Below are 288,358 nucleotides of genomic sequence, written 5' to 3'. Positions count from 1 at the left end.
AAGTACACACTTTACATGAGTCAGTTGCATGGTATGTGAATCTTATTGCAATCAAGTTGCTTTAAATGTGATTAGTATATGAATATGCTGTATTATATAAATTTATAACAATATAATATTTACATATAATTTTTATTTCTTTTTGGCAAAGGAGAAGTTGGTGGTTTTGTTAACATGAAGCCATAGGAATAATACAAAAATTATTTCAAAATTATTACTATTTTTGGAAAAGGATTTGAGAAAGATTTTTATCTACTGTTTCACCAGTTATTATTTAAAGACAAAGCTCAAATATTATGGGTACGCTATCTATGCCTATTATAATGTGAATGCGACATAGAAAAGTCATAATATATATTGCTTGAAGATCATTTCCTCATTAACAACAATGAATAAGATTAAAATGTCCTTGCTATATGCTTTGAGTTCCAGAATATCCTTCGATGATGCTAGTTTTTGCTAATGTGATTCATTGCTGAATTCAACATGTATATTAGGAGTGAAAATTACCGCTTACAACAATGCTCTGTTGGAACGTCTCTTTCCTATTTCTTAAACATCCCTCAGGCTAATCACCTTCTAAAAGAGAATAATCCAGTTAAAACTCCTGATCATCATTTTGTCCAGATCAAACTTGTTCTATAGCACCAGGAAGCTGAAAGGGAAAGGAAGCTCCAGTCTGTTCTTTCATGTCATGCTCCTTCCTTCGTCTTGTTCTGGATTTTCCAGGAACAAGAGGAAAGATGGATAATGGGTGGTGGTGGTAACAAATATTCAACTGGTTATGAAATGGCATAGTTTGTAGTTATTCTTTTCTGATTAGCATTAATTAATGTCTGCTCTTTGCCAAGTGCCCAAATATTGGCTCTTCCATGAGACGTAGCTATGGCTTCAGGGAACATCACACTGTTTCTTAGTGTATCAGTTGAGGCAAGCTAGGCTTTGCTGCAGTATAAATGGCACTGTAAAATTAGTGGCTTAAAAATAAGAGAGTTGTTTTGGTCTTTCCTCATATGTTGCATGTCCATCATATATGGAAGCTAGAGCTTCTACTCCAAATATCCTCATGGTGGGACCCTGGCTGATGGTATCTTGAATATGATCTCCATTGCAGAGACCCCCTTGTGGGGGGGGGGGGGTGGTAATTGATACTAGCAATTAATGTTCAGGTTTTTATAATAGAGAGTAAGGACAATTCTTGATGAAACCAAATGATACTATTTTATTGTGCCATAACTAGCATCCTTCAAATGACCAAGACACACAAGAATCCTAGTCAAAATTCAACTATAGCGTTCTGGGTAGCATTTTGCTATTTTTATCCTGATCCTGTTCAACAGAGTGTTACTTCATCAGGAAGAGTTGTGAGCAATACTTACGTTCAAGGGTTAAAGATAAAAGATCTAAGGTAGTTGATGCTATAAAAATATAAAATATCCACTGACATGTACAATTAAATTCAACTGCTTGGCCACTTACTATAATTACTATTCATAAGTTCTTCTAATTGATTGGAGATGAATGTATAGGTTTTTATTTTTTATTTTTATTTATTTATTTTTAATTGTACTTTAGGTTTTAGGGTACATGTGCAGATCATGCAGGATTGTTGCATAGGTACACAAGTGGCAATGTGGTTTGCTGCCTCCATCCCCCTGTCACCTACATCTGGCATTTCTCCCCATGTTATCCCTCCCTGACCTCCCCCCCCACCCCCCCACCACTGTACCTCCCTTGGCTCCCCCAACAGACTTTAGTGTGTGATGCTCCCTTCCCTATGTCCCTGTGTTCTCATTGTTCAACATCCATCGATGAGAAAGAACATGCGGTGTTTGATTTTCTGTTCTTAATAATATTTTCAACTTTCACCTTTTTTCAAAAGAATAATTCAAAAGATCCTTTTTCTATGGTTCTACCTCCCTAGAAGATTATTTTCTCAAGTCACTTGGCTATTAAAATAATCTTATTTCTTGGCAAGAAGACTTGTCAGTTCAATGTTTATAAAGCTATTTCATTTAAAAAGCAGTATAATTCTGTCCCTGAGTATCAAGTTGAAACTCAGTTTATTAAATGCCCCTGAAAATTATAAGTCAGGCCAAAGGCAAGTGAAGACTACCTACTCTGAAGATAAAACACATTTACTTTAAAATGCCATATTGAATATCTCAGTAACTTTAAAATACAAGTGTTTCATGACCCAGCAATTACACTTTTAGGAAATCTATGCCAAAGAAATGATCTGTGAGATGAAAAATGATTTTTGGATAAGAATGTTCAAGCTAGTGCTACTTATAATGAAAAAATAAACTACTAAAATGCTCATCAAAAGTAGATTCATTACATAAACTAGAGTATATAGAAAATATTCTTTTCACAAATGATATTATAGAGGAATACTTAATGACATGGAAAAGTGAAGAAAGGAGCTTAAAAAACAGTATGTATAATATTGCTTTAATTTTATATTCAATCATTCATTTACTTATTCAAGAATGGTTATTGAATTCCAATGATAAGAAATTTACTATGTAGGGCCCTGGGATAAACTGCAGATGGTATGGGAAAAATAGACTGATATAGATCAAATGTCAAAGTTATAATATGGTTTGGCTGTGTCGCCACACAAATCTCATCTTGAATTGTAGTTCCCATAATCCCCACATGTCATGGAGGGACCTAGTGGTAGGTAATTGAATCATGGGGGTGGTGTCCTCATGCTATTCTTATGATAGTAAGTTCTCATGAGATCTGATGGTTTTATAAGAGGCTTCCCTCTTTGCTCGGCTCTCATTCTTCTCTCTCCTGCTGCTATGTGAACAAGGATGTGCTTGCTTCCCCTTCTGCCATGATTGTATGTTTCCTGAGGTCTCCCCAGCCCTGCAGAACTGCAAGTCAATTCAACCTCTTTCCTTTATAAATTGCCCAGTCTCAGGTATGTCCTTATAGCAGTGTGAGAACAGACTAATACAGTTACCATTAATGGTTATCTCAACCCAGGTTTCTAGAATGTTAGGAGTTAGGAGTGTATTATTCCCACAAGTTTATTTGCAAGGATTTTTCCACACCAATGCTAATTTCCCATTGGATGGTAGGACTTCCTATGTCATAGCTCAGGACACAAGTCAACTATTTCAGCAAACCAAGTGGAAGCTACATTGCCTTTTATGACCTATCATCTAAACATATAACATCACTGTGTATTATAACCAGTGCCCACTCCACTCATTGAACAGTAATGAATGGTGTAGATTCAATGCTCAGCCTTCAATGGGACAATGCCAAAGAATTTGTGGACATCCTTTAAAACCTCCATAGGTAAGAACTCATTGGTCTTATCAATCAAGATTTCTAGTTTTAATTTTAATGAAAATTAAACTTTAGTTTTAGTTCTAAAGAATAATGGAATATCATCAAATCATTTTAAGCAGAGGAATAACTCGATTATGTGTGCACTTTTCAAAGATCAGTCTGGGCCTGGGGATGGAGATGGGGAAAGGTCAGGAGCAGACATCATAAAACAAGGCTATTGAAGTGAACTAAACAGGAGATGTAGGACCTTTGACGAATAGGCTAGTTTTAGAGATTGAGAAGTAGACTAATTTCAGAAATATTTCAAAAATGAAATCTGCAACGTAAAGAAGAGAGATTCCATGGAGTTAGTTTTTGGTGAGGATGAATATTGGAAGCTGATTAAGTTTATGGGAAAATTCCATCTTAGACATGTTCAGTTTGAGTTAACCTTGAGAAGTTCTAGAGAAGATATCAGATATACTTGGAGCTTTGAAGAGATGTCTGAGTTAAAGATGCAAACTTTTGATAAAAATAAAAATAAATATATTTAATAGGACATTGAATGATACCTTTTCTCTTGCTTTACGTCTCATTGAAACCCCAAAGTCGAACACAGTAGGCATGAGCTACATCCTAAGACGCTTATATCATAGAGCATTACAGAGGGGCCAGGCAGCCCTCCTGGTCTTACTGCAAAGTGACCAAAGTGGTTCTGTGACCACCACCCTATCACCCACTTCCCTGCTGCATAGGACTAGAAATTATGAGTGTAGTACAGTTGTGCCTTTTCAACATCTCAGAGCCAGGGATGTGCAGAGTTCACATTGAAGAGGCTGAAGAGGCTTTCATTCCTCTTCCCTGCAAGAAAGAGGGAAGTGTGGCCCATTCCACTTCAAGACCATGTGAGAAGGGCTCTAGAAAAATCTCTTGGAAAGAACAGAGGTGACAGTAAGGAGCAAGGAAGAAGAGGAAACTGGCATCTCGTGCCCTGGTTGGATATTTACTTAGCAGATTTGTTGATCTGCCCCATGCCTACCTATACAAGAGGACAAGAAAGAGATCACAGAATAATAAGATGGCCAGCATTCACATTGTATTTCATGGCATGGATGGATGGGGAGTTTAAATGGGGGGAAGCATCCAGGCATGAGCCTTTTTGTCCATATAAATGTGGATGGCTGAGAAGCAAAGGAGTCTCCATCACAAGTATCTGTGCACGATGTGCTGGTGAGGGTTGGTGGGAAGATTAATCCTGGGCCAGAGACTGTTCTCACAGTGCTGAGGGAGGCCTCACAAAGTCCCCCTCATCCAAGAACTTTATATATGCTCTATGAAAGAGCCAGCATTGAGCACCTGCCACCAGGGGCATCCCAAAGAAACTGCAACAACTTACTGATGGGTTTATAGTCTCTCTCCCTGCTGAGCAAAAATCTTTAGCCTTTTACTCTAAATTTTACCCTCTCCTCTTTCCCTGTGCCCTAGTAGCAGTAGAGCTAGAACCAAGAGAGAAAGGAAGGAACAAATGATTGCCCCCTCCCCTCCAATTTCAAGCAGGAGCTGGAGAGAAAGGAAAGGATGAGATTAGAGCTAAACTAGAAGGAAAAAATCCTGTAACTTAAAGGAGATCAACCTTGTTTTGTAGCAGACCCTATTCTAATTGCTTTAGCAAGTGTTAATTCATCCAATTCATAACAACTCCATCAGACAGAGGGAATTGAGGCACAGAGAGATGTAAACAATTTTCCAGAGGTCACGCAACTTGAAGCGGCAGGCTAGCTAGTTGTTGGGTTCATGATGTAAACCACTGCATGATACAACCTTTCTACATGTTAAGAACTCAAGAAGGAGATTGGAGAGTGTTGTTGAAATGATTGTAAATGGAGAAGTAAATAAATAAAACTATTTAACGACTGGACCTCTAGCAAGTTCAGACTAATCTGAACTGGAAATGTGCACATATGAGCAAATGATAATCAAATACACATAAAATTATTAGAGAATGTTCACCCAAATATTAACAGCAATTGTCACTGCAAGGTAGGATTCTGGCTGTTAGTTTTTCTTTGTATATTTTAATATTTTTCTGCAAATTTTCTACCATGAATAAATATATAATACTTTTATGTATTAACTAGTAGGAATACAAAAAAAGCTCATATAAACAATCACAAGTTAGATCTAAATTAAAACACACCATTTACCATCTAATTGCTTTTTCTGCTTATAATTCAAGTAAGAGGATTTAATGAAGTTACTACATTCTTAGGAATTTCATTTACAAAGCCAATAGAAAGACAGAGAGAAATTACCACCAGCAAATTCCACGAGGTAAAGTTCATGCTTGTCTGGTTTACCATGGTGTCCCCAGAAGTTAACCTGGCACCCAGTGCAAACTACCTTCCACAAAACCACATGGCCTTGGTGTCTCCATGGCCTCAGTGGCTCAGTTGTGATGGTGAACTCCAGTGCCCAGTACACATGGTGGCAACAGTGGCAGAAGTGCCCAGGAGGCCCCTAGGTACCCAGCAGAGATGGGACTAACTTAGGCAACAAACAAAAAGGCAGAGAGCACGATGGTAACTGAATAAAAGACAGGTATTTCAGGATCTTTATGAACCCTTTAGAAGGGGTGCACATTTCAGGGAGCTAAGGTCCTACATATACAACTAGGGGCACAAATGAAGTGACACCAAAGTGATTACCATTAAGGTTACCCCATCTTTATGCAACAAAATGAGTACAAGGTAGCAAATGCACTGCTTGCAAAGCCGTCTGGTGTTTGACTATGCATTGTGTAGCTGAATATCATCAACCTCCAAATAAGTTAGTGGAATATTTCCATTGGCTAACACATACAAATATCCTGACCATTATCTGAAACCTGGAGCTTTTGTCTAACGTTTGGCTTTGTGTAAATATGTTATAATACTTCCAGTTTTGTGATTTAATTTACAAGTTCAACATGTCTACAAAGGTAGCTTTAAATGCCAGAAAACCCTAAAGAAGTGATAAGTTTTTATATTCATCTCCCCCTACCAGTCCTTGGTCAAGAATAGTTATAATTATCAATACAAATTACATATAAATTATTGTTTCTGGAATTCTTTTTCATTTTTTTTTGTTATTGCTGTTTAGCAAAATCTATTTCTTCATAAATATTGAGAAAATCCAGGCCTTGGTCAGATAGTGGAATTTTTGTGGAATTCAGATAAGTGCAATTTAATCATGAGAACCATTTACATTTTCCCATTTGTGATAAGATCTAGCTATTTGCCTGCACATAGAGATTATAGAGTAGATAGCTTTCAGTATCACCTGATGTGTAATTTAGCGACTTTGAGGCTAAATGTGTCTGTTCAGAACAACTGTCCCATCAATCATTAGGACTAGGATTATTTTCTTGACCTGGTATAAAAAGTCATTGTCTGAAAAATTTTGGCAGTTGTTTAGTGCCATCTAGTGGGTAGTTTCTTGTGAACAAAAAAAAAAATCTTATTTAACAGAAAGGCTTGTGGCATTTTATTATTTATAAAATAACTGTATGCAATTTTAATTTCAGATTTTATAAATTAGGATATAATAGAGCTATCAAATTTTAGAATTGTTTACTATTGCATTAAATAACCAGTTTTTCAGTTAGCTAAAAAATACATTAAGATTGTCTAAACAGCTTATAATCACTCTCTTTTATTGAAAAAAATTGAAGTTTTCAAACCTAATTTAAAACTCCACAACAGATATTTTTCATTAATCCAAAAATTTAAATTATTCTATGCAGAAGAAGTGAGTTGATAGTGCTATTAAATGTACAAGTGTTCATAAAGAATGTAATTTCTTACCAAATTACTTGGTTTAGATAGCATACGATTTACTACAAATAAATATTTCAGGGAAATAACCTCGCATATTTTAGCATAGCAATCATGATGTTAACTCTGTAAAATTTTGTTCTTCATTAGTTTCAGGAAGAGGATATCAGTTTATCTTTTGCCATTATTAAATAAAATTTCTTTTTAAGTAATCACTTTTTGTAGCTCAACATGGAATATATGTGCGTGTTTGTTGGTCAACACCATTTATTGAATAGCAGGTGCTGCGGAGTGATAAATAGATAAAAAACATCTTTGGCAATGGTGCTAGTACAGGAGCACAGTTGAAAATATAATGGGCTGCAAAAAACTAGAGTTCACATGTGTTAAAATCTGAAGCTTTTCTCTTGCCTTAATTGACAAAAACATGGTAATAATGAGAGCTATGCAACGTTGAGATGACCTGTCTTGTGAGATATGGATCTCTCTTTCCCTAGATGTTTTCAAACAATAGTTGCATGATGATATTGATGATGACAATCATATATTAAGAACTCTTCTCATGCTTTTCATGAATTGTATTAATCTTTCCTAATCATGAATTATATTAACTACCAATTCACATGGTAGTATTAATCACGTGAATATAATGTATTAATGTGCCCTGTTCTCAATTTAGCTAAGAAAATAGTCTTGCAATATTTTTTGCATGTTATAATACACATCCTCATGCTCAATTAAATTATTTAAACCATAAATGATAGCTTTCTCACTAATTTCCTTCAGATTTTGACTGCAAAAACAGAGGGTGAAAGACAGGGAAGCCAGCAGGGATATTATTCAATTTCCCAAGAGCCAAGTGGTAAAAGGACTTAGGATAAGATTTTATTTCATTTTATGCAAATTAAATAATAATACATTTATTTCTTATTTGAGTCTGTATTTGCAAGATGATACCCATCAGATGGGTACTATAGGCCAAAATATAGAAGTTAAACATTTAAGTTGAAAATATTATTTGCACCGGGGTCAACTTTGATTTCAACATCTGATAGATGAGCAGCAAGACCCTCCATTCAGGTCTTTCCCACCTGTATAGACTGAGAGGACTAAAGAAACAGAACAAGAAATCTGTGCTCCTGAGGCTAAGGGTCGTAGTAGCATGGGCGTGAGAGGCAACAAAACAGGTGGAACAAACAAAAGAAGATGATGTGAGCTGAGTAAGGCATGTGTGTGTCAGGGGTCAGGCCAAGAGAGAGACTGTCAGCCACAAATGCCTGCTTCCAATCAGCATGATTAAGGGTCTCAGGAGTGGAAAGACAGGCAAATAGAGAAGAGTTTTGCCTGTTTTTCACCTTGCACCCCAATAAGTCAGTCTTCAGCAATTCTAGCTGAAACATCTACGAAATATGACCAGGGAAATTCAGAGGTAATGTATCCCTGGCATGGACTTTGGCCAATACTAAAAATTCACAGCTCAGGGAGGTGCAGGAGTAGGATTGGAATGAGTTCACTTTCATACCCATTAGCAGTTGTCTGATAGGACCTAGAGTTTGAAATATATTTTGAAATATATTCATCAAAAAAAATTAGCAGCACTGTGTTTTGTTTCTAATGGTATTAATAAAAAATACCTTCTGATACATAGTTCAAAAAAAATTAGTCTATCATAGGGCAGAGAAATCCTTGTTTTTCTCCTTCCCCTGAAATAGATAATGAAATTCTATGCTCTATAGCAGGGGTCCCCAGCCCTATAGTACGGGTCCCAACCCCTAACAGTCCGTGGCCTGTTAGGAACTGGGCCATACAGCAGGAGGTGAGCCATGGGCAAGGACCAAAGCTGAGCTCCGCCTCCTGTAAGATCAGTGATGGCATTAGAGTCTCATAAGAGTGTGAACCCTATTGTGAACTGTGCATGTGAGTGATATAGGTTGCACACTCCTTATGAGAATATAATGATAAATGTAATGTTCTTGAATCATCCTGAAACCATCTTACCACCCTCCCATCCATGGAAAACTTGTCTTCTATGAAGCCGGTCCCTGGTGTCAAACCGGTTGTGGACTACGGCTCTATAGGGAATCCTGACTTCAAAGAAGTTATTTTGGATGGTACCAAGAGCAACCCATGTCTTTGTTCACACAATTGCTGGGCTATCACACCAGCACACACAGAGTTCATCCTTCCAGCTAAAATGTTGGAAGTGCTCACAGATTGGCCCGTGGTTAGCCAAGGGTGAAATAGTGTTTGCTTTGTGGAAAATTTCCCTTATTCCAGGCTTGGCATTTGGAGGTCTAAGTCAAGATAAGTGGGCTCTTTACTTCTAAGGCTGTGTTTTACTCATGTTGGTTTATCATTGGATAGATTCCCACTTTCGTTTCAAAGTATTTCTGCTGAAAAAAAAATAATCTTGGCAGAGCACAGAATAATATTGCTTTTAAAGCTACATTTTCAATCTCTCTTACACAGTCTTCCCTGATTCTTGCAGCTGAACGTGGCCACTCCTTCCTCTAAATGTCCATGCCAATCTGTTTGCAGTTCGTATGCCATTCACACATTCTAGTTATATTATACCACAGTGTAATTACTTTTTAGTATCGCATAGTGTTTAAGTCTGATAAAACTTGGGCTCTGAATTCATAGATACTTGGGCTTGAATCTTTGCTCAGACACCTGCAAATTATGTGCCTTTGGACACATTGCCTGACTTTGTCTCACCTGTAAAATGGGTATAAGGATAAAATGTATCCCTTAGAGTAGCTGTGGGAATTAACTGGGAATTAAGCATCTAGCACAGAATAATTGAGAGTAGCTGTGGGAATTAACTGGGAATTAAGCATCTAGCACAGAATAATTGAGAGTAGCTGTGGGAATTAACTGGGAATTAAGCATCTAGCACAGAATAATTGAGCAATAAATATTAACATTTATCATCATCTCTCTAATCAATAGGCTTTTTTTAGAGCAAAACTCATATTTTATTCAACAGTGTACTAGTCTAATAGCCCATGACATAGTGTCTTACACAAAGTGGCCACTTAAAAGTAATTTTGAATTGATAAGAGAATGACGAGGCCTTGAGGTGATGAAACATGAAAAGGAGACAGGAAGAGAAGCTCATGAAGGAGCCTGGGTGAGTCCATTATCTCATTGCTGTAAGGAACTACCTGAGCCTGGGTAATTTATGAAGGAAAGAGGTTTAATTGACTCACAGTTCCACAGGCTTAACAGGAAGCATGTCTGGGAAGGCTTCCGGAAACTTACAATCATGGCAGAAGGCGATGGGGAAGAAGGCACATCTTCACCTGGCAGAGCAGGATGAAGAGAGGAAAGGGGGAAGAGCTACACACTTTTCTTGTTTTGTTTTTTTTTTGTTGTTTTGGGATGTAGTTTCACTCTTGTTGCCCAAGCTGGCGTGCAGTAGTGTGATCTTGGCTCACTGCAACCTCAGCCTCCCAGGTTCAAGTGATTCTTTTCCTCAGCCTCCCAAGTAGCTGGGACTATAGGTGGGTGCCACCACACCTGGCTAATTGTTTTGTATTTTTAGTAGAGACAGGGTTTCGCTATTTGGGCAGGCTGGTCTTGAGCTCCTGACCTCAGGTGATCTGCCCATCTTGGCCAGATCTTGTGAGAACTCACTCACTATCATGAGAACAGTAAGGTGGAAGTCTGCCCTCGTGATCCCATCACCTCCCCACCAGGCCCCTCCTCCAACATTGAGGATTACAAGTCAACGTGAAATTTGGGTGGGGACACAGAGCCAAAGCATATCAGAGCTTTTCAAGAATTTGTTTCACATTTGGTCATCTTCTAGGGCACTCTAGATATTCTCACTTAAATTAGTGAAAACTACGCTGAAAAAAAAAGATAGAAGATTTCCCCATTTCTTCTTAGGAGAAAATGAAAGCTTAAAAAATTAAATGGCCTGGTGTGGTGGCTCATGCCTGTAATCTTAGCACTTTGGGAAGCTGAAGTGGGCAGATCACCTGAGGTTGGAGTTCAAGACCAGCCTGACCAATGTGGAGAAACCCCGTCTCTACTAACAAAAAATTAACCGGGCATGGTAGCACATGCCTGTAATCCCAGCTATTCGGGAGGCTGAGGCAGGAGGATTGCTTGAACCTGGGAGGCAGAGGCTGTGGTGAACCAAGATCATACCATCGCACTCTAGCCTGGGCAACAAGAGCAAAACTCCATCTCAAAAAAATAAATAAATAAACAAAAATAACTTGTTCAAGGGCACATTGTTATTAACAAGCAGAATTGAGCTTTGAGTGAAATACTTGTTCTATGATGCTCTCCATCCAACTAACCTTTGTCTTCCATATTTGTTGGCTTATTTTGTCCTGGAAAGGACTGTGTTTCTAGAGCACAGACTTTTCTCACCTTGTCTGAGTCCTTAATATCAGGCTAAGGGATGCTGTGTCACACAAGGTCTAACATGGTCAGTCAGATTACTCAAGGTCTATTTTGGACAGCTGCATGCTTAATCTATTCAATCCTGTGCTTAATAGGCCATTAAAATGGCTGACACAGTCCCCAGAATGTCTTGGAAGATTCATTAGTCACACACAGGGGCTGCTTTTGTATTTGACACAAACAAGACCATCTGAAAAGGCAAGAGAGGATAACATTTTAAATCCTCTATCTATTCTTACACTTTCTTTTTTTGTTTGCTTTTAGCTTTTGCTGATTTTCCCATTGGACGTAGGGAATTTTTTCACATTCTTTAGATCTAAGGCTGTGCCCCAAATTTATCTCTAACAGAATTCACCTCAGTATGAATTCAAGGAAAGAACTAAAGTGAAATATGCTGAGCAGTTTCTAAGTACTTTAATTGATATAGTGTATAATGAATATTTTGAGAGATCTAAATTTTTAAAAATATAACTAGCATATTATGTTATGCTATCTCATCAAAAATTATAGACAAAATTGAATTCCTATTTATACAGGCATACTGTATCTCCCATACCAAAACTCAGAGTTATAAAGATAAATATCAGTAAATATTAATACATGAAAGTCTTTCCATTGTCACATGGAAAAGATGCAATAAACCAAAGTCAACAACAAACCAGGAAAAAATATTTTCAACATGTAGAAAAAATTTTTAAATATTCCTTACATATAATGAGTACTTACAAATTAATAAGATTTTAATAGACACACACTAAGAGAGAGGAACAAAGGACATTAATGTGCTTGTAACAGAAGAAGTCTATGTAATGAATCAAAACAGAGGGTAAGATACTTGACCTCACTGATAGTTAAATACATAGAAATTGCAATAAAAGTGAGATATTTTTATTATTAGGTTTAGGCAAATTTTCTTAAAATTAATGACATTTTAAGAAGACATAACTATTTGATATTTATGGCCTCACTATGAAAAGACACATGCCTGTAAGAACACATCTTGAAATATACATTAAAAAGTAACTTATCAGAAGACTAATTACTAGCTTTGCTCATTGGATGTGGAGACATGAGATCTCTTTTCTGCTATGTTTCCCCACCTTCCAGCTATTCCTGGCAAGTTAGCCACCAGCCTCAGTGAACATATGACCCAAGCCCACAGAGGGTTCTAAAGGAAATTTGCATTTTGAGGCATTTTAAAGAGTTAGGAAGAAATATCTCTGCCTCCAAATTTTTCCCAAAGGAGATAAGTAGATATTTTAAACAAAGGCATTTGAATCAATGAAATGTGGTGATTATGAGAGAGGTTCCAATGACAGTTCTGCCACTTGCTATCTGAGTTACTCTGGGAAAGGGACTTATTTCCTCTAAGTGTCAATGTCCAGATTTTTTTTTTTTTTTGAAAGTTTTTAGTTTATTAAGCTTCTCGTGAAAAGTCCACAGCGGCCATAGATAACATCATTGCAGCACCTTTACTCCTTCGGCTGTGATCCAATCTCCAGCTCACTTTTTGCCAGTACCAACATTGGACTTTGCAGTCCCCCTGACTTTCTTCATTCTGTTCTTGCGTTCCTTTCGTTGCTTTCTTGAGGTCTTTTTCTTCTCATACAGGCCATGTCTTGCAAGTCTATGTTTGGGTTCATTTTTCTTTGCATAATCCAGGGAATCATAAATCATGCCAAAGCCAGTTGTCTTGCCACCACCAAAAGGAGTTCTGAATCCAAATACAAAGATGACATCCAGTGTGGTCTTGTACATTTTGGCTAGTTTTTCCCGAATTTCTGTCTTAGGCACTGTTGCCTTCCCAGGGTGAAGGACATCAATGACCATTTGTTTCCTCTGAAGTAGTCGGTTGGTCATGAACTTTCTAGTGCAGATAGTTACTGTGTCGTTCATGATGGCAACCTATCCTTAGACAGCCGGGGAGGAAGAGCCAGATTTTTTCATACATTCTAAAAAAGTAGAGCAGTCAAGAGTAACTACCAGGTAATAAAACATACTATCAAGAACTAATAATTAAAACAGTGTGGTACTGGTACATGAACAGACAAAGATCCATGCAAAAGCATATACAATCTAGAAAGTGATTCCCTCTCCCCAATATAAGAATTCAGCAATAAAGATGGGATCTTATACCAAAAAGCAAAATGTGAACTATACTTAACAAACAGCATCTCTATTTAACAGCAATCTGGGGAGGGAGGAAGCTGCACCTCATACCTTACTTACACCTGGATAGGAGAATTTAACTTTCTGAGTTTCCCAGATGAAAAGACCAATAGTTACAGATACTAGGGATTTTCTTTCTGATCATCTAATTGCAAAATCCACAGTCAACAGCCTCACCCTCTAAGCAACATACAGTAAGCTTTCTCTTTTTTTTGAGATGAAGTTTTGCTCTGTCTCCCAGGCTGGAGTGCATGGTCCATCTTGGGTCACTGCAACCTGCAACCTCTGCCTCCCAGGTTCAAGCGAATCTTCTGTCAGCCTCCCAAGTAACTGAGACTACAGGCATGTACCACCCTGCCTGGCTAATTTTTTGTATTTTTAGTAGAGACAGAGTTTCACCATGTTGGCCAGGCTGATCTCAAACTCCTGACCTCAAAGGATCCATCCTCCTCAGTCTCCCAAAGTGCTTGGATTACAGTCGTGAGCTACCGTGCCTGATCTTTTATGTTCTTTTAATCAATAAATATATACAACATTAACTATAAGTTTTATGAGGACAGGGCTTATGTCTGTTTGGCTAACTGACATCTGTTAAATGTGCAGCAGAGGTTTTGATACATGAGGCACTCTATGTACTAATTGTTTAACGACTCCAGAGGCAAGGAGAAGAATGAATCATGGCATTGTGAGAAGACTGTCCATCTACTTTCTGGATTTAGAGGAAAACTGTATAGGAGGTGATAGATGATAAAGGAGATGGAGGCTTATAGCAGGGCTGTGAGAAATGGAGAAAGACACTCTGTAGAAAGATCATACCCTCTGCTTAACATCTTCTGTCAAATAACCCTGTCCTCTCAAAAGGGAAATGAGGGGAGATCCAAATCTGGGTAAATATTGAATGCATTTAGAAAGGATACGGTAAATATTATCTGTATTGCAAGCAAATATATCCTAAACATACTTAGTTTAGAAAAAACAAAGGCAGCTAGCAGCAACCAGGTGACAAACGAGTACTATGGTACGTTTTTACATTTATGTTTCTGTGTGTATATGTGTGTTTATACATACATGCAACTGATGAAAAACATACAACAATCTCCTTGCAGTGGTCTTCTCTGGAAAATGGTAGGATAATGAGGGGTCTAAATTTTTACAATGTACATGTGCTTTCATAATCATCAAAAACAATAGGAATCCTTTTTTCATGGCTAATACTTATAGCAATATGACCAATTCTAAAATTAATTTAAGTAAACCAAAGGAAATGTGCCTTTTCTTTTGTGTGCCTCTTCCTTTCTCTTCTGCGAATCAGTATCAATGTATTTCTGTTACATGATAATGGAGATGTATTTTGTATGAAATCTGCTACACAGATAATGTTTCTTCTCTTTGGTTCTAGCATAAACCTATGCTTTCTCTTCATGTGAGAAAGAAAGGCCATAGGAATAAATCATGACTCTTGTGTCAAATAGCTAGGCCTATGATGATTTAAGATCCATGAATCACCTCATCTGTTCCAAATTCATTGTATAATTGATTCAAAATTCAATCATTATTGCACAGCTCAGCTTGGGCTATCATTGCTCTCCACAATTGTATTTGGGGTTAGAGTATTCCGTGGAGTGAAACCTAAAACCACCAGACCTCCAAAGATGTCCACGAAATATAAAAATACAGAACAGAACAACAGTTGAGCAATTCTAGAAAAGCAAAATTAGGCTTGCAAAATATTAACCTATCACAGGCAGGGATGACCAAAGCCACCATCCCTTTCTGTCCAAGAGGTCAGCTCCTTCTGGGGCACAGCCCAGTAGCCTTGGAGACTTACTACCTGATCTTTCCCTCTTAAAGTAAACCTTAGGTTCTCAGCTTCAGATGGGATTCTAAGAAAATGTCTCAAACAAGTATTTATAACCCTTTTCACAATTATTGCCTGCTTCCTGAGTAATAGAAAATAATCTATGAAAAGATTAGAATGGCATCTACAGATTTTTCTAAGTGGGCTGTATTTGTGAATTTCCCTATTGATGCCTACCCTCCCTCCGCCTCACTTGCTGGATTTAACAGAGCTGGCTGTTTGCCATTGGCTGTCAGAAATGCTATAAAAACCAGTAGAATGCCTGTGATGGGAAGACTGGACTGTAAGTACAACAGTAGCTCCAGACTTCCAATTAATCGTCCCAGGTTTGGGGGCAATATAGTTTTCTGTAGAGCTGAATTATGTAGTACTTATATGCAATGCTGAATAGTGCTGTTGAGCTAGGATTCTTTATGACACAGAAAATAATCTCTGAAAATCCAGACCACAGGAAAGAAACCAACCAGTAGATGTCTCTGTGGTGCTTCAGTTGGTCATGTTCTTGCACACTTAGCCACAGATGTCTGTGGCTTCAGAAATGCAATGATATGAACATTTGTACTTTTTATTTGGGGTGCACTAGAAATGTATCAAAACTCTTCAACAATAAGTTTTCTATACTTTCTGAAAATAAACCTAACATCTGAACTTCTACCTTTTTAAAAGGTGTGTTTTACTTACAAAAATGACCAAGTATGAATCCTGGAAAAAAATGTAAAATGATCACATTAGTAACTTCAGAAGTGTGTATCCAGGTGAAAGAAGTTTACACTGAGAAAAAATACCTCATTTTCTATGAAACCATTTCAATCCTTGAATAGCAGAGGAAGTGGCTCTATGGAAGGAAACAGGACAGCATTAAAGAATGTCCAGCAGTACAGATGACTCAGAATTCTGGGGACCACTGAGAACTCGTGCTTCTCATCTGTTTTACCTTTTAAACATTCTTCTTCTCACCTCAGGGGTGGGCCCTGGAGACGGAGCTTGGAACATTGAGATACCTGTCCTTGGGGAAATCACATGCTACTAAAGATTCTCTCCAAACCTCTTTAGCATGTCAGGGTTAAGATTTTCTGGATTTGGCTAACACTAAAGCAATCACGCGGAGTCTATTTTGTAAATAGAATATTTGAAGCAAAATCATTACAGAGCAAGATTTGCATGTCTCTAATAAGAAAATAAAATTTTATAACTACATGACTCATTTTAAACAAAGGGTATATTTCCGCATTATATAGACTTTTTCCTCCTTGTGAATTTACCATAGAAAAAATACATATGTAAATTTGGTTAAAAATATCTGTGACAATTATCATGTGAGGTTAAAATCTTTTTCTTCATTTAGTCAAGCAAATAATAAACCCCTAATATGTCTTTTCTGTAGGTGTGAATTTTTAAATCAATTTTTAAATTGATATTTTTATTGAGATGATTATATATTCACATGCAGTTGTAAGAAATAATAAAGATCCCTTGTACACTTTACCCAGTTTTCCCCAATAATATAATTTTATAAAACTATACTAACATAAGCAGAATAGTGATACTGATACAACCCACCAATGTGTTCATATTTTTCCAATCTTACTTGTACTTGCCTGTGTGTACGTAGTATGTGTACATGTGTATATGTGTTTATTTCCATGTAATTTTACCAAATGTACAGTTTTGTATATTTATCACTGCAGGAGAGATACTAAACAGGACCCTCCTGTGGTTTTGTAACTGTTCAGTTTTAATCACATCCACCTCCCTCCACCCCCATCACAGCTCCCCTCACTCCCATCAAACCTTGGCAGTCATCCATCAATCCTCCATTTCTACAATGTCTTCTTTTCTCAGATGTTATAGGAATGGAATTATATAGCATGTAATCTTTTGAGATTGGCATTTTTGGGTCAACATAATTCCCCGGAGATTCACTCAAGTTGTTACTCAAGTTGTGTTTCTCTAACTTGTTCTTTTCATTGCTCAGTAGCATTCTAGCATATCTGTACAACATAGTATGTTTAACGACTTACCTTTTGAAGAACATGTGGGCAGGTTTTTTTATTGCAGTATTTTGCTATTGCAAAGAAAGTTGCTACAAAGATTCATAGGCAAGTTTGTGTATAAACTCAAGTTTTCATTACTTTAGGATTAATGCTCAGGATTACAGTTGCTGGGTCATAGGGTATATGTAGTTTTTAAGAAATTTTCTAAATTGTTTTCAAGAGTGCTGTATCACTTTAAGTTCTCACCTACAATATATGAGTGATCCAGTTTCTCTGCATCCATGCCAGCATTTGAAGTTGTCATTGTCTTTCATTTTAGCCATTCTGATAGGTGTGTACTAATTCCTTGTTGTAGTTTTAATTACATTTCCCCAATAGTTAATGAGGTTGAACATCTTTTCATATACGTATTTGCCATATACTTTTTTGCCTCTTTAATGAAATGTCTGTGTCTTTTTGTACATTTTCTAATTGCAATGATTATTTGGGAGTTTTACTATGAGTTTTGAGACTTTCTTATATATTCTAGATACCAGGCCTTTGTTGGGTATGTGGTTTGCAATTATTTTCTTATAGCTAATACTTGTCTTTTCCTACTTTTCCTATGAGCTTTCATAGAGCAAATTTTAAAAATTTTCAGTAGGGCATAGTGGCTCATGCCTGTAATCTCAGCACTTCAGGAGGCTTAGGCAGGCAGATCACCTGAGGTCAGGAGTTCGGGACCAACCTGCCCAACATGGTGAAACCCCCTCTCTACTAAAAAAATATAAAAATTAGCGGGGCATGGTGATGAGCACCTGTAATCCCAGCTACTTGGGAGGCCGAGGCAGGAGAATTGCTTGAACCCGGGAGGCAGAAGTTGCAGTGAGCCGTGATCGCACAATTGCACTCTAGCCTGGGTGACAAGAGTGAAACTCCGTCTCAAAAAAAAAAAATTTTTTTTGGATGAAAATATATATCAGTTTTCCATTTTGTAGATCATACTTTTTGGTGTTATGTCTAAAAACTCTGCCTACCCTTGTATCTCAAAGGTTTTCTATTTTCCTAAAGATTTTATAATTTTACATTTTATATTTAATTCTATGATTCATTTTGATTTAATTTTGTATAAAATGTGAGAGTTAGGGCAAGGTCCATTTTTTGCCTATGAATATTAAATCGCTTTAGCACCATTAAATTGATTTTGTACCTTCGTGAACAATAACCTGAACACATTTGACTAGGTCTATTTCTTGGTGCTCTGTTTTGTTCCACTGCTAAATTTGAAGCGTAAATTTTATTGTTTAAATTTTATTAAAATTATATATATGTGTCTGTGTGTGTGTGTCTGTGTGTGTGTGTCTGTGTGTCTGTGTGTGTGTTTCTGTCTGTGTGTGTCTGCGTCTGTGTTTGTGTGTGTGTGTCTGTGTGTGTGTGCCTGTGTCTGTGTGTGTCTGTGTGTCTGTGTGTGTGTCTGTGTGTCTGTGTGTGTGTATATATATATCTTCTCCCTTCTCCTTCATATGTTAACATTCTTATTCATTCTTTAACATTCAACTTTCATGCTGTCCCCCAAATCTAAGTTCTCTTTCTGGTTTAATGATTAGTCTAACTATAGTACCATAACTCTTTATGTATCTCTTCCAGTGTTTATTTAATATCAACTTGTGTTTTATAATAACTTTTGTTATTTGTATTCAAGGATTCGTACTTCTCCATTTCACACTTTCTATACATCTACAGTAACAGAGACAGAGTAGTACTGGCATGTCCCGGGCTTTACAAACCCCTGCTGAGATCTCAACCTTTCTGCATCATTCTCTAATCCTCACATGGGAGATCTGGCAAGGTTGTTTTTTCAAGAGAAGCTATAACTGAGAGCCTTTGAATTAGAGACCAATCTCTAAACTGAAATCTAAATCTGTTTTCCGATGTTCTTAGCCAAGCAGAGAGGAATTCTGGCACCTGGGCACACAGTGATCTTGAGCTTTATTGTGCACTGTCTTAAAGTAATTCTTTTGAGATTAGAATGTCTTGTTTTGTTTCGTTTCCACCCACTGGTCTTGATATTCATAGTGACTTTGAAATTGGTTGACTTTCCTAGAACTCCATCTTTGGCTGGTACATAGTCTCAAGAGATGAGTGGTAACATGGTTGACAGTATCTCTAGTGCTCACCTGAGGATGGGCTTTTTTTCTTTACTAGGATACAGCCAGACTTTCTCTGCCTTTGGCCCCATTGTGGTTCTGTAACTCATCCCAAACATTCCAGAATTCCCTAAGGGAGTGTGTTTATAATGCACATTGTGGTCCTAATTTCTGTATCAATTAAGATTTTTTAGATAAAGAAATTTATTATATTAAATTAACATCAAAATAAATAAATAAGAAGACTGGATCACTAGAAAAATTGTAAAAAGAACTAAGAACTATGTGTTTAAGTCTTGGGAAAGACAGGAACCAGAGCAGCAGTAGGAATCACAGTAGAAATAGCTCACTAGAATCTCCCTCTGGCACATTGCTGTCAGAAGACTGGCTTCACTCATCATTCATCCCTGTGTGTTGTTCATGTTTTCAAAACTCAAACAATCTATAAGAGAAACTCCAAGAAGCCAGGCTTAGGTCATGTGCACCCCTGTGGGGTGGTGAAAGGGGAATGTAAAGGGACAGAAGCTTGCTAGTATAATGTAGTTTGTCATTCCAGACTTCATTATCACAACCGTATAGTGATCATTCTTAAGCTTAATTATTTGTCTGAATGTCAGTTATTTTCTTAGGATAGACATCTGAAAGTCAATTTGCTGGATCAAAAAGTTGGGAAGTAAAATGAAGCTACGACTTCAGACTCTTGATATCACAACAATTAGTTTCAGAAAGGTTATGTTGATTTACCAAGCTTCAAAAAGTACAAAAACAACCATTTCATCATGTTTTATGAACACTAGTTATTACCCTCTCAAAAACTGGCAGTTCGGTAGGTTGGAAGTGATTTATTTTTTGTTGTTTGATTTAGTGCTAGCATAGAATAGTCCAAATCACAATGTCAAGTATTTAAAAAAATGTTTCTTATATTTTTTCAGACTTTTGTTAAATAATAGGGGGTTTATTTTCACATATTTAGAAAGGAACCTACATGTTTAACTAAATAAACGTATTACATTTAATTAGGTTTTAATAGTAATTCATTGGGGGGAGTAAAAGTAATTTTAGTTTTTAACATATTTAATTGTTTAGTGCAGTCTCTCAAATGACCACACACAGCTTGTAGCTAGTTTTATGAATGTTTGAAGAAAAAAGAGTTACTAATGAATGTAATTTTATCATTTAGTTTTTGACCTAAGTGTGAAAAAATTCCAGTATATGATATAAAATATAGAGGAAAAGTCAATAAATTATGTGTGATTCTTAAATGTAACTATTTCAGTGCTTATAATGCAATCTACAGTTAAATAATCAGGTCAAAAATGAACATTGCACAGTGAAAAAATGTAGGATTGAGAAGTCTTAACTAGTTGCCCATGATACGCCAACATTTAATAATAATAATAATAAATATCCTGGAATATATCAGAAAAGAAGGCTTCCTAAAGAAGAAATCAGATATAAATCAATAATAAAAAATCTAAGGTCTTGTATACTATAATAGTTTGTCAAAACTCAAGATTCAGAGCTACAGCTGAGAATGTTGAAAAAAATGAGATTCAAATTGTGGTTAAAAAAACAAAACCAAAAACGGTAAAACAAATCATCCATCTGAGAGAAAGCACATGCACAGTAAAATCGCCTCCCAGGACTGGTTGCTTAGCAACCAAAGAGGTATGCAGTAGCAGGAAAGGTCTAAGTCGGGAAGGAAGCAGGTCAGTGGTCCTGAAGTGGTAAAGGAATTTCCACAGAACAGGGCAGGAGCAGCATTTCCTAGAAAAATTACCCGACAGGAAGATCTCCGAGGTTTTAAAGGAAAATGCAATTATGGATATGAATCAAAAGAGATGTAGTTGTTGAAACATTTCTCTTCACATTCCCCCACATTTTATTCCATGTCTAAAAAGCCAAAAGAAAAAATGAAATAAAAAGAAGGAAAAGGACCATTTGATACTGAAAACAATACACACACCATACACACCCCCAGAATCACTGCTTTTGCAATCTATTCAATAAATACTTAATAGTTTCCTACTGTACTTTATCTCAATGGAAGCTGTACAAAGAAATATAAAATATCCTCTGCCCTCCCCTCGAGAGGATTATAACGTAATTGGGAGAAGAAGGCTCCAATAGGTGGGAAGTTTGAATTAATGATAAAAGAGAAAGGGGGCCGGGCGCCGTGGCTCACGCCTGTAGTCTTAGCACTGTGGGAGGCCGAGGCGGGCAGATTTGCCTGAGCTTGGGAGGTTGAGAGTAGTCTAGGCAACATGATGAAACCCTGTCTTTACTAAAATACAAAAAATTAGCTGGCCCAGCTACTCGGGAGGCTGAGGCAAGAGAATCGCTGGAACCTAGGAAGTGGAGGTTGTAGTGAGCCGAGATCCCCCTACTGCACTCCAGCCTGGGCAATAGAGCGAGACTCTGTCTCAAAAAAAAAAAAAAAAAAAAAAAAAGAGAGAAAGAGAAATGAACATTCATGGAGTGTTCTGTGTACTGTGCTATTAACTTTTCATATATTTTTCATTAATCTTTTTTTTTTTTGAGACAGAGTCTCACCCTGTCGCCCAGGCTGGAGTGCAATGGCACCATCTCAGCTCATCACAACCTCAGCCTCCCAAGTTCAAGCAATGCTCCTGCCTCAGCCTCCTGAGTAGCTGGGATTACAGGCGTGTGCCACCATGCCTGGCTAATTTTTGTATCTTTAGTAGAGATGGGATTTCACTATGTTGGCCAGGCTGGTCTCGAACTCTTGACCTTGTGATCTGCCCACCTTGGCCTCCCAAAATGCTGGGATTACAAATGTGAGCCACTGTGCCTGGCCCATTTTTCCATTAATCTTAATAATTATTATTCACATTATTTTGTTAACCCTGTTTTGGGTCATGGATACCTTTGACAATCTGATGAAAGCTATATGCTCTCTACAGAAAAAATGAAAATATGTACACACAGAAAATATTGCTTACAATATTCAGGAGATTTGAGGACTTGCTGAATTTAATCCATGAATTTCAAGTTAAGAGATTCTGCTATTAGACTTATGGACCATTGCTCCTATTAAGGATAAAAGCGAGCCTAGCAATTTCCATGCCTAAGTTACTCTATAAAGTCATATAGCAAGTAAGTAACGGATTTGAGGCTCAAATCCTTCTTTTATTACATGTAGGAAATCTCTCTAGTTAATATGTCAAACTATAAAAGGAAATATATATAAAACTTACTTACAAACATTATCTTGAACATTGCAGAATGCATTAGGAACTTTACAAAAGGCCTCTAGAATATCTCCAGGATATTGTTGCTGTCTCTATGATAGATTACCTCTTTTCTACCAGAGTTTTCCTCTATTAAATATTGATGAAAGGGCCAGGTACAGTGGCTCACTCCTGTAATCCCAGCACTTTGGAAGACCGAGGCGGGTGGATCACGAAGTCAGGAGTTCAGGACCAACCTGGCCAACATCGTGAAACGCCATCTCTATTAAAGATACAAAAATTTAGCCAGGCTTGGTGATGTGCACCTGTAAGCCCAGCTACTTGGGAGGCTGAGACAGGAGAATGGCTTGAATCCAGGAGGCGGAGGTTGCAGTGAGCTGAGATGGCAGCATTGCACTCCAGCCTGGGTGACGGTGTCTCAAAAAAAAGTTTATTGGTGGACATTGAGGTTGAATTTCATATAACTTCACATGTCACAATATATTCTTCTTCTTTGGCTTTTCTTTCCCCAACTGTGTAAGTATTTAAAAACCATTCTTAGCATGCAAACCATGCAAAGCATGCCATATTTGGCTCATGGGTCATAGTTTGCCAACTCTTGGCTTAGCACAAGATCTTACTTTTTCCTTATAAAGTTTTTGAAGTGCTCTCTTCCATCTAGTGACTTGGAGAGTCATACTTTCTTTATCTTGCAATGTCCCTATTTCAGCATAAGGCTCCCAAAGTCACTACAGCAAGGGGAAAGGAAGAATGAAAGGAGAACACATACACTTAGCTGACTAGACCCAGAAGTGATGCACATCACATATTATTGTTCACATTGCATTGGCCAGAGATAGTCAAGTGACTGTAAACTAATTACATGGGAATTGCAGAATGTAGGGCAGCAGATGGGATATGTGAAGAGTATCAAATATCTATCCCACAATATTAAACCAAATAGTGGTCAATAATTTGTCTTTATGCCTATTGATCAAACATATTTCGATTTTTGCATTCCTAGTTGTATAGCTGGATGCAAATAACTACAGAAAACTTTCACCCAAATAATATTATTGTAAAAACTAAAGAATACTGGCCAGGCATGCTGGCTCATGCCTGTAATCCCAGGACTTTGGGAGACTAAGGCGGGTAGATCACTTGAGGTCAGGAGTTCAAGACCAGCTCTACTAACATGGTGAAACCCCATCTGTACTAAAAATACAAAAATTAGCCAGGTGTGGTGGTGCTTGCCTGTAATCCCAGCTACTTGGAAAGCTGAAGCATGAGAATCGCTTGAACCTCAGAGGCAGAGGCTGCAGTGAGCCACTGCACTCCAGCCTGGGTAACAAAGTGAGACTCTGTCTGGAAAAAAAAAAAAACAACAAGACATAGCATAGTAAATTTAATTAGGATTTAAGATAGAATTCATTCTCATTTCTTAAATTCTTTGGCAGTATATTCTAAGTTTACTGTTATTACTACTTTATAAAATGCCAAAATCTGTTCTTTATGCTCATCCTATCATAGAAACACTCCATGTCTCCAGCTCATTAAGATGATTAGAAAACATCTTCCATTACTCAGTGCTATATACCAATCAAAATGCCCATGTAAAAATTATGTTTACTTTTACCATGTAATAATTCCTATATTTTTCCTATTAATTTATATTGTTTACCTTCTTATTTGATTAAGTTAAATTTTTAATCAGCCCGATAATTGAAGTTCTCTGTCAATTGTTGTCATCTCACTTACTATCCCAGCATATAACTTTCAAAGCATGTAGTGCATCTCTTTACCATCTCTGTTCATTCTTCATTTATTTCTCTATTCTGCGTAAAAATCTTCTTCCCACCTCTGTCATCACCTTCTGACATTACTCATCTTACATTTTATTCAAATAAAATTTTATATTTCTCTGCTCTCTGAAGTCCTATGGGATTAGCTGAACTTTATGAAACCCATTCCTAATCTTGAGTTCCTCATATCATTGAGGATCTGAATCATACTACCATGAACTTACTATTATAGAGACAGTGACATAGAGCTTTATGCAATTTCTTTAAATCTTATTTTTGCATTTAGATTTTAGTTTTCTAAATGATAAGGACAGTCTATTTCCTATTCAAAAGAAAATTATTACATAAAATTATTTCTGAAATTCATCAGTCATCATATAAGGGGAAACAAAAAGACCATAAGATATTTTAGTATTTAACATTTTCAGAAATAAAAATATTATTAAATATTATTTACACATATTGCTGAATTTGAGAAGAATTACTTTTCATGAGTCAGTTACTGAATAATACAATCTAGAAGACAGATGGTCAATGCATTATGGATGTATTCCAAAAGCATCGATAATCATTTAATTTAAAGCTTTACTTACAAGCATGAGCCCAAACCTGTATATGCAGGTTTTATTTTATGGGGAACATTTTGCAGCATTGCACAAATATTGAAGACAAAACAGACATGTCATTTTAAAAATGAAAAGTTCTAAAAAGTTCTAAAAATGAATAGACACTTTCTTCATGGATTATTTTCACTTTCTTAGGAAATAAAGTTGTGATCAGAATTATTCATTTCATACATAGAGAAGACAAGAGTTACAGTGAGGTGTATCCAGATGATAGCTTTTGTGAGAAGAGAAATAGCCCAGAAAGGGAAGTATGGATTACAGTACAAGGAGGATGACTTAGTAGCCAAGCAACATGCTCCAGAATCAGGGGCTGTAAATTGTAATTACAACATTTTACAACAGTTAGTGCTTTTCCAGCTGAGAGCTCAAAGTATACGCAGGCTAACAACTTGGTCCCAAACTGAGTCATTCATCCTTAGTTCAGTTGTCTAAAAAATGTAGATGAAGTAATGACGTACTAACAATTATACAGATAGCTTCAACATAGAAGTGAGATGAAAAGAAATTAATTCAGGATGTGAGCAAGCCTGGTGACTCAACATCAAAATGAAAGAAACAAGAAGAAATATAGGAAATACAAAAAGGGGAAAAAAAAACCCTGCCTCTAATTCTCTCTCTGATTTCTAAAAATTCTCTCAAATTGCTTCAGAAACTCATTTCAATGACTTCTAATCATGTAATTTCAGAAACTGTTAGTTTTCTCACCTCTTAGTCCAATAGAAAGTAGTATCAAGTTTTATAAAGAATCATACAGAGAATTCCTTTGAAGTCATTTTAGATTTGCTTAAAATATAGACCTGCTAATAGAGAAACATTTTATAGAAGAGAAATAAAATGCTGATTTTAAATATAAACATAAATACTTCCCGTTTTTGCATATTTGTGCTGTAGCAAATGAAAAGTACTGAATTTAGGACAAACAATCTAAGAAACTAGGTTAAAATTGACTCCACACTTTAGTTTCCTGGCTTTTTAAATTATAAATTGGGTCAAACATCTTTGCATATATTAACTCTTTTCCAGTATTTAATCATGGTGAGGGTAATGGAATATCGTATTCATGTACTCAACATTTAAATATATTAATTTATTGGAATTTTAGTATTTGTCAAAATTAGGGATCCTTCCTTCCACACTCTGGTAGGAAAGTACCATAATTCTCTTCATCACAATGGGAATTAAATTATAGACAGCGGAAAACAAATAATCTTCTCTTTTAAGAATAGTGGTGAAAGCGTATTTAAATATTTCCCTCACTGTTTTCTGTCCTTTATCCAAAGGCGAGAAACTTCATGCACTTAGATTATCTTGAGCTTCAGAACCAGCATACATTCTTATAAATAGAGTTCAGAGGAAGAGCAAGAATTTACCCATTTGTCTACAACTAAATCCCTATAGATTCAGACTGCCTTTCCAGCAACCCCAGGTGGCCTTCTAATCCGTTGTTGCAGCTTATCCCAGGGCCATGACCTCCCTCAGGTGAAATTCCACTAGATCTATTATTTCTCTTAAAGAAAAGGGGACAAATCTCCCCTTAAAAAAAGAGCATTTGAGACAGAGGAGAAATTCTTTGAAGACTGGTTCAAACTGGGAATACTTATGTTTGTGATGTTTGAAGAGCAGTAATTAGGTTTTGTGTAAGGGAATGTCATAAGCCTTGGTTAGGAAAGTTGATTCATACCAGTTTTTAAAAGACGTTAGATGCTAGATTGTGACATTTAAAGTTTTTAGCTCCCCAATAATGGGGAGCCACTGATGGTTAATGAGCAAAGGGAAGCAACATAAAAAATGAGTACATTAAGAGAAAGTTGAAAATACACAGGGTAGATTGGAGGTTTAGAAGAACTAAAGGAAAGAATAGTTAGGAATGATTTCAATGGCAAACAAGTGGTAAAGTGGATGTACAATATTTCTTGCATTTATCTTCCTTTTTTTTTTTAAAAAAGAAATTACATTGCATTTCTTGATTTCCCGTGTATAATATTTCTTGCATTTATCTTCCTTTAAAAAAGGAAGATAAATGCAAGAAATATTTTACATGGAAAATCAAGCAACTCAATATAATTTCTTTCCAAACCTTTAGGAGAATAATGCAACCCGCTTTCTTCATTAAGATGCTAAACATATTTAATCTCATAACACTTTACAATTATAATTTTATAAGTTAAGTAGTAAAAAGAATTATTAAAAACATTAACTGACATAGAATGAATCAATTTTCCTAGTTTGCTTCAGTGATTTTTAAGTACTGTTTATAGTCTTCACATTTATGTAGTCAAAATAAAAACAGAACCAGATGATTATGTTCCCTATAGTTGAAGGCTTGGCAAATTGTCTACGGACAGGGTTGGTTTTTGTATGGCTTAGAGGTTTTTGAAGGATGGATAGGGTAAAATTTTACAATCTCTTTGACCTCTATACATTTTTAAAACTCTAAAAAAGAAAATCACCAAGCATTAGGAATAAAAGGATGAAGAGAACAAGAAAAAAACCCTTGATTTTTTTCAGTAAAATTCATCTTTAGCATATTCCTTTTGCTAATCCAAGAAAATGAGGAAGAGGAATTTTTTTAAAGATAGAAAATAAAGAGCATTTAAAGTAAGATAGAGAATGAGCTTTCCAGTTTTTGCTGGTTAAATCCAATAATCATTTTCAATTTAACACTGCAGGCAGATTGTATCTTTTAATTCCTGCTTTTGTATTCCATACAGTGATGAGCATGTCTCTCTCTTTAGTTGTCAGGATAATGAATGCTAATCTGAAGATACTCTAAGGTATTATTTTTCCAATGCATTCACTTATGTCTTCCGTGTATGCCTATTCACTGTAGTTATCAGTCTTATAGTCAAGCGATGATGCATTTCATTTATAAATGTTGAAGTGGAATTAAGATTTATAATGTTAACTGGGAGTGATACATCTCCTCCTGGTAATGTCATGTCATAAGAAAGCTCTGACAATCCTGATGAAATTTTATAGATGGTTAATGTTCTAATTTTCTGGTGTTCTATCTTACTACATCTGACATTTTACTCATTTTTTATATTTGTATTGCTTTTCAAAGACTAGATAAGTAAGATAAAACATCATAGAACATCTTTGTCACTTTGGAGTAGACAGATTTCTTAATCAGGGCACCAAAAGCATTAAGCATGAAAGAAAAAAATGATAAATAAATTACATTAAAATAAAAAACTTCTTCAAACAGAATCTTTAAAAAGTTATGAAGGGCAACCCACAAAACAAAAGCAGATAATATATATAATACATATTATATATTTGAAAAAAAGATATATTTATATATCAAATACAAATTACATATATTATATATAAATGATGTATAATAATCATATATAAATGATATATATTATATTACACATATCAATATGATAGAGACACAAAAAAACCTTCAAAAAATTAATAAATCCAGGAGCTGGTTTTTTGAAAAGATCAACAAAATAGACAGACCACTAACCAGATTAGTAAAAAAGAAAAGAGAGAAGAATCAAATAGATGCCAAAAAAAAAAAAAAAAAAAAAAAAAAAAAAAACGATAAAGGGGATATCACCACAGATTTCACAGAAATACAAACTACCATCAGAGATTACTACAAACACCTCTATGCACATAAACCAGTAAACCTGGAAGAAATGGATAAATTACTGGACACTTGCATCCTCCCAAGCCTAAACCAGGAGGAAGTCAAAACTCTGAATAGACCAATAAAAAGGGCTGAAGTTGAGGCAGCAGTTAATAGCCTACCAACCAAAAAAAGCCCAGGTCCAGATGGGTTCACAGCCAAATTCTACCAGACATACAAAGAGGAGCTGGTTCCACTCCTTCTGAAACTATTCCAAATAATCTAAAAGAGGAAATCCTTCCCAAATCGTTTTAGGAGACCAACATCATCCTGATAACAAAACTCAGCAGAGACATAACAAGAAAAGAAAACTTCAGGTCAATATCCATGATGAACATAGATGCAAAAATCTTCAATAAAATACTGGCAAACCTATTGCAGCAGCACATCAAAAAGCTGATCCATCATGATCAAGTAGGCTTCATCTGGGGAAAGCAAGGCTGGTTCAACATATGCAAGTCTATAAATGTAATTCACCACATAAACAGAACCAAAGACAAAAATCACGTGATTATCTCAATAGATGCAGAAAAGGCCTTTGACAAAATTCAACAGCCTTTTATGCTAAAAACTCTCAATTAACTAGGTATCAATGGAACATATCTCAAAATAATAAAAGCTATTTAGGACAAACCCACAGCAAATATCATACTGAATGGGCAAAAACTAGAAGCATTCTCTTTGAAATCTGGCACTTGACAAGGATGCCCTCTCTCACTACTCCTATTCAATATAGGATTAGAAGTTCAAGCCAGAGCAATAAGACAAGAAAAAGAAATAAAAGGTATTCAATTAGGAAAGGAGGAAGTCAAATTGTCTCTATTTGCAGACAACATGATTGTATATTTAGAAGACCCCATTGTCTCAGACCAAAATCTCCTGAAACTGATAAGTAACTTCAGTAAAGTCTCAGGAGACAAAATCAATGTGCAGAAATCACAAGCATTCCTATACACCAATAACAGACTTAAAGAGAGCCAAATCAAGAATGAACTGCCATTTACAATTGCTACAAAGAGAATAAAATACCTAGGAATACAACTAACAAAGGATGTAAAGGACCTCGTCAAGGAGAACTACAAACCACTGCTCAAGAAAATAAAAGAGGACACAGACAGATGGAAAAATATTCCATGCTCATAGTTAGGAAGAATCAATATTGGAAAATGGCCATATGGCACAAAGTAATTTATAGATTCATTGCTATCCCCATCAAGCTACCTATGACCCTCTTCACAGAACTGGGAAAAACCACCTTAAACTTTATATAGAACCAAAAGAGAGCTTGCATAGCTAAGTAAATTCTTAGCAAAAAGAACAAAGCTGGAGACATCACGCTACCTGACTTCAAACTATACTACAAGGCTACAGTAATCAAAACAGCATGGTACTGGAACCAAAACAGAGATATAGACCAATGGAACAGAACAGAGGCCTCAGAGGCAATGCCACACATCTACAACCATCTGATCTTTGACAAACCTGACAAAAACAAGCAATGGGGAAAGAATTCCCTGTTTAATAAATGGTGTTGGGAAAACTGACTAGCCATGTGCAGAAAGCAGAAACTGGACCCCTTCTTGACACCTTACACTAAGATTAACTCCAGATGGATTAAAGATTTAAACATAAGACCTAACACCATAAAAACCCTAGAAGAAAACCTAGGCAAAACCATTCAGGACATAGGCATAGGCAAGGACTTCATTACTAAAACACCAAAAGCAATGGCAACAAAAGCCAAAGTAGACAAATGGGATCTAATTAAACTCCAGAGCTTCTGCACAGCAAAAGAAACAATCATTAGAGTGAAATGGGAACCAACAGAATGGGAAAAAATTTTTGCAGCCTACTCATCTGACAAAGGGCTGATATCCAGAATCTACAAAGAACTAAAACAGATTTACAAGAAAAAAAAAAAAAACCCATTCAAAAGTGGGTGAAGGATATGAACAGACATTTTTCAAAAAAAGACATATATGAGGCCAACAAACATATGAAAAAATGCTCATCATCACTGGTCATTAGAGAAATGCAAATCAAAACCACATTGAGATACCGGTAATCTCATGCCAGTTAGAATGGCGATCATTAAAAAAGCTGGCGACAACAGATGCTGGAGAGGATGTGGAGAAGTAGGAACACTTTTACACTGTTGGGAGTGCAAATTAGTTCAACCCTTGTGGAAGACAGTTTGGTGATTCCTCAAGGACCTGGAAATAGAAATTCCATTTGACCCAGCAATCTCATTACTAGGTGTATATCCAAAGGATTATAAATTGTTCTATTATAAAGACACGTGCACACATATGTTCATTGCAGCAGCCATAAAAAACGATGAGTTCGTGTCCTTTGTAGGAACATGTATGAATCTGTAAACTGTCATTCTCAGGAAACTGACATAAGAACAGAAAATCAAACACCACATGTTCTCACTCATAGGCGGGTGTTGAACAATGAGAACACATGGACACAGGGAGGGGAGCATCACACACTGGGGTCTGTTTGTGGGGGGACTAGGGGAGGGACAGCAGGGGGTAGGGAGGTTGGGGAGGGATAGCATGGGGAAAAATGCCGGATACAGGTGATGGGGATGGAGGCAGCAAACCACATTGTCGTGTATGTACCTATGCAACAATCCTGTATGTTCTGCACATGTACCCCAGAACCTAAAGTGCAATAAAATATATATAAAAATAAAAAAATATATCAATATGTTTACATATATCAAATATATGATATATATTGTATATAATATATATTTGAAAAGATATAAAATAAATATAAATAAAATATATTTAAAATATAAGTACAAATACAAATAAAAACAGAAAACCCTGGTGGAGACATGAACAAAAATCTTGAACAAATACTTCATAAAAGAGGACATTTAAATGTCCTTTAAATCTGTAAAAAGATGTTCAACTTTATTAGTTATTTTTTTAATGCAAGTTAAACCACAAAATGCCATCAAGTAACCACTAAAATGGGCAAAGGAAAAAGACAGATACTACCAAATATCAGCAAGAAGGTAGAGTAAACTGAACTCTATCCACCACAAGTAGAAGTGGAAATTGATAAAAACCATTTGTGAAAAATGTTTGGCAACATCTTTCTCCAGAAGAATACATGAAAAGCTTTTAACCATCAGATTCATTTCTGGGTGTTTCCCTAGCAGAAATACATACCTATGTTCACTCACCAAAAGATATAGAAGAATGTTCAGTGCAGCTCTACCCAAATGACCATCAGCAATAGAGTGGACAAACACAATTTGGTATGCACATTAGTAGAAAGCAAGCGGACTGAAAAATCTGAAACTGCAATAATAATGACTCAAAATCATAATGTTGAGCAAAGGGGCCAGATACAAAAAAAAAAAAAAAAAAAAAAAACCCAGTATATAATTACTTTTATATAAAATAACAAAATAGGCAAAAATAATATGAGTTGTAGGTGTCAGGATAATGATTACCTCCTGTGGTGGGGAGGGTTAGGTTGGGAGTGTTTCTGTTTGGAAGGAAACAGGAGAAAACTTCTGGAGTGCTTTCTGGTGTTCCACTAGGGTGCCATGAGTAAAGTATGAGAGTGAGTGTCCCCAACCTCTTGTTACTTAAAAATGTAATTAATCTTTTGAATTTTGAACGATCTGATAGACAAAACATGATTTTACTTCATTTCAGTTAGAATGGCCTAGATTTATAATGAGGTTGAACATCTTTTAATTTATCTTATTACCTCCTCTTTTGAAAATTTGCTCTTCATCTAATTTGACCATTTTTCTATTAGATGACTTGTTTTTACTTTCTTTTATTTGATATTGTTCTGTATTAAATATGGAGGTCAATCTTTGCTCTGATTTATAGTTTACATTTAAATTTGTGTACATTTAAAATTTTGATTTGTCAATTTTATAGTTTCTAAGTTTAGTGTATTGCTTAGAAAAGCTCTTTAGCTTATGAAGATAATCCATTATAGTTTCTTTGTATTCATTTTTATGTTTTTAGTTACTTAATCTATTTGGATTTATTTTTGTGTCTGGTATGATCTAGATATCAGGTATATTTTCCCTAAATGGATAGCCAATTGTATCCATACCATTCCTTGAATAGTCTATCATTTTTCTACTGATTTTAAATTGTACCTTTGTCATAAATATTTTCATATCTTTCTTTTTCATGCTGAATTTTTCCACTGTGGAATTTGTAGATTATGCATCAATGCCACACTTTTAAAGTTATTCTAATTTTATGGTGTGGTTTGATATTTAATAGAGAATTAGCAAAATTATTCTTTCCCAAATCAGTCTGTAATTCTCATAAAAATACTTTTGGTAATGTAGCATTCATTGGCCTTATACTTATAGATGAATTTAGTGAAAATTATTCCTGTAATGTTAAATTCTTTCAATACAGAAAGTTAGTCTCTCTCTATTTCTCTCTCACTACCTGTTTTAATTGAGTCTTCTTTTATGTCCTTTTATAAAGATCTATAGTTTTCTTCATGAATTTCTTCATGTAATACTGTTCATTTCTTCATGCTCATTTCTAGTTGAGTTTGTATGCAGGGATTTAATATATTTTTGTTGCCATTAGGAATATCTATCTTACATAACATTTTAGTCTCATTGGTTATTGAGGGTTTATGGATCTATTTATTTAGCTTCTCTAAGTTACCGAGATCAAGCCCACGCTCCTGCCTTTACTTAGCTATTCCATGTGACCGACCTCAGGGCTTTCCCACTCTGACCTGACTATAACTATTATTCAAGCCAAGTTCCACCTCCACCCACTCATCCCACACATCCTTCTTAGACTGCTTGCAGTTTTCTCTCATGTCTGAATCAATGCTGCATTTGTATCAGAGCCACGTGTTTAATATTTGTCATATTACCAAGCTACATGATTATACAAATATAAATAAGAAATCATTTTAATAAATCTTTTATTGTTATAGTTAGGGTTCTAAATTTTATTCTGAGCTTTTCTCAGAATAACAGGGAAAAGGACCTGAAAAGGAAAGAGTCAGTGAAGAAACAGAGCTGACTCCTGTGCATACCTTCTCCTGAGCTCACCCACCACGACCCCACCTCAGATAGCAGTTTTTAAATTATGTTTTTGGTGTCCTACTAGCACCTGTGATTTCCAGTGGACAAAGAAGAGTTGCTACAGAAAACATGTCTCTTAACATTGTAGTGTGAAAAATTCTTTAGGAGGTATGGCTGAAGACCAATAGAGAGAGTGCTTCTACTAGTTGCACAATGATCAAATCACCCATGGCTAAATGTCTGTGACAAATCAACCTGCAGATATGATGAAATAATTCAGAGCCTGACGCTTTTACTGAATTGGCTGACTTTCACTTCAGTCTACTTTTGAGGAAATTTCACACTGTTTTATAAATAGGGAGGAAAGTTATGTAAAATATGAGTTTATACAATAAAATAGGAGAATATGCACAACAAAATTGGGTGATAATTATATAATTCTAATGAGATGTTTTCTTTTAATTTTCTTTTCTTGTGGCATTTTGAATTTTTAGAACTGAATGGGTAGTTGATCCTATTCCTTTATATTAGGGTTTTTCTGACCTTATTTGGAGGTTCAGGCAATGATTCTTTGTTCCTGTGAATTAATTGGACATTTATACCTGAATTGCTACACATATAAGTGCTTATCTCTTGGTAGGTTTTGAGGGCAACAGAGTCAATAAAATGTTTGTCTCAAAAGACAGTGATCTACACACCAGGATTTAAAGTAGATTCTTCAAGTTGGGAGACAGAAGTTGCGTAAAGTTTGTGATATAGCACTTTAGGTTTGGTAGATCCATCGAGGGATGGTCTTGAATAGAATGTTGATCAATTATTGTTTTATAAGCAAGTTATTTGCCCGGATGAGCAAACGTTTCCTGGACAGATGGGTTTGCAAGAATTTTCTAATGTTAACACAGACTTTAAAAATATTGGTTTAATTTTCTAATGTAAACACAGACTTTAAAAAAATTGGACAAGCATTTTTCCAGAACAAATAGTCATCATGTTGACACAAGCGTTCTTGTTCTCAGTCCTTATGGTTGAGTTGTTTTCAGGCAGGTGATGTTAACTCACATAAAGCAGGGTAGCTGCAATAAGCTAAATTAGGCAAAGTTAGATTATAGAGAATCTTGAAAGACACTGAAAAATTTGGTTGTTCTTCTGAGTATTAAATTTACTGTAAGGATAGTGGACATTGCTACTATGAAGCTCTTTGGCAATATTGGAGCCCTCTTCAGTTTGTTCTTGGGTTTACCTGTCTCTCAAATACTCAGCTGCTTGTTCTGCTTTGACAGTTAAAACAGAAACCAACTCGATTTGGGCTCTAGTGTTTCTGTTCCCTATGGCTTCCAGTGCCACATCCAGAACCTCTGGTTCCTACCAATACTTCTAGGCAACACGTCATAGGGCATGGGATTTGTCTTTTCCGGAAGACGCTGAAGTGACCAGGTGACAAAACCTGGAGGTATAGGAGTAAACTCCCTTCATGGTAAACCTCAAGGAGTGATGGAAAGAGAAACAGCTTGGATCCCACAGTAAATCCTCTCTTCCTTGCTCTGACATACTATTTTGAGGCATGGTACAGATGTCTGGAGCTCTCTTACTAGACTGAGCGCATGTGTTGCTGAGTGGCCAGCTTGCTCCCTTTGAGCTTTCTGGGTATCAGTGGTCAGCTGGATAATGCATTACTGTGCATTTGCTTTCTATCTTTGCCTCCCTCATTCACCCTTTTAAAAATTCTTACCAACCTGGGTTTTCCTTCCCAATAAAACATTAGTATTTAAGCCTTGCCTCAGGTCTATAATATTTTCTAGGAAACCTAGGTTAATACAATGACCTTAAGCTACTAAATCTCTTAGTCCTCAGTTTTCTTGACTGTAATATGAAGGGATTTACCTAAATTATTTCTATGATCCTTTTCAGTACTGATATACCATTATTATAATTCAGCCACTAAAATTTTTGTGCAAGGAAGCATATGATAGGAAGCTGACTCTGGTAGTACACACAGTCAAGATTGTTGGAAGTATGAGGAAAATAAGCTAAAGCAATCTGGGGAGAACAGGTACTTGCAAAAAGGGCTGTCCTGGTCTGATGACTACTGTAACAAAGGTGATTTAATCATGACTCTCAGAAAAGTTACTGAAATTGTACTATTGTAAACATAAATCTAAAAAGAATATATAAAAATTCATAGAAAACACGTGACTGATGCTGACAGAGTTATTGAAAAAGGTGGGCTTCGTGAATTCATCAATTCATGCTTCTGACCAGGACATGGTAAATACTTAGCTGCCAGAACACTGAACTCCAAGGTATTTCTAAACAGAAAATAGCATATTTTTCATATTAAGAAATTCCTTTTGTAGCTCCGTGGCTTCTAAGTAAATTGAATTCCCTGGGATGCTGATTTAGGGCCTTCCCAGCACACATAGTCTGTGTAAGCCAGTGAATAATGAGGGTGCAGTTTTGGGTAAGGAGGGAGGTGTCCTAAAAGATCTTCCAACACAAAAACTTCCAGTGGCAACCACATGGCATAACATAGGCTTTTCGGTGGTGGATTTAAAATGTCTATCGAAGAGGCTGTCCTTCCTTCTCTACATAGGATGACATAGAATCCAGATGCTTAGAGGTGGAAAGGGTCTCAGATGTCACCTAGTTGACTCCCTTCACTTTACTAGTAGGGAGAAAGAAGCCTCGAGTGAAGTGAAATAACTTACTGAAGGTTACACACTGGACAATGAATGATCCTAGAAAAAAATAGGTTTCAGTGCAAATTGTTTTTTCTCCACACTTTATAAAAGAATAAAAATAAAGCCAATGTTCAGCTAAAAATGCACAAACATACTAATCTACTCTGGCAGGGAAGTTTTTACTTCCTCCAATAATAAAGACTTCTTTATCATCGAATTCAGTTATAGTCCATAGATAACATTAAGTATTAACAGTATACTTTTCTTGTCCCTCTGTCATCTGGAACTTTGCAAATAAATAAGTCTTTAACACTATAAAGAGATGGCAAAACCTGTGATCTAGTTAGTGTTAAATGTAATGAATTAGAGTAGAGAAGTTTACCCTGCTTCTTAATTGGGCAGGTCAGTCCCACACCACAGATAATCTATTCAGTGAAATGGATGAGCAGGAACTGCCCTTGTGAAGTATAATTAGAAAGAAACAGATTTGTCCCTGGTTGACTTGAAGTGCTACTACTGTGCTTTGATGTATTAAGAGGTAAGGATATTGTGCTAATAATTACCTCTTTTTCCGTAAGTAAGCTGTAGCAGCATTGATGTAATAGGTTATGCAATACTACTGAAGGCCTGAATCTACCATTCCCTGGTTTTTCTTTCAACTTTCCATAAATCACAAGGTATTGAACTACCTTAATACTTTCTATCCTCTTTAAGGGTAATGATCAGTTCATTCACTGAGTCATTTATTCAATACTAATATTTCTATCTTGTGGAAGCCACAGCACAATGAAGATTCAAAGAAAAAGAAGGCTCAAAGCACATAGTAATGTAATGTAATGTAAAATAAACATCCAGATAAAATACTTTAAGGAATCACTGTAAGAAAGTATTATATATGACAGGTACAGACAAAATAGAACTACTATGGAGAGCTGATAGAAGGGAGATAACATTTTCTGGCTGATGAGATGAGCGAAAGTAAATGAATAACTTTCAACATAGGCCTTGAAGAATGGGTATGACTTGAATGACTGAGCAGCAGGTATTAGGGTAAATGGTATAAAGACATCTTATGCACATAGAATACACCACAAATATATAAGGGCTTAAAAATGCATGATTGGAGAATAGGGAATAGTTCATCTTAGGTAAAGCTCAGAGTTTGGCAAACAGACTAGTAAAGGAAATTAAGGTCAGAAAGGCAAGTTGAGGCTGATTTAAAGAGTATTAAAAACTAATTAAAGGAATTTTAACTTTATTCTGTAAGCAATCTAAATTCATTGAAGATTTATGAGCAGGAGATATGGTTTGGCTGTGTCCCCACCCAAATCTCACCTTGAATTGAAATAATCCTTATGTCAAGGGCAGGGCCAGGTGGAGATAATTGAGTCATGGGGACTGTTTACCCCATACTATTCTCACCGTAGTGAATAAGTCTTAGGAGATCCGATGGTTCTATAAATGGGAGTTCCCCTGCACAAGCTCTCTTGCCTGCCACCATGTAAGATACTTTCCTTATACTTCCAACAATCTTGACTTTGCTCCACCTTCGCCTTCTACCATGATTGTGAGGCCTCCCCAGCCATATGGAACTGTGAGTTAATTAAACCTCTTTCCTCTATAAATTAACCAGTCTCAGGTATGTCTTTCTTAGCAGTGTGAGAACAGGCTAATACATAGGACATTAAGGTAATTAGAACTTTTTGAAAAGAAAACTTAATGTGGCACAAGTATATAAAGAAAAAAGTTGAGGAAGATGTGACTGTAAGAATTAAAGCAGTAAGGAGGCTACTTCAGGGGTACAGTCTAGAGGTAAAATATGCCAGAGGGAGGAGGAGACTGATGGTAGGATGCTAAGAAGCTGGTGTGAGAAAAGATCAGATGTGAGTAGCAAGAGAAAAGAAAGCCAAGGCCTATTCTTGTGAAATTTCCACCAGTAGGATACAGGAAGAAGAACAGCCAAGAAGAAAAAGAAGGAGCAGAGGAAAAGCAGAAATCTGGAAGGCCAGAACAAAGGATCAGTCATGTCAAAGGCCTGGAGAGGTCAAGGAAATGAAGCATTCTCACTATGACTAAACAGCAATGACTACACAGAGCAAAGGGTCACAAAGAGGTGCTGAGAGTGTTCATGCAGAGGATTGGATCTGGAGGTATTCTTTCCAGAAGTTCAGCTGTGAATAGTGGTGGTGATGTCAATTGGTACAACCTTCTGGAAGAAAATGTGGCCACACGCTTAAACTCTTTACATGGGACATATATATTTGATCCAGCAATTTTATTGTTAGGATGGTGGCAAAGATTAAAATATATAATAATGAGGAATTGTTAATTTATAATACGTTCATAAAACAGAATACTATTAATAGATAGCTACTAAAGTATGCCTTTTAGTAAAGACACCTGTGAGAACACTGCTATACCAGTGAAAGAGTGTGTGTGTGTTTTAAGGTTTTTTTTTGTTCCTGATGCTAAAGTGGAAGTTGAATATCATTTTTACAGTTTAACTGCAGATTAATAAACCATAACTAAATTTTAAAAGTAAAATGGAAAGGAATAGAAAAAAATTAGTGTGTATTGCAGGTAGTAAGGGTTAGCGTCATTGTAAAAGTTTTGTTTAAAATTTATATATATATATGTGTGTGTGTGTGTTTGCATGGGTATTATAATTTAAAATATTTGGTATATATTTGTGGTTACAAGAAGGTTTGAAAGCTACTGGTTCAGAAGTTTTCCTCTTTTGCCTTCCTTTCTTCACCTAATTAACTTTTTCTCATTTTTAAAATGTCAGCTCAAATGTATTTCCTAAGCAAAGCCTTCTTCATCATACTCAGATAGATTTGGTTCTATTGTCAATTGCCTTCAAGATTCATTTTCCTTTACTTCAAGCCTTCACCTCAGGTTGTAATTGAAATTTCACGGTGATATTGCTTGATTGATGTTTGTCTCCCACAGCAGACCGTGGGCTCCATGAAAACAGACTGTCCATAGCTTTGTTCATCCTCAGATCTTCAGTGCCTAACACGATGCTGGAAGCATAGTAGGCACTTAATAAATACATGTTAAATAAATGAATTTTTCCTCTTATGAAATCTTCTCATATGATCTCATTTTAGTGATACCAGCAATATTGGAACATCCCATGGGGTATGATGACAGACTGAGGGCATCTTGTTTCAGTGGATGTGCAAGCTCTTCTGTGAATTAACTCTTTAAACCACAAAAGCACATTCCTAGCTTTCAGAAAACTGGGACAACGATTGAATACAGATGGAACAAAAAGGCTTCCTTTGTTGAAACTCACAGCAGCTAAAAGAAAAACTTCACAATTCTTTTTTTTTTTTTTTTTTTTTTGAGACACAGCCTCTCTCTGTCATACAGGCTGGAGTGCAGTGGCACTTGGCTCGGTGCAACCTCTGCCTCGCAGGTTCAAGCGATTCTCGTGCCTCAGCTTCCTGAGTAGCTGGGATTACAGTCATGTGCCACCGTGCCTGGCTAATACTTTTGTATTTTTTGTAGAGATAGGGTTTCACCATGTTGACTAGGCTGGTCTTGAACTCCTAACCCCAAGTGATCTGCCTGCCTCGGACTCCCAAAGTGCTGGGATTACAGGAGTGAGCCACCGCACCCGGCAGAGAATTCTTTTAATAATGACCCCCAGTTTAGGCCTTTCTAAGAGTGTGAACGCCAGCTACACTAAATGGTAGAAATATAAACTGGGGTCTTCCCAAAAACTTTCTGCTGTAACTTCTTGTGAAGGCAAGAAAAGGCTTAGCTGTAAAGAAGCAATAAGTCATGTTCACTATACAGCTTTTAGCAATTATTCTGCAATCATGAAAATTCTGAAGAATACAAAATAACTTTAACACCTTTAACAAATAATTCAGTAACGATGAGAAAGTATTTTGGAAAGTAGATTAACTAATTATTGCTATAACATAGGAGGTAGCCAGTCAGGCATGAGCAGGGCAGGAGAGCCTCTGTCCCCCCAGGAATATCAGGCAACCATCAGGTGATGACAGTTAAGCGATTATTACACTGTTTCTCTAAAGTAATAATTGGTCACCACTGGTGCCAGGGAAAGGCAGCCTCGCAATAGAAAAACCGGAAACTGGTGATCCATAGCTTCCTGATAAGATCTCAGGAGCTGGGCATTGTGGGCTCAAGCATGCCCATTAAGAGGTAAAGTGACGAAGTTTAAATGTTCTTTCTAGGAACATTCAGCTGGTAAGAGAAAACGCCTCAAGTGAGCATGCGTACAACTCCAGCAAACACACTGCATAGCCCAAGTGCTAGCAGGCCACTGTGCACGCAGACAGCCCACCTCAAGGGAAGAAGCAGGGGAGAAGGGAAACAAGACCCCAGATGTATGCCAACATATAAAACCCCAAGTCAGAGGTCAAACTGTGCGCTTGATCTCCCAATTCGCCTGCTTGGCCCTCTTCCAAGTGTACTTAACTTCCTTTCATTTCTGCCCTAAAACGTTTTAATAAACTCACTCCTGCTTTAAAACTTGCCTTGGTCTCTCACTCTGCCTTATGACCCCTCATTTGAATTCTTTCTTCTGAGGTGGCAAGAATTGGGGTTGCTGCAGACCTGTATGGATTCACCACCGCTAACATAACCGTATTCATTTTCCATCATGTTTTTACAACAATTAAAACAATATTTATTATTATGCAACAATTAAAACAATATTTATTATTATGAAGTTCCTCATAATGGGGCTTTGTTGTCATGTAAATAATGAAAAAGTCACTGATGGCAACTGATCAGATTATTTGTGGCCATTTTTTGGTCTTCATTTTCATAGACTTTAGAGAATGTATTTTCAAGATATTCTCAAGGCGACCTTTCCTTGGTGGAGCATACCTTACATGTCATTAAATATACAGACAAACTGGGTATAAATACTTCAGTCTGATTAGGAACTTTTGTGTAGAGCTCTCCTGTCTATGTACATTTCCTGGATTCTACTTAGCCTATTGGCAAAGGCGCTCTGGGCTATGTGATTAAAAGCACTTATGTTAGATGACACTGCTTTAATTTCTGTTACATATAGTGAAGCAAGGTCCATGGTAAGTCCTTTTCTTGTGCAATTATAAATATTTAATTTGGTTCAGGGCAGGAAGGCTAACAAAGTTGTATCCAAACAAGCACATGATGTATTACAAGGGAAGTTTGATGTGATCAGGACGCCAGCTTGGTCATGTTTTCAAAATGCTAGTTACATTAGAAAGTGTAAGACATATACTTTAAATCTTTTACCCCAATTAAAAATATATAATATTAACTTATTTGCCACTCTTTTACAATGAGGATGAGTTCTTTCCCTTGAGTATGTATGAGTATCAACGAGTGTCTATAATTTCCAGTTTTAGTTCTGTTAAGTGGAGCAAGAACACAAAACCCTTGCAAAGCCATTTGAATACATAAGTCTATATTCTTTTTGTTTGTTTGTTTTGAGACTAGGTTTCACTCTTGCCCAGGCTGGAGCCCAGTGTTGCGATCTTGACTCACTATAACCTCCACCTCCCGGTTCAAGCAATTCTTGTGCCTCAGCCTTCTGGGTAGCTGGTATTACAGGTGTGCACCACGACACCCAGCTAATTTTTGTATTTTTAATGGAGACAGGGTTTCGCCATGTCGGTCAGGCTGGTCTTCAATTCCTGACCTCAAGTGATCCACCTGCCTCAGCCTCCCAAAGTGCTGGGATTACAGGCATGAGCCACTACACCATAAAATTTACTTTCAATCCTCTAGATTATTTTTGGCCCATATCTGATTTGGCAACAATTTATTTTAGCAACTCATCTTTATCTGGCTGTTACAAAGCATTACATTTATTTAATTTTCTTAGAAATAATAACTGTCTTTTGCACTTATATTTTATCAGTGTAAACACCTTTCAATTAAATTATATACTTACACTAAAGGTACCTCCAACATTAACAGATTTGGTATTATACGTTAATGAATCTTGGTTTGTGTGCAACTCAAGTACTGAGAGAGGAAGAATGTGGACATGCTTGGGAGTAAACACTAGCCTTCTGCATGTATGGACATCAGTCAGAATGTTTTGTTGAGCAGATTGGAGTAAGTCAGTTAAAATGAGGGGCATAGGGACTAGGGGTGTAGCAAAAGTGATGGCAATGACAATTTATTGAACTTTCCTTAAATGAGCTTTACTCTACAAATATGAATTATTCTCAGTGTTGATACAAATAACATAGTCATACAAGGTGTTGAATATATTATGGAATTCAAATATTTAAAAGAATGCTGGGGCTGGTAAGAAATGCATTTGCAGTACAATGTAATGTAATATAGTGTCATCTCATATCTTTTTCTTAGATGAGTCATGTTACTTGGTGTTATTATTCTAAGCATTTGATCACTCCAGATCATGAAAAGCATGACACACTTGTTTTGAGATACAAAATTCCTCTTGTGAATCCAGAAAGCACATGATTCACATTTAAATGCTTTTGAAATGGGAAAGGTTCCCTTGTCCCCCTCACAGGGCGTGCGATGGGGGTGTGATTTGCCTCTGCAGTGTCCCGCTGCTCATACCTCTAGGGGAGCATACAGACCAGCAGGCTGTGGGACTCCAACCTCATGGCAGTGTCTAGGGGTGGATGTTTACAGTTCCTAAAGCCCCAGTGGGTGTGTGTAATCAAGGTGCTCTCTTAATTTGCTGTTTATAGGTGGCTTGTGTTAACCAGCTCAATAAGACCCTCTACCTTGTCACAAAGACAGAGGGCTTTCTGTATCCCTGGTTCTTGCCTTGAGGTACTGGGAGAATCCAATCATATGTGGGCTTGGAGAATAAATGCAAAGTTTTATTGAGAGGAAATAGCTTTCTGCTGATGGGGGAGCCAGAAGGGAGATGGTTTTCCCCTGGAGTTGCGCCTCTCGGCCCAGGCCGGACTCTGCCTTGTCCTGCTGGTGGCTGGCCTGCCAGTGTACCAGCGCTGTAGTGTGCTCTTCTACTGGCGTGCTCCCTCCATGTCCTCTTGATGTCCAGCAGCTTGTCTTCTTCCACTGATGTGTTCCTCTCGCCCTCCAGCAGATTCTACCTCTGCCTTGCTGGGGTCTTGGCTATTTATAGGCCCAGGATGGGGGCGTGGTAGGCCAGGGTGGTCTTGGAAAGTGCAACATTTGGGCACAAAGGCAGAAATGCTTGTCCTTCCTCACCTAGGTCCATAGGGGTAGAGCCCTAGCCAGGGACCCGCCTTTCTCTACCCAGCTCTTCACTGCCCTCCTCCTGTCTCACCTTCAAGAGGTTTTTAATAACCACCACAATTTATTTAACTATTCTTTGATCCATGTTTAGAATATTCATGCTAAGCACTCTGCATGCATGATCCTATCTAATCCTAAACAAACTCTTCACAGAGGTATTATTACTGGATTATAATTATTTGGAAACTGAGATTCACTTTGTAGAGTTTCAAAGTGAAAGAAGCTTGAAAGTCATTGCTGTTATCAATGCTGCACATCTCCAGAGGGGCAACCTTTGGCTTTATGCTACTAAATATAGTGGTTTCCTTTTTTAAAAATAAACACTTTTTTTTAATAGTAGAGTGGTGATTTTTTTTTTTTTTTAAGACAGAGTATTGCTCTTATTGCCCAGGCTGGAGTGCGATGGCGCTATCTTGGCTCACTGTAACCTCCTCCTCCTGGGTTTAAGCGATTCTCCTGCCTCAGCTCCTGAGTAACTGGGATTACAGGCATGTGCCACCACACCCAGCTAATTTTGTATTTTCAGCAGAGACAGGGTTTCGCCATATTGGCCAGGCTGGTCTCGAACTCCTGACCTCAGGTGGTCCACCTGCTTTGGCCTCTCAGAATGCTGAGATTACAGGCATGAGCCGTCCTGCCCAGTGGTTTTCTTTTTGTAATGGGCAGCTATTCTGTGCTAGGCCTTAAATTTAGTTGACATGGGGTCATTACAAGAGGCCTATGGAGTAGTATTTATTCAACTACATGGACACACAAAGAGTCAGTTTTAATCTAGGTCTATAGTCCCAAAGTCAGTGATTATCCCACACTATTCTATAACAGGTGCATTTGCATATGGCACCTGACTGTCACAACTCACTAGCACGTGGGTACAAATAAGGCTACATAAAATTGATAACCAATCTCACGGGATCTGAGCCCTCCTTCACCAGCTCATCCATGAATTCCAGCTCCTTACGATGTCCTTCACCTCACAGTCATCTTGAAAAGCCATAGACTGGTCCAAGTCACACTGTTCTTATAGTCACCATCGGCTTTTAGCAAGTTGAGCCCAAGATCTGTGATATCAGCACTACCCTTTACCAACTTGGGCACTGTGACACAGCTGTCCCTACAGAACCAGCAGTTAATGGCCTGTTGGGGGTCCCCAATGATTCTTCGAGGTGCTGAATCTCACACAACTATGTGAGCCAAGCAGACTGAAAGGGAAGAGGGTAACAGCACTCACACATTTGAAGTTTTCTTGGGGCCGAAATATTACAGAGTTTATGAGGTCTCTATCTTGGTCAATTCAAGCTTCTATAACAAAGTATACACTGGGTGGTTTATAAACAATATACATTTTCTTTTCATAGTTCTGGAGACTGTGAGTCCAAGATCAGAGTGCCAGCATAGTCAGGTTCTGCCGAGGGTCCTCTTCTGAGTTGCAGGCTGCTGACTTCCCTTTTGATCCTCACATGGCAGAAAGCAGGTGAGAAAATTCTTGGGAATCTCTTTTATAAGGATACTAATCCTATTCATTAGGGTTCTACCTTCATGACCTAATCACCTCTCAACAACCCCCGCCTTCTAAAATCATCACATTAAGGGTTAGAATCCCAACATATGAATTCTGGGGGGACACAAATATTCAGTCCATTGCAGTATTTTTGTGTTTTCAGTTTGTATGGAGTCTTATTCTGTTACAGGCATGTCCATCTCAGTCACAAAGCTCTACAGAGACCCATTACTCCCCTCTACCTCCAAGTTCTGTGGTGAGATCTGTTTCCTTATGCTGGAATCCTTCTGATTTATGATGACATGTCTCTCACCAGCCCCACTTTTCCTCCCTCCACCTGGAGTCATTGCACAGATGACAAGTCAGTGTGTGTCTGAGGCCCAATCATGAACATAGTGCTTTATTTCTTAGGGAGCTCTCCAACATTATAAAAATCAGTAACTACAGTGAAATGATTAATGAAGGGGCATTGCCTCCCTCACACACTAGCCACTCCCCTGCTACAGTCCAGCCCATGCACCACTTTGTAGTAACAAGGACCTATTGAAGGTACATTAGTGTCTTTTGCTGCTGATCAACTTTTTTTAAAAAATAAGAAAAAGTCACTTTGGGAGGCCGAGACGGGTGGATCATGAGGTCAAGAGATCGAGACCATCCTGGTCAACATGGTGAAACCCCATCTCTACTAAAAATACAAAAAAATTAGCTGGGCATGGTGGCACACAACTGTAGTCCCAGCTACTCGGGAGGCTGAGGCAGGAGAATTGTTTGAACCCAGGAGACGGAGGTTGCAGTGAGCCGAGATCACGCCATTGCACTCCAGCCTGAGTAACAAGAGCGAAACTCCGTCTCAAAAAAAAAAAGAAAAAGTCTCATTTCAGAAAACATGCTGAATTGGGAAGAAGTGGAAAGAAGTGCAATGGATAAGCAAATCACAATCCTCAGGCTGAACAAAGCATTCTTTTATTGATCACTAATCACTCTGAGTTCACCTGACTCTAGCGTCAACATAGTTCCCTAGCCTTGGAGTTTTTCTTCAACCACAGTCACAGCTGTTTGACCTGCAGATGACAAGCGGATTGATTTCTGGACCCTTAGATCATATGAAACCTCAGTGTGCCTTGTGGTTGGGTTCAGTCTCACCCCATGGTTGTTGATCTGTACTTTTCCCATGGGAAGCCTCAGGCTTGAGTTCTCCATAGCAAGAGTCTTACCTTAATTTTTTCTCTCCCTCTCTTTTTGGTTGCAGAAGCCCTGAGCCTCAGCCTCAATGGCACGTTACCTTGTTATGGGCTGATATACTTTTTGTTACTGCTGCCACACTTTATCACGTGGTCTGAATGCCTGGAACACAAGGTATGAGCTGCCCTCCTTGCTCTGGAAGGCAACCATCTCTTGGTGGAGGAGAACACTCTCCTGCTGACTACCTGCCAACGTGAGGCTTTGATCCAGGGCCTACAGTGCCACATACCTGTACCTGTACTCCTTCTCTTCACCTGTCTTAGTACCTATATTTACTCTGCTAACCAATGTTACTAGAGTTAACTTTCCAGCTTCTAGTCCCTTCTGTACCAACCTGCCCACTGTCACCCAAATTCTATGTATTCTGGGGAAAAAAACAAATCAATTGGGTTGAATTATCAAACCCAATCTCCCAGCTCCACTCCATACTCATAACACCCAGACTAGAAGCTCTTAGCAAATATAGCATATTCTGACTTTATTGTTTATTATTTTATGGCAAGTATCTTACATACATATAATTATTTGATTATACACATACACTAATATTTTTCTCTATGTTTAAATTATAAAATCCTGGTTGGACACAGTGACTCACACCTGTAATCCTAGCGTTTTGGGAAGCCAAAGTAGGCAGATCACTTCAGCTCAGGAATTCAATACCAGCCTGACCAACATGGTGAAACTGCCTCTACTAAAACTACAAAACTTAGCCCGGCGTAGCATGCATACAAGAATGGCTTGAGCCTGGGAGGCAGGAGGCCGCAGTAAGTTGAGATTGCGCCATTGCAGTCTGGCCTCGGTGACAGAGTGAGACTCTGACTCAAAAAATAATGAATTATAAGCTCCTTAGAGGCAAACATATATTTAGCATAGTCCCTCATTAAAAGTAGTTTTGCAGAGAAGTATGCTAAATTGAATTTAATCACTGAAGAGATTAACTTCTGTACCTGTTTTCTATAGTGTAATTTCTCAGCTTACTGACTCATTCATCTTTTCATAAATACTTACTGAGGGTGTATTATATGCTGGGCAATCTTCCAGGGGTTACTCTATCAAAGTCAATAGAGTCTGGGTGTGGTGGCTCATGCCTGTAACCCCATCACTTTGGAGGCTGGGGTGGGTGGATTGCTGCTTGAGCTCAGGAGTTCGAGACCAGCCTGGGCAATATGGTAAAACCGTGTCTCTACCAAAAATACAAATAATTAGCCAGGGCATGGTGGCACATGCTGGTGGTCCAAAATTCTCTGAGGCTGAGGTTGGAGAATTCCTGGAGTCAGGAGGAGGAGGTTGCAGTGAGCCAAGATGGCACCACTGCATACCAGACTGAGTGACAGGAGGGAGACCCTGTCTCAAAAAAAAAAAAAAAAAAAAAAAAAAAAGTCAATAGAACAGATTCCTTTATAGATACTGTACTGCAGTGGGGGAGTAAATTAAAAAATATAAATGTCATGAGGGGAAAACAGTGGGGGAATGAATAGAGAAAGATGAAGACTGGCGTTTACATGAAGTGGCACTTGAACCTTTTGCCTCTTTTAGAGGATAAATTTCTGGAGGTCTTCATTCTGTTTGTTTTTGCATTTATTTCATTTTATATTTTTGAACAGCATAAACTACACATGTACTTTTTAGGGTTTTAGCAAACACTTTTTGCAAATAGTTATATAAATATATCAGACTTTTAAAAAATTCCTACTATTTTTTTCTGTTACATGTTAAACATTGAAAAAATAAAACAAATGGATTTTAGTAAATATAGCATATTATCCAATTAGTTTGCTTTTGAACAACTCTCTGGCTTCAACATTTTTATGAGCATCATTTATTTAACAGAAAAGGTCATCTATAATCCTTTTTGGTTTCAACAGCAGTGTCTGATTAACAGTAGCAAACTCTCTACTTATCATTTTTCCCAAACCTAAACCCCACTACCCTGATGCTTAACTGGCTGACATTCCTGAAAATCTTTGGTGATAATCACTAGAAGAATCACCAAAAAGGGGAGCCTCTCTGGAACTACCTTGTGTGCTAACCTGGCGCAGGCACTAGGACCGCCCAGGAGCCGATAGGCAGCCACGCTTTACAGCCTGTCAGAGGGACTGAGCCGCCTTTGCCGTTACACAGGAAGAGAGCAGGCAGCATCAGTATCGGCTCAGCATCCTTCCCCCTTCTGTTCGATTAGAAGGTATTTACTTGCTATTTATCACTTAGGCTTTGAATACTGTCAGTGTGCCTTTAGTGTTCCCTTAGTATGATGCTCTGAAATGCTGTCTAGCACCTATTGGGTTACTATATTATTTTATGTTAATTTCCACAGCTGATCGAAGCAACAGTGCCATAAAGAAATGGGATAGATATTTCCAGAGGCTGCAGTCTGGAGGCATTTGGAGGTGTGAGTACGTTGGTCACAGATCTCTCGTGCTGGCTGTATTAGTCGTGTCTCTTGACCTTCCTCCTCTTTATTGAAAGAGCCAATGTGAGATGCCATCTGTATATTTCATTCATAAAGGAAAAGCAACTAGACGGTGACAGAAACCACTAATGATGGGCCTGAAACTCCACTTTGGAGTGGCTGTGGTTTCCTCTTCCAGCCTATGGGTTTGCAAGAGAAGCTGGGTTTGCAACAGAGTTTGGATGGGAAAGAGATTTTGCTCAGGGCTGCAGACTGTGTGCTTGGATTCTGCTTTCTGTTTTCAAAGCTAAGACTGTCCTTTCTAATCATTGCCATGATGCAGTGTAGGAGTCTTTTTATGCTTGCTTTATTTCTGAAAATACTCTTATCATAGATGTGTACTGCCAGAAAGCTATTAAGCCATTTGGTGACTCAGAGTGTAAAGCCACTGAAGAGAAATCTAGTTTGCTTTTTCTTAACCATATACCATACACTTTTCCCTGACCCAATACCACAGCTAGTAGATGGCACACACAAACATTAAAAAAACAATGCTAATCTAAGATTCTCTTTTCCTGTTCGAAAATAATTTTGATTATGCGTGATAAGGGAATAGTTTGCTATTAGGAAACCCAAATGATTATGATTATGATTTTATATGGGAAATGGAAAATTCTTTTTTAGTATTTTACAAATCCATTGAAGGTGCTTTTTAAGAGCCTTGGTGCCAGTTTTATGCATTCAAATCTCTTTGAAAACTTTAAAGCCTTCTCAAATTGGTAGATGTGGTTTTGACCACAGTAATTAGTTTAAATTTTTATATATTATGCCAAAATGTAATAGGTAAATTTATTCATAAATGAACAAAATATTGAGTTCTGCTAGTGGTCAATCCAAGAAAAATTGTAAGAGAAACAGTACCATCAAAATTTACTTCAGGAAAGAATATATTTAACTAAGACACAATGCAAAGCATCAACATTAAAAGTGTGACTTTAATAAAAAACATTTATTAAAGAATTTTTAAAATACTTTTTAAAAAAGTATATGTTTAATTTTCTTATATTTGATATATTGAAATACGCTGTGATTTCAAAATGTTTAGGTATCCAATTTTTGAAAATGTACCTATAGTTCCCTTAAAATTCTTTATTTGGTAAACAAAAGAGGGGCAGAGGATATAAGGGAGAAAGAGACTAAGTTTTACTTTGCTGTTTCAATTTTTTTATATTTTGAATATTCTGATCTAATATTTACTATATAAGCATGCTACCTATACTTTCTAAATGTAACTAAAATTATGAGTGATTGTAATCATTAATTTGCGTTATCCTTAGCAAATAAATATATCGAAAAACATGTTAATATTGCTACATAATATTTCTTAGGCAGAAAAAACCTTCTTTACTAGATAGTCACTTGCTTCTGAAGGAAGTTAGGGAAATCAGATTGGGGTGGTAATAAACTTTCATTAGTTTTTGAGGCAAAAGTAATTTTTTTAAACTTATTTTTGAGTTGGTGCACCTACAATTTATTTTCAAGTTTGTATATGTTACATATCTTCATAAACTTTGTGTTACTAAAGTTTTCTCCTTTCTCTTTTTAAAATACTTCCTATATTCCAAGTATGTAAAGATGACTCAATTCTTCAAATTAAAACTTAGTTTTGAAAATTTATACCAGTCATATCATGATTTGCAGCCTTAAACTTCGGTTTCATGTCAGACTCATCATTACACATGTCTTGTTAATAATTTTAAATAACTTCATTTTACGTTGAGTATAAAGATTCATTGAATTCAATGATGATGGGGGAAAAAAATCCCAAGAACGTAGATCTTTATTCAGAATTTGACACACTTTTCAGAACATGAACTTTGAACTTTCTTCCTGAATTTAAGTCCTAAAATTAAGTCCACTGGCTTGACCTAATCAGATGAAGACAAGTGGCACAGTGCTTAGCAGCAGTTCAGAATTGCTAGCAAACAAATGGGACTTAAGCTAAGAAATAAAATGTAAAGGCTAGAAGGAATTTGTTGAGACTGTGAAAGTCATGATTGTCTGGTGAGTTTGATGCCTGAGGATATCTCAAGGCCTTTACAAGCCTTGCAGCCCAAGAGATCCAGGTGAATATCAATATTACATAGATTTACTGGGTAGTGTTAAGGAAGACATTTCTAACAGATGAATTTTAACATGCCTATTTTTAGTTGAAAGAGTTCCAATAAATAGTAAATCTCATTCTATCAATTTCACCAACAGCAGTGCTTTTCCATCCAAAAAGACAGAAAATATTCCCTAACAAAAATTCTTTCATGAAGACAGTACTCAGGAAGACATTTTTAAAAGACAGCTTTGACATTATTTCCACATAGAAAAATAACAGCATTTACAGCACTAACCCACCCAGAAGATGCTAACGTAAAGGAGAAAGTATTGGCAAAATTATTCTGGTTTTGCAGTTTGCTTTTTAAAAATTTTTTTTCTGAGCACCTGCATAAATAAGAAAAGATATCTCCTAGTAGGAACCACTGAAAAATGCAATAAGTCATCCAGGGACCAATGGTAGGCCTGTGGGACACAGTGTTTACTGAATGGATTAAAAAAAAGAAATGTAGAAAAATAACAAACGATCCTTTTTTATTTGTCATGAAAGATAATTGCAGTTCTAATATGAGTTTTTAAGAATCTGTTGGCCGCATACACATGCCACAATAAATAGGAATTACATGTCACTTAAGATTTTCCCATTATGATTTCCCCTTAAATAAAATACTTAAAGGAAAGAAAATGAGAGTAGATGTGGCATCTCGACATCAGTTATAGTTGTGTGAACTGAGGGGCACAAATTATGTATTTTGCTGGAGTTTGGCAAAAGGGAAAGTTATTATTCACATGGTTTTGGAAGAATTTTTTCTCCAGAGACAAGGTCTTGTGGCTTCCAGAACTGGATATTATTTATACAGAAGTAATTTTGTAGGTATAGCAGAAAGCTTTTAAATATATTCAATTTTTTAGTGTAAAGGACACATATGCAATGTTTTCATGGCATTTGTTGATAAACAAGTTTATCCGAAACATTGTTTTAACTTGTCGCTCCTAGTTGACACGCTGTAACTGATGTGAACATGGGATACGATTAATATACCCTCACTCCTTTTCTTTTAAATATATTATTTGATAGGGAGGAAGTTAAAAACGCTAAAGAAACTTGTTGATAAATATTGATCATGATTTCACAGATGTGTAAATTGCAAATAAGATTTGCTCTTTCACATAATAGTGATCATTGGAGTTTGCACATTGGAATCACTGTAAGGTTTTTTGGACACAGCATTTAATATCTTTGGATTATTTTCTTTTCATTAATACATATTTATTGATCTCTCACTGTATCCCAAGTATGGGAGTTGGATCAGTAAACAAGACATGTCCACCTTGCACAGTTTCCATCATTTTGTGAAGGGATAGAGGCAAAAACCAAGGAATTAAATATTAACCAAATGCATTGGTATTAAAATTATGTTGTTATTATTACTATAACTTATTGCCAATTAAATAAACCAGAATATATCTGATAAGTGCTAACTGGAAAATTAAAAGAGGGTACTGTGATAACGAATGGCTTCGTGGCGTTTTCAGTTAGGGTTGTCTGGAAGACTTCCTGAAAAAGTGATGTACCATCAGAAATCCAGGTGAAAAAGGCAGCCAGATAATGAGAGGCATGGTGCTACTACAGCAAGAGTATGGATTTAGAAGCAAACCTGCTGCAGTTTAAATCCATTCTGTGTCATTCTTAAACCCTGAATTCATGAGCATTTTACCCTATGAGCCCATTTGAGAAAATGTTACAGAGTTTTGACAAGAGACAAAATGAGATGATGTATGTTGAGTGTCCATGACACTAGGGGAAAATTTAATTTCCATGATGATTTATGAAGTCCTATAACTTTATGAACTAACTCCTTTAAATACTTCATATAATACAAAAGTATTTGACTATTTTATCACTCCTGTGCCCCTTTCCTTAAATTTTTTTTGGGAGAATTCTCATAGAGTTGAAGGAGAAAAGACTGGTACTTCCACAGACAGCAGAAAGAGAAAGCATTGTTCCTGAATCTTCTAAAGAGCAAGCCTCAACTAGGATCTTTGTTAGGTGCAGATGTTATTGATTTTGCTCTTCTCCCCAGAAACCACCAACATGCTGGTTGATGGGTGTTGATTATGGTGCAGCTCCTCTCAGGTAATGCTGGAGTAAGAAGACTACATCCAAGGAGGTTAGACATAACCCCTGGCAAGACTGTGCTTACTGGGCTCAGCTCATCACATCCACTTCTTGGGAAGTTGAGTGAGATGCACATGGCATTTCATAGTGCACAGCACAGCATTCAGGCTCAAGTAGAAGAGGCAATTGATAAAGATAAGTAGTCCTTTGATAAATTTGTTGATAAAGAAAGTACTTCATTGATACTTGGAGAATTCGCACCTAAAGTCGCTTGGGGTTTTGTCATCTCATAGGCATACAGCAGTGAAATACATACCTGCACACAAACATTCACATGTATTCCCCTAATCAACTGCTATATATTTATTTTAAGTAGAAAATTGCTATGGTGTGACTTTTAAATATTTTCCTCCTATTATTCTTGACACTACAGTTATGCATAGGATCAAAATGGTTCAACAATGTTTTTTCCGTCATTTCAAAGGAAAACATCCTGGAGTCTATCAGCTACCTGTATTTGAAGCTACTTTATCAAACAAAAGTCAAAATAGAAAACTAAACTAAAATTTTTTAAATGGAAAAGTCTGGCATAGAAGAGAGGCATGTTTGAGGGGGAAAATGTCCATGATGGGTTTGGACTTGACTGGGACAATTTCTTTCCAATCTTGTAAAAGAAAATAGAATTCCCCTGAGTGGCAGCCACAGACAAATTGACGTGTTCAGACTAAAATGTGTCCTTGTTCAGAATCAGGAAAGAGCAAAGACTCTTGCTGGGGATAGGAGAAGCAGTGGGAGAGAGTCAGACCAGGAAGTAAAATTCAAGTTTATGAGACCTTGTGCTGCCACTGTCTAAAAGCTACCTGTGGCTCTCAGGTGTCCCGTCTGCGTGTTGTTGGAAACTTGATCTACTTAGGTCCTAGTTTCTTTATTGCTATGAATTGGGATTGGATTTTATAATAATCAACAATGCAAGGTAGTTATTTTGTCATTTTCTTCAAAAATTTATTATCTATTATTCAACTATTATGCTTGGAACAACTCTGGAACTTATGTTTCTTGCAAATACAACATTAGAAATCTGGAAGGAATAAGTGAGTTCAGGAAGCCTACTAATCTCACATGTAATCCTGAATATAAATAGTAATGGTGAATATAAATAATAAAAAATTTTATTAAGATTGTGTAATTCTGAGAGAAACAGGTAATTAGATAGATAATTAGAGAATTAGATAGATAGATAGATAAATGATAGATAGATAGACAATAGATAAACAGGTAGATAAAATCCCTTATAACACATCAACTTATAAAGACAATCTTCAAGGTATGTATCTAGCAGCTTGCATAATTATTTCTCTGCCACATTTTAATTAATAATCAATTGAGTATTTAAAACACCAAATTATTTACAATTTTGTTTTAATTATTTCAGTGTCACTACCTATTAATCTACCAATAAATGTCATAAAGCAATAAGGGCAACATGTCATAAAATATAAATATATTTTTTCATATAAACATTTATTTTCAAAGATGAGACTATAACCCAACTGTTGGCTGGCAGCAGAACCATGGCATAGTGACCAAAATGTGTACTCTTTAAGGAACATACTCTAATAAATTCACACTTGGTTTTTCAAATGTGATTTTAGTGGTGAGGGGTATCATGTGTGGAAATGTGGGAAATTTTTATTTACATCAAAAATTGGATGTCAAAATAAAGGTAAAACTGGCTGAGTCTTACAAAATAGTGATGAAGCTGGAAAAATTTAAGAAATTTTAAAAGCATCAAAAAATTCAACCAGGTGGAGAAAGACACGACTTAGCAACCACATATATAGAAAATTACTTAGTAGTTTGAATTCTCAGTAAGCTCAATGTGAGTGGAAAATGTGATGTGGCTACTAGAAAGGTGAATGTGTGCTTAGGCTACATTAAAGGGAACAAAGTATCTAAAACATGGGAGGTGACAGTCTAATAATTTGTATTACTGGATGGATGCCTTGGCTCACTCTTGTAATCCCAGCACTTTGGAAGCCTAGGCAAGTGGATAACTTGAGATCAGGAGTTCAAGACCAGCCTGACCAACATGGTGAAACCCTGTCCCTAATAAAAATACAAAAGTTAGCCAGCTGTGGTGGTGCTCCTGAGAAGGAGAATTGCTTGAAACTGGGAGACAAAAGTTGCAGTGAGCCAAGATCACACCAATGCATTTTAGCCTGGGCAACAGAGTAAGACCCTGTCTCAAAAAAAAAAAAAGTACTTATTACTCAGTGAGGGCTCCCCTGTGATTCTGTGTTCAGGGCTTCTAACATTAGGAGGGCTCTAGATTCATTAAAAATCATATCGAGGAAGTTTTTAAGAGGATGAAGAAGTTTCAAACTTTTTCAAAGGATGAACAGAGGATATTTTGTTTGGTGATAAGAATGGTTAACAGTAACCTTAACTCTTACTTATGATTTGTCTTTAACAATTGACTGTGATCTGTCTTTAACAATTTGAATGGCTGTTACATGAAAGAGGAATGAGACTTGTACTTTAGGGCACAATAAGAGACCTTTTCTAGACCAATAGTGGAATCTCAGTGAGAGCTCAGTGGACCTCATTAGGGATGGTGACTCCTGTGGCAGAGAGAGATGTTTCATGGCAATGTGGTGCAGAGGGAAGAACGTGGTTTGAGGAATCAGATAGATCTGTAGGCAACCCTTAAGAGTGCCACTTACGACTTATCTCTGTGATCTATACTTCCTTAAAAGAAAAATGGAAAGAGTGCCTTTCAAGGTTACCAGAATGATTATATAAGACAATATATGTAAAGCACTGAAAACAATAGGTATCCAGGAAACGTTAGTTCCTTTTCTTCTTCCTTTTGTCTCTGGCAGTGATTAATTTTTGAGTGAGTGCTGACATTTTAAGGTGAGTATACTAAGGATTCAAGTTTCCAAACAGTGATTGAACTACATGACTTTAATGTACCTTACTTGCCTTATTGAAATTCCATATAAAAATGCAATACTGGATTTATTTATAGCAGTTGTGTATGTTCTTTAAAAGATAATGTTTGTAGCCTGTATTTGTCCATTTGCATGCTGCTATAAAGAACCGCCCAAGACTGGGTAATTTATAAAGGAAAGAAGTTAAATTTCCTCACAGTTCAGCATGGCTTGGGAGGCCTTACGAAACTTACAATCATAGCATAGGGTACCTCTTCACAGGGCAGCAGGAGAGAGAATGAGTGCCTAGCAAAGAGGGAAGTCCCTTATAAAACTACTAGATCTCGTGAAAACTAACTCACCATCCTGAGAACAGGATAAGAGAAACCACCCCCATGATTCAATTATCTCCACCTGGTCTCTCCCATGACGTGGGGATTATGGGAATTACAATTTAAGGTGAGATTTGGGTAGGGACACAGCCAAACCATATCATAGCATATGCAATGTGTTCATAAACACTAGCTTATAGAAAATTTAAAGAACTCTTTGGCATGTAACTTGTTATGGAAATAATTGATGAACCTGCTGCATAATAAAGTGAAAGAAGACAGCTCCAATATATTGATATTTTGTGACAGGTCAACCATGAGACCTGCAGATGACCTGAAAGTTAGACCAGAACTAATTTAAAGCATTTCATTTTACATGAAACAGCCTGTATTTTCATAAGCAAGGTCCAATATACTAGAAGTTTACTTTTTAATGTTGTTGAATAATAATTCAAGTAAGAAAGGCTCTAGACCCACTTTTCCCCCCAAGTTACTCAATAGCCTATCATATTTTAAATAAAAACTCAAGTATCATAAATCTGAAGGTTGCAAAGTATATTCAGAATTCCAATTTAATTTATCTAGGTGAAATTGTCATTAAACTGATGACCACAACATTAAGAAAAGGTGGTTGGCTGAAATGAATTTTTAATATCACACTGAAGTATGACATCATTTTTGCTGATTTTCAGGTTTCCAAAAAATTTGTTGTGTTTAGCAGTAAGATTTTCCCTGCCTTTTAAACTAGCCCGCGTTATAAACATCTATCACGCAGACTAGACCACTGTCCCTGCTGTTTACTAATATTCAGCAGAGTTGCTTTCAAATGGTTTGTCACACACACACACACACACACACACACCCCCTCCGTTAGGAAGTGGATTTCTAATTTCACAGATGATTAAAAATAAACACACAAAAAGTCAATTTTATGTATATTTTGAAGGGCACATAGATTTAATTCTACAGTAATAATATTTGAGAAACATTGTTTTAAGTTCTTGTAAATATAAGTTATACAATTTTCTTTATATAAACAATTCTACCTTCAAATTGTGAATCAGCATCATTAATTTTACAGTAATTTCATTCATTCTGTAAGGGCAATTCTACCTTTTCAAGCATTATATTGCCAGTTTTGAAATACATCTGTTTTGAAAAGAATATCTAGACTGCTAATGGGTTTTGCCTGTTGGCAAGGATACAGCAGAATAAATAATAACTAAAAATCCATGTTGGCCTGTTGTCTTCATTGTCATATCAAAATAAGATTTTATTTTTTAAAAAAACAGTTTCTATTTTTTTTTTTTTTTGAGACCGAGTTTTGCTCTTGTTTCCCAGGCTGGAGTGCAACCTGGCTCACTGCAACCTCCGCCTCCAGAGTTTAAGCATTCTCTTACCTCAGCCTCCCAAGTAGCTGGGATTACAGGCATGTGCCACCATGCCCTGCTAATTTTTAGTAGAGACAGAATTTCACCATGTTGGCCAGACTGATCTTGAACTCCTGACCTCAGCCTCCCAAAATGCTGTGATTACAGGTGTAAGTCACAGCACCCAGCCCAGAGTTTCTATTTTTTAAAAAATCTAAATTTGTTAAATACTAATTGACACAGGATGGTAGAATGTCAGATGTATAAAGTAAAAAGTGAAATGTAAGTCTAAGACACAGAAAATTGTGGAAAGCCAACTTTGATTTCAAATTCAACTTCGTAAATATGATTTGGGATTTTCTTAGTGGGTGAATAAGGGGAGGTAGGTAAGGTCCATTCGCCTACTTTCAAGAGCTTCAGTTCTGGTAGTGGGATGCCTCAGAGGCAGATAGCAAAAGTGTATGCGTTAAAACAAATGTGCATAAAGGATTTGTTAGACAAAAAACTAAATATTTGTGTGTAAGTCCTTAATATTAAAGATATTTGTATATTGTTTTAAAGAAATTTAGATTTGTCTTTTAGATATAATCAAATACATTACTATAAATTAATTTTTTTCCTTTTAATATAATCAGGAAAAATCCACTGCATTTAGCAACAGCATATCTTTGGATAAAATTGTTTACAGTTAAATGTCTTGTTTCAGCATCAATGAGAAAATACACATTATTGTGCTACTGTTTAAAATTCTAGTGCTTCTTTATTTTATATGATGTTTTATTGTTTCATATATAGAATATTAAAATCACCTTAACAGCTGGCCAATGAAATAATCACATTCCACACTATAGCTCCCTGACTACAACTGAACACTCTGCACAAAATATGGCAACTTTGAAGGTCTCTGAAAGGACTCTGAAAAGTAGATAAGAACAACGAGACTCATAGGAAAGCCAGAAGTAGAGTGGGGACTGAGCAGTGAATTTCCTGGGGTTTTTATTATATTCTGTATATCCCAACAGGCTCCGGATCTGTCTAAACTGCAGAGCTTTGAATACAAACACAGCAAGGAAAGCTCCAAAAAAGTTTACTTCCTCTGGCCAGAAGATGGGAGTTGGGTAGGGGTGGGGAGGCTACAGAAAAGCCTTTAGACTGTTTTTGGACCTCTCCATCCAAGTATCAGCAAAGAACTAGCAGCCCTCCCCCCCAGTATGGGGGTGGCAGTGGGGATGGCATCCTCAGTGGGGTGAAGTTTTTGTTACTTTTTACTCTTGCCCCTCTCAGCTGGATAGACAATCTCAGACCCTGAGAGATGGAGCCCGTGGTAACTATCCATCCAGAATTCTCTATCTAGCAAAATGAGATCTCTCAGAAATAGAGGCAAATTGAGAAAATTCTCAAGCAAAAACAAAATAAATTCATCCTAGTAGTTCTACTCTAAAGGAAATACTAATAGAAGTTCTTTGCGTGGAAGGGAAATGATTAAAATGGGAAACCAGCTGGGTGTGGTGGCTCCTGCCTGTAATCCCAGCACTTAGGGAGGCCGAGGCTGGCTGAGCACTTGAGGTCAGGAGTTTGAGACCAGCCTGGCCAACATGGCAAAACCTTGTCTCTACCAAAAATACAAAAAATTACGCAGTTGTGGTGGTGCATGCCTATAATCCCAGCTACTTGGGAGGCTGAAGCAGGAGAGTCCCTTGAACCAGGGAGACGGAGATTGCCATGAGCTGAGATCACACCACTGCACTCCAACCTGGAAGTCAGAGTAAGACTTTTTCTCAAAACGAAACAAACAAACAAACAAAAAAAAGGAAACCTGCCTACAAAGTCAGGAATTTTTCTTTAAAAACTAGTAGAAATCTTAAATGTTTGAGTAAACAACATGGGTTATTTTTCACCTCTTATATTCATTATAACGTATGTGACTGTTAAAATGTTTTTTGCATAGGCTGTCATAGACTGATGTAGCTACCTATGAAAATTATATCATCAAGGAGACAGTCTACAGGGACTTATATATTTGTAAAGTTTCTATTTATTAGTACTATTTGGAATACAAAAATATTGCTATAAGGAGATTCGGGAAAATTAAAAGGGAAACTTAAATACAAGGAGTCTAGGAATGATAAGTTTAAATATTTACCCAGTTAGAATTCTGAGATAAGAGACTAGGGAGAAAAGGAGAGGAGTGATATTCTAAGGTTAATAACCAAGAGTTTTCCTGAAAAAGGCCAGAAGAAAGATACTAAGCACACTTAACCCCAAGAAGGGTATATAGAAAGGAGCCTACATGCTCTATAAATATATTAGAGTTAGATGGGGGAACCCCAATGACAAGAGAAAATTTGAATAAGTTTAAAAGCAAGGTGGAATTAAATAACTAGGAAACAATAACATGGAAAATGGGGGCTACTGTCTGATTTATAGCATTCTAAAATACTTTGTATTGCTTAAGAGGAGGTTAGTTCTGTTAGTCAGCGTCAGACTTCCTTAAGTCAAGTATAAGTGTTATACAGTTGTTGTAAAGGAGTAAGAGGGAATTTTTAAAGCCTGATTAACCCATAGAAAGTAGGCAGGTAGAATAGTAAAAACAAGCAAAGCAACAACAAAAACAGTAAACAGAAAGCACAAAATAAATCCACCATCAGAGAACATGATGCTATAAATGAGTTAATCTAATCACTTTAGATTTTTAAAACATAATCCCACTTACGTGCTTCTTAAAAGAGATATTCTTAAGACAAAAGGACAAAAAAAAATGTGGAAAGTTAAGACCAGACTCATATTGAGATTGTTCACTTAATGCCTTTTGCCTTAAATGACTCTCGAAGAGTTCTAATTTACTGAAGACTCTTTTTCTCCATTTGGTATAATTCACCAAGGAAAGATGCAATAAGAAGTGATAATTTGGGTTTTTTTGGGTAAAGTCATGCTCACCAGTTTACTTGGTGTAACATTTTCTGGTCAGAGAATATCTTAAAAAACTAATTTGTATATTCATAATTCAAATTGTATATTGTGTTTGGGTAAACCCAAAACAGAGAGGTGAAGAGGTTACATCTTTTATGACGTTTTAGTCTGTCACGTACATCACTGTTTCCACAGATTTAGGAAGTGCTCTTGTGTTTAGGCTTTATTTTGCCTGGAAGATGTTATCTGGACTTATGACTATGTTCAGGTGCATTTGGAATGAAAGATTAACCATAAGTTCTGAAAAGTTGAAAAACAGGTGCTGACATAAGACTGCACCTTCCAACAAATGCACAGTTCTCCACCAATGTCCTCCCATTATCAAGTCTTCCTCACCTGACAAGTACAGTAAATCTTCATCATGCTATAGTTATGTGCATGCTGCATTTATTTCTTTTTAATTTATTTTAAATTACATACATGATATGGTTTGGACATGTGTCCCCTCCAAATCTCGTGTTGAAATGTAACCTCCAATGTTGGAGGTGGGACCTGGTGGAGGTGTTTGGGTCACAGCGGTTGATGCCTCAGGAGTGGGTTGGTGCTCTGCCTGTGGTTATGAGTTCACATGAGAGCTAGTGTTTATGGAGCCTGGCTCCACCTCTCTCTCACTCCCTCTCTTACCATGTAATGTGCTGGCCCCCCTTCACCTTTTGCTATGAGTAAAAGCTTCCTGAGCCCTCACCAGAAGCAGATGCCAGCACTATGCTTCCTATACATCCTGCACAACCATGAGTCAAAATAAATCACTTTTCTTTATAAATTACCCAGTCTCAGATATTCCTTTATAGCAATGCAAGAACATACTAACATGCTATATAACTTTGCTTACATTGTTATTGTTTTTCTATCTGTGAAAGCTTTTGACAATCTTAGATTAGGATAAACACGTCATTTTTGCTACTGAGACAATAGTCATATGTATTTTTTCATTTGAGATTATTTAATTTGGCAATAAGGATTTTAGAAATAAATTAATGTCACTAAACAAGGGGTAGGTATAATACACAAATGTCTAATGAACAGATATGAAATGAAGGCTGGAGTAGCAGTAATCACAGTAGGGAAATAAATGTTAAAGCAGAAAAAAATTAGGATTTAAAGGGACTGTGAAATGATAAAAAGTTATAGTTCACTAGTTCAGTATATACTGAACCTATGAGTACCTAATGATTAACCTAAAATGTACTAACAATATATACAGCAAGAAAAATGAACAAATCCACTATCACAGTGAGACATTTGACCAAAGTCCTTTCAGAAACTGGGCAAAAATTCCTAAGGATATACAAAGTTTGAACATTACAATTTAAATCTCAATCTAATGGATGCATATGAAATCTGCAACCAATGAAGTTATTCTTTTTTAAGTATACATAAACATTCTTTTTATGCATAAACATTTACAAAAATGTACTAAGTTCTAACAAAAAGCCTCAACAATGACACAGATCAATGTCATACAATTAACATCTTTTACTCACAATATTAAAAAATTATTTTGTAAGCTATTTTAGTATAATACTAGGATATAGAAATTTTTATGACCCTTAACAGACCATTCCAATTTCTTTCCTTGATAAGTTTTAATTGTTTAAAATTTTCCATTTGACTGAATTTAAATTAGATCAAATTTTCATTTCAGATCTTTAGCAACTTTGTTGTCTGTCTAAAAAAAGGTGGGAAGACATACTGAGTATTGTGTAAGCTCTCTGATAAACAATGACCCTATTTTATGTCTTGGCAAGAAGAAAACTCTAGGAAAGACATAAATCTTGTCTCTTTCTATGTGCATATCAAAAGTTATCTATCTAAAGAACAAATGGCTCAATAAAAGAGTGATTGCTCCTGGCAAAGTAATCATTTAAATGGTACTTTTTCATTTAGAATGGATTATGGTAGTTGTTATTACAATAAAAAGATTTGGTGTATTCCAGATCTGTTTGAGTTCTTTTCAGAATGTTCAAGTTTATTTCTTTCAATAATATTCTGTCTCTGTTAATGTATTCAAATTTTCAGTTTTAGGATATTTAAAGTGACGTTTGAAAGAGACATTTGAAATCTTAGCCAACACCCCCAGTTTACAGATGACAAGCCTGAAGTTCCAAGTGGCCAGGTGCAGAGTCGAGTGTCATGAAACATCATTTCTGGAAGCAGAAGTCATGGCTCATGATTCTCAACCAGGTGTTATTGTACCAGAATATAGTTTTGTTAAAATATAATTTTAAAAGAAAAAGTTATAACTCTCAGGAAATACATAATCAAGATGTGTAAAAGATTTTCTTTAACGTATTAGTTAATAAAGAATATCAGTAAGATATAATGACCAGTTCAGAGTGCATTCAAGAAATTAGATATTAATAATCAATTTTAAAAACAAATATTAGGATAAGATTGCTAAGTTAAAAATAAAAGGTATTGAGATTTTCTGTTCCACCAGACAAGTTATTTATATTTCTGCAAGATAAACCTCTATAGGTTAACAAGTAACTTCACCAAATCTGGGACTTTTAATCAATAGTAACATTGATACGAACAAAATCCCTTCTCTTAGGCAATCCTAAGTGGCCTTTTCCCCCATATGTTGTTAAGATAACTTTCTGCTCATCTTTTGCCTTATTTCCATTGTTTAGATTAGGTCAACTAACTAGACCTATATGTCAAATTCATTTCATTTCATTTCGTAAATGAAATCTTTTTATATTTTATTTTTTTTAGAAATGGGGTCTTGCTCTGTTACCCAGGCTGGAGTATGGTGGCATGATCATAGCTCACTGTAACTTCAAACTCCTAGGCTCAAGCAATCCTTCTGCCTCAGCTTCCCAAGCTGGGACTACAGATACACACCACCATGCCTGGCTAATTTTTAAAACTCTTTTGTAGAAATGGGGTCTTGCTATGTTGCATAGGCTGGTCTCGAACTCCTCAGCTCAAGAGATCCTCCTGCCTCTGCCTCTCAAAGCACTGGGATTACAAGCATGAGCCACCATGCCCAGTTGTAAATGAAGTCTTTTTAGAGCCTATGTTTAATTTGATTATTTCCAGGGGTGCATCAGTATCATTAATTAATCGTACAGTTCTCCTTGAGTTTGTTCTGCCAGTATAGAGCTCTACAATATTGAGCAATCACTAAGGCAACAAAATTCACTTGTCTAGGAATTTTCAGAAGGAACTTGGGCTAGACTCTTGATCTCTCTTGCTCTTCTTTTCTAATGCTAGGAAACCAACCCCAAAACATTCCCTCCATTAGACTTCGCTTGTAGTACCTATACATTTAGGTGAAAGCTCCCTTTATAGAGTACCCTCCCCACCCCACCCAAATTTGCTAAGCTCCTTAGCCTTCCAGAAGTTTACTTCTTTCCTATTCCCTGTGCTAGGACTCTAGAAGCAGGTCCTGAATCAACTCACATATGTTCCTTGATGGTGAGTTGCCATACTTGATTAAATATGAATCCTTCTCAAATATGACACTCCAAGTATAGATTAGGTTGCTACAATGATTTATGCAGTTATGCTCTGGTAAAAATAGGCACAGATTCTTGTCAATGCTATGCAAATAACTTATTATCTTAGAAAGTAAGAATACTCTAAAAATATTTGCTTCCAAATTCTGAGTGGGTCGGTGACACCTAGATACCATTTAGAACATTTAAGTTTACAATAGCATAATCTGCTAAGGAAAGGGTTAAAGATAGCTGAAGAAGAAAGATAAAGTGTTTTCCTATATACTTACTAAAAGTAGAAAATTAAAACAATGCCAGCCATATTCCAGACAAATAATCACAATTAAATTTTCCTCATGAGCTCATTTAGTCCTGGTGATTAATTTTTCTTGCCCTGGATCTGAGGTCAGCAATCTGCTTTCATGTAAAATGCCTGCTTCTGGACTGAAAGGAGCCTAGGAGATCGTGACTCACTCCACTGTAGAGTCTGAGAGTTGTCTAAGCCATGAGAATTTGGAAACCTATCCCTCAGAGCCTGTTCTTTGCAGAGTACTTGGTATGCTGTCTCTTCTGTGAAGCTCTGGAACTGTCTTTGGTGCAAGATACCAGTTCTAGCCTATAATATATAGCAGAGACTTCAGGCAAGCACCAAGAAGCAGAGATCTATTTGCTGATGAGACTGGCTGTGATTAATTTATTATGATAACCAATAATATAAGAAGAAAGATCCTCTAATAGGTTCTCATAATGACTTAATCAATGTTTTCTCTGAGGGTAAGATTAGATTATGGAAGGCACTGAAGAATCTCCAAGGCCTTTTCAAAAAGCACATAATTTCTGATATTGTTATATGAATATTTTAGTTATATAAACAGCCTAAGGAAGTCTGGGCATCTCCTTTGATTTTATCATTCTTTCCATGAATCTCTTGCAATAGTATTAAATAAATTAGTAAATATGAAGCCACCAAACAAACCTAATTATTTCTAGTATCTTTCATTTTATAAGGTAAAAGAACAAATTTCTCAGGTACCCTCTAGGAAACCTCAGAAATAATTCTATGGGTGAATTTTAGGGGATCCAAAGCTGAAATATAATTTTCAAATTATGAATCTCAGGCAAACATAAATGTACATATGTGAGTGATTTTTCTATAACATTAATTAATGAGGGAACTAGATGTTGTGATTGGTTCAAGAAAAATGTGAGAATTATGTATATCTAGACAATTTAATAAAGATTTGTTAAAATAAAATTACTGATCCATATTATAAAACTGGCTGATATTTCTACCATAAATGTTTGGCATTACGTGTTCTGCCAGGCAAAAATTATTTGCATAACAAATAATTTTACAAAGACTAGCATCCTTCATTAATAACAAAATGTGAGACAAACTAAGTGCATTCCTCTGTAACTGTGCTGTCCAGTGAGGTAGCCACTAGCAATTTACATGTGACTATCTAAATATAACTTTAAATTAGTTAAAATTAAATATAATGTAAAAAAGCAGTTCCTCAGTCACACTGTCCACTTTTCTTGTGCTCAGTAGCCACACTTGCTGAGGCTACCATGCTGAGCATCACAGAAATTTCTTTGGGACAGAGCTGTGCCTATCTAGACAATGCTTGGGTGACCATGGCCCTTGTATGATATTATCGGGATATACTAACAACCTATTTGCCTTATTTTTTTTAAGTTTCAGATAAATTTTCTGAAAATTCTGTCACTTTTGTGATAGAATTTATAACCATTTAAAAGTAAAATAGGTAGTAAATGCCTGTTGGTTGAAAATACTTTACATATATCATGATCATGCCAAACTGGATAATTTTATGAGTAAACCAAATGATACATAATATTTTTGGTAGTGTCATATTTTAAAGAAGTGGCTTTAGAGCAACACACACTTTTTAAAAAGTATAATATTACCAAAAATATAGTATGATTACTCGGTTTACTTGGTTTCATTGGGGCTGATTCAGTCAACCCCTACAAAAGCATGCAGTTGGGATATTTGTGAATGGTCTGGTAAAACTGAGGGAGGCCAAACTGAGAAGGTAAGGCAACTGCAATATCTAAGAAAATTTGTGCTGCCTTTTGCTTCATATAGAATTTTATTTTTCTATGCTCAATTATGATGAAATGGAATTACAAATGTTGCTGCAAAAGTAACTTTCATATTCAATAGAACTTAATTTTTATAATAGCACCCAATAGAGCAGTAAGGAAATACAACATTATCTAATTGGATGTTATTAAAACGGAGATAGTTAACTTTATAATAAAAACCTACTTTACTTTACCATGGTTTTCTCATTAGTAAAATGAAAGTCTTATTTCTCTGAATTTGATTATTGCTGTAAATTTCTTCATTTAATAAAGAAATGGCTATTAATAGCTATTAAGTGCCTATTACATAAACAAGATAGAAGCAGGGTCTTCCCATCTGCAGGGTACAAAGTATAAAGAGGATAGAAAAATGAATAATTAGTAAGTTTCCTGAGGAAATACAAAGGGAAGGCTTCTCTAGTCTCTGGGTGTGTGTGTGAAGGATCCAGTCAAGAAAGTCATCTCCAAGAAAGTGAAATTTAGATAGGATCTGAGGATAAGTCAGGATTTTCTAGGCTAAGGGGGGGTTCTAGAGGGAATTGAGTGGGGAATTTCGGGGAGGAGATATCATGTAGAAAAGCTCTGACAAAAGAGAGCATGAGGATTTGAGTTTTAGATTGGATGGGACACCACTGGAGGGTTGTATGTAATGGTAAAGTATAAACAAATAAGCTGTGTTTTGCCAAAGAGAAATATACACTCACCCATGGTAATGTAATCATCAGGAATTGAAAGCATTAGGACTTGAAATAGCATTTTTAAAAACGTTATAATTTCCTTTTGTGGCAAAAAGAAAGAGAACAAATTGATGTAGATTATCTTCATACATCAAATTGCATGAGACTACATAAGACCAACACCAAATGACATACTTCTCGTTCACAATTGCTCAAAATGTTTCTGTCTTTTGGAGAAAACCACCTCCATAGTCAAGTGGACTTTCCACAAAGATCAGTTTTGAACCATATTATAGTTTACTCATTCACTGTTGACCCTATGGGTTGTCTTATGCATACAAGGCTTATTTCCTGGATGGGTTAAGAGTTAAGTCTTGGACGGGCTTATTGACTTTAGGCATCAAGAAGGGAAAGAGGCTACTCCCTTTGTCTAGGATAACAACCACAATTTTATTACCAAAAGTAACTCAACCTTTATTTATAGTTTCAATTATAGGTCATCTACATTAAGATACCTAAATAACATTAAATTTGATTGCAGAGTTTTATATTAGCCAATGAGTAGATTGGTCAAAATTTAATTTTAAAGTTTATATGGTACATCTTGGCATCATCTGTCTCCCTTTCCACACACCTCTTATGATATATTTATCCAACTCTGTTAGAAATACGTGTTGCTATGTTTGGCATTCTTTCTCGACTGTGAGCACATAATAATCTTTGTATTTCCAGCAGTTAGCACAGTGCCTGCCAAAGAGAGATGCTCAATATATATTTATTGAAAGACTAAACAAGTGAAAAAATGAATGTGAACATACCAGGAGAAAAGAGAAGTCTTTAAATTATTTGACTGATTCTCTTAAATAAATGAATTTTTCACTTCAAATGGATGTGATCACATTTAAATTATTTGACTAAATAATATTGAAGAGGCAAGATTTTTCAAACCTAAGAATATCAGTATAATCATTCACAATATGTTTATCTTTTATTGAACACCTACTAGGTTCAAATCAGCCATAAAAAGAGGTATCAGTCAAGCTTCTTGCCTTCTAGAAACTTGTGACAAAGTTGAACAAGAAAAAAATGTACTTAAAAATGTAATGGCCAATGTAGAAAATGTGTGCTAACTGCCAAATGAGTACAATAAAAATTTAGAGACCCCAGACTTTGAAAGGTAAAGAAAAAGCCTCTTATAAATCAAAAGTTTACAAGAGAGAAGAGCTTACATATTTTAACAGACTCCTCTGATTGTTCTTAGATGACTAACCACTGACTCATAATGTTGTCTTTCTGCATATATTTCTCAGTATTTATTTTATAGCTGACAGCCTTTGAATATATTACTTACATTTTCCACAAAAGAACTGGAAAAGAGGAGGAAATGAATATTTGTTGATCACCAATTGATATGTTTGGGCTCTGTGTCCCCACCTAAATCTCATCTCAAATTGTAATCCCCATAATCCTCACGTGTCAAGGCGGGGGATCTCGCGGGAGGTGATGGGATCGGGGGTGGTTTCCCCATGCTGTTCTTGTGATGGTGAATGGGTTCTCATGAGATCTGATGGTTTTATAAGTGGTAGTTTCATCTCTTGCTCTCTCTCTCACCTGCTGCCATGTAAAACATGCCTGACTCCCCTTCCATCATGATTTTAAGTTTCCTGAGGCTTCCCCAGCCATGCAGAACTGTGAGTCAATTAAATCTCTTTCTTTGTAAATTGTCCAGCTTCAGGAAAGTTTTTTACAGCAGTGTGAAAATGGACTAATGTATCTATCATATCCCAGGCACTGCAATCAAATTTTTCCATACTGTATCTCCACCTAAATCCCTTTTTAGAACATAACCACCGTCATCTGATTTTTAATTTAATCTGTATCTTTTGCTAGTTGTGGAACAAAACTTACCTGAATTTTTTTGTAAAGCAATTTTGTTGTAATATACTTTACCTAAAATAAGCTTCATCTATTTTAATTGTACAACTCAATGAGTCTTAAAAAATATGTATCTTTGCATAACCATGGGTGTCTTCAAGATAGAGAATATCACCCCCAAAATTTCCCTGATGCTTCTTTGTAGTCAACCCTAGCCTTGGGCTGCCTTTAATATGCTATTTGTCACTATAAGTTGATTTGTCTTCTCTGGAATTACATATAAATGTATCAGACAATATGTACTCTTTTGTATATGTCTGCTTTCACTCTATGTCATGTTTTTGAGTTTTGCTTTGTTTCTTTTTAATTTCTTAGTATTCAATAGTATTTCACCATATAGAAATAATACTTTTTGGCCAGGTGGGATGGCTCACTCCTGTAATCCCAGTACTTTGGGAGGCCGAGGAAGGCAGGTCACCTGAGATCAGGAGTTTGAGACCAGCCTGGCCAAAATGGTGAAACCCTGTCTCTACTAAAAACACAAAAAATTAGCCAGGTGTGGTGGTGGGTGCCTATAATTCCAGCTACTAGGGAGGCTGAGGCATGAGAATCACTTGAACCTGGGAGGTGGAGTTTGCAGTGAGCCGTGATTGCACCATTGCACTCCAGCCTGGGCAACAAGAGTGAAACTCTGTCTCAAAAAAAAAAATAAAGAAAAAATAAAGAAATACTATCTTGATGTATACTTAAATTCTTTCTTTCTTTTTTTTTTTTGTTTTTTTGACTACTATGAATAAAGTTGCTATGACCTTTGATCTTCAAATCTTTGTGTAGGCATATTTTTATTTCTCTTAGTGAATACCTAAGAGTGGAATGGCTGAACCACATGCTAAGTGTACATTCAGCTTTGAGAAGCTGCCAAATTTTATTCCAAAGTGATTGTTGCATTTTACTGTCTCTAGTAAATGTACGAGAGCTCTAGTTTCTCCACATTGTCATAAGCGTTTCATATTACTAATATTTTTAAGTTCAGCCTTCTAGTGGGTATGTAGTGGTATCTCATTGTGATTAATTTTCATTTCTCTGAAGCCCCAATGATATGGAACATCTTTATGTGAGCTTATTCAACAGTCATATATCTTCCTTTGATAAATGTCTACTCAAATCATTTGCCCACCTGGATGTGTAAGGGTTATCTCTGTATTCTGGATACAAATTATTTGTAAGATACATGTATTGCAAATATGTTCTTCTCTCATTCTGTAGCTTTCTTCTTTATTTTCATAACAGCTTAATTTGATGTAGTCCTACTTACCTATTATTGTCTCTTATGGTTTGTTGATGATCTGGTGACAAGTTCACAGTGAAGAATTCATCTCATGGCTACAATTATTAAGATTCAGTTACTTGATTTATTCTGCATAAGGAAGTAATATTAAGGATCTTCCTATAAGAATTATTGTATCTTATACTTTCTATTAGCTAATCTCCCAGATAATGAAACAACTCTCACACATTGTCCTCCTTACCCCTTAGATGTCTAAGTAGAAAGAGTTATAGAGCCTCAGGGATACAAAGGAAATGATAAGTCATTCTTGCTATCCTTACATTGAATAAACACTTTAGTAGTCAGACTATTTTTCCAACACACATTTCCAGGACCTATTTTTATTAAAGAGAGCAACGTAGCATAACTCATCTGGATATTAGAACAAGAAAGGAAATGAGGACCTTCTTTCCAATCTTTTATTTATAGGATACCTGCCTGAGTTTCCACAGCTTGACAGTGGAATGTCTCCGGTCAACGTATCACTTTCTCTCAAGTAGAATCATGACCCAGGAGTGGCTAAAGTGGTCTTGTTGGCACAGTGAGAGCTTTCTAATTAGTTAGAGCTAGGCATGCATGCTGGATTAGCAACTTTGGCAAGTCTCTTAAATGTTCTGAGCCACAGTTTCCTTCATATGTAAAATGTAAAGCTTGGGATATATAAGCCAGTACATAGCAGGCTCTCACTAAGTGGTAGTTAGATAGATAGATAGACAGACAGACAGACAGACAGACAGACAGACAGATAGATAGATAGATAGATAGATAGATAGATAGATAGACAGATAGATAATAGATAGATAAATATAGATAAATAGGTAGGTAATATAAAGAATGAAATGAGATTTTATTGCTAGTGTATTTTTTTAACAGAAGAAAGGGGGCTGAGAAATTGATGAAAACATAGCAAAACTAAAACCTTGGTGTTTATTTTCAATAAACTCTACCTAGGTTTTTGATCATGATGATAATCTAATAACCTACTTTCATAAGAATCATGTTATTCTGGAAGTCATGAATACTACATAATGTCCCTGGCATACCAAACCTAGGAGGCAAGTGGTATCACAAAAAATTTCAACAATAAGGCAAAATACAGTTAGATGTTATTAAGACAGACTGTATTTCTCTATGAGACTCTTTAAATTTCAAATTAGTAATTCAAAACTTGAGAAATACAAAAAGGCCACATTAGAACACTCACCTGCATTCCTTGGCCCACCCCACCCTGTCACCCATAGCCCTGCTCCTTATAGCAAAAGAGGTTTATTACTTATTCAGTATTTCTTTTTGCCAATACAGTCAAAGATGAATATTATATATGCTTTCCTCCCTTTTGTCACACAAAAATTAGTATACTAAGCTTACCGTTGTGCATCTGGCTTTTAAGAAATATAGTGGCCATGAGAAGCTACTAAGAGTCATTCCAACCTTATATACTGTGCTGCTGAAGCAAGAACTCTAAGCTTTTTTTTGTTCTTTTTTTGAGACAAGGTCTCACTATGTCACATAGGTTGGAGTACAGAGGTACAATCTCAGCTCACTGCAACCTCTGATTCTTAGGCTCAAGCCATCCTCCCACCCCAGCTTCCCAAGTAGCTGGGACTACAGGCATGCACCACCATGCCCAGCTAATTTTTTGTTTGTTGATTCGTTTATATATTTTACAGAGACAGGGTCTTGCCATGTTGCCCAGGTTGGTCTTGAACTCCTGGGCTCAAACAGTCCACCCACCTCTGCCTCCCAAAATGCTGGGATTATAGGAATGAGTCATTTCACCTGGCCTCTAAGCTTTTTTTAAGTAAAAAGTGACCTTCCTCCTGGCAATGGCTAAGTTCTCCTTTTGTCTAGGGACAGAAGGTGACAGTAGGTAAGAAGTCAAGGCATCTATAATATCTGAAGACATAGTCTAGAGTTAAATACTCGTGAAAACAAGCGTTGAGAATTCTGACATTCTACCTTCTGGCAAAATCAGTCTTAAGGGATTTGTTTTAGCCTGAAGGCCTGTGCTACAAATAAAAGTATATTTCATCATAAAAGTTGACACAGCTTTTCATAGAGGAGTGAATGTTTTCATATGCAAAGCTTGAAAAGGAAAGAGAATCTATAGCAGTCTTATTTTTCTAATTAGGAAGAATGACCGGGAAGATGCCTTTAAGCCAATTGTTTGCAAGGTGACTTTGTCACCCTGGAGGAAGCTGTAAGCCTCTTGAAACACTATCCTTTAGGAAATTTACAGGATAAATTTTTCTGGGAGTCATAATGGTGGGTGGAGCACTGTGTTGAAGTCATTATGGTACATGCAATTTATTTGATAACTATATTGTCTGGAAGCAGTTTCATCTTTCTGAGTTTATAAGCATCCTAGCTTGTTTTCCAAAATCCTAAAAGTATATGTATGTGATGTTACCTAAATCTATCAGAATGGAAGGCATGAGCAAGTTGGGGTCAGTGATACAAATATTAAAAAGTATAACATCATTTAAATCATTCATAATTTATTTACTAAGAATACGTTTGCTAGGTCTGCAATAGATTGACCTTCATTACTGTGTTTTGCCTCTGCTAATAATGAAGTTTATTTGCATTTTCTGAGTATAAAGCAAGTAATTATGAGAACAAGTGCCCTGAAGACAGCTGAGTGGTAGGTGTAAGGCAGTCTGGCTTCCAGATTTTCTGTTTCTAGATTGTGTGAGAGAAAACAGCAAATCTCTGGAGTCTAACAAGGAGGATGCTGCCCACTTGTATATCAAGACCAAAGGCTTTCAGTTGCATAACACTGTGGTTTCCTCTGTTAATGCTGGCCGTATCCCAGGAAGTTGATAACAGGGCTCATCCCTCCTAAAGTGTGCGGGAAAGCCTTGCAAATTTTGCATCTATGTCAACTCACCCTGTGAGGTCGGCTTTTGGCAGGTTGACCAGGCCACGTACTACTTTTGGAAGCCTGCAGAAGTTGCTGGCAATCCTCAGAAGTGTGTCTTCCAATTTGGAACAAGATTTTCAAGTCTAGATAGAAACAGAGAAAATCACTTTTCTTTCTGGGCCTCTATAACATAATCTCAAACATTCCTGGACACCCAGTCTTACTGTCTATGCCAATGACTGTATATCTGGCCGTTAATTTCATACTACTCTGCAGCATCTCATTCAGCTATTGTGCTATTTAGCTTTTACATACTGTAGTTTTCAACATTTTATGTCACCGTATTAACATAACTGTATTAGAAGCTCTTTTTGTGGTGGTATTCTAAAATATCAGCCTATATTGATTGAGTCCCTAGAATCATATCCTCTTCTAGGGGCTGATAATAGCATTCCTGTTATCTTGGAGCTCCGGACAGTACACTGCAAATATAGAAATGCATCTATGACATGTCAGATGTGAATAATTAATGAAGATCAAGGGCTGAGAGACTAGGGGCTGATATCCATTGAATCAGGAAGGAAGAAAACTCTGTCCATGTGGACCTTAGGCAGAGTCCTGAGTTCAGTGAGGGAATGAGCCATGTAGGTAATAAATGCAGGAAAGAGCACCTAAGGCAAAGGGAATGATGACTGGTGGAGGCCTGGTCCTTGCACAGCGGTGTGTTTGTCACATTCAAGGAAGAGCAAGAAGGTAAATATGGCTAGAACAAAAAGGGAGAGAGGAGGGTAATAGGAAGTGAGATCAGCTACACAACAGGGAGCCAGAGTGGACAGAGTGAATCATCTCATAGATTCTTGATAGAACTGTGGCCTTTATTCCCAGTGAGATGGGAAACGCTTGGAGAGGTAGAACCAATGAGAGACATGCACCGTCACATGTTAATGGTTCACTCGAGGGCTCTTAGGAAATCGATTGTAAAGGAGCTGGAGAGTACAGACAAGTTACAGAGATGTCACATCATAGTCCAGACAAGAGATGATAGTGGTTAAAACCAGTGTCTAGAGGAGTGAGTGTGACATAATTGATATCCAGCAATCATACCTCAAGAGAATTTGGGCCAAGCAATTTGCCTGAATCTATGCTTTTTACCTTTGTCCTACCTTATTAAAATAAACAGTGAATCAATGGTTTATTAGGAAAATAAATTGATTCATTCTTTGGAAAGTGTGTGAGCCATGGCTACTTGTATATCTCTTAGGTAGCTCATGTTGGACCCCGACAAAAAGATGAGCAGATCTGGATCTTTAATATTTCTTCTACCTTCCCTGTCTCATTTTAGGGCAAAGTTTTAGTTATTTATTTTTATTTCAAGATGTGATAAATCTAAGATAAGATAAAAACCTTTTTATATTTTCCTTTAAGATTTGCACTATACTGATGTTCTAGCATTTTGAGGCTGAGACAGTAGGTGACTATAGCTCATCACTAGCAATCTAAGCCCAACAGCTTCTTTCTTTTTGAAGGAGAATGTGGAGAAGATCAGGCCCAAGGCAATTTGAGGAAGAAAAATATTTCAGAAAATGTTCTTTCCATCACACACACACACAAAATGACAAACGTTTGGGGCAATGGATATGATAATTATTCTTATCACAATATAACCCCATAATTATGTACAATATCTATGTGTCCATTAAAAATAATAATAGCCTTTCCATGCTACCCAGAGAGTGTCCATATGGCATTATTTTGAATTCCCCTCAGAACTTAAAGGGAAACTTTTACAATGGCCAGAGCCGGTGATGTCCTGAACATGAAGGAGGAGGATGTCCTCATATTTCTTGCAGCAGGAATTCACTTGGGTGGCACCAAGCTTGACTTCCAAATGGAACAGTACATCTGCAAAAGGAAAAGTGTTGGCATCCACATCCTAAATCAGAAGAGGACCTGGGAGAAGCTTCCGGTGGTGGCTCACGCCATCGTCACTGTTGAAAGCTGTGCTGATATCAGTGTCATATCCTCCAGGAACACTGGCAAGTGGGCTGTGCTGAAGGTTTCTGCTGCCACTGGGGTCATTATTGCTGATTGCTTCACTCCTGGAACCTTCCCACACCAGATCCAGGCAACCTTCCAGAAGCCATGTCTGCTGGTGGTTTCTGATCCCAGCCTCTTACAGAGGCATCTTACATTAACCTGCCTACCATTGCTCTGGGTCACACAGATTCTCCTCTGTGCTATGTGGACATTGCCATCCCATACAACAATAAGAGAGGCCCTTCACTAGGTCTGATGTGATGGATGCCAGCCAGGGAAGTTCCCATGAATGCCCAAGGGAGGTCATGCCTGATCTCTACTTCTATGGAGATCCTGAAGAGATTGAAAATGAAGAACAAGCTGCGGCTGAAATTCCCAGGAGTAATTTCAGGGTAACTGGACTGCTGCATCTCTTGAGTTCACTGCTATTCAGTCTGCAGATACCCCTGGGCCTACTCAGCAGTTTCCTACTTAAGGCTGGAGCTCTCAGCCTCCCACAGAAGCCTGGTCTGCAACTCGACTCAGGTCACCAGATGGGTAGGAACAACCGCTGAGAGGTCTTAAGCTGTTCTTGCATAGACTCTAAAGCAAGATGGAAATAAGCTTGAGGGAAAATAACCATCAGCTTCTAAAAATACCACCATGGCACCTGTATACCTATGTAACAAACCTGCACGATCTGCACAGGTACCCCAGGACTTAAAGTATAATTAAAAAAAAAGTTAAAAAAAATGAACAAATAATAATAATAAAAGCAAAAAAACATATTTTAAAAAGAGTCTTTAGAAGCATTCACATAGTCAATCAGAATTTATAAATATTTATTGGGATATGGCAGTAGGTTGGCCACCATGCTGGCCAAGATAAATAGATACAAAGATGGATACTGCAGTCTGACTGATGAGAGAGCACCTAATATACAGTTAAGTAGAAGAGCGATGCCAGCCACAGGATACATACATGCAGGATGCCATATAAACTTAGAGAAGGGAGGCGATCTCACTCTGTATGGGTGAGGTGTGCCACAAGGTATTGATATGTGAGATGGGGCTTCAAGGAGATTGCAGGTGGTCAAGGAGGTCCACTGACAAGTTTTAGTCTTTTTTTGAGAAGATTGAAATTAGTAGGGACTCTCTCTAAAACTGAAAAAGTCCACAACTGAAGAAAAACTTAAAGATTACACCAGTGTCATCTGATGGCAAGAATATCCGTAGGTGAGGTCTCAGATATGAGGTAAGACTCCTAATTGCCAGTTGGATGAGGTAAAAACCATAAGGATGACTTTGGTATCTGGATGGTAAGAATATTACTGCTATTGGGAGGATTCACGGTAAGAACTGAGCCCTCTGTGGTGTCAATAATCTTTAAAGACTTGTTTTGGAGTATTGCCACATGGGTCATACTTTATTCCATGAAAAGTTTCCTGAAATTTTGCAAGGGTTTCTGAAAAACTAATTTGGCCTTATTTTATATAGATCAGAGATGCTAGTAGATATGAGTCTTACAACTAATTGTCTTTGTGTAGTTAACACTCTTTCCCTCTTTGGAGGCATTCAAGCTTGCTATTAAGATAGAGAGGCTGGAATAAATCAGCTTTGATGCAGATTCTGGCTCCAGTATCTACCTGCTGTCCTTCTTTACTTTAATTAGCCCTTCTTTTGTCATCTGAAAAACTGAGAGAATAAAATACCTTCATCACAGAATTATGATGGAAACACAATCAGTATATGTAAAGTGCTTAGCAAAACGGCTGGTGTGTGTGTTAAGTACCTAATAAGATTTCTTATGATATTCGATCCCTAATGCACTTTTCTCACACTTGCATTTCATAATGATTTTGCTTCAAGTAACATACTAAATTATCTAACACAAACCAACCTTTATTCAAGAATCCTGGCTTAGAGGCTATGATGAAAATATGCTTCCTAATAGTGAAGAGTAACAATACAGAGATTTAATGTTTCTCTGTAAGTAAAATAAAATCAGTCTCCATGTATCTTTACAAAAATGTGTTTTTGCTTCAGATTCTTTTGTAAAGTTTTACCAGGCAAGATCAAGACAGGATTTTCATATTTGGCTTTGTTATACCCCAGTCTACTCTCCATAGAGTAGCACCTCCTCCCCACAATCTCCAATCCTACTTAGCCTCAAGTTTCTCCTGACCTGCCTTCATTTTTGCTTGTGAAAGAAGAGCTCTATCTTATATAACTTTTTCTGTCCCCTCTTGATGATGAAAATTTGCCAGCCCAATGTCTCACTCTCCATATTACCTTGTAGAAGAATCCTAATGAATATAATAGTGATTGTTAATATCTGCAGCCTACTTCCAAGTGACATGGGTAAACTAGCAAAGTCCTTTTAATACGTCAGTTTTGTTTAGTCTTAAATAGATTTAAACAAAAATAAAAACTTGGATAAGAGCAATGCCATTTTCCCATAGATATGAATTGCAAATTGAGAAAGATGGCTGGTGATGCTTAATGAACGGCCGCAGTGGATAATGCAGTCTGAGAAATGTGGGAAGATTTTTAATCAAAATCTGAATAATAGGTCTTGACATCTCAGTGCACTTGTGTTTGTGTGTATATGCCCACATGCATGTATATGAGTTTATTTAAATTCTTTTTGTTTCTCACACTTTGCCTACCAAATAATTACGATATTCCAAAATATACATGGGTTTCAGATCCAATGTTAGTTACTAGATTATATAATTAGAATTTGCAGCTCGATTATTTTACATTCTCATAAAGACTTTGTGCATAAAGACTTTTTTTAAAACTTTCTCAGCTGGGTACCGTGGCTCATGCCTGTAGTCCCAACACTTTGGGAGACTGAGGAAAGCAGGTCACTTGCACTCAGGGGTTCGAGACCAGCCTAGGGAACATAGTGAAACTCCATCTCTCCAAAAAATACAAAAATAAGTCAGGCATGGTGGTGCATGCCTGTAGTCCCAACTACCTGGGAGGCGGAGGTGGGAGGATCACTTGAGCCCAGGGAGGTGAAGGTTGCAGTGAGCTGAAATGGTGCCACTGCACTATAGACTGGGCAACAAAGTGAGACCCTGTCTCAAAAACAAAACAAAGGAAAACAAACAAACAAAAGACTTTCTCAGTGGTTGATCCTATTCTATTTAAAATTATAATATTTCGTTATATTCACAAAATCATCTGATTTGTCTTACGAATTTACACATTTCCTGTGAGGATGGTGTGATGAAGATATAAGCACGAAAGGGACTTTGGGGTGCTCTGCAGAAAAGTCAAAATGATTATTGTGGGAGTTCGATGAGATGGATTCTCCCAGAACCTCACAGCAGTTCTCACTTCTATGCCTTAACACATTGGGATTCACTATAATATATGTCACAAGTAATTGCTTATTAATAAAATACAACCATTTCCAAATGAATTGCTTTAAGTTTACACGGATTTAAAGTTCTCCCTAAAACAATGTGGTCCTCTTGAGTGTGGAAAAAAAGGCAGTAGTTACACATATTTTGTGTATGACTTAAAACATGGTCTCAGACTATAGTGGGACTATAATCTTTGTAGATGTATATTAGGTGCCAAACTGCAGTACCCATCTTTGTATCAGTTTATCTTGACCAGCATGGTGGCCAATCCACTGCCATATCACAATAAATATTTATAAATTCTGATTGACTATGTGAATGCTTCTAATAACTCTTCTTAATTTTTTTTTGCTTTTGTCATTAATATTTTTGGAAGCTGATGGTTATTTTCCATCAAGCTTATTTCCATCGTGCTTTAGAGTCTGTGGAAGAACAGCTTAAGACCTCTCAGCGGTTGTTCCTACCCATCTGGTGGCCTGAGCAGTTGAGTTGCAGACCAGGCTTCTGTGGGAGGCTGAGAGCTCCAGTCTTGAGTAGGGAACTGCTGAGTAGGCCCAGGGGTATCTGCAGGCTGAATAGCAGTGAACTCAAGAGATGCAGCAGTCTGGTTACTGGACAGGAAGGACTGAAACGCCTCATGGATGCCTGGTCTTTCCCTGATGTTCTCATGGCTGCTGTTGGGGGCAGAGATTGACGCCCCTGGTCTTTGCCTCTGTGTGGGAGAGTCTGTGTGTATGTGTCTTCCCTGGAATCCATACTGCTCCACCCTCCTCCTGTCTCCCAGTTTTATCATATCTCTGTGCATTGGTTGTTCCCTGGAGTTTAGGGGACATCCCGCCTCAGGCATCCTTCTCAAGGGAAGCCAAGAGAGGCATCAGGATGGGTGGGTCTCTGATTGTGGCGATGTTTGCAACTGTTCATGATTCAATAAATATTGGATGAATTTAACAACAACAACAACAACAACAACAAAAAACAAACAACTCAGATGATTCTGACACAGATGTACAGACATCACATTTTCACAAACAGTAGTGATGGGGTCAAAGGAAAGCCTAGGTTCACTGAAAATGAATTGACAAAAGACAGATTAATAGGAGAAAAAGGCATATAACATTTATTTTAACGCACACATGGACACAAAAACCATACCCAAAGTATGAAACTCAAAGAGGAGCCAACTGGTTGAGGTTTAAATATGCTCTTCATAGGGGAATGGTGTACAGACTCAGGAGGCAGACATTATTTTGTAAACTACTCTCTTTGGAAGATGGATGGCACAACTTATGGAAGGTAAAGGGCAGAACATGGGTTGTCTTGTTATGCAGGTAAAGTTCCCCAGGTAACCTCTGGGAGCTGCCCTTAGAAGAACAGGTGAAAAGACTGGGCATGGTGATGACTCCCAGACTCTTTTCTTCTCCCTTGGTTTGATCCTTCCTGATTATTTGATGGGGTTTCTAGGCAGGGGGCCTTAAGACAATTGCATTTCTTTTGCAAAGAATATTTCTCACATAAGAACATTTCAGAGAGAGTCCCTTCCAGTGATTCTGGAAAGAGGATTTGAGAGACAGGGAGGTAGGGGAAAGTCAGAGAGAGACCTTGGATCTTAGGCTTATTTCTACAGCCTTTCCATTTTCAAAGCACTCATCATGCCGAAGCGCCATGTTTTAGAGAATCATTTTCTGAGCCCCAAGTTTGATGTCACCAAAGGCAACCAATCTCAAATAGATCTCTTAACTTCCTTCCAGCCCCAATTCCTTGCTCTAACTCTCAGTCTCTAAGACCTGTTGGGGTATATTTTCAGCCAAAGGAGTTTTGACTCACAGATCCTAACTCCTTACAACAGGTGCTGACATCTGCCAATTCCTAATGAGTCACCCTCCTATTCAACTGTATTATCAGAGATTGCAGAGGACTTCTCTAGATTATATTTCACTTCCACCTACAAAGAAAACTGAAAAACAGTATCTTTTATTTCTAAAAAGAATAATATATTTTTTAAAAGCTACAAAATGAGTGGAATAAGAGAGTCCAAGAAAGCTACAATTATTAGTGACTTATCTTGATGTCAGGAGAGATAATACAGAAGGAAGAAAGGAATAACATTTTTCTAATATTCATAAGCATAAAACAGAGGCTTTGAATTTGGGTAGGGGGTTGGTTGGTTTCTGTTTTGCTTCAAGCTATAATAATGTTAGCTGTATTTTTACTGCCAATTAATATCTATTAGTAATTGTGCTCTTTGTTTTGGACTATTAAAAATATTCTTTAAAAATCCAGAGACAAGCTTTTAAATATACCTACTGTTATTGAATGGCTCATCATTGATGTTTGGGATTTTGCATCAATTAATGTCATGATTTCAACAATTCTGTTCTTGAACTAAAAAAATAAATGACTCATGCTATATTTATGTACAACAGAAGTTCCAGCTTTTCTCACTAGTCACTCTAGTATGTCTCTGTCCAGTCATATCTGGAAAGGGAACTGCTTCCTTCCATTTTTTTTTAATCAATTAAATTAACACTCATTTTCAGAATCCTATAATGATCCAGTGCTAGAATATTATAAAACAAATATTCTATTTACAGTCAGCTATGTGAAGATGTAACTATCTCTTGAAATGTTAGGAGTCTTTGTTTTGTTTGCTTGAGTAGATAAGTAAAGGATAACATTACAAATTTTACTTAAATTTTTAACGTTTAAAATTTTAAATTGCACTTAACAACTATATAGAAATCAGACCTTTCTTTCTTCCTTCTTTTCCTCTTTTCTTTTTATTGTTACTGATACAACACCTATTCATTGTCAATTCGGCTAACACTGAAGAAACAAAGACCCAGCCTTCAACAGCTCTCCTGGAGTTAATGATCTAGTTGCAGAGACGGAAGAAGGACACAGTAAACCCAATAGAAGTTAGCAAGTACTGGGAGGCCGAGGCAGGTGGATCACGAGGTCAAGAGATCGAGACCATCCTGGTCAACATGGTGAAACCCCGTCTCTACTAAAAATACAAAAAATTAGCTGGGCATGGTGGCGCATGCCTGTAATCCCAGCTACTCGGGAGGCTGAGGCAGGAGAATTGCCTGAACCCAGGAGGCGGAGGTTGCGGTGAGCCGAGATCACGCCATTGCACTCCAGCCTGGGTAACAAGAGCGAAACTCCGTCTCAAAAAAAAAAAAAAAAAAGAAGTTAGTAAGTACTGTGGAAGCATCAGATACTGAGTTCACTGAAGGAATTCATTCATTCTTTGAGTGCCAGGCTCTAAGTGCTGAGGATGCAGAGTACATTCACTGAATTCAAGACAGGTTATAGAGAATAATGATTAATGATAATACAGTGTTATAAGTCTAATGACAGAAAATTGCACAGAATATTTCGAAAAGCAAAGAACCTGGAAGTCCATGGAAACAAGGTGCTGTTTTCAGGAATAGCATATAACAGAAATGAGTCTTAGCTGACGGGCAGGGGTTAACCAAAAAAAGCAGAGGGCCACAGGCACAGGTTGCAGAGCACGTTGGAGAGGAGCAATAAACAAAATGGTACTTCTGGGGAATTGAGTTCCAGGCAGAGCAGAGATTTGTGAGTGGAGAGGAGGGCAGAGGGCAGTCTGCAGAGCGGCCCATGGCCACCTGAAGAGAAAGGACTTTATCCTGCCCTCGAGAGACACTGAAGTTAAGAGGGCAGTCATACAGCTTTACCTTTTACACCCTGGCGGTTGTATAGCCAGTTGGTTTGAAAAATACTAGGAGTTTGGGGCACTGAGTAGTTCGTGTGAGAGGGCAGGGACAGGAGTGCTGAAGAAGATAGTAGCAGAGACATATAAAGGAGTTGAGGTCTGCAGCACTTAGCGATTGGCTGATAGGAGAAGTGATGTAGAGGACGATTGTCAACAGACACACCCCAAGTTCTAGCCTGGGTGTCTAGATGGAGGGCAGTGCTAGTGACTGAGAATTTTGGAGGTGAAATAGGCATGAAGAAAATAATCAATTTGCTTTTGGACACATTGATTTGAGGTGCCTGTGTCACCTTGGAGGAGCCATCGTAGGTAATTAGATATTTGAATATGGGAGTCTGGGCATGTGAGATAGATTTGGGGGTAAGATTAAAGGGATTGTTGAAAAACTTTTTTGAGTTTAATTTTGGACACAATGAATTTAGGAAGTCATTGGAATGTGACAATGCCCCTACAAAACTCAGAAGTGAGGCTGAGTGAGAAACCAGCAGCATATTCATAGACTGTATTTCTCTGAGAATATACAAAGCATGACTGACTAGGTGATTAAATCTACCCAGGAGAAAGATGTAAGAGATACAGGGAAATTGATGAAACATAGTATAAAGAAGCTGCATAAGAAATTGAGCATCACATGTATGAGGTTGTGGGAAAGCAGTTGAGGAGATGACACAGTCATTACAGAAGAGACTGAGCCAGGAAAACAGTTCCTGAAATGAAAATTTCTCTGGTGATCATTTCTCTTGGGCTACAGAGTAACAATTTACACTAGCTGGAGTTTCATAGTCCTCAGTGGCCCCATCTGGCTCATACTTTTAGATCCAAACTGTGGCATGATAAGGATCTGGTTCTTCCCCTCACAGAAGTCATTACTACTTGCAGCCATTCAATTTAGCACTTCGTGACATACAGGTGTGCATTTTTCTGTACTTGCGTTACATGTAAATTGAGGCAGTGGTGAACATGGTGGAGAGCTCACTTTTTAAAAAATTATTTTTAAATTATAAGCTGGCAATTTATAATTTTCCATATTTATGGACATTAACAATCACATTAAGCCATAGCTTCCGTTCATTCAGGCTTATGGGTGGTAACTCTCAACTCTGGCTACCAACTGGAATCATCTGCGGAGCTTTTGTTAAAGACCGATGGAGCAATCCACGCCCCCAAAATTATGAGTCAATTACTCTGGGGTGGGGCCCAAGCTTTCATAAATGGTAAAACTTTCCCAGGTGATTCTCATGTGCATACAAGATTGAGAATCATTGCTGTAAAGTAAGAAAACACCTGCTTTGCCTAATCAGAGTAGCTGCAACGACATCAAATAAAATAGGGAATGTGGGAAAGCGTATTCACATGGTGGGGGCATTGAGGAGTGAAACAGCAAAGTCCTAAGAAAGCAGCAAAGTCCTAAGGAAGCAGCAAGAAAGATTTTCTGTTTGGGGTTTGTTTGTTATTTTTCACGTTTAAAGTTACCTGTGGTAGGTAGGCGATTTAAATTTCTAGAAGTGAAGCCTAGAAGTTTCTGGGTTCCTCACAGCAGCCAGGAGGTCTATGAAAGTCCCTTATCAGCAGAGCAGAGATTCGCACTGTGGTGGGCGTTCTACAGGGCCCTCATCCCACCATGGAAGAGCTGTGCCAGCTGCATTTTATAGTTGCCTGCCCTGGGGAATCTGCCCCTTTTTCCAAGCTATCCACTTGGCTGTCTACTTTTTGTATCTGTCTCCAGAGATATATCGAGGAGGTGAAATCTGCAGCACTTAGTGATTGATAGGGCAAGTGATGTAGAGGGGGAAAGTCAAGAAAGACACACCAAGTTCTAGCTTGGGTGACTAGACAGAGGGAAGTTTCACTTATCACACTCAATAGTTTTGCTATTTTATAAAATACTAAGTTAATTTCTAGCCCGCCAGAGCCATACACTCTCACACACTTGGTGTTTAGAAGAAATATTTATACTAGCAAATCCAACTGTTTATGAATTCTCTACTTACACTTAGAGAGATGAGACCAAGAAAACAGTGCCCTGTTTACAGAATGAGGGCTGAACAGGGCTGTTCTTTTTGGATGTGCACGCTTGTTAAAAAAGATGCTTTGTAAATTGCATTAGTGATACAGTTTGCCTCTGCGTTCCCACCTAAATCTCATCTTGAATTGTAATCTCCAGGTGTTGAGAGAGCGACCTGGTGGGAGGTGATTGGATTGGAGACAGTTTTCCCCACGCTGCTCTCGTGATAGTGAGTTCTCATGAGATCTGATAGTTTTATAAGTGTTTGGTAGTTCCTCTCTTGCTCTCTCTCGCCTGCTGCCACGTGAAGAAGGTCCTTCCTTCGCCTTCGCCTTCCACTATGATTTTAAGTTTCCTGAGGCCTCCTCAGCCATGAAAAACTGTGAGTCAATTAAACCTCTCTCTTTTGTAAATTGCCTAGTCTCAGGTAGTATCTTTATAGCAGTGTGAGAACGGGCTAATAGAATTAGCTATATGAATGTAGGTTATTGTTATTGTTAGCAGAAAAAGTGGTCTTGATCCAGACCTCAAGAGAGGGTTCTTGGATCTAGTGCAGGAAAGAATTCGAGGCGAGTTGCAGAATACGGTGAGAATAAATTGAGCTTTATGGAAAGCTCCTCTATTACAGAGTAGGGCGTCCTCAGAAAGCAAGTGGAGGAACGCACCGTCTCTAAGTTTTTCTTATATAGGGGTCTTGTCTATGTAAAGGCTAAACTAAGCTGTGCCCATGTGTAGGTGGGCTGACAGCATGTCACAATTTATCACTTTATTGATTTAAAGAAAACTATTCCTGACATTTTAATATGTAAATACTTCAAAGCATAACTATAATTATCCTGAAAGCATATATTATGAATATTGGAATATCTGGACTTTCTATTGTAGGAGTCTGTCCTTGTAGGTATCTTTAAATTGTTTCCTGAGTTGTAAATACTGTATGATCATGTAACTAACAATAAATGTCTCTTGCTAGTTTTGAGATGGAGTAGATTTTAAAATGGTGTCAACTCTGGCTCTCCTAGGCTCCTCCATCCCTGACATTATTGCTATTCAGATGATGATTTATTGACTTTTCTGTGAAAGAAAAAGGTTGAAAATAGCACATTTTTACTACACAGCATATTGCTCTGTTGGCCCTTTAGAAATACTTCCTTAGTTGCATTTAAACATGTCATGTAAGGCTGGGCATGGTGGCTTACACGTGTAATCCCAGCACTTTGGGAGGCCGAAGCAGATAGATCACCTGAGGTCAGTAGTTTAAAACCAGTCTGGACAACACAGTGAAAATCTGTCTCTACTAAAAATACAAAAATTAGCTGGGCGTGGTGGTGCTTGCCTGTAGGTGCCTGGGATGCTGAGGCAGGAGAATCACTTGGACCCAGGAAGCAGAGGTTGCAGTGAGCCGAGATCACACCAGTGTACTTCAGCCTGGGCAATAGAGCAAGATTCCATCTCAAAAAATTAAATTAATAACGAAAAACATTTACCTGAAAAGGGTTTTGGATTCAAAAATAGTTTTTTTGTGGCATCAGGTTTATGGGAGAGGCTGTAGAATTCTTTCTCTATGTGACAATGACAGTGTAATCTTCACAATTAAAGACCATGATAAATTACAAGTAGGTGATTTCCCCTTTGAGGCACTTTGGCATTTCACCCTTTTCAGAGCTAAGGAGAGGTCAAATAAAACAGGCCAATAGTATGGTCTGCATCAGATCACTACTTTGCTGTAGTTTTATTGTGCAAATACCTCATCTGACACCAGATCTCCATCTTTATGAACAATTTAGTTTGAATTCCTGGAAGGAAAAATCAATAAATACCCCTGTTTTAGCACAGCCATCAGAGTTCCATCAGCCAAATGAATGTGTAAGAAAATAATCTTGGTATCAGTGGGCAATGATTTTATTAAACTATTACATAAGGGAAAGCTGAATATTACATAGAAAGCAAATACCAGTGCTACCAAAATCTGTCCTTTGTCACAGCCCTGTTTGAACAAGCAGCAAAGACTTTAGCCTATTAATAGTAGCTGTTTTGATCAGCTATTTCAATAGGGATATAAGTAGTATTGTCTATCTGCAGTTTATCTGTGTCTCTGTATAAAAGTAAAAACATCTATCACTGAATAACAAAGAATAATAACTGATTCAGTGTTACTGATCTACTGAAAAAATATGAGATGATAATTGATTTTTTAGCAAGGTCATACTGTGAAACATGACCTCCACTGTATAAACCTCAACAGGAAAGATGAAGGAATTACCCAAAAGTTTGCCTGTTCTGTAGCAGTGATACTGCCTTAGGTAACAGACGTAAGATGGGAAAGTACCAATTTACATTTCCTTGGAATCATTGCCACCATTTCAGTTGAAACTGGAAGCATTTCCTTTGTATTCCACATTGTACTGAATTAGGTCTCCCACATTATTTAAGGATCTCCACATTGATACCCTAAATGTAGGTTCATTCTTCCAGCCCCTAAAATACTGCTTTTCTAGCATGTTTTTCCCCTAGCCTCCTCCTTTAGCCCCTAGGAACTTACCATACTTTTATTCAGAGCTACCAATTAATTGTGGAGAGTATAATAATACTATAGCTGTAGTATTCTGAAAAATACCACAGAGCTGATGTTGATGAACAGAAACCTGTGCTGTCTCCTAGACTGGATGCATTTATGAGTCTGGGCAGGGCTACCCACAAGCCAGGCTTTGGTGTATATTTTTCTGGTTTACCTTAGTACTGTACCAGATATTTATGTTAAATTAATATGGATGAATGCGTAGATAAAAGCATGAAGAATGAAGGTGACAGATACAGGAATACATTATGAAGGTCAGTTGAGAAACTTCATTTGGCTTAAAAGATGATGAATTTCTGTATATGTCATCATATTACTCATCAAATTCTTCCTTTCTATCTAACTAAAGTTTCACATTTCATCTTAGTGAAAAATTTATAGGATAATCTTCATGGAGACAGGTCAACCAAAGCTGTTCCATTTGGCAAACAAGCGGTATGGTGGTTCAGATAGTATGTCACCTGCAGTGGTCGCTAGAGGTCAGGATAGAGCCAGGAACCAAAGGGGCAGAGAGTCATTAGCCTCAAAGCAGCTGGTCAATGAGATGAAGACCAGCGGTCCTGGTTTCAGAGCAGGTGTAGGCAAAAGTCTCAGTTAAGAGACAGACCATATGTTAGCGTGCCAAGTATGAGCAGAAAAACTGTACAGGTAACACACATCTAAAAGGACGTCAGAGTCAGATCAAGGAACCCTGGGAACCCATGGATTTCCAAGCCAGTATCAAAGTCAGGATCAAAATGTAGAGATAAAATTCAAGCTCTTGAGGGCTCAGGAAAAAAGCTATTGCTCTAACATCAGAGAGGTCTCTAACCTCTGTAGATGTCTGTTGTGCACATCAATTAAAAGACTATTTCCTTCTAACCTTTGCAATTAGCCATACTTTTTGACTATAAACTATTTCATCTTAATTTGAGAAACAATGACTGATTGCATAATAGTCAAAAGATGGTGTGAAATTCAATCAAATCTTTCATGAGAAAACTGTTGATATGTAATTTATTTACAACCTCCTCTTGTATATATAGTGAATTGTTAAATATATCCACTAAAAACCAAATATGAACCAATCTGCATAAATTATAAAAGGGACAATGTGATTTATCTGAAAGGAAGAGCAATTTGATAAAATTGAGGCTAAAAGAGGTTACTTATTATTCTTTGTAAACACTTAAGAACAAGATAGTTCTAGTTGAGATCATTCTTGTACAAAGGACAATAACAAGTTTTATAAGACTTGAAGTTTATAAAATTCAAGAAAGCTCTTTGATTTGATTATAAAGTAATTAGTTATAAATGCAAAATTAGGTGTGGAAACAATCTTTCAAAATGACAAAACCCCCAGAAATTGCAAATTCTTTTAAAAATTGACAAATTAAAAATGATCACAAAATCTAGAAATATTTTTCTTAGTGAATTACCTGACACACCTCTATAATACTTGCTTTTCTTTTTTTTTTTTTTTTTTTGAGATGGAGTTTTACTATTGTTCCCCAGGCTGGAGTGCAGTGGCATGATCTCTGCTCACTGCAGTCTCTGCCTCCCAGCTTCAAGTGATTCTCCTGCCTCAGCCTCCTGAGTAGCTGGGATTAAAGATGTCCGCCACCATGCCTGGCTAATTTTTTTCATTTTTAGTAGAGATGAACTTTCATCATGTTGGTCAGGCTGGTCTGGAACTCCTGGCCTCAGGTGATCCACCCACCTTGGCCTTCCAAAGTGCTGGGATTACAGGTATGAGCCACTGTGCCTGGCCTAATACTTGCTTTTCTATGGTTTTTTTTTTTTTTTTTTTGCCACATGTTCTTCCTATGGTGAAGATTTATAAGATCATTTTTTATAGAAAGATAAGTTAGTATTTCTGTCAGCATAGTTGATCAGAATCTGTATGTGTATGCTTATACCAGAGTGTTTTACCTAATGATTAGGTAGAAAAGATTTTTTCAGTTTCACACCTTTTAATTCATGGTATCATGTAAATGTATAGGATTATAAACAAATTTGGTCGAACCTTTGTAAGGTTTCTCACATATATAAGTTTTTAAGACATTTCCGGTTTTCTTGTATAGTATCTAATATTAAGTTAAATACTATCTAACTAATAAATTGATGACATTCATTTACCAGTTTGTTATCAATGTCCTTAATGATGCATTTTGAGTTTTGTATTGTATTTGTTGTCATCATATTTTGTGTGAAATCAGCAAGAAAGTTGTCTGTCCTTTTATGTGTTTATAGGTTCACTCCACTTCATTAATTAAATTATCTGACTATACAAAGGGCCCGTTCATTACCTCTATTTAAAATTTATTTCCTGCTGGATGTGGTGGCACACATCTGTAGTCCCAGCTACTTGGAAAGATCCCTTGAGTTCAGGAGTTCAGGCCAGCCTAGGCAACACAGTGAGGCCCCCATCTCTAAAAAAATAGAATAAAATAAACTAAAATTTATTTTCTAAAAAAATAAAATGTATCTCCTTCCCTTAATAAATTGCTTTTGTTAGAGTCTGAAATGTTTTTGTGACAATCCCTTCCTTTTTGTTAATTTTTATTTTAGGTTTGAGGGTACTTGTGAAGGTTTGTTACATAGACAAACGTGTCACAGGGGTTTGTTGTACCTATTACTACATCACCCAGGTATAAATCCCTGATATAAAGTATATAAAGATATCTGATCTTTATCATTTTAAATTTTCAGTTAAATTTTTATTTGAATTTTTTTCTCAGATCTTTAATAAATGCTGCTAAAGAAAGAAAATAAGTTACTTTAATGTATATTAAATCAGGAGTTTGTAAATCCTCGAACTTTCTATATTGCAGTTAAAATATCCTGTTTTCAACAATGTTTCCTTAACCACATGGCCAAGACATTTGCTGGCCACTCATACGTGTCTGATGTGAGAGAAAGTTGAAGCTGACAGAGGAAAAGTCAGAATGAAAGTTGATAGTGGTAATAACCAATGGTGGTTAAAATACCTTATTTGTGTAAATGCAACAAAAATACGTTTTGATTACCCCATGTAAGAAAGGGGCTCTGAAACTTATGCTTCCTTCGCTTTGCAGTAAATCTGCTTATGGTAACACAACAAATACATACATAATTTCTCTGCATATGAAAATATAAAATGCTGCCTAATTATTTACAATAATCTTCATAGCACTAGTTAATAAAACAGTAATTTCTAGTTGAGAAAGACATGACCCTCCAAAGTTCTTTTGCAAGCAATTAAATCTGTATTAGTGTTTGTAAATGCACTGACATAAGTAGGAAAAAATGAGACACTTGAAAACCAGTGAAATAAAAGCCATATACACTACACAAACATGCACACACACTTGCACACAGAGAATAACATAGGACTGGTTTCAAATGCCAATAGTGGGAACTGCTTTGAGATCTGTTGAGAGAAATAACAGTCAACTAGAATTTGACCTCACTAAACCCAAATTCAGCATCTCCTTAAGCTATGTCAGGCATACTTACCATATTATACCTAAGAAGATCTACTCTAGTTTGGATAGTAATTCAGAAAAAAATGTATGGTTTTTCCTTGGCTTGTATCCCTGGTAAATAGCTACCCAGATTATTCTTTAAACAGAGCAGATACTCAATAAACACTTGATTATTTTCATTTAGTTAGTACTTTATTCAAGTGCAGACCAAGTTCATCTATTTTTAAGTACAGACTGTATCACTGTTGAGGAATCTGACCCTTGGAATGTTTGATTTGCCCAAAGTTTGTGGATATAAACTTGACTCCTCCCTGTGTATCGCTAAGAGTTCTAACCTTGTTCATTCTCAATCTTCCAGCTGAACAGCATTATTTCAAGTTGTGTGAAATCAATGGGGATGGTGGTTATTCATGTAATATCATATAAAACATAAAACACATCTGTGCCAAGAATTGATTATTTTTCGTAATGTTTGGTAGATTAAAAAGCATTAAATATTTGGCCAGGTATGGTGGCTTACCCCTGTAATCCTAACACTTTATGAGGCAGAAGCAGGAGGATCACCTGAGGTCATGAGTTTGAGACCAGTCTGGCCAGCATGATGAAACCCTGCCTGTACTAAAAAAAAAAAAAAAAAAAAACTTAGCATGGCATGGTGGTGGTGCCTGTAATCCCTGCTACTCAGGAGGCTGCAGAAGGAGAATTGCTTGAACCTGGGAGGCAAAGGTTGCAGTGAGTTGAGACTACATCACTGCATTCCAGCCTGGGCAACAGAGTGAGACTCTGTATCCCCAAAAATGTGTGGAATATTTGAATTAATTTATTGATGGGAGGCTGAGGCAGGAGAATCGCTTGAACGCAGAGTCAGAGTTTGCAGTGAGTTGAGATTGCACCAGTGCACTCCAGCCTGGCAACAAAGCAGAACTCCATCTCAAAAAAAAAAAATTTTTTTTAATTTATTGTACCTGCCAGAAATAAATGTAGACTTTGTGTTAGATCAATTTTGTTTTCCTAGTAGATGCAAAGGTGTTGAATTTCTACAGGTAGCTCATTGGTTTGAATAATTTCATCCAAAATAAAATTTAGTTTCTAAGAGCTCCAGCTATTATTTTAAGTGGTCAGACATGTATGATTCCTTAGAAATGTCCTGTATCTATTCGGTTTGTATCTTTCCCTGATTCAAGTAAAGTTCCTTGAATGCGGTACCCAAAGCATTTACTTGTATTAATACTGGATTCCCCCCACAAAAGAAATAGCAATTATTTGGAAAGAATGGCATACTACAAGAAGCCAGATGTAAATCAAGAATTGCACCTTTCTATCACTAATCTTGTCATTCCTTTGGAAGAGAGGAATTATTTCATGAAACCACTTGTGACTCAGTGAGTTTGGTATCTTTTCTTTCTCTGGGGAATGGGAAGGGATTTTAGTTAGAACAAAAGAATCATTTCTGAAGGATCTGATGAGTGTTATGTGTAAGATCAATGTTGTGCTTTGTAACCTTGGGTTTTTAAGCCTGTTTTTTCTAGATAATGTGTTACGCTCTGTTAGATAATAACCAAGTGTTTTTCAATCCAGTTTCTAGGTAGAGGTATGACAATTAAGATGGTTGTCAATTCTCTGGTAATTTGATGCAGACACTGCCTTCACTGTAATTTATGAAAATATTCAGTAATTTCTTATTAGTTCCATTCAATGTGCTTAATACTTACCTGAGCCATGATGTGTAGGGCATTGTGTTAGTAACTGTGGATGATATGAAGAAAGACCTGATAAAGGTTTTTCCTTTGAAGAACCAACAGTCTCAAAGAGATTAAACAAACGTCCAAATAAATGCAGTACAAAATTTAATAAGAGAAATACCCAAAGTGTGTTATAAAAAAATGTTAAGAGGATACAAAAGATCGAAAAATATGTCAGGTTTGGAAGAAATCAGGACAGACTTTATGAATGAAGGATCACTGGAGATGGCTCTCAAAGGTTGGGCAGTCGGTAGACAATGATGTCTCTCTCTAGCTTGCAAGTGACCAAAAACAATTAATAATAATAAAAAAAGAAACGAGGATGGAGCTATGAGACCCTGCCAGATTATAATACCTATTTTTGCCATGAATTCTGAATGAATAACTTGCTATCAGAAACCCTCCCTCAAATGAAGGCATTGGATGGTGATTCTAATGAGCTCTGTAGTGTACTAAAGTGGGAGCAATTGCCAGACCAGCAAGCAGGAAACTGGATGTCTCCTCTCTGAGCAATCACCAATTAGCTTTAAGTAATTTAACTTGCACAAGCTTGGGGCCTCATTTAAAATGAGGCTGAGGGATCAGAAGACTTCACAAGTCTCTCTATAGCTCTGAAATTACATAGTTAAGCACAAACTCAACACTAATTTCTATTATATTCTTATAAGAAGCAAAGAAAGGTTTCCTTTTAATTTTTCAAAGTCTTGTATTCTATCAGTGAGAAGCACAGTAGAACATACAGTAGTTCGTTAATAAGCACATGCTGAATCACCACTAGTATCAAGAAATACAGACTACTAAGTGGAAGTCACTAACTGGTGCCAAGAAAGTTAGATGTGATATGGACAGGAGGCAGGGAAATATTGGGTAGAAGAGGGTGGTCCTTGGTGAGGGCCACACCTTCAAGCCTAAGACTGTGGCCCAAAGTGAGAATGTGCATTCCTGTTTTCCCATTCAAATATTGCTTTATGGCTCACCCCGCTCCCCATCCTGTACCCATAAAAGCCCCAGGCTCCACTGGCAAAGGGGCAGCAGAGTGGCAAAGAAGGAGAGAAGAGAAGCAGCAGCTGGATGTTGGATAGAAGCAGCCTGACTTCAGAGGTACGGCTTGATGGCTAGACTTCAGAGAAAAGTCTGGCCAGGGATGACCAAACTCCGGGGAAAGACCACCTTTCCACTCCATCCCCTTTCCAGCTCCTTATTCCACTGAGAGCTACTTTCATTGGCAATAAAATCCTCTGTATTTACCATCTTTAATTCATTCCTGCAACCTGTTTCTTCCTGGACCTCGAACAAGAGCTCAGGATACAAAGGGCTGTCAAATTGAGCTGTGAAACAAGTAAGCCATCCACAGACAACAAAGCTAAAAGAGCACATGGTAACACACACCCTCTGGGGCTCTGGAGGTGGTGGATACCCTCTAGAAGCTGTCATGGGGCCACACAAAGTTCTACTCCTTCTAGTGCCCAGAAACACTTGTCCCAGCCCCTGCACCCACTTACCTGTGTGCTCCCCCTCCTGTGAGGGATTGAGAGCTGGGAGCTGAGTAAATGAGCCATCCCTTTATAAGTCCATTGAAAGGGTCAAGGGAACCATCCCATTTCAGATGTAAATTCAGAGGGATATGAATACAAAGATAACTAGGAATGCTGAGTAAAATATACTACATATCTAGGTAGGGGAGGTGGGGATTTAGCTTATAGACAACTGGAAATTTTATTGTGAGTGAGGTGAAAAGCTATGAAGGGTTTTATATGCATAATTTAGGAAAAAAGTAATTTAACTAAAGTTTTGAAAATATCATTTTGCCTGCTAGGTGGCTAACAGACCTTAGGGGTCAAGGATGGACACAGGGAGGCAGGAGGCCATTGCTTTAGTCCAGGCAACAGATGATGACTTGAATTTGGACATGGCAGGACTACAAACAGCTTAGTGAAAGGAGAAAAGTGTGGTGTGCAAATTCAGGGTAACATAACACCAGAGAAGAGGTGAGATTCAACCCAGATCATGAAATGAAGAACTTTAAGTGGGCAGGATGGCAATTCTCTTCAGGCAGAGCCCAGGGTCCAGAATGAGGATTCCATGTTTGGAGGGACACAGAATGACTGTACCTGAAGCCCTGGATTCTCTGATGGAAGGAACAGAAAGCATTACAGCTAGACAAAAGGTCTTTAAATACCAATCCTAGAAAATGGGAGAATATTCTTTAGATCATACATAGCAAGAGATCATTGTTGAATCAATGGGAAAGGTCTATGGAGAGGTAGCTGTTAAAGGACAGGCATTCTTTTTTTTTGTACTGAATATCAAGATATTTGTTTGAGAATCTGACATCACAATCAAGATAATTTATAGTATTTCATTTCCTTCATTCTTTCTACATGCCATGTCTCCCAGAAGTTATAACTTGGGAAGTAAATCAAGATTTCAGCTTAAATTGATACCAGAGCATTCAGAAGTTCATAATGAGCCCTATTGTAGTTTTTCAGGCTGAGCTCAACTCCTTAGACTCTTTGAGATGTAAATCTTTTCTTTTAGATAGGTGAGATCAGTTTCCTTCCTTAAAAATTTTTTTTTTCATTCAAATAGATAGAATCAAAATAGAGAGTTGTTACAGTCCTAAGGTTTGCATGAGAAATTCAACACATTTATTCATCTCTGCCGCATAAATGCATTTCCTATCTTCAGAATAATTTATCTTCAAAACTTTGCTCTATTTGAATTGCAACAAAATATATTAAGCTATAGATATTTTTAATAAGAAATACCAAACAGTAAAACTGGAAGAGGTACCCTACTTCCCTTCTTACATGCAGCAGTTATAAACCTTCATCTCGGTTTATCCTCTGTTCACAGCAGACTCAAGTAGGCAGTAACAATCACTGGACTGCCACATACCTGTTTCTCTTCCAAAAACCAATGCTTCTCTTATTTCTAAAGCAGTGAAAAAGAAAAACTCAAGAGGCAATAATCCAATGTGTCAATAAATCTCATTGGCTGTATTTAAAAATCTAAAATAGAAGCACTTCTGTATTAGCACACCATGCCTCTGATGGATTATTGACATCTGAATGGCCTCTTAACTGCTCTGGCTGCTTCACCCTTATTCCCTGTAGTGCATTGACTCACATCCCTCCAAAATCTATGTCCACTCAGAGCCTCCTAATGTGATTTTATTTGGGATTAAGTCTGTACAGATATAATCAGGATAAGGATTGAGATGAAATCCTAATGGTATAGAATGGGCTCTAAATCCAGTGACAGTATCCTTATAAGAGACAGAAAAGGAGAAAATACAGAAACACAGCAAAGGAGATGTGAAGATGGAGGCAGAGTTTGGCAGCGTGAATAGATTCTCCCTGTGAACTTCCACAAGAATCCCCCTGTTGACCCCTTGATTTCAGACTTCGGATAAATCTATAGTTTTGTTTTGTTTTATTTTTGAGATAGAGCCTTGCTCTGTTGCCCAGGCTGGAGTGCAGTGGTACCATCTCAGCTCACTGCAAACTCCACCTCCCAAATGCAAATGATTATCCCGCCTCAGCCTCCTGAGTAGCTGGGATTACAGGCTTGTGCCACCACGCCTGGCTAATTTTTGTATTTCTGTAGAGATGGGGTTTCGCCATGTTAGCCAGGAAATTCTGTAGTTTTAAGCTACCCAGTCGGTTGTAATTTTCTATGGCAGCCTTGGGAGATGAATACACTCCCCTCATAGTCTAACCTTGTTTCCTTCCATCCCACCCTTGGTCACTCTGCCACATTGTCCTCCCTGCAATAAATTAGACAATCAAAGCACAATCCTGACTTGAGCCTTGACACTTGCTATTTCCTTTCTTGGAATTACCTTTCCTTCAGATGTGTGCTAGGCTTTCTCAGTAACGTCTTTAATGCTCTGAAAGATTATTTGTCTGCGGTCTTCCCTGGGGATCTTATTGAAAAATCATGTACCTTCCTCCTCCCCAACACGCCCGCCCCACTCCTTATCTGTCTTCCCTGCTTTATTATTATTCCCAGCACTTACCACTCTGACAAATAATTTACTCCTCCATTTGCATATTGCAGCTTTTTCCTCCAGTTCATAGGCTGTGTGGGCAGGGATTTTTACTGTTTTGCTCACACCGATACCCTCACACCCAGGTCAGTGTGTGTTACAATGAGTGTACTCAGGCATAAAGAAATAAATGTGCACATTAAAGAAGTTTATTTTACTTCAAATTTATTTTTACTTAACGCATTCATTAATTCATTGAATATTTATTGAGTCTCTAAGCTTAAGGCCTTGATGAATATTAGGCTTTTAAAAAATAACACTTGAAGTTTTACATTTTCTGACAGCAAGAAAAACTTTTAGAAAACTTAAAACTTAAAAGAGTAAATAATATAGACAAAAAGCAGTCAGGGAGGGCAAGGGAAAGCAATCTAAAGTGAGAACATTATGGTTCACATACTGTGTTTGCTGATATTTTTAGTGTTTCTGTGTGTTTGTTTATTTATTTATTTGCTTATTTTGAGAAGTCACAATACAGACCAGTGAGGGACAAACTCCTTCCAAAACCATAAAGTGCTATGGAGCCCAGGAAGGGAGAGGTCATTTCAGGCCAAGGTGTTCAGGAGTCTTCTTGGAGGAGGTGGTATTTGAGCAAAACTGTGATGGGTTGCATGATTTTGGTAGGTGGAGGTGATCAGAACATGCTCCAAGGATAGCAAATAAGATCATGGATGTAACAGATGTGCACTGTGTCCAGGTTTAGAGAGAGAGAAGCCTGGAAATATAGGCTGAAATATTCTGCTTATGGTACCATGTTGAGTGGATTCCTCTAGTTCTGTTCAAAGGAGCGAGAAACAGGTAGGAAGAGTCTCTGCCATTCAAACGTATTTGAAAACTTTATGACTCAGGCTTTTATCCTTAAATCCCTGTGCCTTATTTGTTTCTTATCCCCTCAGCACATCCACTTTAAGTACTAAAGTCCCTCACTCAATTCAGGACTCCAGCAAGTGTCTGGTCTCAGCAGAAACTGGCAAATTGGATGAATGAGAGGTATGATAGAGCCTGGTTTTAACTCTTGGTTTGTGCTAAAGGAAGAAGTATTGAGAAGGGGAAACTTTCTGTGTTCCCCTGGTTATCTGTGGTACTTGTCACCTCTAATCAAGCCGTCTCTCTGCCAGCTCTAACATCTGAATGTTGCTCTTTCTCATGCACCCATTTCTTTTCAGGAGTCTGTTCCCTGTCTTGCCCATAGTAGATACTAATGAAGTAATATTTCGTGATTTTTATTTACTGCAGCTTGTTTATGGATTCCTCTGTCTGCCTTCTAGCTTTCCCTAGATGTCATTGACCCTGTTTTTACTATCTTTGCATTACCTCATTGTGTCACAGAGCCAAGCACAGACAAGACACCTAATTAACACCCATCGAACTGGGCTAAATTTTCAAGAAATAAGTACTGTTTTGCTACTTCAACTCTCATATCCATATGGGTAAATTTCAATACGTTATCTCTGACCAGACTTTGCAATTCAATTCTGTATCTCCTGAAATGCAATATTGTAAATATTGTAGGAATTAAAGTCTTAGCCATACTCCCTATTAAATGTGTGTATTTTAGAGCAAACACCTGGTATCTCTGCTATTCACTTTTCTCATCTGCACAATGGGGATGATAATAATCATATCCATATCTCATTTGAGAAATAGGCTAAGATGGGAGAGTATCTCTCTAAGTATTTGTGCCTTCCTTATGCCATCATTAGGTGACAGAACATCTCCCTTTAGATATTTGTCATTATTCCCCAACACAGAATCCCTCTACCAATCCTATTCCCTCTTAGAATTTTCCTTTTTTCTGTGACTGACACTACCACTATCTTAGGTCTAAACTTGGATGCTGTTTTTCCATTGTTCCTTTGATTTGATTGTTCCTCAGGCTTATTGATTCTTCTTTCAAAATGCATTTCAAATTTATCTGCTCCAGGGAAGGTGATTGTCCTAAACTCCAACTTTTGTCTTCTAACTGCTGCATGCCGTCTGTGGCATCTCACAATTCAACCCCATCAGACATCACCAACCAAATTTGTTTTTGAAAAAGACTCCTTGTGTCTTCTTACTTTCCAAACAGAAATCCTCCAGTTCTTCTCCATTGTGCTTCTTTTATTCACACTCCTTTGTTCTTTTAATTAACCAACATTTTAAAAATTCCTATTTCATGTCCAGGCAGGCTGCAAGATGCTAGGGATGAAAAGGAAAAAAACAAAACAAAACACGACTTTGGGAAGATTCTGGAGTTCTCATTAGTATAACAATGTTTACATTCTGCTTAAATTCCCCATTTCAATCTTTATTTTTCTCCTAGCTTCAAACGATCCTCCTACCTCAGCCTCCCCAAATGCTAGAATTGCAGGTGTGAGCCACTGTGTCCGTCCCCTCTCTGATCTTAATTTCTCATCCCCTGCAGCCCAGTGCTCACCCTCACTCCTGTTCCAGACACCCTAGGTTCTCCACTCCCATGAATAACATGTTTCACTCCATTTGACTGCAAGATTTTGACCATGCTGTTCCCCAGCCCAGAATGTCCTTCATTTGTTAAGCAAATATGCATTGGTCACCCTTGTGCCAGGCACTTTCATTTCTACATATCCTTCAGGATCTGATTTAAAATGTACTTTGTTCCAGTTAAGCTCAAATCTAAAATCCTAATGCCTTCATCTGTACCTTATGGAGATAATGGACACTGAATTATTTACTACCTTAGGGTTTTGCTTACTTTTTGTATGTCTTGTTTATACCCAATACAATTATAAACTCAAGAAATCTAGAGTCATTTTTAACTTCTTATATCTCCTTCTTCCTTTCCTTTCCCCATATCCACTTCAACCACACAATGAACTGCCTACAGGAAACATTTTGTAAATTCTTTTTGATAAAGTATTGAAGAAGGAAATACTGGCCCACACCCTGTTGTTCGCTGTGATAAGGCAACTTACTAATGTTTGTTCTGGTTGTTTCAGAAACTTAGGTACACACAAGAAGAGCTTCCATCTTCAAATATGTTTGGGAAATAATGAGTTAATTAAAGTTAAACCAGTTTCATTACAACACACCTTCTTCTAGATGAAATTATGAAATTATAGTTTTCCAAATTTATTTTAGAAACACAAACTTTTGGGTGAAGACACATTTTTAGAATGTGTCATGGTCAACAATGAATGAATGGTCAACAATCACACCTCCAGAATCACCCGAGAATTCCTGGAGTTCAGTTTCAGATTTGTAATTGTTACATGGAATAACATGTCTTTCTTCCATCTTACTACTTCCTCATCTTCATGGTAGACCCTCCAGAAATAATCAAAAGCAGAAAATAATAGAAATAAATATAAAACAAAGTCAACAAGGAACACAGTAAATGGGGTCATTATGGATGAACGAAAGGACAGTGATGGCCCTGTAAATCGAAGCTAAAGAGGTGGTTTTGCAGTTGAGTAGAAGCAGGTAGACATATACAAGGAGCACCAGGTTAGGATTTGGGAGACCTGGGTTTTATTTCTGGCTTTGCCTTCAATTGCCTTAAAATTTGAATAGATCATTGAATGTCTCCACATCTCCTTTTTTGGTGTGGGGGTGTGTGTGTGTGGGGGGGGGGGGTGTTTTCCCATTTATATAATGAAGAGATAAGATTAAATAAGTGCTAAAAGATCTCCTAGATCTAATGTTTATGTTTCTGCACTTCAGAATCTTTACATTTTAGTTGGGCTTCACCTCTGCATACAAATCTGTGAAATATGCCTAAAGACATAGGCACAGTGCGTGGAAGATTAGAAATCTATGACAAAGAACTCCTGGAAATGACTGGTTGATGTTGCATATCCCTTCTGGTAGTTTGTGTTCTTGTGCTGGTTCCCTAGAGATAACAAACTCAGATTTTTCGTTGTGAAATGTCATTTCTGTTATTCATTCTGAAGTGAGGAAGCAATGGCTGCCTAGGGAATTTTTAATGTGAAGCATGGAGCTAAATCATTACTAATGCATTGTAATGTGACATTCCTAATGGAGTCTTTTAGAGGATTATGACTGGTTCATTTTTGGCTCTTCCTTAAATTGTGCCAAATGACAAGAATGTAGGCATTTAGCCAAAACTGACCAGGAACTTTTGAGGACCATCCAATTCACTAAGTTTGTGAGTGACCACAAATTTGAATTCTAAACATACAGGAAGAAAGGTAGGGGAACTTTAATCAATTACAGATTTTCCCACCCTGGGAACCAAAGATTTTACTTTCTTTTATCTTACATTTTTAACATATTGCTAACAGGAATGTAACACTTAAATACCTTCTCCATTTGTTCTTTTAAATGTTTGCTCTAATACTCCTAAAACAGGTTTTTGCTTGAGTAAATAACGTGGAAAGGCAAATAACTCCACACACAACTGTTTACCCAATGCTCATGCCAATATCTGGTAGGCAGTATTGATTTTTCAGGAGTTACCCAGCTGTTCTAACTAAAATGGTTAAAGGTCATAGTATAGTTCTCTGGTAAGGTAATGGCCATGGGGGTATTTAATTGCTATAGTCATTCAACTCTGTATTTTTGAGATACCACCAGTAGATGGTGACTAATTAACGGCTGTTTTTCAAAACAAGATATAACTAAAAATAATATAGGAAAGAACTCTCTGTATCAAGGTGTTCATAAACACAGTCACTTCACTTTTGCATTTTAGATGATGACTATGAATGATACTATGAAGTCAATGATGTTGTTTATCTTCTATGTTTATCTTTTTCTCTTTTTCTTTTTTTTGAGACAGAGTTTCACTCTTGTTACCCAGGCTGGAGTGCAATGGCGCGATCTCTGCTCACCGCAACCTCTGCCTCCTGGGTTCAAGCAATTCTCCTGCCTCAGCCTCCCAAGTAGCTGGGACTACAGGTGTGTACCACCACGCCCAGCTAATTTTTTTTGTATTTTTAGTAGAGACAGGGTTTCACCATGTTGACCAGTATGGTCTCGATCTCTTGACCTTGTGATCCACCTGCCTCGGCCTCCCAAAGTCCTCTATGTCTATCTTAAATAATACACTCTCATTTCATTCCATCTGGTCAGTCCACAACCAGCTGAAGTCAGACCTTGATTATTTTGCCTATTTCCCACAATTCACCAAAATAAGCATAAATGCCATCCTTGGCACATGGAATGTTGCTATTATTGTATGACCAAGCTCTGCCTATTGTGTGGACTCAGTGAGATCAGCCTATCTCCAGCAAGTAATCAGATTGTAAAGGGACGTTTGTTCTGTAAACTTACCTAGAATCATCTTAGGGAATGCTTGTGTTGGGGTGGTAGTGGAAAATTAAATAATGATCAGGGATATGGTGATAAATAAGAGTCCCTTCTAAGAATCTTGGGCTAATAGAGACTTGGAGAGGAAAGATGGGGAAAGAAATAATTACAGTACTGTCTGGTAGGGGCCAATGCGGAGGAGAGGCAAGGAAGATGTCAGGGGAATGGATGGATACCTGATGGAGGTAAAACTTGAGCTCATACTTGAGGGATGAGTAGAAATTTATCAGGTAATTAAAGAGGGAATCTTTGTAGATATAACAGCAAATCCAAAAGAGGGGATTAGAGGATGTGTGTGGGGGTGTGTTATGGGAATGTAAATATGTTCCTATGGAGAAAGCACAAAGGTGTTTGTAAAATGTAATGGTATCTGGCTTGTGGCTGGAAGTAGCAATATGTGGCAATGGCTGCATGGTGAAAGGTATTGAATGGCAAACAAATTTTAATTTAAAAAAATCATTGTTTTAAGATAGCTTGCAACTTTTTTTCTACTCTTTATGTACAAATACATAATTTTCATATGTACTAAAAGTGGTCATATGCATGCTTTCCTTATTTGATTCTACCTTTGCCTCTGTATTGCCATCACTAGACTACCTTCTCAAGGTAATCAATATCCACAATCTAACTCTCATGTTTTTTAGGATTTTTTATTGTCTATTCTCACACTAATATGAAGAAATAGCTGAGACTGGGTAGTTTATAAAGGAAAGAGGTTTTATTAACTCACAGTTCTGCATTGCTGGGAGGCTTCAGAAAACTTACAACCATGGTGGAGGGCAAAGGAGAAACAGGTACCTTTTTTCACAGGGCAGCAGGACAGAGTGAATACTATCAGGGGAAATGCCAGATACTATAAAATGATCAGATCTCATGGGAACTCACTCACTATCATGAGAACAGCATGGGGGAAACTGCCACTGCCCCCATGATCAAATTAACTCCACTTGGTCCTGCCCTTGACATATAGGGACTATGCGGATTACAATTCAGGGTGAGATTTGGGTGGAGACACAGAGCCACCATATCATTACACCCCTGGCCTTTCCCAAATCTCATGTCCTTCTCACATTCCAAGACCAATCATGTCTTCCCCAAGTCCACCGAAGTCTTAATTCATTGCAGCATTAACTTCAAAGTCCACAGTCCATAGTCTCATCTGAGACAAGGCAAGTCCCTTCTGCCTATAAGCCTGTATAATCAAAAGCAAATTAGTTACTTCCTAGATACAATGGAGGTACAGCCACTAGATAAATACACCCATTCATATAGGATAAATTGGCCAGAAGAAAGGAGCTACAGGCCCATGCATGTCTAAATCCAATAAGGCAATCCTTAAAGTTCCAAAATAATTTCCTTTGACTCCACATCTTACATCCAGGTTACACTGATACAGGAGGTGGGCTCCTATGGCTTGGAGAAGCCCTAACCTTGAGGCTTTGCAGGGTACAGTCACCCTCCAAGCTACTTTTACAGAGTGGCCTTGGTGTCTCTGACTTTTCCAGGTGCACTGTGCAAGCTTTCTGTGACCATTCTGGGGTCTGAAGGACAATGGTCCTCTTCTCACAGCTGCACTAGACAGTGCCCCAGAGGGGATTCTGTGTGGAGACTCCGACTCCACATTTCCATTTCTTACTGCCCTAGCAGAGGCTCTCTATGAGGGCCCCACCCCTGCAGCAAATTTCTTTCTGGACATTCAGGTGTTTCCACACATCCTCTGAAATCTAGGCGGAGGTTCCCAAACCTCAATTCTTGACTTTTTTGCACCTGCTGGCTCAACACCATGTGGAAGCCAGCAAGGCTTGGGGTTTGTACCATCTGAAGCAATGGCCCAAGCTGTACCTTGGCCCATTTTAGCCACAGTTGGAGCCGAAGCAGCTGGGATGCAGAGCACCAGGTCCTGAGGCTACATAGAGCAGGGCAGCCCTGGGCCTGGCCCAGGAAGCTGTTTGTCCCTCTTATGCCTCCTATGCCTGTGATAGGAGGGGCTGCCACAAACATCTCTGACATGCTCTGGAGACATTTCCCCATTGTCTTGGTGATTAACATTTGGCTCCTTGCTACTTATGCCAATTTCTGCACAGGGCTTGAATTTCTTTCCAGGAAAGGCGTTTTCTTTTCTATCACATCATTAGGCTACAATTTTTCCAAACTTTTATGCTCTACTTCCTCTAGATGCTTTTTTGCCACTTAGAAATTTATGCTAACAGATACCATAAATCATTTTTCTCAAGTTCAAAATTCCACAGATCTCTAGGGCAGGGACAAAATGCCACCAGTCTCTTTGCATAGCAAGAGTGACCTTTACTCCAGTCCCCAACAAGTTCCTCATCTCTCCATCTGAGACCATCTCAGTATGTACTTGATTCTCCATATCACTATCAGCATTTCAGTCAAAGCCATTCAACAAATCTCTAGGAAATACCAAACTTTCCCACATTTTCCTGTCTTCTGAGCCCTTCAAGTCTCTAAGAGGTTCCAAACTTTCCCACATTTTCTTATCTTCTTTTGAGCCCTCCAGACTGTTTCAATCTCTGCCTGTTACCCAGTTCCAAAGTCACTTCTACATTTTTGGGTATCCTTATAGCAGTGCCCATCTACCTCAGTACCAATTTACTATATTAGCTGATTCTCACACTGCTACGAAGAAATACCTGAGACTGAGTAATTTATAAAGGAAAGAGGTTTAGTTGACTCACAGTCCTCCATTGCTAGAGAGGCCTTAGGAAACTTACAATCATGATAGAAGGCAAAGGAGAAGCAGGTACCTTTTTCATAGGGTGGTAGGACAGAGTGAATGCAAGTAGCAGATATGCTAGACACTAATAAAACTACCAGATCTCATGAGAACTCACTTACTATCATGAGAACAGCATGGGGGAAACTGCCCTCATGATCCAATTAATTCCACCTACTCTTACCCTTGACACATGGGGATTATGGGGATTACAAGTCGAGGTAAGATTTGGGTAGGGTCATAGAACCAAAACACGTCATATACAAACATGAAAACACACAGACATAAATTGATGGAGTTGTCATCATTTCGTAAACATTTGCTTAGATACAATATTCTGCATCTTGCTTTCTCACTTAATGCCTCTTTGAAATTCTTTCAAGTCAACTTGTATTTCTGTGCCTTTACAAAATGTGAATGTACCATATTTTCCATATTTTATTTAATAATTCGCTTGTTCACCTGTTCATCTGTGGAACAGTTTTTCTTTGTTTGCAGTTATACATACACACACACATATATACATATATAACCTTACTAACGGGCACTTATATTTCTAGGGTAAAGACCTAATTTTAACAAATTTGCCAGATCACATTCCCGAAAGGCTATGACAGCACACAATCCTGCCAGCAGCATAGGAGGGCACTCTTTATTCCACAACCTCTCCAGCACTCAGTAACTTAGTTCTTTATTGTCCTGGGCAGTCCACTGTGTTTTAAATGCCATCTGATTATTACATGAAAACATGTTTTTTTAAGTATATTTCTTTACCATTTCAATGTGATCTTCTAGAAATAGTCTCTTTTTATTGTTTGTCCTTCTTGTTTTTGTTTTTTGGTTAATTTTTGAGAGCTCTTTTCTATCCTCTGCAATAGTAATATTTATTCAAAATCTATGATTTGGTCTATTCATTTTGTTAATAGTATATTTTGCCATACAAGATCTAACTTTTTGCTTACACTGTTAGGGTTTTCAGTTGTGAATAAGAAGTACTTCCATGTGATTGCTGAGATATTCTTGCAAGATTTTATGATTTTATATATTATGATTAAGTTTCTAATCCATGTAGTATTTGTTTTTGTAGTGTATAATGTAAAACAGGGGTCTGATTTCATTTTTTCTCTCGTTAAGTAGCCCATTGGACCAACACTATTTATTAAACAAACCACCCTCTCCTCCACTGAATTTAAATAGAACTTTTATCATATGCCAAGTTCTTTTTTTTTCTCTTGAGATGGAGTCTTGCTTTGTCTCCCAGGCTGGATGGTGCAGTCTTGGCTCACTGCAACCTCTGCCTCTTGGGTACAAGCGATTCTCCTGCCTCAGCCTCCTGAGTAACTTGGATTACACATGCGCATCACCATGTCTGAGTAATTTTTTGTATTTTTAGTAAAGATTGGTTTTCACCATGTTGGCCAGGCTAGTCTCAAACTCCCAACCTTAAGTGATCCACCCACCTTGGCCTCCCAAAGTGCTGGAATTACAGGTGTGAGTCACCACACCCGGCCATCATGCACTAAATTCTCTGTTCTAAGATAGGGGTTGCCAACACCTGGGCCATGGACTGGTACTGGTCTGTAGCCTGTTAGGAATAGGGCCTCACAGCAGGAGGTGAGTGGAGGGTGAATGAGCAAAGCTTCATCTGTTTTACAGCTACTCCCTATCACTTGTATTACTGGCTGAGCCCCACCTCCTGTCAGATTGGCAGCAGCATTAGATTCTCATAGGATCACAAACCCTATTGTGAACTCTGCATTTGAGGGATCTAGGTGTGCACTCCTCATGATAATCTAATGCCTGATGATCTGTCACTATCTCCCATCAGCCCCAGATGGGACCATCTAGTTGCAGAAAAACCAGCTGAGGGCTTCTAATGTTCTACATTATGGTGAGTTATATAATTATTTCATTATCTAGTGCAATGTAATAATAATCAAAATAAAGTGCACAATGAATGTAATGGACTTAAGTCATCCCCGAAACTCACCCCCCAACCAACATGGAAAAATCGTCTTCCACAAAACCAGTCCATGGTGCCAAAACTATTGGGGACTGCTGCTCTTGGATCTATTTCTAGTCTCAATTCTGTTTCTTTGATTCTTTTTTTCTATTACTATACCATGTTGTTTAACAGCAGACCTATAGTACTTTTTTAGTATTAGATAAGGCATTAGATAAGGCATATCTAATATCTCTTAACACTCTTAACACTGTTTTTCAAAATTTTCTCCAGCCAGCCCTTGTTATTCTATTATAAACATCAGCATCATTCGATTCAATACAAAAAATCTCTCTGGGGTTCAAATTAGAATTGCATTATATTTATATGTTAATTCTAGGAACAAAGACACATTTAGGTTCTGTCCCTTTCTTGCTATACTGGAGGGTCTTCAGGAGTGGCTAGACGTGAACAGATGTGTATCTTGAAGGCTCAGTGCAGCATCAGGATGGAGGATGGATTAGATTGCAATACAGGATGAGCGAGAAAGACTGATGTGTATTTTTTGCTACTATCCAGAAAATGCTGACTTCTGGCTAAGGCAGTGACAATCAATTTGGCCAAGAAGGTACTGAAAAAAGAGTCATTTTGCAGATAAAATCAACATTAATTTCTTTTCATAAATAGCTTTATTGAAGCATAATTGATATACAAAAAGCTGCACATGTTTAATATATACAATTTGGTGAATCTGCAGCAATATAAATTTTTAACAGAACTTGTGTGGAAGTTGAAGGCTACAGAAGAATTTAATGTCTCAGGGTCTTCGCTGGATTGTTGTGACTGGACTCATATCTGTGACATTTATGACGAGAAGTCAGAGTGAGGCAAACGGTTCTAAGGGTAGACAGACAAGGAGCCCAATATTGGACACATTTCATTTTGAATTGCCTGATAATAGATGACAATTTGGAAATTTGGAGCTCAGGTGAGAAACCAAGGTTGGAAGTCTAAAGGGAGTATCATGGTGATAGAGCTGATAGAGGGGTGTGTGTGTGTGTGTGTGTGTGTGTGTGTGTGTGCACGCGTGCGCGCACGCGCGCTCTAAAAAGACTTTGTGAAGTAAAAAGATAAAAGTTTATCCAAAGAACTCCTTCACATTCTCTTTAAAACCTCACATTTGACTTCATGATAGGGGATATTTCTACTTGTAAAGAAGCCAGGCTGAGGAGAAAACTTCACTCAGTTTTTCCACAGTCGGTAGAAGAAAGGACTAAAACCCAAGCAGCCTGGGACACTGTGATCTGAAGACCACAAGCAAGAATGAGCATTTATTTTCTTTATGATGCTGGGGAAGCCCAGTCACTACTTTAGGCAGTTAAGAGAAAAAGATATCATCTCTATTACTTGAAGGAATACTTTCACATTTGTACACATTCACTCACACACATTCAACCTACACAAACACACTGGCTTACTGAAAAGCTCCCCTTTAATTTCTTCATGTTGCTTTTGCTTTTTGGTGAGCTGCCATGTTTATTTCTGATGATGAGTTTCTTTAGGGAATGTGTCTCTTCACCTCTAGTGACAATATTATCAGTATAGTCACATAGAGGTCCTGGATAGGGACAGCTTTGTTAAATGACATTTGGCAACTGGCTGATGAGGTTTAGCCAATTTCCATGCCAGATATTTAGTAACATGGGTTAGATGCCAATGGTTCTTGGACCATTTCCTCTCTGTGCTTACGTGCTATGGACCCAGGGGGTGACTAACAAAGTGGTACACTTTATTCATCTGTGAATAGCAGCATGTGCAAATGAAGCCTGGGAATTAAAGCTCTCCTCTGCTGGAGAAAAGAGAATGTTGTGGTGGCTCATCCTTAATTCTGTATTGGCCTCTAGGCTTATCCATATTGATTGCTCCTACGGTTCCACACAGCAATTTGAATCAAAATGTGAGATCTTTCATTTTAATAGTTAATGTGCATCCAAATTTCAAATAGACACCCAGTGTGAGAACAAGAGACATTTTGCATTGAACTAATTACATTGACTTAAGACAGTTACAATCCTTACTCCAAACTCAGGCTCTTTTATTAATTATGTTTAAAAACCCTTAAGATATTATATTTTAATATTGAATCTTGCATAATCAATCCTATAAGCCATGCTTCTTATTCATTCACTTTTTAAACAAGCTTTCATTAGGGCTATACTTGGCATAATCAGCAGGTTAGGTATGGTGATTATTCCTACCTTGTATACTGCATTACATGTCCTCTTTCATGCTTTCATCTGTTTCCTTCTTTCTTTATACAACTTTCCCTTTGCCGTCTTGAAGAATGATATCAATTTGCTTCAGAATTTAATTCAGTGCTTCTTTCACACATTTTGTACTCAATGACTGTATTTACATGCACTTTCAAATCCAGTGTATTTTCAGAATTTTTTTAAAGCCATAGATCAATTGCCATGCCCATACTTTTTTTTTTTTTTTAATTTTTGCCAATCTTTTTTGGTTCATTTGGCAAAGGCCATCTCATATTTTTGTCCTGAATTTAATTAAATTGAGCGGACATTGGTTTTGAAATTTCATTTTCTAAAGCACTAAAGGAAATAAATGTTTTTAGAGTCAAGTAAACAGAGGGACCAAAATTTTCCTGTTACTAAGGTCATCATTTGATACAGCGATGCCCATTCTCTTCAAAGATGCTCTCTATGTACCTTCTAAATGGAAGCTCAGCAACCATGGCGTGCTGCCTTGGTGAAGGGGCTGTAGAGGCAGAGTGACTGCACCAAGGGTAGAGATGACTTTGGCCTGATTTTCCTAAAAGGAAACAGCCCACAAAGCTTCTACAAAGGAAAGGGTTGGAGGAATTGCCATGGTCATGAACCTTAGTTTCATTCTACGATACAGTATTATAGTCTCTACTCTCTCACTGTGAATTTTGTCACAGGTAGCCCTGTCTTCCAAGCATATAACTCTGCTAGGCACTATCTTAGGTGTTATAGATACACACGAATAAGAAGGATTCCTTGCCGTGAGGATTCACATTCTAGCAGAGGACGCAGAGACATAAAGCAAGAGACAGTCTACTTTCCACAATCAGAATAGGTTAATTAATTTAACTTTTAAATAGTAGGAAAATGCAACTTCTATTTTTTCCTGTCATATTATTATCTTCAAATAGTAACCAGATATGTCTTCAAGAAACTATGTAACTGAGTAGCTAACACACACAGCATCCCTGCCAATTTGTACTCTCAACCAGCATTCCACTCTATCTCCTCCAACAAGTGATGGTAAGAGAAAAAACATCATGTGTTACATTCAGAAACAATTATAACTCTAGAAGGTTGATTTTAATGTTGGGAAAAATTTCCAAGAAGATTTAACATGTTAATAGGGAACTTATATTGAGTATTCTGTGCCAGTCACTGAACCAAACACTTTTGATGTGTAATCTCAATAACCCTTCCAACAACTTAACAAGGAAGGTACTATTATTATTCTGTTTTATAGGTAAGAAAATAGAAGCTCATACAGATAAAATAACTGACTCAGTTTACATGGGTTTGCAGGGTAAAACCAGAGTCCAAACACAGAGCATTTGACAGGCTTTGAAGCCTGTTCTCCTGACTACTATTAAGAGAGCTTAACCTCTAAAATGTCCTTATCCTCATTAAAAACTGTCAGTAAAAATGTAAGCAACTGCTTATCGATGCTTATTGTATTTTAGAGGGATAGCAAAGTCTTTCATAAACACATTCCTTTTAATGCCCGTTACAACCCAGAGACGTCAAGACTGTTCATTTCTATTCTATAATAAACACTGTTCAACAACTGTTCAAGCTGGTAAAATAGCATCTTTTCTTATTTTTTTTTTCTTGGTCATTCTCTATTCCCTTATTCTGCTTTGTTTTCTTTACAGAACTTTCCTCTATCTGAAATAGCTGACTCCTGCTACCTCTATCTGAAATAGCTGATATTTATTTGTATATTCTCAGCTTCCCCTCACAGGATCAGAGGCTGCTTGTGTTTTGTTCACTGGTGCATCCCCTGAGTCCTAAGCCTAGAACTATACCTTAAAAATGCTTGGCATTTTTAATTAATATCTGCTCAGTGGTTGAATGAATAAATACAAAAGAGCCTCTGTGCTGTCAGGAGCTATCAGTCACTGCTTTTGCATCCTGTGAGGAACTTGGCCTCTCTTCTTCCCACTGCTTCCTCAGAGAGCCTGACCTCGGAGCAGGTTTTCAGCTTCTCACCCAGGCACAATTTGGGACTGTGTCTCCCCTTCTCCTTTGGCATGGCATCTTCCTTAGGCCATGACCACATCATAAACATAAAATAGCTTTGAAATCGTGTAAGGCCCAGAAACAATGTCTGGCAAATCCTCAAGCTTCCATTAGCCAAATGATAAAATGGAGCAGCTGTACTGCAGACCTTATTCTTAAACCTGGAATTGATGCCAAATTAACAATATTCCAGCCATTACTCTTCCAGAGAATAGGATGGATTTCTTGGCCTAAGATTTGTCCTCTTGGCATCATATTGCCAAGGAAAATGTGTCCAGAGATCTGTTTCCAAAAGCCTGCTGCCTCAGGCTACAACATGTTCATTTCATCATGTGTAAACTCTTCCTGTTTCTGTCAATTGTCATGTTTTGCCTCCTGGCCTTCAGGATACCAATAATGTATATGTACCAAATGGAGTCTGACCCCAGAATAAATATCCGCTGCAGTGAATTGAATCTGACATATAATGTTTCCTGCAATCTAACTCTGTCTCTTCATCTTCATCTTCTACATTCCTCTCCCATAAAACTACTTGTAATTTCCTCCACGTCTATGTTGCCTCAACTCAGAGCGCTGGCTCATGCTGCCTTCTCTTCCTGAAATGCTCATGAAACTCCTCTCTTTGTCACTTAGCTAATTTCTAATGTTCCTCAATCTTTTGCTAATACACCCATCACCTATACCAGTGCATGGTCAGCCTCAGCACAGTCATTCAACATCATGTACCCACTGAGCATGTAGGTGCCTTGCAGTGCACGAGGCACCAGGAAGTATAGTGATGTCATAAGATAACCATGGGAAATTAGCCAGGCACAGTGGCTCACACCTATAATCCCAGCACTTTGGGAGGCCGAGGTGGGCAGATCATGAGGTCAGGAATTCAAGATCATCCTGGCCAACATGGTGAAACCCTGTCTCTACTAAAAATATAAAAATCAGCTGAGTGTGGCAGCACATGCCTGTAGTCCCAGCCACTCGGGAGGCTGAGCGAGGAGAATTGCTTGAACCTGGGAGGCAGAGGTTGCAGTGAGCTGAGATCGCACCACTGCACTCCAGCCCTGGGCAATAGATCACGACTCTGTCTCAAAAAAAAAAAAAAGATAACCATGGGAAAATTATAAGACTTTCTGGCATCTCCATAAATAATCCCTTGTGGAAAAGATGCTGGAGTTAATATATTGTAATCATAGCTCTTAAGCAAATGACTCCAAGATTTATGTGCTGCTTAATCTGAAAATAGGCCATATGTTATACAAAAATCAGAACATGTAGAATCTGCAAATTCCTGTGTATAAATTCTATTTGTAAATTGAATTTGCTTGATGGTATATATATATATATAAATACATACATATATATATGTATGTATTTTATTGCACTTTAGGTTCTGGGGTACAGAACATGCAGGATTGTTGCATAGGTACATATATGGCAATGTGGTTTTCTGCCTCCATCCTCCCGTCACCTGTATCTGGCATTTCTCCATATGTTATCCCTCCCCAGTCTCCCTACCCCCCTCCCTCCCCTATTCCTCCTCAACAAACCCCAGTGTGTGATGCTTTCCTCCCTGTGTCCATGTGTTCTCATTGTTCAACACCTGCCTATAACTGAGAGCATGCAGTGTTTGATTTTCTGTTCTTGTGTCAGTTTGCTGAGAATGATGGTTTCCTGGTTCATCCATGTCCCTACAAAGGACACAAGCTCATCGTTTTTGATGGCTGCATAGTATTCCATGGTGTATATGTGCCACATTTTCCTTGTCCAGTCTATCATCGGTGGGCATTTGGGTTGGTTCCAGGTCTTTGCTATTGTAAACAGTGCTGCAATGAACATAGGTGTGCATGTGTCTTTATAACAGAATGATTTATAATCCTTTGGATATATACCCAGTAATGGGATTGCTGGGTCAAATGGAATTTCTATTTCTAGGTCCTTGAGGAATCACCACACTGTATTCCACAATGGCTGAACTAATTTACACTCCCACCAACAGTGTAAAAGTGTCCCTATTTCTCCAGCATCTGTTGTCTCCAGATTTTTTGATGATCGCCATTCTAACTGGTGTGAGATGGTATCTCAATGTGATTTTGATTTGCATTTCTCTAATGACCAGTGATGATGAGCATTTTTTCATATGTTTGTTGGCCTCATGTATGTCTTCTTTTGAAAAGTGTCTGTTCATATCCTTTGCCCACTTTTGAATGGGTTTGTTTGTTTTTTTCTTGTAAATCTGTTTTAGTTTTTTGTAGGTTTTGGACATAAGTCCTTTGTCAGATGGGTAGATTGCAAAAATTTTTCCCATTCTGTTGGTTGCTGGTTCACTCTAATGATTGTTTCCTTTGCTGTGCAGAAGCTCTGGAGTTTAATTAGATCCCATTTGTCTATTTTGGCTTTTGTTGCCATTGCTTTTGGTGTTTTAGTCATGAAGTCCTTTCCTATGCCTATGTCCTAAGTGGTTTGCCTAGGTTTTCTTCTAAGGTGTTAGGTCTTATGTTTAAGTCTTTAATCCATCAGGAGTTAATTTTAGTGTAAGGTGTCAGGAAGGGTTCCAGTTTCTGCTTTCTGCACATGGCTAGCCAGTTTTCCCAACACCATTTATTAAACAGGGAATCCTTTCCCCATTGCTTGTTTTTGTCAGGTTTGTCAAAGATCAGATGGTTGTAGATGTGTGGCGTTGCCTCCGAGGCCTCTATTCTGTTCCATTGGTCTATATCTCTGTTTTGGTACCAGTACCATGCTGTTTTGATTACTGCAGCCTTTGAAATCAGGTAGCATGATCCCTCCAGCTTTGTTTTGTTTTGTTTTGTTTAGGATTTTCTTGGCTATGCAGGCTCTCTTTTGGTTCCATATGAAGTTTAAAGTCATTTTTTCCAGTTCTGTGAAAAGGGTCATAGGTTGCTTGATGGAGATAGCGTTGAATCTATAAATTACTTTGGGCAGTATGGCCATTTTCACAATATTGATTCTTCCTAACCATGAGCATGGAATGTTTCTCCATCTGTTTGTGTCCTCTCTTATTTCGTTGAGCAGTGGTTTGTAGTTCTCCTTGAAGAGGTCCTTTACATTCTTTGTTAGTTGTATTCCTAGGTATTTTGTTCTCTTTGTAGCAATTTTGAATGGCAGTTCATTCTGAATTTGGCTCTCCTTTAGTCTGTTATTGATGTATAGGAATGCTTGTGATTTCTGCACATTGATTTTGTATCCTGAGACTTTGCTGAAGTTGCTTATCAGTTTAAAGAGATTTTGGGCTGAGACGATAGGGTCTTCTAAATATACAATCATGTTGTCTACAAATAGAGACAATTTGACTTCCTCCTTTCCTAATTGAATACACTTTATTTCTTTTTCTTGCCTGATTGCTCTGGCTAGAACTTCCAATACTATATTGAATAGGAGTGGTGAGAGAGGGCATCCTTGCCTAGTGCCAAATTTCAAAGGGAATGCTTCCAGTTTTTGCCCATTCAGTATGATATTGCCTGTGGGTTTGTCGTAAATAGCTTTTATTATTTTGAGATATGTTCCATGGATATCTAGTTTATTGAGAGTTTTTAGCATGAAGGGCTGCTGAATTTTATCGAAGGCCTTCTCTGCATCTATGGAGATAATCATGTGGTTTTTGTCTTTGGTTCTTTGTACATTGTGGATTACATTTATAGACTTGTGAATGTTGAACCAGCCTTGCATCCCCGGAATGAAGCCTACTTGATCATGATGGATAAGCTTTTCGATGTGCTGTTGCAATCGGTTTGATGGTATTTTTTTTTTTTTTAAAGAAAACAGAAACTGGCCTCTTCGTATTTGTAATGAGGAAAGGAAGTTGCTCATAATTTCATCCACCAAGAAAGAAGGCTTAGAGTACCTCTTCTCCTGGAAATTGTCTCCTGCTCAGACAGGCAAAGCTTGGCTACAGGCAGAGGCCCCCCATCCCTTTCCCACACTTTTCTATTCCATCCCAATTATCAGGTAAACCAAACCTTTTCTGAGGCCGCAATAAAATCAAGTCTCTGACCTTCAGCACAAAGCAGGAGCAGCCTGAATTCATACTGAGTATTACTGAGCCCTGTGTTGTGTAGGCAATGGGGGTCATTAAAGCCCAACTGGCTGGTCTCATACCCTGGTTTCCTGGAACCTCCATCTCTTGTGGTTGAATGAATCATAGTAAGAACAATCCAGAAGACAGGAGTCATAATTCCTTTTGGGAGATTGCAAAACCAGCACTGCACAAAATAGACAACTTCTTTATCCTCACGGAGGATAGATTCTTATGGGTTCTGCCATGATACCCTGTGTGGATTTCTGTGTGGGCCATGTCAACAGTGTTCTGCAGGTGTCAGTTTGTGTGTCTGCCTCTTGGACTGTGAACACCTTTGGAGTCGTATTCATGTTTATGACCAAAATGCCTAGACTATTTCCAGCTCCATGTCAGTCACACAGTGAAGTTTTGATGAATGAATAAATCTCAGGCCTGGTGTGGTCAGGCACATCCATAATCCCAGCACTTTGGGAGGCTGAGGCCTGCAAATCACTTGAGACTAGCCTGGCCAACATGGTGAAACCCTGTCTCTACTAAAAATACAAAAATTAGCTGGGTGTAGTGGCGTACAGCTGTATTCTCAGCTACTCAGGAGACTGAGGCAGGAGAATCACCTCAGCCTGGGAGGTAGAGGTTGCAGTGAGCCAAGATGGCACCACTGTCTCAGGCTTGGGTGACAAAACAAGTCTTGGTCTCACAAAATAAAAATAATAAATAAAGCTGATCACAATAGAGTAGATCACATATAAAAATATGGTGCTTAGAAGCATGCTTTATTTATATACATTCTGAGTAAAGTGCAAGATATCCTCAAATTTTTGATAACTTTTTAATACATTAAATGTTGCAGCATTGAAGAATTTAAATTTCGATCTGTTTAAGTGAAGAAGGGCATCAAGAGTGGTAAATAATTAACAGTGAGTGAGAAAGAAGAGAAAGTACTTGTTCAGGACAGAGAACTTGCAGTTCTCATAGATCTGTTGGGTTCAGAGATGGGTGTAGGTAGTGAATGAGAAAATGTTACTAGAAATGTATTGACCTGAAGAATGATCCTTACAGGGTTAGAAACGGGTGCAGTATTTCTGCAGCCCAGCATGCATGCAAACTCCTCCTGAGCTCTAGCTGCACTTAAATTCACTGAAGACTTTTTAAGAATACGAACTGGAAGGGTTTGAGAGAGGTGTGGAGCAGCATGGAAATAATTCACCTTTTGTTTTAAGTAATCAGAGAAGAGAAATGCAAATGCAGTTTGTGCTTGGAAAGTATATTATCTGTCGTCTCAGTTGCAGTTCTTTAGGGTGACTGTACTTAACATTAGCTATTAACTTTTGTTTGTTTACTACTTGTGTCAATTTTCCCTTTTACCTTCTGAAACATAGATGTAAGTTGCAAACTGTATTTTCTTATTTCCTTTATGATATAATAAACAAGGTTCTTCACTAATTTAATTAAAAACTAGTTTTTTTTTATTTTTTTATTTTTTGAGATGGTGTCTTGCTCTGTTGTACAGGCTGGAGTGCAGTGGCACCTTTTTTTTTTTTTTTTTTTGAGATGGAGTCTCGCTCTGTCATACAGGCTGGAATGCAGTAATATAACCTTGGCTCACTGCAACCTCCATCTCCTGGGTTCAGATGATTCTCCTGCCTCAGCCTTTTAAGTGGCTGGGATTACAGGCATGCACCACCACACCTGGCTAATTTTTGTATTTTAGTAGAGATGGGATTTTGCCATGTTGGTCAGGCTGGTCTCAAACTCCTGACCTCAAGTGATCCACCCACCCCGGCCTCCCATAGGTGCTGTGATTACAGGCGTGAGCCACCGTGTCCGGTCAAAAGTTAACCAGTTTTAAAGTACTTCTTTGGACATAGTAGAGTGGCATCTTCTCCCCCCAACCCTGCTTCTTTTCATTTCTCTACTTCTTCCTTTGCTCTTAATTTAGCTCTTATTTTCACTAATTATCTGTTGCAAAATTAAAAATATAAAGTAGCAATATTGTCAGACAATGAAAACTTTTAAAAAGTCAACTTGCTACAGAACCCAAGGTACAAATGAAGAAGTCCCCCCCGCTTCTGCTAATTTGCTTTAACAATTTACAGCTATTCAGAATTATACATGTATGTGTAGTTTTTCTTTCAAAAATCTTCAGTCTAATGTTCACAGGCCTGGCAGTTTTCTTCTTACCAATGAGTCAGGTGTCCTTTCTTGACACACTTCATAAATAACATAATTGCCGTTTCTTTCTCTACGGTGCTTCCAGGGTTAGCATTTGGGCATCTTGCCCTTAAAGCCATATTTATCATCTTTTCTTCGAAGTGTGTACCTTGCCTGAATCCCAATTTCTCTTGCTCCAGGTCATTTACTGTTTCTCCACGTCCTTCAGCATAAGAATGTGACTCCTTAGCAGGAAGAGCATGGCATGAATGAAGGCAACTGGTCTTTGAGTCACAAAGTTCTGTATTGAAGTCTGCCTCTCACACTTGGGTTAATTAATTAGCTTTGTGAACCTGTAGAGAGAGAGAACAATACCTGTAGACAGGTTTTGATGAAAGCAACTAACACCAGGCTTTGTATTTCTTCACTGAGCCCATTTGTATTGAGCTTCTGCTTTGGGCCAAGCAATGTGCTTGGTTCTAGGGGTAAATGACTCTGTCTTCCTGGAGTTTCTAGTGTGGCCTTTAGTAAATGCTCAATAAATTGAAGCCATACATGATTACTCTTTTTTTTTTTTTTTGAGGCAGAGTCTCACTCTGTTGCCCAAGGTGGAGTGCAGTGGCATAATCTCAGCTCACTGCAACCTCCAGCTCCCAGGATTACAGGCACACACCACCACGCCTGGCTAATTTTTGTGTTTTTAGTAGAAATGGGGTTTCACCATGTTGGTCAGGCTGGTCTGGAACTCCTGACTTGTGATTCTCCCACCTTGGCCTCACATACTGCAGGGATTACAGGCATGAGCCACCAAGCTGGGCTGTGATTACTCTTTTCTACTCATGACCATCTTCTGCTTTAATCCAGTTTTCTGTCCTTATTTCCCTCCTCTCCATTCCTCTTCCAATAAAAATGGTCTGTGCAGGGTCCCTAAAGGCATCCTGCACTTCTTGCCTCTCTGTTTTGTTCATCTTGACTTCTACGAACTTAGAATCTCTTTCTCTTTACTTTCTGTACAGTTAAGTCCTTTCACACGTCAAGAATTAGTTGGCTCCAATGATATCATTCTAGATTATTTTAAATAGCAGTTTATCTTCATCTTCTAAAATTTTGTAGCTGTAGTCCTCACCATTGAGCAATCTAGAATCAACCAGAGATCTTAGTGGTGGTGCCATTCCCAGGTCCCATTCCCAGGTCCCATTCCCCCTAATTACGTTATACTGCAGGATGCTTAGTGTTGAGATCGAAAGTATAGGCTTTGGAAAAAATACAAAGTCACTTCCGTAGCAGAACACAATTTCCATTATTCCATTGAGAAACCCAGGTCCAGAGACTTGAAGGGAGTTGGACAAATCCCTAAGACTGCTCAGTGGGGCACAACACAGACAGAATCTCAAGATTAATACCTCATGTTACTAGGACGTGGTGAAACTCAGGTTCAGCACAGCCAGGGAGGAATCCACATAGCAACATACAAAGGTCCAGGATGTGAAAACCATTCCATCAGTTGGAAAGACTAGATCAGTGGGCCTCTGAGTAGGACTCTTCAGACCAGCAATATCAGCATCTGTGGGAATTTGTTAGAAATGTACATTACTGGGTCCCACCTAAGGTCTCTTGCATTAATTTTCTAGGGCTGCCATAACAAAATACTACAGACTGTTGACTTAAACAGCAGACATTGACTTTCTCATAGTTCTGGAGGCTGGAAGTCCAAGATCAAGATGGCAGCAGGGTTGGTTTCTTCTGAGACTTCTCCCCTTGGCTATTCCCTCTCCTGAGGGCTTCCCCCTCTCCCTGTCTCCCCTGTCCTGAGGGCTTTCCCCTCACCCTGCCTCCCTTCTCCTGACAGTTTCCCCCTCACTCTGCCTCCCCTCTCCTGATGGCTTCCCCTCACTGTGTCTCCCCTCCTCATGGCTTTCCCCTCACCGTGTCTCCCCTCTCCTGCTGGCTTCCCCATCACCCTGCCTCCCCTCTCCTGATGGCTTCCCCTCACTGTGTTTCCCCTCTCCTCATGGCTTTCCCCTCACCCTACCTCCCCTCTCCCGATGGCTTTCCCCTCATTGTGTCTCCCCTCACTGAGGGCTTCCCCCTCACCCTGTCTCCCCTCTCCTGATGGCTTTCTTCTCACTCTGCCTCCCCTCTCCTGATGGCTTCCCCTCACCGTGTCTCCCCTCTCCTGATGGCTTTCCCCTCACCGTGTCTCTCCTCTCCTGGTGGATTTCCCCTCACTGTGTTTCTCCTCTCCCTGATGGCTTCCTCCTCACTATGTCCTCACATGGCCTTTTCTCTCTGCACTTACTTGTCTGTGTTCTAATCTCCTTTTCTAATAAGGACACCATTTGTATTGGATTAGGGCCAACCCACATGACCTCATTTTACTATAATTACATCTTTAAAGGCCCTGTCTCCAAATATCATCATATTCTGAGATATTGGCAGTTAGGATTTCAACATATGGATTTGGATGAGGTGGGACATAAGCCCATCACACCTACCCAATCAGAAACTACAGAGAAGGTTCAGTGATCTGTGTTTCGATGAATTCTCCAGGTGATTCTGCTGATTACTGAGGTTTGCAAACCAATAGACAACCTCCTGGGAGGTTGGATAATGCTGAGCTATGTACTGGGAGTAGAATATACACTAACAGCTCATTAACAGTGTTCTACATAGCTTTATATTCACACCCATGGTTGTACCATGACCTGCAGGGCTAGGAGAAAGTACCCGAATTATTAGGATCTGCTGGGTATGCATAGTGTGGGTCTCTTCCATCCATTGCAGGAGGCTAAGCTGGCTTCACCTTAGCTGCTCTACATTATCTCTGACCTCTAAGGCCCAATCACAGCCCAACTGGCCAGCCAACTGTGGCTCCCTCCTACTCACCAAACAGGAAGCCGAAACACTCCGCTACTCCATGCTGCCACCTGTTTGAGAGTATCAGAATGCAGCCTTTGTCTCTAACATTAGTATATAAGGCCAAACTACCTGCCCACTGGCCTTTCTGCTTAGGTTCTTAGTGTCGGTTTTCTCTGACAATTGGAAGAGAAGAGAAGAGGGTGAGGAGAATGGAGCCTATCCCTGACCTTCATGCTTAGTTCAGCCAGCTTTCATTCTCCGCAGGCCCCTGAATTTGACCATCCTTTATTAGTCTTAGCCACCCACGATTCAAGGTCTAGATAGCTTGCCTAACACTATAACACTTTTTCTTCCACAAAATCTTTGTTGCATCTAGTCTTGCCCTTCTATTTGAATCTCTAATAACTTGATGCTTGCACAGACTGGACTTGAATTTGCTTCTTAAACTTTCAACTTGGGATACAAAATTTGGCTTTTACTTTTGCATCTTCCATCCATTTGGGTTCTAGCTCCATCCCACATACCTTTCCTTGCAGGAGTTCCCAGGGTGCTGTCCATAGGCACCATGCTACAACATCGATAGCATTGCATGTAACACATGGTAGCTTACAAACTTCTTTACTGGTTAAGCAGTAGCTATACAACCAATGAACAAACATTATAATCAGGTAACTGTGACACCTATTTCTTTCTTTAGGATCAAAAAGGGGTTACTGATAGGACTACTCTGAAATGTTACATCTTTCTCATGGAAACTTTTTCACATAAAAAATTAAATGTTAGATACTAATTAACCTCATAAAAAATAGCACAAGTGCCAATTCTTTAGAATAACGTGCCCATTAAGCTTTCTTTTTTCTTTGTCACATCCTTTCTTCAATATACTTTTTTTCTTTCTTTCTTCCTTTCTATCTCTCTCTCTCTGTCTCTGTCTCTCTCTCTCTCTCTCTCTCTCTATATATATATATATATAATTGTATTTTAGGTTCTGGGGAACATGTAAAGAACATGCAGGATTGTCACATAGGTACATACATGGCAGTGTGGTTTGCTGCCCTATCACCTATATCTAGCATTTCTCCCCATGGTCTCCCTGCCCAACTCCCTACCACCCCCCACTGTCCCTCCCCTAGTCCCCTCTCCCACAGACCTCAGTGTGTGATGTTCCACTCCCTGTGTCCATGTGCTCTCATTGTTCAACACCCACCTATGAGTGAGAACATGCGGTGTTTGATTTTCTGTTCTTGTGTCAGTTTGCTGAGAATGATGGTTTCCAGGTTCATCCTTGTCCCTACAAAGGACACAAACTCATCGATTTTTATGGCTGCATAGTATTCCATGGTGTATATGTGCCACATTTTCCCTGTCTAGTCTACCATCGTTGGACATTCGGTTTGGTTCCAAGTCTTTGCTATTGTAAACAGTGTTGCAGTGAACATATGTGTGCATGTGTCCTTATGATAGAATGATTTGTAATCATTTGGATATATACCCAGTAATGGAGAAACATTCCATGCTCATGGTTAGGAAGAATCAATATCGTGAAAATGGCCATACTGCCCAAAGTAATTTACAGATTCAACGCTATCCCCATCAAGCTACCAATGACCTTCTTCACAGTACTGGAAAAAACCACCTTAAACTTCATATAGAACCAAAAGAGAGCCCGCATAGCCCAGTCAATTCTAAGCAAAAAGAACAAAGCTGGAGGCATCATGCTACCTGACTTCAAACTCTACTACAAGGCTTCAGTAATCAAAACAGCATGGTACTGGTACCAAAACAGAGATATAGACCAACGGAACAGAACAGAGTCCTCAAAAGCAACTCCACACATCTACAACCATCTGATCTTTGACAAACCTGACAAAAGCAATGGGGAAAGGATTTCCTGTTTAATAAATGGTGTTGGGAAAACTGGTTAGCCATGTGCAGAAAGCAGAAACTGGACCCCTTCCTGACACCTTACACTAAAATTAACTCCAGATGGATTAAAGACTTAAACATAAGACCTAACACCATAAAAACCTTAGAAGAAAACCTAGGCAAACCATTTAGGACATAGGCATAGGCAAGGACTTCATGACTAAAACACCAAAAGCAATGGCAACAAAGGCCAAAATAGACAAATGGGATCTAATTAAACTCCAGAGCTTCTGCACAGCAAAGGAAACAATCATTAGAGTGAACCAGCAACCAACAGAATGGGAAAAAATTTTTGCAATCTACCCATCTGACAAAGGGCTAGTCTCCAGAATCTAAAAAAACTAAAACAGATTTACAAGAAAAAAACAAATCCATTCAAAAGTGGGTGAAGGATATGAACAGACACTTTTCAAAAGAATACATATATGAGGCCAAGAAACATGAAAAAATGCTCGTCATTACTGGTCGTTAGAGAAATGCAAAGCAAGACTACACTGAGATACCATCTCACACCAGTTAGAATGGTGATCATCAAAAAATCTGGAGACAACAGTTGCTGGAGGGGATGTGGAGAAATAGGAACACTTTTACACTGTTGATAGGAGTGTAAAGTAGTTCAACCATTATGGAAGACAGTGTGGCGATTCCTCAAGCACCTAAAAATAGAAATTCCATTTGACCCATTAAGCTTTTAAATAAAATTTTAATGAGTTAAAAAGTTAAATGTTATTGAATTTGTTAATTATAGGGATAATTCTCAAGTAGAAAGAGTAAGGTTTTAGAAAATTAATGAGAAAAATTATTTTCTCTTGGCTATCATGCCCAGCAGTAGTTTAACCTGTGCCCAGGTTAAAGAAATTAATGTTGGAATTCATTATTCTAAATAATGTCCTGCACAATGTGCAGTTGTTATTCTGATATCCACAAAGTTTAGAACAAAATAGCAACTATAAAGACAACCTGATACATCATTTTCATGTCCTATTTATAAAACAAAATGTATTGAAATTTGACTTCAAGACTTGGAAAATTTAATAATAAATCCAAATCGCATGGTTGCAAAATGTAATGTAAAGATAAGTTAATTAGTCTCTAAAAGAAATTTGAATGTAGGAGATATTTTGGATGAGCCACTATGGAAAGATACTTTTTTTTTTTTTTTGAGACAGAGTCTTGCTCTGTCACTCAGGCTGGAGTGCAGTGGTGCCAATCTCAACTCCCTGCAACCTTCGCCTCCCTGGTTCAAGCGATTCTCTTGCCTCAGCCTCCCAAATAGCTGGGACTAGAGGCACATGCCACCATGCCCAGCTAACTTTTTGTATTTTTAATAGAGATAGGGTTTCACTGTATTAGCCAGGATGGTCTCAATCTCCTGACTGCGTGATCTGCCTGCCTTGGCCTCTCAAAGTGCTGGGATTACAGGCGTGAGCCACGACACCCAGCAGAAAGATACTTTTTTTTTGCATCAACAACTTAGTGCATTCTACTTACTAAGAACCTTCGATTCCTTCTGTTGTTCCTTCCTATTTCTTTACTTGTATAAAACAACAGAAAGGAATAATCTTATTGGCTATTCTGATATACTTTTGTCATTGATGGCCATATAAATATGATGGGAACTCCAAGAAAACCCTATAATGATTTTCAAAATTGTTACTAAAACTGAAGTTATTCCTTAAATTCTATCGTAAAACATAGGCTTTTTGTACGTGTCCTGAATGTTTTCTGAATAGGAGTGAAGATGACTCTTGTACAACTTCAGAAAATCATAGTAACAAATCAGTAAATATTAGCTGAGGCTACAGTTTGTACTGAAAATATACCATGTAGTATTTGACTCAGTTCCATTAAAGATAGAAACATAAAATATCAGAACCCTGCATGAAAACAGAACAAAATGGGCATCTTACACAATGGGGGGGTCATTATGGATTTCTTAGAATAACATTGACAAGAGTCTCATGATAACCTTTTTTTTCCTTTGAGGCAGAGTCTCACTCTGTTTCCCAGACTGGAGTACAGTGGCGTGATCTCAGCTCACTACAACCTTCACTTTCTGGGTTCAAACGATTATTTTGCCTCAGCCTCTGAGTAGCTGCAATTACTACATGCATACACCATGATGCCTGGCTGATGTGTGTGTGTGTGTGTGTGTGTGTGTATTTTTCACAGAAACAGAGTTTCGCCACATTGGCCAGGCTGGTCTCGAGCTCCTGACCTCAAGTGATCCACACGCCATGTCCTCCCAAAGCGCTGGAATTTCAAGTATGAGCCATCATGCTCAGTCTCATGATAACTTTTTAAATGATTTTTGGAACACAACTAGATGATGATTGTCATTATCTCATTATTTTTGAGTTTGAAGAATGTGTTTTATCACCTCCCCTACTGTGAGTTTTGTGGCTCTGATAGCCTTTTCTAAGAAGTATTTTAAATGTAGTGATTTAATTAGTAAATATTTTGCTTCAGCTTTAAAAAAATGTTAATTATGGAGCCTATGGCTTTGTGTGTGTATGTGTGTGTGCATTTGTGTGTGTATAGCATAAGACAGTTATTATTCTACTTTAGATCTCTTGTCATCTCAGGCTCTTATAGTAAAGTTTTAACATTACATATGATTGTAACAAACTCTAGCTTAAGATAAGCATAAAGGGAATTTATTGTGAGGATGCAGGGGTGTCTCATGGAAACCTAGAAACCTGGACCTCAGAAATGACCAGGAAGCAGATACTTTGCACTCACTCCCCTCTTGTCCCTGCTTCCCTTTTGAGCATAGGCTTCATTCTTTCCTCTCCATGGAAACCATATTCTTTTACTGAAGTCTTCATGGTGGAAAATGAATGCCAAAACATGTCCCAAGTTTACATTCACTCCTCCAGAGAACAGGCAGACTTTGGACTCTCATAATTACGTAGGAAGGAACCCACTGGGCCACTTGGGTTGTGCCTGTCTCCTGTGGCTGGAGAGTCATGTAATTAATTGAAACAATCAAGGCAGAAGTTAGAGTGATAGGGAATGAGGGGAGAGAGGCTGCTTCTGATCCACAGATGTAGGTTGAACCAAGGAATCAAATAATACCCAAATTTCAAATTGCCATCATAACTGGCCTTCACCTTTTTGGATTCCATTTTCTTGTTTTAAACATTTTATTTTTCATTTCAGATTCAGAGGATACATGTGCAGATTTGTTATGTGGATACATTACATGATGCTGTGGTTTGGGCTTCTAATGATCACATTGCCCAGAACGCTTAGTACTGGGTAGGTAGTTTTTCAACCCTACCCTCCACCCACTGTTCCCCATTTTGGAGTTCTCAGTGTCTATTTTTCCCATTTTTGCATCCATGAGTACCGAAGTACGTATCCAGTGTTTAACTCCCACTTATAAGTGAGAACATGCAATATTTGGTTTGCTATTCCTGTGTTAATTCACTTAGGATAATAGCCTCCAGCTGCATCCATGTTGCTGCAAAAAATGTAATTTTGTTCTTTTTTATAGCTGCATAGTATTCCACTATGTGTGTGTATATATATCAACCATGCATCAACCCATATATAAGCATCAACTTATATATAAGCATCAACCATGGCTGATGCTTCAAATGTCTTATTGTCTAGCAATTTAAGATGAAACCAATACATAAAGATTCTTCTTATCTTTCAGTTGTGACTATGGAGGCCCAAAATGGAAATGGGGTATAAAATTATATTAGTCTGATTGATACTTTCCAAAACCACATTCTCTTTCCATGGTTTCAGTATTCAAACTGTCTCATCCTTTTCTCCTCCTCCTCCTCCTCTTCCTCCTCCTTTTTTCTTTCCTCTTCCTCCTCTTCCTCCTCCTTCTCCTTCTTCCCTCTCCTTCCTTCTTCTTCTATATTGCCCTTCATCCTCTATTTCATCTTTTTTTTGGTCTTCTGTGAATATTTCCTCCTTCCTCAGATAATGTAATGTCTGTTAGCATAATGTCTGAGAAAGGATGTCCTTTCAACTTTATTTTTAAAAAATTTTTTGTTTCCTTAAGTCTTTCCAGAATAATTCCAACCAATTCCAAATTTTTGAAGAAAAGTAACATTAACAGTCACATACCTTTGACAACACTATAGCCTCTCCAAACTTGTTCTCATTTTTCTCTGTCTGTCATCTCACATGGAGAGAAAAGAATGGAAGTTCAAGGAGAGCAGCTGGGACCCAGGATTTATTTCTGTCTCATTCCCTGATGACACCCTAACGTGCCACTTTGCTTAATGCAAATCAGCAATGAAATAAGACACAGCTGTCTTATCTGAAATATCATGGAAATCCCAAGTTAGATGAGAGAATCTTTCAATACTTAATTAAATAACATTTAACTCTAGACACATATTTTGTATCCATAATACATGCCGTGGAAATGCGTAAGAGTAGCCTTTAAATTATTCTGTAAGTTTTAAAAATTATTTTGTAATTATTCTGTAAGTCATTGAAAATGTTAATATAATAAGTTTGAGAGATTTAAAATCACTATGAAACCTAAATTTTCAAGTAATTATTTTTTTAAAAATCTCAGAAATATATTTATCTGGAAATGGACTATCGGAAGCGGACTATTTATCAGCTGCAGCTGGAAGAGGTGTGTTGACAATTAAATTTACTTCAATAAGCTATTGAGCTACAAAAATGGCCTTACAATTTGTTGCAAAGTGTTTGCCTCCTGAATAACACTATTTAAGCATATCACTCTGCATGAGCAGACATTAATAAAGTTCTGTTTTGCTCATATGCATCAATTAATAAGAAATAGACTCAAGTTTGCTTACTTTCCTTAATTCATCGTGCCCAAGGCAATTTAACAGTTCGAGACACAGTGGTTTTTCTAAATAGTGAAGCTCAAGAACCTCCCAATAGGAAATATAGAGTGATAGATATCACTATCTGAATTATCATTTGGGTTCAGTCCCCATATCTTGGCTCAGTTCTTGGAGGTTGGCTCCATGGACAGGCAGATTCTTGCCTTGTAGGGGTACCAGCTGCCAGCTGGTCCAGGCTTATTTCCTTCTCACACAAAATTATTCTGGAGTTGTAGTTCACTGCTTTTGAGCCTTTCACACTGGTCATGTGCCCACTGTTGATTCTGGGGAAGGTTCTCTTTCCTACAGGGACCATTCTCCAAGTATAACTGTAGTGTTATTTTCAAAAGGGGAAGGAGCTCTGAGTAAACCAAAACAAGAGACATCTTTACTGCCCCTTGGGAGCTTCTAAAGAAACTCTGACAGAAAGAGATGGAGAGGATCCTATTGTTTCCTGTTTAGAGAGAAGGCCTTATATCTTGCTGAGCAGGCAGAAATTTTGACTTCTCAGCATACGCAAACACACAAACAGAGAAGCAGAGATAGAATTTTTAAAAGATAAAATCTAAGTAATAGCAATAATGGCATCAAACTTCAAAAATATAATAAAATGCAGAGAAATCTGTAAAGCTCAGTGCAAGCCTTCAGAAGGAAACCTTGACTGGATTAAAAAAAATTACCCCTAATTTACCAATCCCTAGTGAGATGGTCCAATGAGGTTTGTAAAGAATTTATAGTGAACGTTTAACTTAGGCATGTACATATAGAGCTTTGGCTTCACTTCAGATTCAGAGGATACATGTGCAGATTTGTTATGTGGATACATTACATGATGCTGTGGTTTGGGCTTCTAATGATCACATTGCCCAGGACGCTTAGTACTGGGTAGGTAGTTTTTCAACCCTACCCTCCACCCTCTGTTCCCCATTTTGGAGTTCTCAGTGTCTATTGTTCGCATTTTTGCATCCGTGAGTACCCAAATACATATCCAGTGTTTAACTCCCACTTATAAGTGAGAACATGCAATATTTGGTTTACTGTTCCTGTGTTAATTCACTTAGGATAATGGCCTCCAGCTGCATCCATGTTGCTGCAAAGAATGTGATTTTGTTCTTTTTTATAGCTGCATAATATTCCATGGTGTGTGTGTGTGTGTGTGTGTGTGCGTGCATACGTGTGTATACATATATATATACACACACAGAGAGAGCGAGCGAGAGAGAGTGAGTGAGCTTTGGCCCTATATGTACATGCCTAAGTTAAGTGTTCATCACTTGTGCCATATAATTTACTCACATTAATTGTTTTCCTCAATTTAATTGACCTAAAGTTCCAGTAAAAGATTCCATTCAAGGAATATTTAACTAGCGATATCTGAATCTACATGGTCCCCAGTTGACACTCAGGAGTTGCTATTGTGGGATCCAAGAAGAGATCAACTTTGAGTATGTTGCTAGCACCAGTTATGCACGTGGATCTTTCTGGTATATCTCTTCCTGTGTCCCTCCTTGCTTTACTTTCTCAGCAAGACCAGATGAATTATAGAGTGGAAAGAATTAGCCCAGACTGAATTTACACAAACTGAAATGGAGATATTTCATTGAAAGAGGCACAGGTTTAGAGACTTCTAAACTCTCCAAGCATTTTTTATATTGTATGAGTAATTGCTAATGTACATGGTACTAAAGTATGGTGATTTCACTGATAGGTGTTTTTATTTTGTTTTGTTTTGTTTTGAGACAGAGAGCCCACTCTGTCACCTAGGCTGGAGTGTAGTAGCACGATCTCAGTTCACTGCAAACCCTGGGTTCAGGCAATTCTTCTGCTCCAGACTCCTGAATAGCTGGGATTACAGGTGCCTGACATGACACCCAGCTAATGTTTGCACCTTTAGTAGAGATGGGGTTTCACCATGTTGGCCATGCTGGTCTCAAACTCCTGACCTCAAGTGGTCCTCCTGCCTTGACCTCCCAAAGTGCTGTGATTGCAGGTGTGAGCCACTGCACCCAGCCTCAGCTGATTTTTAATAACACCAAGTCTACAACCATGGCCCTTGGAAATACTCTAATTTTACTTTTGATTCTTTCTCTCAACTTTAAAGTAATGTTAGAAAAAGAAAACAAAGAATAAAGGACAATAATATTTAAGAGTTAGTAACTGGAGTAGATCTGCTAATAGTGGCATCTGAGAAGCAGCTATTTTTGTGTAGGGGCCTCTGCTTCCACATTCCAACTGTCTGTCAGGGAATAAAACATATGGATTTGGCTAGTATCTCACCCTTTTGCTCAAGGCTTGCATTGCAAGGAACTTGGTAGCACAGAAATGGTCTTGGATAAAGAGTGTGTGTGATTTTCACAGTGCTCAAGAGGTCACTGAAACTGCAAACTATGAAATTCACAAATTCATGGTCCTAAGTAACTGTGACTTTTTTTCCCTAATATATTTATTCTAGGTATTGGGGTTGGTTATCTTGTCAATAAGGGAAATTTTAGACACTTGTCAGAATAAGTTAATTTTTATTGCAACATTAAATTTGAAGAAATGTAGGCCATCAGAGGAAGAGCTGTAAGAAATTTTTCAGTTCCTATTGATGATCATATTCATAACATCCTTAAAATTATAAGAATGAAAAGGACATGTTATTTCTATATTCATACCAGTGGCTTTAATTTATGCTGTTTTTTTATGCATCAAACCCATAAAATTATGTATACCATGGTATGCTTTTAGTCAAAGTGATTAATATTTTCTAAATTGCTATGTGGAATACCATTTAAATAACAATTATTTCTTTTTAAATAGCAGGTAAACAAAATATTAGAAAGCTGTTTAAATAATATTGCCCCAATAATTAATAAATGATAGAAAAGTAATACATACAAATACCATTTTGCTACATATATATATACACACACACATATTCATTTGAATATACTATTATCCAAATACTTTTTTTTTTTTTTTTTTTTTTTTTTTTGAGACAGAGTCTCACTCTGTTGCCAGGCTGGAGTGCAGTAGCACAATCCTGGCTCACTGCGACCTCTGCCTCCCAGGTTCAAGCGATTCTCCTGCCTACCTCAGCTTCCCGAGTAGCTGGGACTTTACAGATGTGCACCACCACGCCCAGCTAATTTTTGCATTCTTTTAGTAGAGTAGAGACAGGGTTTCACCATGTTGGCCAGGATGGTCTTGATGTCTTGACCTTGTGATCCCCCCACCTCGGCCTCCCAAAGTGCTGGGACTACAGGCACAAGCCACCGTGCCCGGCCCCCAAATACAGGTTTCATATGTCTTATCTTCATATTTTTTTTTCTGTTTTCCAACACAAAATAATGTTTTATATTTGAACTTGCTAAGATGTTGCAAATAACTACTGTTAGAAAAAAGACAACATGACCAGTGACTTTTTGTAACTTTCACATCAGTTTTTAGATCAAATAATCTCTGTAATATAATTAACATATCAGAAGGACTGGTTATGTTAAAATTACCTTCTGCTTCCTATTTCATTTTTGGAATTAAAGTTACTAGGACTTTTTCAAGTGAACACTCCAATCCTATCTCAGTGCATTCTATGTTTACTAAGGTTTTGCTTTTACCTTTGAGCAGTGGATTATTTTGATAAATTTGAGATACATCGCTATACTTTTTTTTATACTAAATTCTGTAGTTATTTTAATTGATCCATCAAGTCCTTCAAAATGCTGGGTTTCATAGCTCTTGTTAGTCACAACATGAGTCAAATTCTTTATTGAAGGAAAATTAATGAAGGTGAACAATGAATCATTGAAACCTGGTCATTTTATATTTGTCAGGAAAAAAGGTATTTAAAGTTGTTTTTATTAAAACAGACACACAATTTGTTGATCTTACAAAATATTCTCTAAACATTTATCTCTATAAATAAACTATATTAAACTATGTGTGAAGTATGTCATACTTAAGAGAAAAAAAAGATATATAAACCAGATGGTTGTAAAAGTGAGACTTAGCAACAGTATTTAGAGACAGTATCCAGGAAACATCAAAACATTTTTCAAAATGAATGAGTGCATTTGTGAAAAATTATTCCCTTTCAAATACTCCCAACCATTTTCTCTAGCCATTGCCATGACCATACCTTTATTCATTTTGAATGTTGACTACGTAAAAATGATCAGTGATTTAATCTTGCATGATTCTAGAATATAAACACAATAAGATTGTTTTTCACATTAATATTTAGAGAAAAAAATGAAAAATTTAGTAAACAGTCAGATTACTTTCAAAAAGCAAGATAATTAGCATATATCTTAATAGGCACAATTTTCAAAAAAAGTTTTATTTTTTCTTGGAGATATTTTTGTATAAGGTGATCACATTCTCAGTATGCTATCTTCAAGATTTATTATTTTACAGAATAGCTGTGTGTAGTATTTTTTTATAGAAAGCAGATGAGAATTCAGAAATCCAATTAAATGTTATCTCTAAAAACTTTTGCCCCAAGGAATTATGACATTTTTTAATATTGCCAAAACTTTTGTAAAACATTTTAGCACTTGTAGTATTATCTTCAAGCCTTAATTTTGAACCATGCAGAGAATGATATCACTGAACTTCTTCAACGCTTCCATTTATCACACTTGATGAAGAATAATTTTTGACTTTTTCTAAATATAAATTTCATCCTCAAAGTATGAAAATTTTTCTGTTGCTAAGACTATTGCAAAGGCACTTATGGCAATTTTAAGAGTGGAATTCTGAAAACATCTTCCATAGGAACATTGCAGTAAGAACGTGCCCCAAATGACAAATATAGGAAGGTATCATTTATCATTTGGATTTTAGCATCCATTATTTGTCTTCTATTTTAATCTCTCTCATTACTTTATAGCCTTGTCTCACAATAAAGATTGATCTAGAGCAAAACAAACAAACAAACAAACAAACAAACAAACCGAAAGAAAGAAGGAGTAAAGAAAGGAAAAGAAGAAACCTCAACTCTGTATGGATCAAGCATATCAGACTTGACTAGATGTGATGGCTTACACCTGTAATCTCAGCACTTTGGGAGGCTGAGGCCAGAGGATTGCTCAAACCCAGCAGTTTAAGACCAGCTGGGACAACAAAGTGTGACTCTGTCTCTACAAAAATATTTTAAAATTAGCTGAGTGTGGTGGAACACGCCTGTAGTCCCAGCTACTCAGAAGGCTGAGTCAGGAGGATCACTTGAACCCAGAAGGTCAAGGCTGCCATTGATAAGAGAGTGCTGGGAAGGGAAGAGTGTGATCCCTTTAAATGATATGGAAGGTGGAAAGGGAAGTGCTGGGTAGAGGAGGGCATGGTCCCTGGCTAGGGCTCCATCCCTACAACCTAGGTGGGACAGGCACTCCTCCCTTAGTGCCCAAATATTGCATTTTCCAAGACCACCCTGGCCCTCCATGCCTCCCATTCTGGGCCTAGCGGGGCAGACTCACAGGTGGCCAGATGTCAAGAGGAGCACATCAGCAGACAAAGACACAAGCGGCTGGACAGACAGAAGACATTTAGGGAGCATGCTGGCAGAAGAGCACACCAGCAGATGCTGGCAAGCTGGCAGGCCATCGTCCTGCGTGGAGTTTAGTGGGCCAGTCAGAGAGGGTGGGCGGGGGCACCAAGCAGCCCAACTCCAGGGAAAAACCATCTCCCTTCTGGCTCTCCATGGTGGGAGAAATAAAATTTTGCACTCATTCTCCAAGCCCAGGTGTGACCAGATTCTTCTGGTATGCCAAGGCAAGAACTAGGTATACAGAAAACCCTCTGTCCTTGTGACAAGGTAGAGGGTCTAATTGAGCTGGTTAACACAAGCCACCTATAGAGAGCAAACTAAGCGCCCTGCAACACGTGCCCACTGGGGCTTCAGTAGCTGTAAACATTCACCCCTGGACACTGCCGTGAGGTCGGAGCCCCACAGCCTGCTGGTCTGTATGCTCCCCTAAAGGTTTGAGTATGGGGCACTGAAGAAGCGAGTCACACCCCCATTGCACGTCCTGCAAGGGGGACAAGGGAACTTTTCCCCTTTCACCATGAGCCTTGGTTGTATCACTGCACCCCTAGCCTAGGAAACAGAGCAAGACCTATCTTAAGAAAAAATCCGACTCATAAGCTAACTTTGCTTGTGTGCCCCTAGCTTTGGTCTCTCTACATGGTCAAATAAATAACAGTCTAAATCTCTCTATTCAATTGCATAAACTGAGTAACATTTAAAAACTTAAATCATGTTAATGAACATGAACACTCATGTTAATGAACAGAAAGAAATATATTTATGCATGCATGATAGTGAATAAATTGACCAGACCCTAGTTTTCTAAATAATCATTTTGTTTCCTCTAGTTATTACTATAGTTGCTATTGCTATTTTCTTTTATATTCCAAACAAGAAATATTGTTTATTCACTGTTCTAGTACCTAACACTTTCTGGTGTTAAGGAAGTCATGAAGATCTCCACTGGATTATTGCCAGAAGAAAATGTGTTTTACAAATTTCTAACAAAAAGTAGATATTTTAAAGTTCTGGTAGTACTCATAAAATAGAAACTCCTCAGGAATAAGAGACCTCCAAAATTGCCATCAGTGTCAACAGCATAATACAGTTGTTCCTCATTTTTTACTGTAGGGGCATTGGTTCCAGGATTCAAGTCCACAGTCCTCTGGCAGAACTGAAGTATAGGGAAAGTCAGCCTTCCATATATGTGGATTTTGCATCCATCAATTATTTTTAATCTGCATTTGGTTGAAAAAATCTGCATTTAAATTGACCTATGCAGTTCAAGCCCCTGTTGTGGAAGCACCAACTATAGATTTTTGTTTCTTTTTTAAAATTATTAACAGCAACATAATGGCTAACTTATGATATTATGTGAAAATTGAGACTATCTCAGTTCCTGATGTAAATGCATTAGAAACTTAGTAAATGAGTGAATATTTGAATTATCCTTGGGCCTTTGAACAAAAATGTCTCAGCAGACAAAACAGAAACATAGTTCATTGAATTAAAAATATTTCAACTCCACTACTAGCAAACCAACTTAGGGAAAAACCATTTGATCTGACACCTTCTCATTTCTTCCTCTGAGAATTCTTTATCCAGAAAGAGTATCCTCTTTCATGTGACGTGCCACATAATAAGAGAGGAGCATAGATAGGTGATAAAGGACAAGAATCCCCACATATACTGAATCAATTTTGACAGTTAACAGAGAGAGAGAGAGGGAGATAGATACGTCCTTTTCACATGGTTTTCCCAAGTTCTCAAATATGGGGATTTGGGACCAGATAATCCCTAGGATCTGTCTCTTTGAATGTTCATTTCGTAGGATATTGTGATATGTTTGAAATAACAGCAAGTAAGCTAGTTAAGTCTTGTGATGAACAAATAAAGTCTTCCTTATGTTGAATATTGGGCTGAAAACACCACTAGTGATTTGTAGTAAATTCAGAAGATGGTGCACTGTAATGATCCAGTCAAGGTTGAAAGTAGTTACAAGCCAGGCATGGTGATACAGGCCTGTAGTCTGAACTATTTGGGAAGCTGAGGAGAGAAGATGTCTTGAGCCCAGGAGTTCAAATCTATCCAGGGCAACATAGTGAGATCCCATCTCCATTTTTAAAAATAGTTACACTTATTCCATTTACTGCATTGCAAGAATGCATACAGCCTGAAATTCTGCTGTAACTATCATGATCCACATAAAAATGCACAATCATTTATACTTATTAACTTTTTAATTTGAAAGACAGACTGGCAAAGGGATTAAAATTAGATTCTGGAGCCAACCTACTTGGGTTTGAATCCTAGCTCTGCCACCTCCTATGTATGTGAGAAGTTTGACAAAATACTTAAATTTCTATGCTTCTGTGTTTCTATCTGTATGGAGCTTATAAAACTAGTAATTCAAATAGTTATTGAGAATTAAGTAAATTAATATATACAAAGTAGTTGTAGCACCCTGAACTAAGAAAACAATAGATAATATTAGTCTTCATTGCACACTCTAGCCTCCTTAGAACTCTCTACACACTTTGAGTGCTAGGTGAATGCATTTGCATATTTTTCTGAGTTCCATTTATCAATGACATTTCAGTAAGATTGCATTTTCGTGAAATAAAAAGTTGAGAATAATCAAAATGAACTCCAGTAGCTGTATTAAAGGTGTGCCTTTTGCCTAAGTTTGATATGAGCTCTTATAGAGTAAAAACAAAAATCTTCAGACTTTTCTGAGAAATGAAATTTCAGCCTTACATGTAGAATGATTCTCTGTCTCAGGATATTAAAATGGTTTTGACAGAGATACTGATGTGTGTATTTGATCTATACAATGTTGGAAAAATTGTTGGAGTGGCTGTTCCTATTTTTTAATGGAAGTTCACATAAAAATCTTAATTTCCAGCTTTTTGAAGAAAGAGAAACCTGACAATATTTCCTATGGGGATGATTAGCTGGAGCTGAACAGAAGTGGCCCCTTTTAGAGTGCAGGAGCAGTTTTCAGAATGCCACCACCTCCAGCAGTTTAATTTCTGGGCTGCCCAGCACCCCCAATGTGTTTGTGTCCATGCTGCTTTTATTTAGCATGAAATAATAAAAAATGTAAATAGAGACAAGACCAACAATCCTGTCACATGATGCACAAATGAAGTTGTCCTCTAAATTACATGGCTGGCTGCTATATATTTGTTGTTGTTTTGGCTATTCCTGTTTATTGCAGAGACTACAAGCATTATTTTTCAAAGTGAAACCTTCCTAACTGCAGCATGGCAGTGTGGTCTGTTTCCTGTCACCAGCTTTCCAAATTTATCGTCTTCATATCAGGATGGAAATTGAGCTTTAGAGTGATGTTTTAAAACTCTCCTACTTATGGTTAATTTTACAGAATTTGTGATGCTACCACAATGCCATTCACTGTCATATGCCTGAGTCAAGAGAGTTGAAGTATAGCCTGAGGCTCCCCTGCCCCCATTGCTTCCCCATGCTAGGAAGTAGCTGTGCTAAGCCCCCAGTTTTAAAGAGAATGTTTCACCTTTCACTGGTAAATTTACCCCGTAGCAACAAGGCCAATATTGTATTATGGATGTATCTGTGTTATGAAATGCCTCTGTCTAGGTCCTTGCTACAAAGAAAGCCGATCACTGAGATAACAAGTATTGCCAAGAAAGGCTTTACTGGGGTGTTGCAGCCAAGGAGATGGAAGATCAGTCTCAACTCCATCTCCCTGACTGACTAAAATGAGATGTTTATGCAGCAGGGAAGAAATATGACTATGTGTGGGAAAACAAGAAGTAGGGAGGGTTTAGGAAACAATCATGATGAATCAAGGGCCTGGAACCTCATTTGTCTGGAAGTTATGATCTAGTGAGTTTCAGTTATTTGATATTTTGGAGAGGACTGGGCATCCTTTCCTGAGAAAGGAACTCAGATAAAACAAATGTAAGTTTCAAGCTTTAAGAGTAGAAGGGTCAATTTCTATATTTATCCCAGAAACTGTCTGTGAGACTATTGGGTCAGTTTCACATGTATACATTGTATTGTGGATGAAGGGATAAGATAAAAGCTTAAATTTTATATTGGAATCAGGTGTGAATGTGAGTTATGCAGAAAAACCTGTATTTATCATTAACACTTTTATTTAAACAGTTTTACTGAGGTCTAGTCAACATATGCTGCACATATTTGTGTACCATTTAATAAGTATTGAAACATGTATACACCCATGACGTCATCACAATAACTAAATGGACATAATAATCATCACCCCCAAAGTATTCTTGTGTCCCTCTGTCCTAGGCAAACATTGATCTGCTTTCTATTAGTATAGACTAATGAAACGGGAGAGTTCCCTTATCCACCTTGCAGGATGTTTGTCAGGGGTGTCGCTCACTCCTTTGGCTGCCCTGCTGCCCAAACCCCTAGGGGGAGCAAGCACATGGGCAGGTAAAGAGGCGACAGGGAGTGCTTTTGGGCTCTGGCCCCATGGCAGCATCTAGGGGTGGGTGTCTCTGTCTCCAGAAGTCCAAGTGGGCATGCATTACAGTGTTCTGTTTCATCTTTGCTATCTGCAGACAGCTTGTGTTAATCAGCTCAATAGACCCTCTGCCTTATTGCAAGAGCAGAGGACCAGTATACAGCTGTCTGTATCTGGAGTTCTTGCCCAGTGTACCAGAAAAATCAAATGTGGGCTTAAAGGATGAGCGCAAGGTTTTATTGAGTGGTGGAGGTGGCTCTCAGTGAGATGGGTGAGGAGCCAGAAGGGGGGATGGAATGGAAATGTGGTCTTCTCCTGGAGTCAGGCTGTCCAGAGGCCAGACTCCTCCTCTCTCTCATTCTGCTGCATCATTCTGCCATCACTGGTTTGCCAGTCTGCCGGTATCTGCGGGTGTCTGTTAGTCTACTCTTCTGCTCCTCTCAATGTTCACTCACTGTGTGTGTGCCCACTAATGTATCAAGTTTATATGGGCACAGGACCAGGGGGCATGGAGGGCCAGAGTGGTCTTGGAATATGCAATATTTGGGTGCAAAAACAGGAGTGACTGTTTTCACTTAGGTCCGCAAACACAGGCCCAAGGGTGGAGCCCTTGCCTGGGACCCTGCCCTTCTCTACTCAGCACTTCCCTGGCCCCTTCCTGTATCACTAGTTCACATTTTCTAGAAAATCATAAAAATGGAATGATATGTTATGTTTGGCCTATTTGTTTGGCCTGGCTTCTTTCATTCAACATACTTATTATGAGATTCATCTATGTTGCAATGTACATTAATAGTTAATTTCTTCTTATTGCTAAGTAGTATCCTATTGGATAGTTAATAGTATTAGTTTATCTGTTTGCCTGTTAGTAGACATTTGAGTATTACAAATAATGCTGCTATAGGCATTCATGTATATATCTAACTATAAATGAATGCAAGCCTATAGTAATACCTCAAATTCCATTTGAACATGTAGGGTTCTTCTTGGCCTTTATCAATTATATATTTGTAATTCTCTCTCCAATGTTTAGAAATATGAATGTCACTAATGCTTTAATATCTGGTTCTAAAATCAAAATTATTAGCTAAAATGTTGCCTTTGTATTCATTAATATCATCCTCCAAGTCTGGTCATAACCATTTCTAATAGAAAAAACATAAATATTTATTGATCAAACAATGAATAAATGAAGTAGAATAACAAGGTTGATGTCTAATCTCTTTTTCCAGAAATTATAAACAATCAGAACTAGTACTCTGTAAAAACATGTTCTCATCACATATCTTCCCAATTTATATCCACAGTTAAGAAAAAAAAAAAAAAAAAGAAAGAGAGAAAAAACTACAGTTGGCCAGGCATGGTGGCTCACGCCTGTAATCCCAGCTTTTTGGGAAGCCAAGGCAGGTGGATCACCTGAGGTCAGGAGTTTGAGACCAGCCTGGCCAACATGGCGAAACCCTGTCTCTACTAAAAATACAAAAATTAGACGTGGTGGTGCATGCCTGTAACCCCAGCTACTTTGGAGGCTGAGGAGGAGAATCACTTGACCCAGGAAGGTGGAGGTTGCAGTGAGCCAAGATCAAAGCACTGCACTCCAGCCTGGGCAAAAGAGCAAAACTCCATCTCAATAAATAAACAAACAAACTATGGTCAGGAACCACCCAATCATTCCAGTGGATCTGAAGATAAGACAAAATACTGACATGATAGTTGTAATAACAGCTTGGCCACATAGTAGTTGGTGATGAGCAGGATGTAGAGACATAATTTTCCGTAACACCGGAGTTTAAGAGGAGTCATTGCAGTCTTTGCTCCATTTCAGAAACAGGGATGCAGACTTTTTTTTTTTTTTAACTAAGTAAGAGAAGACATATACAAAAGAGATAAGCACAAAATAAGAACTGTTTATATGTATGATGATTCCATTTGTAAGACATTTTGCAGAACACAAAACTATAAAAACAAGACAGTGACATAGTGTTTGCAACTGGCTAAAGGTGGAGGCAAGGGTGGACTGGTTGCAAAGAGCACAAGGAAATGATTTTTACTGATAGAAATGTTTTATATTTACATAGGGTGATGGTTATATAATTATGTACATTTACCAGAATACATTGACATGTCTACTTTTAAAAAGTCCATTTACATCTGTGTAAATTACACTCCCAAAAATCTGACCCCCAAAAGTTAAATATTTTTTGTAGGACTAATATTCTTTTAACTACTTCTTTTTTCTGGGCTATGATTTTGTGAGGCTCTTTGTGAAGCCCCAATTCCTTAGAAGTCTGAGTCCATTGTTGCTTTCCTTCTGGGCATCTGACAGTTACAATACAGTATGGAGTGACTTTACGCGAGTAAAATATTCATCAACTTAGACTTGGATGTTTGTTTTGGGATGCAGACTTTTATCTACCCTCATCATTTCTAATGTGACTAATGCCTCTAATTCTGTCAACATTGAGAAAATATATTTCCAATTCTATAATAATGGGTGCAAATAAGTGGTATATGCAGAAAGGCAAGCAGACATTTGACTGCAAATTTGTGCACAGGCTTATAAGAATTAGAAATTGTTTCTAGGGAATCACATATCTTTTAAAATGCAAAAGTAGCCAGGCACAGTGGCTCATGCCTATAATCCCAGCACTTTGAGAGTCCTAGATGGGCGAATCACTTGAGGTCAGGAGTTTGAGACCAGCCTGGCAACATGGTGAAACCCCATCTCTACTAAAAATACAAAAGATTAGCCAGGTGTGGTGGCACGTGCCTATAGTCCCAGCTACTCTGGAGGCTAAGGCACAAGAATTGCTTGAACCTGGGAGGTGGAGGTTTAAGTGAGTTGAGATTGCACCACTGCACTCCAGTTTGGGGGACAGAGCAAGATCTGTCAAAATAAAATGAAATAAAATGCAAAAGCATCCATTTCTTTTTTCAGAATAGTTTGGTCTATTTCACCATGAGTCTTTGTCACTCATGGTGACAGACTAAATAAACAACTATCTGTCTCTATTTCATAATGACCTAAGTCTGAAGTCTAATAAGGAGCAAATATCAAAGGATTACAAAGTGACTTATGCTCTAGTGGGTCTAACCTTGGCTGCCCAATAGTCTCATCTAGGGAGTTGTCTGGGTCATTTTTGTAAACTGAGAATAGTTAACATTTCCAAGTTTGTAGATTTTAAAAGACAGTCTCTATTTACATAATGATATTTCTGCAAGGGCTTATTTTCTTCTCTTCTTCAAATGATACCCTTACCCTCATCTTGTCTTGTGGTTCTCAATACTGGCTGTGCAATAGAAATATATAGGAGACATTGTTTTTATTCTTTAAGTATTAGTGTCAGCTCTACCCTTAAAGATTCTGACTTAATCGATTGTGGTAAGTTGAACATTGATATTTTTTTCAAAGCTCCTTAGGCGGTTCTAGTGCAAGAACCACCATCTATTCTATGACCTAACAACTGACTTCTCTTTCCTTTTCTCCAATCTATTTCTCTTTCCCATTAATGTTTTATATTGAGAGTTCATTCCTCTTTCCATTGGTTAGCAATTCATATTATGTTTTCTAAGAAATCACAAGCCTAGGAAACAACCATCCACCATAGAGGGACTAATCATAGGCAGTCCTCCTCCAAGGCCCCTGAGGAATCCATGATTGAAGTGTATTCCTGGATCTGGTCACAGAGTCACAGAGGGTGAGGGCTTGAAGAGACCTCAGCTATTGCACAACTCTTCCATTTTGCCAATGATGAAACAGAAGCATGAAGATGACAGGATCAAAGAACTAGTGCTGGTGAAGGTAGATGAGAACCAAGGCCACAGGTACCCAGGCTTCCTCTGTCTCCACTCCATCCTGGGGCCACCCTTTTCATGGGAGTGAGTCTCTTCATATGAGTGTCCAGGCAGAGAGAAGCCATTCCATTCGGCATAGGTGAGTCAACCTACACTTGGGAAGTTCTTCTGTGTGTTAGACTTTCAAAAAAAATAGGAAAAACATAGACAGTAGTGGCAACATTTCAAAGTACTACTTAATATGAAGGCGATAGGACTTGTTGATTCGGAAACTTCTAAGTTGCTAAGATTCAGTCACATTATTCCGTATATCAGAGATGTACTAGTTGTTTGAACACTAAATACTATTATTTATGACTATTATTTTCATTCATGTTATTAGGAACTAATGTATGCATTGCCACATATTATAAATTCAAAAGAATTTATGCCTAAATGTATTATTAAAATTTAAAAAACTATAAAAACCTTAAAATCCTCAAGGATGAAGATGAAGGCAAAAATCAAATTGTGTTTTTTCAGTCACAGTTACAAGAGGATTACGTATGTAAAGACTGTCTTTTATTCAAACTTTCTGAGAATTTTAAAATTAAAAGACAATTACTATTGTCATCAGTCTCTTCCTGGAAACAGTCTTTTTTGTTTTGTTTTGTTTTATAATCTTAGGCTATGCTTAGAAAGAGTTACAAAAACTAAACTTTCTGTGATATTAGACTAATAGTTTTTTTTTTGAGATAGAGTTTCGCTCTCGTTGCCCAGGCTGGAGTCCAACAGTGCGATCTCAGCTCACCACAATCTCCACCTCCCAAGTTCAAGCAATTCTCCTGCCTCAGCCTCCCAAGTAGCTAGGATTACAGGCATGCGCCACCACCTCTGGCTAATTTTGTATTTTTAATAGAAACAGGGTTTCTCCATGTTGGTCAGGCTGGCCTTGAATTCTCGACCTCAAGTGATTCACCTGCCCTGACCTCCCTAAGTGCATTTTTAAAAATTAAAATTGTGACTCCTTAACTTCCAAATTGGTGTTATTGATTATGCTAGGATCATGAGGGAAAATATAGTAAGTTTACATGATTTGTTTAGTTTTGTTTGGACCACTTCATTTATCATCAATGACAGAAAATGTATCCCTAACTTAATGGCACTTCTGCTTTTACTAACTAATTCTTTTACTCAGACTTAATGAGAAACAAATAAATCAACTGGAATTTTCTTGATTCTTAAAAGACCAAGTGACATCTGGCCTTAATAATTTCGTAGGTCATAAAATACTATATTGTTTTCCCATAGGGTATAATAAGTGAATATTTTATAAATTTAAATATATATGTTTCAGATTAATAAATACATTAAAATAGTAATTTATGATTTTTTAAGAAAAATGGTTAATACTTTTTTCTTATTATGAAAGCAAAGTACACTTGCAATATATACAGGAAAAAATAACAGAAGATATAATAAAATGATTTTTTAAGCAGAATAACCATTATGCCACCATACAGAAATAGTCACTAAGAATATCAATAAACAAGAGCTTGAACTAGTGAGGACTTCTCTTTCAAAGGCTTACTCACTTTCCCTCAGCTCTTCCATCTGTTTTATTCATTGATAATATTTTGAGTTTATAAAAATATTATAATCTATCCTACTTCCATACACAGATTTGTTCATTCACTTTGGCAACCGTATACCACTACACTGTGTGGTTGTTAATAAATTTTATTTAACCAAACTTTTGTAAATGGACATTAGGATTATTTTCAATTATTTGCTATTATAAACCATGTTACAATGAACAGAATTGTATGTTTATCTGTATCCACCTGTTCAATTATTTCCCTAAGTCCCTAGATGTAGACTTGTGCATAAAAGAACAGGTACATTTTTAATGTACCTAGATTGCAAAGAACGTTTACATTTGCCATAGTGCATTAGTGGTGCTCTTCTTCCTCCTCCGTCTCCATTTCTCTACAACACTGGGCATTAATTCCTTTTTAGTATCATAGATGAAGATTTCATTTTCATTTGCACTGTCATTGCAACTGTTCATCTCTTGCAACTGTTTGCCATTCTTCTTTTGAGAAGGTACCTTTTGTAATTTTTGTCTGCACTTTTATTGAAGTATTCCTTGCAGTACCTATTTGAAATACTGCTATAGATTACAGATATTAAGACTTCGTCCCTGCTTACCTTCCCAGGCACATCTCTACTCTCACCAAGAATATGAGGCTATAAATTCACGTCTTGTTTATATACACATTTTCCCATTGTAGGCATTTTCTCTGGTTATTACTGTTATTATTATGCCCACTTTTTAACGGCTATCTGTTCTTATGGGTGCTCAGACTTTATTATGCTGTTATTATCAGCTCATATATAATAAGTAAAGTACTAAATCTGCAATGGCAAACCAGCAATCCATGGGCCAGATCCAGACTACCAAATTTTACTTTATTTTTTGGCTCATGGAGTAGTTTAATTTTAAAATTTGTTTTGTTCATGTTTTTTGTTTGTTGGTTTGTTTGTTTTTTGAGACAGAGTCTTGCTCTGTTGCCCAGGCTGGAGTGCAGTGGCACGATCTAAGTTCACTGCAACCTCCACCTCCTGGCTTCAAGTGATTCTCCTGCCTCAGCCTCCTGAGTAGCTGGGATTACAGGCACATACCACCATGCCTGGCTAATTTTTGTACTTTTAGTGGAGATGGGGTTTCACCATGTTGGCCAGGCTGGTCGCAAACTACTGACCTCAAGTGATCCGCCTGCCTTGGCCTCCCAAAGTGCTGGGATTACAGGTGTGAGCCACCACACCCAGCATATTCCTGTGGATTAATTTAGTTTTTCAGCATTCTAAAATTAATCTTCAACATTTATAAAAACACTATAAAACTAATTTACAACAATATATATGACTATTAAAAACCCATACTCTTTCTCTTTCTTCAAAAACTGGAAAATCTGTCATTAGTGTATCCCAGGTCACCAGCTTCTCCATGATATCCTATTGTTCATGGCAAGGTTCTCACTTACTATTGCCCATCTAGGCCTGTTGACCTTTGAGCAGGGTTTATCAGGTTCAGACCTGTTGACATTTTAAGCCAGACAGTTCTTTACTGGGGCTTGGGAAGTTGTCCAGTATATTTCAGGATGATTAGCAGCATCTCTGGCTTTTACCCACTAGATGCCAGTAACACACACTCTACCACCCAGTTGAGACCCAAAAATATATCCAGCCATTGCCAAGTGCCCGAGGAGGACTGTGGCCCCATTGTGAGAACCATTGCCTTGAGATACAGGTTCAGTCAGCAAGTGTCAATGTCACTTTTTGCTATCCCCTATTAAAACTGTCATCCCTATTTTTTTAGTGTCACTGTTGCCACAGCTTTTCCGTTGGCCTTTACCCACTGGTTCAGTGCTCTTATATCTGGTACATGGTGATTCAAGAGTTAAAGTTTTCTAGGATTTGTCACAACAATCTCTTCACTTATGTTCAAGATAGCTCCTTTCTGTTTTGACTGGATGGTCAGCAACTGGGAGATTTTCTCTCAGGCCAAATATATCATCTCTATCCCTTCCTGAAATTTTTCAAGCTTTCTTGATGTATGATTTTACACTTCCCTATTTTCCTAACTGCTACAGATATTTGCTTATTTCTAAAGTCCTTCATTATTTCCATGGAATATAAAGCAAAAGAGAGTTTAAACATGTATGCTCAATTTGCTATCTTGAAACCAGGAGAAGTAAAAAAAAAATTCCTGGCTAGAATGGGGGACATTGGAGTTATAAAGTCTAACTGGACCAGGATCATTTGTGAAACTTGAGGTAAACTTCTGAGCATAGGAAGAGGATGGGCTATGTCAAGTCTTTGTCAATGGGACATGTGCTGATGTGGAATGGTTTTGTCAATGGTGAGTAATCATGTGAGGAGTGGCAGCTTTACCAACTCCCCATTCAGTCTTTACGTAAGCATATTGATTTAAATTAGTATTTATTTGTTCATTTATTCAGTTAATATTTATTGAGTGTGTTATAAGTGGCACTGAAGCTGAAATACATGAATGAAAAAAATACAATATTTCTTTCCTTATGAATATACATCTAGAAGATAAAAGGAATGCTAAGCAAGGAAAAAATAAATAACATCATTTCACATAGTGATGATGTTTATGATGAAAATAAAGAAAGCTAGGGGGGTAGAGAAGTACAGAAACTGGGAAAACAGGCTTTTTCAGAGAAGGCAATTGGAAGTCCCTCTAAGAGATGGCTCTGAGCAGAATTGGGAATGGTAAGTAGCAAGCTAAGTGATGTTCAGGTTGAAGTGTATGCCAGGAAAGATACTGAAGCTTGAGTGATCAGAGAAAACACAGTGAGGCCCAGTGTGGCCAGAGTACAGTGAGCAAGAGGGCATGAGAGCAATCCCAAAGATCCTTGGGAATGAAGTGAGCAGTTTGCATTTGTGTTTCCCCTAAACATGATCAGTATCCAGTAGAGGTTTCAGGCAGGGGAGCCAGACTTTATTTTTCAAAGCTCTCCCTGGCTTCTGGGTGGAGGAGGACAAGAATGGAAGCAGGAAATTACAGTGGTGGTGCAAGCAAGAGATGATGGTTGGGGATATGCAATACATTGTGAACAGCAGAGACAAATAGAAGTGATCAGATTTGGGGTATGTTTTGGAGTTAGATGGTTCTGCTGGACTGGCAGGATGAGCTGAGTAAAAGAGAAGAATCGGGTGGTTTCTTGGCTTTGGACTTAATTGGGGGGATGATGGAACTATTCACTGGGATGATGATAATTTGGTTAGGACAGATTTCTGTGTTTATTCAGGGATAGGAGAATCAATAGTTCTAGAAGTTTGGAATTTCTGGTGGTGAAATCAGTGATTTAGGAAAGTTTGGAGTTCTGGAAGTGACTTCATTAAACAGTCACAAAGGATCATGGGATTTGTCCTGATGAGGGGGAAGGTAGATAATCAGTCCTGATTATTTCTTCCTCTTCTTGAGTGGTGTCTTATGGGGCTCTTCCTATTAAAAATGTGGTCAGTCCCATTGATGGCTTGTTAGAAATGTAGAACCATGCATCTCACCATAGTCTTATTGAATCATGTTGGATCTTATATTGAGTAATAAAAATACCTCAGAGAAGCATTTAATTTTTATTCCATTGGAAATTATAATTTAAGTATCCAAATGCAAGTACCACTCCATTAAAATCATACATTGATTACTCATAAGTTGAGACAAACCCAATTCACTTGAAATCATGTGCTCATTTTTGTACCAAGTCACTCAATTTTACAGATTCTAATTTAGCTGCTTCATCATAACCCATTGTGAGAAAATGATTGATGTACTTAGTTCACTCAATCTGCTTGCAAGCCATGGGATTTCCTTTAAAGATATAAAACATTTCGCTAGTGCTTCCTTTTTTGTTCTGATGCCCACATCCTGTGGTCTGTGGATAGTCACAGTTTTTGAAATATGTTGACAGCCAGCACAGATAAACAGTGTACTTAGCCTTTGGTCAAGAACTGGAAACTTACTGGTATCTGAATCATCTGCTTAATGCAGAGCCACCCTTTTCTTAGGCAGATGCAGCTTGGTATATGGTGTAACATGGAGCTCTATGGTGTGTTACCATGTGGGGAGCATAGAAGACTGGTTAGAGGAGCAGTCTCTCTTTTTATCTCTTTTCACTTTGATTTCAAGCATATACAACCATCTATATATATATATTAATTCCTCTCTCTATATATATTAATTCAAATAATCACCTAGGTTAGAATCATCTAGGTTAGAAATATATATATATATATATGTGTGTGTATATATATATATATATATATGTGTATATATATATATATAGAGAGAGAGAGAGAGAGAGAGAGAAATTGAGTTTGGGAAATATGTATATAATTTATAATATATATTATATATACAACTATATATAAATATAATTCTTTGAGTTTGGGAATTATAGAGGTATCTCTCTATATGGAGATAGATAGATATCTATATCTATATATATATAAAAATATATATAGATAGATCTCTCTCTCTCTCTCTCTCTCTCTCTCTATCTCCCCACACACACACACCCTCCCCCCAGAGAGAGAGAGTTTGGGAAATTCTAACCTAGATGATTGTTTTCAAATTTTGAGATTGTATGACTCTAATTAACAAGGACATTTTAGTAATTAATTTTGTTAATATTTATTTCTAATGGTTTAAAGATGAAATACAGAGTAATTTAAATTGTAGTGTGAGGAAAACAAAATTCATGAGCAAGTTTGTATATGTACATCTGTACACAGTATCTTACCAAATAATTGCAAATAAAACTAATAATTCAAGAAATATTTTCCCCATCTTCTTGATGCAAATGACAATTCCATCTCAGTATAAGAAATGAGTGAATAAAAAAGCGCAGTTTCTCTGTCATCCTCTGTAATTATACCCCTTAGTTGACATAATTCAGAGAAGAAACTAGATCTCATGGCATAGAAACGTGCTAATACTTTGTTCTCATGCTGCTGTTGGCTGTGACTTTTCTCTGAGGTTCTTGTCCACTGCTGTGGCTGGAGAATACCCCAGCACTGAAGGGGTTTTCTTTACTATTTTTTGTATCCCATCTGCTTATTGAAAAATAAATAAGATAGGAGTTTCTTTCTCTTATTGCCTCCTTGAAGCAGAAATAAGACGAACATTTAAAAATATAGTCTGCTGTGCATGTACTAGACATCCTATGAGAAAGTTTACATGTTTCATTTAATTAAATCTCCATAAAGGATTGATATGGTTTGGATATTTGTTCCCTCCTCCAAATCTCATGTTGAAATGTGATCCCCAGGTTGACAATGGGGTACAATGGGAGGTATTGGGTCATGGGGTAGGTCCATCGTGAATGACTTGGTGCCTTCCCAATGGTAATGAGTGGTAATGAGTTCACTCAAGATCTGATTGTTTCAAAGAGCATGGCACCTCTCCCCTTTGTCTTGTTTCCCTTCTCAGCCTGTAATACACTGGCTCCCCCTCTGCCTTCCTCCATGATTGTAAGTTTCTTGAGGCCTTGCCAGAAGCCAAGCACATGCTGGTGCCACGCTTCTTATACAGTCTGCAGAACCATGAGACAAAATAAACTTGTTTATAAATTACCCAGTCTCTGGTATTCCTTTACAGCAACATAAACAGACTAATCCAGGAATAGATATAAATATGTCAATTCCCCTCAAATCAACTTTTGGAAGTAGATGAGATATAGCTATACTTGAACATCTCCACGTTATTTTTTTTTTTTTAATGGAGAAAGAAGATAAAGTATTTTTCCACACAATGGATAATTAGTTGGTATTGTCAGTAATGGAACTTGGGCCTGTGAAACTCTGATAGACAAGTTCTTGCAACTCTAAGCACCTAACATAGTATTTTGTGTATATGTGCACTTTTCAACAAAAATTGACTTTCATTATGTATGCTGTTTTCAGTTGCTTAGTTCATACACATTGTACATTTATTTTCATTTAATTAAGAATTTATAAATTCAGTCTGTTTTGAGTGGATGAACAGTAATTTATTTAACCAAATCCTCTATTGTTAGGCACTGCAAACTCTCTCTGTAAAGGGCCAGATAATAAATATTTCAGACTTGTAGGCTATGGCAACTACTTTGTCGCTGTAACTACTCATCTTTGCCATTGCACTGGGAAAGCTGTCAAAGATCCAGGTTTACAATCCAGATTCATTGAATAAACTATTCTATTTTAAAACCCTATATAAGTTAGTATTTGAACATTAACATGGAAATATTTTTGATTTAGCTCAAGGGAATGGAGGAGAGAAATCTATGGCTTTTCTTTATGTGTTGTTGTGTTGTTTCTCCGGTTGCCATGAGAAAACAGTTTTAAAAATTAAATCCCAAATAGTGATCCCACCTCATTTGAGCAACTCAGTACTCCAGAACTGGTTACCTTCCTGGATATTTTAAAACTATTTTTAATAACTGACAGGATATAATTCTTAGATTAGCTATATCTCATCCCTCTTACTGTAGACAATAAAAAGACAAGGTTTGTTAAGCATATATTTTTACTTTCCCAATGTAAAAATGTGATTAGTAGAATAACAGTCATGACAAAATATTAATATTCTAAAGCCAAATTAATCTTTTGAGTAGATACGTTTCAACATTTAACTGAATTAACCCATTCATTTACTTGAGAATATATATTACCAATAGTTTTTATTGTTAGGATATTGAATGAGGTTATGTTCATCAGATTTAAATGTTTAAATGTCTGTGAATAATTTTGTGAATCAGGGCTGCAAGGAATGTGCTGTTATTATTTTGTGTTTGGTGTTTGGTTATATCAGTGTTATTCATCCTTTATTTCACAACCACCATCTCAACCCTCATCTCCACCCTAAGAAGCCTTTTCAGACATCTTTTCCCCTAATTGCCACTCAAATGAAATTCTAATACCACAGATATACTGTGTACCTGTTTATGTGTCATAGATATATCTGTGCTTTATACATAAAAAAAGATTATTTCACCTCCCAACAACAAATTTTGCCTCCATGGGGCAATATTTTTTTCATTGAAAATTCATGGATTATAACTACTTCAATTGTTTTCCAAGGATCAGACTAATCTTCCAAGAAGTATTGTTTCAGGAATATGGTAACTATGTACTAGAGAAGGCTTGCAACTGCTTGCAGAGGATCCTCCCCTGTTTTAAACTTGAGCAGAGACAGGGAGTTCTTTGTGCAGACATAGCAACGTCAGACTTCTCAGCTTTCATGGCAAGAAATCATCTTACCTCATTGGCTAAAGCACACTGATTCTCATTTAACCAGCAACAGGCAATGGCTATTCTCCAAGTACTTCTGGGAGATGTAGCCTCAAGTCCCTCTGCCTCAGGACTTATCAAAATCTGTGTACCTGAGATTACAGTCTATCAATTCCTCATTCTAAAATCAATTTCTTGATTTAGCTGAATCTTCAAAGAGCATCATTTTGTAAGCCCCTCACTCCCTTATAGAAGCTCTTATCCGCTTTTCTTGAAGAATAATTTGCTATTGTCATTCTTCTACATTGAGGACCATTTTAAGAAACCACCCAAAGCAATTCAAGATGGTATTTATTATACAAACATTCTTAAAGTCATAGCTCATTATGTAGGATAAATATTCTCTATGAGCATGGAAGCATCTTCTCTTTAATCTTGAGCCTGTGAATGCATAGGTTTTTCTTGAGTAACACATTTGTTTTCTTATTAAGGACATAGTGAATCATATCTTATTCCTGGCTTACCTCTAACAAATGTAACTAATGTTACTGAAGGCCTTTTTCTGTGCTAGTCTAACTGTCGACTTCATCCTGTATTTCACATTCCTTTTCATCTTAACCTGATTTCAGTGTTGTGGTGCTGTGAATTTATATCTTAAGGCAATTTTATTGAAGAACAAAAAACATATGGAAATTTGGACAAACCCTAAGGTTAGATAAACTTTGCAAAACAAACATACCTACATAACCAACATACAAATGAAGAAACAGAACATCACCAGAAGCCCTCTCGTGTCTCTTCAGTCGCTGCCTCCTGACTGCTGCAAGATAACCACTATCTTGACTTTTAATACCATAGATTAGTTTTGCCTGATTTAAAATTCGCACATATGAAATCCTACAAAATATATTGTTTTGTACCTGAATTTTGCCATTCAACATTGTTCTTGTGAGATTCACTAATGTTGTAGGTAGAAATAGTTTATTCTCCTTGCAGTATAACATTCTGTTTATGAAAATACATTAATATTTTTTCATTGTTAATGGACATTTAGATTGTTTACTACAAATATCTCTTAGAAATGACTTTTGGCAAACATATTACAATGTTTTCTATAGACCATATATGTAAGATGGGCCATATCTCTGCTTGAGTTTAGTTTTCCAAAATAGTCAAGCCAATTTACATCCCCATTAGAAGAAAATGAAAATTTCAGTTGCTCCATCCACATTCTCTCTAACTTTATCATCAGTCCTTTTTCATTGTATCCATCCTGGTAAACGCATAGGTTTGCTTCATTATAGTTTAATTTGCATTTCTCTGATGACTAATAAGGGTTAGAACCTTTTCATGTTCGCTGGATATCTGGATACTGTCTTTTGTAAAGTGCCTGTTCAACTTGATTGCCTATTTTTCTACTGTGTTATTTTTTCTTACTGTATTTTACAGTTATGGAAAAATTTAACCTTTTTCTGAAGCAAATTGGCATATAAAAATACATAATTAAATATTACTAGTGCTAAGCCTAAACTAACCATAAGCCAAAGCCATTGGGCAAAGGACTTGACTATTTAGTACAAATAAACTATAGATGAGACCTGATGGGCTAAACATTCAATATTATCATAGTACATGTTTATGCAGAAAGAACTATAGCATATCTGTCCTATTTCTAATGTAGTATAAATTCTCAGTGATAATTTCTGCTAGTCACTAAAGAATTTTATGAAATTTATTATGAATATTAAGACCTGTTGAAAATGGGCAGTCTCATTTGAGAGTTACAATTAGTAACAACATTCTTATGTCTGGTATATTACAGAATTTTGTTGTATAAGTTATTTTTTTCAAGTTTATGTGCTGAAGTTTAAATCACCAGCAGTTACTTCTCTTGGGTTAACTTGTAACTTGGTTAAAATATTGTCTACATTTGCTACTGTAGATTATACAAAATATAATAGCTGTCCTAAATGATAAGTTAGTAAAATTAATCTAGAACTAAAAGCTATTTATAAGAGGATATCATAGATAAACATAACTTAATGGACAAATCAGTTAAACTAAGGCATGGAATAGAATGTATCATATTTACAGGGAAAATATTTAAGACAAAAATCTCAAAAATAATACTGAGACCTAGGACAAATTTCATTATACTGAATTCAATGTCACCTATTAGATTGAAAAAAGTGTATTTGAACATTTCAAATAAATAAATGTAATAAGAAGTGTTAGGACAAAGCTACTTGTAGGAAAAGAGCACTTTTCTCATCACAAACATAATAATCATGAGATTATTATCACACAAACAAAATTTAGTTTTCAAAAAACCTAGTTCAAACCTAGTTCAATTAGGTATTAAGTGAATAGGGATAAATATATGAAATTTAGACACCTGAAAGAACAAAAGAGATTAAATGATTTTATTTTAAGGATTAATAGATAAAGTGATGAGATCATTATTTTAACCAAAAATGTAAATTTTTATTTTCAAAGCTAAAGTCTGGGACATTGCTAGACATCATTAGGGATTTGGTATGCTACTATTATTATTTTGAGACGGAGTTTCACTCTTGTTGTCCCGGCTGGAGTGCAATGGCACTATCTCAGCTCACCAAACTTCCGCCTCCTGGGTTCAAGCAGTTTTCCTGCCTCAGCCTCCTAAGGAGCTGGGATTACAGGCATGCACCACCACATCCTGCTAATTTTGTATTTTTAGTAAAGACGAGATTTCAACATGTGGAGCAGGCTGATCTCGCACTCCTGACCTTGTGATCTGCCCACCTTGGCCTCCCAAAGTGCTGTGATTACAGGTGTGAGCCACCGTGCCTGGCCGGCATTGTTAATAAATTACCAGCTAAATAAATCTCTCTTTAACTATCAAAATATTTTTATTTCAATATATGTATTTACTAAGATTAAATATCTAAACCCCTATCTTTTTCAACTGGCTTACCTAATATAGTTTGTGTATGTGATGGCACAAATTCACCAGTATAAACATTCACTATTTTAATGTGCTTAAGTGTGAGTAGCAAGCCCTTCTAGAGTTACTGTGAAATGTAGAGTTGGTTGTTCCTTGTCATGGGCAAAAAATACCAATTGTGTCAGCAAAAACATTAGGAAGTTAGAAATTCTTTCTGGTCCCTACTGATGAAATTGAGGGTATAAAGCGAAGGCCAAATCAAGAGTAGGTGAAATACAGTAATAGTTGCTTCTACATCAAACATGGGGTCATAGAGTCATGGGGTTAGGTGTTGAATTCAACTGAGATATTTCATAAATTTCCAATATTTTCAAAAATTTTATTTGTAGTATCTTTAAATCCGTAAGTATATCTGTGCCAAGACAACTGAGGGATTGACATATTTGGAGCTATATGTTTAAATATATTTCTGATTTATCGAATGGTCATTAATAACCAAATGAATGATTTAAGCAAATATTTTATTTTATTTTTAACTTTGAAACAGAAAAGATTTAGGGATAATTTTATCTTGACAGTGATAGTCTTAAGGAAAGTGAAAAACACTTGCAGTTAGTTGGAGAAAGCAGATTCTAAATTGTAGTGACAAGTGTTAAAAGATTTATAGTTAGGATCATTAAGCTTAAGTTTGGGCTGTGTATTTTTTGATTGTTACAAATCCATTTTGGCCATTAATGAGTTGTGGCAAGGCTAAGGGCAACCAGCAATAGCCAAGGCATTTCTGAGATTTATTTTATAAAGTGCAGGACAGAGAGTTCCATTTTATATCCAATTGTTTATCACTAATTGCGACAAAAGGTCATAATATAATGACTAATGTGAGGGAGTTATCCTTTCTAATTATCATGGAGAAAAAATACAAATGATTCATATCATTATGGCTCAAGAAATGTATTACATTTGCTGTAGACATTTTTATTCCAAATCACATTTGAAAGTCTGATATATAACATTTTTCATCATTTTCACAAATCTTTATTTCTAACGTTTTACATCTTAATTAATGAAAAAAATCAAATTTACTGAAATTTAAAGCAAGAGATTCTATGTTCTTTTCCTTGAAACTTTCCTTGCTAAGGCTGTGAAGGTAATTAGCAGACTCCTTCAGTTATTCACTCACCAAACATTCATTCTGTGGATACCTATTGTGGCATCAGGTGTGTGAAACTTTTATCAGCAGAATGAGTTATTTTAAAACCTTCTATTTTGAACATATAAGATGAAAGATGAATTCATCTCATGTCTTTGGCAGAACTTGGAGTAAAACCTAAGGCTTTAGATTTAGAGTTCTTATTGATCTTACCCTATCTGGAACTTGGGAAGATCAAGTCTATAATGTATAGGCTTCCAAAATAACTATCCTACTAGGGAATGTCACAGGCTGTATACATCACTCTGTTCTGCTACCAATAAATCTTTTACCATAAATCTCTTGGACATAAAATACAAGAAACAGAATGGCTTTGTCTGAAACCTGGATTAGTTGGAGGGTCTTGCAAGTAATTTACTAAATGTTTTAGAGCCACCTATCAAAGTATACCAAGTATAAGAATATGTAGCTATTTGATTAGTTGCAATTGAAGTAATCATCTGATTAAGTTTATAGATATTCGTTGGTGTCTTTGAAGACCCATCCCATTCACCTTCTCCACAGTCAGTGTAGAGACCTAGCAAAGATCTCATAAGAATCACCAGAAATCAGTGTCATCATTAAGGATTCACGTCCTTAATGGTGACACTAATTTCTACAATTCTTACAGAAAATGACTATTCTATTGGATATATTCTGTTGAGTTGTGTTGCATAATTTCAGTATCTCTAAATTCACTCTTCAATCACATTATCCTTTGATCCATAGGAATAGAGGAAATGACAAAAAGATATGAGGTGGATTTGAGACTTCTATTAAGCCCACATTGAAGTCAAAGTTGGTTAAGCCACAAATCCTGACTTGAATCTTTGAATTTCAGTGGTTTTTTTGTTATCCAGCTGTTAGTGATAGCTTAGAGTCAATTTTCTGTTACTCTGGAAATGTTCCTGTTCTCCAGTGCCAATTGCTTTGGAAAATAGCCATATAATTCTTTGGGAAATTTTAGGCAGCAGACATTCTGAATGTATTTGTAATGGTATTGCAATACCCTTCCTGAAGAGTTGGGGTGGGTCTTTGGCTTACGACAGGAGCTAATCTAGGTTTGAGTTTCATCAAACAGAGAAAACAATTATAAGCACTCACAGGTAACTAAAATAGTATATTATATCCTATGCATCTACAATAATCAATTCATCCTTTTTCAAAAATTGTGCTCCTTTTTCCTTGGGATGAGCACCCTAAGAATTCATTCCCATCCATGTTTCTCACTTTGCTCACGTAAATGATCAAGTTCCATATTTGTTTTGGTATAAGACTGTTTTCCCCTCATTTGGTGTTTTGTGGTCCCTACTCCAGGACATGTTGGCATGGGACTAGGGCCATAAGCAAAGGCATTCAACCACGTGGTTAGGATGCCTCCACTGGAACCAGTCAGTGCTATTGCATTCAGGTCCTATGCCCCACCATTAGTGCCCGGAGCACCATACCTCTGACTTTCGCACTAAGACAAGCATTTGAGCAGACCCCACAAACAGGAAAGAGGTTTAAGTGCCTATGCCAATGCGACTAATGTTCACTACATTTTACAGGCAGAAAATGCAAGAAATTGAGAAGTTCTTATTAATTGTATCTTTATCCTAATCGTGTTTTTTTCTATCAGTTCTTATGAAACTCATCTCTGCTGTCAAGACTCACACCAAAATCTATTGTTTATAATTGATTTAAAATAAATTGAATGGTTCTAGCATATTCACATTTTATATCAATTATGTGGGGATTTTCACCAGCCACTCAACCTTTCAGTAGCAATGAAATCTGTAGCTAAAAATACCACAGAACAGAAATCTACTTAGGGTTTATGGCAGCAATGCATACTTCAGAAGGTATTATATGGCTGTAGTATTTAGAATTTTCACATCATTTTAGAAATAGAAATTTAATTATAATAATTATATATTAACATTATTATTAATCATATACTATCAATATTATATAATTATAATTCTAAAGCAATATATATAATTATATAAAATATAATACATCAATATAAAAATACTTATTTTATATATTTTATTATACTACTAGAAATATAAAAATTCCTTACAGGCTTATAAGCTATTACTATATTGATAATAAAAATAGACTAGATCATATAAAAAATTAGCTGGGCGTGCACTTGTAATCCTAGCTACTCTGGAGGCTGAGATGGGAGGATCACTTGAGCCTGAAAGACGGAGACTGTAGTGAGCTGAGGTCACACCACTGCACTCCAGCCTTGGCAACAGAGTGAGACTCTGTCCCCAAAACAACAACAACAACAAACTAGATCATGTTGCACATATTTATCACAAGATTTATTGATATTATTTCCTAAAAGTATAGTTAAAAAAAAAAGCAATCATGTAGCATATGAGTCTTTGCTATGATCAAACCTTAATTAACTAGCTGTTATTCTTTACATATATTTTAACATCATATATGACCAAAAGTAAGGCAAGATAATTTTTCAAATTATACCTTAAAAAAGAAATAGTTTGGCTCACGCCTGTAATCCCAGCACTTTGGGAGGCCAAGGTGGGTGGATCACAGGTCAAGAGATCGAGACCATCCTGGTCAACATGGTGAAACCCCGTCTCTACTAAAAATACAAAAAATTAGCTGAGCATGGTGGCGCTTGCCTGTAATCCCAGCTACTCAGGAGGCTGAGGCAGGAGAACTGCCTGAACCCAGGAGGCGGAGGTTGCAGTGAGCCGAGATCACGCCATTGCACTCCAGCCTGGGTAACAAGAGCGAAACTCCATCTCAAAAAAAAAAAAAAGAAATAGTTACCTTAACATTGGATTTCTTACAATTCTCTTATAAGGAAACAATCATCAAAATAATTTGATAAAAATGTATTTTGAGAAGGAAAGACATATTTCCCTGAAATTACATTAATCATTGTTAGTTTAGATGCCTGAAAAATTTACCTTATAATTAGTTAAAAGGTCAGCAAAGAAATTTAAGATGATTTAATAATCATTCCTAAATATATGACATCACAGCTTCAAGTGTTTGCAATTTAAAAAGTAGCAAAAGTATCGAAAACAACTGGTTTTAGGTAACAACTTCTGGGAAAGTGGAGAAATCACCATATATTCATTTATACTTATATGGTAAGCCCATATGACATTTTATTTTGAGGCTTGCCATAAAGCTACCAACAAACCAAATATAATTATAAATTTTATATGGATTTGCACATGACTATACTTAGGTCCACACATACAATTATATATGCTAATAAATGACTATATTTATGTATGTGTATGTGTATTATCGTATGACTTGCAGAAAATTGTTCTTTCCTATATGCTTAGTTCTTATTTATATAACTTCTCTTTAACAAATTTTTAAAATCAATTAAACGATGTAATTACTTCTAAAGTTGTGCTTATAGAATTGTTTTTATAAAGAGTCAAATATTAATAGGCAGAATCATGACATACCCACATACTATGACTTCTTGGCAAGTTAGGACTTGCATAAAGGCTATATGTGAACATTACTCATGAAATTCTTTGGGCCTTTCACACAGCATGTTCCTTTAACATAAGAAGGAAAAAAATAGACAAAATTACAATAATCTCCAATAAGGTCTGAGTATATCTTCATTACACATTCTAAGAAACAGGCAAAATGAAGTTGGAACTGGGAAGGTTAAGACCTCACCACAGAGTAGATGCTGCAGGTACAATTGTGAAAACATAGCCAGTTTAATGAGCAGATATCTAAAATAAGTCTTTATGTGCTACACATTTAAAGTAATTTGCCAGTGGCAAGTCTCTTACGCATGTTTATTTCTCGAAGTTACATCTTCATTGTTAAGAAAACTAGCATGATCTGGAAGTCCCGTCTTATGACTTGTTAGTCATGCTGTGAGGTTTTCTCAAACTGGAGAAGGGTGGATTTTTATTTGTGATTAGACAGACTTCTTCACATGAACAGAAAATCAGCAGGAGATAGAGGCACACCCATGAATATCTTTCTGGTGAAGCCTTCCCTGCAATCACAAGAGAAAGGTTATGAAATCTTGGATCTCATCGGTGGGGGTGGGGGGTGGGGGGTGGGGGGTAAAGTCACAAGAAATTTTTAAGAGGATAGTGAAGGATAAAAGGCATTATCATGACCAGAAGGTCAGTGGCTCATGCTACTAAAGACAGGAGAGAAGAAACCCAAATATATTTGTTGCTCAAAGCTTACAAATGCTGATTTTCTCTTAGAGCGCACCTTTATTTTTCCTTCATGTTCTACACTGGATCCCTCATACCTAGCAGTGTACCAGGTGCAAGTTGCTTAATAAATATTTGTTGAATGAATAAATCATTGTGCAAACTTCTCAAATATATCTTCATTCTGTCTTTCGATTCACTTTCTCCACTGCTTATAGATCATTATATAAAGTATATACAGATACTTTAATAAAGCATAATGTTTTCTCTGTAGAACAAATATCTTTTGTTTCCTTATGTATATTTTAAGTGTAATTTAAGATTTATTTTTATTAAGGTAATACATCTCATAATTTAAAACAAAATCAAAATTTACATTTCTTGTAGAGCAGCGTGGATCTCCTCCTAAGCCCTGGTCTTAATCCCTACAAGCTAACATTTGACTCTCTTAGTAGATTTTTAACTGTGCTTTTATATTTCTAACTTGTTTGCTTATCCTGCTATTTCTTTAGCAATTTTACACATTATTTATTGATTTTTGTTATAATAGTTGAGGGTTTACTTGTCTCACATGCACATATACACAGATAGTCTTTCCCTCTGCCATCCTCCACATGTAGTTTTATTATAGTTTAGGGTTAATTCTCTTATCAGTGTTCCCAACATTTTTATTATGTTCAGATATGAACATAATAATGTTATCTATCATAATGTTTCTTTTCTCTTGCAACCTTTTGTTTCTCATGGAGTTAATAAAGTCCTTTTAAAATTAGTTCAGCATGCTCTGTACCTGTTGTATATTATTCAAAATAGCCTCCAATTGATCTTTAAAACTGTAACAGCATGATCTAACTGTGGTAACAACTCTAAAAATCTTCGTGGCATTATACAATACAAGTTTGCTTCTAGCTCATGTCATAGTCCAATGTGTGGCAGCTGGGGTCGCTGTGCCACACCCTGATTTAGGGTCATGAATTTTCATGTCCTCTAGGGTCTAGGAGCTCTTCCTTGGTTCTTCGCATCTGCACACTAATAAGGGAAGAGGGAAGCATGGAGGATCTCAGGGGTTATTTTATGGGCATACCCTGGAAGTGAAGTACATCACTTCTGCCCACAATCCATAAACCAGACCTCAGTGACATGCCTCCCCACCTTCAAGGGGCAAAGAAATGAAATCTAATGTGGTGCTCAGGAAAAAGAGTAGAATGTGGAATCTGGTACGTACTTGGAACTATGTACTTTATTTTCTCTCTTCCTTCTCTCCCTTCTTCCTTCCTTCCTTCCTTCCTTCCTTCTTTCTTAACTTCCTACCTTCCTTCTTTTCTTGAGACACAGTTTCACTCTTTTTGCCCAGGCTGGAGTGCAATGGCACAATCTCGGCTCACCGCAACCTGCACCTTCTGGGTTCAAGCGATTCTCCTGCCTCAGCCCCCTGAGTAGCTGGGATTATAGACATGCACCACCACGCCCGGCTAATTTTGTATTTTTAGTAGAGACGGGGTTTCTTCATGTTGGTCAGGCTGGTCTCAAACTCCTGACCTCAGGTGATCCACCAGTCTCAGCCTCCCAAAATGCTGGGATTACACACATGAGCCATGACGCCCGGCGTATCTACTGTATTTTCAAATGCACGTGTGTATCAAATCATCTATTGTTTTCTTTTCATTTTTTTTTCTTGGAGACATTCCTACTGCAAGCCATCTCTTTGCCTCTCTTTAGGCCTGCTTCACACTTATGGCTCCGAAGAATTTATTTTACTGCCTTATGTTAGGCCTGCATTTTGGGGGTTTCATCTCTTCCTCTTTCTTGATTTATAAGCTTGTACGGGGAATGGTTACTTTAAACTGGCACACAGGATGTATATTTTTTAAGTTTTTGCATATCTGAAAATTTGTCAAGCTTGGCTGACAATTTGTCTTGGTATAAATTCTAAGTTCAAAATCATTTCATTTTAAAAATGTGAAGGCATTCAAAGAAACTTCTGGATTCATTATTTCTCTTGAGAAATCCAATGCAATTTTTTTCCTTTGTATGTGATCTGCTTTATGTTTCTGGAAGATGTTTTAGGTTTTTCTTTTTATTCCTGGGTTTCTTTTTATCTCAGAATAGTATATCTTGATGTGTTTAATTATTTGATTAATTTAAAATATTGTTCTCCTGGACGTTTAGTGGAACTTTTGATCCCCAAAGTTCATCATCTTCATTTCTGGTATTGTTTTTGTATTTGTTTCAAATTAGTGTTTTCATCCTTTTCTGCATAGAAAGAACTCTTTTCTAGAGCTTTTTGAGGTTTCCATTAGTCAGAATTTTTCCATTTTTTTTACTTCTGCAGTTTTTTGCTTTACTTTTCTTAAGATTTCTCAACTTAGTCTTCTACCCCATCTGTCAGTTTTTTGTAAATGTTGAGTATATTTTCAATTTCAAAAGATTCTTTTTCCTGTTTTGTATATAAATTTCTTTTTTATTCATTATCTCTAGGAGCAGGGTAAAAAGGCATGTGTTTAGTTCATCTTGTTGAACCACAAATTACTCTAGTTTACTTTCTCCAGAAAATAAACCTCCAGTCTCCTGGAAGCTGGATTGAGCAGATGGAGGAACTTATGGTTGGTTGATTGTGTGACAGTGGGGAAGGGAACTTTGGGTCCAAGCATTCCAATATACAGACGTCTAACCAAACCCCTGTGTTTACCCCACCACCTGGCCTCCTTCTATGCTGAGATTTCTGCCTCCTAGGCCTGAGCCTGCACAGGTTTTGCAGGAAGAATTGGCTTGCCTTTCATCCGTAATCCTCCCTGCAGGCATGCAGTGTATAGAATCTTCTGCTCTCCCAAATCAGTTACCACACTGCCATTTGATTTAGCTTCCTCCAAAATTAATTGCAAGTTTGTCTTTGTGGTTCAATAACATTTTAAACAATTTATTTATTCTTTTAATAAAGCAGCTTGAGGAGAGATGAAATACATGTGATAATTTTTCCATTTGTAACTACACATCTCCCCATGTACATTAAGGTTTACCTCAGTGCCATATTGATTGAACTAGACAGGTATTATGTATAGTTAAGTTGTACTACATAAACTCCAGCTACAGGAAGACCTTATTACTATTACTATCATGACAAACAGTGTTGTCACCTTGTTTTCACTGGATTTCCATGGTTTTTATTCTGCTCTACCTCTGGTTAAAGTGGCCTTCATGAAGTGGCCAAGCAACATTTCTCTTATGTCTTCCTACTCTTTTTCTTCCTTGGAACCCTGCTTCCCAGGGAAAGAAGTGTTCTACCATTCTCTGGTAGTGTCGCTATGTAACATGACTGGATCTGAGCCTTGGAACCACAAAGACAGGACTGTGTGTGGCAGGTCACTCCAGGAGGGCTCTCCCTACAATAGTTGGCCCTATAGAGCAGTAACATGCTTATGTAGAGAAATATGGCAAGGAAAGTCATCAATAAATGTGTGTGTGTTAGATTTTCTCATGGCAGGAACTTTTTCTAGAAGTTGTAGGGAGGTAGCACAATGCAGTGACCACTATGAGTTGAGCATTTAGGATTAATAGACCTGACTTCCACCTTTTGAACTTTTTCATTTTGGACAAATTTACTATGATTTTGTCAACCTCAGTTACCTCATTCTGAAAGTGGGGACAATAAATATAATAGATGCCTTGCCTGTTTCAAAGTAGTGTTGTGAAAGCCAAATGAGATGGTCTATGGGCAAAGGCTTTATAAACTCTATTGCATACAGGAAATAATAGCTATTAGGATTAATGTCAGTAGTGAACGCATTACCTAGGTAAAGAATATGGGTTATCATTGTATTGCACAGAGGATCGTTTTAAATCAATGTGTTAACAGTCGAGAAGGTTCAAGGTTCTCATGTTCTTTCTTTTATTTCTGTCTGGGTGCATGGACACACATTTGTTTATACTTAGATATTGCTGTTAAATGCAAAGTAGATTTATCATGAATATAGATTCCAAGCATACATACTTTGAAACTCTACAGTCCGAGTCTCATATATTTTATGTGGTAGATCTAAAATAATTTTTATGAACTGGATCTTACTTGGGGAGAATGGAGTAGATTAAGTGCTACCAAAATAATAAGTATAGCCAACACATTCATAGACTTTACTATGCCAGGCACGTTCTATGCACTTTCCTGATAGGAAGTCAGTCCCTCACAATAACACTATGAAGGCGTTATTATTACCCTTCTTTTCAACTTTCAAGATAACATTGAGGGAAATAAAATAGAACTTCTTTCATTGTTTCATAATAGGATAGACAGATTTTTATGAGACCAAAATGTTTAATATTCCCTTTGTCCACTACTTTGGTATTGTTTGTTTTGTTTGTTTCGGGTTTTGGTTTGGGCGATGCCTTTACTCCCTTCTACAAGAAATTCTCTCAGAGCTGATAACAGCAGTGCCTCCCAGATTGTCTCTAGGGCATCCAGTAAGAACCAAGTTAAGCAATTAAAATCCAAGCAGCCATTGGCATTTCATTGTTTACTAACATGAATGCAAGCCGCAGGTTTGGAACTTTTAAATTTTGTTCACAGAGGAGTAAATCGGTTGCTACTATCATGTACCCAACCTTGTATTCTTACCTTTACTACCAGTCTGTAAATTAGGGATGTCTGAATGTGTCTAAAATGTAATCACAAGACAGGCAGTCAGGACCTGTGCTTTGTGGATGAATCTAATGTGTTTAGAACAGGGCATAGCACATAGCAGGTGCTTGATAAATATTTGTTCAGTGCCTCTGTGTGCTCATTACCTTGCTTAGTGGTAAACTATTGATCTCTGAAGTGACTTCAGGAAGTGAATTACGGCTTAGGGAAGTGAATTAGGATGGTGTATACTGATTAATGCATTCATATGAACACATCCTAACTTTTAAAATATTAATTTCTTTCCAACGCCTTCTTTTATTTCCCGAGGCCATCCTCTGCTCCCCACTCTCAATCCCTCGCCTTCACTCCCCATAGTTAATGAGACACCCCCTCGGAGGAGACAACGCAGTGCCAGGGCTTCAGTTCTTCTCACAGCGCCCTGGGCTCTTTGAATGAGAGACATCAAAGGAAACACAGAAAAAAAAAGAATAAAAATGGGCTCGCTGCTAGGTATCGAAGCCCCACCACGTGGAGACTTCAACCCCGAGCGGAGTGTTTCTCACTGCAGCAGTTGAGTCACCAGCAAGACTTGCCTGAGGTGAGCTCCGCACATCCGCGTTGAGACTTGCAGACACGCCTTCTTCTCACACAAACCTTCCCCAGCCCCGCCGCCGCCGCGGACTCCGAGGGTGGTGCCACCAGCCCTGCCACTCGCAGTCCAGACGGGCAGGGGCTGCTGCGGACCGTCTGGCCTCGGACCCATCGCAGCCACAGGTTGGTGGAGATAAGGAGCTGTCCCCGTGCGGTCTCCCCGTGCCCTGTGGAGCAGATCCCGTCTCCCTGCTGGCGGTGGCGGTGGAGCCCGGGAGTTCCAGGGCTTGGGAAGGGGAACGAAGCCTCTCTGAAATCTGACACCTGCTCTCCCAGCGAGGAAACTTTGCAGGCTGGTGAGTTGGGAAGGCGGGCTATTGCTGCTGGAACGCGTTCCCACCCACCCGGGTGCTGCAGGGCCGGCCTGCGCTGTGGGAAGTGAGGCCTGTATGTGTTTGTGTGTGTGTGTGTGTGTGTGTGTGTGTGTGTGTGTGTGTGTGCACCTTCGATCACAGTTTGCAGCAGAAATCCTTGCAAAGAAGACAGTAGTGATATATGCTGCACGGATGGCATGGGCCAACTCGACCTGGCTCTCTTTGAGTGTTTGCTTATCAAACAGCTGGTTACCACCAAAAAAAAAAAAAAAAAGCAAAAAGAAAAGCAAACAACCTAGGCACAGCAATGTCAATTTCCTTTCATTTGCATCTCAACAAGCAACCAAAATAATGAATAAGAAAAAGCATGTATGATGATGTGCTTAAGTTTCATTCCAGGAAGAATGACTTAGTGAGGCAAGCCAGGAGAGTGATAAGACATTTGTTTGCACTTCCTTAAATGAAATAGCCAGAGACCTTAAGAGTACTTTCTGTTTTCCAATTTTTTACTCCGTTACTTTCGAATTCTGATCGAAGTGTCTCACCGGCTAGGGTATATGTGTGTGTGTGTGTTTGTTCAAGTGATCACAATAAATTTGCTTTCAAGACTTTCCCACCAAATGCAACGTTAATTAAGCCTCTGAAAACTACGGAAGTAGGTGTACTGTAAGCAGAAACTGTGTTCCTAGGAAAAAGCTGTATTTGGTTAGAGACTTCACACCTGTAACATGTTTTATGAGTTTTTTATGTCAAGATCTAAAGCCAAGGGTATGCGATTCCAGTTGTTTTAAACGGCACATCATTAAGACCAAAGTAATAACATATGGTTTCAGGGTTAACAACAAAATTATTATTTAATATAATACAGCTCTGAATTTTGATTTTGTTCTGTTTACATGGAAAATGTCTACAGTTCTCAGTATGTAGTTATATTCACACATATTCAGTAATATTATGTATAGAATATACAAGGTTTATGGTTATAAATTTTGAAAAGTTGATGGAAAAGATGGACTTAAGCATTATTGTAAACGCAGATATTTAAGTTTAGTGAATTTTCAAGCTGCCGTGAAGTTCATATTGCAGTGATGAAGTGAGAGACATACCTGTCATGTTCCATCACTCCTCAGTTGGTTATTTTTCATAGTTTCCTAGCATAATCCTCTACTCAGATGGGGTCAGCCCTCCTTGAAGGCAAAACGTGATTTCTATGGATGACCAAAAAGGGTAATTTTGACAGAAAGTTTAATATTAAGGGGCTTTTCTGTTTCAGAACTAACTACGGCCTCTCATACAGGGTTGCTATCAATGCTTTCGAAAGGAAAACAAAACATTGCAGATGAAACTGGATGAGCCTGTTCTCATAGTTGCCAAGAAGGAATAAAGGGAATCTGTTGAATGTAAGCAAACCACAGTTCCCCTTTCTCATAGGTCATTTCTGGAACAGACACGTTTGACCCAACAGGGAAGGTAACCCTAATGTAATTGATCTTGGTAGCAGATCAGTTGGTATGCCAGCTTACACTACAAGTATATGTTGTTTTCAGAATTGCTGTTCATTTATTTCACTGTTTCACTGGAAAAACGTAAGTTATCTAAAGGTCCAGGTGGTTCAGAATAGAAACCTGCTCTTTTCTCACCCTCACTCCTAGAAATTTTTGGTTAGGTTTTTGGTCTCTCAGATCAGTAGGGCATGAAATATAGAACAACTATTCATATAAAGCTCATCTCACAATTAATCCAGTCTCTTGAGCTGATTCATCAAGTCAGGTTGACCAATAGTTCAGCTCTTAAGCAAGTAATTGTAATGTTGAGATGCAGAGAAATGATTACAATAAAAATAGACAGGACAAACCAGGTGTTTCCCATGAAGAATACTTTCTAAAGATGGCTGCCAAAGGGGAATGATTTTTTAAAATTCATTATTAGGTATATATGGAACTTAAGTATATCCTATAAAAGTAGGAAGCAGCAACATCACTGTATATAATAACTAACATATTGTAAACCCCAAATGTGGAGTTGAGAGTATTACTTAATTTGTTTCACACCCTTTGCAATCATTATTCGTGTTCTCCAAACAGTAACCTCCCATTGGCACTCCTTAAATGAGACAAACTTGTTTAGATTGCCAATAAGGAGAGTAACACTCTGCTTATCCGATAGCCAAAATAAATCTTTAATAAATTTATTCTTTTAAACTAAACAACTGCTCAATATATGGAGATAAATAATTAATAAGTTGCATGTTCATTTATTCAGCAAATATTTGTTAAGAGTGTCAGACACTGTTCTGGGCTCTACGTGGATAGAAGTGGATAAAGATTCCTGACCTTATAGAGCTTGTCATTTACCAGGAAGATAAAAACCAAACAAGATAAGCAGGCTGAGTCTATGGCACATTGGAGAAAGGTGCTAAGCAGAGAGAATAAAGCTGAGGAGGCATGCAGAAAGTGTCAGTGGCCAGGGTCTGGGAGGACTGAAATTCTAGATCAGATGCCCAGGAAAAGCCTCACTGAGATGATGATATTTTAATATCGATCTGAGGCAAGTTAGATGTGGATATCCACACATCCACACTGAGGAAGAGCATTATAGATTGAAGGAACAGGGAGCAGTTTGCTGACATCTTTCAGGTACAGCAAAGAAACCCATGCACCTGGCACAAAGGGAGTGAGGTGGGGGTGGCAAGAAATGGGGGAGAGGGGATAATGGGGACAGATCTTGGAGGGCTTTGAAGGTCCTGATAAACATGTTGACCTTTGGTTTTTATTCCAAGTAAAATGACAAAACACTATGATTTAGACATAGCCCGTTGAACATTTTTCAACAAATACTTACTGAGCATACTATGAACTTTAATATTCTTCTAAGCACTGTGGATAACAACAGAGGTTAGTGAGACATACCAGGCCTTTGATGTCATAGACATTATATCTAGGGTTTGGAGACAGACATATAAGTAAATAAACAAATGAGTAATTCTGGAACTTTTGGTGCAATTAAGAAAAAAAAATGTTAAAGGGTAATATAATGAGTGATTTTTTTTTTTTTTTTTTTTTTTTAAGATGGAGTCTTGCTCTGTTGCCAGGTTGGAATGCTGCAGGCGCACACCACCACGCCCAGTTAATTTTTGCATCCTTAGTAGAGGCAGGATTTCGCAGTGTTGGCCAGGATGGTCTTGATCTCCTGACCTCATGATCCTCCAGCCTCGGCCTCCCAAAGTTCTGGGATTATAGGCGTGAGCCACTGTGCCCAACCAGGCAATCTTTTTAAAAGATCACTCGAGCTTCCCTGCAAAGACTAAGTCACTGGATGACCAGGGTAGAAGAGAGTCCATTTAGGAGGCTATTCCAGTAGACTAGCTATGACAGTGGCATAGATTAGTGTCAGAACAATGGCCCCAGAGAGAAGTAGATAGATTCAGGAAAAATTTAAGGCAGAGCTGACAGAACTTGCTAATGAATTGGATAAAGGTGGAAGTGAAAAAAAGAAAGAACCTAAATGATCAACAGGATTCCTACTGAGATACAGGGTAGACAGTAAAGTCATTTCTTAAGATGGATAAAACTAGGGAAGAACTATTTTAATGGGAAATGAAGACTTTCTGGCTGGGTGCGGTGGCTCACACCTATAATTCCAGCACTTTGGGAGGCTGAGACGGGCAGATCACGAGGTCAGGAGATCAAGACCATCCTAACTAACATGGTGAAACTCTGTCTCTACTAAAAATACAAAAATTAGCCAGGCGTGGTGGCACATGCCTGAAGTCCCAGCTACTTGGGAGGCTGAGGCAGGAAAACCAGTTGAACCTGGGAGGCAGAAGTTGCTGTGAGCTGAAATCATGACACTGCACTCCAGCCTGGGTGACAGAGTGAGACCTTTTGAAGTGGTTTTCAGTATCCAAGTGGAGTTATCAACTTGGGCTTTTGCATATATGAATCTGGAGCACCTAGAGAACATCATAGCTGAATATAGAAGTTTGAGAGGCAAGTGCCTATGGATACTATTTACAGTGATAGCCTTGAGGACATAAGTCAGAGAGAGATTACAGAGAAAAAATGGGAGCCTGAGGATGCAGCTCTGGCTTATTCTGACATGTGAGACCTTGGATGGGAGGAGTCAGTGAAAAGCCAGTCAAGTGAAAGGTAAACTGGAAGAGAGTGTCATCATGAACCTAAGCCAGGGTGTTTTTTTTAAAGAAGGATGGAAGGATGGAGTCAGTAGTGTCAGACATGGCCAAAATAAACAGTGAGATGAGGACAGGGAAGTGATGATTGTATGTGGCATTGTGGAATCATTGGCAGCTTGGGAAAGAGATGGAGTTTTCAAAATAAAATTTTCAGAAAAACTAACTTCAAAAAATTCTGAAATTATGGCATTTCACCTAATCCTAAAGAGGAATCGGAAAGAAAGAGGCTGCCAGAAAAACTCATCAGGCTACACAGAAGCTCTAATAAATTCAGTTTTTTAAAAATGACTTATAGAACAGATGAATAAAGGAAGTATATAATTAGAAATACTTATGAAGCTATTGTCTGAGCTGTATGCATAGCTTGAAGAAAAGTAATACACAGTGAGTTGAAGCTTGGGAAAAAAAGTGCTCAGGCGAGCAAAAGATTATTTTCACGTTGTTTGGAACAAAGCAGTGAATATAGAAGGGTCATCTTCCTACATCCTGGTGAATGTGAGAGAAAGTGGAATTACTCAATTTCTATTTGAAGTCCCTCTTCTTTCTCCCTTCCCTCCCCTTCCTTCCCCTCCCCTCCCCTCCCCTCTTTTTTTTTTTTTTTTTGACAGTTTCTGTTGCCCAGGCTGGAGTGCAGTGGCTCAATCTCAGCTCACTGCAACCTCCGCCTCCTGGGTTCAAGCCATTCTCGCACCTCAGCCTCCCAAGTAGCTGAGATTACAGGCATGTGCCACCATGCCAGGCTAATTTTTGTATTTTTAGTAGAGATGGAGTTTCACCATGTTGGCTAGGCTGGTCTTGAACTGCTGACCTCAGGTAACCCACCCACCTTGGCCTCCCACAGTGCTGGGATTACAGGTGAGAGCCACTGCACCTGGCCATGAGTCCCTCTTCTTGCTATATAAAAGAAAATAGTGTTCAAAATGGAAGGTCTAGGCAACATCAAAAGAAAATTAAGATCAAAGAAAATTGAGAAGTTATTGTGACTGTAAATAACTTCTTTAAATGAAAAAGACTAATGGTGGAAGTGGTCAAGAGGGCCTCTGTGAGGAAAGGGCATTTCAGTTGAGACATAAAGATTCCCTGGTTGCCAGGTAAGTGAAGGGGTTGAGAAAGAACAAACCAAATGGTGCAAAAGGATTTGTTAAATTCTTAACTGGGAAAGAGTATGGAGCGTTCAAGAAACTGAGAAAAGGAGTTTGGAGAATGGAAAGCAGGTGGCAGAGAGAGACACAAGGTGAATCTAGACACCAATGGGAAAGTCATTGCAGAAACTAGACAAGACCAAGGACGATCAGGAAGTGCAGCAACATAAAACTTACTTGTCAGAAGTGTTATAGAGATGGCTTCTTCTGGGAGGTTGAATTATCAACCCTCAAGCTCTCATCCAAAGCTGTAATCCAACAAATAAAGAACACAATTTGTTTAATATTTGATAATGTATGCTAGATTTTTTAAATTAAGAATCGACAGTGGGCCAGGCGCGGTGACTCACACCTGTAATCCCAGCACTTGGTAGGCCAAGGCAGGCAGATTATGAGGTCAAGAGATCGAGACCTTCCTGGTCAACATGGTGAAACCCTGTCTCTACTAAAAATACAAAAATTAGTGGGACATGGTGGTGCACGCCTGTAGTCCCAGCTACTCGGGTGGCTGAAGCAGGAAAATCCCATGAACGTGGGAGGTAGAGGTTGCAATGAGCCGAGATCACACCACTGCACTCCAGCCTGGTGATAGAGTGAGACTCTGTCTCAAAAAAAAAAAAAAAAAATTGATAGTGAAGGTTTAGCTATAAAATATAAAACAGATCACAGTAAATTAAGTAGTAGCTGCCATAGAAAGCATATGTTTAATATCCAGAAAAGCAGGAAAAGCATTTCTAACATTTCTAACAATACGTAGCTACAGCTATATTCAAGGATACCAAGACCCACTCACATAATTTTGGGAACAGTTTCATAGAGAGGAGAGATAGAATTCATATATTGGGATTTAAATCAAACCAGTAGGAAGTCTATTATAAGTCAAATATTGCTAGTGTTGAGTAGCTTATAACTTAAGGCATTCAGTCTCCTTAAAGACCTTGATTTTCTCCTGTGTAAAATAAAAGGTATGAGTTGATCATTTTAACATCCCTACTGTTCAGCTCTAAACTCGAGTAACGCATAATTCTTGTTTTATATTTACCTTCTTCCTTCTTTCCTTCTTTTGTCTTTTCTTCCTTCCATTTATGTATCTATCCCTCTAGATAGATGATAGGTAGATGATTGATAGGTAGCCTTAGATCTATCTAAGATTATCTTTATGCTGTACATAAATCTGTATGTATAAGTATACATGTGTGTGTGTATGCTTATATGTAAACATGGAAGAGATAGAAACATGAATTCTGTGAACATATGAACATATGAATTTTTCCTCTCTACAGGGAAAATTTTTAAAAGTTTAGGGAAAAAATGCAAGACTTCATTTTAGTCCTCTTTCTGGCTTCATTCTAGCACATCAATTTATTTTCAATCATGGTGAACTTTGGGTCAACCTAATCTGTTTTCTTCTTCTCTCCTTGCTCAGAAAAAACAATGAGATTATGTATTAAATCTGACCTGAGGGATACACCAGCACAATAATAATTAGAAAAAGCAAAATCAGCTTGCCCAATCTAACTTAGGCAAGGTAATCAGAGCCTGAGAAGTTCCTTAAATGAATTATTCAGTTCTTATGGTCTGTTATTCAAAATATATTATTTTCACAAACAAAATGTACTGTTGATAAATGTTCCTGTACATATCTAAATATTAAACATGCAAAATGAAATTAGATTTTTCAGAAGGAATGAGAAACTAGTTATGTCTTAGTGCTTTTGAAAAAAAAGTAGACACTTTTTCTAATATAAAGAGGTGCCACATACTGACTCAGGTGCCTCCTTGGAGTAACTTAAGCCTCTGATCTTCTGGAACTTTCTCCCAAATGCTGCAAAGTACAGGAGCAATGCAACCTGTTTGCTAATTATTAATTCTTTCAACTAAAGATACATATCACAACTAACTATATGGAAACTGCCATTCCCAGTCCCTATACCTATCCCTCTCCCACTCAATCTCTGATCTTAATCTTCCTAAGGTTAGTAATACCTATTCTCAAATGCTGCCTCTCAAAGTTTGGAAGGAAAAGCTTCTATTAGGAGGAAACTTGGGGGAAAAAAAAAGCTGTAATGAAAATATTCTCATATTTATAACTGAGGGTTAAAACATAATAAAACAGGCTTAAATAAATAGGGCATCACATTTGAAAGGCCTATTCTTTAATCTTCTTTGGAAATGAGATGCTAGTTGATGAAGCCTGCATAGGAGTAATAGCGATAAAACTAAGTGAGCAACTTTGTGTTTGCTTTTCTCTGGGGACTTCACTAGACCATCATCAGGTGCTACTTATTTTGAAATTGGCCTACACAATCTCCCCAGATATCCTTTGCTATGTTTCATTTTTTCACTTACCTACTAGGAAAACCAAGCAAACAAAAGTAAAAGGTACTCAGCAAGTACTCATTAGTATTGTTTTCGAACACCCTTAATTTGGGTGCCCTCAGGAATGTATGCACTTGAGAATTTATTCATCTGTGATTACAGAAAAGCTTATATTTAGATGAAGGTGAGGAGGAGATGAGAAATGAAGGATAAAGACAAAACATACTGATCGCTATGTGCAGGTACACCAGCCTGCAGGCTCTGTGTCCTCTACAGACTTGGAGAAACCTTGCTGGGCACCTGTTTCCTGTGCAAGCTCTGAGGAAGTCATAAAATTCTACATTGTGGTTTTCTTTGAAAAATAATTAAATAATGATAACTGAGTTGCTCTGAAGAGGAATTTGCCTCAAATTATATTGTTATTCTGGTTCCCAGCAGTTCTCCTTAGCAAGTGTACTTTCCATGGTTCTGATTCCTTTCAGTTTTCACCCTTTCAAAGTTCACTTTGACTTTATGTATGAGGCCAGAGACCTAGAAACCAGTTTCCGCTTCTTCAGTTCTATAAGGTGTTAGATGCGAGCCATTTTAGTAAAACAAAGCCTTCAAGGTCTAAGTCGTCTAGAGCAGTAAGGTTGATTCCTGAAATCAATATTGTAAATATTGAGACACATGAGGGTATATGAGCTTGGCAACTTGAGAACAGAGAACTAACTCAAAATAGAAAAGGAACAATTTAAATTCATAAATATTAACTATATGTTTAAAGAAAGATATTCTGTTAGCATTGCAATATTTTATAACCAGTAGAAATATTTTGTCTTATTTTTCAGGAATCATGTTTTCTAAAAGTGTGTAGAAATTGGAATCAGAGGATTTAAAAATAGCTCAAAACTGCTTTCTAATTGGTGTTTTTCACAGTAAACATGCATTGTGCATAGTTACTCAATCTGAAAGGTGATAGCAAGACATCCAAGAATTAATGATATTCTTCAAGGAGCAAAATTTCTCCCTGTTGTAGGACATTATAAACATTAGGAAAAATGTTAAATTGGTTTAAGTTGATGATTTTATTACAACAAAAGACCTGCTCACCATGTTAAACCTGACAATAGTAATTTAATCTCTGGTATAATTTTTCTCTGTCTGAAATTTTGCTTAAAACATTCATTAAGTGCCTACTATGTGTCAGGTCATGTTAGGTACCTTAGTTGTGATGGTCAGTAAGAGATAGTTCCTGCTCTTAAAGAACTTAGAATCTAGTAAAATAGAGAGTTACATGAGCACATAATTTTAATGTAACTTGATGAGGTTTCAGTTAGTGGTTTGAAGGCAATATTATGGTAATTAAGAGGAAGATAAATTTAAGGAGGTTAAAACTATAGCGAGATCAGTGAGGAGTGGGAAATAAAAAAGATCTGAAATTGTAAAGTTGGAGAAGATAAGTTACATTAATATTAAAAAAATTATTAGCAAGAGTGGGCATTAACCAGACATTGGGGGAAAGGAGAAATTATTACAAAGTCTAAATTTCTGGCTTTACTAAAGTAATAGAGGATAAATAGTGGTCCCCAAAATTGAAATCAGGCATAGAAAAGGTAAGTCAGTTTAGGGGAGGAAGAATTACTGCACTTGAGGTACCTGTAGTTATTCAGTTGCATATGCTCAAGAAAATGACTCTTGAAATGTAGACCTCTCAGGAGAGGTCAGGCTGGTGATAATGATTGGGAAGTACTTGCATGCAGGTGATCTCCAAAAACTGGAAACCATCATTCTCAGCAAACTGACACAAGAACAGAAAACCAAACACCACATGTTCTCACTTATAAGTGGGAGTTGAACAATGAGGACACATGGACACAGGGAGGGAAACATCATACCCTGGGCCTGTCAGGGGGTGGGGAAATAGGGGAGGGATAGCATTAGGAGAAATACATAAGTATATGATGGGGTGATGGATGCAGCAAACCACCATGGCATGTGTATACCTGTGTAACAAACCTGCATGTTCTGCACATGTACCCCAGAACTTAAAGTATAAATAATAATAATAATGATAATCTACTAAGAAAAATCTACAAGGCCAAATGCTATCTGTCAAGGAGGTCCTGGAAAGAAAGAGGAGGAGTAGCCATAAGAGAGGACTAATGATTTCCTTTGTTTTCTGCAAGTACTACTACACTGCATTGGCTAATAAAGACATTTAAGTTCTGGAAGGACTTAGGGAAAATTTAAGGTTATGTATAATTATATGTGTGTGCGTGTATATATATATGTAGGTTTGTATTATTAAAATCATTGTAGTTGTTGTTAAATTGGAAGGGCATAATAAATATGTCTGTAGCTTCTATGGAGCAATCACCAAGTAATGTTTCCTTTACGTTTAATTCTTTTCACCTACGTTCTCTCCCAACCCAGCCTGTGAAAAATAACAAACCATGTCTCAATTAGAAAATGTTCTAATGCTAGAGAATGGGAACCCAACTGATACCTTAAGTGGTTGAATCAAATGATTCTGGCTCATTAATATCATGCTCTAATAAATGGTGCCCAGCCAATGTTAATTTAAGTGCAAATTAACTTCCATTCTCTTTATTTTACTTAATAGCTTGGTTCTACCTCTGCTGTGACTAAATTGATGACACTTTTATCCTCAAGACCTACTTACCAAAGCATAACAAAATATATCTTGGTGTTCTAAAAAAATTAAAGAATAATTGTCTAGTTGTGTAGATTCCTATAATATGAAAATATTGTCAAGAAATTGACTTGAAAAACATGTCAAAGGATTTACTAAATTTAAGGAAAGTTATCTTGTCTCTTCTACCTCTTCTTCTCTACCCCCATCTTCATCTCCATGTTAATACTTTTTTCCAGTTCACTGTTTAAAAAAGTTTGGGGAATATTCTATTACACTTATAAAAATTATTTAAAACACCATCTGGCTGCTTCACACTCTCCATCACAAATCTTTCTGACTATTAAGTAATTAGCATAAGAACACATTGCATGCCTACTTGTTCAATTGAGATGTTCTCTGTGTTCCTTCTGGATTTCAGGTGTATAACACTTTCTTTGTTATGGATGCATCATTTGAGACATCTAGTTCTGAACAAATATGTTTTTCATAAACGCTCCTTATAATACACCAATATCCCAGTTCTTTCTGTTCTGGTGATCATAGATGGAGAGCATTTAAATGACTCATGTATGAGTTAGACACATAATCCATACCTACAAATATTCCAAGCAAGATTTCTGATTGCACTCTTGTGGACTTTAATCCTTTCGGTATTTTTGTTACTTAAGCATTTGGCTACTTACGGTATTCACTAACCTAGTATCCAACTGCAAATCTATACTACCCTTTTCTGTAAATTGATCAAAATTTCATTCTTTTGGGAAATATCAGTATGTTTTTTCTTGTGTTTTGATTGTAAGTAAGCTAACATTGTAGGGACAAATCTCTTGTTTTGTCAAGAGTATATGGACTTATACAAGATAGTAATAATAAATATGGGTAAAAGACACAAATATTGCTGGAAAAAAGTCCTCCTACCACTTATGATGAACATTTGTGAATCATTTTAAATGATGACTATTTAACATGGTTATCCAGGGTGAAAATGTGCATTGATGTTAAACCCGTGACTAAAGACTGAAGATAAGCATCCTCATTTTCGGCTTTGAACTATTATCACCAAAAGCATACACTCGTTGAATATAACAGTGTTCAAGTCTAGGCTATTGTGTAAGAAATTAAAAAGTTTAGTAATTTTGATTTTAATGGGAACAGTTTTGCAAATTCCATTTTTTCTTACTACTGCTTTCTCTTTGGAATAAGTTTTTACATACAACTTGTTAAGATTTCAGGACCTTTGTGCAGTAAATATGCACAGCATGAAAAAGATGAAAGAGACTTAAAGTAAACAAACATTCTCCCATTGTAGCCATAATCTTTCTGAGTCCAGTTTTAAGTAACACAATTACCAAAATCAGTCCAAGGAATGATTTCAAGGCAAAACTGAACTAGACAATACAGACAACAGTTAGGTATTGTCCAAACCACAGGGTCCTAAGGACAAAGAAATATAAAGGCAGAAAAGTAAAGGTTTCTTATCTACTAAGGTCCTATTTCCTTGGCCTGATGTACTCTCTAGCACCCTCAGATGCTGAGAGTATACCTCGAATCCAACAGTAATTAAGAAAAGTCTAAGAAGTAGACTAACGGTGAATATCTTTTTGCTTTTTTAGCAGCAAGTATCACTTAAGTACTCTGACTTTAAAATTACCCTGTATACATGGATCAGAAGTGAATTGATACTAGAATTACAGGAGTGAATATTTTTATGAAATTTATTTCAGGGATGAGTTTCATACATAAGTCAATAACATTCTTAATAATAGTTGCTTTTGTCATGAAACTTTATTAAGGATGACACAAAAGATGCTCTTTTGTAGACTTTGTGAAGAAATAATGTATCTTCAACTTCTCCTACTTAATTGGAAATAATGAAGTTTTTTATAAGGCCAGACATTGTCTATGGCTCCTAAAATCCTGTCTGGGCAAATAATGCTATTAGTTGTCTTTTTTATCATGAAAGTAAGATTATCTTCTTGAGTATTTATCATATTAATTGAGGGTAAAGTTCTTTCTTTGGTATAAATTATGGGTAAATTAATCTTTCTTAGAACATTATTTTGGAGCCCACTTTTCTCTCTCTCGATACTTTTCTGCAGTGCTCAATGCCATTTTGCAGCCCCCAAGCTAGGAAATCAATGATTTGTTGGCCAGTCTTTCTGATAAATTAATTTCTGCTAAAGTAGTTATGGCTAAAAACAACTATAAATTACTGTTCCCAGTAAATATATTTGCTTGTTTACATGTAACAAAAATCCAAAGTTATGCCTAATGTTAGAAGCTCCAGGCTTAAAAATAGTCATGAAGGAAGAATTTGGGGCAAAAATAACTTTATCAGTAAAATGTAGTGTGACCCATGTGGATGGCAATGCTATGGCCTGGAATTTCTGGAGCAGCTACTGCTTTAAATCTTCCATTACACTGGCAGATTCAGGGTTGAATAAATGTTTGAATCTATAGTTCTGAAAATATGGTCACTATCCTCTCTTGTCTTCTGTCTTCCTCCTGTAGAGTTTCTAAGTCTGTTCTCAGGATGGAAATTGGCCTTGTCATAGAATCTGAGGCCTATTCACCAATACTGTCAACAATACTTGACTGGGTATCTTTTACAATAAGTTCTCAGTTTCCCACCTGTTTGGTGAATATTTAAAATAACAAATGGCTGGCTGGGCATGGTGGCTCATGCCTGTAATCCCAGCACTTTGAGAGGCTGAGGCAGGTGGATCACGATGTCAGGAGTTCAAGACCAGCCTGGCCAAGTTGGTGAAACCCTGTCTCTACTAAAAACACAAAAATTAGCCGGGCGTGGTGGTGTGCACTTATAATCCCAGCTATTCAGGAGGCTGAAGCAGGAGAATTGCTTGAACCTGGGAGGCAGAGGTTGCAGTGAGTTGAGATTGCATCATAGCACTCCAGTTCCAGATGACAGAGCAAGACTCCATCTTGGAAAAAAAAAAGAAAGTACAGATAGCTTTCCCTATCTATGGGCTTATTATCCATAGATTTAGCCAACCACAGATCAAGAATGTTTGGGAAAAAAATGAATGGTTGCATCTGTCCTAAATATGTACAGACTTCTTTTTCTTGTCATTATTCCCTAAACAATAGAGTATAACAACTATTTATATGGCATTTACATTGCATTAGGTGTAAGTAATCTACAAATGACTTAAAATATATAGCAGGACATTATATGCCATTACTGTGCCATTTTATACAGGATTTGAGCATCTGTGTATTTTGCTATCCACCAGGGGCTCCTCAAACCAATCCCGCATGAACGCTGAGAAACTATATGTAAGTAGATTCAGCTGGTGAACTGGCAGATGCTTTGGTAATTCTGCAGACTAAAGTAGTAGTAATTGGTTAACCAGCCTGAGCATTTTTCCATCAAGAATGGTGACATTATTTTCTAAGCCAAATTTAGCCAACTACTAGAATAAGAAGTGGGCTTATAAAGAACAGTAGGTTTGGCAAACGTCCACAGTTGCAAACTAAATGGCCAACCTCAAAGATAGATGACAGCAAAAGATCTTTTGGTTGATTGTACACTAATAATTTTAGAGTAATCATTAATGCCATATTGCCTCCTGAGTCATTACTTTCAAAAATAAGATACAATATACTATTCAGTCCAATTTCCAGTCCTCCAGCCTAGAAAAATAGACTCATTACATAGAATAAAATGGATCACAATTAGGGATTTAGACAATTCACAGGGCTCAAGGACAACAGCTTGACTCCTTAAAAACATATTTATTAAAATAAGCTAAACGGTGTCCAGTATTTGCCACATAAACATGTGTATGTGACTGTGAAGGAACAAGTTAGGTCACATGTCTAATGGCAGAAGACTGCTATGTGAGAAATAGCTCTAAACTTAACTAATTAGTTCATCACAGGGAAGTTTAGTCCTGGTTTTCTATCTGTACTTGACTTATCTGTAAACAATAATTTCAAGTCAGAGAAATTTAGGAAATGAATGTGGAATTGGTTGTTCCACTTGTTTGTAAGAAAAGATATGTAAACAATTTCTTACTTATTCCAGCCCAAGGAAAGCCTAGATCAGATAACTATTGATATTCTTAGAATTTATGGGTTTTTCTTTACAGAACTGCTAGAGGACTTAATCAACTGCACTGAAATAGCTTCTTGTCTTACTTCAAGGGAATATAGTTTTTGAACTATTTCTCAGAAATGATTTCTGTAAATATGTGTGAAAGAAAATCTGTTTTAATATTTCAAGTAATTTTAAGCATAACTAGGTTTATCAGGACATTCTCAAACCCATCAAAGTTTAGAAGATAATATCAAGGAAGATAAACAATATAACCTTATATATTAATAGGATAGATAGAAATCTTTTTCCTATGGGTCAAAGCAGCAATCAAAACTTTGATTAAATTAATTTTAAGACACATCTTGCTGTTAAGTCTAATCTATGTACTCTCAAGAACAAAATGCTTATTTAAAAACAGTCTGCAGGCTGCTGCAACTAATTTTATCCTAGACCTGCTAGTTTCAGACAAAAGTATTTGTTGCAAGTATCTTGAATTTATGCATGAATATTATTTTTTAATGAACAGGCAACATAAACTCCTATAAAATAAGTAGCTGTCTTTCAAATTCATTTGTACCATTGTCATGGATATTGTGTCAGCAAGGAACATAGAATTTGTAGTAAAAATGTCTCTGATTGTTCAAATTCAAGAATGCAATACAATAAATTAATGCCCTGTACAGCTGATATTTGTTAAAGCTTTGTGGTAATAACATACCTATAAGTTTAGATTTTTCAATAAAACTCTATTTTGTTGTTGTTGTTGTTTTTGTTTAGCAGTGCTAGTTTATTCTATATTAAGAAGATGCTTCTTTCTGGCTCACTGTAAAGAGAATTTACACTTGAAGAGTCATTTTTAAAAGTGTCAGGAATGTGTCTGCACTCATCTCTACTGCTTCCTCTCCTGATTCTTCAGGGACTAAAGGTGATATTAAATACATTGAACAACTAGCATGACACCTGTTGATCAATCAAAATAAACCACACTGGTGTGTTCCAGCTGAGCCAAGGGTCTGATGTCAACCTATTATAAAAGACAGCAGAGCCAACTGGTCTATTTGGAAATCAGATCATTCTAACTTTCAAGTCAATCTACTTGATTCTAACACTTCCATGTATCATACTAACATGAGGATTATTTCTATTCTTCTGAAATGGAAAATGTTCATATCAAGTCTTTTCTGAAATGTTTCTTCAAATTCTATAAAATTTGGCCAAATAACAAGATCAACACATTTAATGTTAAAAACCATGAATATTGGGGCAATGATCCCTCCTACACTATAATGTGTATGTTGGTTGCCCATCCAAACAGGTTTAGGACCACAGTCCAAACGAAGGACAGGGAGGATAAGAGCCACACAAGGAGAAGAAAAGCCATCCCATAACCCTGAGATGGCTGCAGGGAAGTGGGGAGGAGTGTCATATTAATCAGGGTGGAGGCTGAGATAATTGAGGGTACCACTTCAAGAAGTGAACCAAGTTCATGAATAAAACAGTGTATAAATATGGTTTATCTATATATCAATATCTGCTGAGGGATATAACTGTGGGAAGAGACGGTGAATTAGCTAGCCACCCTGACAAATGATTATGAGTTAAAATTTTTAAGGAGGTCTGTGGTGCAAATAATCCTAATAATTTTCTACCTAATGGAAGATCTGTGAGGGTTAAAATTGAAGACAATCCCAGTACAGAAAGAAAATTTACTGAATTTTCACTTCATGAGCTAATGTACTTTTAATTTAGAGCTACTTTTTTTTTTTTTTTTTTTTTTTTTGAGACAGAGTCTTGCTCTGTCACCTGCTGAAGTGCAGTGGCGTCATCTTGGCTCACGGCAACTTCCACCTCCCAGCTTTACATGATTCTCCTGCCTCAGCCTCCCAATAGCTGGGATTACAGGTATGTACCACCAAGCCTGGCTAATTTTTGTATTTTTAGTAGAGATGGGGTTTCACCATGTTGGCCAGGCTAGTTTCAAACTCCTGACCTTGAATGATCTGCACACCTCGGCCTCCCAAAGTGCTGGGTTACACCTGTGCCTGGCCCAGTTTAGAGCTACTTCCTAAATAATAGATCTGTGAGATACTCAGAATCTACTATGCTGCAGCATCCTAAATAAATGTGCTGATCTGCTTCTTTTGTCCTACAAATTTCACATATGTATTTTATGTATTTCCCAGCCTGCCTTTCTCCCAGTTTTCACAAGTTGGGTGTCTTTATGTGGGTGTTGCTGTGAAAATGGAGGTGTGGGGAGGGAGCTGGCTCTTTCAGTTTTAGTAAAATTTTTCATCATCAACACTAGAAATATGACATCGGGTTTCCTTTAGAATCTGTTGTCTCAAGTCTTAGTAACAATTTGGCCAAAGCTCCTTATGTATTAGGGTACTATTCTCTGAGATGTATTAGCGTCACAATGCCCACTTACCTGGCCTGATGTATTTGTCTAAGTGCAGGGTAAAAAATCTATTTAGGGCCTGGTGCAGTGGCTCACGCCTGTAATCCCAGCACTTTGGGAGGCCAAGGTGGGCAGATCACCTGAGGTCAGGAGTTTGAGACCAGCCTGGCCAACATGGTAAAACCTCGTCTCTACTAATAATACAAAAATTATCTGGGTGTGGTGGCTAATGCCTGTAATCCCCACTACTCAGGAGACTGAGGCAGGAGAATTGCTTGGACACAGGAGGTGGAGGTTGCAGTGAGCCAAGATCATGCCATTGCACTCCATCCTGGGCAACAAGGGAGACTCCATCTCAAAAAGAAAAAAAAAATCTATTCAGGAAGAAAACAAGTCCCTTTGGATACCTCTAGCTAAGCAATAACAAATATAATAAAAAGGTCATTGCAATAGAAAAAAAGAAAATTGTAAAATAAGTTAATGCTGTCTCCTTTTTAGCCTGACCTTGTTTTTCCTAGTCTGTTCCCAGGGCCCTGAGTTGCTGGTCGGACCCCCTGATCGCCCTCTGGAATATGCTTGTCTTGTCTCTGCTCTAGCTTTTTGAATATGTCTTTTTTTATTTTTTATTTTTTTGAGTTGGAGTCTTGCTCTGTCACCCAGGCTGGAGTGCAGTGGTGCGATCTTGGCTTACTGCAACGTCTGCCTCCTGGGTTCAAGCAATTCTCCTGCCTCCGCCTCCCAAGTAGCTGGGACTACAGGTACATGCCACCATGCCTGGCTAATTTTTTTTTTTTTTTTTTTTGGATTTTTAGTAAATTTTTTTTGTATTTTTTTATGGCTGGCTAATTTTTAGTATTTTTTTTGTATTTTTAGATGGGGTTTCACCATGATAGCAAGGATGGTCTCGATCTAACCTCATGATCCGCCCGTCTCAGCTTTCCAAAGTGCTGGGATTACAGGCATGAGACACCGCACCCGGCCGTCTTTTGAGTATTTCTACAAGTCTCTCCAAGTGTACTTGTCACTAGTTCCATTCCCACAGAACCCTCCTTTCTGCTTATTAACCTACTATTCTAATTGTTGTAAATGTGCTAATTGGCCAAAATATAACAATATTAATTTTGAAATAACATACCATCAATCCTTGTGATTCGCTAATCATGTATTTCCAAATCTGATTACTTAATAACATTCATTTGTAACCCCAGAATCAATACCATGGTGCTTTTTTAGTCATTTGCAGGTATATGCAGAGTGGTAAAAATTTGAGTCATCCAACTTGCATATTCTCAGTTGAGGTCAAACAAGTTGATGCTGTACATTCTTGTTTAAGCTCTGCTATTATAAACGAGTATCCTTTCAATGCTTTATTTAATGCCATGTTTTTTCACATTTTTGTCCTTTTGAGTGGTGGTTTCTCTGTTTAAAATGTCCCCCATGTGCAGTGCTTAGATGCTGTCTAGTGTTCCTAAGGGCAAGCAGGCTGCATGTGCCTTAGGGAGAAAATACATAGATAAGTTTCGTTCAGGCATGAGTTATTGTACTGTTGACCATGAGTTCAGTGTTAGTGAATCAACTTTATATTATCTTATATATTATATATTACCTTATATATTATATATAAGGTATCTTTAAACAAAAGCGCACAGAAAACAAGGTATGTTTTGCTCAATGGATGAAAATACTGTGGCTAGAGGCTTGCAGGAGCCTAATCCCACTTCCTCTAATGGCAATGGCTTAGTATTTGCTAATTCAGTGTTTGTAGCGACATTATAGAATGAACATATAACTCTTGTGAATACCAATAATGGACTCTATCTTCTCTCATGAAATAATTTGCAATCATGTAGGAATAGAAATAAAATGCAGTCAGGTACATAAAAGAACAATAAAAACCAAGCAAGAACCAAGCCATGTAGTCTAGAAGTAGACAGAGGTAAAGTAGTTGAACCAGAGAACCTTTGATATGTACCATATTTGAGCAAAAAACTGAACTCTGAGCTTCTAGGCAATAGAGGCAAAAAAAAAAAAAAAAAAAAAAGGCAATAAATACTATAGCTTTCCTTATAAGGCTAAAGCAAATGTATCAGAGTTTTGGTAGAGATACATTTTTTTTTTTCTATCAGTAAATTCTAAGAGTAACTTTATGGCACAAAGCACATAATGGCAATGGAGTTTCTAATTGTAGTTTTATAAATAAAGTAGAAATGAACTTCACATGACTAGTTGTTTTGTTTGTTTGTTTGTTTGTTTTGAGATAGAGTCTCCCTCTGTCACCTGGGCTCGAGTGCAGTGGCATGATCTTGGCTCACTGCAACCTTCACCTCCCAGGTTCAAGTGATTCTCTTGCCTCAGCCTCCCGAGTACCTGGGATTACAGGTGCTCACCACCACGCACGACTAATTTTTGTATTTTTACTAGAGACAGGGTTTCACCATGTTGGCCAGGCTGGTCTTGAACTCCTGGCCTCAAGTAATCTGCTGGCCTCAACCTCCCAAAATGCTGGAATTACAGACTTGAGTCACCATGCCGGGCTATGACTGCTTTTGAAATTGACAGTGATAAAACTCAAGGCCCTGATGCTATTTTTGTTGCTCTATGAAGGCATTCCTACAGGGATCTGAAGTTCTAAATATTTCTGGGGCTCTGACATAAAATGCATTTCTATTGTATTTGTGACATTATCCTAATTATGGAAATACCCGGTTCTATAGTAAACTGAAAGGGGAGTTATGTTTGAGTCAGGCTGTGTTGTTACCTCTAAAACCACTGTACAAAGAAGACATCTGCATTTGCCTACCAATTGAAGAGTCAACATAGGGCAGCCCAGAATAATAAGAATAGTCTCCAACCCATAATAGACTACTCCAATTAGGAATATGATGTTAATTAGAAATATTGTGTTAATTATGAGGTTAGATGTATCTGAAACTCCCTCCATCAAGTCCTTGACTCTTTCAAATATCTGTGCTCATTTTAATTTGTTAATTTATCCTACTACTCATGCTGAGAATTTTCTGATATTACGTGGAGAAAGATACAAAATGTACATTCAAATAGTGAGTAAAGAAATGTTCAGAAAAAAACAGAAGACTGAATAAAAGCTTATCAACTCATTTAAACTTCCCCATATATTTTATAGATTGGCTGTTGATGCCCAAATTTTTGAGCTTAATTTGTCCTGATTTTCCAAACATGGTTATTCACACATTTGGGACTTGTTAAAAAAAAAATTCAGCCATTCAGCCAGATTAAATTTAAAGGAGTTTAATTGAGCAATGAACAATTCATGAATCCCTTAGGCCCCAGAATCACAGCAGATTTAGACATTCCAGTGCAGCCACATGGTGGAAGAGAATTTATGGACTGCAAAAGGAAAGTGATGTTCAGAAAACAGAAGTAAGATACAGAAACAACTGGATGTTTATAAGCTCTGTGTTTGCCTTATTTGAACACGATTAAACTGTTGGCTACATTTGATTGGCCAAGCTCAGTGACTGGCACAGGTGTGGGCCATGGTCAGTTTACACCTTCACTTGTATAGTTCCCGATGTACAGAAAAACCTTTAGGCTGAACATAAATATGCAAGGAGGCAGCTTTAGGCCCAACTTGATTTAACAGACTCTTTAGGAATACATATTCTGGAAGAACAAGTTTATAAAAATTAATGTTTATGGCTATCTCTTAACTCTGCATTATCAGCAATTTTTGTACTATCAAGATTTTTATGTTAGGTCTCAGTCCTTTATATCATTAAAGTATTAAATAGGAAAAATCATGGAATTTATTCATAAATAGATGTACGTCTGTTTCCCCAGACTATAGGTAAAGAACCATTTGGGTAAGAATGGGCTGCTGATCTGCAAGGAGAAAAATGAGCTTCAGAAAACTGAGGGGAAAGTCATTTAAAAACCATCATAGTTTATAAAAGATATGAACCATTCAGTTCCTTTTTAATATTTAGAAGAATAAACAAAAATTTGATTCAGTTAAATATAACAAATGCAATTAAATGGAGATGCAATTTGATTTATTGTAAATAACATGATTTTAATGCAGATTAACTGTAGGCAGTACCCTACCAGAATGTAATGCATTCTGGAAAATATCTACTGAATCAAATGTGTTAAGACATAAAAAAATGTTATGGTATGATTGGGAGAGGGGATAGGAAGGATGTCTGTTCCAGGGAGCTATAAGTAATGTCAACTCTTTAATTACTTGTTGCTGTTTTGTTTTTGAGATGAAGTCTCACTCTGTTGCCCAGGCTAGAGTGCAGTGGTGTGATCTCTGCTTACTGCAACCTCCGCCTCCCAGATTCAAGCAATTCTCCTGCTTCAGCCTCCCTAGTAGCTGGGATTACAGGTGTGTGCCACTGCACCGGGCTACTGTTTTGCATTTTTAGTAGAGATGGGGTTTCACCATGTTGGCCAGGCTGGTCTTGAACTCCTGATCTCAGGTGATTCGCCTGCCTCGGCCTCCCAAAGTGCTAGGATTACAGGCGTGAGCCACCATGCCTGGCCACTTGCTGCTTTTAGACATAATCTTTGATGGCATAGATCTAATATTTTATACATATACTTTTATTTTGTTCTTTCAAAGAAAATCATCACTTTGATGAGAAATAAATAAGAAATACAATATTCAGATAATGGCTCAAACACTGCAATACAAAGATGGCGATGGGGACAAATGGAGCCATTGCCAGGCCAGCAACACCTATGGGATTTCATTTTAGATGTCGAGTCTTGAGTTGATTTTTTAAAAGCCTGGGTTTGGTATTGTAATGCTGCTAGCTCAGAAACATCGATGTGTAATAGAATAAAATGTATGGGGAATTCAGCACTTGCCTGAACCTCCATGTGCCCAGCCTTGGTACACTCAGGCTAGAGAGATCTGTGAAGGGCTGTTCCACTGCCTGATGACCACTCCCACCCCGACGTTGGTTGGAGATCCTACCACATATCCACAGAGGCTGTGAATCTCTTTCCAATGAGATGCTAGCTTTTAATCAACTGTTTTAAAAATTATTCACTTTAACAGCTCTTGAAAGATTAGTTTTCTATTGCCATGCCCAAATCTTTCCTCCCACTCTGCACCTGCACCTGCACTACAAAGAAGGTAAATCAGCCGGGTACAGTGGCTCAGTAATTCCAGTGATTTGGGAAACCGAGGGGGTACATATCACTTGAGGTCAGGAGTTCAATACCAGCCTGGCCAACATGGTGAAACTCCATGTCTCTACTAAAAAATACAAAAATTCGCCAAGTGTAGTGGCATGTGCCTGTAATTCCAGCTACTCGGGAGGCTGAGGTGGGAGAATCTCTTGAACCCAGGAGGTAGAGGTTGCAGTGAGCTGAGATAGTGCCACTGCACTCCAGCCTGGGTGACAGAGCCAAACTCCATCTCAAAACAAACAAACAAAAAGAAAGTCAATCACTAGGGAATTTATAGGAATTATATGACAAAATAGACTTTAGAAGAAACCTTTTTTAAACCATTTACAAAAGGAAACTGAATAGACCTCTGACATATTCTTGTCTCCAATAAGCTATGAAAATAGTACTGGTTTGATTACTTAAATGACATTCTGCTATTCTCTGGTAAATATTTACTCATACCTTTAAAAGAAAAAATTAGCTAAAGGTAAGCTTGAGTTAGAAACTTAACCTAACCTAATCCTTTGTAATTTGGCAAAATTCCTCTTCACACATAAACCATCAGTCATGTTTTGTGTTAAGACCCCTAACTCTGAAGGACAATTAGCCAACTCCTGGATCATCTCATGTTATACCCTGTCCAAAAATAAGCAAACTGGGGATCAGCACATTATAAAAATATCTTTCTGTCTAAAAAAAAACATTTAACAGAGTTTGTCTAAAAAGCAGACTCCCCATTTTATTCTAAATATAATTACAATTGCATATATGTAATTTACAGACAAGTTTCCTGGAACACAAGCACAAGCATTGCACAAAGTAAAGTATACCTGTATATTTATTTAAAAGCAAACAGAATGTATATATATACACATATATATTAATTATATATACATATACATTATGTAGAATAAAATATATATACATATATATTTAAAAGCAAACAAGCAGAATATATATGTGTGTGTGTGTGTGTGTGTGTGTGTGTGTATATATATATTCTTTTTTCTTGAGACAGAGTCTCACTCTGTCACCCAGGCTGGAGTACAATGGTGCAATCTCGGCTCACTGCAACCTCCGGCTCCCAGTCTCCCATGTTCAAGCAATTCTCTCAGCCTCCTGGGTAGCCGGGACCATAGGCGCAAGCCATCATGCCCAATTATTTTTAGTAGTTTTAGTAGAGATGTGGTTTCACTATGTTGGTTAGGCTGGTCTGGAACTCCTGTCTCAAGTGATCTGCCCATCTAGGCCTACCAAAGTGCTGTGATAACAGGGCGTGAGCCACTGTGCCTGGCCTCAGAATATAGGTTTTTTTTTAACCAGTGTGTCATGTTTCATAGCTCAGTGACTGATGTTGGCATAATATATGAAGGGGCTTATTCAGTGCTTTTACTTTTTGCATTGATATTCATGCCTAAAGACCAATTTTTTGACTCTTTAGAAATACATATTCCAAAAGAGAGTGTTATGTTGTGTTGTGTTGTATTTAAAAGCAAAAGGCTGTGGATTTTGACAGACCTTCAAACTCCAGGCCTGCTACTCATTAGTTGTGTGGTCTTGGGCAAATTATTTACCCATTCTGAGTTTTAACCTTTTCATTTGCAAAACCTCTGAGGATTATTTTGAAGATTCAATTAACTAATCTATGAAAGTGCAATGCGACAGGAGGTTGCTAATATTAATTTGAGTAATAGTCTGGCAACTCAACAAGTGCCTGTTAATATTCTATATACATCTAACTACACTGAGAAAATCAGAGTGGAATAGAATAAAATGTTTGGGCAAACTTCTATTGGTTTGGTTTGCTAAGTATATCACATATATTATTAAGTTTGTTTCCTTATATTGATTTTTAGCTCCTGTTAGTAGTTACTTATTTTTCAACTTTATAATAGTGTTTGTTTTAAAAATATATAATATGCTTATGCGATTCAAAATTCAAAAGGCACCAAAGAATACAGTAAGACAGTCTTTTTCCTCCTTGTCTCCTGCTGTAGTTCATCTACCCAGAAGCAAACCTGCAAAATCTATCTTATGCATATAAAAACAATTAGATGCACATATAATTTTTACCTTTTTTTTGCACAAAAATTAGCATACCATTTAGGGTTACCAAATAAAATATGGAACATCAGTTAAATGAGCAGCATTTGAGACATTTACACTAAAAAATTAATTGGTTTCTCATCTGAAATTCAAATTTAACTGGGCGTCCTGAATTTTATTGGCTAAACCTGGCATGAGTAAATTATTATCCACCCTATTCTGCATCTTTTTTTTCCCCCTTTTTTTCTGCATTGGAATCACTTAAAACTGTTTTAAAACTCCCCATGCCCAACCTGCACACACCAGACCAATTTCATCAGAATCTCCAAGGATTGTACTTGGGCAACAGTATTTTTTCTCTGATTGTGTTTAATTGAGGAATAACTTACACAAAAAACACCCATTTTAAATGTACAATTCAATGAGTGCAATGACAAATCTATACACCTGTTTTTACTTAATAACATATTTTGGTGATCACCCAAAAATCAGTTCTTGAATTGTAAACCCTTTAGAGCAAGCCTTATATTTTATGCTACTTCTCTTCATAGGACTTGAGCATTCTGTGTTTCAGATAAACACAGGTTGACTAACAACAGAGATCTTTATTGCAGTCATCGTTTAGGTTTAATGCACAAAATGAGAAATGTTATTAATGAGTGTTTGCAGTTGCAACACTTATTACAAAGAAATGCAAAGGTTGCAAAGAAATGGTTGCAGACAGTACTTAGTACCAAGAGATCAGTTCCACCTACTCAAGATCTGGCTAAGTGGCACGCCAGGTGCCTCAAATATACGGGATGACCCTACAAATTCCTACTTACACAGGAGGATCTGAGGCCCAGGTTAAAGAAATTGTTTAAGCCACATAGTTAATATTAAAAGGAGCTAGGATTCAAACCACATGTTTAACCCAAAATTCTTGGTAAAGATACTTCTCAATATGGCATAATTTTAAGATTTCACCTTTCTTCATGCTATTTATAATTTGGAAGATGATTCAGAATAGGTGTTTCTGTTTCTCAGCGGATGGTTATCTCAGCCAAAATGCTTCTAGAGAGAACCAGTCAAGAGAAACCAAACAGGTCAAATTTCTTCAGGCTCAAGTTTCTGTGATCTCTACGAAAGCCTTTACAAGGTAGTTCTGGATTTTCTGTTTGTTGGTTCACAGGCCTTAGAGTATCTGAGCATGAAGAGCTTATTAAAAAAATAGTTGAAAGGGTATAATTACAAGTTGTGACTTCAGGGGAAAGGAAGTAGTTTCTTTTGCTAATGAACCTTATCACTCTTCAAATTGTGTGTATATCATATCCACGTCTTGATGTGCCACTAAAATGAAAGAATTGACTTAAAACACTAGGGGTGAATATCTTGTTCCTGCACATGCCAACTATCTTGTTTCTCTTCCTTTATGGATGTGTGTTTTGAGATGCAGGATGTAGACAGACCACAAAACCATTCTAGTTTCTGCAGCAGAGAACACAATGTGAGTATCTGTTTCAAGGTCATTTCCTGATAATATTATCTTCCTGTAAATTTGAGGCATAGGTTCAGGGAGGAGAGTAGGACTAAATTCTATTCCTGGCTTAGCTCTTTCCATCTGTCTCCATCTTTAAAGCAATTTTGAAAGTCTCTTGCATATAGCTGATGTTCAATAAAGGTTGACTGAACTGTCTTGATGTTCTTTTTGAAAACTGAGGATATGTTGTGTTCTGAGTAATTTGGCAATGTATCAGTGAGGGCACAATTATGAAGTCAGACACCACAGAACTGCAATGGGATCTCAAATCTTTTTTAATTTTGGCAATCTCAATCCATCTAGAAGCATCTTTAGAAGAGCAACTGAACTTAAAATCTTAACATTCAGCAATAAGTAGATGAGAAAGAGATTTATAAAGTCCAGTGAATTTCAGGGAGAACTTGATGCCTGGCAGTCTATGACAAGTTGTGAACTTGCTTTATATAAAAAAAAAATCCATGAAACCACAATTTTATTGATTCCAGCAGTTTGGACTTGAGTCTTGGCCCAGAATTCAAAAGATAATGCTGTGACAGCAACAAGTGAATTCTAAGTATAGTTTTCTCTAAATATTGTGAAAGAAGAGAAATGGAAACTAGGTTAACTTCTTAGTGTTTTTGCTGATCCTAATAATTGGTATGAAGTTTCTTGATTCTGTCTTTTTTGGAAGTATCACAGTCATGCATGCTTTACACACAGTGGGTTCTCTTTATGGGTATTACTGTTAGTAATACCCTTTATCCACTTTTGGATTGACTACCTGTTATAAACTTGGAATGATGTGTAGTTTTTGTTAGTATATAAAATTCCCTTTTGTCCAGCCTAGACCTTTCATTACCTCACGTCTAATGTTTTTTCACCTCACATTATCCTCTTTCTTCAGTCAACTTTCATTTGTGTTTTTTCCGTAGCTTTTTGCTTGTGCCTTCTTTTACATCTAGAATCCAGTAATGCCAATATGTCTTTATAACTTCTAGATGAACAATTTGATATTTCTCCTTTACTCCCCACCATTTACTGCATTCTGTTTCAACAAATAGCTTTAACTTTGGGGATTAGTCAAAGTGTAGATTATTATACATTCAATTACATGCCACTGGTAATGGGCAGAGAGGTTTTCCCAGGTTAATTATTTACATTAGTCTTTAGAATTTTAAGAGTTCAAGAAAGATGGGCTAAATCCAGTTACAATACAGATATTTAGAAATTGTTACAGTATCTTTAGAGTCAGCCAGGAACAAAATTGTAAGACAGGGAAGACATGGGCTTTGACTTCAGACCCCCTACCACCCACCCACCCGCATAAACACTTTTTCATTCTTAAGTTTATTTCCACGTGCCTATTGACTTCACTCTAGTAAGCTTCTTGTCCTCATCCACTTTCCCGTTTAGAGTTTTCATTGGTAGAAATATGTCCCATTCCAACTCTTTCTTTGTGTCTTTTCCATTATCCATTCAACAAATATGTTGTGCCTCTTTACAGCTACTCTGAGAATTAATAAAAGGCTTAGTTTAGGTGGTTGTGGGAGTAATGAGATCAAGCATAACCTTTATTTTAAAAATATGTAGAGATTAAGAAAATAATTAGGTATAAAATTTCCATTTAGATCTCTATAATACAGGTTCTGAGAACTCAGCGTAGCTCAAATTTGTCCACAGGCAGACCTGCTCTCCAAGTTCAGTTTCTTACAGAACAATTAATTTATCAGCTGCTGAAGAATCAAGTCCAAAATAAAAATAATGGCACCATGCAAGCTTCATCCTTAATTTACATATAATGTGAGTTATTTACATCCTTTAATGATAATGTTTTCTTGAATTTTCTTGAAACACTAGCCATATTTATCCATTTAAAACAGTGGTCCCCAGCCTTTTCAACACCAGGGACTGGTTTCATGGAAGACTATTTTTTCACAGACTAGGGTGGGGGGATGTCTTGGGGATGAATCAAATGTATTACATGTATTGCACACTTTATTTCTATTATTATTACATTGTAATATATAAAGAAATAAATATACAACTCACTATAATGTAGAATCAATGGGAGCCCTGAGCTTGTTTTCAGGCAACTAGACTGTCCCATCTAGGGGTGATGGGAGACAGTGAAAGATCATCAGGCATTAGATTCTCATAAGAGGTGTGCAACCCAGATCCCCTGCATGCACCATTCACAATAGAGTTCATGCTCCTTTGAGAATCTAATGCTGCTGCTGATTTGACAGGAGGCAGAGCTCAGGAGGTAATATGAGCCATGGGAAGCAGCTTTAAATACAGATGAAGTTTGCTTGCTGGCCAGCTGCTCACTTCCGGCTGTGTGGCCCAGTTCCTAACAGGCCACTGACCAGTAAAGGTCCCTGGCCCAAGGATTGGGGATCCCTGATTTAACATGTGATATCCCCATCACATATTTTTAATGAGCATGGTTCTGAAAACCATGGAAGCAAAAATAAGTATTAAGTAATTTTCTGTCTTAAATGCAGACAGGGTTCAATATACTATTGAAAAGTATATTTTCAGTCATCAGGGTCCCTTAATTCTGGTGTTTTTATTTTATTTATTTATTTTCTTTTTCGAGACAGCGTCTCACTCTGTCATCCAGGCTGGAGTGCAGTGGCGCAATCTCGGCTCACTGCAACCTCCGCCTCCTGGATTCAAGTGATTCTCCTGCCTCAGCCTCCTGAGTAGCTGTGCTCAGGTGCATGCCACCACGCCCAGCTAAGTTTTGTATTTTTAGTAGAGACTGGGTTTCACCATGTTGGCCAGGATGGTCTCAATCTCTTGACCTCGTGATAGAGTCCCTTAATTCTATAGCTTTATATTTGTGTTTTAGATTGGGTTCTTCTTGGGATTCAACATACAAGGTACCTTTGAGTAAAGATAATTTTTCTTATATAAAATGCAGTATTCAGTTTTCTTGTATGTACACCCTGAAGTTCTCCAAGACCAATAGTCTTTATTATACAATCACACTGAATTAGATCCAACAGGCATATATTATTGTTTTTAGCAAACATTTGTTGAACACTTATTTTGAGCTAGACCCTGTAAACAAGATGTGCAAAGCTTCTACATTCCTAGAGCTTGCATCCTAGAGGGAAAAGCAAGTGATAATGAACAAGAAGACAGATGTTAGCTGGGGAGAAGGGCTATAAAAAGAATTAAAATAGGTGAAGCCATAGACAATGAATGGGGGCCTTCTTTAGATACAGGGCTCTTCAAGATCTTTCTCAGGAAGAAAAAATTCAGCTGAGAACTGAATGATAATTAGGAGTCAGCTTATGAAAGTTGTGGAGAAGGGAAAGTTCAGACAGAGAGAACAGACAGTGCAAAGGCCCTGAGGCAGGATGAAACTTGACTCCTTCAAGGAATATAACAACAGAGGGCAAAGAGAATTAGTAGAGAACTAGCCAGATTCAGATTATGGCTTTTGTAAGCCAGAGAAGTGGCTTTAGGATCTATTTTCAGTTTGATGGGAAACCACTGGAAAATATTAAGCAGAACAGTAATGTGGTCTGACTTATATATTTTTAAAGATAACTCTGCTTTTTATGTGGAGAATGGATGGGGGAAGGACAAAACTGGAGGCATAGAGACAAGTTAGGAGGCTCTTATTAGTTGCAATGACTAATAAGGCCAAAGCAGGGCCTTTCTGAGAGTGCAAGTGAGTGCTACTTACAGAATGGGGGATGTCAGCTGGGCCTGTGCTGAACAGACCAGGGCATGTGGCTGTTTTAGCGGTTACAGTGGTCTTGCTGGAGAGACAGCAGTAGAGCCTTTTAGGATGCATCATGTAATCTTCAGAATAAACTCTGTGCCCAATGCATATTAGCACCTGATAAATATTTTCTGGGTGAATTAATGAGTAAATCAGTCAATCTGAGGGAAGATTAGTATCTTTGTTTCATAAAAGAAGCTATGCTACAAGCATATTGTGAACTCTAATTCCAATGATAAAACCCACACTCTTGAATTTCATACCTAAGACATCATAATTGTTGCCTTTCAAATGTTTTTAAACTACCGCACATATATTCCATTTTCTTCCTTCGTTTTCTTACCTCTCCTGGGTTTAGTGTTCTACATCCAAAGGTTTCATAAATGTGTTTGCTGTACTAGTTTTTATCAAAGGCAGGAACCAGAGAGACCATTAACAATATAGAGTCCCCAGGAAACTTTTTGATCTTTCCTTTTGAAGCACCCAGTTCCACATTTAATGCTCAACCTCATAAGGTCTCCACCTGGGTAATCTGTCAGAGTTCATTTAACAAGGCTAATGGTATGTGCTGTCTTACCTACCCACTCACACCTTTTGCAAAAAACTCTCTCCTCTTCTGCCTATCCAGGAAATAATTCCACCTTACTCTCAGGTAAAGAGACCTGGGAATCATTTCCATAGTACCCACCACACCCTTTAGAGGTAGAGTTGCTTTTGCATATTGGATAACTTGTATCAAATTCCCAATAAAAAACAGCATCTCACTCTCTTGCTTTGAATAATGCATATTGAAAATTTCAAATTTGTGTAATTCCTAAAATTTGTATTGTATATTATATATATTTCTGGCTTGCTCCATAAACATTCAAAATAGACATATCTTCTGACACAATCAGGTTAAATAGAAGACTGGCATATAAATAGAAGAAGTACATGCAGGAGCTAAATGATGGACCCACGCTTGATGCGCCTGTGTATATTGTGTATGCTCATGTATTCATGTGTGTGCATTCATGTGTGCGCATGTGTGCACACATGCAGATGTGTGTGCACATGCACTCATTATGACCCTGCCCATCCTCTATAATCAATAAATCTGATATGACCCAGTCAATGCTCCTGCCCATCCTCTATAAGCAATAAATCTGATATGACCCAGTCAATGCTCCTGCCCATCCTCTATAATCAGTAAACCTGATATGACCCAGTCAATGCTCCTGCCCATCCTCTATAATCAATAAACCTGATATGACCCAGTCAATGCTCCTGCCCATCCTCTATAATCAATGAACCTGATATGACCCAGTCAATGCTCCTGCCCATCCTCTATAATCAATAAACCTGATATAACGCAGTCAATGCTGTTATGCTTTAGAAGAAAATGTTGTAGCTTGCATCTTTATACTCATTCCTCCTATTTTATCCTATTTATTTGCATTGCTTAAGAAAATATAAACATATATCATGTGATGAAGGATTTCAGTTGCTGACATTTTTGATTATTCAACAAAAGCATCTTCTCTTTAGTTGGATTTATAAAAGTAGTTTCCATTTTAGATCCTGGGAAAATCAGCTCTTTCAGATGATGTTGGAAGATTTGAAGGTTTACAACCTCATAGTCCCAACCTTTGCCTGATTAGGAGAAAGATAATGGACATTATATTAGCCTGTGTTCATCATCGTGTAAATATGAACTAGACGATTAACTACTGAGTAATATTATCAGAGAAGGACAATGCTGACAGAACCCTCTCATAGTCACGTGCAATGATATATTGAACTTAATGTATTCATAGATAGAGCAAATGTGAAACATTTCTGTTATTCTATGCATTACAATTTACATGCTTGAAATTTAATATGAAAGCATTTAGTTTTCATAATTATGCCTTTCGTTGTAAGAATAACACCTACCAAACTGGGCTTAGCTTCCAGTGGGAAAACTATGAGTTTAGCTATTTAAAAAAACCCTTTTCTGCCCCTCCACTGCTTGCAGTTTAGGTTATCAGAAACTTATAAAATAAAATTTGGATTTGGATTTTCCTTTTTAAAAATTAATGGAAATGAGTAAGGAAGAGCATTTCTCAACATTGGAGAAGTAAAATGATTCCCAAGAATTTGTTTGAGACTAGACCTTCAATAAACTGGAAGAGTCAGATACAGCAAATCTATTCTTTGTGATAGATAGCTTTCTGTGACTTTTTTTCCACTAAAATGTTAACATTTACTTTTTAGTGTTTGACTTAATATAGTAAGTTATATGTGTCCTTTTGTTCAAAAATATCAGAAACTAACACGTCACTTTTTAATGGAAATTGTCATATTTTTTCCTGGCTAGGAATAGGTTTCAGGGTGGTGACTTTACAGAGATGAGATGTAACACACATTAGTCTGTATCCTTTCTGAGTTCCACAAACTTTCTTTTTAGATTAAATCTGGAAAATACAGGCAAAGCTGTTTCATAACAACTGTCTTATAACAAGTCTTAGTTTGTAAGAACTACAATTTTTGATGTTTATTTTATTCTGTTTTATTGCTGAATTTGTGATTCTTTTTTCAGCAAGAACAGTCAGTGTGAATATAAGCAGTCAACAGAAGATGTTTCCATATGAAAGTCCCTTTCCCAACTTAAGGAAAAATTGAGCAAAAAGCATAATGCAAAATTCTAAGTAGCAACCTTTTTATAAGTGTATATTTCATAATTTTTGTCAGCCACAATTGCAATTAATCAAAAAAAATCACCAATTTGAAAGTTAAAGAATATTCTAGAATTGGGAATGGCACTCACTGTTGTCAGAACCTTAGCAGGCTCTAAGTGAGGCACCAAGAATCTGCCTTCTGCTCTGTTCTGATTAAACTTTAAAATGCATCAAACAGCAGGAAAGGTGATCATAGCTGTAGATATCTTTGTGCTAATGATGACTTTTCTCACCAGTAACAGCTGGGGAGTGAAACTCAACAAAGGCAAAATTATAAATGTTTTATACTGGAAAACACTAGATGAGTTAGAAACATGGTCAATCGATTAGGTTACTGACAAGAAGTAAACAATAGACTCATTAAAGCTGTAATTAGTCACTGTTGACATATTGTATTTTTAATCAGAGCTCCAGTAGGGGATGGAGTGGCTGAAATCATCTAGTGAAATAATCTAGTGCTTTGTGAAGTACAAGTCAAACCAGATTTTAAAAATTCAGTCATTCCTTTCCCTTGGGATTTCTATACCACCTTTGTTCTGATGAATTTGATGACTTCAGTTAGGTTATAAAGTAGCCTATAATAATTGATTAATTGTTTTGTGTTTTTGTTACATTGGGTACTTTGGTTCAAAGTACATTGCGTCAAAAGGATTTCATGGTTCCCTATTCCTTGGGATGTCAAGAGGAGAGGAATTCATGGTGAAGGCAGGGAACCAGGTGTCACCTACTCACGACTGCAGATAAACATCCTAAGAATCAAGATTTAAGTACTTTCTCCTGTAGTTGGTAAATTGCTAAAATTGAGTGTCTAAACTCAGGGCTGTGGATTCCAATGCCTGCTGCTTTCCCTTATGCCATAGACAACAATGACCCTTCAGATCCCACCTCATCTGCCACAGTCCCCAGAAGCAAATCTCCTATAACCAATGACCCTTATACACATTCTGCCTCCAGGACCAGCATTCTCCTCATTCTAGTTCTCCCTCTCTCCTTTCCCTATCAAACTCTAGCCCTCATCTCACCTCCTCCATGAAGCCCTCCTGATTATTTCTGCCCATCCCACCACACATCCCTTTATGAGTTTTTCCTTTCTCCTCTGTCATATTTAGACTCCTAGATTTTCTGAGGTAGAACTCTTTCCAAATAACTTAGCAGATGAAGAAACACTTACTCCAATCACATAAGAGTTAAGAATCGTATGTAGTTGCCTTCCTTATTTTCTGTTCAGCTTCAAATCATGCCCATCACAGAAGGAAAGTTCCAAGTCAGAGATTTTTATTTCTGTAGGGATCTATGTAATGTAGAAAGAGCCCTAGTGAAACAAATAACCTTCTTTGGACTAACTCCATACTCTGTAGATATAATCTCTATTTTCTAGTATTTATTAAATTCATAAAATGCTTCTTGTAAAATATCCACTAAAACAATTAACAGCCAACATTCCTTTTCTAACGAGATCTTGGCTTTTCCTTGGAATCATATGGCTCTGTGAGTTATCTAGAATTATGTTTAAGTGAGATATTTTAAATAAAATGAGACATCTTATTTTCATAGATATTTGCCTATGAACCCATAGATGCTATCTAATTCAGCTTCCTCGCATCTCAGGGAGACACAACTTGTGGGCAGATATTTTGATTAGTTTGCCCTTTCTCAGATAATAAAGCAAAGAAGTTGAGCTTTGGCATGACTTCCTCAAAGCAGCAGCCAGCTAGAAAATGAACCCAATTTGCAAGTAATAGCCCAAAGTCAGAAAATTTAGTAAAGCATTTTATTAAACAAGCCATATCTTTAACCTAAAACCAAACTTTTTTTCTCTTTGGAGACATTGTTTAGGAGTAGAAACTTCAATTTGCCTATATAAATTTAATATCTTTTCATATATCACATAACTCTACAGAGAAAAGGGATGGATTATCTGCTTCACTGAGGGTAGCATATCGTTTTCATGATAAGGACAATGAATTGTGCTGTGACTGGTGCTGGTTAGCCCATTGAATCAGGTGCCTATGGTGGGAAAGGAGCCATTTTCCTAACTAAGCACTGTCTTAGAGAAAGATACATCTTCGTGAGTGTGGTCCACCTCGCTCTCCTAGTAGCTGTAGAGTAAGACTTAGGAATCATTCTTTGGCAGTGAGGAGTCTCTGGGCTAAGAGGTAGGGCTGTGCTTCCTAACCTTGGCTGCATGTCGGCATCATTAAGGAGAGTGTTAAAAGGTGCACATGCTTTTGCCATATTATCAGAATTCAGATTTACAATACTTGGATTGGTGTATGGCCTGGGCACTGGGGAGTTTTTAAAGCAGCCAAGTTTGAGAACCAGAGTTAGGAAAACCCATTTTCTGGTCTTGGTGGCTGATCTCCGGGAAGGCATTGGCCTCTCTGGGTGTACTTCTTAGTCTGCTCCATGGACGTAGGCTCTGCTTCACCACATCACAAGTGTTTTCAGTCTTAAAAGAGATGTATGTGAAAGATTCTTTCAATATATAGCTTCACAGAATTTGAAGCAATTTACATTTATTTTTCTTTTTCCCTAGCTGGAGTCCTGGCAGAAACGATCTAGGAAAGCATTTAAAGAAAAAAAGAAGCATGACTTCCTTAGAAAAATTGAGTCATGCAACCCACTTATGAAGACAAGTTGAAAAATTTTTGAAATCAAACAATAAATCTTTCCAGAAATTCTTGAAGCTGAGTTTATTTAATCCAAACATTTATATAACATGTTCAGTGCATCTGTTTTGAATGAGTAAAATTATAATATTTTGGGGGCTGCTACTAATTTTGGGGGAAATTTAGACTGTGAAGGAACAAAATCATATGTAGTGGGGAAAGCATATTAAAGGCATTTATAACAGTTTTCAGCAGAAGGAGAAATCCACGAGCTATGCACCAAGCTTTGCTGATAGCTATCAGTAAGGAGAAATGGCTCTAAACTACCACAGCATCAAATTATTTGTAGACAAATGGTCTCCTTTCTTGACCAATGAGTTTTCTATACTGGAATAGGGTGCTGAAGGGGGCTTACAGCATCTCAAGATTCTGGAATAGTGCCCTCTGGAGATGTCTCAAGCTGAAGGATGAGGATGGAGAAAAATGGTTTTCAGACCTGACTGCTCTTCTGTTGATTCCTACTGGAATATTTAAGCTCCCACTTGTGCAAGACCTGCCTGAAGAGATTCTGTTTCAGCTGATCCAGAGAGTCCCTTGAGTTGGTATTTGTAAACTTCACGGGGAATATTGATGATCCCCAGTGTGGAACCGACTGGATTATATACACGCTCAAGTTCTGATCTAGTATTGCTTGGCAGTGCCTGGACCACCAACCTGCCCTGCTGTTTGTCAGTGATTATCAATTACTCAGTCCCGATTTGTGAGCACATGTGCACAGTAGATTGGCTGCTGGGACTTTATCAAATGACAAACATTTTTATAAATAATAAATTACTTTATTTGTGAGAATTTTTTTTTAGTCAAGATCATTTTGGCTATTCTGTATCCCTTTCATTTTCATATTATTATTTTTTTAAGATCAGCTTGTGATTTTTGCCAAAAGGCAGCTAGATTTTGAGGAGGAACAAGTTGAATGTGTAATGTTGTGGCACTGTTTTAAAGATTAAATGTGTTAATCACTAGTTTTTATTGTTTAGACTAAATGATAATGACTCAAATGATAGTAGAATTATGATAGAACAGTGCCTGATTAAATATATGTTATATATGATTAAATATATAGGTGATTATATATGATTGAATATACACATATATTTCAGGTACTGTTCTATCATTATTCTATTATCATTTGAGTTGTCTCAAATATGCTTTTCTAATTTTTGATAGAAATGTATCCTATGGCCCTTAGATAACGTGTATTCTATAGGCCATTTCCATTTGGTTTCAGGAGGGTGTTATTGTTTGAATATGCGTGATACCTACTAGTAAGTAAGTACAATGCAAACCAGTATTGTGGAGCTAGGCCTGAAAAATTATTTGTAAGAGAAAATACAATATTTTTATCTTGTTGGGGTTTTTAATAATAGATTTATTGAAATATAATTCATGTATTATAAAATCCAGCCTTTCAAAGAGTACAGAGTGTTTTTTAGAACATGCACAAGCTTGTGCCACCATTACTATTTAAATCGAGAATACTTTCACCCTTTCCCCACAGGAAGCCCATATCCATTAGCAGTCACTCCCCAATCCTCCTCTCACCAGCCACTGGCAAAAGTAACTAGATACTATGTCTGTATGGATTTATCTATTCTGAACATTTCATATGAATAGAATCATAAAATATTTGGCCTTTTGCTTCTGATTTTGTTAATTTAACATATTTTTAAAGTTTATCCATGTTTTTGCATGTATAAGCATTTCATTCCTTTCTATGGAGAATAACATTGAATTGTAAAGACGTGCCACATTTTCTTTATACATTCAGTGGATGGACATTTGGTTTGTGTACAATTTGGGGTTATTATGAGTATTGCTGATATGTGCATGCATGTACAAGACTTTGAGTGGATATATGTTCTTATTTCGTTTGTGTATAGACCCAGAAGTGGTATTGGGTCATGCACTAAATCTATGTTTAAATTTTTGAAGAATCGCCAAACTGTTTTCCAAACCGGCTGCTCCATTTAGATTCCCATGAGCAGCATAGGAGGGTTCCAGCTTTCCACATCCTCTCCAACACTTTTTACTGTCCATCTCTTTATACCCATCCTTGTGGGTGTAAAGTGGTATCTCATTGTGGTTTTGACTCGTACTTTTCTAATGACTAATGCTGTTTTGGCTTCTTTTCGTATGTGATTTATATATAGTCTTTGAGAAGATATCTTTTCAAAGACTGCCCATTTTTAAAGTTTGGTTGTCTTTTAATTGAGCCATAAGAGTTCTATATGTAGTCTGGATACAAGTTCCTTATCAGATATATGATTCGCAGGCATTTTCACCCAGCCTGGGGATTGTATTTTCCTTTTTTTATGGTGTCTTTTGAGGCACAAAAGTTTTTAATTTGTTTTTTTTGTTGTTGTTGTTGCATCTAAGAAACCATTTACTTAATCCAGAGTTATGAAGATTTACTGCTATACTTTCTTCTAAGAGTTTTATAGTTTTAGCTTTTATAGTTAGATCTATGATTCATTTAAGTTAATTTTTCTATAAAAGCGTCTTTGTTGAAAGGACTATTCTTATTCTCATTTATTTGTCCTGACACCCTTGTCACAACTGGCCATAAATGTAAGAGTTTATTTCTAGACTCCCAGTTGTCTTCCATGGATCTATTTGTCTATCCTTATGCCAGTGCAACACTCTCTTGATTACTGTAACTTTGTAGTAAGTTTTGAAGTTGAAAAGTATAAGTCCTCCAACTTTAGTATTTTTCAGCCAAGATTGTTTTGACTATTCTGTGTCCCTTTCATTTCCATGTGAATTTTAGGATCATAGCTTGTGATTTTTGCAAGAAGGCAACTAGATTTTGAAGGGGATTAAGTTAAATCTGTAGTGTTGTGACATTGTTTTAAAGATTAAAAGTGTTAATCATTAGTGTTTAGTGCTTAGACTAAATGGTAATAGACTCAGATGATAACAGAATAATGATAGAACAGTACCTGATTATATCTTATATATGATTAAGTATATAGGTGATTAAATATATACATATATATCAGGCACTGTTCTATCACTATTCTACTATCATTTGAATTGTCTCAAATATTCCTTCCTAATTTTTGCCATTTTTGCTATCTTTACTGCAATGGCCTTTTGTGTGTGTGTGTTTGTGTGTGGCCTTTTTCTCTCCATAGTCACAATTTGCTTTCTTTGGTAAAAACTTATTAGATTTATGTGGAAATTATGTTAGCTGGTACATAAGAATTGCCAAGTGTACAATGTATGGGGAATAGCCAAAAAATTCTATCCTACAGTGTTGTAAAGAACTATCTATGAAGTTTCTAGTTACTCTTTATGGATTTCATGAGGCTTTTAATTTAAGAGTAATGTCTGAAGGTGCCCTATTCCAAACCATGAAAGAGTTATTCTTTCTTTGGCTTAATATGCTGTAAATTGGACAAGGAGCCAACTTTTCCCCTTCCTTGTCGTCAATGTGAGCTGCAGGTTGATATGTGCATGTGAAGCAAAAGTTCTTTGATCCATTTGCTATTCGATTTTAAGACAAGTGAGCATCCACAGGTCTTCTTTTGGAGAATTTGGAGGGAAATGCCAAAACTACACCTTAGAGTTAAATAAGCTAATGTTAAATGCTCATAACTTTGATTTGGTTGATATAGAAATACTGAAATTGAATATGCAATAATCACTTCAACTATAGGCCAGTTCACTGAATGACCCTCTCAGCTGGTTATCAGGATATATAAGCAGGATACCTTCATACGGTATTTATAAGGCTGTCTTTTAAAACTGGAATTTATAGGTTGGAAATAACTTATGCAGGATATCAGATTTGAAATGGCAGTTCAGTCCATGGCCCTATCCTAGCTGTAACAGTATCTATGCTTTAATTTTCTAAACTTTAAAAAGTAAAGACATATACCTGATGCTGGATTATCAACACTCTGGAAAGTTTTATCAGTGAGAGCTTTATCAAAAAAGCAGAATCACCTTGAGTGTGTCTTGAGAGCCCCCAACTAAATTGGGGTTCCAAACCCAGACCTGCTAGCAACACTGTGCTAAAGGGAAATGAAGGGCAGCTGGACTTGGGTGTTTACAGTGTGACTCTCATGGGATCTTTCTTTCCCCTCCACCTACCCCACCCGGCCTGAGATGAAGTCTCGCTCTGTTGCCTAGACTGGAGTGCAATGGTGCAATATCGTCTCACTGCAACCTCCGCCTCCCAGTTTTAAACAATTCTCCTGCCTCAACCTTCCGAGTCGCTGGGATTACCACATGTGCCACCACGCCCAGCTGATTTTTTTGTATTTTTAATAGAGACAGGGTTTCACCATGTTGACCAGGCAGGTCTCAAACTCCTGACCTCAGGTGATCCACCTGCTTTGGCCTCCCAAGTACTGGTATTACAGGTGTGAGCCACTGCATCTGGTCAGGATCCTTCTTTTACCTGGCAGATGGCCAGATGCCTAGTTGTCCTACCTATGATAGGGAGGGGAGGCCGGGGGCAGGGGTCCCTCAAATGGGTAATCTGTTTGTACTGGCAGACACTCTTGTGGCTCCTGTCTGACCTGTGTCCAATTTCTGCCTTCCTGACCATCATTCTGGCACTGGGAGCCGAACCTCTTTTTCTCCTCAGTGTTCTGGAGAAAACCCAGTGTGGGGCAGCTCCTTGTGTTTTAGATGGAAGGCACAAATTCAAGACATCACCATAATAGGAAGCAAGTTCAAAGGTTTTTACTTACAGATCCTGGGCAGGGAGTGTGCGATGAGTCAGTAAGACAGTCCATCATACCCAGGTCACGCGAGGCAGGAATGAAGAGTCAGACAGAGAACAAGAAGAATACCTAGCATGTGGCAATTAGCAGTGTACATATGGAGTAAGTTTTGGGTCACACTAAAGTATTAGGAAAATGCCTGAACAGTCTCTTTAAAGGAAAGAGCAGGATGTGGGGAGCCCCCTTTCTATTGTTAAAAACTTATTTTAGCCAAAATAACAACCAAAATTGAGTTCTTAGTTAAAATAAGTCTTTATTTTACCAAAATAAAAGTGAGAGAGATGCCTCTAAATTCTTATCTCTGGCCAGCAGATTGAGCCAATTAGGTGTGGTGTTCTACTACCAAAGCGCAGTCAACAACCTTGGCTGTGTCATTTCCACTGCAGAGTGGTATTCTGCAATAATGAACAATAGCATTATTAATCAGATTAGACCTTATGCAATTATGGGAGCTGGCTGGGCAGTCTTTGTAAGGCTGGTGATTTTATGTCATATGAACCTGAAGGTAGCAGAACCTGGGGCAGCAAAGAAAGATGGACATGAAGTGGGAGAAGCAAGGTTCAATAGGAATCCAGGAGAAAAAAATGGGAGCTTGCCTGCCTCTCTCACCACCTCAAACCTCAGCAGTGCAAATGACTTACCAAAGAAGCTGGTGGCTTCCCGTGGAACTGCACACACACCTAGTGATATAGTTGGGAGATTTATCCCCTTCCAAATCTCATGTTGAAATGTGTTTTCCAATGCTGGAGGTGAGGTCTTGTGGGAGGTGTGTGGGTCACAAGGTTGGTTCCCTCACGGCTTGGTGCTGTCTTTGTGATAGTGTATTCTCACAACATTGGTTTTTATTTTATTAAAATAAAAGTGGGAGAGATGCTAAGTGGGGGAATGCCTCTAAATTCTTATTCTGGCCACCAACTTGAACCACTTAGATGTGGTGTTCTACTTCTAATGGCACACCTTGGCTGTGCCATTTAAAAGTGTGTGGTCATTTAAAAGTGTGTGGCACCTCCCCTATCACTTTAGCTCTCTCGCTTGCTCCTGCTTTTGCCATGTGACATGCCTGCTCCCCCTTTGCTTATGATTGTAAGCTTCCTGAGGCCTCCCCAGAAGCCAAGAAAATGCCAGCACCATGCTTCCTGTAAACCCTGCAGAACCAGGAGCCAATTAAACCTCTTTTCTTTATAAATTACCCAATCTCAGGTATTTCTTTATGGCAATGCAAGAAAGACCCAGTACACCTAACCCTCAGCATAACCCTGGGCACACTTTGGCATCACACATATTTATGTTTCCAAGAAGGATGTGACATTCTAAACTCTGTTTTCGGGTTTATTTTTGTTGTTTTGAGACAAAATTTCTCTCTTGTTGCCCAGGCTGGAGTGCAATGACAAGATCTCAGCTCACTGCAACCTCTGCCTGCCAGGTTCAAGTGATTCTCCTGCTCAGCCTCCCAAGTAGCTGGGATTACAAGCATGCACCACCACGCCCAGCTAATTTTTGAATTTTTTTTTTTTTTTTTTTGAGACGGAGTTTCGCTCTTGATACCCAGGCTGGAGTGCAATGGCGCGATCTCGGCTCACCGCAACCTCCGCCTCCTGGGTTCAGGCAATTCACCTGCCTCAGCCTCCTGAGTAGCTGGGATTACAGACACGCGCCACCGTGTCCAGCTAATTTTTTGTATTAGTAGAGACGGGGTTTCACCATGTTGACCAGGATGGTCTCGATCTCTTGACCTCGTGATCCACCCACCTCGGCCTCCCAAAGTGCTGGGATTACAGGCTTGAGCCACCGCGCCCGGCCAATTTTTGAATTTTTAGTAGAGACGAGGTTTCATTATGTTCACCAGGCTGGTCATAAACTAAACTCTCTATTTTTATTAAGAGATATTTTAGGCTATCAGTATTTTAAAATGTTTCTCAATTACTTATAGCCCATAAACACAAGCCCTCACAAAGGCATCTCTGAATCTGAAACAGCAACTTTGTATAGTGCTGTCTTGTTTCTACTGATCATTTACTCATCTGAAGACAAAATCCTAAATTGTATTAACTTACTCTGAGATTGGGTCTTGTCCGCAAAACAGTGTTTTAAAGCACATATTAATTAGGGATTTGCTTTCTATCCATGGGTATATGTGAGCTTCAGAGATTATACTAGCCCTTTGCTTTCATGTTGTTCTCAGATGGAATCCATTTGGAATATTTGTCAGTATTGTCCTACACCTGGGGACAAAATAGCTTTGTGCTGGTTCAGGTCTTGCTGAGTTGTAATCATTTGTAGCAGGGAAATGCATGACAAGTATTGATCTGAATGGATCAATATTAGTAAACAGTGATTTAAAAACACATTCAATTCAGGCAAAATGTCTTAGATTAGGGAAAATTCCTTTCCCAACACTGATTATAAAACATTATTGACCAGCATCAGAGTTCCCAGCAAGAATGCTCCTTGAGCAAATTTGGGTTTTAGCAACTTCATGTCCAGATTTTCAAGGTCCACTAGAAGATGACCCCATAGCACTTGTTTTTTGGTAGGGGTATAGAAACTGGAGTAAAACTGGAGAAGTGCAAGAACTCATAGACAGTAGAACTATGGGTGTGATCGAATTTAGAAGATAGAGTAGCGCTAGAGAGGATATTCTAAGCAAAGGGTGAATGGTGATAGAAAATAGGATTAAAGAACTAGGCTATATTATTAGTAAAAATAAACTCTTGAACAAATAACACCAGTACTTTTATTGTTTTCCAAAGCCTTCCACAAATAGGTGCAAATATATAGAATTAGAAATGTCAAGTAGGAAATAAGTATCAAAACAGAGGGGATTTAAAAAAATCATATGAAAATAGTTTGTACAACTCCATATAAGTACATTTGAATTCCTAGATGAAATGGTTAATATTCTACAAAATTTCAGCTTTGCAAAACTGACCCAAGAAAAAGCAGAATTAAATGGACCAATTACCAAAGAAGAGAGAAGATAATTCGGAAAGAAGTTCCACACAAAATCACCAGAACAAGGTGGTTTTACACAGATTTTTTTTCTCAACATTTAAAAATCAGATAATCCCAAAAATACTTGAACTATTTTGGAGCACAGAAAAGATGGAAACATTTTACGTCCTATGAAGTTAATGTAATGAATGCAAAGGTCAAAACAAAATACTGTTTCAAAAATGAGACAAATTCTACCTACGAATACCAATTTTTAGAATTTGATAAAATATAAGAAACAGAACCCAACAGCACATTAAAAGTGATACATCATGAACAAGAAAAATTTATTTTAGAAATGTAAAGACGATTCTATATAAGGAAATCCATTAAAATCCTGTTAAGAAGAAAAACCAGAAGATCATCTCAAAAGAGGAAGAAAATGCAATTGACAAATTTAATATCTACTCATGTTAAAGGCAGCTAGCATGTTGCTTTGGGAAAATGCTAGAAAATTTCCAACTAAAATCAAGAACAAAGAAGCCCACTCCCTAATGCTACTCTTTAATTTTATAATAGAGGTATTGGCCAGTGAACATAGATAAGAAAAAACAAATAGAAGCATAAGAATTTGAGAGGAAGACCTAAAGCTCTATTAAGAAAAGATACAATTGCATATCTATAAAGTTCAAAATAATAAATTGAAAAACTGCTAAACATATGATAACATACTTGACTTTGATTTATTGTAAGTGAAATGTAGGTTAAAACATCAACACATGATTTCTGACCTATGTAATTCTTTTTTATTGTTTTTTTTTTTTTGCCATACCTATACCAATTTATTTGGAATTCTGTCTTCTCATTTCCTTATAACCTTAGACAATTTTTTTTAAATTGTACTTTAGGTTCTGAGGTAAATGTGCAGATCATGCAAGATTGTTGCATAGGAACATACATGGCAATGTGGTTTGCTTCCTCCAACCCCCCATCACCTATATCTGGCATTTCACCTCATGTTATCCCTCCCCACCCTCCATACCTCTCGATGTCACTCCCCTAGCCCCCCACAAAAGAGCCCCAATGTGTGATGCTCCCCTCCCTGTGTCCATGTGTTTTCATTGTTCAACACCTGCCTATGAGTGAGAACATGTGGTATTTGATTTTTCTGCTCTTGCACCAGTTTCTGAGAATGATGGTTTCCAGATTCATCCATGTCCCTACAAAGGACACGAACTCATCATTTTTATGGCTGTGTAGTGTTTCATGTTGTATATGTGCCACATTTCCTTTGTCCAGTCTATCATTGATGGGCATTTGGGTTGGTTCCAGGTCTTTGCTATTGTTGACAGTGTTGCAATGAACATACATGTGCATGTGCCTTTATCACAGAATGATTTGTAATTCCTTTTGGTATATACCCAGTAATGGGAATGCTGGGTAAAATGGAATTTCTATTTCTAGATCCTTGAGGAACCACCACATTGTCTTCCACAATGGTCGAACTAATTTACACTCCCATCAAGTGTGTAAAAGTGTTTCTATTTCTCCGCATCCTCTCCAGCATCTGTTATCTCTAGATTTCTTAATGATTGCCATTCTAACTGGCGTGAGATGGTATCTCCATGTGGTTTTGATCTGCATTTCTCTAATGACCAATGATGGTGAGCATTTTTTCATGTGTTTGTTTTGGCCTCATATATGTCTTCTTTTGAAAAGTGTCTGTTCGTATCCTTCACCCACTTTTGAATGGGTTTGTTTTTTGCTTGTAAATCTGTTTTAGTTCTTTGTAGATTCTGGATTTTAGCCCTTTGTCAGACGGGTAGATAGCAAAAATTTTTTCCCATTCTTTTGATTGCCAGTTCACTCTAATGATTGTTTCTTTTGCTGTACAGAAGCTCTGGAGTTTAATTAGGTCTCATTTGTCTATTTTGGTTTTTGTTGCCATTGCTTTTGGTGTTTTAATCATGAAGTCCTTGCCTATGCCCACGTCCTGAATGGTTTTGCCTAGGCTTTATTCTAGGGTTTTTATGGTGTTAGGTCTTATGTTTAAATCTTTAATCCGTCTGGAGTTAATTTTAGTGTAAGGTGTCAGGAAGGGGTCCAGTTTCTGCTTTCTGCACCCATTTTCCCAACACCTTTATTAAACAGGGAATCCTTTCCCCATTGCTTGTTTTTGTCAGGTTTGTCAAAGATCAGATGGTTGTAGATATGTGGAGTTGCTTTTGAGGCTGCTGTTCTGTTCCATCCATCTATGTCTCTGTTTTGGTACCAGTACCATGCTGTTTTGATTACTGTAGCCTTGTAGTATAGTTTGAAGTCAGGTAGCATGATTCCTCCAGCTTTGTTCTTTTTGCTTAGGATTGTCTTGGCTATGCGGACACTCTTTTGGTTCCATATGAAGTTTAAAGTGTTTTTTTCCAGTTCTGTGAAGAAAGTCATTGGTAGCTTGATGGGGATAGCATAGAATCTATAAATTACTTTGGGCAGTATGGCCATTTTCACAATATTGATTCTTCCTAACCATGAGCATTGAATGTTTTTCCATCTCTTTGTGTACTGTCTTACTTTCTTGAGTAGTGTGGTTCATGGTTCTCCTTGAAGAGGTCCTTTATATCCTTTGTTAGTTGTATTCCTAGGTATTTTATTCTCTTTGTAGCAATTGTGAATGGGAGTTCGCTCTTGATTTGGCTCTCTGTTTGTCTGTTACTGGTGTATAGGAATGCTTGTGATTTCTGCATGTTGATTTCGTATCCTGAGATTTTACTGAAGTTGCTTGTCAGTTTTAGGAGATTTTGGCCTGAGACAATGGGGTCTTCTAAATTTACAATCATGTTTTCTGTGACTAGAGACAGTTTGATTTCCTCCTTTCCTAGTTGAGTATGCTTTATTTCTTTTTCTTGCCTGCTTGCTCTGGCTAGAACTTCCAATACTATATTGAATAGGAGTGGTGAAAGAGGGCATCCTTGTCTAATACCAGATTTCAAAGGGAATGTTTCCAGTTTTAACCATTCAGTATAATATTGGAACATATAACAAAATAGTAAAAGCTACTTACGACAAACCCACAGCCAATATCATACCTAGTTTATTGAGGGATTTTAGCATAAAGGGCTCTTAAATTTTGTAGAAGGCCTTCTCTGCATCTATTGAGATAATCATGTGATTTTTATCTTTGGTTTTGTTTATGCGATGGATTATGTTTATAGACTTGTGTATGTTGAACCAGCCTTGAATCCCTGGGATGAAGGCTACTTGATTGTGATAAATAAGCTTTTTGATGTGCTGTTGCAGTCGGTTTGCCAGTATTTTATTGAAGATTTTTATGTTGATGTTCATCATGGGTATTGGCCTGAAGTTTTCCTTTTTTGTTGGGTCTCTGCTGGGTTTTGGTATCAGGATGATGTTGGTCTCATAAAATGAGTTAGGGAAGATTCCCTCTTTTTTCGTATCATTTGGAATAGTTTCAGGAGTGGTACCAGCTCCTCTTTGTATGTCTGGTAAAATTTGGCTGTGAACCCATCTGGACCTGGACTTTTTTTCGTTGGTAGACTATTAATTGCTGCCTCAACTTTAGCCCTTGTTATTGGTCTATTCAGGGTTTTAACTTATTCCTGGTTTAGTCTTTAGAGTGCAAGTGTCCAGGAATTTATCCATTTCTTCCAGATTTACTGGTTTATGTGCATAGAGGTGTTTGTAGTAATCTTTGATGGTAGTTTGCATATCTATGTAATCAGTGGTGATATCCCCTTTATTGTTTTATCCTATCTAATTCTTAAAAAGCCAACTTAATAACTTTCTCTATAGATATATACCATGCCAACGGTGGTAAGGTTGAGAGATCTTGTTCTACATAGATGTATTGAATTATTTATTGAAAAAAGTTATGCTAACTGATATTTGCTTCAAAGTAATCTGGTATATGGAGAGTTATAGGGCAGATGAAAGAGAATTGGCCATATATTGATAATTTAGAAGCTGAGTAATTGATATACTAGTCTCTCAAATTTAGTATATGTTTGAAATTTTCCAAAATAAAAAGTGAAAAAATATTCATATAGTTTCAAAAGATGCAGCTAAACTAAGCCAAAGGAAAATATGTCATTTAGAGAAAAAGTAATTTTTTGGTTGATGTTAATTTATACTTTTAATTTGATCTGAAATCTTTCATATGAGCATTCATCAATTAATTTTAAATAGTCTTTAAGAAGAGTTGAAATAAAAAATTAACTGCCTTCCTAATAGAACAAAATGCTAAAAAATACACTAAAGAAACTTTCCTTTCCCTTAGAAACATGCCTTCTGTTCCCTTGGTAGTCTGCAGGTCCCTAGAGTAGATGAGCCACCCATTAATTTAATTCTAACCTTCAGGACATAAATGTGGTTACAAGAACTAATATTTCAAGGTCAGTTTGTGGGAACTACCCTCAGACTATCATTCAGACAGTGAGGTGCTTGCTATGAGAGTTCTAGATCTGAAAATGTACCTACTAAAGCCTGACACAAGCCAATCAAATGAAGATAAATGAGGAAATATTAAACATCTGCTTATCTTGTGCTTGGCAGCTTTATTTTGTTGAAACCCTGTACACGGAATGCAAAGAAATATCACTGATACCTTATCTGCCTACTATTTTGAGCTTTCAGTAGTGCCTTAAGAATATTGTTAGTTTCTACTAATTTAAAACATTAAAGTCACAAGTTTATAGCTTGTCAAGGCATTCTTGAGATTGTTATACAGTGCACTGGCAAAAAGCACCAAAGTTTGTGTGGGTAATTCCAAATGTTACATCAACATGTAACTGTAGCATTTGTCAAGCTCCCCACTGGCAAGCAAGGGGTATATCCTCAGAGCCATGCAAAATGCCACGCAAATAAGATGTGGTGATGAGGGTATATTAGATGGCAAATGGTTACTTATATGGAGGAGCCCAGTTCTCTGAGCCCTGACCTATTCAATTGACAGCTTTTATGTGGTCATAAATGCTCTCTGCCAGCACAAATCTCCCTTTTAAGTGCAGTTTCTCTGTGCTTTATCTTTTCTCATGTTATTTGAAACTATTCCTCTGAATCTTCAGTATTCTATTTTGAGAAGGTTTTATACTCTTGTGCAACTTAAGGTAGAAAAATGAGCTCAGGAAGCCACACCTGGAAAGCCCTACAGTGATCCTTTCATCTAAACACTCACTCTGCAGATAAGAAGGGAGAATCCAACCAGGTGTGGTGGCTCATGCCTGTTAGTTCCAGCACTATGGAAAGCTGAGGCAGGCGGATCATAAGATCAGGAGTTTGAGACCAGCCTAGCCAACATAGTGAAACACGATCTCTACTAAAAATACAAAAATTAACTGGGCATGGTGGCGTGCACCTGTAGTCCCAGCTACTCAGGAGGCTGAAGCAGGAGAATAGCTTGAACCCAGGAGGAAGAAGTTGTGGTGAGCCAAGATCACACCACTGCATTCCCCTGGGCAACAGTGCAAGACTCTATCTCAAAAAGTAAGAAAAATCCAAGTCCTTGTACTTGGGTGGATGCCACTTCCACAAATGGCTCATGAGATTGATTTCATTAATTATGACATTTGCATGGCTGTGAATAGCTTAAGTAAATTTATATACTCAACAAATATGTATTGAGCTCCTTCTATATGGCAGTCACTGAGATGAGCTTGTGGATCCAGCAGCAGACAGAAGAGATCAAGTTTCTCTGCTAATGGAACTTACATTAAACAAAAATCATGGGAGCTGAGAGTTAGAGTGAGGAACAGTGAATCCATGAGCAACTTGGTTTGAGATATTCTAGCTATAGAAATTCTGTTTCTGTCTATATCTAGGATAAAATTCCCTTCCCATATAAAATGAAAGTATTCCTACTTTGTTTCTATCTAGCTCATTTTGTATTTTAAATAATAATAATACTCTTGGATTCTCCTCCATTAGAATCTAGTTGTCACTATCACAAATCACACTACTTCTCTGTATGTAACTTCTCATCCAAAAACTAGGGGGCTAGACCACCTGATTACTTGGGTTCCTTTCTACCTTTAAGACTCTTCATTAAACAGAGACTCATGGGTGTGATACATTTCAGTTCTTTTCCCTACTCTTTTTAGCCCCTTGACTACCCATGAAAGGGCTCCTCTGTATCTAAAAGTCCTTCTGGTTCTTGTGGTACAGCTGGTCACACCATGATAAGAACTGAGTGCAAAGCATTTCCTGAAACACTGCAATCTTCTGGCCTTTTCTACCCTTTTATATCCGCAGAACCAAGAACCAGCAAGACCATCAGTCATTGTGCAGGAATAAACAATAGTGTGAAACTTGTCAGCCTTTTGATCTTTCCTGCATCATTTTTTTAGCCCAGTTCTAGGAAAGTTTGCCAAATTTTTTTTTATAGTGTCATATTTGCCATACCAACAACCAACAATAGAATATTGAGACTATATGATTTTAGGACTCAAAAAAATCACATAATAATAAAAAGAGGAGCTAAGCCAAATACAGAGTGTGTTTGTGTGTGTGTGTGTGCGCGCGCGCGTGTGTGTAGAGAGAGACAGAGGAAAGTAGTCATATAAAAATTAAGAAAATTCATTTTTGAAAGGAACTTAGAAGTGAACTATCTCATACCTAACTTAATATGTCAAACAGCCTATTAGAGACGCTAAATACAGATTTTCCAGTTAAATACCACAAAGTGTTCAGCACCCTTTACTTATAGAAAAGAGGCAGTATGGGCCACAGAGGAACTGATATGTGTTAGCCTGGATTTTTCACTCTGGATTAGACTTTGACTAGGAGGCAGCACCAGTATTGCCCCAGATAGGTTTATGTACAAACAGCAGAGAACAATCTGGCTGCCAGTCAGGAAAATATGATAGGTCATGTAGTTGGTAAGTAGTAATAGTCTCATTCTACAAGCGGGAAGTCATCTCCCATGCCATGGTCCTGTATCTCCTCACCTCATGTCTAATTTCCCTCCATGCTATAAGGTTAAATGCAAATGTTTCTTCTGCAGTCTTCTTGGATCCCTGTAGTCCAAGAAGATATTGTTCTGTTTGAATTGAAAACACAACAAGGATATGACTCATTTATCAATTAATCATTCTATCTTGCAAAATTACATTGTATTTTCTCACATCCTTATTTCACTTTTAAGTAAATTCATATCTTGTCAGAAGCTAGACTAGAACTTCCATTTTTAAAATTTTCATCTTTGGGCCTAACACTATATATTGAAGATATTTGACTAGATTTGCTCGTGACTTAGCATTTCTTGAGACTGTCAGGCATGCACACACACACACACATTTGCAAAACAAAAAAAACAAAAACAAAACAACTAACTTTAAGCAATATGCAGATGTGTCTTATAGACTCTGTTCTTTTCATTTCTTCAGGGAGCCATGGAATCCAGTGGCTTCAAGTTCACACCCTCACCCCAAAAACTCTGCTCAAAAAATTAAGGCTTTTGCCTAGGGAAGAATTTAGCTTTAGTTACTAATATCTTAGAATAAATTTAAGCACTGTCTCTTTTCGGAGAATTACAAGTTTCATCCAATTCGACTAGTGAAATTACAAACATTATCACCCTCCAAAATAGTTTTACATGAGCAAGTTTGGGGAAGAGAGAAAAAGGTAGAGTAGTGGCGATAATAGACATTAACTATGGGGGGAAATTATACTGCTTCGGCAGGAAACTCCTCTAGCTACCCATTGGTGTTGACTAAGAGCAGCAACTACGACCCCTTCCTGACACCTTACACTAAAATTGACTCCAGATGGATTAAAGACTTAAACATAAGACCTAACATCATAAAATCACTAGAAGGAAACCTAGGCAAAACCATTCAGGACATAGGCGTAGGCAAGGACTTCATGACCAAAACACCAAAAGCATTGGCAACAAAAACCAAAATAGACAAATGGGACCTAATCAAACTCCACAGCTTCTGCACAGCAAAAGAAACAGTCAATAGAGTGAATCGGCAACCAACAGAATGGGAAAAAATTTTTGCAGCCTACCCATCTGACAAAGGGCTGATATCCAGAATTTACAACGAGCTAAAAAAGATTTACAAGAAAAAAACAAACAAGCCCATTCAAAAGTGGGCGAAGGATATGAACAGATACTTTACAAAAGAAGACATACATGAGGCCAACAAGCATATGAAAAAATGCTCATCATCACTGGCCATTAGAGAAATGCAAATCAAAACTACATTGAGATACCATCTCACACCAGTTAGAATGGCGATCATTAAAAAATCTGGAGACAACAGATGCTGGAGAGGATGTGGAGAAATAGGAACACTTTTACACTGTTGGTGGGAGTGTAAATTAGTTCAACCATTGTGGAAAACAGTGTGGCAATTCCTCAAGGAACTAGAAATAGAAATTCCATTTGACCCAGCAATCCCATTACTGGGCATATATCCAAAGGATTATAAATCGTTCTACTATAAGGACACATGCACACGAATGTTCATAGCAGCACAGTTTACAATAGCAAAGACCTGGAACCAACCCAAATGCCCATCGATGATAGACTGGACAGGAAAAATGTGGCACATATACACCATGGAATATTATGCAGCCATTAAAAACGAGGAGTTCGCGTCCTTTGTAGGGACATGGATGAACCTAGAAACCATAATTCTCAGCAAACTGACACAAGAACACAAAATCAAACACCACATGTTCTCACTCATAGGTGGGTGTTGAACAAGGAGAACACATGGACACAGGGAGGGGAGCACTATACACGGGGGTCTGTTGTGGGGGAGTGGGGGGACAGCGGGGGGGTGGGGAGTTGGGGAGGGATAGCATGGGGAGTAATGCCAGATGTGGGTGAAGGGGAGGAAGGCAGCAAGTCACACTGCCACGTATGCACCTATGCAACAACCTTGCATGTTTTTCACATGTACCCCAAAACCTAAAATGCAATTAAAAAAAAAAAAAAAAAGAGCAGCACCCTATTCAACAACACAGTCCTGGTAAAATATTTAGAACTGGCTAGGCATGATGACTCATGTCTGTAATCCCAGCACTTTGGGAAGCCAAGGAGGGTGGATTGCCTGAGTCCAGGTGTTTGAAACCAGCCTGGGCAACATAGTGAAACCCCATTTGTACCAAACACACACACACACACACACACACACACACACGCACACGGAGGCATGTGTCTGTAGTCCCAGCTGCCAGGAAGGCTGAGTTGGGAAGATCATCTGAGCCGGGGAAGGTTGATGCTACAGTGAGCCCTGATAATGCTACTGTGCTTTAGCTTGGATGACAGAGTAAGACTCTGTCTCAAAAAACTTTTTTTTTTTCTTTTGGAGAAACCAAGAAACTCAGAACCAGTCCATTCTAGGCAGTCACACAATATAGACATTTTCCAAGAATTTCATGGCAATAGTTGAGACATGTGTATCATTTTATTAAGAAAGACTAGTCTTGATGGGTGCTATGGATCTCTTCCTAAGAAATGATTATGTTTTATCTAGATCTTTTTTATTTTTAAAGAGAATATCCATGGTCAGCAAAAATCCATCCAGAGAGTTCTACTAGTGAAGAAAATGTGTTATATGGCAGGAAAGCTTTAGAGCAAAAGTATGAATTGGCAACTTTCAAAACATCCGACCTCAGAAAGCATTAATTCATGAAAGAAACATACATTCATAATAAAGTATGATATAAAAAATTGCAAATATTCCAAATGATATAATGATCCTGAATTATTTGATGAGTACTTCATTCTATTCTTCATCATTATTTACCCAAAGACATAAATCTTTTTGGTTTTGATTGGTGACTAAAGTAACAATATAAAAATTGATTTAATTTTTTTACATGAACTTGTACAATTTTTTTACACGTAAAATGTTATTAGAATTATATTTCCTGTATTAGTCCATTTTCATACTGCTGTAAAGAACTGCCCAAGACTAGGTAATTTATAAAGGAAAGAGGTTTAATTAAAAAACAGTTCAGCATGGCGAGGGAGGCCTGAGGAAAGTTACAATCATGGTGGAAGGCAAAGGGAAAGTAAGGCCCCTTCTTCACAAAGCAGCAGGAGAAAGGGAGATAGCAAAGGGGGAAGGGCCCCTTATAAAACTATCAAATCTTGTGAGAACTCACTGACTATCATGAGAACAGCTTGGGGAAACCACCCCCATGATTCAGTTACCTCCACCTGGTCTGCCCCTTGACGTGTGGAGATTATGGGAATTACAATTCAAGATGAGATTTGGGTGAGGACACAAAGCCTAACCGTATCATATCCATAGAATAGGCTGTTGTTGACATTTAATTTTAATTACCCCAGAATGCTTAAAGAACACAGCGTTTTCTGGATCATCAGAGGTGGAGAAGTATTCCTCCTTCTCACATAATAATGAGATAAACCTTTGCATTCTAGAAAATCTTCATAGGCCTTCCTTTACATATATGACAAGCCCATTTCTATTACTATAACCCACGATTCAGGAAGTTGTACCAAACAGTAAATTATTTTGCTCAACTCAAGAGTGGATATTTCACCAAGTAGGTAATTGTGTCATTCAAATACATGTCCTAGTATTCTTGGTGTTACCAGTACAGGTTTAAGGGTTTTCATTCCAGTTGTTAAATTTTTTAAATTAAAAAGGAATGATTTGTGTACAAATTATATAGAAGGCTCATCCTGCATGTTTAGATGCAAAATAGATCCTTCTGCTTTTTTCTTCCATTATCTGTCTATAAGTGCTGTCTTTCTCTAGGATATCTGCATCATCTTGGACTGGGTTTTCTGTCCCCTGTGACTCTCTCATCTTCCTAATACCATCCTCTTAATCCCAAATGCGCTGATTTTAAAACACAAGTCTATGACTTTTTACTTTAAGTTCTACTATTGCTATGTGATATGGTTTGACTGTGTCCCTACCCAAATCTTACCTTGAATTATAGTTCCGATAATCCCCTTGTGTTGGGGGAAGGACACAGTGGGAGGTAATTTAATCACAAGGGCAGTTATCCTCATGTTGCTCATGCTGTTCTCATGATAGTGAGTGAGTTCTCACAAGATCTAATGATTTTACAAGGGGCTTCACGTTTTGCTCAGCTCTCATTCTCTCTCCTGCCACCTGTTAAGAGATTCCTTCTGCCATGTTTGTAAGTTTCTTGAGGCCTCCCTAGCCATGTGGAACTGTGGAACTGTAAATCAAATGTCTTTCCTTTATAAACTACCCAGTCTCAGGCAGTTCTTTACAGCAGCATGAGAACAGACAATACACTGTGGCAGTTGGTATTTTGCATATTTTTCCATATTAGGTGATGTGATGTAAAAAGATTTGTACCCAGTGAAATACTAGATGCGCCTTCACCCCTAAAGCTGGTTTGATCAAGTTAATTTTGAATATGGCAGAATAGAGGTATTTGACTTTTTAACCCTGAAAATTAAATTTGTGTTTCATTTTGATATAAGGCAAAGGAAAATCAACTTTAATCATAACACTTTTTTTCCCTCTCCTATACAGATCGACCAAGACCATCACTATGACCGATGGAGACTATGATTATCTGATCAAACTCCTGGCCCTTGGAGATTCAGGGGTGGGGAAGACAACATTTCTTTACAGATACACAGACAATAAATTCAATCCCAAATTCATCACTACAGTAGGAATAGACTTTCGGGAAAAACGTGTGGTGAGTTTTTAATCGTACTTGTCACTCATCCCCCTATATAAAATAAGAATCCAGAAGCTATGCTGATTGCATTTGAGTTTGTCTTTTGTCACATGAAATTCATAACCTGTCACTTTATTTTAGAATATTATTTACTACTTTTCAGCTATAAATAACAACTTTCTTAAAAAAAAATTAAGTGGCACTCTCTCATCTCCCAAATTACACAAGGCAACCCAAGTCAATATTTTAGAGATTTGTATGCGTGTTTTCCATGAATTCTTAAGAAATCTTTCCAAACTTGAATTATTAGAATCTAAAAGCATTAACTCTGATCTGAGTTAAATTCCTCAATAAGAGCAAGTGATCATTTCCCCACTCTTAAGAAAGAAGTTAAAAGTATGATTGGCAAATATCTGGAACATGAGCTTTGTAAGTTCTTGCTGCATTTTTATTTATGTGTAGACTCAGCCATCAATCACTGGCTTCTTATGAACAGAATGTGAGACCAATCATGCTATTTTCCAAGATAAGGGAGTTTAAGTGAGAATCACAACCACTTCCTTCTCCTATGCTAGACACTATTGACAGGAATAAGGATATTGTGACATGTGAGATGTGTAGCATAGGCACAGAAGCTCAGCCAGATTTACTGCCACCCTGGGTATTCTTGATTGCCAAATGACTGTGGCTTCCAGTTGATGTCACAAATCTACTCATTCCTTGAGAACTGGGGAAGAAAACAAAAGAATGGGAGTTGGAAGCCATTGCCTGGCAAATTGAATCATGGTTTCTTATAATGTACTGGACCTTATCTGAAAGTCAGTACATGGTCCTGTAGGCTTAGCAAACTCCCTAATAACCCATTCAGGGTTTTCCTGCCTTCCATCCTTTCCTTTATCTGGGTATATGTCCTTGCAAAATTTTCCCTTTAAAACATATTCACTAAACTATACTTGAGGAAACTGAGTAAATATTAAATGTTTTAGGCTTTGCTTCAACAATAAAAAGGCTAGAATTTTTTTAAAAAAATTAAACTTACCTAAAAAGAGCCTTTAACTAAATGACTAGTGAAGAAAGGCTTGAAATGTCCTGTGTCAACTTACTGAGAAATTCTGTGCATTTCAAAAGTCTGTTTTTCAGTAAAGGATATTTGTGTATTTATAAAACACTTTACTGTTTTAAAAATGCTTTAACATCTGTGATTTCACTGAAGTTTGCTGTTTGAAGTAACTCTATAAAGTAGGAAGAGGTCAGATCTCTATTTAGAGATAAGAAAATAAGCCTCAAAGAGGTTAAATGAAGAGTTTGTATTTGAACCTAGAACTTGGGTCCTAAATCTGATGTTTGCTTCCTCATGAGAAAATGACAGAAGGCGTCTAATTTAAGTTTGCAATATGCCTAAACTGTGTTGAAAATCATACTTGCACTTGACATTTAAAAGTGAGAGTACATGTGATAATTCTGGAAAAAATAGAGCAAATATTTATTCTGCACTATGAACTTTGATTATAGTAATTGAGAAAAAACATGCTGAGTGAACCCAGAGAATTTGAGTGCTGACAAAATCCAAAGCAACCTCAACTAATGAACATTATGTATTTCAGGTTTATAATACACAGGGACCAAATGGATCTTCAGGGAAAGCATTTAAAGTGCATCTTCAGCTTTGGGACACTGCAGGACAAGAGCGGTAATAGTAAATTGCTTTATTTGTAGCTACACATAGCTTAGAAAAACTTACTTTAAAATGAATGCTATATGCAAACTTGAAAAACAAATAATGTGCAACTCTTCTCCTGGTTTCAAATTAGACATTAGTATCCAGAAATAAAAATAAATGACTTGTAATTAATTAACCACAGTAGCACTGTGCAGTTGGCACAAATTTCAAAAATCAGACTTTCGAACATTTCTCTGAAGATTCTTGTTATGCATTGTCTTTGCACTTTTTAGAAGAAAAAAAGGGGTTCTCCATAATTTAATTGAATGAAGATGGGAAATAAACACTGTTATAAGTGCTACTTGAAGAGGGAGTTGAAGAAAGAATGTTAAGCTCTTTCTTGTCTCTCTCTGTTATTTCAGCACAGCTTCTTTGTCCCATGCCATGTGACTGGCTTTGTCCTTTCAGACTTTGATTGTAAACAATTACCCTCCAGCTAGAATATTTTACTCTCTTCCCACTTTTTCTGATCCTCTCCTTGTACCAGGCCCAGCTCATATTTCATCTCCTCTATGAAGCCTGTCTGAACACCCCAGCTGAAACAAACTCCCACTTTTCCTCTGAACTGCAAACACCAGTTATTTCACCATTAAGGTCTAAAGTAATTATATGCCACCTTGTCATAAGATTAATATTCTATTTGTATCTTTAACTGTTGTTCACTGATTTACTTGGGGCCTTCTCACTCCAATAAAACGGTCAGCTTTACAGGTGTGGAGATCTTGCCTGGCTTTTGAGCATTGTCTCTGGTACAGTGTCCAAGATAATACTCGGTAGATAGTGGTGCTAATTTCTAAGAACTGGAGGTACTATGCCATTGTTAGGTGAAAAAATATTTTTGGGGGAACCAAAATTTCAAAGTGCAAAAGACCTCAAGCTAATGAAGCTTTTCAATATTAGATTAAATTAAAAGTGGCAAAAACTTGGCAGAGAGGATATTTAGAAGGCACATACCTCCAAATTCTGCATCGTATGTCTTATAATGCTTATGCTTGTAAACACTTACATCTTTGAAATGCATCCAAAGTGTTCTCGCTTTCAGTGAGTGTAAACGCCAGGAGAGGTGCTGGGCCCTCTCTGTTAGCTTTTTGACTGTGAATTCCATTTACACACACCCTTCAACACTGCTGGTTCCTCTGAAGCCATTCCTCACAAGAATCTCTGTTCATATGTCAGTTTTGTTGTCACAAAGATGTATGTTTTATAGAGCACTTTAATTCATTTTTGAGGAAGTAATATGAGAAAATGTGGTTCCCATATGTCCTCACACATGATATGTCAGCCTTGCATGATGGCAGCCTTCTCTGTCTGTCCCCTGAAGGCAGCTGCTCTATGGGGGAAATGGGGAAGACTCAGGGCAGTCTTCGTAACACTTGGGTTATTCATCCCTTGAGAATTTTGCGTTCTGTGTGTATATATAAGGTGTAGCTAAGCAACAAGATAAGCAACGCCTCACACCTCAGCCCTATGCCTAAGGACATCTGGCAGTGCAATCCATGGAAGATAATGGATATTGATAGAAGTTACATCATGGGAAGGAAGAGAAAACACATGGCCCTTAAGGAAACCTAAAGGATGTAGGGCACAGCCTTCATTCCCAGTGACTGGGAAGAGTGATAATTGACTTTGGGGTCTGTTTCTTCTGTGATCCTAGTATCCTCGAGCAAACGGGGCATGCTGCTCAATGCACTAGAAGCCAATACTATGGCACTGGATTTTGAGAAAAGGAAAGTTTTTATTGCAAATCGACTCACAGGGAGACAGAAGTGTCAAGCTCAAATCTGTCTTTTTGTTCTGGCTTTTGAAGCAGTATTTTTTTGGAAAAGGTTTGGGTGTTGGGTGGGTTCTGAGATTAACAGGTGATTGGTGGAAGGAAAGGGGAGGGCTGGAAAGTCCTTGGGCATGCTCACTTATGTCTGCATGCTATCTCAGGGGTCACATGTGGAAATTCAAGGGGAGTTAGTGGGAAACACGTGGTAAAAATTCAGGCTGTGACATTAGCAAGCTCATTCTGTACAGATTCCAGTTGGCCATATCAGTTTCAATAGATTTCAGCCAGCTCTCTTATCTCGTAAGCAGAGGGAGTTTCACTGTTTCAGCAAGTTATTTCCTTCTTTATCTGCCATCCTGCAAACTCAATTTCTGTTCGTCATTGGTTTCTTTAACTCTTTGGAACATGGTTCTACTGGTTTTCTCCACCCGGCTGACTCAACAGACAGAATGAGATGGGTAGGGAAGGCTGGAAATGAATTACTTGTCTCCCCAGGGGTAGGGGGAGTAGAGGATATCAAAGATACTAGACAGAAATGACCAGGATATCTGTTACTGCTCTGGAACAAGTGTGTTCTATCCATGCTGCTGTGGAGGAGAAAGTGTTTGCCCCAATCAGATCACTGTGGCAAGCATGTTTGTGAGTAACTTTGTCATACACTCTGGGCAATGACAGGGAATAACACACAGTCTTGTCCTCAAATGAGACATACACACTTAAAGAGAGAACAAAGAGCAGTTTTCCTGGCATGACACAATTATGGTTGAGTAGGAGACAATTTTGTGGGTACAGCTAGTTTCCAAAGAGGGAGAACTATTCAATAAAACACTGTAATCTCTGTGGGCTTCCAAGGAATGGTAGAAACAAATCCACAAGAAGAAATTGAATAATTTTTTTTGGTATTTCTGCTCTACATTTTTAGATCATGATAATGCCCTACAAACAAATCCTACTTTGGAAATAAATAGCAGTGAAAATATCTCTTCTCCCATCTTTTGGTATGAAAAGTAGCATTCTCTGTTGCAGTCAATTAAAATACTTAATAATTGTATATCTTTTACTATTTCTTTCTTTCTCTTGCACAGTTTAATTTCTCAGATATTTAGTGAGCAAATACCATGTTCTGAGCCATCAAAATACGACAGATAGCAAGTTAGCAACACAGCTCCCTTCCCCTTGGAGCTTACAGTCTAGGATAGAATTTGGATGAAAAAACGGTTGCAATGGAGCCTTAGAATAGTAACATGAAAACAAAGGCATAGGCTGGCCCACCAGGAGGAGCCATAGTCCACATGCAGTGTTGGGAAGGTCCCTTGGAGAAGTGGTATTTCCTCTGATACCATTACGAATGTACTCATGCACAATGTATGAGTGAGTGCTGTCCTGGATAAAGGAAGGGGCAGGAAGTAAAGGAAGCACAAAGACAAGGTAACCCACAGAAAGACCAGCATGTGTGAAAGCCCAGGAGAGCAGAGTGAACTTTCTAAGAACTAAAAGAAGATCAGCATGTCTGTGGGTAGTCAAAGAGATGAAGCTAGATAGATGAACAAAGGTCACTTCCCGCAGAGCCTTGACAGCTTTTTAAGGAGTTTGTGCATTGGCTTACGAGTGATGTATAATCATTAAAATATCTTTCATGGAGCATTGATATAATCTGTGGGAAGAAATGGAGTGGTGATAGGAGTGAGGTCCCAAAAAAACTGGATACAGGAAGCCTAATGAGAAAGCTGTTGAAGTTGTCCAGGTGAGAGAGAATGAGTTTGGAAGTAGAGCAGGGGCAGAGTAAGAAATGAGAGGTCAAAAGACGTGTTAACTGTAGACAGCAAGTGAAGGAGGAAGGGGTCATGGCAACCAGGATGGTGATATCATAGACAGAAAATAAATCAAGAAGAGTGGCCAGTTTGGTTTTGGACGTGTGAAGTTGGATGTACCTGAGTTTCCTCCAGGTGGAAGTATCCAACAAGTAATTAGGCACCCAGTGTGAAAGGCGAGGAAGCGCTAGATTTCTAATTTTGGGCTTCTCAATTTACAGGCTACAACTGAGCCAGTGAAGTGGATAAGATTATCCAGTGAATGTGTATAGAGGGAGAGGGGTCAAGAAAAGAACTCTGAGGAAACCAACATAAAGGATCTAAAAATAGGCTAAAATAGACCAAAAATTAGAAGAACATTTAGGATAGGAAGCGATATCGCTACTTCAAAGCTATGTGCCTTTCTAAAAACCCACTGCCAAATTCAAAACCTTCTCTGGTCCCTATATGTGGTCTCTGGTTTTGCCCATTGCTCATATTGAAGTGAATCTCAGCACATCTTTAACTTCATTGAAGATGGTTGGTAGTGTCTGGGGTCGGGGGTTGGGGCATGGAAAGCTGACCAGGGAGGGAAAAACTTTGCATTGCACACGAAAGAGCAAATTTCTCCAAAATCGTGATTAATAATGAGAGTTCTTTCTTTCTTTCCCCAATGACTATGTCTTTTCTGTCCTGACCCTCACTCAGTCCCCCAATCATCTTCCTTTTCCTTGTGAATCCTAGATGCCAACCTGAAGCTCAGTTTTACCCCAAAACAGTGCTTTTTAAAAAGAGTTTTGTCATCAATATTTTTCCCTACAAAAAATTCCATTTCCTGTAGCTAACAAGTTGTGGTTTTCTTCATATCATCACAGGCATTCATTTTCAGGCTACTGTGTGCCAAGCTTTCTTCTGGGCAGAGACAAGAAAGATGGAAAGTATAAATTAAAGTGCCCACTCTAAAGTGCTTTACATTTTAATTGTAGACCACGAAATGCCCACGAGCCAAAAAAAAATAAAAAAGATTCCAAAAAGCTGTGTAAGCAAATCCATGATTGAATGTTACAAACTGTGTGTACAAAGCGCTGTGAGATCAGAAAACCAGGAAGTGGTTAAAAAAAAAAAAAACTATGACCAAATCTTCTCCCTTGGTTCTTCAACAGTCTCTCTGCCCACATTCCTATTTCCCTAGGATATTCCATAAGGGCCAGCCGTGGAGAATTCATACCTGAAAGGGAAACTGTTGTTTGTGTTGTTGTCAAAAGTATGTGCACTAACTTTCAGAACTTCCCACTATGTTTCCTCGGCAGGTTCCGGAGTCTCACCACTGCATTTTTCAGAGACGCCATGGGCTTCTTATTAATGTTTGACCTCACCAGTCAACAGAGCTTCTTAAATGTCAGAAACTGGATGAGTAAGTGGGACTGAGTAATGTGGATTGGCCGCGTTGGGACCCAACTGCCCTGGGTACTTGTTGGTCTCACAAGATGCAACCAGACTGGGTACCACAGATTAACTTTCAAAGTCATGAGTTGAGTGTTGCCTGTGTCACCTTCAAAGTGGTGGCCTTTATGTGTACCACCAAAGGCAGCTTGGAATTGTATTTTCCTTTGATATTTTTAGAGGAAGCCTACCTTGCTTTATCACCACCTGTATCTATGATCTTTATTATTGTCACTGAAAGACCATTAATTCCACTTTTCCAGTAAATCTGGAAGGACTTCTTAAAACTAAGTGAGCTACTACATTTGACCTGGAGAGATCACAGGGAAAACCAGCAGTGTTTTCTGAGAAGGGACACTGACACCTAAGGCATGTTAAGCGCTGATGGGTTAATTAGGTGTGAAACCAGAACAGACCAGTTGCGTGATGATAAGGTGAGGCACAGTGTGTCAGTTAGTCAGCTCCCTTGGGCATTTTATTTTTCAAAAAAGGTTCAAATGTAAGGAAACCATGTAAAGATGAATCTCCAGCCTTTGATATAATAAAAACTTAGTTATAATAAAAATTGAAACTTTGATATAATAAAAATTGAAGTGTTCCCTAATCAATTACTAAAGTCATATTGACATGCATCACCACAGGAGAGAAGTATTAGAATTTTCCTTTATGTTTTACTTGATGTAGCAATAAAGGGCATATTTCATTTGTATTTTTTATTACAAGTAAGAATTTTGATCTTAGCAGGATACACTAATAGCAGGACAGACGAGTCTTCCTATGAGGCTGCTCTTGTCATTTCCAGATTTGTCTGGGCCATCTGTAGTTAGAGAGGTACTTTTTAAAAACTAGACCTTGTTATTTTCCTGCTCAAAGTCCTTCTGTAACTTTCCATCTTACCCAGAATAAAATCCAGAGTCCCTCACTTACCTGCAAGGTCACTGTGATATCTGGGCTTCCTCTCTAATTCCTGTTACTCAGGCCCAGCTCACTAGCCTTCAGCCCAACTGGCTCCCATGCTATTCCCAATATGAAAACTTGCCATTCAATCCCTTTGTTTTCTCTTCTCCCATTTATAGCCTTGTGCTAGTTTCTTCATTCCCTTCAAGTTCTGGCCACATCTTATTTATCTCTGGACTGACAACCCCATCTAAAATAGTACTCATCACTCTGTATCCCCTCAACACACTTTATAGGTCATGGCCGTCACCTGATACTGTGTTACGTATTTTTTGGTTTACTTGTTGTATTCATTCTTTCAATGCTGTAGAGAAATACCTGAGACTGGGTCATTTATAAAGAAAAGAAGTTTGATTGGCTCACGGTTCTGCAGGCTGTATGGGAAGCATGTTGCTGGCTTCTGCTTGGGTTCTGGGAGGCCTCAGGAAACTTACAATCATGGTGGAAGGTGAAGGAGGAGAGGGCGCATCTGACATGGCAGAAGCAGCATGAGCAAAGGGGGATGTGCCACATACTTCTAAATAACCAGATCTCATGAGAACTCACTATCACAAGAACAGCACCAGAGGATGGTGCTAGACCATTCATGAGAAATCCTGCCCCAGGGTCCAATCGCCTCTCACTAGATCCCACTTCCAACAATGGGGATTACATTTCAATGTGAGGCACAGATCCAAACCATATCATTTCTACACCCACTTCAAGTTTTACCCAAGCCTTGTTTATCTGTTGACTGACCACCCCATCACCCAGAGTGATGAAATGATACTCATCACTCTGTATCCTCAACACGCTTTAGATTCATTCAGTCCCAGCCATCACCTGACATGATATGATGTATTTTTGGTTTACTTGTGTTTTTGACACTTTCTACCACTAGAATGTAAGCACTTATGAAAGTGCAGACTTTTCCATTTTTTTCAGTGTAAAATGCCATACCTGGATGAGTGCCTGGCACAGAGCAGGTGCTCAAAACAGATGTATTTCTTATCACTGCATATTGTGTAAAATTAATAATATATTTTGTATATAATTCATGATTATATATAATAATTATATAGAGCCACTCTCAGTGTGGTTTCAATATTGTTGTAACCAATGGGGAAACAAATCCTGACTTTTGTAATTGCTTCTCCAAATGAATGTTTATCTTAGGATCTGTCCTTTATTTCCACTTAATACTGTATTTCCTTACCCAAATTTTGGTGGTAGCATTAGATTCTGAAGACAAGGAGATAATAAGCTTATTAAATTCTTTCAGAGAATGGTTTGTTTATCCTTTTTCAAGGCAGATGAGAGTCTCCCTTGTTTTTAAACGTCTCCAGAAGGATATTTCTGGGATTTAAAATAATTAATTGTCATGACTAATAACACTTGAATTTTTTAACACCCAAGTAATTGGTATTACAGGGTAAGCCTTTGTCTTCTTCCTCTAGTCTCAACAAGGTAGCACACAACATGCTTTATGATAGACATTTAAGTAGCCTCTGTAACCTCAAAAACACAGCTTGACAGGTTTCTTACATTTTTTTCTTTTTTTTTTCTCACCCACACCTTCCTTCCCTGCCCTGCCTTCCCCTCCCCATCCCTCCCTTCCTCCCTTTCTCCCTGAGTTCCTTTCCTTCCTTCCCTCCTTTCCTTCCTCCCTCCATCCCTCCCTTCTTCCCTTTCTTCCTTCTTTCCTCCCTCCATTCCTCTTTCCCTCCCTCTCTCCATTATTCTTTCCCTCCCTCCCTTCCTCCCTTCTTCCTTCCTTCCTTTCTCCCTCCTATCTCTCTCTCTCTCTCTCCTTACCACCCCCCACACACACAGTATTTTTTGTAGAAAAGAGAAAAACAAATTACTTGTCTTAAAATTGTTTCTACATGAATTTGTAGTGATTCAAATATGTTCCACACTATAGATCATCACTAACTTCCTAAAGGATAAAGAAAATTTGTTCACTTAAAAATCGTGTTCTATTTATCTCCATCCATATTTGAGGAGCAAATGGTGTGAAGCAGTTATCGCCATTTCAGAGGACATTTCCCCAGATGTATTCCATATTTACTGAATACTTACTATGTGCTGACAACTTGATATACATTATTAGAAGAAATCCCCTTAAGCAAGAATAGCACATGGATTAAAGATCTTCCAGAGGAATACATGTGATGTTTTAATGAATTACTCAATAATAAAAGCACCTAACATTTACTAAATGTTGGGTATTGATACAGGTGCTTTATATATATTTTTAGTCCTTTCCATAATCTGCAATTTGTAAGGTGTTATCTCCATTTTACAGATGAGCACACTGTGACTGGGAAAAGGAAGTAACTTGGCTAATATAACTAGTAAGCAACAAAACTGGAGATGAACAATTAGATCAGGAATCTGGAATAAGAGCAATCATTTGACATCACTTATTTATCAATAACTTGCTGGTTCCATCTGCTTTCTTTTCAGGCCAACTGCAAGCAAATGCTTACTGTGAAAATCCAGATATAGTATTAATTGGCAACAAGGCAGATCTACCGGACCAGAGGGAAGTCAATGAACGGCAAGCTCGGGAACTGGCTGACAAATATGGGTAAGTCAGTTACATGGAGACAGCATGTGACTTTGCACACTTCTGTTCAACAAATGGAGCAGGGACATGGGAATGACATTAGAAGAAATCCTAGTAACCAAGAATGGCACGTGGATTAAAAAGATCTTTCAGAGAGATAGATGTGATGTATTAATGAATTACTTAATAATAACAGCACCTAACGTTTACTGTGTACCTACAATGTGCTGGTAACAGTTCCTAGACGCTAACTCATTTTGACCCCTCAAAATCATGTGTGGGAGATAACTAGAGTTATCCCATTTTATATATTAGAATTGAGTCACAGAGAGATTAAGAAACTGATGGAAGGCCACCCCACACAGTTAGTAAGAGGCAGAAATTCAACTCAATCCAGGCAGTCTGAGATCAAAGCTCATGCTCTTAAACACTCTATTCTTCTGCCTCTTAATCAATAAACGTAAAACTCTAAGAAATAATCCCTGACATGGTCTTGAAAATGTAGTCTTTATCCTAGCTGAGCTTGCATGGCAGCTTACAAAAAAAACAGTAACAACAGAAACAACACCCCATGTAATTGTAAATTGACTTCCGAGGCAGAATCCGTCATTATTTTTTAAATTTAAAGTAGTTTTATCATGTCTGCCAATTTTTTTTATGGAAGAATTCTCCCTGAGAGCTGTACAATTTACAAGTCTTCTTGAAACTTTTAATTCCAAATAAATATTGACTGTATTCACACGAATAGCCTTATTCAATGCATGCCTATTTTCTTTATCTCCTTTTTTTTTTTTTTTTTTTTTTTTTTTTTTTGAGACAGAGTCTTGCTCTTTCACCAGGCTGGAGTGCAGTGGCATGATCTCAGCCCACTGCAACCTCCATCTCCCGGATTCAAGCGATTCTCCTGCCTCAGTCTCCTGAGTAGCTAGGACTACAGGTGCATGCCACCACACCCGGATAATTTTTTGTATTTTAGTAGAGATGGGGTTTCACCATGGCCAGGATGGTCTCTATCTCCTGACCTCATGATCCACCCACCTCGGCCTCCCAAAGTGCTGGGATTACAGGCATGAGTCACTGCACCTGGCCAATGCATGCCTGTTTTCAAAAGCAGATTTCCAGATAATTGAGTGGAAGGGATGCAGTATTTTAATAGTAATGTTGATCAGTAGTTTTATTGATCATAGCGTATTTTTCTCCTCCTAATTTTTTTAAACAGTGATAATGCTTTGGCTTCAACTTCCTGACTACCTCTTGTATCAATTTCCTTGCCCATAAAACTGGTTATAACCATACTAAAGAGCAGCTCACCAATTTTTACTCACTGAAGGAAAAAACAAGGATGCTTTCCAACTTAGCCAGCGAAAACATAATTATTTCACAATCTCTCAGCCAGCCGTTTTTGCATGTATGATTCACTTGTACATCTTGCTGTATCTGTTCTGATTCCTTTCTCTCAAAAAACATTTGCCATCCTTTCTGTGATAGCATACCATATTTTGAAACAAGTGCAGCAACTGGACAGAATGTGGAGAAAGCTGTAGAAACCCTTTTGGACTTAATCATGAAACGAATGGACCAGTGTGTGGAGAAGACACAAATCCCCGATGCTGTCAATGGTGGAAGTTCTGGAAAGTTGGATGGGGAAAAGCCACCAGAGAAGAAATGTGCCTGCTAGACTCCACGTAGAAACTGATCGTCAAGAACCCCACCCAAATATGACCTTTAAAAACAATGACAAACCACGCAACTGTTGTTGAGTAAACTATACACAATGTCATGTCTTTCTTTTTTCTGCCAGAAAATCTACTTTAAGAAACCAGAATAGTCAACAGTGTTCAAAAGAATTGACTAGTTATCCCTGAGGCCCTTTCAGACAAGATGAAAGATTTCCCAATGTGGTTTCATTATCATGGATATTCAATTTATTTTTGTTATAGAGAAAATGAGTATATAAGACAATATAAAAGAACTATCAATGAGTTTTAAATCAGAACAAGTTACCTGTCACATCGAAGAAAAGGGTGGGCTACTAAAGGGAGAACACAGGAAGAAGAATTTCAAAAGATTGGATTTACTTATTGTATTGAATCAGATGGATAATTTTAGATTTGCGTTGGGGAAAATGTACTAGCTAAAAATGGATGCACAATGAAGAATTCTATTTGGCTCATTATGAATGACATTACTATGTACACTCAAAAAGCTGTACTAGAATGACTAAATTACTGATAAGTTTACAAATAGGTAAATGTCACACTTCTGCTAAAATGCAGGAGATAGTGTCATAATGCCATCTTTATATTCTTAATAGCACATCGACAAGAACAGGACTGTAAATGACAAAGTACAAGACAAATACCCTGGGAAAAAAATGAAAGTATGAGAGATTGGCATTTGTACAGCTGAAATTAATTGTATCTGTTAAAGATGTCTGGAAGGGTTACTTAGCCAAATTTCACTCAAGCCAATTAGGAGCTGACATTATCAGCTGGGATTAAGAGAACTCCAGAGGTTTCCATTTCAAACAAAATTTTAGAAATCAGTTTGGTGTTCAGCTTCTCATTTCATTTTTTCTTAGCACATGTCGATAAAATAGTCACAAGGAGAAATTAACAGTTATGGTTTATTAAATCTCTTTTAAAATGCAGTCAAGGAAAACTGGCCCTGAATTATTTTAGATGAAATATGCTGGTGATATGAAACAAAAAGTGACAATTATTGCAGGTTTCCTTTTAGTTTACAAAAGCACTAGAAACTCTAAATCACATTTCTTCCCTCCAAACCCCACCCATTCCTGGCTTTCAACCAATTGCAGAAATGCAGGTGTGTTATTTTGTTGATCAGTAACTTTGGAACAATGATGGATCAATTCTATGGTCACTCTGAATTTTCATGTCATTAATCACATAAAAAATGATAATACCTCATTCTACATTATAATATGATTTTATTTTGCCAAAGGCAAAACACCTATAGTTGAGCCGTATTTGGGGGGTTGGGTGAGGAAGGACCTATATCTTATCTCACCAAAAAAATTGGTCAGTATTTTTTAATGTAAAGCTGCCTTTTCTTTCTAAGAAATAATAACAAAGTTGTTTTTCATTGGCCTAGTCTATCCTTGTGCCTAATCTAACATTACATTAATTTTTGATCTTAGTTTCTGATAAATACAAGCCATTCCTATCAAATATTATTTATTTCAGTCAATTTTAAATTTTACCGATAACAGAGACAATGTATTTTCATTGTTTTTTTTATTATGAGCATATGATTTTTTGACAGACTGTTTCCTCATCCTATAATTTTTTTCCAATCACACCTATTTTTTTAATACTCTGTGCATATTTTCTTTGTTATACACATTGAAGACCCTAAAGCTCCCAATCTGTCATTTAACTTCCCTCTACCAACTTCTATCTAGTATTGAATCAGTTTCAGAAACACAGACAGATCCAAGGAAATGTCTCTTTATAATGTTCTTAGGATGGACTAGACATATAAATGTGCCATGAATCCAAATATGAATAATTTGGAAGCTTTTATGCTATTAGCCCCCACTGAAATTCTCAGCATTAACTGCCCAGCTCCTCTGATTTCTGCAGCATCATGGCAGGTCCTAAGATGGATCATGGTTGTGTATTCCCTCTCATGGTGTTTCCTCTGGGATGCTCTTTGTTATCTCAATGCCTGTGCCATGAAGATAGAAAACTAACGTTTAAGATGTTTTTTTCTGGAAGGAAAGTGAGCAGAAACAAGTGATATTGCCACTGCTGTGGCAAAATTTGGTGAACTTCTGTGGTCATTATTATCAATTTCTTCTTTGGATTTAAATCGTAATGTCCCCTGCATTTCCTTAATAGGGAATGTGAAGCCTTTATAAAACCCCGAAAGTATTCTATTTTGATATGTCTTTCTGTTTCTATTCATTTTCAATTACATGATTGATTTAGTTATGCTAAGATTCTGTCATTGTCAGTTATTTAATGAGTGTTTTTTTCAGGGTCTGTTTTAAGATCATTATTTGATAGCTGTAGCATGAAGCAGAGGCTAATGATGCCCATAATTACGGAACTGTTTCTGTAAAAATAATTATTGGATAATTTCAAGAGGAATGAAAAGTGACAAATTGATTTAAAATATTATTCTATTTATAAATAAATGCTTGATCTAAAAAAAATTTTCTCCATAAAGTTTGACATCTGACCCCATATTTTTTGTAATCATTATTAGAAATTCCTCCTCTCATTATTTCATGATTAATAGTTTTGTATAATTCATTTTACAATTTCAAATTGATCTGGTGCCATAAAGTGCACAGACTACTTTAAAGATTTTCATATGCCCTTTACCCCATAACAGCATGTATTTTTAGCCAACATATATCCTGTTTCTAAGTATCTCCCAATGCTTTAGTAAAGCATATTGTATTTAGGAGAAATGTTTTAAATGTACACGAAACTCCTTTCTGATATAGAAATCATTTCTGGAGTATTTACACTGGTTTGATGTTTACTTTGCTCTAACTCAGTGCCTCAGATACCTCTGTGACCAAATTTGTCCCCAACCACATATATAGCTAATTTCCTATAATGTTATATCATAGGAAGCCCTCACAGAGACACTAACACAGCTAAAGATCTTCTGATATTATCAGCAAGAGATGCAAAGACTTTATTCAAATCTGGAGAACATAACCACCTTCTCTTGCTCTCCTTGCTTACTTCTTATGGAGTTAGCATCACCTGAGACTCTTAGCTGTGATTAGGTACAAGCTTACCTTTTAGGGTAGAAAAAGAAAGATCCTTTGAAAAAATGTATCAAAAGTAGTCCAGAGAACAAATTTGTCTTGGTCTGATGATGACAAGAGGTCAAGGGTTGACAGAGAAACTACTAAATGCCAAGAGTTGAGCCTGTGGGTCTCTCCCTAAGAGTTTTAAAACTCTTGGCTGGGCACGGTGGCTCATGCCTGTAATGCCAGCACTTTGGGAGGCTGAGGTGGGTGGATCACTTGAGTTCAGGAGTTCGAGATCAGCCTGGCAAACATGGTGAAACTCTGTGTCTACTAAAAATACAAAAACTTAACCGGGTGTGGTGGTAGGTGCCTGTAATCCCAGCTACTTGGGAGACTGAGGCAGGAGAATTACTTGAACCCAGGAAGCAGAGGTTGCAGTGAGCTGAGATCTCACCACTGGACTCCAGCCTGGGTGACAGAATGAGACTGTCTCAAAACAAACAAACAAAATTCTTGCAAATTACCACTTTATCCAATTTGCTATCATTTTCATATTATCAGCTATCACCCTGCAAAATATTCAAAACAATTTCTAAAGTAAATATTTTATCTGTTATTTTTAACCAGATAAGTGTCTTTGTCATGCTTCTATAAATTGTTCTTTGCCAACCTGTACAGGCAAGAGTTTTAATCAGCCCTTTCTTGTCCCCTTTGTAAGAAAGAGAAGCTTGACACGACTACATTAAAAATAATTTAATAGTCACAATATGACATTCTTTAAGCTGTAAATTGAGTACACTGGGAATCAACAAATTTGATGAAGCCTGTATATCTCTTCACCAGTGGAGTGAGTGCAGCAGTTAGAAAAAGAAGCAATATTGTGCAATTGGTGCAGTGATTAGTTAAGCATAGTATATAACCTTGTGTTCATGAAACAGGTTGTTCATTGTTCTGCATCTCTCTTCACTTAAAAAAAAAGGCACATTATTCTTTCCTTATTATGTATTACACCAAACATTTGAGGGAAAAATCCTCATTCATAAAGGATTTTGGATCTATAACACTCAACTAGAAAGAAATACTATTCCAAGTCTTTGGTTTCCTAAGATACATAACAACTGTTTATAAAGAAGATCTGAGGGCTGGTATTTGCCAAAGTGATAGAATAGTTGTCTTTGCCTCTCTACTACCAAGCTTTAAGACATTAAAAGCAGTCTAGTGTATTTGAATATTTTAGAGAAAGCTTTATTATTTTTTAAGATGCCAAGATGCTGCCTCTATTTGCAAAAGTTGTCTGAGAATTCACCATAAACTATATTTTCTTCTTGATCTTTGACCAAGGTCAGCTTATTTCTGGGAAAGGTGCTGAGTTCTTATACATGAAAATGGATATAGACTATTATCTGAGATGAGTGTCATTTCAATGCTTTATAAATCCACAAAGCTACTTGTCTCATAAAGTAGAACTGATACAATTTGTGGTTGGATATATAGAGAATTTTATAAATTTATTGCCTTGAATTTCTGGGTGGAGACCCAACTACAATGATATTGTCGAGCAAGAACTATTTTAAAGACAATTAGAGTTAAAAGATATTTAAATTGTTCTCTCAAATACAGCAGAACCTGGAGAAGGTCACACTTTGAAGGTCGATTTTGAGTCTGAATAAAGAAAGACCTAGTAACAGATAATTTTTTTGTAACCAGATTCATAGAAATTATGTATTCATTTTCTTCTACCAAGTAGAGGTTTATGCCCTTAGAACTAAACTAGTAAAAAATATCTGAACAAAAAATATTTCTTCATTAGCATAAAAATTTGGGACACTTAGAGACATTTTGTTTACTGCATATAAATCTAATTTTTCCATAAATTATATTTATGAAAATATCATAAATTCTAAGCACTTTGATTAGTTTTTCAGGGAGTACTATCACAAAAATGCTTTCCTGCAGAGTTCTTGTATCAACAGTCTATGGTTGAGATGTTTTCTCATTTCCTATATAGAGAGAATATCACTAACAAACAAGCAAAAACATTAGTACCAAAATAGTAGAACTATTTTGTCATCTTCTGAGAAAAAAAATATACAAAGAAATCATCTTTTCATTGAATGGGTTCCCTCGTTCCTTTTCAGCAGGTTGTGGAAGTAATGGCTTACATCCCTCAGCTGACTTTGTCTATAGGATTATTAGCAAATTCTGTAGGAGCAAGCATGTCTGACCTTAAGCTAATAGATCTCTTATTTAATCAGTGGCTTCTGTTTTTATGTCTATTGGCACATCAAAATGGTTTCTGTTCCCAGAAAAGTAGTAACATACGTTTATCTTTATTCTTTTCCCAGGTGATTTATTTTTCAAATGCTCTCTGAGAAAAGACCTGGTATTGTAGAAAGGAAAGTGGCCAGAAAAAACAACTTGGGGACCATGAAATAGCTTAGTGACTTATCCTCACATAGGGCTTATAAACCCTGTATGTGTTTATATGTGCCTCACAGGTTCATGTCTGGCTCAAAGAAGAAATGTGTAAGAGAGTGGTTTGTAAATTATGTTCCATTTCTTAAATAGACACTATTTACAAACTAAAATCTAATTTTAAAAAAACCGCAGTTGTAATTTAAACTGCTTTTCGTGAAAAAAGGTATCAGAGCAGGGAAAACACACTAATTTTTGTACAGTAGAGGTATTGGAAATTACAAATGGGCAGGCAACTTCAAGCCATTGTATTTGATTGGAAATGTTTATTACATCTCGTTATTGACAAAATATGTATGTCATCTCGTATTTCTTCCAAGGAAACCAGTGACATTCTAGGTAGTATATTACAAATTGGTCAAAATCTTCCATATACAAATAGGACTTCTTTCTGTGTCCATAGCCTTGTAAGAGATACTGACTGTATCTGAAATTATTTTTTTAAAAAATTATCCTGCTTTAGTGTGTCAAAAGTAAACAATGTTCTAATATAACACTGAAGTGCTTCATTGTATCCCAACAGTTTTCCTTTAAGTAATATTATCCTTGTTTTTAGGCTAAGCACGTTTGATTATTTTGTCTGCCTCCTACACACACTTGTTTTGCCTAGTGCTATGAATGTAACTTAAAACTATAAACATGGATTTTTTATTCTATATTCCCATGAATAGACTGTGGTTCCTGATGCACACTGTTAGGTCATTATTTTGTTGTACCAAAGTTCTAGTGGCTTCAGAAATCATAGCATCCAGTGACATCATGGTGTTTGGGTTTGAATACTCTGGTTATGAATTGTATTCAATGATTGTTTCTGCACACTTTTCAAATAAAAAAATGCATTTTTATCAATTATTTTCTGTACTCAAAGTGACTTTATTTCTGTGCTGAAGTTGGGTGTATGATGAGTGGGGAACATTAAACCAATATGAACAATGACGTTGTATCACATTAACAATGGATTCCATTCAGAACTAGGAAATAAGTGATTTGGACTTAGCACAGTGAGTTTTACTTCTCTCTCCAAACTTTTCATTAATTATTTAAAGACTGGGCTTTGCAAGTGAATTTTTAAAATAATTTTGAAGGAAACATTTATTAAACTTAGGAATTAACATGTTGAAGTATTCCCTGGTACATAAGCACTTCCACGTATTATAACCTATTTCTTCTCCATAAGAAAATGGTGAGCAAGTGGTGGTGTCTACCTTAGTCACGCACTGGTGAAAGACTGGCATTTGAGGCCAACTCCAGACCACAACCATACAGCTTCCTTTACAGTGTTCATTTGCAAAGGCTGACTTGTTCCCAGAGTGAATTTCCCTCCATATGGTGCTTAGATCGGCTTTGCCAAGATAATGATGAGTTTTTAATTTAAAGATAAACAGCTCTCCCACTGCAGGCAAATAAATCGTTGGCACCATTCTCTAAACTTTACTCCCCAGTAACAATAATGCTGTTTCTCACAGGCAGAATCTTTTGTCCACTGGGTTCATCTTAAATAATTCAAGATAAGTAATTGGGAACCTGTTTTTCTTAATGGTTTTATAGAATTTTTTAAAAGTCATAGAGTGCCCCATATTGAGGAAAAATAAAATAAAATAGAGCAGCTGGACATTCGCTGTAATAATAGAACTTCTTTTTTTTAAAAGCTCTGTTATTCACAGTTCTCCATGCCAAGGATAATTTCATTTCTAATATGGATTGCTACTTGTGGGGAAAGAATAGCCATAATAGTGTGAGCATGGCTGTTCTCTTAGAAACTCATTTAGGTGACTTGCATTACAGCTTAGGAAGTCTATACACTAAGATTTAACTAAAGCTGTATTGTAGGTACTCAGTGCTTTGTGATGGTAATCTGACTTTTTCAATTATCATAACTTTGGACCATTTCTCTGAGAAAGACAAAAGACTGTCCATTACCAAAAGGGTAAAAATTAAAAGCAGCAAGATTACAAGAGAAGACTTCATCTGTTTAATTGATGCCCCTGAGAAAGTTACATCATGAGCTCGTTCACTCTCACGAGAAAGTGAACCAAGAGTGATTTGGAGTTGTGCTGGTTAGAATGTTGAATTATGAGTCCTCCTACTCTGAGCAACCTTGGGCCCTTTCTCCTCCCCTTACTTCCAAGGACATTTCCTCCAGCCAAGAGGGGACGTCAAAGCAAGACCACTTTACTGAACCATCTAGATGCAGTTTTTCTTTCAATGCTTTTTGCAGAGAACATGTGGTTCCTCAGTATATTAGGGAAACTAGACCCAGAAGGGAATTGAGATACAGATTCCAAAAACTTCTTGGCTAGTCACTGCTTAGCATTCAAAAAACTGGAAGGATAACTTATTAATCAAAATAAAAGGAATGATTTATACAAAGGAAATATGACAAAATATATTGCATATGTAAGGATTTAGATGATAGGAGGGTCTTACTCTCCTATTTAAATTGCCAATCTATAGTTAACATTTGTTAAATTATCACCCAATTTAAAATTGCAACCACATTATCATCCCTAAAACTCCCTATTTGTGGGCTCAGCTTTATTTTTCCTCAATTCTTCAGACACCTCAGACTTGATTATCTGTCCCTCCTCACTAGGATATATTCCCATAAAGGTAAAGACTTTTGCTTTTTCCCTGCCCCTCTCTGCCTACCCCACCCACCAACTGCTCACTACTGTAGCCCTGGCATCTAGAACAATGCCTGGAAAATAGGAAGTGATCAATAAATATTTGTTGAAAGAAAAATGAGTGAATCCTGCCAGAGAATCTGGTTGGGTGGACTATAGAATAACAGTGTCTTTTACCACTTTATTGAAGCAAACATTCTGTACAATACATTGCACATATTTAAACTGTGTAATGTAATGACCATTGTCATGGAATGTTCCTATAAAAAACACCATTTTGAAGACACTGAACATTGCTATGGCCTCCGATGTTTCCTTGTGCCCTTTTGTAGTCTCTTCCTCCCTCTACTCCTGTCCCTGGGACCCTCGAACCATGTAGGGGTTGTGAGCACTGACCATCCCCAAATTAGGAAGTCAAAAATTGGCATGTAACTTTTGATTCCCCTACAACTTATCTACTAATAGCCTACTATTGATCAGAAGCCTTACTGATAACTTAAGTAATTGATTAACACATATTTGGTGTATGCATTATATACTGTATTCTTACAATCAAGTAAGCTAGAGAAAAGAAAATGTTATTAAGACAATCCTAAGGAAGAGAATATATACTTACTACTCATTATGTGGCAGTGGATCATCATAAGGGATCTTCATCTTTGTCTTCATACTAAATAGACTGAGGAAGAGGAGAGTTGGTCTTGCTGTCTCAGGGGTGGCAGAGGCAGAAGAACATTTGCATATAAGTGGACCCTTGTAGTTCAATGCCATGTTGTTCAAGGTCAACTCTACTAATTTGCTCTCTATCATTATGATATCATATAGTATATCCTCGTTTTCCTTCTGGCTTCTTTCACTTAGCATAGGATTTGAGATTTATCCACTGAATATATTTGTGATTTGGTCCTTTTATATTGTTGAGTTATCTTTTAATATATGTGTGTATCACATTTTGTTTGTCTGTTTATCTGTTAATGGACAATTGTTTTTAGTTTGGGGCTCTTATAAATAAAGAGCTATGAAAATTCACATACGATTCTTTCTGTGGACAAAATCGTTGTTTCCCTTGGGCAAAATAATGAGGAATTGAGTGACTAGATCAAATGGCAAGTTCATATTTAATTTTTTAAGAAATAGCCTGTTTTCTAAGTGGTTGCACTATGTTTGCATTCCCACTTGTACTAAAACATATCTAGTTTTCCACATCCTCAGTAATGGCCAGTCATCTTAATTTTGTTTGTTTTAATGGGTTGGAGTGTTAGATACCACTAATGTGGTATCTCTTAGTGGTTTTAATTTGTATTTCCTTGGCAGCTAATGTATTAAGCATCTTTTCAGGTGTGTATTTGTCATTTGTGTATCTTGTTTTGTAAAGCAATAGTTCAATCATTTTTGCCCATCTTTATTGTATTATTATATTTATGTTTCAAGAGTCTTTATGTATTCCGGATTCAAACCCTATATATGTTGTGAGTACTTTCTGTAATTCTATGGCTTACTTTTTGGTTCTTTAGTGGTGTCTTTCAAAAAGCAAAAGAGATGAATGTTAATAAAATTCAATTTACAATTTTTTTCTTTTATGGCTCATGTTCTTTTTGTGCTATTTTGGAATCTTGCCTGCCTTAATATTGCAAAGATAATCTACTAGGTTTTCTCCTAGAAATTTTGTAGTTTTAGCTTTACATCTAGGCATATTGCCCATTTCAGGTTAGTTATTATATTGTATATGGTATGAAGTAAGGATCAACGTTTATTTTCCCCCACCCCATGTCAACATTTCCAGTATTTCTGGTACCATTGGGAAGACTTTCCTTCCCCCATTGGATAGTCTTGACATCTTTTTCAAAACTCAATCAATCATCTACATGGACGTACTTATGGATTCTTCCTTCCTCCCATTGATCTGTCTGTCTTTTCACCAACTGTTAATATGTTGATTCTTTTATGTTAATCTTGTACTCAAATTTAGAGTAAAAGCTTAGTAGAATAATTTTATTGTTAATTTGAATCCATGGAAAAGCAGCAGAAAAATTGAGGGAGCATAATTTTAATATAAAAAGAAATAAAAATAATTTGCACAATGTAGCATCAATTTTATTTATGGTAAGGCATATTATAAGCAATTATTCAAAAGACATACTAGAGCAATTGTTTAAATATTTCATAATGATAATTTGTAACAACATATGTAATCAAGGTACTAAGTTTCTTTTCTTTTCCTGACTTCATGTATGAATTTCAGACCCACCTCAGACCTTCTTATCCAATAAATTCAAGAGTGTAATTAGAAGTATATTTATTTAGAATACAACCGAACTAGTGTTTCTTTTCCTATATTTCTTGTAGAGTACTATTTTAGCTGAATAAAGAGTATTCCCCCTTGTAATCTTGTTTTTTTTCACTGAGAGGTTTTTTGTTTTTTTTTTTTAAAAAAGGCATTTCAAATGATCAAAGTGGAAATAATAAGGATATAGAAAACAATCTGTAAATGACAAATAAATGATAAGGCTGATGGTATTATAAAGACACATTTATATTTGAAGAATTTGAACTTTTGGGGTCCTCTGAAATGGCTTATTTTTATTCTCAGGAAATCCAAAGACTTCCAGAGTGAGCCTGGAGATGTCATGAGCAGGTCTCATCTGTATTATATTCCACTGTAACTGCCCAGTGGGTTTATCTTGCCCTCTGCCCACATTGAGCCAACTGCCCACATAAAGCCAATCAAGGCAGGGGGATTGCAGTAGAGAAAGAGTTCTATACACATAGAGCCGGATCAAATCAGCTTCCCTGAAAATTCAGAGGCTAGGGTTTTTCAAGTATAGTTTTGTGGGCAGAGGGTTTGGGGAAATGAGAAATGCTGACCGGTTGGGGATGCAATCATCGAAGTGCAGAAAATGGTCCTCCTGAACTGAGTCCAATTTTGGTTGGGGGCCACAGAGGAGCTGCTCCTTCAGGTGGGGCCATCTGGTCATCAGAAATGCAGAAGTGGGCTGGATATGGTGACTCATGTCTGTAATTCCAGCACTTTGGGAGGCCAAGGCAGGTGGATTACCTGAGGCCAAGAGTTCAAGACCAACCTGCCCAATATGGCAAAACCCCATCTCTACTAAAAATACAAAAATTAGCTGGGCATGGTGGTGGGTGCCTGAAATCCCAGCTACTCGGGAGGCTGAGGCAGGAGAATTGCTTGAATCTGGGAGGCAGAGGTTGCAGTGAGCCGAGATCATAACACTGGACTCCAGCCTGGGTGACAAAGCGAGATTCCATCTCAAAAAAAAAAAAAATATGTGCAGAAGCCTGACAAGATATTTCAAAAGGCCAATCTTAGGTTCTACAATAGTGATGCTATTTACAGGAATAACAGGGAAAGTTGCATAGCTTGTGACCTCCAGAATAATGGTTGGTTATCATTTAACTGTGTCTATACCTTAGCAGAATTTAAGCCCCTCTCCTCTTAACTTAGGGGCCTTTCAATAGTTTTACAAAGGCAGTTTAGTTTTGGGAAGGGCTGTTATCATTTAAGCTATAAAGTTAATTTCTCCCAAAGTTAGGTTGGCCCACACTCAGGAATGACCAAGGGCAGTTTGGAGGTAAGATAGTTAGGTCAGAGCTATTTCACTGTCATAATTTTCTCACTGTTACGATTTTTGCATAGGTTGTTTCACAACTGTATTTCCATGTTCAAAAATGAGTATAGTTAATTCAAAATACAAACCAACAATGTCTTTCCACTTTTGACCTTAACATAAGTTATTCTAATGGAAATCATCAAGATTGTTAGGTCGGTTAAATAAGCTTATTCCAAAATCTGCAATTTATTACAATCCAGCATGATAAATGAGGTATAAAAGGAATCTGGTCTCCTAGTAAAAGATGGATTCTCTTACTATACTGCAAATTCTTAAAGCAGGATTCGTGATCCTAATTTTCCTACAAGAGTGCCTGAAAATGTATCACAAAGAAATTCTGCAATGTGACATAAAGTCATAAATAGTAAATGTATGATAAGCAGATTTTTAGCAGGGAAGTTTGTCTGAACTGAGTTCTCACAATGGTAGTTCAACTGGTGAAATTCAATTCATTTCAGCAAAACATTGATTTTATCAGTAAGTGTTGTTTCTTACTGTCATCCATAGGATAACACAGGCAGTCATCCAGGAAGCTATGTGCTTATTAAAGTGGCAAAAAGAGAGAGATATCTATAGCTGGGAAATTTCTCAGACCACCATGTGAGCAAGTAGAATGAATATCAATAGCCATGTCAAAAGGTTCAAATATTCGCTTTACAGTTAGCAGCTGGGCAAATTACTCAACCACTCTCAGTATCTTCCCCTGTAAAACAGGAATAATACTATCTGCTTATGAGGGCTTTGGGGAAGATAAAAGGAATTAATACAAATAAAGGACTTAGACTTCTTCCTGGCATAGAGTAATTATTCCCTAAATGTTAATGGATAACTTATACCTTCAAAATAAGCAAGCAATAAAAATGTTTCCAAAGATACCATGAAGCATAAAATTCACACACAGTTATGCAACAAATCAAGCATTACAGTACTTGGATGAATTTGTAAATATATTACATCATCTCATTTTTATAAACCTTCAAATATTTTATAGACAACATTGATATTTCACATTCCACAATGAAAGGCTTGAAGCATCTTTCCTGAGCAAATATTTAAAGCTGTATACTAGAAAGGAAGACCAAAGGCCCAAAGGAAATTCATCCTTTAGGGGGACCAAGTTCTCTCATTATACATTTAAATAAAGTTTGTTCTTTCCTGAGTATATGTCTGCATTTCTGCAAGTTAGGTCTTATTCACTGCAATCACAAACTCCACCTATAAAGAAGACATATATCAGAATTTAAGCACACATTCACGAAAACACTAGATATACTGTTTCAATTCATGAGTTCAGATTCTTCCTGGCTGCAAACAGCAGCCATTATTCCCTTGAGCCTAAAATTAATACATTTTCATGGAAGTATGGGCTAACACCATTATTTTTCTATTTCCCCCAATATTTTATTTAGATACTATTAATAAATATCAAGAAGAAAATTTGTCACAAAGGCAGAGGATACCATGTGCACCCCTATGTGTTTATGCATATAGGTTACCTCTAGAAACCAATGTTTAATCCCAGAACTACTGAAGAACAGTCATTCTCTAAGGTGTGGTGAGGCAGCCTTGATTCTCAACTTTAGAGGGGCATACAGGTTGGGGAATTAGCTAAAGGAATCTGCTCTTTCTCCTGCCCGTAATTCAGTTGAGTATAATTCTCCCACAAACAATGGATCAGGAGATGAACTTATGTCGCTGTGAGATCTTTCTTATCATCCAAAAGTCAACTTTCAAATATGCATGCTCATTTATTCATATATATGCCTTTCATACATATATATGCAGAAAATGTATGCTCATTCATACATATAAACACTCTCCATTCTATTTATACACTTAAAAACCACATCAAAAACTCAGAGTTGACAATCTTAAAACAGTCCCATTAGAAAGAAAAATTGAAAACAAGATTCAGATTTTTTTTTTTATTTAAAGCAGAATCTGTCTACCATCATGGGAAGGCACCTGGTTCCTTCACTATTTGGTAAGTTTTGAAGAGTCCTTCCATTACTTATATATTTGTTTGATTTTCTAAAATGTCATCTTCTTGCAAAGCCATTGGTATGTAATAAGTTCAATTTAAATAATGGCATTGCGCCATTTTAACATGAAGTTTGTACTGTGTTTCAGAGAATAAGTAAGACTTACGCAGTCTTTCTAAATCAGATCTTCATCCAGCCAGTTCATTTCCGTAACCTAATCAGCATGAAATAAGGGGAAATACCTTCGGTCTTCAATTCGCTGTAGGAAAGACAACACGATGATCAAAATGGAGAATGCTAAACTCTAGTGATCACGGCTAGACCACCATACTCAACTACCACAATACATTAATATCAAATCTGAACTAACTGCTTTGTTCTAAGAGATGTGTTAATAGATGTATTCTGACCAGTTCCCCATGATATACAGTAGAATTGCATTGTGAAAGCATTTAACGTATGCAGATTCTACTAGATGTAACAGGACAAGAATGAGGGAGCGTGAGGGAAGCCAGAGAGTGGAAGAGCCTGTATCTGCCATTCCACCTGGTGAAGAGGTTCCCCAGAGTGAGCTGGAGATGACAAAACACAGATCTACTGTTACCTCCGGCTGTTTTAGTTCAGTGCATTTTGCATAGCCTGAATTTATTTCCTCACTCTGAGATTCTAGTATTTAAAACTGTAAATACATATGTACTTACAGTATATATATATATATACACACACACATATATATATACACACATATATATATGTACACAGACATATATGCATGCATACACACATAAACATGTGGATATTTTATTATTGTTGTTTAACAACATGGCCTCTAATCCCAAGCAAACCACTCAAGAAACATCAGGCTGGACACAGTGGCTCATGACCGTAATCCTAACATTTTGGGAGGCTGAGATGGGAGAATCACTTGAGCCCAGGAGTTCAAGACCAGCCTAGGCAGCATAGCAAGACCCTGTTCTCTACAAAAAGAAAATAGCCAGGTATGACGGTGTGCCTGTAGCCTAGCTACTGGGGAGGCTGAGGTGGGAAAATCCCTTGAGCCCAGGAGTTTGAGGTTAAGGTGAGCTATGATTACATTACTGCACTCCAGCCTGGGCCACAGAGTGAGACCTGTCAAGAGAGAATGAAAGGAAGAGGAGGGGAGGAGAGGGGCTGGTTGGGAGGAGGGGAGGGGAGAGGAAGGGAAAGGAAGGGGAAGGAGAGGAGGGGAGGAAGGGCTGAGAGAAGAAGGGAGGGAAGGGAGGGAGGGAGGGAAGAAGGAAGGAAGGAAGGAAAGAAGGAAGAAAGGAAGGAAGGAAGGAAGGAAGGAAGGAAGGAAGGAAGGAAGGAAGGAAGGGACAGACAGACCTATATGTTCTAATGCTCAAGTAAAAAAGAAAAAACCTTGTTTGTACTCCCTGAGAGAATGTGTAGAGATTTGCCAGGATTAAATTTTTATGTGTACATATTTTTCTAATTTGAGTCTTAACAGTTCTCTTTGTTCTCAAATCTCTCCCTAGAGTTAATTTCACTGTGTATTCGTGAATCCAGATTTACCACACCAAACTACCACTTACATGTTTTAAGTGGCCAATGGGTCATATTTCATTTTGCAAATGTGAGTCCTACCTTTATATCAGGGGTCCCCAGCCCCTGGGCCATGGACTGGTATCAGTCTATGGCCTGTTAGGAATAGGACCACACAGCAGGAGGTGAGCAGCAGGCAAGAGAGAGAAGCTTCATCTGTATTTACAGCCACTCCCCAACACTCACATTACCTCCTGAGCGCCACCTCCTGTCAGATCAGCAATGGCGTTAGAGTCTCACAGGAGCGCGAACCCCATTGTGAACTGTGCATGCCATGGATGTAGGTTGCGTGCTCCTTATGAGAATCTACTGCCGGAGTATCTGTCTCACCCCCAGATAAGACCGGCTAGTTACAAGAACACAAGCTCAGGGCTCCCACTGATTCTACATTACAGTGAGTTTATAATTATTTTATTATACATTACAATGTAATAGAAATAAAAATAAATGTAATGCACTTTAATCATCCCAAAACCATCCTCTCCACACTGGTTCATGGAAAAACTGTCTTCCATGAAACCTGGTGCCAAAAAGAATGGGGACTGCTGCTTTACATCATGAACACTAGAATTTTTATCAAAAATCACAGAACAAAGGAGACATTCAGTCTACTGTCACCACTTCAATTAGGAAATTTCCCCATTTGACCTTTCCCAAGTCATAGGAAGAAGAAAAGTCTTTAAAACAGTAAACCTTTATTAATTAAATACTAATTAATAGCTGCATCTAAAGAGTTGGCCAAAGAAGTAATTTTCTCCAAATGACCCCTATATACCAGCCAGAGTCTCAGCATTCAACACTAGAGTAGTCACAATATGAAGATAACCAGCTGTTTCCTTGTCTGCTCCATTATGGCTCCATTCCCGCCAGGGTTCGAGCAGCTAGGACTGGCCACAGTGCTTCACCACCCCAATGGGAATGGCACAGACGGAAGGGAGCAAAACATTGACCATTCTTCCTTCCCTTGGAATGTTACGCTTGCCCTCCTAGTCCAAACCTTTCATGTCTCCCCCAGCTGAAGTGACTCTACTCTCCCTGCTTCTGAGATGTGGGCATTTCATCTCCTCCTGGGAAACCTCTGGGGCTTCATTTCTTTTCTTTTCTAGAAGTTGCAGGGCTAGTGGCCAGAAAGTTTATAACTTAGCATGCAGAGGCCAAAAGATTTTAGAGGACTTGAATCATAATAGTTTCATCTCTAGTCTCTAATTACATACAACATTAGCAAAGTGAAATACTGTTTCAGGCAGTTTTAAAGAGAGAGATGAATCTTCCTGAATTCCTAGACTGATGCTAATTACAGTGGGTCTGATTTTTCCACCTCTGGCACTGGGCTGAAGAGAGGTTTAGAAAATGAGATTCTTCCCTAGAGGGACTAGCTTGGGAAATTCAAAAGCTGCTAGAAGAGGAAGCTTTTAATCACTTTTTAAATGATACATGTAATTAGACTATGTTTTCTTTTAAATGATAATTTCATGGGGTTTATGGAAATGAGATATGAGCCCAGATTCTGATTCTGCCAACAACAACCACAACAAAAATTTAACTTAAAAAAGTGACTTAGATGGTTTCAACCATCATTTCAATTTCTTTAGTAGGTCATCATCATCACTTGAAATCATTCATTATTAGGTGGTTGTTGAAGATCCTTGTTCTTACCAATGCAAGAAATAAAAAGAACTATTCTTGCCCTGGTGACATTTATATTAATAATTCATTAGATTTGACAACATAGCAATTTCAATAAATGCCAACAATTAAAGTTTAAAATGTCCATCAATGGCACAAAATAATGAGCAACAGAAGAAGAAAGACAGTAAAGGAGATGATCTGTAATGTCTAGATGTTGGAGTTGAGATTGGGCTTGTTTTAGGGCAAAGAAGAAAAAAGAGGTAATGTAAACTTGTTCATTAATTTATTTAGTATTTCTGTGTTAGGCTTTGAAGATCAAATGATGAACAAGATTAACACAGTTAGACAGATAGTAAACAAATGATTGCATAAGTACTGACAGACTGGAATCTTTCTCAAGTGGGTTGAATGTCAAACGTGTTCAACACAGGTTGTGAAGACAGGGTGGAAGAAGACAAAGACCTTACCTTGTAGAAACAGCCTTAGATAACTTTGTCCTAGGAGTTTCAGATGAAAGTGCTACCTGGGTTTTTAGTTCTTTATTCTAAAATTGAAAAAAAATTGCAGAGATCAAATCGCTAACATATTTATTAGCTACCCCCTCAATGCTTCTATTCAACCCAACGCCTGCCTCACTCCTTGGCAGTAAGTTTGTTATTGCAATTATACTATAGAACAAAGACAATAGCCAGTTGAAAGTCACTAAATATTATCTCCGAAGATGCAGATACTCCCTGAAAAATGCATAATTTACCAAGGGACTAAAATACAGTATTCTGATTTAGCATCTGAAATTCAACAGCTGAAGTATCTATATTTTATTTTACAGAGTTTTAAAAATATAGACAAATGAGAAGAACTTTTAAAGAACCTTGTTAAAGATACCCACAATATCGATCACATGTTCATCTTTCTTTTGAGATCTCTTGATTATAAACCCCATGAAAATAGGTCCCATCTGCTTTTTACTATTAATATAAGTTTGTGGCCTCTACAGCCTCCATTTTCTTATGAAGCCTTAGTTTCTTCATATCTATACTAGTGGTAAATAATACATAACTGCCCACCTTGTGTAAGTTGTTGGAAGAAACAACATATGAACATAATATTTTACATCTGGAAGCACTCTCGTAATTCTGGGAGTTCATGCAACAGCTAAGAAAAGGAATGGTTAGGGTGCAAGTTCTCAGGTACAAATCCTGGCATGGCCACTTACTGGTTATGTAACCTCATTTAAGACACTTAACCTCTCTGTGCCTAATTTCCTCATCTGTATTGCAGATATAATAACGCCTTCTTCACAGATTTAAAATGAGATAGAAAATATGTCAAGTGCTCAGCTAGTGCCTGGCACAGATTTTAAGACTTAAAAGGAGTTGGTTATGATTTTCTAGTCCAAGTGCCTTTTTTCTTTTTTTTTGAGACAATCAATGTCTGGCTCTGTCGCACAGGCTGGAGTGCAGTGACACAATCTCGGCTCACTTCAACCTCCAACTCTCAGGCTGAAACCATTAGGATGTCACTCAGCCTCCTCAGTAGCTGGGACCACAGGTGTGTGCCACCATGCCCAACTAATTTTTGTATTTTTGGTAGAGACAGGGTTTCACCATGTTGCTCAGGCTGGTCTTAAACTCCTGGACTTGAACAATCTGCCTGCCTCAGCCTCTCAAAGTGCTGAGATTGCAGGTGTGAACCACTGTGCTCAGCCCCAAGTACCATTTTTATAAATCAAATTCCGAAGACTTCCAGTGCCCCACACCCTATTCGTGGCAGAGGTCACTGCCAGGCTGTGTACTCCCATCCAGAGCCAGTGCTTTCTCTACAACACAGCCAAGCGAGCAATTTTACTTCCCAGATCTGGAAAGTGAGACTTAAAACTGTGAAGGATCATGACCAATGATGAATTGCCAGTGAGTTGCACTGGCAGGCCAGGGGTCTTTAAAGGACACACCCACATTAAAGTGTCTGGGACCAAAAGGTAGCTGGGTGGAACAATGACAGGTGATGAACAGGGACACCAGCTCCCTTCCCTTTCAAGGAAAACAGGCTTAGAGCATCATGTAATTATAGTTTAAAAGGTATTTTCTTTCTTTCTTTTTTTTTCTTTTTTTGAGACAGGGTCTCACCCTGTCCCCCAGGCTGGAGTACAGTGATGTGATCTCAGTGTTACAGGGTGTCTTTTATCTGGCTGGAAATCTTTGTGGCCGGTGGCACCTTTGCCGGAGTTTTGCTTGGGTCTGCTGGGCTCATTTCATTCACTGAGCCTGGCAGGCTGCATGCTACTGGCCTAGGTCCCATGCCTGCCAAGGGCAAGTCAGACGTGGAATGGCGAGGGATGTGTGATCAAGCGTGGGGTCTGCTACTGTGCACAGTCAAACATGCCGGCTGCTACAGTGAGGTGTGCAGCTCCAGGTACTGGCATGGGTGCCAAGGCTGCAGCCAGACCAGGCACATTGAAAGCAGCTTCCACAGCTGGCACTGGGGAACACAGTGGCACCTGGAAGCTTGGAGATGCCAGGAACCACAAGGCCACAAAGAGACAGTCACAGCCCTAGCTCAGGGAGCTCCCAGGTCTGGGATCCCCAAAGGGCCACAGCTCTTTCCTTCTCTTTGCCTGCAACATGGTGAGCAAGGGGCATGTCTCAGCCCTGTTTGTATTACAGCTGTTTTAACCCAGGCACCCACTGGGTCCTGAGTTCTTGTCCTGCAACCAGGAAGAATGAGGTACACAGAAAAGTGGAGGTCAAGCAAGATGAAGAGGAGCTTTATTGAAACGGCTCAGAGGAAACCTGTAGTGGGCAGCTCCTTTCTGCACCCAGGAGCTGTGTCCTAACGAGTGTCCAGCTCCTTGCAGAGAAGGTAGCTCCTCTCTGCTAGGCAAGTAATCCCAACAAATGTTCAGCTATCAGCAGAGAGGGTAGCTCCTCTCTACAGCTGGCTGTCCCATCATCAGTGCAGCTCTCAGCAGAGAGGAAGCCCTAGAGTGGGTGCCTCCTCTCTGCAGGCAGGGGGTAAACCTGGGGCTTTTATGGCCTCAAAAGGGAGGAAGTATGTGCTGATTGGTCCATGGGTGGCTATGGGTGGGCCCAGAAAAGGCAACACAAGTTCCCATTCCAGTCCACAGGGACTGGCAGCCCGGCCCTTAACCTTTAGGACCTCCCTGGCTTAAAGGTGGGAACTCACTGGGGAACTGCTCCTTCTGACCAGGAGCCTGTCTGCCTTCTGCATGGTTCATCATGCCCAGGCTGTTTGTGCCAAAGGGCACCTTCAGGGCAGTGCCAAGCTGCCCTCAGCACCCCCTTGGCTTCCTTCCCATGCTTGTTGGTGCCCAAAGTCCAGAGGGAGTTGAGGCAGAAAGGAGCTGGCATGTCAGCACATCCCGACCATGCACATACCCAGCTGGGCTGTGACAGTGACCAGGCTTGGACCCAATTTTGCTCTGAGACTGGAGAGGGTGCCAACAGCAGGGAGAAGCCAGGCAGTGGGCGCAGGCACTTCCGAGCCTGCAAGGGCAGCGGGGGGACCTTCCCAGGCCCCCAAAAGTACAGGGATTCCTGAATCTACAGCCACAGTTTAGGCAGGTGAAGCTGTGCCCAGTGGGAGTGGGGCTCTTGTGGGCTCCATGGAGCATGCAGCCCTGACCACGCCTCCCTGCTGCAGCCAGTGAGAGGGCAGTGGCCCCTCCAGATGGCCCATCACAGACATCAATGGCTCACTGCAACCTCCACCTCCACCTCCACCTCCGGGGTTCAAGTGATTCTCTTGCCTCAGCCTCCTGAGTAGCTAGGATTACAAGCATGTGCCCCCCACACCCAGTCAATTTTTGTTGTTTTTTTTTTCAGTAGAGACAGGGTTTCACCATGTTGGCCAGACTAGTCTTGAACTCCTGGTCTCAAGTGATCCATCCTCCTTAGGCTCCCAAAGTGCTGAGATTACAGGTGAGAGCCACTGCACCCAGCCTACAAGATATTTTCTGAAATTCCACCTGATGGTTTGGAGTAAGTCAATGGTTTAGAGTCAGTCTTGAATTGTGCCCCTTCTTAGCTCTCAGCATTTATCATTAATAATAATTGAAAGATGAGGCCAGTATCTTCATATGCAGTCATCATTCCACTGTGAAATTTCGAGTGAAGCTAAGTTCCATCCAGGAAATGTACTTCAGATTTGATCAGTTAATGATAAAGATCTCCTCATATAATGAATATAAATCTATTATACACTCCAAACAAGTGCAGGCACATATTATAGGCCAAGCATGTGCCTAGAAAAAAGTCCCTCTCTACAGTACTATACACGTGATGAGGCAATTTGAAACGCACTCTCTTGATGACAAGCACCATTAGAATGAAAATATTCTGTGACTGGTCAATTAGGTAAAAGCTACTTAGGTTTTCCCAGAATAAACTCCTGGTTTTTCAACCAATTCAGTACCAAACAATACAAAAGCATAAGAGTTATTATGTTAGACCCTCTTTAATTTATTTTAAATTCCATGCTGATTTGTTTCATCTACCAGATTTAGGTATTTAGTCTTGATTCATAGACTTTTCTGATTTTTCCCTTAACTAGGAGAGTACATGCATGAGTTTTATTTAAAAACTGCAAATCACTGGCCAGAATATGCCTGCCATTATTATGGCTCTGTGTAAGGATAGTTTATTCACATAGTTTTCAAAAAGAATATAATTTTTGCATACTTAATATTTTAGCAACACACTCCAAGAATTAAATTTTAAGGATGATGGTGCTTATATAAAGTAGGATAATCTTCAAAGTTTAGAAAATGGAGTAATTTCTGAAGATGCATTTCCCTAGGAGCAGGTCCTTAGTGAAGAAACTAAAAATGCAATAAATATAAAACGAGTGTCAGAGCTGTAAATTAAGATGAAGAAAGATATGCAAAAACAGGAAGTAAATAATTTTGGCAGAGTTAAGCGGAAATTTTCTGGCAGTATTTAAAACTGGTTAAGAAGAATTAATGATTTTTTAAAAGATAGGGTTATATGAGTCAATTTTATCACCTATAGGCAGGAAAAAAAACTACTAGGATAGAAAGACCACCACAGGAAAAAAGTGTTTCCATGACATAAAAGCTAGAAGTAAAATAGAAAATATTTAATACAGTAACAATGACAATGACTAAAATCAATGTAAAAAATCATGCAAATTTAATATTATAACCATGTGTTTAAAAAAATATTGGATACACATATATATTTCACAAACATGTATACACATACACACACACACACACATACACACACACTTATTTAATCACCCAGTGTATTAGTCTGTACTGACACTGCTAATAGAGATGTACCCAAGACTGGGTAATTTATAAAGAAAAGAGGTTTAATGGACTCACAGTTCCATATGGCTGGGAAGGCCTCACAATCATGGCAGAAGGCAAAAGAAACACAAAGACACGTCTTACATGGAGGCAGGCAAGAGAGAATGAGAACCAAGCAAAAGGGATTTCCCCGTATAAAGCCATCAGATCTCATGAGACTTATTCACTACCATAAGAACAGTAAGGGGGAAACTATCCTTATGATTCAATTATCTCCAACTGGGTCCCTCCCACAACACATGGGAATTATGGGAGCTACAATTCAAGATGAGATTAGTATGAGGACACAGCTAAACCGTGTCACCCAGATATCCAGATAAGCAGATATTGGCGGGGAGGCATGTGCTGCAAAGCCAAGCAGACTCAAATGCAGGTTTTGCCACCTGCTAGCTGGTTGATTTTAAACAAGTTGCTCAACTTTTCTGACCCTCAGTTTTTTTACTTGCAAAATGTAGTCAATAATAACTCTCCTGGAGCAGCTTTGAGGATTAAAGAAAACCAAACATGTAGCATGACTAAGCAGAGACAAATGATTCTAGTATGAATGAGAAAGTGATGCTGTCTTTAGGATTTACAAAGTTGATGTGTTTAAAATGTTGTTCAAGTTCTGATGATCATTTTTCACAAACTGAATCAGTGCATCCTGTTATTTCAGGAATTCCAAAATGGGCAGTGGCCTTAATTTTGCAGTGCAAGATAGAGTACCCCTGCACATTTTATTCTAGCTTAAAAGCTTTATAATAAGGCATTCACTAGGAATAGGATAGAAATTTATTTACTGTGGGGCTGGGTGAAGTGGTTCACACTTGTAATCCCAGCACTTTGGGAGGCCAAGGCAGGAGGATCACTTGAGCCCAGGGGTTTGAAACCAGCCCTGGCAATACAGTGAAACTCTGTCTGTACAATTTTTTAAAAATAAAATTAGTCAGGTATGGTAGTGTGCACCTGTATTCCCAGCTACGCAGAAGGCTGAAGTAGGAGGACTGCTTGAGCCTGGGAGGTTGAGGCTGCAGTGAGCCATGATCATGCCACAGCACTCCAGACTGGGCAACAGAGTGAGACCTTGTCTCTAAAAAACAGATAATAAAATAAAATAAAATAAGTTGAATCACTATGGCTCAAGGTCACTATATTTACATATTTAGATACCTGATCCGACATCATGTGCTCAGAGATGCCCTCCCTAATCCCTGTTACTCTATGACTCCTCACAGTTTTCCAGTCTTCCTCAGAGTACTTGGCACTTCCTAATGAAGCTGTATACTTGCTTGTTTATTGTCTGTTTTCTCAAAGTATAAGTAAGATGAAGTCGGAGACAATCTGTCACATTCATGGCCATATACCTACCACTTAGAACATTTCCTGACACATCATAAACACACAAAATATCTACTGAATAAATAAATTAATATGACTTGGACTTTTTAAAGCTCACATGGGCATGGTAACATTCACTACTGTGAAGGAAAGATTTTTCTATTGAAGAAAATAAATGTTGAGAACATAAAGTCACTCATCAGATACTGTTATTATTTGAAACCATTTTTCTATAGAAGTGTTAAAAAACACTGGCTTGAGGCTGGGTGCAGTGGCTCACACCTAAATCCCAGCACTTTGGGAGGCCAAAGTGGGTGGATCACCTGAGGTCAGAAGTTCGAGACCAACCTGGCCAATATGGTGGGACCCTGTCTCTACTAGAAATACAAAAATCAGTTGGATGTGGTGGTGGGCACCTATAATCCCAGCTATTTGGGAGTGTGAGGTAGGAGAACTGCTTGAACCTGGGAGGCAGAGGCTGCAGTGAGCAGAGATCATGACATTGCACTCCAGCCTGGGTGACAGAGCAAGATTCCGTCTCAAAAAAAAAAAAAAGGAAGAAAGAAAGAAAAAAAAACACTGGCTTGGGTTGAGCTACATGCAGAGAATCTAAGACAACACTGAGAGGTGCTGTCACATTACTATAGAGAGTTTGTCACAAGCCAAGAAGTTTCCATGAGAGGTGAGAGGGACACACATCTATTTCTGTGACATAATTGCTGAATAGTCAGTAATTATTTGCTGAATTTTGGAATATACAAACAGAGTACAATGGAAACAAATACATCTTCCTGGTCTAACTGTTTAACCAACAGGCCAGCTGGATAATGTACAGTATCTGGGTTAAGTTGTCAGTTTATTTAGGAAGATAAAACCCTCATTGGGAACAATATAATAAATAGACACAACTAAAGAACACAAAAATTGAATTAGAGGCAGTAGTACCATTGACACCTTGACTTTGTGATAAGAATGGGCACTTAATTAGGTATGAGCAGAGCCCAGAACCATATGAAGCGAAAGATCTGAGAACAATGCCAACCCTAAAACAACCTCTCCAATTAAAACACATTACAGATGTACAATAATTAAAGCAGTAAGCTATTGGAGCCAAAATAGGCTGATTCGCTGTTGGAACAGTTTCAATAAAAATTTAGTCCAGAACAAAAAGGCATTTCAAATTCACTCACTAGCCAGTAAGTTCCAGAGAGCAGGGCTCATGTCTAATTTGTTCAACATTGTTTTTCAGAATTTAGTGCCTATATCATAATAACCACTCAGTAATTAAGTGTAGAAGTAATTACATAATTTGTGATGTGGAAAAATGAAAAAATAAATGAAAGCTTAAAAATGAGAATACAGTAGATAGGCATAGTGCAGTGCCATATATATTCTATAGTTAATATGTATACACAGGTATGTAACAGGCACACAGATTCCCACAAAACACATATATACCCAACTGTGCTGAGTTGGTACCCAGGGATGGTACTTTTATCTGTGATTTTCTTGTTCTATTTGTATATCCATGTGTCCTAACTTATATGGAATGAATGAATGTCAGTTACATAAAAAGTGTAAGAAATAGGCTGGGTGTGGTGGCTCATGTCTGTAATCCCAGCACTTTGGAAGGGAGAGTTGGGCAAATCACCTGAGGTCAGGAGTTTGAGACCAGCCTGGCCAGTATGGTAAATCCCGTCTCTACTAAAAATACAAAAGTTAGCCAGGTGACATGGCATGCACCTGTAATCCCAGCTACTCAGGAGGCTGAGGCAGGAGAATCACTTGAATCAGGGAGGCAGAGGTTGCAGTGAGCCAAGATCGTGCCACTGCACTCCAGCTTGGGCAACAGAGTGAGACCCTGTCTCAAATATATTGCTACATGTAATAATACAAGAAAAAATATTTTATCAAGTAACATTTGTCCTAAGTAAGAAAGGGAGTGAAGAAATGTCTTTAGAGAACATTTCATAGGAGGCTCCACTGTGACATGAATCACATAATCTGAAGGTCCCCTGATATAAATTATCCAGCTATTACTGAGCACTTGGGTGAACACTAGTTTTGAGCCAATTATTCCACAATCAAGGCATTTTTAGCTGCACAGAGCTGAGAGCAATGTGGTAATCAGTCCCATACAACCTGAAGAGGGTGAGAATCTAACAAGTGTGAGTTTCAGTGAGGTCTATCCTCAAAACCAAAGAACAGTTTTCCGCCGGGAAAATAGAAATGGAAAATGAGGCTAAAATAATTAAGATGTAAAAAACTATTCTTATGATTTTTTAACAACTTCTGTCTGGAGAAAGCAGAAAGAACACGGTAGTGGAAGGAACAGTTCCAAAAGATGATAAGGCCTCCAGTGGGAAGTTACGGCATCTCCACAGTCCACAGGACTGGACAACATTTACATTGGCAGGTGACAATGAGCAGAAAATCAAAATACTGAGGGACGGAGTAGAACAGGTTACCAGCTCCAGGCAGTGGGTGATGCGCCATTTGACAGAGACAGAAGCAGAGACACAGCAAAAAAATGGAGCTGAAGTGGAGTTGCTGTGAGGTCTTTAGAAGCGCTCCAGCCTTGGCAGCAGCTTCACTGCACTTCCTGCAAGGCAGGGGCATTGCGAGTCAAGGACGGCAGCTGAGTGCCAGCAAGGGGGTTGATATGATTTTGATCTGTTTCCACCCAAATCACACCTTGAATTGTAATCATCTTCACGTGTCAAGGGCAGGGCCAGGTGGAGACAGTTGAATCACGGCAGCAGTTTCCCCTATACTGTTCTCATGATAGTGAGTGAGTTCTCACGAGATCTGATGGTTTTATAAGCTTCTGGCATTTCCCCTGCTGACGCTTCTTTTGCCTGCTGCCAATGTAAGCCACGGCTTCCACCTTCCTTCATGCCATGATTGTGAAGCCTCCCCAGCGTGTGAACTGTGAGTCCACAAACCTCTTTTTCTTTATAAATTACCCAGTCTTGCGTTTGTCTTTATTAGCAGCATGAGAACAGACTAATACAGGGGTCCTGAGGAAAGGGGGTCTGAGTGGGAGGGAGGAAAAGCATGTCTTATCCTAGGACATTAGAATGTATTGTATTCAGTTTGAAAACACTGAAAAGCAAGGCCATTACAACAGGCTTCTAGAAGTGGGTAAGCCTGGAGGCAAAGGTTAGAGGCCAGGATGGATATGAGTGAAGAAAGGAAAAAAGAGTACATCCCAAACCAGGAAAGGATCATGCGTGGGAACAAAGGCAGGACACAGGAAGCCTGGCCATCTGGCTATAGTGGAATTTACACAAGAGTGGACTTGAGTAAGCTTCTGATTCAAGTCCGTATCAGGAGAGGTTATCATCTGTCTCTCCATTACAGCAAGTATTCTGGAAAATTTAAGTGAACTTTTCATAGTCATTTAATTACATTAATAATATTTAACATTAATAATGCTAGTAATTTAATAACATAATAAAATCTTTTAAACGCTTCCTAATTTAGCAATCATTAAATTGTCACTCCTTTTTTCCATAGCGCTAATTTCTTATGCATAGGAGATGCACATACACACACTCACAAAACGACACTTGGATACACACAGAGACACACACGCATATATTTAGACATAGACAAACACAGCATATACAGTCACACAGACACACTCCTATGCCCACTCCCAAACAGACATACTCACAGTGTTATACAGGCATACAATTGCACACTTTCATACACAGGCTCACTGATACTGACACCCTCATGCACACAGATACATACACACACCACTCACACCCTCACAACAAAATGTAAAACAGATTCCCTCTTTACCTGGGCTTCAAGTATGTTAACTTTTTCTTTGAGATTTTCAATTCTTTTGTCTTGTTCTTTTAAATTATTTTTTAATCCTTCCATCTGATAATTAGAAAACACAATAGGAAAAATCTTGTCAGACCACAGGAAATAGTTACTTAAGTCAGAATTGTATGGATTTCTGAGGTCAAAAGATATTCATCAAATTAAAAAAAAATTAAATCCCAAAGCATTAAGACTCAGCAGGCAACAGAAAATACCAGCCCAAATTGACACCTGGGGCTGAAAGCCCTCAGCTGGTGCTGTTTTTCACTTTAATCTTTGGATAACCTGTTTAAACCAAGTTCAGCAGGAGTGCGTCCTGTGAAAGTAGCACTGGCTGCCCTTCTGCGTCTCAGCAACTTAATGTTCTCATCCTGCAGATGCAGCTGCTGGTGGACAGGATGAAGGCTGCTGCCTGGTGTGCAGAGGCTCCCTGAGGTAGAGACTTGTCAATCAGCAACATGATAAGGTGAGCCTGCTTTGCCAAGAGGCAATGTGAAATTGGGAGGTGGGGTGATGAGATTCAAAATGGTGCAAGAAGAAAGGGGACATGGATTCTAAGACAACTTTGCCACCACTAGCTGTCATTAAACTGCTCTGTAAAAAGAGGGTGTGGAATGGCCCCCAAAGTCCCTCCTGGCTCTCAAATTCCACTACTCAATTCTCTGGCCTTTTAGTGAGGTCATAGCCAAGCAAGCACAAATGCTATATTTATGTCAGGAAGGCTCTGGAGTTATTTGGGAGGGCTTCTATTTGGCAGCACAATAATTGAATAGAAGTCTGATTTTAAATTTTGAAACAGACATCCAAAAGCAGATCAATGCATATATACACATATATATATATACACACACACACACACACACTTTAAGTTCTGGGGTACATGTGCAGCTCTTGCAGGATTGTTACATGCCTTGGTGGTTTGCTGCCTCCACCCCCTCATCACCTACATTAGGTATTTCTCCTAATGTTATCCCTCCCCAATCTCCCCACCCCCTGCTATCCCTCCCCTAGCCCCCCAGCCCCAGCAGACCCCAGTGTGTGATGATCCCCTCCCTGTGTCCATGTGTTCTCATTGTTCGACGCCTGCCTATGAGTGAGAACATGAGGTGTTTGGTTTTCTGTTCTTGTGTTTGCTGAGAACGATGGTTTCCAGATTCATCCATGTCCCTGCAAAGGACATGAACTCATCATTTTTTATGGCTGCATAGTATTCCATGGTATACATGTGCCACATTTTCTTTATCCAGTCTATCCTTGATGGGCATTTGCATTGGTTCCAGGTCTTTGCTATTGTAAACAGTGCCACAATGAACATAACATGTGCATGTGTCTTTATAATAGAATGATTTATAATCCTTTGAGTATATACCCAATAATGGGATTGCTGGGTAAAATAGTATTTCTATTTCTAGATCCTTGAGGAATTGCCACACTGTTTTCCACAATGGTTGCACTAATTTACACTCCCACTAACAGTGTAAAAGCATTCCTATTTCTCCACATCCTCTCCAGCATACCTTGAAGTAGATTTTAAATACACACTTCATCATCTAGCTGGCTGCTGCCACAATCCCATCTGCTTTGCCACCTGTCAGGCTGCTCTCAGAGAAGAAGGGCCAGGCTACACACCTACCCTAAAACACCTCCTAAGTAAATCATGAGGTTATATAAACAGATCATTTTATGCTTAAGGAAGGGCTGAATCTCCTGATCTATAAATTTGTCTAAAGACCAGTATACATTATTTGGCTCAAAAGACTTTTAGAAAATCACTGAAACATCAAAAAAAAAACCAGTTATACATAATTTTCCAAGCTATCTTCATTGAGAACATTACAGGTGTTGGTGTTACAAACAGGAGAGGGCATTGAAAACAGAGCCATATTGCATGAGAAACGAAAAAGGATATGTCAGTAGGGAGAGAAATCTCATTGCTTCTAAAGTCCAGGCAAGCCACTTGTATTTGGGCTCCACACTGTAAACATACCATCTACCAGAGAAATACACTAGATTAATCTGACCTCCTGGATGACACTGCGCAGGTTCTGATGCTGGGAGTGAATCACAAACTGCAGATGAGAGATCTGCTCCTGAAGAATGGAAATCTCCATCTGAAGATCCTGGCATCTGGGAATGCAAAGGAAAAAAGAGTTAGAGAAAATGATTGGCTTACATGTTCCATAGCTCGCCCTTATTGCTAGGCCTCCTACACATTCCACTGCTACTGGGGATCTGGTGGGTAAGACCCCAGAGCCCCATTATGCCACACAGGACACTGAAGATAAATAGCTATGAAGCAGGCTCTGATTTGCTTGGACATAAACTTGAATGAGGATATCAATTCATGTCAAAAGCTACTCTCTGGCCATCCGTGACTCCTCCAGCAGGTAGTGGGATCAAGTTGTATTCCACAGGATAAAGCACTTATAAGCTAAATTGCCTTACCTGAGCACCCACAGACCTGGCACCCATCAAACTTCACAGACAATTACATGGCAATAGCAGAGTCAGAACATGGGAGCAGAAATGGAGATTTTATATATGAATATATTTTTCAGAAACCAATTTCTAATGATTCAGGCTTAGTATATGTTGTGGGTTGTCTGTGTTAGTCTTTTTTATTTTTATTTTTTGGCTTCCTACTTTTGGTAACTCTATGAATCAGTAGGGAAAGGGAAAAAAGAGAAGAAAGGAAGAAATTAAATTTTAGCAAATATTTTTGAGTCTGCATCAACCATTATGAAAAAAAGAGTAAGTCAATTTTGAATTTAGATTATTTATACTTTCCCAAAGCTCCATCCAGGTAACTGGAATTGATTGTGCTCTTTCGGCTGCTTCCCTTCTTGCCAATGTTATTAGAGTTATGAAGCCACATGCATTGTGGCAACCGTGTGCTACTGTGTTTTAGATGATAATGAGAAACATGATTATCATACCTACACAACTAAATCTCACTGCAAAATTCCATTTCCCTCCTCTTGATTAACACTATAAGAAATTATCAAATTAAGGAAAGCTATGAAAGAAATGTAGACTGTCAACGCAGGCATGTAGACTGTCAAGGAAGATCACTAGTTCAACTGTGCCAATATTTTATCTACTGTTTATAACACAGTCATTTAAACGACCCCGTAGCTGGTAGAAAGCCTTACCCTTGTCTTTCTTTCTTGGAGAGGGGCAGTGGGGAATCTGAACCAACTAAATGAGCAAGGAGTCCCTTGTTTTTCTTTCCGTCATCCATGGTAGGAAGTGTTTGAAAAGAGATAAGCTAGATGCCTGATTCAGATGAAAACACTTTGTGCACATGTAATTTGAACTGACAATGGCAGCAATACTCAGCCCTCACAGCATTTCCAAATCAAGTTCAGAAAATGGCTGCATCAGCACCAGACTATATTCACATTAGATTTCAATTGTCCCTAGACTTGAGGTTCAGCGGCTTCTTGAGGCACAAGAGACTAAGGAAATTTCAGGACCCCCGGCAGGTGAGGCTCCACACCCTAAGGATGCTGCAGGGAGATGGAAGAGCCTTCTAAGGAGATACCAGACTTTGGATGTCTGCAAACATTTCAAAAAGAGAGTGAGAAGGCTTACTGCCTACAGAGAATCTTCAGGGGCAGAATGTCTTCAGAAGTCCAGGAAGATTGAGTGTATGTGAGGGGCAGGGCTGAGAAATCTGCAGATGTTGCTCAGAACCCTTGGAGGGTAGAATTGCTGAGAACATGCAGTGGGTGGGGTAACTGAGGAGCCTCAGAAGGAAACCTCAGTTACTAGGAAAAGATGACTTAAGGGTATAAAGATCAAAACAGCCCAGGAGTAGTGGCTCACGCCTGTAATTCAAGCACTTTGGGAGGACAGGGTGGAAGGATCACTTGAGGCCAGGAGTTCAAGACCAGCCTGGCCAACATGGCGAAACCCCATCTCTATTAAAAATACAAAAATTAGGCTGGGTGCAGTGGCTCACGCCTGTAATCCCAGCACTATGGGAGGCCGAGGTGGGCAGATCACTTGGGGTCATGAGTTCGAGACCAGCCTGGCCAACATGGTGAGACCCTGTCTCTACTAAAAATACAAAAATTAGCTGGGCTTGGTGGCATGTTCCTGTAATCCCAGGTACTCAGGAGGCTGAGGTACAAGAATGGCTTAAACCCAGGAGGCGGAGGTTGCAGTGAGGTGAGATTGTACCACTGCAATCCAGCCCGGGCAGCAGAGCAAGACTCTGTCTCAAAAAAAGAAAAAGGAAAAAAAAAAAGGTCAAAACACAGAGGGCAAACAGGAATTGAGTTCATAGCTGGTGCTGAAATTCACAGTTGCTCCAGCAAGGAAAGTAAAAGAAGAAAAGAAGAAGAAGAAAAAAAAACACACAGAAAGAGCAACTATGACCCACTTAATGGTCACACTCAGAAGTTTCCTGGGAAGGAATGAGAAAGAGCTTAAGATGCCTTGCAGAGGCAAGCAAGCTGGCTTTGAATATGCACAAAATATAAAAATACTGTAAGCTGTTAAAGGTGAGTATTTAAAATGGTTCTCTTTGTGTCCCATAACCCAGAACCTTGGAACCAATGGAAAAAAGAGATGGTTTTAGGCAAGGGGAACAGAGGTTGTTATTTTTCTATCAAAAATACCAAGCTCAGAAAACTTTCCAATGTATTCCTTGAAGATATTGCCATAAAGTTCACTGTAAGTAAAAAAAAAAAAAAAAAAAAAAAAAAAACCAACTTGAGATTGGACTCAAGATGGAAGAAAAATATTTTTAGAAGCACTCTTGAAAACACAAGGCTTTGGACTTCACTTATCTCCACTAATACTCTGAAACAGTGACTAAAGGACATTGCATAAAATCTCTATTAGGATTGTTCAATAAATATGAAGCCTAGTAATCCATTTAAGACCTTTAAATGTAAAAATATATCTAAGTAAGCTGCCACTTGATCTTCTTTTGAGCTTTGTTATTTATCTTTCTGACTCTCCTGCCTTAGCCTCCTGAGTAGCTGGGATTACAGGCGTCCACCATGCCCAGCTAATTTTTGTATTTTTAGTGGAGACAGGGTTTCACCATGTTGGCCAGGCTGGTCTCGAACTCCTGACCTCAAGTGATATGCCCACCTCAGCCTCCCAAAGTGCTGTGATTACAGGCGTGAACCACTGCACTCAACCCAGTCTTAATAAAGAGGTACACAAGCAAAACTGGAGGAAGAAAATATAAGGAAGGGCCAAGCCTACGAAAAGGAGGCAAATGTCTATATCCAAGATTCACGCTCTGCTTTCCAATGTCTCAATATAATTTTTGACCATATTTTCCTCTGCAATGCAACTGAATACAAATATAAAGAAAATGTTGGAATTAAAGCAGAATTGAAAAGCTTTGGCTTCTAAGAAATGTAGAAGACATTCTCTTTCCCATTCTTCCCACTAAGTACAACTCAAAGCCCTGAATATCATATATGAAAAAAACACAAGAAGACTCAATGGAAAGAAGCCAGACTGGCTCCGGAAACTGGGATCCAGGAAATGACACAATGGTTAATCCCCTGGGTTTTCTTTTTATCTCACACATCCCAGACTTGGGGCTGGAAAAAAACTAGCAGACTGGAATGCCAATGGGGGCAACCAAAAAAGCCCCAACCAAAAGAGAAGAGACTCTCTGCCCTACCCTTCAGAGGAAGGGAATTGAGGGTTCTCTCTCAATTCATCACTGAAGGAGGGGGAAGAGACAACTATTTCTGGTTCTCTTCCTTAGCATTCAAGAAAGGAAGTCAATCCTATCTTTAACCGCAGAAATGTGAAAAGAAATGACTTTGGCTCTAATTAGCAACATGGGATGATCATAGAAGAAGCACTTGACAGGAATCCCACCCTCAATTTCTCTACTACCCAAGGTCTCCCAAAGGCTTGGTGGAAAGAAACTGAGTTTATGGAGAATTGTCTCTCCCTCCATTCCTCAGGATACTCAAGAATCTTTCTTTGGGTCAACTTACACCATACAGGATGGCATTATTAGACTTTTTCGCAGCGACTTCTGTTCCTCCCTGTTACAATGGCTTTGACTGGATTGTGTTGGCATCATGCTCTTCTCTTTTAGATGATGTTCTGACTTATAGCCTTCGTGTTTATTACAAGGGGTCAGCTGAAGACATTCAGTGTTCTTTTTATGACCATACCCTGGGCAATTTTCTTTCTGGCCTTATGGGTAGATTAGAAATAACTAAATGATCCCAAAGACCTGATTTGTTTTAATCACGTAGAATTGTGACTCATAAAACTAAACATTTCCTGTTTGGGTTGGCTGCTGGAAAATTTAAAACTGAGTCAGAGGTCTACTGTGAGCAAGTCTGTAGTATCCATGGGCCTAATTTTGTAAACGAATCTTATGGTATACCTATTCTTACATCTCCTTGTCCTCATCATCTAATTTTTTTCCAATTTAAGTAATCATGTTATATTTTATGTAGCTTTTATAAATAACCTTAAATTTTCTTGAAATTTTCACAAAGGGCATGAATAGCCTGAGCATGGTCATAATTACATAGCCCAAGAATATAACATGTTTAAGTCTTTATAAAGTACATTTATTACCAGGGATTCATGCAGTAAAATGCTTATGAGAATGAAAATTCCAGAAGAAATCAAAAGAGCTAGATGCTTAGACAAAGGAAGTAAATGTAGCAACTGAAGCCAAGTTGCAGGCTCCAAGAGGCTACTTCTGGGCACGCTACAGATAATCGAGGCATTGGAAATATGAATAACCCTACATAGAACTCCCACAGGAAAGAGAAGGTAGTGAGATTAGTGGCATCCTAGAGCTTCTCTGAAGCTATAAAAGAATATTGCTACCATCTGTGGGGACTCATATTGCCTTCTATTCAGGATCAAAAGTTTTTTTTGACTTCTATGAGTGTGAACATCACTGACTATGGGCTCCCAGTGGAATAAAGGGTAACTAGGGACCACAGCCACAAGAACAGAAGGGGTTAGATTCTTACCATTCCCAGACCAGACTAAGGGAAAGACTCAGCTGAGATGTAGGTATAGCCCCGTTCACATTTCAACAAAATTCGTGAATGTCTCTTACTATTTTCCATAAAATTCTTCTTCATTATTATTTTCAGTGGTGGCATCAAAGGGGTGCCTTGAGAGAACACTCTCACCCCAAACTACCACAGATAAATGTACAATTTAAGTAACAACCATATGTTTGACATGCAACCTGAGCTTCGAGGTCTTTCCTCCTCTAAGGAGTTTCCATTCCTAAGCAGCATCTATGTAGGGGGCCAACACTATTTATTTTTACAATCCCCTGTATTAGTCTGTTCTCATGCTGCTATAAAAACACACCTGAGAGTGGGTAATTTATAAAGGAAAGGGATTTAGTTGATTCGCAGTTCTGCAGGGCTTTGCGAGGCCTCGGGAACTTACAGTCATGTTGGAAGAGGAAGCAAACATGTCCTCTTCACATGACAGGCCAAAACCACACAGCAAGGAGAAGTGCCAGGCAAAGGGGGAAAAGCCCCTAATAAAACCATCAGATCTCGTGAGAACTCAAGAGAACAGCAGCACTGGGCTAACAGCCCCATAATTCAATTACCTCCCACCAGGTCCCTCCCATGACACGTAGGGGTTATGGCAACTACAATCAAGATTCTCATCTTTTTGGGTGGGGACACAGCCAAACCATATCAATCCCAGATGTGTTTCTCCAAAAGATAACTCTAAAAAAGGCCTGCATATTTGTTTGTGATGTGGCAAGGCAGAAGGAGAAGTCGGATAGCGGCCTTTACTAATCGTTATTCAGAGGAATTAAGAACCCAGTTTGAGAGATTTTCAGAGGTTTCAGAAATAAAAGAAAGATAATCAAAATCTTGTATAGCAGAATGAGCACATGCTTTGCTATGTGTGAAAATATAGAAGCCAAAACTCTCAGTTCTACAACTTCTGAGAGATTGAGCAATCTTGGACAACTCAATTTGAACTTTAGCTTTCTCCTTGAAAGGTGAATGAAAGGATTAAAATAAAGAAGGTACCTGGGGTTATTCTGAAAACTGCAGAGCATTTGACCTGTGTCAGTTACGAGTAATAGTAATAGAAGTATGCAGTCAACCTTATTTTTAAGGAAACAAATCTTAACTTTGCTGTCTCTTTTTTATGACCCTATCTATCTAATCTTAACCTAACAGAAACCCTCTTTTTTGTGGTAGCTTAATCAAGTCTCTTTTGCTTCAACCAAAAGAGTCTGATCTCTACTGATTTCATTTTTTTGTCACTTCACAAAGTGAATGCTTCTACATAAAGCTCAGAAAAAGTAATAAGTCATCATAAATACGTGTGATATCCACAATCTAAAAAAAAAATTGCATAAGCCTGGATGTTGAAAAACCTTTCTAGAAACACTAAACATCCATTTTCCCCAAGAAATTTCTAAAACTTCCTTAGGTGCTTTTAAAGCATTCTTTATAACAACTGCTTATATAGAACAGAAGTGAAAGAATAGATCAAGTTGGTTTTTAAAACAGCTACATTGTTGGCTCAAAGATGAACATTAGCCCTACTACCAATTTTTTGAAAATACATTTTTTAAAGGAAAAAAATATCAAACTTGGACAACCTGAACTTTTAATGGAAGATACATTGTACAAATCAGTAGTTCTGCTACATAGAAAAACTCTACTTAAGAAAAAAGCCTATTTAAGAAAAAAATATTAACTAAAGATTTACTTAGAATTAAGTTCTGAATATCCATATGTAATTCCAATATCTAAGGAGACTTTCTGCAGTATTTCCTTCATTCTCTACAGAAATGTGCAGTGTTATGAAACTATCTTAGAAGTCCCCTCTCTTGGGCCGTATGCTTGTTGCAGGGAAGAAGATAGGAAAATTAATAACTTATTGGTATCCTAGTATGTGTCAAATATGTGTGTGTAATTTTCAGGGTCAGCCCATTATATGTGGTCAAAAATGCAGGAATACAAGCCAGGCAGAAGGTACAACATATGAGGACAGATGGGAAGAAAGATAAAAAAAGGAAAGGAAGCAGCGGGGAGCCTGTAGGGGGGAAATCAAAAGACTTAGAAAGAGGGATGTCTGAGCATACATCATTGAATAAATGACAACAAGAATTCTGTCCGTAACAGTGCCTGATATCCTAGTGAACAATAGTTCTAGGTTGACAAACTAAGATCTTGAAATCAATTTGACTTTTAGCACTATTATATCATTATATCAGAACATACAATGACTGTGTTGGGCTTAGAATTTTTAAAAAAAATTAAAATCTCAGAAAATGTCTTATGATTTATTACATGATAATACAGAGACTTCTAATAGCAGCTGAGTAGCACAGCAATTATGATGATATCCACAAGCCTACCCCCAGCATACTAAGGACTGTGACTGCTTTTAAATATGAGTATTTATAAGTAAGTTTAAAGAACTAAGGATATTGTCCATAGCATTTCCTTCACCCTACCAAATTAAGGAATATCAGGAAACTATCTTAGAATTCTACTTGTGGCCTGGCCACTGTAATGTCAGCTGTAGAAGAGACTCATTAACAAAGACAGAAGCATTGGAGAATAAAGACCTCTCAAGCGTCCTACTTAGCACAAAAAGTAAACCAGGAGGTGCCAGGCTTACTCACTCATTCACTCTTCAGAAGGACTAACCTTCCCACTGGTTTCCTTGCCCCCTCAGTGAACTCTGCCATGCCCCATTCCCAACTGCCCTGTGATTCCTCTGAGTCTGAGGAAGGGGAAGCACATAACTACGTAGCTGTTAATCCTAGGAATTCAATCTTCTTCCTGCACTGTCAGTCATCCTGTTTCTTTGGGAGATGGAAGGCCTTCTGTTTCCTGGCTGGCATACTAGTGGACAGGAAAGAAATCAGGAACTGTTTTTACTTAACAGGTAGCTTCGCAAACCTTTTTCCATATGTAGCACTGGATTTGAGTTGCAGGAGCTTGCTTTCCAAAGACAGTTTTTTTTCTAGTAGTGTTCTCTTCTCCTACGAGAAAATAAGATACAATTTTTGCTAAACTGGATGTGTATGTTTGGTAAGGCATTCCTCTGTTCATACTAGAACTATGGTTTGAGCTAAAGAGCTGATTTCGCATGTGCTGTTACTCCCCATCTTCAAGGAAATCTGGCCAACTATTCTCCTGTGTGTTTTACACATAGTTCAACTATAGGCCAAGAATAGTTGTCTTCACTCTCTCACCTGCCTGGAGGACTTTTGCTCCTCCTCCAGGGCATTGCCCGTAGCCTGTTCAGCTCAGCCTCTCCCATTCACCTCTCCCCATCCTACCCCACATAAACAGCCTGCTCATCCCTCACTAGGCACTGGCTCTCCCACCCTTATACCTGCTTCCCTACATTAGACTGAGTTGGTGGTATCTAAGGACACTAGATACCCTACCCACTACGTGGCATATGTCAGAGAGTAGTAAATAAACATATGTTTGATGAAGGGTCATGGCCACAAAGGATATAACTGCTTTCCAATTAGGATACAGGAGAAACTGAGATTGCAATTTTATGATACTGAGAAAGACTATCTTCTAAAATGCCTTAATTTGATTATTAAGCCAAACTCTTTCCATCCTAAAGGATAACAAACAAGACCATAATAACGAAGCTGAGATGACTGTGTTCATTTTATATTTGATGGCAATTGACTGAAAACAGGAATTTGGTGCTTTGGCCTGATGATTGAGGTTGCCAAGTTGGAAAGAATCAAGGGGGATTGAAAAGAGGGAGGAATTGATATTGGCAACATGGATGGAATTGACTGGAAGAGATGTGCTGAAACTATCTACAGTGCTGTTTAAAATTACTTCCTGCTGCAGCATGTGAATGAGTAGTACACAGCGAGGCAGTGCTGTATCGCAGAAACATCACAAAGATGGTATGCAAGGCCTTACTTGGTTTCTAAATTTTGGCCAAGGTTTTAAACTCTCTGGGCCTTACCACTGTTAAGAAAAATTAACCCAAACTTGGAAATAAAAACAATATACAGTATACAGTTTTAATGTCATATTGGATAATCGTTTAATCATCTGACCCAAGATTTAATTCTCTCAGAGAATTTCCCTGTGTTTGCTTCTATTATTTATTATTTTATTAGAGCCCTGATTCTGTGAAGCTGAATGTAAATTTGTAGATTTCTATCTGGTGGAAGAGATAATCAGATAATCCCAAAGATTATGGTTTAATTGCCTTAAAGAATATTAACTGTATTTTTAATGTAATCTAGTAATCCTATTCTATTTTCACTTTTTCTCCAAAATGCCTATAAATGGCTAGTTCCTCAAAATATTTTATTTAAATCAGCTTTCTCATCTTACTGTTTCCTTCAATAATCAATGAATTAGTTGCAACATTTGACAGGCATTCATTGTATATTCATTTGATTCATACTTTTATCTTCTGAGCATTCCTAAAATGGGGATAATATTACCTATATTGAAATATCGGGATGATGGAGATAATATATGTAAAAGACATACAGGCTTCCTGGCACATATTTGGACCTCAGTATATAATAATTTGAAGGTACCAGTTACTTCATATCTTATGTGTTCTGTTTTTTTAAAAAAATTATGCTCACTTTTTCAAATTTTTCTTATAGTATTCTTGCCACATAGAAATTGTCCTGGAGTTACCCTAGCTGTGTTCAAATTATTTCTGAGGGATCACAGATACATCTTGCAAGCGTATGATGACGCTTGGATTATCAAAGAAACACACCACAGATAATGTATTTTGAATTTGCGGGGTGAGGAAAAATGGTTCCTAACAACATTAAATAGACTTACTCTTGATTAATGGATTTTCATATACAGGAGTCAGGGAAACCAGACAGCCGGACAAGTAAATGCTCTCCCTTGGCCAGGCTCTGGCATCTAGCTTGGGTTCTTTTTGCCTCCTCTTTGACAACACAGAAAATCACACCATACCAGACAGCATTTCTCAGGCAATGTCTTCAGGAAAGGGAAGGGGAGTTCGCAGCACCACACAGTGGGCAACCCCTATTCCCAGAGCCATACCTCGAGACGGCTCCAGGATTCCCTCCCCAGACTGATCCGAATAGGCACCAATTTAAATCATTGCCAAATGATAACATCTGAATGATTTGGGAACCAAGTCTGTCAGTTTTGTCCAACATTAGAGAAGACAGGGGCATAATGGAAAGTGGTATGATCTAGGAAGTGGAAGATTGTGGAATCGTTTCTGGTTCATGCTGTCCTCATTTATAAAATTATGATGAGAAACTAGGTGGTCTCAAGAGTGCCTTTCAGCTCTAAAATTGCAATAGAGCTAAATCAATGACATTAGGAAACAAATATGATGTAACAGAATTGCACTGCTAGCAAACGGAACATATGCTATATTAAAATGCTCTTATTGGGCATTTTTGCTAGCTTACCACTGTGTTTATGGAATTCATTCTCACTGCATTCCTGATTAAAGTGGGACAGATGGTGAAGGTTTTAAGTAATGCATTCATTACCAGACCTCATACCACTAATGGCTATTTACTGGAGCGGTGGATTGTTCAAATGAGTATCAAGAAAATTCTTCTCCATGGGGTATGTACTACCAGGGCAATATTTATCAACCTTTGTGAGGATGTTCATTTTTAATTTTTACTTTCTTTTTGAACTTGTCTTTTTCCTATTAATACAAAAGGGCCAGTACACCCTCCCTTATTCTGACCCCCGCTCCCCACCTGAGACACCCTTCCTCACAGCCTGTCTTCTCAGTCTCTCCTTAAACCAAGATGTTGCCAAGCTTTACTTCTTACAGTTTTATTTATTTGCTTGTTTCACAAATATAAAATATCTTCAAACCAATTTGGTTTTATTTTTGTTTTGTTTTTTGAGATAGAGTCCTGCTCTATCACTCAGGCTGGAGTGCAGTGGCGTGATCTCGGCTGGCTGCAACCTCCCAGGTTCAAGTGATTCTCATGCCTCAACCTCCAGAGTACCTGGGACTACAGGCACATGCCATCATGACCAGTTAATTTTTGCATTTTTTAGGAGAGACGAGGTTTCACCATGTTGGCCATCCTGGCCTCAAGCAATCCTCCTGTCTCAGCCTCCCAAAATGCTGGAATTATAGGCATGAGCCACCATGCCTGGCCTAAACCATTTTTTAAAAAAAGATAAGATTCTTGCACCTTTCCCCTCCACATTATCCCCACTTATCTCCACCCTCCAGAGATTCCAGTAGGCTGTATTCTAGGAAGTCACTGAATTATTGTGGAAGGTTGCTGCATGACCTTGCCAAGCCATGGGCATCCTGTCTACTTCCTCTGTCCAAGATCTCCTGGAGACAGCCCACTGTTATGAGTTATTATCAGGGAGGAGTGAGGCCATCACTTCCCAAGAATGTCCTTCAGGGTCTGAGCCACTGAACCTTACTCTGGAGTACGCTCCTCTGCCTTCCACTGGGCTTTCAGCCTCCCTAAAGGACTCATAGAAGAATTAAGAAAGGGAGATCTGGGAAGTTCTTTGAACCTCACGCAATCCAGATATACTAGATATACTACATTGTCATCTCCAGAAAAAGACTGTCTGGTTCATTCACAAATGTATATCCAGCCCATAGTTCTATGCTGTGGATGGTGGTGTTCAAATATTTGTTGAAGAGCAGTGAAGTAAATATACCCCAGAACTCTGAGATGAACTTACGTCTAGTACACATTTCCTGGGGTCACTAGGAAATAGAAATTATCTTCCACTGTTCTTTTGTTAATTGGGGAGCAGTGACAGTGGCCACTAAACCTGACCCAATATTATTGGGTTTGAGCTGGGGTGAGCTCTAGTCTATACTTAAATGTTAAGCTGGTTAATCAAGTTGTTTGGTTAAGCAATTATATTCGTTTCCCAGAATTGTCTTTCTTTCCTTAATGCAAACATTCTTTCTGCTATCTTAGTTTTGTTAAGCTATTTATTATAGGATCAAGTATTCTGACACTACCAAGTACTCAACCAAATATTACAGTTTTTCTGAAACAGCATAATTATAAACTGTCATGCCTGGATAAACTAATTGCTTAAGGACATTCTAGCCCACTGATTCTGCTAAAGTATAATACTCTGTGACCCACCACATAATACACATGCAGCTGAATATTATCTTAGAACCACTTGATAAACAAGCATATTTAATTTTTATGATTTCCTCATAGGACATCACAAAGACTACAAATTCAACCAAGTTACAATGTTATAAAACTTTAAATTCTTGGGAAATATTTTTAAGCAAATCAAAATTCCTTTGGTAAGAAACTTGAATATTGAAATGTGACGTTTTTGAAATGACATTTATAAAATGGCATAAACCCAGGCAGAATCATAAAACAAAGCTAAAAAGAACAGAGGCAAATACAATAAATATAAAAAAATGTATTAGGCAATATTTACTAGAAACCAAAACCTATATTCTTCTCTAACCCCAATTCCATTTCAGAGATGCCAGTTTTCTCTTTGTTTTGCTATTAAAAAAAAAAATTCCTTGATTTGTCCAAATTCTAAATTCTAAGGCACGCATACACAAATTTATGTGTTTACCTTTTATATATATTTGGAGTGCTAACTACTTAAATGAACAATGCGTGAAACATTTTATAATTTTTGTTCTATTATTACTCTTCTCTAAATATGCCTTCTTCAAGTTCCAATTTCCATAGAATGGATTTTCTTAACGTTAACCGTATCTCTCCTAGTGCAGCCATATGTTTTTACAAACACGAAGTGCACTTGGGTGGCCAAAAATGGATACTGCACATTAAAATGCTGTGATTACAAGGACCTGCCATATTATTGCTCCTAGTGGATGGACTTTGTGATCTTTTCCATTATTTGCATTCACAGCCTCACCTGGATCCCCTTTCTAAGTCACGTATTTCCTAGAAAGAGAATGTGACAAATGATGACTTGACTACAGTATTTGCAGAAAGGTAAATCAATCACTACAGTATAGATCATATGAAATGTTTAAGGGAAAAAAATAATATTAAATACTTCCTAAGGTCAAGAATTGTAAAGAACACTTTCACTTAATATTATCTTATTTAATTTAATGTCCTATTTATTTTAGTGTTATTTTATTTCTTTCTTATCTTAACCATGTCAGTAAGAAAATCCCCTAATTCTCCAGGGGCGTACCTTTTCCATTCTCTGTACAAGGTTCTCCAATTCTGTAATTTGACTGTGTTTTTCTTCAAGTTTTTCAGCAACTTGATTCAGATTTTCAACATGTTGTTTCAATTTCCGTTCTTTTTCAACCTTGTTAACCTATGGTCAGAGAAACAGTTGTGTTGTGAAAACTCAGTTTTTATTAAACCTATACACATATTACCTCTTCCTATAATTTTCTAATTAGCCAAAAAAATTCTGAATTCATACTTATTTAGAATTACTCTTTTGATATCAGTGTTTCCTTCAAAATAACCCTGATAGACTATAACATTAAATCGAGAATTAATAATGTATAAATATTCTTCCTAGAATGTTTACATTTGTTACCATAAAGCATACTTCCTGAACTGGTATAAGAAAGAAAGATACTAATTTAAGAAAAGCAAAATTTTTTTTATTATACTTTAAGTTCTGGGGTACGTGTGCAGAACGTGCAGGTTACACAGTTATACATATGCTGTGGTGGTTTGCTGCACCCATCAACCAGTCATCTACATTGGGTATTTCCCCTAATGTTATCCAGAACAAAAAAAAAAAATCTTACATGTTCAATGAAAACATGTTTTATTTTTAATCAGGAAGTGTCATGAAAGCAGAATAAGTCTCCTCACTGTAACATGGTGCTACTTCATAGGCATAGAGGACAGGTAGGGCTGACGATCATAGGAGAGAAGTCTCCGTCTAACAGGCAACAGGCCACAGTGGGACTGTGTCAACTAACTTCTTACTCTTCTGCATGTGTATTTAACAAAGCTTGACATTTCACAGGGAAAAATAAGTGTCTGGCTTCCCTTGTAAATACCAAGTGGGCCTTCCTGTCAGGTCACTCCGGGCTGGGGCTGAGCCCACATTACAGGGATGCATGCTTCCCGTCCCCACGAGCGCCACCATCACATAGCACCCCTCATCCGCTTCCCACTTATGTTTTTCATCTGCACCCTGCATGCAAGTGAGTTTGCAACTATCACTACCACAGCCTGAAGCATGAAAGGGTGTCACTTAGGCAGTGAATTTCCTACTGTACTCCCCAGAGACCCTCCTGTAGCCTGAGCTGACAGACACCCGGGTGCCCCAAGCTGTTATGAATGAACTTTCTGATTAGCTGTTTTATATTTTTAATGTTGGCAAACACACACACACACACACACACACACACATTTTTGACTCTTCCAGTTCTAGAATATATTTTTCAGACAGATTTTATTGGTCCTAGTATATATACTTCAGATTTAAAAGCAAATGAACAAAAAAGAATATGCATGAGGCTATGTACATGTTTTTTTATTTTTAACATTTATATATATTTACATACTAAAAAATAAGAATAGATAACCTTATATATTTTTTAACTATATATGCATACATATTTTTGTTTTCTATTTTTTTTTTTATCTGAAGTATGTATCCTAAGACCAAAACAAGTTTGAAACTATGTGTCTTTCACTCTAGAGACAGAGACGGATATCCAAGTCCAGAAAGAATGGCTCAGTCTGGGTCATCTAGCGAGTCAACGACAGAGCCTGAAGGGAAGTTACCAGCCAGGCTCCGCAGGGCCAGCCCAGATTTCCAGGCAGGGTGGCGCTGCCTCCCTCCCATCTGTGTTCTTGGGGGCTCTGGGTAAGAACCCAGACAAAGCAGCTCAGCAACATCTGGGGTGTCGGGCTACACAGTGTGAGGGAAATCGGCAAAAAAGACTAGCCCACGGCTCCTTCTCCAAGTCTTCTGCCAAGTCACTTGGCCATTGCTTGTTTCATTTCTAATTCTTCCAGAAAGATGAACTTAAACAGCTTGGGGTGGGGGCTAGTTCTCCAATAGACAAGCTGTGTGTTTGGTACCTGGAGTAAGTGTTTACTATCCTCATGCTTTTTTCTCACTTCTTCAGATTGCGTTTGGTAGTTTTCAAATAGTCTCCGGGCCACGTCTCGCAGAGCTGCTGCTCCTGCTTCTCTGGAGGCTTCCAGCTAGAAAAAAGGTCACTATGCATGTTCTGACACTTACAACAAAAAGCGTTAAAGGCAGAACAGTTTGGTGGGCAATTAAGAACACCGAGGCTGTAACTATACATGTATAGCCTCATAGAAAATGGATAGGAGAGAAGACACTGTTACCTGGTAAGAGGAAAATGTACAATGAGAAACTCCCTATTTAGAGGGGCTGTTGTGAAGCGGGAAATTAGGGACTTGGAGAGACCGATGGGGAAGCCGGAGGATTTTATTTAATGTGGTTATGGGCTCAGTGGAATTGCTTCCTAAGCCTGAGCAAGGTACAAAGAAACTGAGGCCCTTTTAAGTACCTTTGTGATAGAAGATGATGAAGCAGGAAGTGATTTTACAGAACTAATAACAAAGAGCAGTTAATAATCCTGTGACATGTCTTGTGACGTGCTTTACATTTGAAAAATAACATTTTAAGAAACACGTTTTGCATTCTTTAGGTTTTATTTGCCCTGTGACCTTGCAGGTGGTCAGCAAGAAAAATAGGAACTTCTGGATGCCTGGGAACTTTGCTAAGAATGTGGGGAGGATAGATAAGGTTGAATGGTTTACAGAGAGTTAGTTAATTTTAAGCAGAGCGGAGGAGGGGAGGAAGTTACATCTTAAACACAACACAGTAAATTTTGCCTTATTGTACAGCAATTGTAAATTATTAATTTCCCTCTTCAGTTGAACAGGCAGATTTGCCATGGTCAAACCAAAGCAGAGCTCCTTCCACAGCAATGCCCTGCAGATATACTCCTCACCATTCAAATAACTCTATGGTGCTCTGTCAGCTTATACACTTATTTGCAAGCCTTTTATCATTAATGTCCATCACAGTATTAAAAAGTGTATCTTGCTGAAATAGAAGTGAGACAAGTTCAAAGTATTGAGGGCAATAATGCTAAAATGTCATGAGTCTTTCCAGGATTTAACCTAAGGAAACGATCAAGGATGACTATAAAGATTTCCCTACCAAGATATTCATTGCAGGACTGCATATAGCATAAGCCTTTAAAGGGGAAAATCAAAAGCATTCAGCAATAGACAAATTTAAAGAATATTGTGACATTTTACTATGAAGGCTATAGTTAATATTTATTAAATATGAACACACTTTTAAAAATGTATTGTGGATTGTGATAAGAACACTTCACATGAGATCTACTAAGTGTACAGTACAGTATTGTTAACTATAAGCATAACCTTATGCAGTGGATTTCTAGAACTTATTCATCTGCATGACTGAAATTGTATAACTTGAACTTTTGTAAGTTATTTTCAATGACAAAAGAAGCCTCAACAATAAAACAGTGAGATACGATTTGTGAAATATAAAAATGCTTCTCTATGGAAGGGAGCATACAGGTGGACCTAGGGATATGTACGGACATCTCTCTGCTTTTACAGAGCCATGAACACTAACAATCCATTCTATTAGCCCAAAGTCTCAAAACACAAAATTTGTAACTTCTAACAGTCATACCTTGATTTTCAATACTTCATTCTCTTTGTTCATTTCTAAGAGCTGTAGGTCTTTTCCTTTGATCTTTTTCATAAGCAAATCCAAACTGCAACAAGAGGGATCCATTTCAGAATGAGAGCCCTGTTGAAGGTTTCCACAGCGCTGAAATGGACAAACATGAAAATCATAGACCTGACTATTTTTTCCTCTACAAACTTTGACAACAATAATTATCATTTAGTGTTACATATATCAAAGAGGCTTCAGGTTAGCATAAATAAACATCTTTTGAATCTCAAATATCAATGGGAAATTCTAGATGAAATATCTGACTCCTATATTTGCTCAAATTTGAACATATTCTTATATTGAAAGAGGTAGAATGACATTTTAACTTTTATATTTTCTATAGTTTCAAATATACTGATAAGTGCTTTTGAGGAGATAAATAATATCCACAAGGCCAGACAGTTTTAAAAAATCTAAGTTGTGGACATAATTCCATTTTGGTTACATTGCATTATAGACTAATACAGTCAGACCTAATAGTTACAATACATAATAGTCAATGTTTGGTCATGTTTCACTGTAATTACATCATATTAAATTTCCAATCAGAGATATCAGAACTGAATGGCACTTCCATTATAACTTGATGTAAGCTCTAGCTCACTAAAAATATACTTGGAGCATAAATCTCATCTGGAATTGTGCACACACTGAAGTGGAAAAGAAATTAGAAACCATCTAACTTAACCTGTCCATTTTACAGATGTAGAAACTGAGGACCAGGGTCCAAGTTTATGCAGCAAGTGAGCAAGAGAGCTCATGGCACAGCCTCTTAAATAGTTACTGTGTGCTCATTCTTTCAATTTATTTCAAAACAGATAAACTATTATACAATTACACATACCCTACAATTATAATAACAACTTCTATTTGTTAAACACTGTTATGTGCCAGGTCATCTTTTAGATGTTTTACGTACAATCTTTTGTCTGAATACTCAAAACACTGGAAGGCACTATGCCCTTTCCACAGGTGAGGAATTTGAAGATGAGAATTTAACTAACACACCTAAGATTATATCTAAAGCAACTGCCAGACCAGAATTAGAATCCCAGTTTTTTTAATAACAAAATGTGTGTTCTTTTCACTACAGTATAACTACACTTGTAGGAATAAAAAACAAAAAGAACATAGTGCATGTGGATAGCATCCTCCCTCACCATAACTCTGCCAGTTTTGTTTTTTATAGTCCAGGCCCTAGTGCATATTCCCACTCTCCATATACAGAATAGGAATTATTTTATTTTTTAATTTGTTAAAGAATATTTGACAGAAAATCTCTTGTAGAAGAAGGTAGATTATCAGCAGTGGTGGACAGCTACAAAGATCGTTGATCAGTGCTCTTCAAACTTCAATGTGCCTGTGAATTACTGGGTGATAGATCTGGTTAAAAATGCAGATTCTGGCCAGTCATGGTGGGGTGGCTCACGCCTGTAATCCCAGCACTTTGGGAGGCTGAGGTGGGTGGATCACAAGGTCAGGAGTTCGAGAGCAGCCTGGCCAACATGGTGAAACCCCATCTCTACTAAAAATACAAAAATTAGCCAGGAGTGGTGGTATGCACCTGTAGTATCAGCTACTCCGGAGGCTGAGGCAGGAGAATCGCTTGAACCCAGGAGGCTGAGGTTGTAATGAGCCAAGATCATGCCATTGCACTCTAGCCCGGGTGACAGAGCAAGACTCTGTCTCAAAAAAAAAAAAAAAAAAAAAAAAATGCAGATTCTGAATCAGTGGTCCTGGAGTAGAGCTTAGATGCTGCATTTCTAACAGGTTTCTGGTGATGCTGAGCTGCTGGGACTGCAGAGCATACTTGAGAGTAGCAAGGCCCTAGGTTACTCTGGCAAAATCCCTACAGGGCCAGAGGGCTGATGTTTTGATGCGTGGTTGATCTGCTGACCTTCTGTGGTTTGAGGCGGCTGAGATAGACACATGGCAACACACTGTCGTCACCATTCCCATGAAGCTACTCCTATCAGGCCACCAATACGCTCCACATTGTTACATCCAATGCTTGGCATTTGGTCCTCAATTTTCTTGGCCCATGGACAGCATTTGACAGAGGGGTCCCACCCCGCTTCTGAAACCCTTTCCTCATTTGCCTTCAGTGACTCCTGCTGAAGTAACCTTGACAGGAGTAGCTCCAAACCATGAAAGGTCAGCAGATCAACCACACTTCTAATCATCAGCCCTCTGGCCCTGTAGAGATTTCACTATAATAATCTAGGGCCTTGCTATCCTCAAGTGTTGGTCTACAGTCCCAGCAGCTCAGCATCAGCAGAAGCTTGTTAGAAATGAAGCGCCTCGGCTCTACCCTAGAACCCTAAAATCTCCTTCTTTTCCTCCTAATCCACCAGCCTCATCTTAACTTATGAAACCCTTTCCTCATTTGCCTTCCGGTGGACAACACTGATGAAGTACACCTGGCACAGATGAGGTTTAGCCTGGTGTAATCCAGACAATGCTAAGTGCAGGCTGCTCGACCTTACATATATATAAAGCTGATGTTGTAGAAGGGAGCACATTCAAGCTTATCAACTATCGGACAGTCTTTACTCAACTCAGGCCTAAAAGCTTCAACTGTGTGTGTCTATTCGTGTGGCCCAGGTGAGCCTAAAAGCTCTGCCTGTCATTGGGAAATGTCACTGTCATCTATCTTGGCTGGGCTGACATCTTCTCATTTACTTTAATTCAAGTAAGGCCTAGCCATTCCAATTTGATCTTACTCATAACATTCGTGGTTAAACATTTCACATATATGATCATTAACATCTTTAGATATGCATGAAATACTTCAACACTCATCCTTTGAAGCATCAGATAACTTAGTAATTGCCCAAAAAGTTACTTTAAGAAGTCCAATTGGCTTTATGCTAATCTTCGGAAGGAAATTATTACCTTTGTGTCTAGACTGTGATTTGTACTATTATGTCTTACTTCATCTTTAAACATTTGGGTTCTGATCTTTTCCAGAGTAGTTCGAATCTACAAAAGGAAAAAAAAAAATTTTATTTGTTTCAAAGGCATTTAATGCCAAAGGGTTTTTTCTCAATACCACTTACAGGGTACCTGATTATCTAGAAAGTAATACATATATACATATATTGATCTCAGATTTAAATAACTGCCACCATCAACCTAACTTGCATTTAGGCTGATATTGTTTAGATTGCTTAAAGTAAGCATTTGGTCTTTAGAACTCTTTCTCAGACAAATCTAAAATATGATCACTTAAGTGAATATTATCCCCAAAACAATTATGATTTAGTAATTAGTACCTAATACTATTTAGTTCTGTTTTGTCTTTTTAGTAATTTAGTACTAATTTACTGTTTAGTAATTACTATAAAACAATTACTGCTTAGTAGTCACTACAAAATAATTACTATCTACTAATTACTACAAAATAATTACTACCTAGTAATTACTATAAAATAATTACTATTAAGTAATTACTACAGAATAATTACTGAGAGATCATATACATTTATGCATGAAATATAAGCTCCATGTCTTGATGACCCATGGAATTGCAAGACACTTGAAAATGATGGAATTAATTGATCTGAATAAGTTATGAACTATGCCAGAATTTGTCCATTATTTAGTTAAATAATTAAATAATCCAAAAAGGTAAAATGTGAAATTTCTCTTTTTATTCAGTGTCCTTTTAGACTGTAAGACTATAAGAGCAGGAGCCAGGGTTATACTCTAGTAGCACATTTTTTTTTTTTTTGAGAAGGAGTCTTTTTTTTTTTTGAGACGGAGTTTCACTCTTGTTACCCAGGCTGGAGTGCAATGACTTGATCTCAGCTCACTGCAACCTCCACCTCCTGGTTTCAAGTGATTCTCCTGCCTCAGCCTCCTAAGTAGCTGGGATTACAGCTGGCCACCAGCATGCTTGGCACTTTTTTGTATTTTTAGTAGAGACAGGGCTTCGCCATGTTGGTCAGGCTGGTCTCAAACTCTTGACCTCAGGTGATCTGCCCGTCTCAGCTTCCCAAAGTGCTGGGATTACAGGTGTGAACCACTGTGCCCAGTCTACTTTAGAACATTTTAAGTGCTTAATAAACGTCTTTCTAAGAAACAGTTAAGAATATATACTTCTGTCACCCATTATCATCTTGGATTCTCATAAGACTTCACATGTTTAATGAAGTGACATGCCAACCCACAGTCACTGGCAATAGTTACCATGAACTGTGAAAAGGAACAAGGTAAGGAGAGGCACCAACTCAGCAGGAAATATAAACATCTACTTGGGAACATGATCAACACTCATGAAACCACTGGAAAACATTATAAAACAGTAGGAAACCCAGTGGTGAATAGTGTGGAACAAATTAAGTGCTGATAGGTGTTCTGAACCCTCCTGGCCCATCATTCAATTTTACTGAGTGAGGAAAATCATTTTACTCCAAGTGTAGGAACAGTTTCTTATCCTCAAGAGAAATGACTAAACATGGGTTTAAATTTCAGCTAGGAAGACTGTCCTTTGCCAAATTAGAATTGTTCCTTTACATGTGTTCCGTTACATATATGGAGAGGGAAACAGAGTCCTCCAGCCCATATGGGAATTCATCTTTAAAAATTCATATCATACTAATGATTTCTGCTACCCACATACCTTTTTCACATACTCGGTTTCTTCAATAATGTGAGCGGATGTAGACTCATACAAGGCAGAATTATCTTCCATCTTATCCCTTGGAGGAATTTCTGTGGTCACTGTCACTGTTGTCATTGTGAATTCTGGTTTTAGAAAAACATAAATCAGCTAAGCAAAACAGACTGTTTTGATGGCATGATTATGTGATTCATAAACTGACATAAATTGTTTTATCACTATAGTCAAATACAGCAGAAAAGTTATAATTCATTGGTATCTGTATATATTCATAAATCCAGTAATTAATTTAATATGAAGCAATATCATCTGAAGGAATCATTAATTTAAAAAATTAACATTTAAATAATCTAAGAAGGTAAAATCTGAAATTTTTCTTTTTATTCAGTATCATCTCAGACTGTAAAATCTCAGGACTAGGAATGAGGTTTATATTCTAACACATTGAAAGTATGTAATAAATGTCTGTGGAATTAACATAATATAATTATAACAAAATTATGTCTTGTGTGTGTGTACCTTCATATATAATCTGTAAAGGCTATTTACTGTTAGGAGAATTAATAGTAAAAGACTGGAAAAATCCCATGCCAACAAAAAGAGAATAGATTAAATAAACTATCAACAGCTATGGAGTCATCACTAGGATGTATTATTATCTCATGAAAAAGCATAGAGTAGAAAAGAACATGTAATATATTTTCTATAAGAAGGGCAGGAACTGTGAATGGAAGGAAGAAATCTGTGTCTTAATGTTTTAATATTAAACCATGTATATATTTTATCTAACTATAAAATAAAATTGACAGAAAAAGTAATCATCCAAAATAAAGATGAAATAAAATAAATACATCCGTATATCAAGTTCTGTAACCACAAGAATTTTTTCATGTGATTAAAAATGACACACTAGGGACTATTTATCCCTAGTGTGCTATATTCTAAAACAAAAAGCATAGCAAAACAATCTTAAACTATATTAACTCATAATATTGTTAGTGGAAATACTGGTATTGCTCTTTTGAACTGTGAACTCTGTGTGCGTGTGTATGTACACAGGTTCACACTATAAAATAAAGGCAACAGGTAATTGTGTTAACATCATGAAGAATCCAGCTATTTAGCATAAAAGAAGAAATGAAATATAGAACACAAATGTTAGGTAAAGCTGAAAGCCGAGGATGGTGGCTCACATCTGTAATCCCAGCACTTTGGGAGGCCAAGGCAGACCCATCACTTGAGGTCAGGAGTTTGAGACCAGCCTGACCGACATGGTGAAACCCAGTCTCTACTAAAAATACAATAATTAGCTGGGCATGGTGGTGCACATCTGTAATCCCACCTACTTGGGAGGCTGAGCCATGAGGATCGCTTGAACCTGGGAGGTAGAAAACAATGATTTTTCATATATATATATATATATATATATATATATTTTCTACCTCTATTCACCGAGAAACTTAGAAATAGTAGCAATTAGCATCCCTAGTGGCCAGACTGGTCTTTGAATATCATATCCTACTAAAAAGAAACTAGGACTTCTTGGCTGATCCAGGTCTGGGGTAAGAAATATATAAAGTGAGCCTGAGAGATCTGGTCATGCCAGCAATCAAAAAAAGTAATCAAATACTCTTTGAATAAGACACAAAACCCATCCTAAAAAAGAATGTGATGGATTGAAACTTATTAAAAATGTTAAATCCCTGAACTGATGATGGCTGAAGAAAAAACCCACAACAACCACAGTACTCACTCTCCACCTTCAGAAGCACATAAGGAACAACTCAGTGTACATGGACTAAAAGTATACTACCCCCAGAACCTAAAGTAAAATTAAAAAAATAAAACTGGCACAAAAAAAAAGAAAGAAACATTTAATATATGAACCATATTTCATAGTAGCCAAGTAGTTGATGAGGGAAGGTTTTTTATGGAATTCCAGCTAATAAATTCAAAAGGATTGATAAAATTGGAAAAACTGTATTTTACAACACCTCATGAAGTAAAAAACCTAAGCATCATCACCTAAAGCTAAAAACGTTAGTTAATATTTAACAAGGAAACTTAACCTGAGAGACCCCATTAATCAATCTTAACATAAATTAAGGATCTTAAAAGATATAGGACCAAATGCAATATATGAATCTTGTTTAGATTTTGATTCAAAAAAAAAAAAACCATGTAAAGACATTTTTGAGACTAGCTAGATAATATATGATGTAAAAGAATTGTAAATTTGCTAGCTGTGATAATTATGACATTCCTTTAAAGGGTTGTATCTATTAGTGACACCTACTGACATATTTGCACAAAGGTGAAATGGCATTACATTTGGAACTGCTTTAAAACTCAAAGAGTGAGATAAAAAGGAGAAGGGGATAAAGATTAAGGAAATTTAGCAAATTTTTATAGATAACTATTGAAACTGGGTGATGAGTCTGTAGGGTTCATTATATTCCTTTATGTATTTTGGGTTTGTTTGAAATTTCTATAATAAATAGCAAATAACTAATAAGTAAACTGTAATAAAAAGCCCTGTGTGGTAGGATTATTAATACCACGTTACTGATAAGAAGCCAAAACTCCACTCCCATGGTGACATGAACTTACCAAAGATTAAGTAACATTCATAAAGCTAAAACTCAAACATTGGACTTTTAGAAGTTCAGTGATGTTTCCATCGTATTAAGAGTGGCTTCCCTGGAGAGAAATAATAAAAAAATATTTAAAATCTAACAATGACCTAGGCTGCAAAAAACACAAAGAATTTGCATATTTGAGGGTATCACTTGGAAACAAGATAGCTTCTGGGAATACTACAAAGTCTTGTATTTATCCTTTAATCTTCAGTGAAATTGACAGAGTATGTCAAGAATTTTCCATTTTATTATAAATCCTCTTAGCAGCTATGGCTTCTATTAAATATTTGTTTCGGCTGGAGTTGATTTGGCAGCAGCAACTCTGCAAGTGGGCTTTTGCAAAATGTGAGTGGAAGTACATCTCTTACTGGGTCCTCTGAAGTCTTTTCCGGGATTAAGATCTTGGTACAAAACAACATTTAAATGCTTGAAGTAAGAGGAGACACCCACAGGGACAATACGCAGTGTGCTTGAAAACCAGAGGGAGGATGGTCAGGCCAGGGTAGGGGTCAGCAAACCCCAGCCTGGGAGCTCAATCTGATTTCCTTCTGTTTGTACAGCCCCGGAGCTAAGAATGGTTCTTACATTTTTGAATGGTTCAACAAAAAATCAAAAGAAGAATGACATTTCATGGCACATGAAAATTATATGAATTTCAAATTTAGTATTCATAAAAATGGTTGGAAAAAAATAGAAGGACATTTCATGACATATGAAAATTATGTGAAGTTCAAATGTAGTGCCCATAAATAAAGTTTTACTCTAGCACCACATGCCCATTCATGTATTATATCGTCTATGCTGCTTTGGCACCACAAACAGCAGAGTTCAGTAGTTGTGACAGAGAAAGCATGTGGCAAGCAATGTCTAATATATTTCCTATCTGGCCCTTTAGAGGATATGTTTGCTGACCTCTGGGTTAGGGCTTGGCAAGGAGTGGGGGAAGGACCAGCAGGAAAACAGCGGGAAGCAAAGCAATCGATCTGGCCTGAGTTAGTGTTTTCCCTCCAGTGCCATAGTCTTGATCTACAGTCCTATTCGATTGATTTACTTTCATTTCCCTTTTAGTACATTATGCAATGTGTACACTAACAAATGATAAGAGGTATTTTATCATAGGAATGAATGGCCAATTTAAAAATTGCATCAAGGCTTACATCTTTTATCTTAAAATATACTCTCTTATGTATCTTTTGTTCTTAAAATCAAGGAATTTTGCTTCTTGATCACTGATATTTCTGAAATCATCCACCTATTCCACTCACTTGTTGGGCCATCTTAAACAAGTTACATAAAACCTTAGTCTTCACTTACACAGCTGTCAGATAGGGGTGATAACACCTAGAGATATGAAAATGAGTTGTTTTTTTTAAATGCCTGCTCTCAGAAGGCACTCAATGGACAGTCACTGTCAATAGTGTTGGCCGTGTTATTTTATATTATTAATAGCCACAGAAGACAAGTAGGGCAGGTAGTTCACATCTATCTGGTTACAAGGCTTTATAACTATATCCATATGAAGTTAAATTCCATTTCTTTCTTTGGTTCAGAAAACTTTTGTACCCAGTCCCTGATTTGTATAAGGAAACCCAAGGGGAACATAAGCCAACAAAGTCCAAATTGCCACATGGCATTACTATCCTGGAGAAAATCCATGTTAGCATTTTATTTCAGCCAGAAGTAGATTAAGGAGATGAAATTTTCAAAATAAATCACAATCAGGTAATTAAAGTAAGGAAAGACTTTTGTTTGTTTTATGCTGGAATGGACTGAAGACAGCTTACAGGTGGCATCACGCCAAGAGGAGGTATTTCCTAGACAAGGGCCTTGCAAACAGGGCTCCCAGGGAGGAGGCGGAGGACTGCTGAATAGACAGGGCTCTGTCGCCTCAACTTCAACCACAGCAGCTTTGCTTTGTTCTGTCACACACACTGAATTTTTCCATGAGGTTTTCTGTGAAGAAAGAAGGTTCCACAGCTGAAACAGTTTAGAGGCAGCCTGCCTAGTCTCATGGCCCCATTCAGCCACTCCATACCTGTGTGACCTCTGCCAAGTCCCTTAACCTCTCTGTGTCTCTGTTTCCTTAACGGGAAAATGAAAATAATATTATTAACAATAATCAATGTGGGGTTGTTCATTAGTTAATAGTTGTCAAGCACTTATAACAGCACATACAATATATAATAAATGATTTGTACATATTTGTCAAATGAGTACATAAAATATGCAACCATTATTCACAATTAAGGCTGACAAGCAATCTGAGTAGTTTTCTTTCTCGCAGGAAAGAAACAGGTTATATTTTAAATAACCTGCAGACTGAACTGGCCTATGAAGGAAAAATTGCTTTGGGGGACTTTAAGACTAGCAAATCCATGGTGCAAATTCCTTATTGCTAATGCCCCAATAATTTGTCAGTTTCCTCAATCAATGATGCTAACATCTAATGAAGAGTTTACAATCTACAAAACAATGCACATACATTATTGTGAATTGTAATCCAAGTGATAAACCACCACACCACCAGGCACCTGAGAGAATCTAACTATACCTCATGCTCTAGTTAATGACATGAAAATAGCAGAAGTATTATACAATAAACATACACAAGCGCCCGTTATGGGTTGAATTGTGTCCTCCCTCTAATTTTATGTTAAAGTCTTAACCCCTAGTTTCTCAGAATGGGACCTTATTTGGAAATAGGGTTTTACAGATGTAATTAGTTAAGTAAACATGAGCTTATACTGCAGTAGGGTGGATCCCTACTCCAATATGACTGATGTGCTTATCAGGAGAGATGTGGCAGAGATGAGAACACTGAATCCCCTGTGAAAATGAAGGCAGAGATCTACTGATGTTTGTACATGCCAAGGAACACCAAAGACTACTAGCAAACCACCAAGCAGGGGAGAGGCAAGAAACAGATCTCTCTCATAGCTCTCAAGAGGAACTAACCATGTAGACACATTGATCTTGAACTTCTAGGCTTTAGAACTCAGAGATGATCCATTTCCATGTTGAAGCCACCCATGTGTGGTATTTTGTTAGAGCACCCCTAGAAAAGGATTACAGACACTGTTGATATTCTAGAGACTGTAACAAGGGTGTTTCCTTTCTTTACTTAACCCTTGATTCATATATTGAGAGAGTAAATATTTATTGAAACCACTGTGTTAGGAGCTGTGGCTACAGGGCTGAGCCAAAGACCCTAATTTCATGGGATTTTCAGTACAGAGGGAGAGGCAGACATTAAACAACAAGTAAATATAGAGGGGATCTAAAGAAGGCTGTGATGAGTGACGTGAAGAAAAGCAGATCAGGGGACCCAGGGTAAAAGGAGATGCTGTTCTATATGAGTGGTGAGGAAGCTGATCTGAGGAAGCAAAAGATGAAGAAAGCAAGGTGCAAGCCATGTGGCTCTCTCGGATCTAGGAGAAGAGAGTTCCAGGCAAATGGGAAAGCAAGAGCAGAAACTGGCATGTGCCTAGAGCAGTGGTTTTTGTTTTGTTTTGCTTTTGAGACAGAGTCTCACTCTGTCGCCCAAGTTTGAGTGCAGTGGCATAATCTCAGCTCACTGCAACCTCTGCGATTCAAGAGATTCTTGTGCCTCAGCTTCCCAATTAGCTGGGATTACAGAGGTGTACCACCATACTCAGCTAATTATTTTGTATTTTTAGTAGAGACGGGATTTCGACATGTTGGCCAGGCTGGTCTCAAACTCCTGGCCTCAAGTGATCCACCCAACTTGGCCTCCCAAAGTGTTGGGATTACAGGTGTGAGCCACAATGCCCGGCCTCTAGAGCAGTGTTCTAAGAACACCACTGCACACAACAAAGCCTACCATTTTCTTTTCTTTTAATGTTGCAAGATCTTTTTCTTTTTTACCTAAGCTTTTTGAGACTTCTAGTTTGTCTAAACAGTTGTCTCCTTGGCCACATTAAAACAAGTCTAGCCATTGCTATTATGGATCCCCCAGGATTGAAGCAAAGACAGAGTGAAGCTGTCAGGTACTGCAAAAGTGTAAACAACTGGCCCCAGGTCCGCCCAGAAAAGGGGCAGCAAAGTCTGGTTGACTGCACAGAGGTATTCTCCACTCACTTCTGGGGTCTGCTAATTGAAAAGCACCATGCTGGATGTCTGGCAGGTTTCAGCTAGCTAGCACTTGAATCTCCTTCCCAGATATGCTGAGGCACCATCTGTATGAGTCTTGCAGGGAAGGTCCCTTGTTCACGCTCACTCCCTGGAGCTGGAGCACAGGGACAACACCTAGAATCAGCCAATGAGAGCCCGTGCTGGAAGCACAACTCAGGGACTGGCCATCTGGCTGGTTGGAGCTGGCGGCAGTGGAAATCCAGTCATTATTCAGGAAAGGAAGGAGTCTCTGATACAGAGTGGTGCTTCTTGTCCAAGTGGCAGGAAATTCAGTGGCAGCATCCAGTGGCCAGTAGCTGTGTCAGGAGGATCCTAACCCCCTTCATCCCACAGTCTGATTTCACTGGTGTTCTAGCATATGAGATCCTCCCATCTTCCAAACCTAGTTTTTCAACATTCCCATCAATTCCAGTAGCTGCTCTATATCCTCTCAGTAAATTATTCTTCTAAGTCAGCCAGAGTCAATTACTCCGGGTTGCAATCGAGAGCCCTGCTTGGTTTTAGCACAGTTTCTGAGTTTTCAGGTTTTCATTTCCTGGTTCTAATAGATTATTTGTTCATTTTTGATCACTATTTTATAGCGCTTGGATGTTAGAAACTGAAAACGTTACTACAAAAGTGCCACAAAGATAATTCGATTATATGAAGGAAAACAGTGAACGTATTTCCAAACCCTGATAAGACTAACTGTGTCCTGAATACTAAATAGCACACCTGTTCTGCAGCTACATTACACAGCACAATGGTGACATCCAGTGTCAGCCAGCTAAATCTCAGGTGACTGTACAGTTTACCTGAAAATGATGCACAGTATACAAAAGATATGCATGTTAACACTGTACTCAAGTTCTGTTTTGAAATAATAATTAAGCTTTGGCTAAGTAGAATTCATTTTATTCAACTACATGCTACTCATTTTTATATGCACAGATATTATAGCCAGTGCTATAGAAAATTCTTAGACATAAGATAAATGCTATTTTGGGGTAAAAATGAAATATTGATGTAAATACAATGTACGAATATCTATTGACAAAGCACGTGCCATTTAACAAAAAATTTTTCATATATTGCCAAAATTAATCATTACAACACTGTGTTATAATTATTATCTTCAGTGTGTGTGTGTGTGTGTGTGTGTGTATGGCACAAAAAAAGGATGTAAGTTTTTCAAGGTTATAAGAACCTCATCGACTGAACACAGATAGGTTGACCCCAAATTCAGATGTCTTTGTAATGAAATAGTCTATCCTCATAGTTCACTGGCATAATTTGAAACGATGAAAAAGAGCTTAAAGTTTCAGCCAGTGTTCAGTTTAGCAACTAAACTGCAAAGAGGTGCAGAGCACGTGTCTCCCTTCCCATCTGGAGAAGAGTGGGAAGGAAGGGCCAGGATTTTGTTTTGTTTTTTTGAGAAGGAGTCTCCCTCTGTTGCTCAAGCTGGAGTGCAGTGGCATGATCTCAGCTCACCACACCTCCGCCTCCCAGATTTGAGCGATTCTTCTGCCTCAGCCTCCCAAGTAGCTGGGACTACAGGTGCATGCCACCATGCATGGATAATTTTTTGTATTTTTAGTAGAGATAGGGTTTCACTATGTTGGCCAGATTGTTCTCGAACTCCTGACCTAGTGTCTACCCCAGCCTTCCAAAGAACTGGGATTACAGGCATGATCCCAATAATCTACCGCTCCCAGCCCAGGATTCGTTAAGTGAAGACTATATTCCAGGTAGAGTATGCTCTCTATAATACTTCTCACATATGCCCTGAGAGGTCAGTATTATTCCCATTTTGCAGATGAAAAGCAAGGCTCAACAAGATTAAGCAAAGATAGCTAGTTGGTGGCCATTGGATCCTAAGCCACGAGTTGTCTGGCTCTTTCTCATGAGTCTGCTAGCTCCTTCTAACTTACCACTTTGCCTCCTGCTACAATCTGAAGGAGTTTCTAAGCCTCACTTCTTGAGTGCAAGATAGTTTAAGAATCAAAGTTTTCCAAAGCAGGTCACTAAGTAGCAGTCACAGAACTCCTGTTGGGAGATCCCAGGTGTGTCCTTCAGGAGCCTGAACAGATATCATTGTCCCAGTAGATTTATTCCATGAACAAAGGCAATGACTGCACGGCTTAAAAACAATGGATTTGGACTCAGTTGTTCTGCCTACAAGACTCTGTTCCACTTCCTCACCAGCTGGGAGGTCTTTGAAAGTCATTCAAACTCCCTTAGCCTCGGTTCCTCAACAGGAAATTTTAGATGAGAATGCTAACTTTCTCAGAGTTCTGTGAGGATTAAATGAGATAATGCATGAAAAGCGCTTAATGGAATATCTGACCTATAATGCACATTAAATTAATATTAAATAATAATAT

The 288,358-nt window shown here is 37.8% G+C and overlaps 3 protein-coding genes and 1 pseudogene across 8 annotated transcripts; 2 read left to right on the top strand and 2 right to left on the bottom strand.

The window, feature by feature from the left end:
• Positions 1-12,914: 12,914 nt before the first annotated feature.
• LOC105725289 (small ribosomal subunit protein eS24-like) lies at positions 12,915-13,452 on the bottom strand. Its single transcript, XM_064378962.1, has one exon. It carries the CDS (start codon positions 13,413-13,415, stop codon positions 13,023-13,025), a length of 393 nt encoding a protein of 130 aa, XP_064235032.1. The 5' UTR covers positions 13,416-13,452; the 3' UTR covers positions 12,915-13,022.
• Positions 13,453-48,760: 35,308 nt separating this feature from the next.
• On the top strand, positions 48,761-232,283 carry RAB27B (RAB27B, member RAS oncogene family). Of its 4 annotated transcripts, none has more exons than XM_021673552.2 (7): positions 48,761-48,817; positions 48,950-49,022; positions 216,323-216,494; positions 218,081-218,166; positions 223,068-223,171; positions 226,606-226,729; positions 228,197-232,283. In XM_021673552.2, the coding sequence occupies exons 3-7, from the start codon at positions 216,342-216,344 to the stop codon at positions 228,384-228,386; spliced, it is 657 nt and encodes a 218-aa protein (XP_021529227.1). In that variant the 5' UTR covers positions 48,761-48,817; positions 48,950-49,022; positions 216,323-216,341; the 3' UTR covers positions 228,387-232,283. The 4 variants fall into 4 exon arrangements, with proteins under 4 accessions (XP_021529227.1, XP_012319692.1, XP_012319691.1 ...); XM_012464269.2 differs by having other exon boundaries at positions 48,950-49,028; XM_012464268.2 differs by lacking the exons at positions 48,761-48,817; positions 48,950-49,022 and adding an exon at positions 162,399-162,573.
• LOC105725266 (small ribosomal subunit protein uS2-like) lies at positions 74,941-75,752 on the top strand (annotated as a pseudogene).
• Positions 232,284-238,620: 6,337 nt separating the features above from the next.
• Positions 238,621-283,796, bottom strand: CCDC68 (coiled-coil domain containing 68). Of its 3 annotated transcripts, XM_064379144.1 has the most exons (13): positions 283,628-283,796; positions 281,815-281,904; positions 279,205-279,329; positions 277,476-277,562; positions 274,533-274,673; positions 272,906-273,031; positions 271,038-271,166; positions 265,788-265,870; positions 257,895-258,000; positions 255,847-255,930; positions 245,837-245,913; positions 242,323-242,415; positions 238,621-241,389 (listed from the first exon to the last, which is right to left on the bottom strand). In XM_064379144.1, exons 3-12 carry the CDS (start codon positions 279,319-279,321, stop codon positions 242,358-242,360), a joined length of 1,008 nt encoding a protein of 335 aa, XP_064235214.1. In that variant the 5' UTR covers positions 279,322-279,329; positions 281,815-281,904; positions 283,628-283,796; the 3' UTR covers positions 238,621-241,389; positions 242,323-242,357. The 3 variants fall into 3 exon arrangements, with proteins under 3 accessions (XP_064235214.1, XP_064235216.1, XP_064235215.1); XM_064379146.1 differs by lacking the exon at positions 245,837-245,913; XM_064379145.1 differs by lacking the exon at positions 255,847-255,930.
• Positions 283,797-288,358: the final 4,562 nt, after the last annotated feature.

The sequence above is a fragment of the Aotus nancymaae genome, unplaced genomic scaffold (genome assembly GCF_030222135.1).
Source record: "Aotus nancymaae isolate 86718 unplaced genomic scaffold, 86718_ANA_hifiasm-v0.15.2.pri h1tg000020l, whole genome shotgun sequence".
Classification (NCBI taxonomy): domain Eukaryota; kingdom Metazoa; phylum Chordata; class Mammalia; order Primates; family Aotidae; genus Aotus; species Aotus nancymaae.
This window is presented reverse-complemented; position numbering and strand designations above follow the sequence as displayed.

Excerpts from the sequence above, each read along its gene's own strand:
- CCDC68 (XM_064379144.1), bottom strand. The coding sequence starts at position 279,321 with ATGACAACAGTGACAGTGACCACAGAAATTCCTCCAAGGGATAAGATG. Across the intron at positions 277,563-279,204 it reads AAACCGAGTATGTGAAAAAG|ATTCGAACTACTCTGGAAAA; the intron begins GTATGTGGGTAG and ends TTCCTTTTGTAG. Across the intron at positions 273,032-274,532 it reads ATGAAGTATTGAAAATCAAG|CTGGAAGCCTCCAGAGAAGC; the intron begins GTATGACTGTTA and ends CCTTTTTTCTAG.
- RAB27B (XM_021673552.2), top strand. The coding sequence starts at position 216,342 with ATGACCGATGGAGACTATGATTATCTGATCAAACTCCTGGCCCTTGGA. Across the intron at positions 216,495-218,080 it reads ACTTTCGGGAAAAACGTGTG|GTTTATAATACACAGGGACC; the intron begins GTGAGTTTTTAA and ends TATGTATTTCAG. Across the intron at positions 226,730-228,196 it reads GAACTGGCTGACAAATATGG|CATACCATATTTTGAAACAA; the intron begins GTAAGTCAGTTA and ends TTTCTGTGATAG.
- LOC105725289 (XM_064378962.1), bottom strand. The coding sequence starts at position 13,415 with ATGAACGACACAGTAACTATCTGCACTAGAAAGTTCATGACCAACCGA.